This window comes from Melozone crissalis, unplaced genomic scaffold (genome assembly GCF_028551555.1).
Source record: "Melozone crissalis strain CALT ecotype California unplaced genomic scaffold, PUWL_Pcris_2 ptg000033l_1, whole genome shotgun sequence".
Classification (NCBI taxonomy): domain Eukaryota; kingdom Metazoa; phylum Chordata; class Aves; order Passeriformes; family Passerellidae; genus Melozone; species Melozone crissalis.
The window spans coordinates 19,527,017-19,815,374 of record NW_026535811.1 but is presented as its reverse complement, the minus strand read 5'-3'; the positions used below and the strand labels follow the sequence as shown (position 1 = coordinate 19,815,374).

The 288,358-nt window shown below is 42.5% G+C and overlaps 1 protein-coding gene across 4 annotated transcripts; it reads left to right on the top strand.

The window, feature by feature from the left end:
• Positions 1–143,172: 143,172 nt before the first annotated feature.
• On the top strand, positions 143,173–272,091 carry LOC128940531 (fatty acyl-CoA reductase 1-like). Of its 4 annotated transcripts, none has more exons than XM_054282005.1 (12): positions 143,173–143,398; positions 199,146–199,371; positions 233,436–233,611; positions 246,455–246,634; positions 251,240–251,417; positions 252,491–252,535; positions 256,881–256,999; positions 258,039–258,106; positions 261,426–261,597; positions 265,337–265,466; positions 266,322–266,449; positions 267,502–272,091. In XM_054282005.1, exons 2-12 carry the CDS (start codon positions 199,183–199,185, stop codon positions 267,662–267,664), a joined length of 1,548 nt encoding a protein of 515 aa, XP_054137980.1. In that variant the 5' UTR covers positions 143,173–143,398; positions 199,146–199,182; the 3' UTR covers positions 267,665–272,091. The 4 variants fall into 4 exon arrangements, with proteins under 4 accessions (XP_054137980.1, XP_054137981.1, XP_054137982.1 ...); XM_054282006.1 differs by having other exon boundaries at positions 143,198–143,406; XM_054282007.1 differs by lacking the exon at positions 143,173–143,398 and adding an exon at positions 143,727–143,848.
• Positions 272,092–288,358: the final 16,267 nt, after the last annotated feature.

Genomic DNA, 288,358 nt, shown 5'->3' with positions numbered 1-288,358 from the left:
CAGCTGGAATTAGTTTCTGGGGTCATCTGATTGAAGATTAAAAAGGGAAATGGCATTTGCTGTAGGAACAGAGATTAGTAATCTGGAAGGTGGCATTCTGACTCCAAACCAAACCCTGAGATTTGATTTAAGGGGTACCTTACTGCTGGAAAAGGTGTTTTCTGTAACCAGCAGAGCACTGAGGTCTTGATCACTAAGGATTAAACCCTTCACAGAAATGTTTATGAAAGATTCTAATGATAATACCTGGGCTAAATATAATTTTGGTAATTACAGTTAGCTTCTTTACATAAGCATGGAAACTTCATAATGTGTTTTTAGTAATTGCAGACTGTAATTTCAGTAATTCCATTTTGATTCCCTGCGGTTCATTTGGATGTATCACTCTTGGTTTTCTGTACCCCAGCCAAATACCACTTATTTCACTTTCACATAGATCACACTGAAATCAGGGCGATTAATTCCACAAGTAATGTGACTTGAATTTCACCTCCTCTTTGGTGTAAACCCTTAAAAGCAAATTTTCTTTAGTGCTAGGGAAAATAAGTTGTATATACAGGAGTTAATGTATCTTTAGACTCTGAAAACTTGTATGTTATTAGAAAGCCTAAAATAAATGTTATGAGTAAACTGCTGTACTAGAACTAGTTAGCCACAGCAGCTGATTTGTATCAAATTTGTAATGCTGCAGGTAGACACTCTAGGATGAAGAGCTATCAGCTTTAAAAATGAATGTTAATGTTCTGCCAGCTGGTGTTAATCCTGAAATTTGTCTTGCAAAGAACATTTGTGTTTTCTAATCGTGTCTATTTACTTCTATTTACCTTCTTCTGCCTCCCAGAGAGGAATACAATTTAAAATTCCCAAGTATTCACTGGTTACTGACCTTTATGCAATGCCTTCTTTTTATATCTAGAGCAGAAGTATGAGAAATGTAGCCTAATGAAACTACCCTGGGAATTTGAGCATCTGTAGGAAATTGTAATTGCCATGGATAAAGAAGTAAATGTTTGCTTACTCCTATGGAAGTCAAAGAAATCTCTATACACTGTGACTTTTAATTTGTTCTTTTTAATCCATTAATATTCATTACTGGCTATAAATCTGTAACTATAACAGAATTTAAGAGCCTGATTCTGCAAATTCTATTTGGGTGATCCATGGAACTGATCTATCATTTGCCTAAAATTAAATCCATCTTGTGTATTTGCAAGATCAGGCTTTGGGGTTTGTAAGAAAACATCAGAAAGAGATTCTTGTTCTAATACTCATTGACTTCAGTGGAGCCAGAAATTCACCTATACAATACATTAGCTAATTGGAACTATTTTTTCCAAGAAAAGTAGATAATGTAAGTAGTGTTTTGGTGCATTAGTTTTTTATTTCTATTATATAATATGCTGTCATTAATTGCTTCCTTTTTCTTGGAATGTATTCAGTATATGTCAGAAGAGTTGACAATGCATCACAGATAAGCTCAGACTCATGAGAACATAATGCCTTGATTTCTTCTTGTCATGTAGCAGTAGAAGGGGACAATATTCATTGGGTGGCTGGATATGTGCATAAATTAGTGTTTGTCTATTAATATAATGTAGCTGATCTGTGTGACACTTTTTTCTGAATTTATGGAACATAATCTTTCCTAGAAAAGTAATTTTTCTTCTGTCAGGCTGCTGCACTGACCCTCACTATATACATGTTTATTATTAGCTTAAAGAACCCCTACATATGCAGTTTAGAGATAGTGATAAATTCCTTATGGGTCTCTGAAATAGCCTCCAGGCATGCAGTAGAGAATGCCAACCATTGTGTTAGCGTTCAAAAACACATAATCAAGGAGCGATTATATGCGGTGCTTTTTATTAAGAGCTCTGGGAATCGGGGTATATTCAACCCAAATCTGACTCCGACCATACATCCAAAATGATCATGTTTTATACTCTATTGTTACATAACTTTCATATTAATTATTAAACTTATATTGTTCTATTGTATACCTAAATTTCGCCCCTCTCTGAATTTCCAACATACTTTCTCACTATTCTTCTTATGGTTATATAATAATTACATTTAATTACTAAACAATCATCATATCTAACAATTATATAATTTATCATACTGCTTACACAGGTGCAGTTGATCTGGGAAAGCACAAAGCCTAACATTTTAGATTCTATCTTTAACTTTTTCCAGGGTTCCACTATCATTCTCCCCCCTTTGAAAGCATTTTCACTTCACTATAGGTGTAAATGTTTTCACTTGATACAGTTCTTTATTCCTCAGTTCGTGCTTGGTTCTTCAAATCCAGGGTTGATGTAAACGTTGTCGTGGATGCTGTTACGAACTGGAGAACCAGAAGATGGTGGGCATGGATCTCGTGTCAGTGCCTTTATTATCCTCTGGTTCCAGGATGTTTTCTTCTGTATCTCTCCCTTTAAGATGCTGTAAACTAACCAAATTGCTAAGACTACAATTAGTAAGATTATCACACTGTCAATGATAGATTTAATCCATGAACTCACATTCCGCCCTAATCCTTTAAAGATTTTTCCTAACCAGCTTGTAGCCAAATCCTTTTGCTCTTCTTGTACTTCATGATCTATTTGTTTCAACTGATTGATGTCATATTCTACATCTGCAGTTACATTTGGGATATGAATGCAGCAATGATCAACTTGTCCCTTTAAGAATCCACATACTCCATGCTCTTTCAGGAGTAACATATCTAGGGCCAATCGATTTTGTAAAGTCATTTTTGTGGTGGCTTGTAATTGTATATTTAATTCTTTAAATCCTTCCCGGGTGACTCTTGCCAGTCTACCTACCTGACCTGTAAGTTTGTACAGCATCTCTCTGCTCTTATAGTTTGCTATAGGACCAAGCAATGACTCTAGGGCCCATCCAAATTTCACTCCACTAGAGGATTCTTGCCAAGTGTCATTTGGATTTTCATTGTCTAGAACTTCTCGTCTTGCTCTTATCTGCAGAAGTTCATGTTTTCCATTAAATGGGGACTTTTTCCAAATTGGACATAAGGTTGGGAGGCCTAAAGTAATCTCCTTTACTTTCCCGTCTACAGGCAGATGTGTTGTCCAGGTACCATCACTTGCTGCCCATACAAATTGTCCTGGACCTCGGATTGTAATCCTGGTACATCCTATAATTACTTTATAATTCACTCTGCCTTGTTTCTGTTTGATCCCTCTGCAAGCACAACCAATTTGTAGGGCTATTGCCAGGGGTGGCATCTGTTTTATCTCTTCATCATCTGAAGTGCAGTCGGAAGTTTTATTACATGCCCACCAACTTACTTTGTCTGCCCTCGTTCTGCTACTAGTGTCAGTGTTCGTTATTGCCGGATCTGTTTCATTCTCGGGGCCTTCCCACTTAATACACCAAGGGGTGTTTGCCATATATTGGAATCTTTGAAGAATACTCACAGACCACGCACTGTCCCAAGGTTCTATCTGATCTTTCTTATCCTTGGCCTCACATTCCCATACCAGAGTTGTTTCTGTAACTTGCCTCGATTCAGGTACCAGTTTACATGTAATTGTTTTGTTCTGTTGTATTTCAGGTTGTTTTGATGCTATGATTCCCCAGTTTACTGAGTCTCCTGCTGCCTTTGGTATTGGCAGACAGGCAGTTATTCGGCTGGTGTTTTGCATTTTGGCAAAATCTTTGACTAATCCAATCATTACATTCTCAACCCGAACTGCATTAGAAACCTTTATCACCTGTGTTTCTGTTTGTACCTCTCTCTTCATTCTAGAATGAAGAGTGGTTAGTTGATCATTTTGCATTCCACATCCCAAAGATATTAATAACCATAACGTTAGCACAATTACTGATAGCATTCTGAAAGCAATTAAACACGTCTTATCTGCAGTCTTTGTTCATTCCAGAGTTTATACAGTCTGTGATCCAGGATGGACTTTCTTCACTCGGGTATAGTGGATCCAGGGGTCCACGCCGGCTACTTTGACTACTGTAAAGGTGGTCAGTAGTACCTGATGGGGTCCACTCCACTTTTCTTTCAGCGGTTCCTCGTTCCAGTTCTTGATGTACACTTCGTCTCCTGGATGTATGTTATGGACTGGGTTCTCAAGAGTCACTGGTCTATTCCACATGAGGATACTCCGGAGCTGAGCTAAAGTTTTCCCGAGAGACAGAACATAATTATACACTTCCTGCTTTCCTGTGACGTGTACATTAGGGTTAGGCTCAGGAGATTCATATGGTTCCCCATACAATATCTCATAAGGACTGACTGACATCCCACTCCTAGGCTTTATCGGAATCCTCAACAGTGCTATTGGCAAAGCCTGGGGCCACTGCAATTTGGCTTCTTGGCATATTTTACTGATTTGCCTTTTTAGTGTCTGATTCATCCTCTCTACCTGTCCACTTGACTTCTGTCTCCACGGTGTGTGGAGGTCCCAATTTATCCCCAGCAATCTACTTACCTCTCTTACTACTGTAGCTATGAAATGGGGTCCCCTATCTGATGATACCCCTAGGGGTACCCCAAACCTGGGAATAATCTCCTGTAGTAACCACTTAACTGTTTCCTTTGCTTGGTTCATGTGACAGGGAAGGGCTTCTGGCCACCCAGAGAATGTGTCAACCCCCACTAACATGTATTTGTATCCTCGAGTTCTTGGTAGCTCTACAAAATCTACCTGCCAATAGTCTCCTGGCTCTATTCCTATCCGAATTCTTCCTAGCTGTGCCTGTCACCTGGCCACTGGGTTGTTTTTCAAGCAGATATCACATTTTGACATTACTGATTTTGCCATTGTTAACATCCGTACTGAAATGAAACTCTGCTTTTGCAATTTTACCAATGCCTCTGCTCCCCAGTGACATTCGTTATGTTTAATTTGTAGAACTTCTCTCATTATCAAGGGGGGTACCACTATTTGTCCTTGTGCAGTTACATACCATCCCTCTGAATTCTTTTGTGCATTTAGCAAACGTGCCAGTCTCTCATCTTCTACTGAATATTTTGGTTTTGGAGGCAAATTGAATTGGGATACATTAAGCTTCAAAGGTATCAATGCCATTGTTGTTTGTACCTCTCGAGCAACCTGTCGGGCTGCCCAGTCTGCCTTTCGATTTCCCTCACAGATTTTGGAGTTTCCTGATTGGTGTGCTTTGCAGTGTATGATTTCCACTTGTTCAGGTTTTTGTACTGCCTTTATCAATTGCAGGACTGCATCCTGATGTTTAATGTGCGTACCCCGAGAAGATAACAGTCCTCTTTCTTTCCACAGTGCTCCGTGTACATGCACCACTCCAAAAGCAGATTTTGAGTCAGTCCAGATATTTACCTTTTTCCCTTCACTTAATTCTAGTGCCCTGGTTAAAGCAACCAGTTCTGCCTTCTGGGCAGATGTATTTGGTGGTAATGCCTTTGCCTCCACTACTGTATTGACTGTTGTTACCGCATATCCAGTGTATCTGGTTCCGTTTTCCATGAAGCTGCTCCCATCTGTAAACAGCTCCCACTCCGGCTGCTCTAGTGGGACGTCTTTCAGGTCTTCTCTTGCTGAATAGGTGTACTCTATTACTTCTACACAGTCGTGTTCTAATGGGCCTTCTTCAGTTGTGGTACCTAGGAACAAAGCTGGATTCAAAAGGTTAGTTGTTTTTAATGTGACATCATCCTGCTCAGTCAGGACTACCTGGAATTTCATCATCCTGCTGGGAGATAGCCAATGGCCCCCTTTTTGTTCTAAGACAGTGGTTACCATGTGTGGTACATAGACATCTATGTGCCTTCCCATAGTAAGTTTCCTGGCTTCTTGTATCAGGATCACAGTAGCTGCGACTGCCCGCAGACATGGGGGCCACCTGGCACTTATGTTGTCGAGTTGTTTGGAAAAGTAGCCTACCGGCCTTTTCCAGCTTCCCAGACGTTGGGTCAGGACTCCTAGTGCTAGGCGCAGCCTTTCATGTACAAACAGCTGAAAATCTTTAGACAGATCAGGTAACCCTAGTGCTGGAGCAGTTGTCAGTGCTTCCTTTAATTTTAGGAAGGCTTCTTTCTGTTGTTTGCCCCAGGTGAATGGCTGTGTCTTCTGAGCTTCATACAGGGGGTTCGCAATCAGTCCATAGTCCATGATCCACAAGCGACACCATCCTGCCATCCCGAGGAAGACTCGCAGCTCATGTAAATTCTGGGGCTCTGGAATAGCACAAATAGCTTGGATATGATTAGTACCTAGTTTTCGTTGCCCTTGTGAAATTTCACATCCCAGGTAAATCACAATCTGTTGTGTGATTTGTGCCTTTCCTCTGGATACTTTATAGCCTCCCATTCCCAGTGAATTTAAAATCTCAATGGTTACCTTTATACAGGTTGCCCTTTCTTCTGTAGCTATTAGTATATCATCAACATACTGCAACAATAAATATTGGTCTCTTGGTACTTACCCATTTTCAGTCCAAATCTCCAGTTCCTTTGCCAGTTGGTTTCCAAATAGGGTGGGCGAGTTCTTGTAGCCTTGTGGTAATCGTGTCCAGGTGAGCTGGGTCTTTCTTCCGTTCCCTGGGTTTTCCCACTCAAAGGCAAACAGTTTCCTACTTTCTTAGTCAAGGGGGATGCAGAAAAAGGCATCTTTTAAATCAATTACAGTAAACCATTTTTATATCTCCTTTACGGATGTTAGCAATGTATAAGGATTTGTTACCACTGGGTAAATGTCCTTTGTTATTTTATTTATTGCTCTCAAATCCTGCACTAATCTATATTCACCATTTGGCTTCTTCACTGGAAATATTGGTGTATTAAATTCTGATTCACATTCTTCTAAAATTTGGTATTTCAAGAATTTCTCAATAATCTTTACTATTCCTTGCCGTGCTTCTGGTTTTATGGGATATTGTTTGACTTGTACAGCCCTTGCCCCTTCTTTTAACTCCACATGCACTGGTTGTGCCAATTTAGAAATCCCCGGTATATCTGTCTCCCATACAGAGGGAATCACTGCATCTTCTACCTCCCTAGGGATAGAGGGGACAGGTTTTTCTTTGATCATTAATATCTGTCCCATCTTTGATTCAGGTATTTTCATTATAAGCTCTCCATTTTCAAAGGTTATTACCGCATCAAGTTTTGCTAGCAAATCTCTCCCTAAAAGCAGAATTGGACACTCAGGTACATATAAAAATTCGTGTGTTATAATCTTGTTTCCAAAACACAAATTTAGGGGTTGCAGGAAAGGCCGTTTTTCCTCTTTCCCTGTAGCGCCGACTATTGTCGTTTCCTTGTCCCCAATTTGTCCTTCCAAATCATTCAATACAGAAAAACTAGCTCCTGTATCTATTAGAAATCTGACCTCTTTATGCCCTAACTGTATATTTACAACAGGTTCCTTAACTTGTTCTACAGGTTCTACGTCTAGTCAGCTGGTATACTCCCCCAGGACCATCTCCTTGGTAGCCTGCTGGAACTGATTGCCCTGGTCAAACTGGTTATTCAGACTTGGGCAATTTCGCTTCCAATGCCCCTCCTGCTTACAATACGCACACTGATTCAGGCTTAACCCCTGGGTAACTGGTCTCCTACCCCGACCATTCCTGTTACACCCCCTGAAATTTGGGTTCCCTCTCCCCTGTATTACTGCCAAAAGATTCTGCTGCTGCCTTTTACTAGCTTCTTTTTCCCGATTGTTATATACCTTCCAGGCGACCTGGAGTAACTTATCCAAATTCCTTAATTCTTCCCCTTCTAATTTTTGCAATTTTCTACGAATGTCATCCTGTGATTGGCCCAAGAATATGAGAGCGAGCTGAACCTTTGCTTGCTCTGTATCCATTTGGAGGTCTGTATATTTCCTTGCTACCTCCTTAAGCCTCTCCAAAAACGCAGTGGGAGATTCCTTCTTTTCCTGTCGAACCTCATATAGTTTGGACCAATTTATAGTTTTGGGCACAGCATTCTGAACTGCTATTTGGATCCACTCTTGATATTTCCGTAATCTCCTCATATCGCACAATAAATTAGGGTCCCAATTTGGATCCTCAATTGGGAAATTCACATCTAAATTCCCTGTTACCAGCCCATTTCTAGTATCTTCTCTTGCCCTCTCTTTGGCTGCCTTAAGTACCATTTCTTTTTCAGTAGAATCCATCAGAGTATCTAATATCACTTGTATATCATCCCAGTCAGGATTTTGCGTTTTCATAACCATTTTTACTACACATGCCACTTTATCAGGATTTTCTCTATAAGTTCCGGCTGACTGTTTCCAAATAACTAAGTCTGCCGGGGAAAAAGGCACTTTTACAAATACTGGCCCTTCCACTCCGACACTTTGTCACAAGGGGGCAATCACAGTCTGTTTTTGTTTCCTTATGCCATCTCTACGCACAACTGGAGCAAGCTTTGCCCGACCCCGGGTTCTATGGGCTATTGGGGTCACTGATTCATTACCATTGCTATCTTTTTCACTCGCATACCTCTTTCCCCTTTCTGTCACAGTTAGGTTTTGCTCATCTTCCGAGGAAGAGGGATCGGGTGATGATGGGAGAGGAGGATAAAGAGGGAAAGGTGTACTAGATGAAACAGGTTCAGGGGTAGGTGGGTGAGGAGCAGGTAGTGGGATAGGGACAGATGAAACAGGTGGGATAGGGTTAGGTTCTCTTGTTCCTATTGGAGCTATTTGTAAATCAATATCTGTATAGTTTTCTCTACTCAAGCTTTCTCTTAACGCCAAGTGTTCTAAACAACGTTCCTCACAAACCCCACACTTTGCAGATGTTTTAACCATTAATAATCCACATTCATTCTGCCATTCTGGCTTTCTCCGTAAGTAGAAAAACAGATCAGCATATGGGACTTCATCCCATTTTCCTTCTTGTTTACAAAACGACATTAACTGCGAAATAGTGTTATATTGCAGAGTACCATATTTTGGCCATTTTTCACCATTCTCCAAGGCATATTCTGGCCACCATGAATTACAATAATCAATCAACTTAGTTTTACGTAATCCTTGCCCAAAGTTACCTTGTTTCCAATGTGCTAATAAGCACCCCAAAGGAGAATTTTGTGGGATAGGGGTGTTACTGCCCAAAATCCCTTTAAGTTTCTCCATTTCAAAAATACCACAAATGCTGAACCCGCAACGCTTTCGCGATTGTCTTACGGAACGGCGCCTAGGCTTACACCAACAGGAATTCCTTTAGCCCAACCAAGCGTAGCTTTCGCTGCGTCTTATTGGCAGGCACCCAAACCAAAGTAAAAAGCACCTTACCTTTCTCCCGGGGACGTTGGGCTCCCTGAGAATCCCTCGGTGCCGGCTGGAGCGTGATCGAGTTGCGAACTCGCTCTGCAGCACTCACAAGGGTCCCATCTGAGTCGCCAAAATGTTAGCGTTCAAAAACACATAATCAAGGAGCGATTATATGCGGTGCTTTTTATTAAGAGCTCTGGGAATCGGGGTATATTCAACCCAAATCTGACTCCGACCATACATCCAAAATGATCATGTTTTATACTCTATTGTTACATAACTTTCATATTAATTATTAAACTTATATTGTTCTATTGTATACCTAAATTTAGTCCCTCTCTGAATTTCCAACATACTTTCTCACTATTCTTCTTATGGTTATATAATAATTACATTTAATTACTAAACAATCATCACATCTAACAATTATATAATTTATCATACTGCTTATGCAGGTGCAGTTGATCTGGGAAAGCACAAAGCCTAACATTTTAGATTCTATCTTTAACTTTTTCCAGGGTTCCACTATCAATTGCACAGTAATTCTGAAACTGTCTCTAAAAATCTCAGTGGAGATGGTGCTCTTTGCTGGGTGCTATAGGTACCTAGGCTTCTTTATCTGAGTCCCATTGGCATTCTGTCAAATTAAAAATATGAAATTATTCTAGATTTTCTTGCCAGGAAAAGAGTATTTCAAGATTTTGCCTCAGCATTTTAGCCCTGCCCAGGCTCTAAATTGCTGTTATCACTACCATGTTATTTTTGCGTTGAAATTGTTTTTCACTCTGAAGCCATGGATTTGATGAGGAGAAAGAAAAAATGGCACTGGATTGCTATCCTTTTTGTTTTAACAACCATTCACAGTATGTTCTTGTGAAATTAAATAAATCCCTTATTTGCTAATCAATTAGACAAAACCACAAATACATCAGTCAGCTGCAGTGAAGCCTCGTGCTTGGGCCATTACAGAAGAGTTGCCTGAGTTCTGTGCTAAATAGTGCTGAAATTTTTCTCACTGATATTTGGATTGGAACATCTTGTTGTAGGTCTGGAGAGCTTTGTAAAACCTGCACAAGTGCTCCAAGTCTCCTGGAAAAACCTCGTTGCTTCAGTAGCAAAACAGGCCCAAAGATTTTGTTGTTTGGTCAGTGCCTGCTGGGGCTACTGTGGTCCCTGTGGGCAAAGGCTGTGCCGTCAGCTGGCCATGGATTCAAAATTTTGGGGTTTTCTGGTTTGCCTTTTATGGAGAAACAAAGAGGGACTTGCTGCAGGTTGATGGTTGTGTTACATGGAGTACATTTACTCTTTGTAGCAGCTGCTCCCAGCCCTGTGGGTTGTTTGAGTGTCTGACAGAGGAGTTAAATCATCCCTGGGGTCTTGCACATTATCTTCTAGCTCACTGTGCATTTCAGTGCACTACTTAATTTTTATGAGCAAACTACATTGTTTGTCTTGCAGAGGGATAACATAAGCAGAGTGATTTTGATGGTGGCTCCACAAAAACTGTTCCATAACTGCTGTCTTAAAACTTTTGTAAGGTATAAAATAATCTGCTTTTAGAGGAGGGCAGTTCTCAAGGGCTAGAAGATGAAAATTCAAAAATACATCTGGCATCTAAAGCCAAATCTTGTCTTAGAGATGATATTATTTGTAGAAATCAAATCAGGATCTGTTTCGAGGAATCCTGAAATAAGGGCTTCTAGCTTTCAATATTTGTACAATGCATCACACACTTACATGGGAGTTTTGTACCACAGAGTAGTGACTAAATAGAGAGCTAGTCTAAAATAACTAAAAACATAAGGAAAGGAATGTTAAAGTATTTTTCCCCAGAAATGATTGTAATATTGTTATCATACATGTCTATGAGTGACATTATATTATCGATTGTTTATAATACATGTTTATGACTGACATTAAGCACGCAGGTCTTTTTTTTTTTTAAGTCTTTTGAGGAAGTTAAAATGCATTCTGATTAATGTTCATACTTTGGCTTTTATGGAGCAATTAGAAAGCAAAAATTTTTAATCATGTATTTTTATGGAATCCGAGCAATGTCTGTGTTATAAAAAAAAATAATTTAGGAGGACAGCTGAAACAATATATTAACTGGGAAGTAGCCTTAATGAAGCCCTTTGCAATGTTAATTTTTTTCTGTCTGAATTTTGCCATTACATAAGTGAAATGAGGAAATTAACAAACAATTTTGTGTCTAAATCAATCTCTCCTGATGAAAATTCACTTAGTTGCAGTGGAATAACTTGTAATGATATTCTAAATCTTCATTAGTAATTTTGGTATAAAGAACTGCAACACTTGTTCTGAAGCCTACTCTATAATATGCCTATTAGAAGTTTCAGGAAAAAATTATTTTTATTTCTAGATTAAACACAAGTTCCAAGAAATCCTTTGGTCCATTTTAAAAAAAGCATGAAATGCACTGAACATCCACCAGTGTAATAAAGAAAGGAATTGCATTGAAAACTATGCAGCAAAATTACTTGTGTGAATTAATGTATGTAATCACTTAACAGTCTTATACGTACATTGTGTCAGTTGGTTATGTTGTAAACTTGAAACTATTGATATTTATATTTATGCTCTTTTTTATTATAAAGAAGTGCACTGTATAGGTAGTGCCATGAGGCATGTTTGCATCTTGCTTTTCACTTCCTTGCAGCTTAAAAGCAGATGTTTACAATGGAAATGCTTTAAAGTAATTTGCTGTTCTCGAAAACACAAACTTACCTTGTATATTGCGTGTTTACAAAAAAAAAATCATACAAAGGCTTTTCTAGAGAGAAAAAAATCACAGACTTCAGTCCTTAAAACACTGGGGTTTTCCCTTAGCCATACAACACCTCAACTGTTGTGCTGCCAAGCATTTGGCTTGCACTCTGCAGGACTCAAACATTTATTTTCTCTTTCTTTCATAGCATCTGCTGAATAAGTAATATAACAGCCGTGACTATCAGCATGATACTCACGATCCAAGTTAAAAACTTACATTTGCTCAGATACGAGCAAATACTTCAGGATAAATGAACTGTAAGACATTTGTGAACCAGCGTCTCTCTATTCCAAAGAGCTGAAACATAAGGCACAGGATTTTTGTGCTGACTGGGAAAAAAGGTTACAGTTGGAGTCTGTGCTAAAAGAGTGCCCTGGCCATGCCAGGTTCAGAGCAGTGAGAATTCAACCACGCTGCAGTGATGTTTGGTTACTCCTTCCTTGCATGCAAAATGCCTTGAAAGTTTTCAGCACTTCTGTTTATGAATGGTCTGACTTTAAAACTTCTAAAATCCCAAATTACTTTGGTACTTGTTTTCCTTTTGTGTAACTGTTCCTTGTGATGTTCCTGTCTTAGATTCTGGAGCACACAGGGCTGTGTATCAGTAACATTAACAGGACCTCAGTCCGCAGCATGTGTGTGTCCAGAGAAACAAAGCACAACTATAGGAATTCAATGCTTTTTATATTTCAGGGTTTATCAGTTTTGTTTCATTGCTGTCTGTAAGCCATGTCCATTGTACACTATGTGTATATTTTTATTTAAATAAATTTAATGCTTATTTTTTATGTTTCTGACTTTTCTGTTCGTTATTCATTTTTTATTGTCATTGCAGTGGCGTTGGCCAGAGGGAAGATTGTCCATGCTGATGAGAGTGTGTTCCCTCCTGAAGCAGTTGGGGGAAGCCCACTCACAGGTCTCATCACCTCTAGGAGCAAGGATTTAAGAAAAGTTCTGAAATAACATTTAAAAGCCGGCAATGGGCAAAAATTATTAGTTCATATTCTTCTTAGTCTTACCATAACTTTCATCTCAGAACCAGGTGGGTCATGCGTTTTCTAGTTCAAAGCAAACAAAACATTCAAATGCCCATAAGGAGATCCCTTTCACATAACTGTTGATCTTTAATTCAGGTGGGATCAAGGCTTTTCGTAATGAAGACTTTTAAAAAGGTGATGTCTCATGCTTTGTCTGGTATCACATCTTCACCATCTCAGCAAATTATTTCCTTGGAAAATAATTATGGATTGCTTCTGTGCTGTTTTCTTGAGTTTCTGTTGGAATCTGGATTCATTATATCATCTCTCACCACAATGAAAGGTAAGTTCCCCATGGCTGGCTGAAATGTAGCAAACAGATCTTCTGTTTGGGTATATGATAAAATGTGGCTCATCTGTACTGTCAGTACTACGAGTAGAAGGTGGTTGCATAATTTAGTAACTCTGTTTATATGTTAGCATTTTCAGTTTTACTAAAATATATTTAGTGAGATTTTAATTACTTGCAGAGTTCTTGATAACCTTTAGAAAACACTGGGAATTGGTGCTTCTTTGGAAATAAATTAAAAAGCTGTTAGCATTCAGCTAACAGCAGCCTAGGAGTTTTGTCTCTTAGTAATAAAAGTGAAAGTATTTTAAAATTACTTTGTCTCACTTTGCATGTTTATGGATTTTATTTTCCTCGTAAACTGGGAGCCGCTTTCTTCTCACAATGATGTAAGACAGAAAAGGAGAAAGAACCTACCGCTGAAGTGAGATAATAGAATAATATGATAGCAAAAATGTGTTTTCACTGATTCCCTTTCCAGTGTTACTTCAGAGCATGCTTGAGTATGTGACATAATATTTCTGAACCACAGTCTGCAGGGTTCCACACTGGGCTGACCATTGCTGCCTGTAACAGAATGTGTTCACAAATGCTGCTTCTGCTAGGCAAGAGCTTTCCTGTGAGTGACAAATCTTGTACAAATCGCAGCCTTCAACGGGTATGTGACAGATGCTCTTCATGTAATTAAGGACAAGAAGGTTCTAGATGCAAACTGGACTGTGTGCTGTTAGCTATGCCTAACTAAACTGACCCTTTGCATTTCTGTGTAGGCTGTCTGTGCCCAGTCCTAGCCCAGGGCATAAATGAGAAGTACACTTGCTCTGCTGCAGGGAAAATCCTTGACGTTATTAGAGGTGTAGATGTAAACTGCTTCTAAATAAGCTGGGATAAGAAGCTGAATTGAAAGATTTCTTCTATGTGTTTGTTTACATGTATATACATACATGTTATATTTACATTTTAATACTTTTATATGCTGTACGATAGGAAAGGGCAGTGACATATGATCAGTTGAAAAATGGATCTTGTGATATTTCTAGCAATCAAATAGTTTTGCTATTGGAAGTGTGGCACCAAAGATAGGCTCACATGAACAAAGCTTTAGCTTGTGGCATGTTGCATGTGGTGACTCTAATAGTAAGTTGCTTCTGGGGAAAAAACAGAGAGAGAAATGGGAAAGACCAGTACCAGACCACAGGTGCAAAGCTGGGAGAATGACAGCAGAACAACAAGGAAAGAATACTGGTCTCTTTCCCCAGCAAAGCCTACATGTTATATCCATTTTTCATGGAACAATAATTTTGATTGCTGCAGTTTACAGGACTGCTGACTTGAACAACTGCCATACCAGAGCAGAATTCACCCCTTGGGTGATACTGTTCCTCAGTAGTTTCCTTTTAGAGGCAGAAAGGTTTAAGCTCTGGTCCTAAAGTCACTCTTCACAGGCAAAGAACCAGAAATGGGGCACTTCAGGTGAGAAACTCCAAGGAGCAGGTTTTGTGACAGCTTTCAGAATCATTAGCATTCCTGAACTTTGGTTCAGAACTGCAAAAACATTTTGTTTGTACAAGGCCCCACACAGGAAGAACTTACTCATGGTCATGGCAAGGAAGTTGATGGCAGTTTCCTGTAAATTATTATAATAAGTAGCTGATGCTAATGAACTTGTGCACAGAAGGAAATATATGCCATCAGCACACTTTCTTTAGATGGACTTTTTTAGTGGAGCAAAATACTCAAAAGCATCTGAATGGGGTCTGGGTTTGTTAGTATGATCTAATACCTAACTTTTTTGGGCACTTATCAGCATTTAAAAAACATCACATAAATAGGAGCTTAAGTCTGGTTTCCTACTTAAATCTAGGTAGATTCTCAATACTCTCTATTTGAATTTAACTTCTCTCTGTATGAAATATTACAGTCTGGCTTTTCCTATTTTTCAAACAAGGCTGTTGCTGATTGGCCAAACAGGTATTGTGCACAAACATTCTCATAAAGGCAAAATGATTTTGAGGGAAAAATGGTTGTTCCACTTTGTACATTCTGCCAACAGCAAGGGAAGAGGACAGTGCTCAGCTGAGGAGGTAAGGAGTGTAACAATGCATCAAGGTTTAATGCTTTTTTAATGATAGATAAAAATTGTAGTCACATCCAAAGGTTACAAAGCATTTTAGATAAAGAAAAGATAAAGAAAATTTTAGAGGTTGATTGCAAGTCCTAATGTAAATATAAACTACTTGCTTCTAAGTACCTTTAATTAAGTTTAAATAGGTTAATTATTTACACTGTTCAATGGGAATATTTGATACAAATCAAGGTAATTTTCAGCAGGAATTAAAAACAACTCCCAAACTCACAAAATAACATCATCTAGTATAAATGAATACTTTTAATGACTACCTTTACCTCCTCGTGATACACCACCTCCATGCTTTGTTGAAAGAAAGAATTAATTAAAAAAAAAATTTTAATCAAGGTTTTTGCTTTTTTAATATCAGTATGGGAAATAGAAGTGATCATTTCATGGGTGGGAAGTAGTAGGTGTTAGCAGGTTTTTTGTGTGTGAATCCAGTTAGTGTACTTAGGTATAAAATACTGAGTAAGAGTTCAAAAAACAAAAAAGTGGAGCACCCAGTTTATATTCACATATTCAATGGCATGGTTAATGGACATCAGCAGGGGAGATGTGATCCCACACTTTTTAAAAATCAACAGGAAAGCAGTGCACACTATGCAATTCCCTTTTGCATTAAACTTATTAAGTCAAATCAATTTTTACAAGCACATAGGCTAGAGTTCTGGAACTTAATTCCTTTTGATCTTCCGCCTGCTAAATTCTGCTTCCCATTGTGCTACCATGCAGTTTATTTTTAACAGATAATTGTTTTGGACACCATTAAAAGGAAAATATGACAACTTCTAGTGCTACTAAGGCACTGAAATTCCTGTCAAGTTATTAATTGTCTACACTCACACACAAAAACAGACACGCAAACAGCCATTTGCACAAGGGAAAATTGTAGAGTTAAGAAAACATCGTTGCTATGTTCAAGAGCATGAAGCACACAAAACACAGGATCCTGACTTTTGCAAAGCCAGCATTACAGAATACTCCCACTAATTTCTGTGCTTGAGGTGCAGCCCCCATACCTGTTAGGTGTCTGGAGAAGAAGACTGCTATGATGTGACAGGTTTTAAATGGAACATTTTGGGGCTGAGTCAATTGATTTTTCTTTTCATTACAATATGACATTAATTCAAAACTCTTTTCTATGATTAGTGTTCTGAAAGGCACATTTCCGAATTACGGATTCTTTTTTCAGCTGAGCACTGCTTAGTGTTAGGGAGAAGGGTGGATGAACCTTAGCTAAGAAGGGAACTGTGTGGATCAAATGGCCTTCAGGTATTTTCATGGTTTGTGATTGCACCTTCATGGATCATAAATACTGTCATAATCCTGTGACCTACTAAATATGCTGGCCTTTTGTTTTGCTCTAACACCTCCTATCTCCTTTTTAAGTTATGATCTAATTAGCAATTCATGACTTAATGAATAACCTACATAAGTAGATATGAGTTCATGTCCTCAAAGAAGATACTACAAAAGATAACCAGACACATGAGAAGTTCCTTCTATGGATTAAATACTCTGGTGAGTCTCGATCTGAATCATCTCTGTGTCAATAAATCCCTGCCACTATCAGCAATATAGATCTATGACACCACAGGAAGCTTCTAGTACTTAGTTTTCCTCTGCCAGAATTTTGTTTTACAATCTAGCTTCCTGCTTTCATTGCTCATCTGGTAACTGGAGAAGTTGCAGCCCTCTTGCATGGTACTAAAAGCTTTATTCCACTTCAACAGTTTCCTCAATCATTTTCTCCCAGTGTACTGCTCAGTTCATGACTAGGTTTGACAGAAAATGTGTCATAATATCTCCCATTTCTCTAGTGTGTTATTGCAACAGTAAAATGAAGACTAATAGCAATTAAGGCAACTTAAATTCCAGATCAGCACACAAGGCAGATAGGAGAGCTTTATATCTATTCTTATTTGAGGCAGCTGGATGTTCATACTTATTTTCTTACTCTGTGCTTCCCTACAGCAATCCATGTCGCAGGAGCTTGACCTTGGGATGCTGGCTGTATGTCAAACTCCTCTATCTCTTTGCCTGGTGTTTGCTACAGTTTTTATTGGCTGATAATCTTCATCCTCTTCCACTGTCTAGAAAAGGACATAAAACAAAAGGGAAAAAGGTGTAGTGCACAGTAATATGTATTTCTCTTCATAACAATGAGTGTATATATATATATAAAAATATATATATATATAGTGCACCAGCGGGAATAGAGACATAACACTTTTTGTCTCTATACTTTATTCTACAGCAAATTACCATCACTGTAGTGATACATTCTTCAGCAGTGAAAATGGAACTGATCACAGTTTTCTGAGTTGCTAACTGCATTGAGATTTTGCAAATGATGCAAGATGTAACACATTGCCATCACAGTTCTGAGACTGCAATCTGAATTTAATGCTCCCTTATTTCATTTGACCTGCTGGAGGAATTTTGATAAATTCCACATCAAAATGTTTTCCAAAAGAAAATTAAACCTTTGCATTTCTCTCATTGATAAATTAGCTATCATTAAGACTACCACATTTTAAAATGGCATGTTCTTACTAAGATGGGTCTTTATTATAATTCCACATTTTTTAGTATATTTATAGGTAGTTGATAACTTATTCACTTCCTTTTCTCTGTAAAGACTTTTATAACAAGTTATTTATATCTGAACTTACTATAACAAAGAGAACCAGACAAACAATGGTCCAAATAGATGGATATGGGAAAAATTAGTTGTGCAGGTCTATGGCATGTCAGATCCTATTTCTTTATTCAATAGAGTTTCCTAGGACTTGAGACCAGAAGAAATAATGAACTCCTCCATGCTTCATAAAGTATGGCCAAATAATCCCATATACCTGAGAGCAATACAAATCCAAAGGCCATTGGATATTCAGTTCTTCTCAGAGACTGTGACTGTGACTGATACCCACATGTGCATACAGACTCCTCAGGGGGATGCGGAGGAATCACTGCAAGCCTTCTCATGAGCTCTTCTTCACCAGAAGTGGGTATTTTATCCAGTACCGCCTAGTGAACCCAAAGCTATACAGCATGGGAAATGGGTGAAGCCTTTAGGTAAAGGAAGGAGCACTTGTGCAGCTTAGCTCATATCAGGGAAATTTCTCCCCATTGGCAGGAGGGATGATGAGGGGGACTCCATGATATCAGCAGGCTAATTAATTACTTTATTATTCTATTATTCTATACTATATTACACTACATCTAAACTGAAACTGAACAAGAACTCAACGGAGCAAAATCTTGTGACTGTCTCCTGACCAACCATCCAGACTCAGCTTGCAAAGATTGGTAAAGAAAACAAAACACTCACACCAGAATCCTATTACCACATTCCTTCAGGTAAATAATCTTCCAACACATTCCACATGTTCACAAAACAACAGGAGCAGCACATGAGATAAGAACTGTTTTCCCTCTGCCCTTCTCCAGGAAAAAGCCTGAGAGAGATAATTGTCTCTCTCTGTTCAGAGAATGTGAATCCCACAAGTTCATGCTAGGTTCATGTGAGGTAGTCCTTAGTTTTAGGACAGGCAATTCAAAAACAGCAGGTTGAAATATATAATCAAGGATTTTATGTTAAAGTGGAGACTTGGTTTATATGTCACTTCTGTTGTCTATATTTAGTCTAATTGTCATTTACATTCCCAGTAGAAAAATGGCCACAGCCAGACCATCATCAATCCAATTCTTTAAGGAATGTGTGACCTGTCCTCTAAAGATATTAGTCTTTATCTAAGTTAGGAAGGGACTAAATAGGGAGCTCTGAAAAGCAGTTTAAATTAGACACCTATAGCCAAAGTTAGGATTTCTGAATCCTAGTCACAGCAGCTGCCAGCTGTCAGTGTTGTTCAGCTGAGGAAAGGAAAAGAAAGCTGTTGTTAAAAAAATACAGAGAAGCCTAAGATGTGTTAGAAAAGCTTTTTCAAGAATGCTCAAGGTATGGAAAAGCAAGATAAATGCTGTTTTAAGGAAGTGAACATAGGGTTGTCTCGATATGTCTGTACTATATTACCAGTCTGCCAAAATTCAGTACCAAAAATCCTTTTTAATAATCAAGAAGCGCATCTTGAATTTAGCCAGCAGCAACATTTACTCTGCAGTGACATTAAAAGTAAGTAATTTATGACTGTAGCCCTCAATCTATTTGCAGACAAGACTGTAATATTGGAAGCTGGCTATTGGTCAAATTACTTATCTAGTTTTTTACTTGGTGAAAGGAAGTTTTGAAATGAAAGATAAATAAAATACTTTTCAGCTACATGTAGGGACTTGGTGGCTCTCTCTCTCTCTCTGGGCTAATTCAATAGCAAAGCCTGTGCTGAACCATAAGGTCAAGCTTTTTAACTTGGAAAGGTTAGAAATCATTGTTATTGAAAGCAAGGCTGACAGCACAGCAGGTATGGCCATCAGTGGAATACCTGCCAGCCCTGTGGCTGGAGCAGCAGTGGAAGGGGGATGCAAGACTGCTATTTCAAGGGAAAGAACCAACAGCCACATTGCTTTAAGCATCTGGATTGTGAGATTAGGCTGACAAATAAAGCAGCAGCTTGAATACCATATCCTGAATTCCTCTCTGCAGAGACGTGCTTCTCTGAGCTTGGAGGAAATGTAAGGAGTTGCTGCGACTTGCACTGAAATCACAGAATAATCACAGCAGTGCTGACAAAAAATTTGCTGGCAGTTTTCACATCTGCATGGCTATAAAAAGCAATGGCATTCAAATATACAGCAATACATTGGCTGCCCCAAATACCCCTTGGTCTCCTCCTTGCCAAAATGGCTTCCCTTTGTCTTGAAGGAAGAAAGATAAATGGGGCGATTCTCTCTTCAGAAGTTGCTGCCTGCCAGTGGAGTAGTGAATAGTCAGCACTTCCAAAAAAGCTCTTTTAATGGCACCTACTTCTCAGTCATTGCAACAGAATTAGCTACTTAAACAGACGGGTCTAGCAATCATTCCAAACAAAATCAATTCTCCTTGGGAATATTAAACATCTTGGGACTGTAGAAGGGTTGGGTTTCGTAGAGGTAGGGTTGGGGTTTTTGTTTCTCTGTCAGCCCTTCAAGACACATTTCAGGTGTAACTACTAACGAAAGCAGCCCTGAGTGTAAACCCTCTGACAGGGGGAACAACAGATCTCCTTGGGTCTGGGGCCAGAGGAAGCACCACCATGGAGAAAAACCGTCAGTCCAAGCACTTCCCTCAATTCCTCACAGAGACACTTCCCTCAATTCCTCACAGAGACACTTCCCTCAATTCCTCACAGAGACATTCTTCATCATCAGCATCACACATGGGCAGGCAGGAGTGTTGTTAACATCCAGAAAACCAGTGTGTTTTGGTGAATCTTGGTAAGTTAATTTCCAGGGAGGGTTTTCCAGAGTTCTGTGTTACTGTCCACGGTGGGGGCACCCTGCAGGCCAGCACAGGTGTCTGTGAGCCTCCTGCCACAGCTCCTCGGGGCTGTCTCACTGCAGGGACAGCAGAACCCTCTGGAAGGTGTGAGGGGGTCCTTTGGGAAACTCTGAAGAGTATCTTTGAGGAAGGCCGCTCTTCCGAATTGTGTCAGAGGCCTGTGGAGGGGCTGCAGGAGCCCTAGGGACACCCAGTGAGGCCATGACAGGCGTGAGGCCTTCTCCTCGAGGAGCTGGTGTTGTGATGGTGGTTTTCCTCCTGAGGAAGCTGCCATTGATCAGTTGAGGCAAATCCTCCACTAAGCAAAGGCTCCATCTTGACAGGCTGAGCTGAACAGGAGATCCATTTAAAAAAGGAAAAAAATAAAAAGGAAAGAAATCAGCTCTCTCAAGTGAAACTTGTTGCACAGGGTCTTCCCACTACTGCTGTGGTGAGTATTTGGAGAGAAGACACAGGCTCCCCTCAGAGCCATGGCAAGGTCAGGATGGGGTCCCTGAGGGGATTGTGCTGTGCCCATGGCCTCAGAGCACAGATCATTTCAGCAGGGAATTGCTATTTCCAAGAGGGATTGCATCAGACCTGCTTGTGCAGCACAGCCAGGGATGGCAAGTCTGCGAGGAAAAATCAGGACCTTCACAACTTCAGAATCCTTTATTTTGTAACCTAGTAGCATGTAAAAGGGAGTACCTTTAATTCTCTTTCTGTTTTAAAAATCCACTTGCAGAATGAAAAAGAGCATTCGAAAGCAAGCTGCCTGTTTGTTCTCTGCCTTTTCCTTGACTGCTTCCTTTTCAGAGGAGGGCAGTGCTGCTCGTCTGTCTGTCCTCTCTGCTCCAGCAGTGGCTCTGTAAGGGGAATTCTGATGGCTTGTGCTGAATCTTTGCTATTCTGCATCTGAAAGCACACCCCACTCTGATGGCTTGTGCTGAATCTTTGCTATTCTGCCATCTGAAAGCACACCCCACTCTTTCCCCTAAGTGCTGCAGCAGAGCTGAGGTACCAGGTGGGTCTGTGTGCTGCACAGAGGAACTTGAGGGGAAGAAAGATTTTTTCCCATGAGGATTCTCATTTGACCTTATGACATTGCCCCCAGCATATGATTTAGGAGGACAACTCCAACCATTTCACTAAGATCAAACCATTTGGGAAAGAGACAGTAATGGGAGGAGTTAAAAATAAATTTCCTTTTGCTTTTCCAAACCAGCTGTCTGAAATCATACTGAACCCTTTTCTAGTGCCTTAATAGCAAAATCCTTGGTGATATTTTGAGAGGTAACACCTCTATTTAGATTATTTTGTTTTATACATGCCTTTTTATTATTATTTCATTTCAGAAAGATTCAATTTGTGACTATGCAGGGTATTTTGCACCTGTGGTTTTGTTTAAAAATATCTTCATTCCCTTGGAATCAAACAGATTTTATGTTTCCTCTTCCTAAGTTCAGCATTGGAAGATTTCAAACTGCTGTCATTTGGAACTGATTGCTAATAAATCTTTATTGAAAACTATAACAGTGAGATAACAAGTTTACTCTTCTCTTATACTTGTGATAGTACTTAGAATTAGTTTTATACTCTCCAAGAGTTTTCTTTTAAGTGAAGAGTGCAACTTTAAAGAAGCACATTTTCACTGTCGGGTTTGGGGTTTTTTCATTCTGGGGTATGTTATATTTCTCAGCAGGTTTTACAGGAAAAGTAGCAGCTGAAATATCAGTGGAATTACTGCTTAATTACTTCAGCTTTATGAATAAGCCAGCACAGACTTTTTAGCTTTGTTGGAAGAGAAGCCTCATCACCTGTATTTCATAGGTCACTGGAAAAACCAAGATTGGCACAGAGTTTACAAGTGCCCGCTTCTTACTCTTGGGCTGGATTCAGCTCCTGCAGTTCTCGTGGACATTGATGGTCCTTTCACATTATGATGGCAGAAATCCAGCAAGAACTGACTATGTGTGAGTGTGTGAATGCTATTTTGGTGCTGCATTGGGTTCCTTGGACTGAAGGTGACTGAGGGGTCCCTGAGCAGTAAAAATGTTTGTCCTCCCACCTTCAGCCTCCTTGTCCTGCAAGGCAGGTATTCCAATATCCTGCTTGGTGATGCCTTGGGGGCCACCAGTGTGGAAGCACAACCATTTGTATGCCAAAAGTGTTTTGAAGGAAGCATTCTTGACAATAATTTCCTCATACACATCGTGTTTTCTTGCATCTAAATCATTATTTCGTGCCACTGAAGGGGGATGGGGGAGGAATATAAAGTACAATAAAATTGCTGCCTCTGTGAGGCAGGTCGGGACACGGCTGTGCTTGAATTCTTGATGAATGAGGTCATTTATGGGCTTCCCCACACAGAAGGGATCTGCTCAACACTTTCTCCTGACACATGGTTCCCATATGAAGAGATTATATACCACATTAAGGAATGCATAATTTGTGATCTCTTCAAAGAATATTCCAGGAAAGGTGAGGGAGAATCCGATACTGCTGAAGGTGTATTTAAAGCCTCTGCCAACAAGATCATCCTAAGAATTAGAGATTTTCTTAGTCATTTTGCTTTCAGTGCTGCTGACATTTCTAAATAAGAGGCTGACAGTAAACTAATTCAGAATGAGTTCAAGCCTTCAGGCTTTTATCATACTATAGACACAGCAGTTTCCATAGGAAAAAAAAGGCAGTGCAGAGGGTAGGGTGTGGAAGGCTTTGCTTGAGTCAACATTTCTCATGTCAGCAGTGTTTTAGATTTCCTGTTGTAAAGGATCTTTCAACTTCAACAGATACCAGATGCTTTTTTTCTTCATCTTTTTCTTAATCCCAAGTTGCCAGCAGCCGTTGTAGAAATAAAAAATTCTGTCTGGTTCTGCAGATGCGTGCGTGACTTTTAATTAACCCAGTGAATACATATAGATCCAATTTGCTGTATCCATTCATCTGTACTTGAATTAGGGTGAGGGATGTCTTCAGTGCTGTAATGTAGTAAAGTTTATTTTTAATTAACCTGCTTTGCACTTGTAAGTGAAAGCTAATTAGTACAGCTCATTCATTGTTTATATCTAGGACCACTGGGAATAGCTTGATTTCTCTGCCTACTTGGTTCTGAGCCATAAATACACATCCACTACCTTCAACTTTCAGGTTTTTCACTGAACCGACACCAGTATTTGTAGGAGTTCATATTATATACCAACAAAGTTTTCTTAGGGCAGGATCCTGGAAAAGATTTCTGAATCTTTGTCCATGTTACCTCTAGCTCTTGCTAGTATGTGAATCGTGGATCTGAGTTTTGCAGATAGAACCAATTTTTATTCTTCTTAAGCAGCTGTGAATTATCCTTAAATAACTTCTCATTTTGGTGAGAGAGCATACTGAACCATAGAAAACTGGGGGCTTACAGAGCCCATCTCCCTCCTTTCACTCCTGAGTGATATTTAACCTGCTGGCACACCATTGAGATGTCAGACAGAAGGGAAAACAATGCATCCTTCCTCTGCCCCCCAAAAATCCAGTCAGATTTTCCCTGTGACTTCCAGTGTTTAATCTTGGAAAGATTTTCCTGAGATCTGCCTGAATTTTCCTGGAATGCTGTGGACAGTGAATCTCTCGGGAAACAAATGAGCTACAGCAGAATGGCCTGGGGAAGATGTTGGAGGGGAAAATGTATCACTGGAGGTCATATTCCATGTTGCTACACAGATGCCCAAAGCTAAAAAAATATATTGCAAACTCTGCTTTTCTGGAGGATAAGTGGAGAAAGACTGGGCCAGGGTGTATTCTGAGCTTACTGGTTCCCTAAAGGGAGTAAACAATGACAACAAAAATACCCCTGGTGTTCTATAGCTGCTGTAAGCTGGAGTTGGTGAAAAGGTATCTGCTAATGGTGCACACTGCTAAATGTTTTATTTCCAGACAGCTTTTCTGAATAAAAAATTTAAGTTGGATTTTGTTTTAAATGTGATCCTGCTGCATTCTTTATGTGTTTTTTTTTATTACTCCTCAGTACATAAGCCCTATAATCAGCAAATGGCAATGTACGATGCTCTCCGGAGCTAAGCGCCGCTCCCGAGCGTCTTTTGGCAGAAGCCGCACTCCGCAGAGCACTGTGACCGGCACAATCGTCTTTGCGCGAAGAAGCTGCTTCTTCGCCTCCGGGAGCCGGAGAGAGCGGCAGCTTCGCAAAGGTGAAGAAGGAAGCTGTACAACACTGGGATTGTGTGCGCAGCTTGCCAACTGATACAAGAGAGTACCTTGCCACTCTTCTGCCTTTTCTAATCACATGAAAATTCGATTGCAAGCTGTTTTGGACAACTTTCTTTCTCTTCTTGCAAAACACTCGGCAGACCTCCGTGCAAATTCTAGAACATGATGGGAGATGTTTTCTGTGCTGGCACAGTTTCTCCTTGCCAGACAGAGTGGAAAAGCTTTTTGCTAAGATGTAGACGATAAGAGACACTAAAGACGAAGGTACGATGCTCTCCGGAGCTAAGCGCCACTCCCGGGCGTCTTTCGGCAGAAGCCGCACTCCGCAGAGCACTGTGAGCGGCAGAATAGTCTTTGCGCGAAGAAGCTGCTTCTTCGCCTCTGGGAGCTGGAGATAGTGGCAGCTTCAGAAAGGTGAAGAAGGAAGCTGTACAACACTGCGATTCTGTGCGCAGCTTTCCAACTAATATAAAACAGTACCTTACCACTCTCCTGCCTTTTCCAATCACATGAACATTCGATTGGAAGCTCTTTTGCACAACATTCTTTCTCTGCTTGCAAAACACTCAGCAGAACTCCGTGTAGCATGTAAAACACGATGGGAGATGTTTTCTGTGCTGGCACAGTCTCTCCTTGCCAGACATAGTGGAAAAGCTTTTTGCTAAGATGTAGACCAGAAGAGACCCTAAAGACGAAGGTACGATGCTCTGCGGAGCTAAGCGCCACTCCCGGGCGTCTTTCGGCAGAAGCCGCACTCCGCAGAGCACTGTGACCGGCAGAATCGTCTTTGCGCAAAGAAGCCGCTTCTTGGCCTCCGGGAGCCGGAGAGAGCGGCAGCTTCGCAAAGGTGAAGAAGGAAGCTGTACAACACTGCGATTGTGTGCGCAGCTTGCCAGCTGATAGAAAACAGCACCTTACCACTCTCCTGCCTTTTCCAATCGCATGAACATTCGTCTAAGATGTAGACGAGAAGAGAGGCTAAAGACTGGTTGAAAGCAAATGACACCTATTTTCAAAGAAGGCAATTAGGAGGACTCGGAAGAATCGAAACCAGCCAGCCTCCTTTTTATCCCCAGGAAGTTGATGGAGCAGCTATTCTTGGAAAGCCTTGCCAGGCACATGAAAGATGACAAACTAATGTAGTCAGCATGGATTTTCCAGGGGAATTTCATTCTGAACATCTTTTTAAAGTCCTCTGATGAATCAACTTGACCGGTAGATGAAGGGAATTTTTACTGCCTGGGCTTCAGGGAGGTTTTTGACATTTCTCTACATGGCAGCACAAATACATACCGGAAGCAAGAGTGCTAATGGGAGGGAGCCAGTGTCTTTTCAGTGATGCTGAGTGAAAAGACAAGAGGCAGTGGGCACACTCTGAAATACAGGAGACTGTCTTTGAACATCACCAAATGACATTTTTACTGTGAGGGTGACTGAACCACGGCACAGACTGCCCAGAAAGACTGTGGAGCCTGGATCTTTGAAGACATTAAAAATACACCCAGATAGAATCCTGGGCAAGAGGCTCTAGGTATCCTGGTTTAAGCAGGGGGGTTGGGCCTGGTTAGCCCCACCAACCCCTTCCACTCTCATTCATTCTGTGCTAGTGAATTCTCTTCGAGATGCACTTCATGCACTGGCATGACTAAGCTCTGTGCAGACACAGATCCAAATGGACGTGGGATCTAAGTTCCTTAAGCAGTGTTCAAGAAGAATGTAAAATTCTGGGACAAGTATCTCTTCCCTAACTGAATCCCTTTCATGGGAAAAATCTCAGCTATAGAAAGATCTTCTGATGCGCGTGCTTTAGACTGACACTGGCTGATTAAATTTCTTCCTATGTGTATCTAAGACCAGTTAGGATCTTCACCCAAAGTGTTGTCAACATAGTCACAGAATGTCTATTGTTAAGAAGTGACAACTGACATCAGAATGGCAAATATTGGTCCACAAAATGGATGAATGAATGGGAATCATCTACTTGGGTTAAAAACAAAAAGAAAGAGTTGGTCTTTATTTATCAATTTGATTGCAATATTGATAAGGGAAGAAAAAGACCTAAGTCCTTGACTTTCTTAACTCGAGGAAAGATTTTAAAAATTCCTTGTAAAAATGTATTATCACTCTCAGACTATTGAAACCGTTTGAGTTGGGAAAAAAGTTCCAAATTTGTCTAGATAGTGGCAAAGAAGCCAAGAAAATAGGAAAGAAACAAAAAAGAGAGCAAAAGAGTCAGCTTCAGTGGACAAGCTCGTTCTGGAAGTAGTCTGCGGGGAAAAGGAACCCCCAGTTGAATTTCCAATGGATTCCTGCGCTGGTTTCACTAACTGGTCAATGGAAAAACCAATCCTTTTGTACAACTTCTCCCAGCAACAAAAACTCCAACAGGTTGACACCACCATCATGCCTGTTCCAGACATATTTAAAAGAGAAAGGATGATTTTCTTGAAAACCTACTTGCATAAAAGTCGCAAGACGGTGGAGGGATTCCCACATTCTCCTTCCTCCATCTGGCTTGAAAGTATGTTTGATCAAATATGCAACAAAGCACATGATTTATAAGGTAGAGTCAAATGGATGATTTGGGAATTGATCTCTTGTTGATAGTAAACTTCATATCCACTCTGTGTGAGGTTTCTAAAACAAAATGTGGAGCTGAGGCATGAATCTGCCACAACAAGTGTTAAGGAAACCTACACACTCCCCTTCACATGCCCCCCCTTCCACACACACCTAGGCACACACAGAGATCAGCATAGCAGATCATGAACACCTTGGAAAAGACTGAAATGCTAAATGCCTCTCTTTATGGGCAAAGGAGCTGGTGCAATAGTTCAAATGCCTGGTACAAAAATTCTGTTGAACATTTAGCTCCTATTTAAAAGACAGCTTTTCATTTAATTCAATTTACAAATCATTTTCATTTCATTTGTTGCTTTAAAATTACTTAGTTCTCACATGTTGTATGTCTAGGAATATTTTCTTTGAAAAATAGAAAAAATAGGTGAGATCTTTTCAGCACAAAACATTGCTTGATAGAATTTTAAACCATCGTGATATGGAAGAATTGTTCTGTCCCTCTCTAAGATGGAAGAAGTATTTGGATCACACATCATTTACAATGAAATACTTGACATGTTTAAGATGCTTTCAATCCATTTGGATCCTCAATTGCTTATGCGTTGTAAACAGTAATTTTTCAGTGAAGGCAAAGTGTGTGTGGTATACCTACACGATGTTCAGACCCAATTCCTACTGATGGCCAGGCTGAACACCAGTCAGTAATGTCCCAAATGATATTTTGCCGCCTTCTTTGGCACTTCATGAAATCTTACCATGATGAGGTGCTGAAAGACAGAGATTTTCTCTTAGAGAGTGTCTCATGCTGTAACCCATCCCATGGATTTTATGCTGTAATTCTTATCTCTTTTAAAATTTCCTATCTTCTGTACAGTTTTCATGAAGCTTTCTGTTGCAGTAGTGAACATCACAGATAAATGTCATTTTGTACAACTTTGAATTTACTCCAAGAGCTGAGAGAAAACTTGCTCCTATCCTTCAAGCCCAGTTTCTTCTATAGTCCAACTTTGTTTCTCTACCATCAAGATTCTACTTTGTTGCTGCTCCAAGCCCTGTCCAAGCTGACCTTGAGTACTTTCAGGGATGGGACACCCACAACTTCTCTGGGCAACCTGTTCCAGTCTTCCAGCACTCCCACAGTAAAAAAGGCCTTCCTTTCATCTAATATGTGTAGGAAATCATCAATCTAGGCATAGAAACTTGGAGTGCAAATTTGAAATTCTTTTGATTTGAAGCACATTTTAGATGAATACTGACTTACAGATGACTAAAAGATGTTGATGGGCATTTGAGCTGACAAGTTTTGAAAAAGTGCACGGAATTTAAAATTGAAACCAGTAACATGAAAAACTTCTTGCCATTTTCTTTTTCCTCTCCTATCCAAAATTGCATCTGTCAGATATCAGTGCTTCATGCAAACCGCTCAGATGCTCTCAGAGAAAAAGCTTTTCTTTCAGACTAAGTTGCGGTAGACGTAGAGCACTAGTAGTAGTGGAAGTTTTTCTGGGCATCGGGGCAACACCTTCTCCTTGGATTTGTGTGCAGAATGCATTTCATCCAAAGTGGAAAATTGATCCCGGCTCTGTTCTATTCATCATTCTTACTGCATCAGGCCTGAAGATTCTGTGAAAAGTAGCAAGTGGACCTTGAAGATAGCTCATGTGAAAGAGATGAGAGGTGATGGAGAAGTTGAGGGAGAGAATAAAGAGCATATGGCCCAGTAGGGACACCAGAAAGTATTTCTTCATGTGATCCATAGCCTGAACAATTGTTTAGCACCCTTTCAAGGTGGTGTTTGACAAACGGGGCTGAAGCAGATCTTCAAAATATCCAGGAGATCAAAATCCATTGAAGCAAATTCTCCTGGCCAGTCACCTTGCTGCTGCTGCTAATTCACCCTCCATCCCAGCTGATCAGGCCTACCAATGCTGCTGCAAAAAGATTGTGAAAAAGGTAGGCACATTTTCACAGATGCAGGGAAAATCCCCTTGGATGATGATTCCAAGGCATAACTTGATGGAGCTTCAAGTGATGCAACCTTGTCTACTGGCAATATCTGTGTTGGTGAGTTCACCATCTGTCAGCATCACTTTAGAAAATAAATGTTTGATCCACAAAAAAAAGATTTCATATGTCCTGTCTACCTGCTTCATTTCAACCAATGCATAGGCTACATTCCATCAGCAAAGGGTTTATGATCCTATCTTTCTTTAAACTGTGATCATTCTTGATTTTTTTCTAAATCAGACACTGTAAGATTCAGATGCCCATGGTAGGGGTGTAATTAAATTCACGTGTTAAAAAATACCCTTCTTGTTATCTTTTCTTTCAACTACCCACACGGAACCACCAGTCTGAGAGCTGAAGAAAACCCCTTCATTTGCTGTTTGCCAAGTATCATCTATGGGATACCAATTCTACTTGAGAAATCACACCCATTCATTGCCATGTAAACAACCTTTTCTTCATCATTAGGTATTTTGGTGAAGTGAAGGATTAGAACATAAGCAAGGGCATTTGTTCAAGATGCTCCAGAAAGAGCTGTGGTCTGTTCTCTTCTTTGCTGCGTATGTTAGCACTGAGTTGCAAAAAATGAAAGACTACTAGGAAAAGTGTTACTTTTAGTCTAAATTCGTAAGTGATGTTTGAAATAGCCTGGTAAATGAAAAGATGCTCTTTAAATGATGGCATCTTAAGGGAAAAAGTCAGCTTGGAAGAGGTTTTGAGACAGTTGCTTCTGGAAAAAAAAAATAAAATTGGAGGCATCTAAGGTCTTTAGCCACCCAATCTTGAAGATTGATTCAAAATACAGTTCCTTCATCTAGGAAGAACAGAGGACCATAGATGGCAACCCATTTGAAAATGGAGTTCTATTTCTTTCTGGTTGGGATTACCGGACATCATTTCTTGTGAAGTCGAGGGACTGCAGTTAGCTCTCCACTAATTTCCTTCCCTGAAATTCATCTGCATTTGCTCCTTTTTCTGCAGTCCCCATTTGTTAGTATGCATATGCTGGAATTCATCAAGTTAGAGAGTTTGGAGGAAAGGGTTCAAAAGAGTAGGCCTCAGGCAGAAGTTTTGTTAGCATTGCAAATACAGCAAAAAAAGTTTCCTAAGCAGTAGAGCATAGGTGACAAATAACAATAGACCTCTGTAGAACTGGCTTTAGACTGACACTGGCTGAGCAAATTTCTCCCTACGTGTATCTAAGACATGTTAGGATCTTCACCCAGAGGCAAAGAAGCGGCTTCTTCGCGCAAGGACGATTGTGCCGCTCACAGTGCTCTGCGGAATGCGGCTTCTGCCGGAAGACGCCCGGGAGCGGCGCTTAGCTCCGCACAGCATCGTACCTTCCTCTTTAGTGTCTCTTCTCGTCTACATCTCAGCAAAAAGCTTTTCCACTATGTCTGGCAAGGAGAAACTGTGCCAGCACAGAAAACATCTCCCATCGTGTTCTAGAGCTTGCACGGAGGTCTGCCAAGTGTTTTGCAAGAAGAGAAAGAATGTTGTGCAAAACAGCTTCCAATCGAATATTCATGTGATTAGGAAAAGGCAGGAGAGTGGTAAGGTATTGTTTTCTATCAGTTGGCAAGCTGCGCACACAATCCCAGTGTTGTACAGCTTCCTTCTTCACCTTTGCGAAGCTGCCGCTCTCTCCGGCTCCCGGAGACGAAGAAGCGGCTTCTTCGCGCAAAGACAATTGTGCCACTCACAGTGCTCTCCAGAGCGCGGCTTCTGCCGAAAGACGCTCCGGAGCGGCGCTTAGCTCCGGGGGGGCTCAGTACCTTCCAATTGAATTTTTAGGCTCGACAAACCAAATGGTATACTTGCAGAAGTATGGCGGGACATTGAACTTGACTTTCTCCTTTTAAAGAGAAGCTAATGAAAAAGTTTCACCGGAATCAGAGCAGGCAGTAAAACAAGAAAAGTGTCATGAAAATAAGCCAGCCTTATCCTCTTAGTCTTGCTTGTTGTGATTGGCCAAGTATGAAATGTGTCAACTCGGTGTTCCTGGGTATCACATCAGTAACAGGTACTTCAGCTGCTGCACTTCTCTCCTAAAGTTCAGAACAGAATCCAAGGAATTGTGATTCCATGGTCTCAATTCACCCTTTGGTCCTGAAAGGTGCTGAAAAAGGAGTGGAAGGTGCACGGGTCAATTAACTTGAATGGCCTATGTAAATCAGCGGCCACTGATCTCCTGAAGGCTTCAACAGGTCAGTCCCTATGTTTTTCTTGGAATTGTTTTAACCTTTGGTCATGTTTTTCTTGGGATTCTTTTACCCTTTCCCCATTAGTTCAGCCTTTGCTCTCAAGCCTTTGTGACATTTCCAATATCTCGGTAGCCTGGAAAAGTGTTGTCTTTATTGATCACATCATTATTCCCTTCCAAGAGTTGTTTGCCTCAAGTCTCAGTTTTGCTGGTTTTCTGCTAGTTGATTGCCAGAGGGCAGCAGGTGTTTTGTAAGAGCAAGTATACAATCCCCTAGCTTGCTTTTCTTTTGATTTGGCCTGTCTAGAAAATGGAATGACTGAACATCTCTGAGAGGCTTTTCTCTCCCCATTAGGTTTCACTGGAAGGGCAGATGCAAATGGTCTACCTAAAGTCTTGGCACAGAAGAAAGTAGTGGTTTGCTGCTGCATCTAGCTAGAAGCTTCCAAAAGGAAGGCCTTGGGCTGAGGCCCATTACTTTGGCTAAGTAGAAAAGGACTGTGGGAAGGTGAGGCAGCTGAATTAGAGGTAGATCAACAAGTTCTAGAACTGTCGTGTGTTCACAGCATGGTGCATGGTGGTTGGTTGAATTGTGGTTGTTATGGCTTAAAGCTATGGAACTGATAAAGGCCTGAGTGTTTCAAAAGCCTGGTTTTTGCAAGAAAGCAGCTCTCCTTTGCATCTGCCTGGGGACTCTGCATCACCACGGACCCTCACTCCCAGTTTGCCAAGGAGATGATCAGTAGGAATGGTGCAGAGCTGCTGTGTGCATCTGAATGGAATGGCAGAGAGTGAAGCGCTACACATTTCTGGCTTTAGTACAATGCTGCTGCATTGGTGCCAGTTGAGTTGGTTTTCCATCAGTGGCCTTTCTGTCTAGAAGTACACTGCCCAGAGTCTTTCTAGCATTTGATGCCATTTCCTTCCTGTTGTTTTCATACCTTCCTTCAGTTGAAAGGATGATACAACCTTTACATTTTGAAGATCCCTGTTAGGAAACACTATGCCAGAGGAGTCATCGCTCCCTTTTCTTCTGCCTCCTTTGTCATTTTCAGAGATTCATTTCAAATTTCTGCTAATGTCAAGAAGAATACTGAGACTACTTAGCAGGGTTGACGCTCTCAGCTGCTTTCCTCTTTCATACTGCTTCATACTTGATGTGACTTCAAGGCCTCGTTTTGTCATCTGCATTTTGCCGTGATCCAAAGCTAAATATTCCAGGCCAGTGAACACAAAAAGAACTCTTAGTGTTAGTCACCTTTCTAGATATTGTGATTTAGATTGGTCGTTTACTAAGCTGTGTTTTCTGTCTGGAATTCTTGTAAATTCCGAAAGGAACCCAACTGTTGAATACGCATCTTGTTATGATTTGCTAGCTCCATAGAAAATCTTCCTGCTGCTCTAAAATGCTTCTATCTGATACACATTTTTATCACCATTCAAATGAAAAGAGAACGGTTCCTCAAGTCAATGCTTAAGTCACTGCTTTTGTATTGGATTCAGTTCAATGTGCGCTAACGGTGCAAAAAAAGTCCTGCTGGAAGAAAGGATGTGCATAGAAATTGACCAAGACACGTGCTACATGGGTCTTGGAAAGGTTTGAAGTTTCTCTACCTTTCTGGCAGTCTGTCTTCACAGCAAGACTTGAGGAGGGCTTTTGCTAGCATTTCTTTGACCGAAAGCAAGAACAAAGCAAGCAAAATGGAGCAGCAAAAGAAGATAGCAGCAAAAGGCACATGATCCCCTCTGTTATTCATGTATCGATGGAGCATACCATCTATGCATAGTAATAAGTGGGGACTCAAGACAAAGGAGCAAATGCAGATGAATTTCAGGGAAGGAAATTAGTGGAGAGCTAACTGCAGTCCCTCGACTTCACAAGAAATGATGTCCGGTAATCCCAACCAGAAAGAAATAGAACTCCATTTTCAAATGGGTTGCCATCTATGGTCCTCTGTTCTTCCTAGATGAAGGAACTGTATTTTGAATCAATCTTCAAGATGGGATGGCTAAAGACCTTAGATGGCTCCAATTTTTTTACTTTTTTTTTCCCAGAAGCAACTGTCTCAAAACCTCTTCCAAGCTGACTTTTTCCCTTAAGATGCCATCATTTAAAAGAGCACCTTTTCATTTAACAGGGTATTTCAAACATCATTTACGAATTTAGACTAAAAGTAACACTTTTCCTAGTAATCCTTCATTTTTTGCAACTCAGTGCTAACATACGCAGCAAAGAAGAGAACAGACCACAGCTCTTTCTGGAGCATCTTGAACAAATGCCCTTGCTTATGTTCTAATCCTTCACTTCACCAAAATACCTAATGATGAAGAAAAGGTTGTTTACATGGCAATGAATGGGTGTGATTTCTCAAGTAGAATTGGTATCCCATAGATGATACTTGGCAAACAGCAAATGAAGGGGTTTTCTTCAGCTCTCAGACTGGTGGTTCCGTGTGGGTAGTTGAAAGAAAAGATAACAAGAAGGGTATTTTTTAACACGTGAATTTAATTACACCCCTACCATGGGCATCTGAATCTTACAGTGTCTGATTTAGAAAAAAATCAAGAATGATCACAGTTTAAAGAAAGATAGGATCATAAACCCTTTGCTGATGGAATGTAGCCTATGCATTGGTTGAAATGAAGCAGGTAGACAGGACATATGAAATCTTTTTTTTGTGGATCAAACATTTATTTTCTAAAGTGATGCTGGCGGATGGTGAACTCACAAACTCAGACATTGCCAATCGACAAGGTTGCATAACTTGAAGCTCCATCAAGTTATCCTTTGGAATCATCATCCAAGGGGATTTTCCCTGCATCTGTGAAAATGTGCCTACCTTTTTCACAATCTTTTTGCAGCAGCATTGGTAGGCCTGATCAGCTGGGATGGAGGGTGAATTAGCAGCAGCAGCAAGGTGACTGGCCAGGAGAATTTGCTTCAATGGATTTTGATCTCCTGGATATTTTGAAGATCTGCTTCAGCCCCGTTTGTCAAACACCACCTTGAAAGGCTGCTACACAATTGTACAGGCTATGAATCACATGAAGAAATACTTTCTGGTGTCCATACTTACTGGGCCATATGCTCTTTATTCTCTCCCTCAACTTCTCCATCACCTCTCATCTCTTTCACATGAGCTATCTTCAAGGTCCACTTGCTACTTTTCACAGAATCTTCAGGCCTGATGCAGTAAGAATGATGAATAGAACAGAGCCGGGATCAATTTTCCACTTTGGAAAAAATGCATTCTGCACACAAATCCAAGGAGAAGGTGTTGCCCCGATGCCCAGAAAAACTTCCACTACTAGTAGTGTTCTACATCAACCGCAACTTAGTCTGAAAGAAAAGCTTTTTCTCTGAGAGCATCTGAGCGGTTTGCATGAAGCACTGATATCTGACAGATGCAATTTTGAATAGGAGAGGAAAAAGAAAATGGCAAGAAGTTTTTCATGTTACTGGTTTCAATTTTAAATTCCGTGCACTTTTTCAAAACTTGTCAGCTCAAATGCCCATCAACATCTTTTAGTCATCTGTAAGTCAGTATTCATCTAAAATGTGCTTCAAATCAAAAGAATTTCAAATTTGCACTCCAAGTTTCTATGCCTAGATTGATGATTTCCTACACATATTAGATGAAAGGAAGGCCTTTTTTACTGTGGGAGTGCTGGAAGACTGGAACAGGTTGCCCAGAGAAGTTGTGGGTGTCCCATTCCTGAAAGTACTCAAGGTCAGCTTGGACGGGGCTTGGAGCAGTAACAAAGGAGAAGCTTGATGGTAGAGAAACAAAGTTGGACTATAGAAGAAACTGGGCTTGAAGGATAGGAGCAAGTTTTCTCTCAGCTCTTGGGGTAAATTCAAAGTTGTACAAAATGACATTTATCTGTGATGTTCACTACTGCAACAGAAAGCTTCATGAAAACTGTACAGAAGATAGCAAATTTTAAAAGAGATAAGAATTACAGCATAAAATCCATGGGATGGGTTACAGCATGAGACACTCTCTAAGAGAAAATCTCAGCACTTCATCATGGTAAGATTTCATGAAGTGCCAAAGAAGGCGGCAAAATATCATTCAGGACATGATTTCCTGGAGTTCAGCCTGGCCATTAGTAGGAATTGGGTCTGAACATCATGTAGATGTACCACACAGACTTTCCCTTCACTGAAAAATTACTGTTTACAATGAATAAGCAATTGAGGATCAAACTTGATTGAAAGCATCTAAAAAATATCAAGTATTTCATTGTAAATGATGTGTGATCCAAATACTTCTTCCACCTTAGAGTGGGACAAAAAAATTCTTCCATATCATGATGGTTTAAAATTCCATCAACCGATGTTTTCTGCTGAAAAGATATCATCTATTTTTTCTATTTTTCAAAGAAAATATTCCTAGACATACAACACGTGAGAACTAAGTAATTTTAAAGCAACAAATGAAATGAAGATATTCTGTAAATGGAATTAAATGAAAAGCTGTGTTTTAAATAGGAGCTAAATATTAAACAGTATTTTTGTACCAGGCATTTGAATTATTGCACCAGCTCTTTTGCCCATAAAGAGAGGCATTTAGCATTTCAGTCTTTTCCAAGGTGTTCATGATCTGCTATGCTGATCTCTGTGTGTGCCTAGGTGTGTGTGGAAGGGAGGGCATGTGAAGGGGAGTGTGTATGTTTGCTTAACTCTTCTTGTGGCAGATTCATGCCTCAGCTCCACATTTTGTTTTAGAAACCTCACAGAGAGTGGATATGATGTTTAATATCAACAAGAGATCAATTCCCAAATCATCCATTTGACTCTACCTTGTAAATCATGTGCTTTGTTGCATATTTTATTAAATATGCATTCAAGCCAGATGGAGGAAGGAGGATATGGGAATCCCTCCAATGTCTTGCAACTTTTATGCAAGTAGATTTTCAAGAAAATCATCCTTTCTCTTTGAAATATGTCTGGAACAGGCATGATGGTGGTGTCAACCTGTTGGAGTTTTTGCTGCTGGGAGAAGTTGTACAAAAGGATTGGTTTTTCCATTGACCAGTTACTGAATCAAGCGCAGTATTCGAATATATTGGAAATTCAACTGGAGATTCCTATTCCCAGCAGACTACTTCTAGAACGAGCTTGTACGCTGAAGCAGACTCTTTTGCTCTCTTTTTGTTTCTTTCCTATTTTCTTGGCTTCTTTGCCACTATCTAGACAAATTTGGAACTTTTTTCCCAACTCAAATGGTTTCAATAGTCTGATCATGATAATACATTTTTACTAGGACTTTTTAAAATCTTTCTTCCAGTTAAGAAAGTTAAGGACTTAGGTCTTTTTCTTCCCTTATCAATGTTGCAATGAAATTGATAAATAAAGACCAACTCTTTATTTTTATTTGTAACCCAAGTAGATAATTCCCATACATTAATCCATTTTGTGGACCAATATTTGCCATTCTGATATAAGTTGTCACTTCTTAACAATAGACATTCTGTGACTATGTTGACAAGACTTTGGGCTAAGATCCTAACTGGTCTTAGATACACATAGGGAGAAATCTGCTCAGCCAGTGTCAGTCCTAAGCATGCGTATCAGAATCTCTTTCTATAGCTGGGAATTTTCAAATTAAAGGGATTCAGTTAGGGAAGAGACACTTGTCCCAGAGTTTTGCATTCTTCTAGAAGACTGCCTAAGGAACTTAGATCCCACGTCCATTTTGATCTGTGTCTGCACAGAACTTTGTCATGCCAGTGCTTGAAATGCATCTCTAAGAGAATTCACTAGCACAGCATGAACGAGAGTGGAAGGGGTTGGTGGGACTCACCAGGCCCCACTCCTCTGCTTAAACCAGGATACCTAGAGCCTCCTGCCCAGCATTCTATCTGGGTGTACTTTGAATGTCATCAAAGATCCTGGCTGCACAATCTTTCTGGGCACTCTGTGCTGTGGTTCAGTCACCCTCACAGTAAAAAGTCATTTGGTGATGTCCAAAGGCAATCTCCTGTATTTCAGTGTGTGCCAACTGCCTCTTGTCTTTTCACTCAGCATCATGGAAAAGACCTTGGTTCCCTCCCCTTTGCACTATTGCTTCCGGTATGTATGTGTGCTATCATGCAGAGAAATGCAAAAAACCTCCCTTGAAGGGCAGGCAGACCATATTGCCTTCATCTGCCAGTCAAGTTGATTCATCAGGGGAGTTTCAAAAGTTGTTCAGAATGAAATTTCCCTGGTAAATCCATGCTGACTACATTATGTTTTCCTCCTTCATGTGCCTGGCAAGGCTTTCCAGGATTACCTGCTCCATCAACTTCCTGGTGATAAAAAAGAGGCTGGCTGGTTTGTGCTTTTCCAAGTCCTCTGTTGCCTTCTGATGCAAGGCAAGGCGACCTGGTTCTGAGGAAACGGCACGGCGACCCAAACTCTCCAGGGTCGCTCAGGCCAAGAACACACACAGGCACCAACGTGGTGGACGGTTCAAAGGCCTTTATTGTCCCGTCTCGTCGGGTTTTATAATCGGGGAGGTTTTTCTCTACGTCAGGGGGTCTTACCTTACTGCAATTGTTTAATAAGGAGTCGAAAATTACTAGTGTTAGGGGGGTCTACATTCTTGGGTGATCCCTTATCACTAGGCGTTAGGGGGAGAGGAATCCTGCTGCTTTTCGTGACATCGCGAGATTTTCCGAACGCCTGACCCTATTTACTACATCTCCCCTCGCTTTTTCACAAATGAACGAAGTAGTCATATACATACGTACTGAGATGAGGCATGAGGTTGTTGACAAAGAAAGGGGTTTGGTAGAAAATCTTGTGACTGGCAGTGTTCCCTGGTTGAATTCACAGCATTTGTTGCCGGCGTATGAAAAGGATGTTGGCCCGTTCTAGGCGGGTCTGAACGAATGAGACTAGCTTGTTCAGCAGGCATGGTCCGAAGGTGACAGCTAAAATAGCATTGCCAATGGACCTATTAGAGTAGAAATTAGGGTGGTTAGCCATGGTGATCGATTGAACCAGGACTCGAACCAACCCTGTTGGGCTTCCCTGTCTTTCTGTCTCTGAGCCAGTCTGTTTCGGAGTTCTGCCATGGAGTCTCTCACGACTCCCATGTGGTCTGCGTAGAAGCAGCACTCCTCCTTCAAGGCGGCACACAGGCCCCCTTGCTGCATGAACAAGAGGTCTAGTCCTCGCCTGTTCTGCAAGACCACTTCTGAGAGTGAGGAGACTGACTTCTCTAGAAAGGAGATGGATTTCTCGATCCTCTGCAGGTCCTCATCAATTGTTGCCTGCAGCTGTGACAGTCCTTGGTGCTGGGTCGCTAAGGCTGAGACTCCTGTGGCTGTTCCGGCTGCTCCTAGACCCAGCAGCATTGCAATAGTTATACCTGTTACTATTTCTCTTTTGTGGAGCCGGCTGGGTTCCTCAAAAAGGTGATACACTTCTTCATCTGCGTGGTACAGGACGCTAGGAACAATCAGAATTTGGACACAAAAGTCGTTAGAGTCATTGAATTTGGCAAGGAACACACAGGGACTCACTCCAGATCGCTGGCAAACCCACATCCCAGATGCGAATGGGACTACCCACTTATTGTTTTTCCCATTGGGTTTGACAACTTCGGTGCAGACGTTGCCTTTTCGCCTAGCTAGGGTTGCATTGCCAAAGCATCTGCCCTGGCCTGTGACTTGACTCAGGGTGATTCCTTTGTGAGGGGTGTCCCATCTACATTGGTTGGGTGCATCTGCTGTGGAGTAACTGAAGGGAGTGTTTAGAGCGACTCCTTCATAAAAGGGAGGTTCAACATCGTAACAAAGCCAGCAGGATTCGGTTAGGTTAGGGTTAGATTCGTTCAGGGATAGGAAGGTAGCTTCTAACATACGAAGGATTGGGTCTGAGTCTGACCCGGTTAAACGGCCTGTCTGAAAGGCTTCCACATGGCCGGTCAGGATATTGCTGACCCCTGTGGGTAAAGTTTTAGGGCAGGTTACGTTTCTCCCTTTCGGCATGCTTTTAATCACTTTGTTGGGTCCGACCGCTCGGGGTGCCGACGGTTGGAGCCTAATAATTCGCATATTCACCTTCTCTTTTGACCCTTGAAGGACTACTGTCCACGTTCTGCCTACTGCCCAACGAGGGTGATCTGGCTGCAAGAGTTTCCGTGGAGGAAGACGGGTGTTTTGCAACCGGTGGGTGCCCAGGTGAACTGTAAGAATTTGTCGGGCTCTTGTGTATCCCACCCCCAGCTTTGGTGTAGCTAATAAACGTGTAGGCGCAGCTTTCCGCATCTCCTGTTCTTCTAACGTCTTGCGTAGGGCCTCTTCTACTTTCCCCCATGCTTTCAGGTTTTTACCACTGCCTGCGGACTTGGAGTCCTTTGCTGAGGTGGCAGTGCACTTCTCCCGCGCTTCCAAATATAATATATTTACCGGACGTTCGATCGCCCCGAGCTCTAGGAGCCTTGCAATAGCAAGATTAGAATTCCTGAGCTCACCTTTAATTCCCCATTGCTCATGAGCCTGACTTACGACCTTCGCTGTGGATCCCATGGTCCAAGCGGGTCTGAGGGCGTCCCCTCCACTGCACTAGACCAGCTGTGCAGCTGCTGTCCTCTGTCCAGGAGAATCCCCGTTCCCCGGGCGCTGATCGGTTCCCGGGTTTTCGGCACCAGTTGTTGCCTTCTAAAGCAAGGCAAGGCGACCTGGTTCTGAGGAAACGGCACGGCGACCCAAACTCTCCAGGGTCGCTCGGGCCAAGAACACACACAGGCACCAACGTGGTGGACGGTTCAAAGGCCTTTATTGTCCCGTCTCGTCGGGTTTTATAATCGGGGAGGTTTTTCTCTACGTCAGGGGGTCTTACCTTACTGCAATTGTTTAATAAGGAGTCGAAAGTTACTAATGTTAGGGGGGTCTACCTTCTTGGGTGATCCCTTATCACTAGGCGTTAGGGGGAGAGGAATCCTGCTGCTTTCCGTGACATCGTGAGATTTTCCGAACGCCTGACCCTATCTACTACAGTCCTCCTAGCTGCCTTTTTTGGAGATGGGTGTCATTTTCTTTCATCTAGTCTTAGCTCCGGAGAGCTATATACCTTCACCTTAGCGTCTCTTGTCGTCTACATCTTAGCAAAAAGCCTTTCCACTATGTCTGGCAAGGAGAAACTGTGCCAGTCGAGAAAACATCTCCAATCATATTCTTGAAGTTGCATGGAAGTCTGCAGAGTGTTTTGCAAGAAGAGAAAGAAAGTTGTCCAAAACGCCTTTCACTCGAATGTTCATGTGATTAGAAAAGGCAGGAGAGTGGTAAGGTACAGTTTTCTATCGGTTTGCAAGCTGCGCGCCAAAACCCAGTGTTGTGCAGCGTCCTTCTTCAGAACAATTTGGAAATAATTTATTTTTTTGTATTACAATTGAATGGTCAATACGTTTTATTAGTGGATAAGGGTAAAAGAATGTCTTTTCCATCCTTTCAGAGGGGAAGCTTAATTAGATCAAAAACTGCAGAACATAATCATAGAATGCATTGTCTTAAAAGGGAACTCAAGTCTTTGTCCTTTTGCATTGCTTCCTTAGCCTTTCGTTCACTCTTCACGTACCTGTCAATATGTCCTGTTATCGCATGCAAAATTTTTGGATATGGTCACTGAATTGGTATGTATTCCATGAAGTCCACAGGCCCCGTTGAGATGTAGCCACAGGTCAGAATGGTGTTAGCAGATGTTATTCTGAGGCAAAGGAGAGGGAACCAAGTCTTTACAATGATGCTCACAGAAAAGACAAGAGGCAGTTGGCACACACTGAAATACAGGAGATTGCCTTTGAACATCACCAAATGATATTTTTACTGTGAGGGTGACTGAACCACGGCACCGACTGCCCAGAAAGATTGTGGAGCCTGGATCTTTGATGACATTAAAAGTACACCCAGATAGAATCCTGGGCAGGAGGCTCTAGGTATCCTGGTTTAAGCAGAGGAGTGGGGCCTGGTGAGTCCCACCAACCCCTTCCACTCTCATTCATTCTGTGCTAGTGAATTCTCTTCGAGATGCAGTTCAGGCACTGGCATGACAAAGTTCTGTGCAGACACAGATCAAAATGGACGTGGGATCTAAGTTCCTTAGGCAGTCTTCTAGAAGAATGCAAAACTCTGGGACAAGTGTCTCTTCCATAATGAATCCCTTTAATTTGAAAATTCCCAGCTATAGAAAGAGATTCTGATACGCATGCTTAGGACTGACACTGGCTGAGCAGATTTCTCCCTATGTGTATCTAAGACCAGTTAGGATCTTAGCCCAAAGTCTTGTCAACATAGTCACAGAATGTCTATTGTTAAGAAGGGACAACTTACATCAGAATGGCAAATATTGGTCCACAAAATGGATTAATGTATGGGAATTATCTACTTGGGTTAAAAAAAAAAATAAAGAGTTGGTCTTTATTTATCAATTTCATTGCAACATTGATAAGGGAAGAAAAAGACCTAAGTCCTTAACTTTCTTAACTCGAGGAAAGATTTTAAAAAGTCCTAGTAAAAATGTATTATCATGATCAGACTATTGAAACCATTTGAGTTGGGAAAAAAGTTCCAAATTTGTCTAGATAGTGGCAAAGAAGCCAAGAAAATAGGAAAGAAACAAAAAGAGAGCAGAAGAGTCTGCTTCAGCGTACAAGCTCGTTCTAGAAGTAGTCTGCTGGAAAAAGGAATCCCCAGTTGAATTTCCAATGCATTCCTGCGCTTGATTCAGTAACTGGTCAATGGAAAAACCAATCCTTTTGTACAACTTCTCCCAGCAACAAAAACTCCAACAGGTTGACACCACCATCATGCCTGTTCCAGACATATTTCAAAGAGAAAGGATGATTTTCTTGAAAATCTACTTGCATAAAAGTTGCAAGACGGTGGAGGGATTCCCACATTCTCCTCCCTCCATCTGGCTTGAATGTATATTTGATAAAATATGCAACAAAGTACTTGATTTATAAGGTAGAGTCAAATGGATGATTTGGGAATTGATGTCTTGTTGATAGTAAACTTCATAACCACTCTCTGTGAGGTTTCTAAAGCAAAATGTGGAGCTGAGGCATGAATCTGTCACAACAAGTGTTAAGCAAACATACACACTCCCCTTCACATGCCTCCCCTTCCACACACACCTAGGCACACACAGAGATCAGCATAGCAGATCATGAACACCTTGGAAAAGACTGAAATGCTAAATGCCTCTCTTTATGGGCAAAAGAGCTGGTGCAATAATTCAAATGCCTGGTACAAAAATTCTGTTTAATATTTAGCTCCTATTTAAAACACAGCTTTTCATTTAATTCCATTTACAGAATATCTTCATTTCATTTGTTGCTTTAAAATTACTTAGTTCTCACATGTTGTATGTCTAGGAATATTTTCTTTGAAAAATAGAAAAAATAGGTGAGATCTTTTCAGCAGAAAACATCGGTTGATAGAATTTTAAACCATCATGATATGGAAGAATTGTTCTGTCGCTCTCTAAGGTGGAAGAAGTATTTGGATCACACATCATTTACAATGAAATACTTGATATTTTTTAGATGCTTTCAATCAAGTTTGATCCTCAATTGCTTATTCATTGTAAACAGTAATTTTTCAGTGAAGGGAAAGTCTGTGTGGTACATCTACATGATGTTCAAACCCAATTCCTACTAATGGCCAGGCTGAACTCCAGGAAATCATGTCCTGAATGATATTTTGCCACCTTCTTTGGCACTTCATGAAATCTTACCATGATGAAGTGCTGAAACACAGAGATTTTCTCTTAGAGAGTGTCTCATGCTGTAACCCATCCCATGGATTTTATGCTGTAATTCGTATCTCTTTTAAAATTTGCTATCTTCTGTAAAGTTTTCATGAAGCTTTCTGTTACAGTAGTGAACATCACAGATAAATGTCATTTTGTACAACTTTGAATTTACCCCAAGAGCTGAGAGAAAACTTGCTCCTATCCTTCAAGCCCAGTTTCTTCTATAGTCCAACTTTGTTTCTCTACCATCAAGATTCTCCTTTGTTACTGCTTTAAGCCCCGTCCAACCTGACCTTGAATATTTTCAGGGATGGGACACCCACAACTTCTCTAGGCAACCTGTTCCAGTCTTCCAGCACTCCCACAGTAAAAAAGGCCTTCCTTTCATCTAATATGTGTAGGAAATCATCAATCTAGGCATAGAAACTTGGAGTGCAAATTTGAAATTCTTTTGATTTGAAGCACATTTTAGATGAATACTGACTTACAGATGACTAAAAGATGTTGATGGGCATTTGAGCTGACAAGTTTTGAAAAAGTGCACGGAATTTAAAATTGAAACCAGTAACATGAAAAACTTCTTGCCATTTTCTTTTTCCTCTCCTATCCAAAATTGCATCTGTCAGATATCAGTGCTTCATGCAAACCTCTCAGATGCTCTCAGAGAAAAAGCTTTTCTTTCAGACTAAGTTGCGGTTGATGTAGAACACTACTAGTAGTGGAAGTTTTTCTGGGCATCGGGGCAACACCTTCTCCTTGGATTTGTGTGCAGAATGCATTTTTTCCAAAGTGGAAAATTGATCCCGGCTCTGTTCTATTCATCATTCTTACTGCATCAGGCCTGAAGATTCTGTGAAAAGTAGCAAGTGGACCTTGAAGATAGCTCATGTGAAAGAGATGAGAGGTGATGGAGAAGTTGAGGGAGAGAATAAAGAGCATATGGCCCAGTAAGTATGGACACCAGAAAGTATTTCTTCATGTGATTCATAGCCTGTACAATTGTGTAGCAGCCTTTCAAGGTGGTGTTTGACAAATGGGGCTGAAGCAGATCTTCAAAATATCCAGGAGATCAAAATCCATTGAAGCAAATTCTCCTGGCCAGTCACCTTGCTGCTGCTGCTAATTCACCCTCCATCCCAGCTGATCAGGCCTACCAATGCTGCTGCAAAAAGATTGTGAAAAAGGTAGGCACATTTTCACAGATGCAGGGAAAATCCCCTTGGATGATGATTCCAAAGGATAACTTGATGGAGCTTCAAGTTATGCAACCTTGTCTACTGGCAATGTCTAAGTTTGTGAGTTCACCATCTATTGAAGTGAAGGGGAGAACGACCATCCTGGTAATGCATCGAACTCCAACTTTATTGATCAATCCATCACCTTAAATAACAGTGCTAACGAACGCCATGAATATTCTGTTATCCAATTTCATGATAGGCTAACAGAGAAACTTCTAACCACTCCTCTTGTTTTAGAATACCTACAATTGTTTATTAAAAACAGAAACCAAAACAGAAACCAGAAACTAAAACAGAAACCAGTGTTCCCAAAACTACTACATCTGTTCTCAGGATGGCAGGCCTTCCCAGAGACGGTGTTCTGCTTGTTATGGGAAGACAATCTGAGAACTCCATTGTTTATAGAATGATGCCTGAGAGAGTCTAATTGTTTATACAAATCAGAAGGCTGAGAACTGTTAGAAACTGCTTTTACTTTTCCCCTATACTTTTCTCTCAATTGTATGTCTCATGGCCTTTTCTTTAAGTCATTCTCCGACAACCATCCGCCAGCATCACTTTAGAAAATAAATGTTTGATCCACAAAAAAAAGATTTCATATGTCCTGTCTACCTGCTTCATTTCAACCAATGCATAGGCTACATTCCATCAGCAAAGGGTTTATGATCCTATCTTTCTTTAAACTGTGATAATTCTTCATTTTTTTCTAAATCAGGCACTGCCTATTCATAAGATTCAGATGTCCCTGGTAGGGGTGTAATTAAATTCACATGTTAAAAAATATCCTTCTTGTTTTCTTTTCATTAAATTACCCACACGTAACATCAGTCTGAGAGCTGAAGGAAACCCCTTCATTTGCTGTTTGCCAAGTATCATCTATGGGATACCAATTCTACTTGAGAAATCACACCCATTCATTGCCATGTAAACAACCTTTTCTTCATCATTAGGTATTTTGGTGAAGTGAAGGATTAGAACATAAGCAAGGGCATTTGTTCAAGATGCTCCAGAAAGAGCTGTGGTCTGTTCTCTTCTTTGTTGCCTATGTTAGCACTGAGCTGCAAAAAATGAAAGATTACTAGGAAAAGTGTTACTTTCAGTCTAAATTCGTAAATGATGTTTGAAATACCCTGTTAAATGAAAAGATGCTCTTTAAATGATGGCATCTTAAGGGAAAAAGTCAGCTTGGAAGAGGTTTTGAGACAGTTGCTTCTGGGAAAAAAAAAGTAAAAAAATTGGAGCCATCTAAGGTCTTTAGCCATCCCATCTTGAAGATTGATTCAAAACACAGTTCCTTCATCTAGGAAGAAGAGAGGACCATAGATGGCAACCCATTTGAAAATGGAGTTCTACTTCTTTCTTGTTGGGGTTACCGGACATCATTTCTTGTGAAGTCGAGGGACTGCAGTTAGCTCTCCACTAATTTCCTTCCCTGAAATTCATCTGCATTTGCTCCTTTGTCTTGAGTCCCCACTTATTACTATGCATAGATGGTATGCTCCATCGATGCATGAATAACAGAGGGGATCATGTGCCTTTTGCTGCTATCTTCCTTTGCTGCTCCATTTTGCTTGCTTTGTTCTTGCTTTCAGTCAAAGAAACGCTAGCAAAAGCCCTCCTCAAGTCTTGCTGTGAAGACAGACTGCCAGAAAGGTAGAGAAACTTCAAACCTTTCCAAGACCCATGTAGCACGTGTCTTGGTCAATTTCTATGCACATCCTTTCTTCCAGCAGGATTTTTTTTGCACCGCTAGCGCACATTGAACTGAATCCAGTACAAAAGCAGTGACTTAAGCAGTGACTTGAAGAACCGTTCTCTTTTCATTTGAATGGTGATAAAAATGTGTATCAGATAGAAGCATTTTAGAGCAGCAGGAAGATTTTCTATGGAGCTAGCAAATCATAACAAGATTCGTATTCAACAGTTGGGTTCCTTTCGGAATTTACAAGAATTCCAGACAGAAAACACAGCTTAGTAAACGACCAATCTAAATCACAATATCTAGAAAGGTGACATGAAAAAGAGCAAGAGGAAGAAATCCAAAAAGAAAACCAAAGGAAGCCAGAAATAAGGCACAACCTCTCCTCCTTTTCTGCTTACTACAGTACCTTAGAAGTACCTTCAAGTTTCCTAACATTCACAGAAGAAGAAAACCGTGCCAAGAACAATTGTGTTAAACTGTGGAAAACCATTCTATCACAAAAGAAACATAGGTTTTGCTTTCACGACCATTAAATCTGCATGCAATGCGTACGGTAAGGGTATGTTTTGTATATTCAAAAACAATTGAAAACTATTTCTGAATTGAAGGGACTGCTTTTTGTTTGTTTTGAATTACTTGGCTAAATATGGCGCATGTTAAAATACTGTAGACATGTGGTTCGTTTTAGAGATGCCAACTGCAAAGGAGGGAAGCATTTTGTGTGCTTCAGTAGGTAAAGTATTGGAGAGTGCTTTTGTTACTTCTTTAGAAGGGTAGAATATGCATAAAAGACGCTAGCTTTTACGCTAGCTGGGGACTTGCATTTAATGAATTATTTGCTGTAAGTAGGTCAAATGACATTAGCTTTCAAAAAGGAAAAGTAGTCTTTGTCCATATGCCAATTCTAAAGTAGATTAATAAGCCTTAAGCAGAATATGGATATGAAGAGGGATATGACATCAAAGGTTAAGCAACAGTGCTGACAGCAAAAGGCTTACCTGCTTCAGATACAGGAGACAAAATACTATTTTTACAGAAACATTGCGATTCAGATCTTTCCTTTAAAAGTTTCAATGCCTATCATGGCAGTAAAATTCTGAGTGGCAGTTAAATTTACTCAATCATGAATAAAATTTTCACAATCAATAAAATTTTCTCAAATTTTCTCAAAAATTTGCTAATCAATTCTTAGTTTAAGCTAAGCACCTTAAGCAAAGGATAGTGCAAGCATAACTGGTATTTGATGGCAAAAAAGGCAACTTGGCCCGTGTTTCTCACTTCTACTCCATTAAACACTTACTCTATCTCAGATTCCTTTGGAGGGATACCAACACAAGCCCTGAAACTGCATGAATATGATGATTTAAAGAAGGATAGATTAGAAAAATGGAATAATGGTAGTGTTCTTTTCCTTCCAACTGCTTTGTTTGCCCTTTTAAATTTTTGAAGTCCTTTCTGGTGTCACCATGGTTGCACTGCAGCAAGTGTTCGGCTGTAAGCTGTCCATATTGCCAGCTTCTGGACTGCCTTCAGAAAACTTCCCACTGGTTTTGTATAGAAATCACAAGCAGTAGAGATGACAAAGACTGCAGAAACCTTCTCATCTCCTTCTAGAGCGAGACCATGTCTTTGATCCACTCTTAACTAGACAACTTTCATCAGCCATCAGGGAGTCTCATGTTCAAGACCCAAGCAGTGACAGCTGTAAATGACAAAAAGCACACTGAAATTCTCTTGGGGCTCCAGCACAGAGCAATGAAGGAGCTTGAATTCACCTTCTTGGGAAGTTTTAAAATGCACGTTAACTTTAAAACAGGAGCTAAGCCATTGTAACCTTTGTTGAGTATGTCTGCGTAGACAGAGTTTCCATCACTGCAGAAGGAATGTTATTTAATTCACGTTATCATCTCTAGCTGCTAAGCTGCACTTATTGCCAAGTACCTGCAACGTATTTTACCGGGTGGGCTTTTATGTGTAATCCCTGAGTAATATTGCAGAGAGAAGTAATTGGGGGGGGGGTACCCCAACTCGTAACTATTTTGGGGCGGGGGAACCGCAACTCTTAAGTTTCTCAAATAATGGTTACATTTGAAAGTCAAAAAAGATGTCAAACCTTTCTTTCCTAGACGTATTACCAGCACAAACTGTACCAGAATTTATGACCCGTAACTGTACCGTGGACACTCTTTCTCTGGACTATTCCTTAAGAAACAAAGTCCTCACTAGAAATAAAACAAAATTAGCCAAAATATTGGCCTGGATTAGTTCCAAGGCTCTGTACTAAAGGCCAAACACGTGTAATAATAGTAATGAGTGGACTAAAAGTTCAATCAAGAGAGCATTACTCAGTTCAAAGACATCTTGTGTCCTAATGTTCTCACAGAAGACTGTAAAAACCTGTCTATTTTGGTGGGTTTGTTTTATCCATTTAGCTGCACCTTCTACTTCTCTCCACTGCCTGAGAACAATGATGATAAGGTTGGATGACCTGATGTAAACTTCTAGAAGTAAAGAAAGAGAAGCCAGTAAAGAAAGGCAAATTTATTAATTGCAGGTGGAAAGAGGGAGACCAACAAAAGAAAACAAAACAACAATAATAATTAAGTGCTCCCCTGTCTTCTGTGAAAAGTAAAGGCACAAACAAGAAAGAACAAGTGCAAAATTCTCACTAGAGAAACGCACTTGATCTGACTAAAGTATTTTGCGGTACATTTCTTGCTGTTTTCTCATGCCAAACATATTAAGCATTGAAGGTGTCCCTTTCCTCTTTCTGGAATACAGCTAGGAAGGTGGCTCTGTCATTGCTGACAAGCTGCTATTCTCAGAGGTGTTCAGCTGAAAGTCCTAGATCAATTGATTTGCACTGTCATTTTAATATGGCATGACCTTACCACACACAGTTTCAGCACCTGAACTTGCCCAGCCCTGCAATTCTTTGCCCCTTGAATGATTAGATAGGCTCCTTAGCAACCGGCATTTGTAAGTACATGAAACTATGCAGAATTTGCACTATGAGATGATGCCAAATGAGTCACGCCGGTAGATGAACTAGGGCATGCAAGGCAGAGAGAGGGAAATGAGACCACAAGAAGAGAGTACACAAGAAGAGAGTACAATCTCCTTTTTTCTGAAACACTGTAGAGATCAAAGTGAACACAAATCCTCCTAGGGGTAGTTCTTTTTGTGTTCACAGGCCTGGAATATTTGGCTTTGGATCACAGCAAAATGCAGATGACAAAACGAGGCCTTGAAGTCACATCCAGTATGAAGCAGTATGAAAGAGGAAAGCAGCTGAGAGCGTCAACCCTGCTAAGTAGTCTCAGTATTCTTCTTGACATTAGCAGAAATTTGAAATGAGTCTCTGAAAATGACAAAGGAGGCAGAAGAAAAGGGAGCGATGACTCCTCTGGCATAGTGTTTCCTAACAGGGATCTTCAAAATGTAAAGGTTGTATCATCCTTTCAACTGAAGGAAGGTATGAAAACAACAGGAAGGAAATGGCATCAAATGCTAAAGGCCACTGATGGAAAACCAACTCAACTGGCACCAATGCAGCAGCATTGTACTAAACCCCAGAAATGTCCACCGCTTCACTCTCTGCCATTCCATTCAGATGCACACAGCAGCTCTGCACCATTCCTACTGATCATCTCCTTGGCAAACTGGGAGTGAGGGTCCGTGGTGATGCAGAGTCCCCAGGCAGATGCAAAGGAGAGCTGCTTTCTTGCAAAAACCAGGCTTTTGAAACACTCAGGCCTTTATCAGTTCCATAGCTTTAAGCCATAAAAAACATCATTCAACCAACCACCATGCACCATGCTGTGAACACACGACAGTTCTAGAACTTGTTGATCTACCTCTAATTCAGCTGCCTCACCTTCCCACAGTCCTTTTCTACTTAGCCAAAGTAATGGGCCTCAGCCCAAGGCCTTCCTTTTGGAAGCTTCTAGCTAGATGCAGCAGCAAAATAAAATTCCACTAGTTTCTTCCATGCCAAGACTTTAGGTAGACCATTTGCATCTGCCCTTCCAGTGAAACCTAATGGGGAGAGAAAAGCCTCTCAGAGACGTTCAATCATTCCATTTTCTAGACAGGCCAAATCAAAAGAAAAGCAAGCTAGGGGATTGTGTACTTGCTCTTACAAAACACCTGCTGCCCTCTGACAATCAACTAGCAGAAAACCAGCAAAACTGAGACTTGAGGCAAACAACCCTTTGAAGGCAATAATGATGTGATCAATAAAGACAACACTTTTCCAGGTTACCGAGATACTTGAAATGTCAGCAACGGCTTGAGAGCAGAGGCTGAACTAATGGGGAAAGGGTAAAAGAATCCCAAGAAAAACATGACCAAAGATTAAAAGAATTCCAAGAAAAACATAGGGACTGACCTGTTGAAGCCTTCAGGAGATCAGTGGCTGCTGATTTACATAGGCCATTTAAGTTAATTGACCCGTGCACCTTTTTCACCTTTCAGCACCATAGGGTGAATTGTGACCATGGAATCACAATTCTTTGGATTCTGTTCTTAACTTTAGGAGAGAAGTACAGCAGCTGAAGTATCTGTCACTGATGTGATACCCAGGAATACAAAGTTTACACATTTCATTCTTGTCCAACCGCAACTAGCAATACTAAGAGGATGAGATTGGCTTCTTTTCATGACACTTTTCTTGTTTTACAGCCTGCTCTGATTCCGGTGAAACTTTTTCATTAGCGTCTCTCTTAAAGGAGAAAGTTCAATTCAATGTCCCTCCCTACTGGTGCTGGTATATCATTCGGTTTGTCGAGCCTAAAAATGGAATTGGAACTAGTGGGAATTACTGTGTTTTAAGCATCTGATCTGTTCAGACAATCTCAGGCTGATAAAGCCTAGATGCTATTGGCTAAATACTCTGTTTCCCCCAAGAGCAGAGGCATGAAATTTAATCCAACTCTTTGCAACAAACTCCAGTAATACAAAATCCAGTCATACAAATAGGCACAAAGAAGCAGGAAGAATTATTGGACCATTTAGGGAAGCAACCTTCTCACCTTCTTTTGGAATGAGCATAATCTGCTAGCTGAAGTAACAAACTTGAGGGCAGAAATCTCCCTACTACTGTGAAGTTGTTGACAAGGGAACCACCTAAGCTCTGTGACTTTCCTTTTTCTTTTCATTGGTCAAGCCTAGTAGCCTAAAATTTATGGGGTCAATCAAAAACAAATGCTAATCTATTCAGAGGTCTGTGAAAAGTCCAAAACTATGTGGAGCTCTTCTTAGACAATGGAAATGGAAGCAGAGCTACCAATCTATTTCCTTGCAACATATCCCTAAAAGCCATTCCCTTCTATTCATAACTAATGTATAGCCCCCAGTACAATCAGGAAAAGATGAAACTTACTGATGTCAGCAAGGGAAGGATTTGAAAGAACTGTTCCAATTAATCATCGTCTAGACAGTAACACTATTATTAAAATTGGAGCCCTTTTAGTAAGTATCCCGTGTGGGAAATTCAGGACTCCTGGACAAGGGACCAAGAGGATTAAGCAGAAGTCATTGACTATTGACAGGATGCACTTACACATTCTAACTCTCTGCACACGCAAGTCCCGCATTTCTTATTGATGCCTTTGTCTTGTCCACGTATTCTGTGTGCACCCCTCCAAAGATATGTATGGCGCTTTGCTCCCTCCGTTATCGAGTTCTTGTGGTCTTGGAATTTGGTTTCTCAACTTCTCTTTCTTATTTTAGCATAGCTGATGTCTTAGTAACCTTGATGAATTCCAGAGGACCCTGAGAAAATTTGGATAAGAACAGTTCCAAGCTGGATGGCTGGTGCACCCAGTAGTCTAAGTGGTTCAGACACATTATTAAAGTTCCCCCTTCTTCTTCTTCTTCTTGCAAAAACCAGACCCTTTCTACCATATTTTATTCTAAGGGGCTCACCAGTTTAGTGATGCAAGGAATAAAACAAAGCAATATAGTAATGACTACTAGTAAGAACAAAGCTCTTTTTACAAGATCTTTCAACCATCCAGTTCCTTCCCATCTCTCAAACCATTCATGCATACCCCACTCATTCTCAATCAATTTCTTCATGTTCTCTACTCATTGCTTGAGTTTCCTGTGAATGACTGCAGAATAGTAAGAGAGGTTTCATACAACACATTCCTTCAAAACCCTCACACTCGTGCCCATGTGCTAACAACAATAAATCAATAGCAGTTTAATTTTGCAGTGTGCCATGTCTAATAATATCTACGTCAGTGAGCAACTGATCTAAAATAGCTGACCTTACCTTTAGGTGTTTGACCATCCAGCAACCCAACTTACGAGGCACAGTTAAAGCTTGACCAGCAGCAACACCTGCCATAAGGAATGGCATTATAAACCGGCTGGACTGCCCAAACCACTACACAATTGTAGCAATCAGCTCTTACTTTTGTACTTCTTCTTTCAGATCCGTGAAAGGCGAAGAAGGGACTTCTTTACGCAGAGAGCATTCTGCCAGTCCCGGTGGGTTCCTGAGCACAGCTTATGCCGAAAGGCGGCCAGGACCGGGGCTTAGCTTCGGAGCGCTCTGTGTCTTCGTCTTTAGCATATCTTGTCGCCTATATCTCAGCAAAAAGCTTTTCCACTATGTGTCTCAAGGAGAAACTGTGCCAGCACGGAAAACATCTCCGATCGTGTTCTAGAAGTTGCATGGAGGTCTGCAGAGTGTTTTGCAAGAAGAAAAAGAAGGTTGTCCAAAATGCCTTCCACTCGAATGTTAATGTGATTGGAAAAGGCAGGAGAATGGTAAGGTACTGTTTTCTATCAGTTTGCAAGCGTCACACAAAATCCGAGTGTTGTGTAGCTTCCTTCTTCACCTTTCAGAAGCTTCCGCTCTCTCGGGCTCCTGGAGAGGAAGAAGCAGCTTCGTTGCGATAAGAGCACTGTGCCAGTCGCTGTGTGCTCCAGAGCGCGGCTTCTCCAGAAAGATGCCCGGAACCAGTGTTTATCTTCGGAGAGCTCCGTATCTTCGTCTTTAATGTCTTTTGTCGCTTAAATTCAAGCAAAAAGCATTTCCACTATGTCTCAAGAGGAGAAAGTTTGCCAAAACAGAAAACATCTCCCATCGTGTTCTAGAGGTTACATAAAGGTCTGCAGAGTGTTTAGCAAGAAGCAAAAGAATGTTGTCGAACACGTTTTCCATTCAAAAGTTAATGTAAATGGAAATGGGAGGAGAGTGGTAAGGTGCTGTTTTCTATCAGTTTGCAAGCTGCACACACAAATCCAGTGTTTTGTGGCTTCCTTCTTCCCCTTTCGGAAGTTGCCTCTCTCTCTGGCTCCCCGAGATGAAGAAGCGGCTTCTTTGCACAAAGAGCTTTGTGGGGGTCGTGGAGCATTTTGCCCATCGCGAAGAACATTGTGCTGGTCGCAGTGTGCTCTGGAGTGCAGCTTCTGCCGAAAAACGCCCAGGACCAGTGCTTAGCTCCGGAGAGCTCCGTATCTTCATCTTTAGTGGCTCTTGCCGCCTACATCGTAGCAAAAAGGTGTTCCACAATGTCTCTAGAGGAGATCGGGTGCCAGTGCAAAAACATCTCTGATCATGGTCTAGAAGTTGCAGGGAGGTCTGCAGAGTGTTTTGCAAGAAGAGAAAGAAAGTTGTCCAAAACACCTTCCATCAAATGGGAATGTGATCGGAAAAGGCAGAAGAGTAATAACCTGCTGTTTGCTAGGAGTTTGCAAGCTGCTCACACAATCCCTGTGTTGTGCAGCTTCCTTCTTCACCTTTCCGAAGTTGGCGCCCTCTCCTGCCACAGGTAGGGAAGAAGCGGCCTTGTTCCGATAAGAGCATTGTGCCGGTCGCTGTGAGCTCCGGAGCACGGCTTCTCCTGAAAGATGCCCAGAACCGGCGTTTAGCTTCGGAGAGCTCCGTATCTTCTTCTGTAGAGTTTCTTGTCGCCTACATCTTAGCAAAAAGTTTCTCCACTCTTTTTTTAAAGGTGAAAGTGTGCCAGTGCTAAAAACATCTCTGATTGTGTTCTAGAGGTTACACAGAGGTCTGCAGAGTGTTTTGCAAGAAGAAAAAGAAAGCTGTCCAAAAGGCCTTCCATTTGAATGTTAATGTGATTGGAAATGGCAGGAGAGTGACAAGGTACTGTTTTCTATCACTTTGCAAGCTGCGCACACAATCCCAGTGTTGTGTGGCTTCGTTCTTCACCTTTCAGGAGCTGCCACTCTCTCCGGCTCCCGGAGGCCAAGAAGCGGCTTCTTCGCGGGAAGAGCATTGTGCCCGTCACAGGGCATGGTGTCAGTTGCGGCGCTTAGCTCCAGAGCTCCTGTACCCAGCCACACGGAACCTGGGTATGTGAGTTTAATTGGCAGGGGAAAAGAGCCCTGGATTGAGTTCAGGGCTTAGAGTGGGAGGCTGGCTCTTGAGATTCTGCAATATGCAGGATGGATCCCAAACCCAATCTGCCACCAAAGCCACCTTAGATTTGTTTGAAAGTGCCGAGTGGTTCCTGTTGTCTGACATCTGAAATGGAGGTTAGGGAGTTTAGTTCGCCAGGTAAAAGGGCCAACGTTTCAGTTAGGGGGCCAGTGGCAGGGATAGGTCGTCTGTCTCTTCAAATTCTGCAAACGCAGGATTGTTCCCAGACCCAAGCACGGACAAGAGCATCCTTGGGCTGCTTTGACAGTGCCAAGTGGCTCCTGCAATCTGCCATCAAGAACCGGGGAGGGTGAGTTTCCTTTTTAAAAGAAAACAGGCCGAGATTTTCGTTGAGGGGACTGAGGCTGGAGTGGCCGGATGGCTCATGACATTCCGCCCTATGCAGAGGGGTTCCCAGAGCGAAGCTGCCATCAGCAGCAAGTAAGGCTGACTTGATAGTGCGAAGTTCCTCCTGCAATCTGCCATCCAGATCCGGGGCTGGTGAGTATTGTTTGCCAAGAAAAATGGGCTAGAATTTCTCTTTCTGGGCCTGTGGCTGGAGTGGCCAGCTGGCTCCTGATATTCCACAATACACAGGATGGTTCCCAGACGCAAGTTGGCACCACGTACCACGTCGGGCCTTTTTGACAGTGGAAAGTGGCTCCTGCAATCTGCCATCGAGAACCGGGGCTGGTGAATATTGTTTGCCAGGGAAAAGAGCTGAGGTTTGTGTTTGAGGCCTAAAGCTGGAGTGGCCAGCAAACCCCAGAAATTCCACAATATGCAGGTTGGTTCCCAGACCCAAGCTGGCACCAGTACCAAGTCGGGCGGGTTGGACAGTGCCAAGTGGCTCCTCCAATCTGCCATCAAGAACCGGAGCAGGTGAGTATTGTTTGCCAGGAAAAAGGGTCCAGCAATTCTGGTTGGGGGCCTGTGGCTGTTGGTGGCAGGATGGCATATGAAATTCTGCATTATGCAGGATGGTTCCCAGACCCAAGGTGGCACCATTTGCAACTCGGGTTAGTTTGACAGTGCCAAGTGGCTCCTGCAATTGGCCATCAAGAACCGGGGGAGGTGAGTTTAGTTTTAAGGGAAAAGAGCCGAGGTTTTTGTTTGGGGCCTATGGCTGGACTGGCCGGCTGGCTCCTGAAATTTCGCAGTACGCAGGATGGTTCCCAGACCCAAGCTGGCACCAGTGGAAAGTCAGGCCGGTGTGACAGGGCCCTCGTGGCTCCTGGAATCTGCCATCAAGAATTGAGGCTTGTGAGTTTAGTCATCCAGGAGAAATGGGCCAGCATATCTGTTAGCAGCCCTGTGGCTGAGAGTGGCCAGCTGGCTAGTGAAATTCCGCAATACGCGGGATGGTTCCTAGACCCAAGATGGCACCAATTTCAACTCGGGCTGGGTTGACAGCGGGAAGGGGCTCCTGCAATCTGCCTTCAAGAATTGAGGCTGGTGAGTTTAGCTTGCCAGGAAAACTGGGCCAGCCATTCTGTTTGTGAGCCTGTGGCTGGAGTGGCCATCTGGCTCCGGAAATTCCGCAATACTCAGGGTGGTTCCCAGACCCAAGCTGGCACCAGTACCAAGTCGGGCTAGTTTGACTGTGCCAAGTGGCTCCTCCAATCTGCCATCAAGAACCGGGGCTGGTGAGTATTGTTAACCAGGAAAAAGGGTCCAGCAATTCTGGTTGGGGGCCTGTGGCTGTGGGTGGCAAGATGGCATATGAAATTCTGCATTATGCAGGATGGTTCCCAGAGCCAAGGCAGCACCAGTGCCATCTCAGGCTGGATTGACAGTGCCAATTGCCTCCTGCCATCTGCCAACAAGAACCAGGACAGAGGAGTTTTTTTTTAAAAGGGAATAATAGCCGAGGTTTGAGTTCAGGTACAAGTGGCTGGAGTGTTCATGTGGATGCTGAAATGCCGCAATACGCAGGGTGGTTCCCAGACCCAAGCTGGCGCCAGTTCCAGCTCTGGCTAGTTGGACAGTGCCAAGTGGCTCCTGTAATCTTCCATCACGAACCGGAGGAAGGAGATTTTAGTTTCTAGGAAAACGGGGCGAGGATTTATTTCAAGGGCCTTTGGTCAGAGTGGCCTGCTGTCTCCTCATATTCCACAATATGCAGGATGGCTCCCAGACCCAAGCTAGTACCAGTGTCAACTCGAGCTGTTTTGAGCGGCAAGTGGCTCCTGCAATTGGCCATCAAGAACCGGAGGAAGGAGAGTTTAGTTTCTAGGAAAACGGGGCGAGGATTTATTTCAAGGGCCTTTGGTCGGAGTGGCCTGCTGTCTCCTCATATTCCACAATATGCAGGATGGTTCCCAGACCCAAGCTGGCACCAGTGGAAAGTCAGGCCGGTGTGACAGGGCCCTCGTGGCTCCTGGAATCTGCCATCAAGAATTGAGGCTTGTGAGTTTAGTCATCCAGGAGAAATGGGCCAGCATATCTGTTAGTAGCCCTGTGGCTGAGAGTGGCCAGCTGGCTAGTGAAATTCCGCAATATGCGGGATAGTTCCTAGACCCAAGATGGCACCTGTTTCACCTTGGGCTGGGTTGACAGCGGGAAGGGGCTCCTGCAATCTGCCATCAAGAACCTAAGCTGGTGAGTTCAGATTGCCAGGAGAAATGGGCCAGCCATTCTGTTTTTGAGCCTGTGGCTGGGGTGGCCATCTGGCTCTGGAAATTCCGCAATACGCAGGGTGGTTCCCAGACCCAAGCTGGCACCAGTAGCAAGCGAGGCAGCTTTGACAGTGCCAAGTGTCTCCTGCAATCTGCCATCAAAAACAGAGGCAGGTGAGTTTAATTTTCCAGGAAAAATAAGCCAGAAATTCTGTTTTTGGGCCTGTGACCGGAGTGGTCGGCTGTCTCCTGAAATTCCACTATATACACAGGATGGTATACCACTCTCCTGCCTTTTCTAATCACATGAATATTCGATTGGAAGCTGTTTTGGACAACTTTCTTGCTCTTCTTGCAAAACTTCGTGCCGCCCTTGACAAGATCACAGAAGCACTCCAAAGAAGACAAGCTCATCGCTGTGTTCCTGAAAACCCTTTCTTTTTTGCAGTTCTAGGAGAGAAGATGCAACTTTGTGGTCTCATTTTCCAGTGGGACCCTTCAGAGCCAGATCCTTTGTTAATAATAGAATGGATTTTTTCCTCCCTACAGGTTTCCAAAGATCATTTTCACAGTTTTAGAAATGATTGCATACATTGTAATTAAGGCCAGGACCAGATTGTTAACTTTAGCAGGTCAAGAATTTTCAGTTATCCATTTGCCATTGAAAAAAGATTACCTCAACTGGGCAATGCAAAATTCGGATGATGTACAATATGCATTCTTGGGTTTCCCAGGTGTTTATTCTGTACACCACCCAGCTCACAAACTACTGCAGGCAAAACTGAGTTTCAGGGAAAAACCTAAATTAAGTGAAGAACCTTTAAATGCAGTGACCCTCTCCACTGATGGTTCTGGCAAAAGCCACAAATCTGTTGCAACTTGGTTGAATCAAAAATCTAGTGTTTGGGAGTCTGATATTCAAACAGTAGAGGGATCTCCTCAAATTGTTGAGCTTGCTGCAGTGGTTCGGGCTTTTCAGCTTTTCCCTCAACCTTTTAATTTAATCACAGATTCTGCTTATGTTGCTAATGTGGCTAACAGATTAGAAGAGTCAATTTTAAAGGATGTTAGCAATGAAATTTTATATCGTTGGCTTTCATGTCTTTTTACAGCTTTGCAATATAAAAGTAATCCATATTTTGTTTCTCACATCAGGGCTCATTCTTCACTTCCTGGATTTTTAGTGGAAGGAAATGCGAGAGCGGACAAACTTACAATGGTTATTTCAAACTTTGCCAAACATTTTTGAACAAGCAAAATTGAGTCATGCTTTTTTCCACCAAAATGCACAAGCACTTATGTGAATGTTTCAAATTTCTAAAAGTCAAGCTAAAGTTATCATCAGTACTTGCCCTGATTATCAGCTTGTGCAAATTCCTGCTTCTACAGGAGCAGTCAACCCCCGAGGTTTGCAAAGCCTGCAGTTGTGGCAAACAGACATCACTAAATACCCCTCCTTTGGTAAATTCAAAAATATTCATGTTTCTGTGGACACGTTTTCTGGTGCAATTTTTGCTTCCCTTCACACAGGTGAAACCGGCAATCATGCCTGTCATCATTTCCTGCAAGCTTTTGCTTCATTGGGTGTACCCCAAGAAGTAAAAACTGATGATGGTCCCGCATACATATCTCAAAAATTGGCCACATTTCTAAACAAATGGGGTGTTCGGCACATCTTTGGTATTCCCCACTCTCCCACAAGCCAAGCAATTATTGAAAGGACACATCAAACCCTAAAATGCATTTTAGATCAACAGAGAGGGGGAACGGAGATCACACCACAAATGAGTCTGAGCAAGGCTCTCTATGTTTTTAATTTTCTAAACAGTTCAAGTACAAAACCTGATCCACCAATCTTTAGGAACATTTCAAATAACATGCAGGCAAAACTGAAAGAAAATCCTCCTGTTCTAATTAGAAACCCTGAATCTGGACAGATGGAAGGTTCTTTTCGATTAATAACGTGGGGCAAAGGGTATGCTTCTGTCTCTACAGGTGCTGGAATTAAGTCGGTCTCTGCCAAAAACGTCAAACCATATCGCACTTCAGAACCTGTTGACGAGCCCAGAACCGAGGAAGCAAGTATGCAGACGTGAGCCGTACAGAGGTATTCCGGGTCTCGCCTGACATTCCTTGTGCCTGACGTTCTTTGTGCATTGGTGGAACCCACAAACTCTGATTTTGTGCTAATATTATTTATGAGTATGCCAATTATATATTGAATGTTTGTTTAACAGAGCTAAATTTTGGCAAAAGTTTAGGTTATTGTTTTTGTGGAGAAAGGATTTTACCAAAACTTAGCTCATTAAAAACAAGGAGCAAATTCAAGTTGTATGTTTGCATTGGTGGATTTTAATTGGTTTTTTGTCGTGCAGATTTGCCTGTGGAACAACCAAAAACAAATGTTTGGGTGACCTTAGCCAAGGCTGCCGGCTCGGATACTATATTCCGAGTTTGTCTAACTCGGAACCAGAAAAGCCTTTTTCAACCTGTCTGGTTGGCGTGCCAGTGAAAGAGTTGCCTTTGGTCAAAAAACAATCCAATGGCAGGCCAGGTGGAATTGACAATGGAAACAATCCCTCATTGAATTGGAACGTTTGGTCCAAAAAACTTCTCAGGGCAGCATCTGAACCTCAAGAATTAGAAATCCTTGGCTCTTTGACCATGGATTTTTGTTTTACTTTCATGGCTTGTGCCTGGCGAAAAGGTGATCCCCCAAAGTATAATGTTTCCCCTCATTATTTTGCATATAGGAATTTGAGTTTTTGGTGTAATGTTTCAAACAGTTGGGATGTGCTTTCTGAGACTGATCAATATCTACGGCAATTGCCGAAAGGGTATTGGTTCATTTGTGGAGACAGAGCTTGGCAAGGCATTCCAGCACACCTTGAAAGTGGCCCTTGTAGCATTGGGATGCTCACCATAATTGCCCCCACTGCCAAAGCAGTTTTGAAAAAAAAAAAAAGGAGAACAAGAGCTGTTCCTAATTATGGGGAGAACTGTCAGAGTGATTTTATGCCTTGGAATGCTGCCAGAAGGGTTTCAGCAGGTTTGGTTTTACCCCAATTGGCTTCAGCAGTGGCATTGAAACAATTAGATCGAGTTGGATGCTGGCTGCGCAAACAAGCTAATGCCACATCCTCTGCAATCAGTGATATGTTAACTGATGTTGATCATGTTAGACATGCTACTCTTCAAAACAGAGCAGCCATTGATTTTCTTTTACTAGCACAAGGGCATGGTTGTGAGGAATTTGAAGGATTGTGTTGTATGAATTAGTCCGATCATTCTGAATCCATTCACAAAAGCATACAAAAATTGAAGGATCTGACAGCTCAAATTAAAGAAGATAGTGGTTCCTGGCTGAATGATTTGTTTCAAAAATGGAGCTTTGCACCTTAGCTAAGGCAACTTTGCAAGATAGGTCTTTATGTATTGGGTGTTCTGGTATTGATATTGATAGTGATACCCTGTACACTTTATTGTGTACGGCGAATGATGAACAAAATGGTCTGAGAAGTTTTTGTCATACAAGCAGGAGAATTAGGAAGCAGAAGCACAGAGAGTGTTCGAAATCTCACGAATGTAGCAGACGAAGGTATAGACATGGATGAAGGTTTTAAATTAAGACCCTGGAATCGACCAGAGTTTTTTGAACAATGACTTTTAACTATTGTCAAACATGATTCATATCTCTTTCAAGGACTGGGCCTTCACAGCATTAAGTTGCTGTGCTGTAAAATAGCAATGCTTAGGATCAGCGTGAATACGTCTCCAGCAGATAATAAGCAGAAATTTTACAGTAGAGCTATGAAACGCAAGTAGCAAACTACAAGAAAATGAAAGTTTCTGAGTCAACAGAGAGGAGGAAATGCTGGGATTCATAAAGTTAGAGGGTTTTGAGAAAATGGCTAAAAAGGGCAGGCCTCAGGCAGAAGTTTTGTTAACATTGCAAATACAGCGAAAAGTTTTCTAAGCAGTAGAGCAGACACGACAAATACCACAATAGACCTCTGTAGAACTGGCTTATGGATTGCAACAAGGTAATTTAATGTTTCTCTTTAGAAGGTTAGTATGAATGGATCTCTGTTCTTTGTCTCTTATGAACAAGTCTTTGTTTTAAGTACCATTACGTGTGTTTCATATGATTGGATAGAATTCTTGTCAATATGTTTTGCTCTATGTGTGATTAGCTGAAATCTAGGCCGAGATGGTTTTATGCTGTGCTGTAATGTAACACCCCCTTGGCATTTCCTGTGAATCAGCGAGCTGTTACCATCCTGTCTCCATTGTCCTAACAATGTACTGAGACTGATGTGCTGAATAAATGGCTCATGTCACTGGTCCGGATCTGCACCGTCTCGTTCGATTGTAAATAGGTGCCGCAGCAGGCACCAGTGGGAAGTTGGTCTGGTTTGACAGTGCCAAGTGGCTCCTTCAATCGGCCATCAAGAACCGGGGATGGTGAGGCTAGTTTGCCAGGGAAAAGAGACAAGCTTTTTGTTTGGGTCCTATGGCTGAGCCACCTCCTGGCTAATGAAATTCCGCAATACTCAGGATGGTTCCCAGGCCTAAGCTGGCACCATTACCAAGTCGGGCTGGTTTGACACCAGCAAGTGGCTCCTGCAGTCTGCCATCAAGAACCATGGAAGCTGAGTTTAGTTTGCCAGGGAAAAGAGCAGAGGATCTTTTTTGGGGACTGTGACTGAAGTGGCCGGATGGCTCCTGAAATTCCGCAATACGCAGGATGGTTCCCAGACCCAAGCTGGGACCAGTGGGAAGTGGGGCCGGTTTGACAGTGCCACGTCTCTCCTGCAATCTGCCATCAAGAACCTAGGCTGGTGAGTTTAGCTTGCCAGGAAAACTGGGCCAGCCATTCTGTTTGTGAGCCTGTGGCTGGAGTGACCATCTGGCTCCGGAAATTCCGCAATACTCAGGGTGGTTCCCAGACCCAAGCTGGCACCAGTACTAAGTCGGGCTAGTTTGACTGTGCCAAGTGGCTCCTCCAATCTGCCATCAAGAACCGGGGCTGGTGAGTATTGTTAACCAGGAAAAAGGGTCCAGCAATTCTGGTTGGGGGCCTGTGGCTGTGGGTGGCAAGATGGCATATGAAATTCTGCATTATGCAGGATGGTTCCCAGAGCCAAGGCAGCACCAGTGCCATCTCAGGCTGGATTGACAGTGCCAATCGCCTCCTGCCATCTGCCAACAAGAACCAGGACAGAGGAGTTTTCTTTTAAAAGGAAAAGGGCCGAGGTTTGAGTCCAGGGGCAAGTGGCTGGAGTGTTTGTGTGGATGCTGAAATGCCGCAATACGCAGGGTGGTTCCCAGACCCAAGCTGGCGCCAGTTCCAGCTCTGGCTGGTTGGACAGTGCCAAGTGGCTCCTCCAATCTGCCATCAAGAACCGGAGCAGGTGAGTATTGTTTGCCAGGAAAAAGGGTCCAGCAATTCTCTTTGGGGGCCTGTGGCTGTTGGTGGCAGGATGGCATATGAAATTCTGCATTATGCAGGATGGTTCCCAGACCCAAGCTGGCACCAGTACCAAGTCGGGCAGGTTTGACAGCGTCAAGTGGCTCCTGCAATTGGCCATCAAGAACCAGGGCAGGTGAGTTTTGTGTTCAAGGAAAAAGGAGCGAGGTTTTCTCTCGGGGACCTGTGGCTGAGTGTTGCCGGCTCTCTCCTGAAGGTCTGCAATAGGCAGGATGGTTCCCAGACCCAAGCAGGCACCAGTGCCAACTCAGGGCGATTTGACAGTGCCAAGTGGCTCCTGCAATCTGCCATCAAGAACCTGGAAGGGTGAGTTTTGTTTGCAAGGGAAGAGAGCAGAAGTTGGTGTTCGGGACCTATTGCAGGAGTGCCAGGCTGGGTCCTGAAATTCTGCAATACGCAGGATGTTTCCCATAAGCAAGATGGCACCAGTACCAAATTGGGCTGGTTTGACAGTGGCAATTGGCTCCTGCAATCTGCCATCAAGATTCGGGGCTGGGGAGTTTTCTTTTCAAGGTAAAATGGTCGATAGTTGCATTCAGGGCCCTGAGGCTGGAGTTGTCGGCTGGCTCCCGAAATTCCGCAATACGAAGGATGTTTCCCAGAAGCAAGCTGGCACCGGTGCAGAATTAGGCTGATTTGACAGTGGAAAGTGGCTCCTGCAATCTGCGATCAAGATTCGGGGCAGGTGAGTTTTGTTTGCCAGGGAAAAGAGCCGATGTTTGTGTTCAGGGGCAATCGCTGGAGTGCCCGGCTGGCTCGTGAAACTCCACAATATGCAGGATTGTTTGCAGAACCAAGCTGGCGCCACTGTCAACTCAGGCTGGTCTGAGAGTGCAAGTGGCTCCTGCAATCTGCCATCAAGTTTCGGGGCTGATGAGTTTTCTCTTCAAAGGAAAACGGCCAAAATTTGAGTTCAGGGACCCGAGCCTGGAGTTTTTGACTCCTGAATTTCCACAATACGCAGGATGGTTCCCAGACCCAAGCTGGCACCAGGACAAAGTCAGGGGCTTTGACAGTGCCAGGTGGCTCCTGAAATCTGCCATCAGGAACCGATGCTGGTGACTTTAGTTTGCCAGGAAAAAATCCCCAGCATTTCTTTTTGGGGCACCTGTGGCTTACAGTGGCCTGCTGGCTCCTAAAATTTTGCCTGATGGTTCCCAGACCCAAGCTGGGACCAGTGAAGAATCACACAGGTTTACAAGTGCCAAGTTCCTCCTGCTATCTGCCATCAAGACCCGGAGTAGGTAAGTTTACTTTGCCTGGAAATAAGAGCTAGGTTTTGATTCGGGGGCCTGTGGCTGGAGGGGCCGGCTATCCTGAAATTCCTGAAATTCCGCAATACACAGGATGGCTCCCAGACACAACCGGCACCAGTACCAAGTCGGGCTGGTTTGACAGTGGCAAGTGGCTCCTGCAATCGACCTTCAAGAACTGAGGCAGGTGAGTTTTCTTTTCAAAGGAAAATGGCCGTGATTTGAGTTCAGAGGCCTGAGGCTAGAGTTCTCCACTGGCTACTGATATTCTGCAATACTCTGGATTGTTCTCACACCCAACCTGGCACCAATGCCGCCGGGATGCCTTACATAGCCACGTTTCTCCTGCAATCTGCAATCAACAACTGGGGAAGGTGAATTTACTTTGCCAGGAAATATGGGCCAGTATTTTTCTTTGAGTGCCTGTTGCTGAGAGTGGCTGGATGGCACATGAAATTCCACAACAGGAAGGATGGTTCTCAGACCGAAGCCGGCATCAGTGCCATGTCAGACTGGTATGACAGTGCCAAATGGATTCTGAAATCTGCAATCAAGAACCAAGACAGTTGCGTTTTGTTTGCCAGAAAAACAGGCCAAAATTTCTCTTTTGGTGCATGTGTCTGAGAGCGGCCAGATGGCTGCTGAAGTTCCACAATACAAAGGATGGTTCGCAATGCCAAGCTGGCACCAGTGCCAACTCAGGCTGGTTTGACAGCGCCAAGTGGCTCTTGGAATCTGCGATCAAGTTCTGGGGTTGGTGAGTTTGCTTTTCAAAGGAAAATGGCTGAGATTTGAGTTTGGGGGCCTGAGGCTGGAGTTGTCAGCTGGCTCCTGAAATTCTGCAATAGGCAGGATGGTTCCCAGACCCAAGCTGGCACCAGTGCCAAGTCGGGCTGGTTTCACAGTGCCAGGTTGCTCCTGCAATGTCCCTTCAAGAACCAGGGAGGGTGAGTTTACTTTGCCAGGACATATGGGTCAGCATTTCTGGTTGAGGGCCTGTTGCTGAGAGGGGCCGTCTGGCTAGTGAACCTCCGCAATACGCAGAGTGGTTCCCAGACCCAAGCTGGCTCCAGTGACAAGTTGAGCTGCTTTGACAGTGCCAAGTGGCTCCTGCAATCTGCCATCAAGCATCGAGGCTGGTGACTTTAGTTTGGCAGGAAAAATGGGTCAGCATTTCTGTTTGGGCTCCTATGGCTCAGAGTGGCTGGCTGGCTCCTGAAATTCAGCAATACAGAGGATGGTTTCCAGAGCCAAACTGGCACCAGTGCCAAGTTGGGGGCTTTGACAGTGCCAAGTGGCTCCTGCAATCTGCCATCAAAAACCAGGGAAGATGAGTTTAGTTTGCCAGGGAAAAGAGCCGAGGTTTGTGTTCGGGGCCTGAGGCTGGAGTGGCCGGCTGACTCCTGAAATTCCACAATACGCCTGATGGTTCCCAGAACCAAGCTGGTACTAGAGCAGAATCAGGCTGGTTTGACAGTGCCAAGTTGCTCCAGCAATCTGCCAGCAAGAACCGAGGCAGGGGAGTTTCATTTGCCAGGAAATAACAGTGAGGTTTTTATTCAGGGGCCTGTGGCTGCAGTGGCCCGCTGGCTCCGGAAATTCTGCAATACGCAGGATTGTTCCCCGACCCAAGTTGGCACCAGTGCCAACTTGGGCTGGTTTGACAGTTCCCAGTGGCTCCTGCAATCTGCCATCAACAACCAGGGAAGGTGAGTTTAGTTTTCCAGGGAAAACAGCTGAAGTTATTGTTCGGGGCGTGTGGCTGGATTTTCCAGCTGGCTCCTGAAATTCCGCAATAGGCAGGATGGTTCCCAGACCCAAGCTGGCACCGGTACTAAGTTGGGCTGCTTTGACAGTGCCAAGTAGCTCCTGCAATCTGCAATCAGGATTCGGGGAAGTAGAGTTTTCTTTGCCACGGAAAATGGAACAGCACTTTTCTTTGGGGGCCTGTGGCTGAGAGTGGACTTCTGGCTCCTTAAATTCTGCAATACACAGGATGGTTTGCAGATCCCAGGTGGCACCAGTGCCAACCCGAGCACTGGTTTGACAGTGCAAGTGGCTCCTGCAATCTGCCATCAAGGACCAGAGAAGGTGAGTATCTTTTCAAAGGAAAATGTCTGAGATTTGAGTTCAGGGGCTGGAGGCTAGAGTTCCTGGTTGGCTCCTGAGATTCCGTTGCACGCATCATAGTGCCCTGACCCAACGTGGCACCAGTGAAGAAGCAGGTTCGTTTGACAGTGCCAAGTTGCTCCTGCTATCTGCCATCAAGAACCGGAGCAGGTGAATTTAGTTTGCCAGGAAATGAGAGCGAGGTTTTCATTCAGGGGCCTATCGCTGAGAGTGGGCGGCTGGCTCCTGAAATTCCACAATACACAGGATGGTTCCCAGACCCAAGCTGGCATTGGTACTAAGTTGGGCTGTTTTGACAGTGCTAAGTGGCTCCTGCAATCTGCCATCAAGAACCTGAGAAGGTGAGCTTTCTTTGCCAGGGAAAATGGACCAGCAATTCTGTTTTGGGGCCTGTGGCTGAGAGTGGCTTGATGGCACATGAAATTCCACAACAGGCAGGATGGTTCCCAGACCCAAGCTGGCATCAGTGCCAAGTCAGGCTGGTTTGACAGTGTCAAATGGCTCCTGAAATCTGCAATCAAGAACCAAGGCAGTTGTGTTTTGTTTGCCAGGAAAAATTGGCCAGTGTGGAGAGTTTTGTTCAGACATGGCTTATAGAAAAAGGCCATGATCATATACAGCTGGTTAAGCAGTATATGCTTAAGCTGTTAAAAAACAGCTGTAAGTAGTAAGTTCCCAGACTTTTTCCTTACGAGAAAAACAACAACACTGTGTCCTTGGTCAAATGATGAGAAAAACACGGTGAAAAACATGGAGTCCTTGAGGGTAATCAATAACAGTCAACAGCAAGATATGAAAAACAAGTATTAGCCTCAACAAGAAACCACAGGTATTAGCAACAAAGGAGGGGTTGGCATGTAATCTGTAACCAATGATGAGCTCAGTTTTTGCAATATGTATGAGCTTAATTAACACTACTATAAAAGTATGTAAGCTGGATCAATAAATCTGAGACCGATGATCATCAATAGGATGCGCAAGTCTCCCTTCACTTTCATCAAATGGTGACCCCCGATCGTGATACGGCGACACACCACAGAGGAGTGAAGAACCAGGTCGGGTCCTGAAAGCAGCCGGGACGGCAGAAAAGCACGGAGAAAAAAAAAGGAGAAAAAAGAAGCTGAGACGCGCCATGCCCTGGGCGTCGTAGAGGCGAGCCCATCTAATATGTGCTGCGGCGACCTTGAAGAGCTGCAACAGTGCTGACGATTTAGGTATGGAGAGGCAAGCAGCATATGATTTATTTACTGCCTTTTTACAAAAATGGCAAGTTAGGGGAATAGATTTGCAAAAGGATTTACCAGGGCTTTTGGCTTATGGGTACACTAGGGGATTTTTTATTAGCCCCCATACTGTTCACGAGTTAACAGAGTGGCGTAAATTCGGTGATTTATTGTGGGAGGCCACTTTAGAGGATGATAAAACTGCCAAGAAGTTAGGTAAATTATGGAGGGTGGTTCACAATGAGATGTTACAGCATCAGGCCGAGAGAAAAGCAGCCGAACAGGCAACAGCTGCACATGGCCATAATGAAGATTATAATCAGGACGCGGGTACTCCCCTAGCGCCTGCAGATAGGACGGTTTTCTTGCCTGCCTCGCCGTCCTCGGCTTCGCTGGGACGAGGTATAGAGTGCGCTTCTGAGGCTTCCGCATCCCCTGAAGAACAGGAGCTGTGGCCAAGACCACCCGATAAGCTCCCGCAAATCAATGAGCCGATCCCTGGGGCGGCGAACGACCTAGAGGAGGCTATTGCGAGGGAGCGCAGTGGGGCTTGCACTGCACTGGCAAGAGAAGCCATGGAGAAAGGGGATGATGAGGTTATCAGCGCTGCTACCCAGCTGGCTTGTCCTGTTGTATTCAATCCGCAGGAGGGAGGGGGCATGCAGGCTACCATTACAGCCCTTGATTGGAAATTACTGTCTCAGCTGAGGTCTACTGTTAGTCAATTTGGAGTAAAAAGTGAGCCAGCCAAACAAATGTTAGACTATATTTTTGATACCAGTCTTCTCTTGGTAAATGATTGTCGGGGAATAGCTAAATTGATATTTACTCAACATCAGCAGTTGTTATTCAATGCTCATTGGCAAGGGCTTGTAAATGAATGTGTAGCAGTACAGCGACAGCAGGGAGATCCTCTCCATGGTATAACTGTGAACGAGCTTATGGGCTTGGGATCTTTTCTTCGTACCGAAGCACAAGCTTTGTTGGGGCAAGAGAAGTGCCAGGAAGTGATGAAGTTGGTCAGGCTTGCTACAGAGAGGGTAAAAGAGCCGGGACAGGTACCTGTGTATATGGGAATTAAGCAAGGGTGAGAAGAATCATTTGGGTCATTTATTGATAAAGCTGCTGCTGCAATCGAAAAGGCCAGGGTACCAGAATATGAGGAGGGCATTACTCAAGCAGTGTGCTCTTCAAAATTGTAATTCTACTACTAGGAGCGTGCTTAATACTCTGGGTGCCAATTCGACTATAGAGGAGGCATTAGAGAGAATGGCTTTGATGCCAACAGGATTGCAAGCCTTTGTAGTAGATACAATCAAACAATTAGGGCTAGGCTTACAAGAACAGGCAAAGACCTCTCAAAATCAGGTGTTAGCTGCTCTTGCACCGCTTCAAGCGTCAGCTGCACTGGCACCAACAAGTAGAGGGAACCGCATGAAATGTTATCGATGTGGAGGCATGGGTCATATGCGCCGGGAATGCCAAACCACAGGACTTTGGTGCCAAAAATGCCGCTCAGACACCCATAATACGGGCGCCTGCAGGCGGAGGTCAGGAAACCTCCACAGGAGCGTGAACCGCAGCAACCACGCCCTGACACAAGGCGTCGCTGCAGCAGCAGCATCCCCTCCTGCCTCCAACCCACCACAACAGGGAGCCTCAGCTTGGACCTGGCAGCCGCAGTAGATGTTACGTTGATGACCTCGCACCCACAAAAAATCCCGACAGGGATTCATGGAGCTATTGTTATACAGGATAAAGCGGTGGGTGCCTTGCTTTTTGGAAGATCGTCTGCGTCTATGTTGGGATTATTTGTTTTGCCTGGCGTCATTGATGCGGATTATACGGGAGAAATTATGGTGATGGCGTATACCCCTTTTCCCCCACTCCAAATCAATAAGGGACAGAGGATTGCTCAGCTGGTACCACTTGAGCAAATGACTAAGGGATTACAGGCTATAAAAGGACAAGAGAGGGGGGAAAATGGTTTTGGATCTACCGGAGGATTTACCTTGTTGACTTTAAACCTTTCTGAGAGACCCAAGAAAAGGGTGGAAGTGGAATTCCAAGGACAAAAAAGGTCATTTTCAGGCCTGCTGGACACTGGAGCAGATTCCAGCATCATTAGCCCTAGCTGTTGGCCTCAACACTGGCCTATGCAGCCAGCAGCCACCACAGTGACCGGGGTGGAGGCCTTACCCTGGCTAGCCGTTCGCCTCCTCTCCGGGTTCGCATAGATGGAAAACAGCTAACAGCTATTTTTTCAGTAGTCCAATTACCACCTACCATGCAATACCTTATAGGGCGGGACATTATGGCTCAGTTGGGAGTGGTTTTAACTAATGAACACCCTTTGGAGTAAAAGCCATTGCTTGGACTTTCCCGATTCCCATCACCTGGACTGTGAACACCCCGGTATGGGATAAGCAATGGCCCTTAAAAGAGGAAAGTCTTCAACACGCACATCAACTGGTATCAGAACAATTTCAACAGGGACACCTGCGGTTATCTACCAGTCCCTGGAATACTCCAATTTTTGTGATAAAGAAAAAATCTGGGAAGCACAGGTTGCTCCACGATTTGCGTGCTGTTAATGATCAAATGGAGCCTATGGGCGCATTACAACCTGAATTACCTAACCTTGCAATGATTCCAAAGGATCGGCCTCTGCTAATCATTGACCTGAAGGATTGTTTTTTCACTATTGCCCTTCATCCACAGGATATGCGACGGTTCACCTTTACATTACCTGTGATTAACAGGGAAGGGCCTGATCAAAGGTTCGAGTGAACCGTACTCCCGCAAGGTATGCGCAACAGCCCCACCTTGTGTCAGCTTTATGTTAATGCAGCATTGCAACCATTAAGAAAACAATGGCCGAGGACAGTGATATATCACTACATGGATGAAGTCTTATTTGCTCAGCCCGTGCCTTTTACAGAACAACAAATCCAGAAAATAAGGACCACGCTGGCACAGTATTCTTTGGTGATAGCTCCTGAGAAAATTCAAACAACAGTCCCCTGGAAATATCTGGGATGGTCCATGTCGGAGCAAACAGTAAAACCTCAGAAATTGGAGTTAAAAACAAAGATGGTAACTTTAATGATGCTCAAAAACTTTTGGGTGATTTGCAGTGGCTAAAGCCAATAGTGGGAATACCCAACAAACTACTGGATGAGTTGCGCCCCCTACTAAAAGGAACTGACCCAACCTGCCCGGTGCGAATCACTGACAAACAACAGCGGGTCATTCAGCAAATTCTGGACTGTGTCACACATGGGCAGGTTTACCGAAGGGATCCAGAACTACCCATAGACTTGACCATTTGGAATGGTCCAAAATATCTTCTTGGAGCGCTAATGCAATTTAAAAAGAAAACGGGGGAGACACGGATACTAGAATGGATTTCCCCTCCATTACAGCAAACTAAAACTCTTTTTCAAAAAGTTGAAATGTTAGCAGATCTAATAAAGAAAGGCAGAAAAAGGATGTCACAGATGGCTGGGGTGGAACCAGCTATCATCAGGATGCCAATGAAAAAGGACACTTTGGATTGGTACCTGAATAATTCAAAAGAACTACAGGAAGCTCTTTTAGGTGCATGTTGCCCCATTGAAATGGACAAGCTTTGACCAGCTTTGGTTCAGTGGATAGGGGACTGGGACTGGATAACTCGCCCAAAGCGAGAAAACTCCCCTATACCAGATGTTATTACTGCATTCACAGATGCTGGCAGGAAGTCAAGAACTCCTGCAATAACTTGGCAAGAAAAGGGAGTATGGAAACATCAGATTTTGCAAGCAGAGGCAGTGGACAGCTTACAAACCATGGAACTGTTAGCAGCGGAATGGGCAATGGCACAGCTTAAGGAACCATTGAATGTTGTTACAGACTCTTTGTATGTTGCAGGAGTTGTAGCAAGAATTGAGGATGACTCCATAAAGGAGGTAAAAAATCAGAGACTGTATGAACTGTTAATGCAGCTGAAGAAAGCTACAAGATCAAGGGATCATGTTTATGCTGTAATTCATGTTAGGAGCCACAAATGGAATGTTGGTTTAGGAGAAGGGAATGATAGGGCGGATAAATTGGTTACTATAACACAAAACACACCCCTGTCAAATCACCAATTGGCACGAGAAGCTCACTCAATGTTTCACCAAAATGCAAAAGGCTTAATTAGAGAGTTTAAGGTAACACTCACGGAAGCAAAAGCCATCGTGAGGGCCTGTCCAACTTGTAGTCACCATAATGGGGGTAGTGGTTTAGGCCTAGGTGTAAACCCACGAGGCCTGCAAAAAAATGAGTTATGGCAAATGGATGTCACACATGTCCTTCGTTTTGGCAGCCTAAATTACGTACATGTGTCTATTGATACCTATAGCAAATATATTTGGGCAACGGCTCAGACAGGAGAAAGAGCAATACATGTGGAAAGGCATTTGTACAGTTGCTTTGCAGTAATGGGTACACCAAAAAGAATTAAAACGGATAATGGTTCTGCCTATATCAGTCAGAGGATAGGGAGATTTTTAAGAAATTGGGGAATCGAACATGTTACAGGTATCCCAAACTCCCCGACAGGGCAAGCCATCATTGAAAGGGCAAATGGTACCTTGAAAAGGTATTTAGCCAAATACGAGGGAGTAACTGACCCCCAGGCGAGGTTGCTAAAAAGTTTGTTTGTGATCAATCACTTGTGTGTATTTGGGGATGCAGGGCAACCCCCAGCAGAACTGCAGTATAAGCCAAAAGAGGTTACTGAGCAGAAAAAAGAAATATGGGTAAGATACAGGGACCCCAAGACAGGGTTGTGGAAGGATCCTGCTAAGGTCCTGTTCTGGGGAAGGGGATATCTCTGTATTTCCACCCCTGCAGGAGCACTGTGGGTACCTGCCAAGTGGACTAAACCTGTTCTTGATGCAGCGATTGGTGGACAGCCTCACAGAAGGGGACAAGGAACGTCTGGAGAAGAAACTGCCCCTGATCCTACGACCACTACTGCTACAGCTGAAGGGACACTCGAAAGCGGTCGACAGGGCCGTGAAACGCCGCTGCCGGAGGGCCAAGGAACTGATTGACACTGTCGAATCATTATCATCTTTCCACATAAGGGGACCGGCAAGGGAGAACTGCCTTGAGTGTCGCAGCCCGGATTGTGGGATTAGCACCATATTGTGGGGGTTGTGGTAGGACCTTTTGGGTAGAACAGTCATTGCTTTGGCGCTTGTGGTGTAACACCTGTGACCATGAACACACATGGGGCAATGACTGGCAAAGGGAACTAAGGAGACAGGGCTAAATACAGCTTCAACTCTAGATCTTTATGAGTCTCATGAACAGAAAATTTTGGCTTACTATCCGTGGGAGATCCAGTATATTTTAAAAGGGGTTAATGCTCAAAGTAGGTCATACATAGCCTCCGCAAGGTGTAGAAAATTGATGTCCTTAACACAGCATTCTGTTGTAGGACCCATTAAAGGAGATCCTGATAAGGCATTAGATCACTGCATTAAGGAACTACAGGAGTGGAGACCACAAGTGTCAGGAGTGGTAAAGTTAAAGGCTGATAAGAGAAAGAAAGCAAGAAAGAAAAGAAAAATGAGACTTATTTTTGTTATACTGCTTAGTGCAGTGGTGGCTGGAGTAGTAGGGGTAACACACTTTAATCAACCAAGAGATAATATATGGATAACGCTTCCTAATCAAATTAACCAATCATCGCTTTGTCTTAGCCTTGGAGGCGTTACTAACCCATTTCGAACATGCTTGGTGGGACTCCCAGTGTGGTCTCCTCGGGAATTTTGCAGTCTGATTAATAACCAAACTCTATGCATGCATAATATGACAAACATTAGATTACCCACGCAACAAGGGTATACTGCAAGTCAAAGTGACGGCTACCGCCAATGCTTAATAATCTTATCACTTAATACTACTTTGTACTCTCCTCCAGAGGAATTGGATCTTTTCCGAAGTGCAAACGCCAGTATGACTAACACCTCAAATGGCAGATGGTTCAGTTTTGATCCCTTAAATCTTCAGAAGTTGAATCAGCATAGAGGAACATGGGCTACCTTAGATTCATCTCTGAGTCTGGGCACAGTGTCTCAGCAGCTTTACAGTCAATGTAACGGCACTAACATCGTGACACCGATGAAATTACCCACAGGGATATTTTTAATTTGTGGGGACAGAGCCTGGAATGGTATACTAGCCCGGCCACAGGGTGGACCTTGTTATTTGGGAAAATTGTCATTATTTCACCCCAATGTATCTATATTAATGCAACTAAGCCAAAATGCAAGCAGACAGAGACATAGCCTACATGACTTAGACTGCAGTCAGATAGGAGACCCACGGTTCTGGAGTGAGCTGAAGCATGTAGTGGTTTCAACTATCTTGCCAGGAGGTGCTGCAAACAAAGCTATGAACCTAGCAAAACAACTGGGGTGATGGGCCAAGGGTGAATTAAACAAGACGTCACAAATTTTAGATATGTTAACCGCAGAGGTACAAAGTGTTAATCATGCTGTTTTGCAAAATAGAGCCACTATAGATTTTTTACTTTTAGCACAAGGGCAGAGATGTGAAGAGTTTGAAGGGATGTGCTGCATGAATTTGTCCGATCACTCTGTATCTATTCATGCTAAGATAAAAGAATTGCAGTAGGGACTTCACAATCTCAAAGAAGAAGAAGGACTGGGAATTGATGAATGGCTTATAAGTTTGGGACTTGGGCCGTGCCTGAGGAACCTTGTGACGTATGCTATAGGAATACTAGGTGTGCTTTTAATGCTTTTGTTTGTATTTTAAATTGTATGCAAAATATGGTCAGTAGAATGATAGAAAAAACTTGGCAGACTAACCTCCTCGCGCAAAAAGTAAACGGGGAAAGCGTGGAGAGTTTTGTTCAGACATGGCTTATAGAAAAAGGCCATGATCATATACAGCTGGTTAAGCAGTAAAAAACAGCTGTAAGTAGTAAGTTCTCAGACTTTTTTCCTTACGAGAAAAACAACAACACTGTGTCCTTGGTCAAATGATGAGAAAAACACGGTGAAAAACATGGAGTCCTTGAGGGAGGTTAATAACAGTCAACAGCAAGATAGGAAAAACAAGTATTAGCCTCAACAAGAAACCACAGGTATTAGCAACAAAGGAGGGGTTGGCATGTAATCTGTAACCAATGATGAGCTCAGTTTTTGCAATATGTATGAGCTTAATTAACACTACTATAAAAGTATGTAAGCTGGATTAATAAATCTGAGACCGATGATCATCAATAGGATGTGCAAGTCTCCCTTCATTTTCGTCAGGCCAGCATTTCTCTTTTGGTGCCTGTGTCTGAGAGTGGCCAGATGGTTCCTGATGTTCCAAAATACGCAGGATGGTTCCCAGACCGAAGCTGGCAGCACTGCCTACTCAGGCTGGTCTGAGAGTGCCAAGTGGCTCCTGCAATCGACGATCAAGTTTCGAGGCTGGGGAGTTTTCTTTTCGAAGGAAAATGGCCGACATTTGAGTTCAGGGGCCCGAGGCTGGAGTTGTCAGCTGGCTCTTGAAATTCCGCAATACGCAGGGTGGTTCCCAGACCCAAGCTGGCACCAGTGCCAAGTTGGGGGCTTTGACAGTGCCAAGTGGCTCCTGCAATCTGCCATCAAAAACCGGGAAGTTGAGTTTAGTTTGACAGGGAAAAGAGCCGAGGTTTGTGTTCGGAGCCTGTGGCTGGAGTGGCCAGCTGGCTAGTGAAACTCCACATTACACAGGACGGTTCCCAGACCCAAGCTGGCACCAGTGCCAAGTCGGGCTGGTTTGACAGTGCCAAGTGGCTCCTTCAATCTGCCATGAAGAACGAGGCAGGTTAGTTTTCTTTTCAAAGGAAAATGGCCGAAATTTGAGTTCAGGAGCCTGAGGCTGGTGTTCTCGTTTGGCTCCTGAAATTTCCCAATAGGCAGGATGGCTCCCAGAGCCAAGCTGGCACTATTGCAAAGTCAGGCTGGTGTGACAGTGCCAAGTGGATCTTGCAATCTGCCATCAAGAACCAGGGCTGATGAGTTTTCTTTTCAAAGGAAAATGGCCAAAATTTGAGTTCAGGGGCCTGAGGCTGGAGTTGTCGGCTGGCTCCTGAAATTCCGCGATACACAGGATGGTTCCCAGACCCAAGCTGGCACTAGTCCCTACTCAGGCTTGTTTGACAGTGCAAAGTGGCTCCTGCAATCTGCCTTCAAGAACCGAGGCTGGTGAGTTTTCTTTTCAAAGGAAAATGGCCGAGATTTGAGTTCAGGAGCCTGAGACCAGAATTGTCAGCTGGCTCCTGAAATTCTGCAATAGGCAGGATGGTTCCCAGACCCAAGCAGGCACCAGTACCATGTCGGGCTGATTTGACAGTGCCACGTGGCTCTTGCCATCTGCCATCAAGAACCGAGGCTGGTGAGTTTTCTTTGCCAGGAAAAATGGGCCAGCATTTTTGTTTGGGGTCCAGTAGCTTAGAGTGTCTTGCTGGCTCCTGAAATTCCGCAATACGCAGGATGGTTCCCAGATCCAGGCTGCCACCAGTACCAAGTTAGGCTGATTTGACAGTGGCAATTGGGTCCTGCAATCTGCAACCAAGATTCGAGGCTGGGGAGTTTTCTTGTCAAAGGAAAATGGCCAAGATTTGTGGTCAGGGGCCTGAGGCTGGAGTTGTCGGCTGGCTCCTGAAATTCCGCAATATGTATGATGGTTCCCAGACCCAAGCTGGAAGCAGTGAAGTGTCAGGTTTGTTTGACAGTGCCAAGTTGCTCCTTCTATCTGCCATCAAAACATGGAGCAGGTGAGTTTACTGTGCCAGGAAATAAGAGCGAGGTTTTCTTTCGGGGGCCTATGACTTGAGTGGCTGTTTTTTATCACTTTGCAAACTGCGCACACTATCCCAGTGTTGTGCGTCTTCGTTCTTCACCTTTGGAAAGCTGCCACTCTCTCTGGCTCTTTTGATTCAACTCTTAACTAGACAATATCTGTGGAAAAATTTGCAGTGGTAGAAAGCAAGCCCTGCCTGGGAAATCGACTGAAATGGTTCAGAAGTTATTCCCATTCACTGTTGCTAACCTCTGCTGTCTAGCTATCAGATACGTTTGGCACCATGTTGAAATAGTTCTAAACAATGTACTGATTCTCTGCTATTGAGTAAACATAGGTCTTTTCCATAGCTGTCATGAAAAAATATTTGTATTGGTAAAAATGAGAGAAAACAATATCAGCATGGCAGAAAATAAATTACAATAGAATGAAGATGCCCAGAATTCTTATTTTGAAGTTACACAGAGTGAATATTTTGGATAGAAAGCCAGTATATATGATGTCCTTACTGCAGTAGCCATGCTAAATAAGGCATAGTGTCTGGCTGATGTACTGGGGCTGTACACTATCCACCAGTCGCCCAGGGCAGTGAGGATCTCTAAAGGAATATAATACTGGCTATGCTCTAGGAGTTTTACACAGAGAAAGATCCTCATAGCTCTAATTATTTGTCTCCTGGAGTTCTGAAGAATATGTTGTCAAGAAGAAGGCTGCTGTCTTTCCCAACAATCTTCCATGTATTCAAGAGGATCATTTAACTTCTGGTCTGAGAATGAATGAAATTTTAGTAGTAATTAGTTCTTTTTCTCTGTCTGTGCCTCACTAATTGCGTTTGTGAAGGTTACATTTTATTTCTTTTTTCTTTAAGTATTACATTTTAAGATTTTCCAAATTCTGCTTGACTTTATTTTGTAGGCCAGACTGGTTAATCTTCTCTCTGCTTTATTATTGCAGACCATTTGTGAATGGATTTTTTTTTTCATTTTGAATGTTATTAGATTTAAACTGTATGAACAGAAGACTTTATTTATCATTATTTTACCAGATTGCAAGGAAATACAGAATTTTGAAGACAATGACGCAACTCCACTTTTGTTTTCAATGGAAGAGAAGAATTACAATGTCCTACATTCACAGCATTGTTTACAGTAATATTGCAGCTAGTTTCCAGCAACTTAGGTCAGGTTCAGGAAGCAGGCACCCATGATAGTACAGAAGTCTGAAAAGTTTCAATTTGGCAGCTTTTCTTGAAAAATAGCTAATATGTCTCAAAGTTGTGCTGAATCTTGTTGTACAGACACTTCTTTTGACGTCTGAACTCCTTGCTGGACTTCTGTATCTCAGAATCAACTCCAGTAAACCTGTGTTTCCTTATAGCCTGAAGAATTTGGTTCTAATCTATAAAAGCAAGAAAAGGTTGCCATAGTAATACAAGATAAAGAATATGTTAAGAAAGCAGCTAATAGCATGGGGTTTTTTTCTACAAATTGGAGAAGAGATTTAGTTGCTTGATGGGGGTTTTTTTGCTTCTCAATGGAATTTTAGAAGTGGTGGGGTAAGAAAGTGTGGATTTGTACAGGTTTGCCTTAAAAGAAGAATTACAGGAGAAACTGTTGAAAATAATTAATCCAGAACTCTATGCCTTTCATACAGAGTTTCAGAAGTGACAAGCAAGAGGAGAGAGTGCAGACAAGATGATTGAATAGAATGAATTCAAAATAGCTTTCTTTTCTCTCTGAATTATAGCTCTAATGGCGTATTAATAGGAAATACATCACAATCTCTAAGATTTAAAAATGGATGATGAAGTTTATATCCAGTAAAGTGTAAGGCTTCACTTTACTGGATATAAATCATTTTAATCTGATTTGCATTTTGGTGAAAGCCTGGCAGCTTTTGCAATTTGCCAGATATCAAGGGATTTAAACAGTAAGTATGCAAGTAATCTTTTGGACCCTTCATCTCCCTTCTTATGACAATGAATACATTTATTATGCTCCTATTTTTATTCCATTAGGGAATTTGATCATGCAAATGTCTAGTCATTCTTTTCTTGTTTTCAACCACTCAAAAAGCATTAATCAAAACTATTCAGAAGTTCTTGATCTGCAACAGCGGCAAGGACTAGACTAGTAAGAGTCAGTGGGAGTCAGCAGATCCCCTATGACAGCACATGGCGGGCTGGTCTGGCAGGACTGATGCTTGAGGGGATCGAATTCTGTGAAATATAGCATTCAAGGGATGGGAAAAATGGAAACATATTCTGAACTTTCAACCCAACACATGAACAAGTAATAGGGCAGGTAATTTTCTGTGGAAATTTCTTTAGCCCCAATGTTGTGGATGATGATTACTCTTCCCACCTCCTTTGACCAGCTACCAGCTTTCCCCTCCGTTACTCCGCTTATGGATGGAAAACCAGAAGTAGCGATTTTTGACCAAAGCACCTATCAGGACCTTAGAGTGGTTTTTGCTCCAAAATGTTTCAAGGCAGATAGGGAAACAATTCCATTTTCGAGAGTGTGTTGAGAAGACAAGGTTGAAAGTTGAAAACCATGGGTTCTGTTTCTATATATGTTACTGATTGTGCTTATTATCTTAGTCATGTAATATATATATATTTGGTAGGGGGTTTTTTCTTTTTTCTTTTTCTTGTTTTCTTTTTCCTTTTTTTTCCTTTCTTTTTTAATGCACCCTTGAGATAAAAGGCCAAAAGTACAGAAAAGTACTCTACAGTTAAAATACTTTTGAGATGCCTCATGCTGAAAAACTTGTAGCTACTGCTAAGGCCCATTGGTCAATTCCTGCTTCATCTCTGAGAAGCTATAAAATTCCCATCTGTAATTTAGGTCTAATGATCTGTTGTTATGGTGGAGATGCAAATTAAAAACAACCATTTTTGAATCTTTAGGGATGTATTCACCATTTTGTAGCTGCCTTTTTAGTTTCTGAGCCAGTAATGAAAAAAAGGAGAAGTATCTACACTGTTTTCAACCTGTAGACCATCCACTACTGTCCACGTGCTCAGGTTCAAAGCCAAACAATCCTGTCTGGCCTCATTGGGAGGAATTAATTGCATTCAAAATACTAGACTAGTATTTGATTTCCACCAGCAGAGTCCATTGGGCAGCTTCTATCATCTGCATTTCAGTATGTAATCCTCCTCTATGTTTACTGTGCAAAGCTCTTTCAGAATGATGGTGTGCCCACTGTCTCAACAGCTGCGATGTTTGCACGGAGTCTCTCATGGAAAGAAGCTGTAAAAAAGGCAAGCCAGGGCAGTGATTTCTGTTGCTCACTTGCAATACCCTCAAATCAAAGCTATTTAGCTTAATTCAAGGCTGAAAAAGAACACAACTTCAAAGGATTCAAAAAATCATCATTCAGTACTGCAGTTCAGTATTCAGGACAAGAGCACATCCCACAGGCTTAGAGAATTGGGACTGTTAAGCCTGGTGGAGAGAAGGTTGCATGGAGACCTCACAACACTTTCTGGTATCTGAAGGGGAGCAGGAGAGGGACTCTTCATTAGGAACTGCAGAGGCAGGACAATGGGCAATGGCTTCAAAGTGAAAGAGGGCAGGTTGGAATCAGATACTAGGAAGAAATTCTTCCCTGTGAGGGTGGTGAGGCACTGGCACAGCTTGCCCAGAGAAGTTAGGGACACCCCAGCCTGGTGTTTAAGGCCAGGCTGGATAGGGCTCTGAGCAACCTGGACAAGTAAAAGGTGTCCCTGTCCATGTCGGAGTGTTGGAACTAGATGGCCTTTAAGGTCTTTTTCAACCCCAGCCATTCTATGATCCTGTGATTCTGCTGTGGTAGTGTTCAGGACGGAGCGTGTGCTGCATGTTGGCCATTTCCAATACACCACTGGTTCCAGGTGCCATACACTAGCTTGCTCCCTGAAAATTCAGTCAGAATGAAGAACATCTCTATATAGATTATATACATAATAAATGAACAAAAGGGTTTGCACATTTGTCCACTAAGTTGTTGATGAGATTGCTGTGAAGTTTCATTTGGTTTTCTTGCTTGCTCATGAGGCCGACAGTCCTTGTGTCAGCTGCTTCAAAGGCAGCATTTGCCTACTCCCTCCTCTCTCCTCCCTCTTTTTCTTTCCTCCCTCAATTTCTTTCCGTTGACAATTTAATGTTGTTTTCCCTTTCATACCTGAAAACCCCTGCATGCTTCTGGGTTTTCTCCCTTTTCATACAGATCTTCTTCCACCCTTGACAATCCATACTTTTCATACCATAAGGACATGCTTGCAGGCATAAAAGACTTGGATTCCTTATTATATCGATGGGAATTTAATTATTAGCTTCATGCCTTTTCATAGAAACAGTAGGAAATTGATAGCTTGTTCCCTGAAGACAATGAAACATTCTCTTGAATCATGTGGAGTGGAAAAGTTGCTATCTATTTTCTTCCAAGAACTACCCCAAAAGATGCCGGGGGTGATGAAGCCTGGCTAGAAGAGTTTCCCTTCTAACAGAAGGAAACTACCATGCCAATAAGGGCTCTGTGCTAAGGTCTCAGAGGAAGAGAGAAGCAGATGTATTTGTAAAGTGGAATGTCTGTTAGGCACTCCCCTCTTCAAAGCAGTGTGTTCCATGCCAAGCAGACAACAAAGAAACAAAAGATGAGTGTGACTCTGCATCCAAATCCTGTAATGTCCCCAGAAGTGAATTTCTCTCTTCTATAGGACTGACTTGTATGAAGATACTCTGTGAAGTGTAGCAAATATCTACTATTCATTTACATTTTTACCCTTTGTCTTATAAGAACCTTAGCTATAAAAATAATGGTTGCTTTCCTCACTCAGACATCTACAGTCCTGTGGTTTTAATCCAGCTGATAGTTATCCATCATTGACAACTAGTTTGCTATTAGGTCTCCGATGACACAGATGCTTCTCATGCCGGTAACAAACCCATTGCAGTATCAGCTTCTAGACAACACCCTACCCATGCAAAGTCTTCCCTCTTCAACCATTCTTCACTGTTTCATTTGTGGAAAGATTAAGACATAAAGCAAGAAATTGTTGTGCTATTGAAATGTGCCCTGTCAATACCATTTTCTTCTCTCCAAGGAGCTATAAATATGTGGGAAAGGCAAAGTTATTCCAAAAAGGGAAAAACTCCCCCCTGTGAAGATTAATATTCCAACAAGAGGCCACTCTTTGCATAATCACAACCGTTCTGCAGGAGATTTTCCTTTCCTTTCTGTGTCTCTGCCTTACTGTCCAAACATTTAACTGAGGAACACTTTTTCTTCTTAGTTTTGGTTGGGGGTTGCTGTTACATTGCTCTGCATCAGGGGTTCCAGACACCGCTTCGTGCCATTGGAGTTCCTGGCGTGGTAGCCAGGGACCCGCAGGGACCTGTCACCTTCCAGCCTGGGCTGAAGTATCTCATTAGTCAGGAGTTGGGCTGTGTGAGGATCAGACCAAAGGAGCTGTCTGGAGCCGGGAATTTTGAACTCCCTATAAACAATAGGCCTGAACAATAAAACAGGTTTTTTGTCACAAGGACCTTTGGAATGTGTATCATCTCTGACTGCAAGCCACAGCCCTCACCATAACACCGCTTTGCTCTCACTGCGTGTGTGAGCACACGCATCTCATTGATGACACACAAACCTCTGTCTACATGTTCCATAGCTGGGACATTTGATTTTTCCTTAGACAGGCAGTGTTTGCATTATCTAGCCAGAAAAAGTCCACTTATGAAGACACTGAAAAACACTCCAGTTGGAATTTCCTTGGAGAATTGGAAGAGGTTTGGGAATCGCAAAGACAGAAATGTCACAGACTCAAGAGGGTTTGATTTACAGCCTTAGAAGAAGCCTAGATTTGTGTGAAAGCAAGGTACACAGACACTGAACAGAGAAATCATCAACTTATGTTTCTTTAGTTATAAGTAAGAATAGGCCTTAACGAAGTAAGAAACTGTATTAGATAAGGAAGGGTTTTATAGTACAGTCATGTGATTGTACTAGAATACACTGAGAGTTGAGCTATTATAATAGAGACATATGTGTGTTGCAAACATCTTTTATGAAAAATCCTTTCTTAGGATTTTTCCTTCTGAGAAGCTGCAGTTTCAGCAACAAAACATAAAAAATTATCTGCTGCTGTGGAATGCAACAGGTCCATCTGTGATTGGCCCCTCTTGGATGTTTATAATTAATGGCCAATCAAGACGGAGCTATCTTGGATAGAGTCCAAGAGAGCTGCCTTTTGTTTTCATTCTTTTCTTTTCTATTCTTAGCTTAGCTGGCTTCTGAGGAAAACTTTTCCTTTTCTTTTTTTTTTTAGTATAGTTATAATGTAATATATATATGTATCATAAAATAATAAATCAAGCCTTCTGAACATGGAGTCAACATTCTTGTCTCTCCTTTCACCTGAAACCCCTGTGACCACGGTCACAGTTGGTGACCCTGAGTGACTGATGAGGAAAACCATGACTTGGTGAGACACCAGAGGAGCATTGCTGCAGGTGGGTAAACCCCGAGTATGTGGCATTGATGGTCACCTCACAAGTGACCACAGAAGTGGATTCTAGCCAGGAGCTGAAGAACTGAAGATCCTGATTTGGACAGAGTTCACAGCAAGGCTGACCACAGAGAGAACCTTCTGAAAAGCCCTCCAGGAAGATGTCCAGAAAGCATACCAGCACCATGCCACTGGCCAGAAAGTGCTAGACACTGTTAGCTTTTCCTCTCCTGAGAATGCTGCCCTTCGCAGTTTGTGGCTGCAAATGTGCAGGACCCCTCCCACAGAGGCAGAGGTTCCTTTCTCCCCTTCAGAGGAGAAACTTATTGCCCTCTGGCACAAATGGAGTGAAGAGGATGGAATTCTCCTGTTGGAGAGACATTTCTATGAGTCTTTTTGATGGGCAAAGCTCTTTGTGTTTTTTTCTAATATGCTCTATGCCCTTGATATGTTCGTATGGGAATGCATGGAGTCCATTTTCAGAGCTGTTTGGGACCGTGGATTTGGGTATCCCTGAATTTATCCAGTGTTCAGAGCACTCTTTCCAGTCTTGAAACAGAGAGCAGCTGTTTTTCCCTGGATTGCTAACTGCACAGGGCAAGCCCCATTCCCCCCGATTCCCATGGGAGAAGACCCTTTGGAGGGGGACAATCTTCTGCTATCCGGCCCCCCTGAATTGCAGCAGGGGGGGCGAAGTTTCTCCCGCAGCCAAAGCAGATTTTTTCCTGCATTTTGGGAGCATGCTCAGGCGGAGTCGTCTTTTCCCCTCCTCATCTCTCTCGAGGGGATGCAGAGTGGGGGCGCCGCCCCTGGAAGCCCTGCAGGCCCCGCCCGTCTGGCCTCTTGGACCCTGCCCATCTCAGAGTTGGGGGTGGCATCGGTCTCCAAAGTCCCGCCTCCCGGGCTCACGGGGCTGCCTCCCGAGCCTGTGGGGCCACTCCAACTCTTCCTGCGGCCGCCTCTCTGGGCTGTCCCGCCTGCGGCTTCGCTGGCTTCTGCGCCTGCGCAGCTGACCTCCGAAACACCCCTTCCCGCGGCTGCGCCAGTGTTGCTAGGCAACGATGATGTGGCTGCTGCTTCTGGCCCAACGGGGGATCCATTCTCTCCGGCCTCATTGCCCCTGCAAGCCCCCCCAGCGGCTTCGCTGCCTTCTGCCGAACCAGTCCCAGTTCAGAATGCTGCTGAAAACAACGCCCAGCCTGTGGGACCCTCGGAGCGGCCCACGGTCCCCCCGCCCGCGGCAGCAGCTGCCGCGGCGGCTCCTCCATCCAGTGTGACTTCCCCTCAAGTTTTTTGGGCTGTCCTGGGGCTGCCCCTGTGGGGAGAGCTGGGACAGGGGAAGAGGGCGTCAGCCTCTCCTTCTGTGGAGGAGGCTGGGTGTGGGTGCAGCCCAGCTGCCTGCTTTCAAACTCAGCGTTCTTGGTGGGGTGGGGGGTGTTTGGTCGGGGGTTTCTCCTTGGGGGTTCCAGAAATCCCTCCCGCCCCTCTCGCACGCCAGCGGAGGGGCAGGTGGGTCCCGAAAGTTCTGCCTTTGGTCCCCAGCCCAGAGGGGATGAGGGTGGTACCGGGAGGCAGATGGGAGGAACACCTTTTGCATTTGCATTGCAGAGGCAGAGGGCACAGTGGGAAGCAACCATCGCTTGTCTGCTGTGGGGAAAATACATCCCCAGACCTGAGATGGAGATTCTCGGGACAGCTTCTGTCCCCCAACTGCCGGCATGCCTCGGTGATTTTGGGGGGAAAAAGCGTTTGGTGACCCGTTCTGCCATTGCATTGGCAGCAGGGTGCAGGTCTGTGACAATGCAGAGCCTGCCTCGTGGGCTGGGCCTGGGCTGTTTGGCTCGGGTCCCTGGGCCAGCGCCACCCGGCCTCGTGTTTGCTTTGGGGGCTTTAGTTCCCCCTTCAGGTCCTGGGCCATCATTTTGTGGGCCAGGTCTGGGGTTCCTGATCTTTCCACGAGGGTCAGGGCCCCCCAGGACCTCTCAGTTCTCAGGCTGTCTGCTGCTGCTGCTGCTCTTTCCGTAAAAAAACAAAAAAAAATTAAATAAAAAGAGTTGAAAGAGCTGGCAGCAGCCCAAAAGCATTGAAGGGCCAAAAACTAGCTTCAGCCCAAGTTGTTCAATAAAGGGCTGTGGCCAAGACATTCCAAAATTTTCTCAAAATTGTTTGAAATTTTTTGATGACTGTCAATGGACTTTTGATAACTATTGATGGACTTTTCTGTAGCAAGCCTGTTTCAGGATCAAAAAGGACTTTCAGAGATGGCAAAGAGGAACATCTTCAGTCCATGGGCTTTTCCCGAAACTCGGCTGTTTGGACTTGAATTTTCTTTGCATTGTTTTTGCATTTTCTTATATTGTAAAATTGTTTTAGTGATATGATAGAATTTTATGTTCTACAGGTGAAGAAATTCCCTGTTCATTCCACAGGAGCACTTGATTGAGGTTTTGATTGGCAAAAGATAACCTGTCAAGTGTTTGTCCTTTCCTCTGCATGAGCCCAGCAGAGAAAATTACAAACATTTTTCTTTTTAATTTAACTAAATTAAAAAAGGTGACATGTCACAGACATCTTATATGAAAAATCCTTTCTTGGGATTTTTCCTTCTGAGAAGCTGCAGTTTCAGCAACAAAATGTAAACAATTATAATCTGCTGCTGTGGAATGCAACAGGTCTACCTGTGATTGGCCTCTCTTGGATGTTTATAATTAATGGCCAATCAAGACAGAGCTATCTCGGACAGAATCCAAGAGAGCTGCCTTTTGTTTTCATTCTTTTCTTTTCTATTCTTAGCTTAGCTGGCTTCTGAGGAAATATTTTCCTTTTCTTTTTCTTTTTATTATAGTTATAATGTAATATATATATGTATCATAAAATAATAAATCAAGCCTTCTGAACATGGAGTCAACATTCTTGTCTCTCTTTTCACCTGAAACCTCTGTGACCACGATCACATATGTGTGCATGTAATCAGGCCTTATTGGGCAAAAGTATCCACATTGCAGTAGAAAGAAGTAAAGGTGGCAGCTTAGAAAAGCAAGACATATTCTCTGGTGACTGTCCATTGGATTAGAAAGTTCTATGGCTACAAGTGTATTCTCACCTGACTGTGAATGAACTTTCTCAACTTCTGCAATGAGGTACACTGCGCACAACATCCCGGTACTCTGCTACTTCATTCTGTAATCTGCATAGAACTGAAGCTCAGCGAAGGCATTCAGCTTTGCCACTTTTCAGCATCTGTGCTGCATGAAATCACTGTGACATACCTCCGAATCTTTAGTCCTTGTGAGGCTGTAACGTGCGCATCGGTACTTCAAGGTAAGAAGGAGCGGGCAGAGAGCACTGTGATCTGACAGTGGTTTACAGGTTGGATAGGAAAGAGGACTGCCCCTTGAATGTGGTGCAAATACAAATTTCCACCAGTTTCAGCCAAGCTTGTTGTCCTGGCACATTTTTTCTCTGTGAAATGCTTTGCGGTATGATCTGGGCGGAAAGAGATGCAGAATACACAGGGGCTACGTAGTGCTGAGAATGTAAGTGCCTGGCCCGAGTGTCTTTTGGCAGAAGCAGTACACTAGAGCCCTTGGCTGCCTCCACAATGATCTGTGTGAGAAATAGATGCCTATTCCCCTCCAGGAGAGTAAAAGCAGGACCGGTTACAAGAGTTGAAGAGCACTGGACTGGTGGCTGCAGCATACCGGCTGTAAAAGGAGCATGACTCTTACTGGCCTACCAACCAAACTCATGGTGGCAGTGGTAAGGATTAAAGTTCAGTGAGAGCTATTTGTGGTGCTACCTATGGCCCTTCCAACCCTTCTGTGGAAACAACTGTGCTTACCTTTAAGTTCCGAGATCCAGAGAACACAATTGCAGTGGAGAAGGGAAGGACAAGAGTGCACTGGTGAGTTTGATGTGGCTTATGTGGGGCAGGCAGAGGTTGCAGCCCAAGGCTCGCTTTTATTTCTAGAGCCTTTTCCTATGCAAACTGTTGCTGGACGTTTGCAACAAAGATGTGAGAGTGAAAAAGTGAGGGCAGGTCTATGTGGGAAAGAAGATACAAAGCATTGTGCACAGTTTAAAACCTGTTTAGAAAAAAAAAGGAGGTACTTTGAGAACATCTTCTGTCTTGACACTTCCACCTGTGTGACCTCTAGCTGCTTGGACATGACCACAATGAAAGAATGTGAAAATATTTGCGCTGACAACATCAGTTTGCACAGGAAAGAGGGTAGGTTGGCAAATACCTTCTGTCCTGGCACATCTGTCAGTCAGCTGAAAACGCTTGGCTGTAATGATAGTCTCTGCCACTTTGAGAGAATGTGCTGATGCATGTATATGTATCATTGAGAAAGAATGGAAAAAGAAAAGCTTCATCTCAAAAGGCTAGCTAAGATAAGAATAGAATGGAAAAGAATGATAACAAAGGCAGCTGGCTCAGATAGAGAGTGAGCCAGCTCTGCCGTGACTGGTCACTAAATCCAAACATCCACACAAGACCAATCACAGATCCACCTGTTGCATTCCACAGCAGCAGATAACATTGTTTACATTTTGTTCCTGGAGCCTCTCAGCTTCTCAGGAAGAAAAAATCCTAAGAAAAGATTTTCACAAAAAGATGTCTGTGACACTCTGACACCGTTACTGGCCCCGCCTAGGTCAATAAAGCACCTTGACACCCATACATGTGTCCGCTCCTTCCTTCCTTCCTTCATCTAAGTGCTTCACAGTCCTGCTCTCGCCTGTGTCACCACATCGCAGACAGAGCCTCTACTTGGGGGTTCTCGCAAAGAACCTGGGAGTGGTGGGATTCATGGTCTCCACCGGTCACTCCAGGAGCAGCTAGCTGGCACTCATCGGCTCCTGTGGCTCATGGGACAAGACTGCAGTTGGCACTCCACCGTGTGGCAGCTTCAGCTGAACCTGTCAAATTCGGCGCCGAGCACGACGCAGCTTTGAAGACATCGTTGGCGTGACACAGCTTTGAAGGCGTCATGGATCAGAGGGAGCCGCCCAACGGCGCTGGACCTGTCCTGTGGGCATCGGCCCTTGTGGAATTTTCCGTTCCTGGAAGCATCAACACCTCCGCATGAGCATGCTGATTTTTGTCCAGCGGTGCTCCCAGGGGAGCGAGGGCACACACCTTTCTTGCAGCGTGCAGATAAAGGGACGCCTTCCTGGACTGGGGACTGCTCCTGATAGTGGAACCCTGGAAAAAGTTAAAGATAGAATCTAAAATGTTAGGCTTTGTACTTTCCCAGATCAACTGCACCTGCGTAAGCAGTATGATAAATTATATAATTGTTAGATATGATAATTGTTTAGTAATTAAATGTAATTATTATATAACCATAAGAAGAATAGTGAGAAACTATGTTGGAAATTCAGAGAGGGGCTGAATTTATGTATACAATAGAACAATGTAAGTTTAATAATTAACATGAAAGTTATGTAACGATAGAGTATAAAACATGATCATTTTGGATGTATGGTCGGAGTCAGATTTGGGTTGAATATACCCCGATTCCCAGAGCTCTTAATAAAAAGCACCACATATAATCGCTCCGTGATTATGTGGTTTTGAACGCTAACATTTTGGCGACCCGCAGATGGGACCCTTGTGAGTGCTGCCGAGCGAGTTCGCGACTCGATCACGCTCCAGCCGGCACCGAGGGATTCTCAGGGAGCCCATCGGCCGCGACCGCTTCCGCCGCTCACAAACGTCCCCAGGAGAAAGGTAAGGTGCTTTTTACTTTGGTTTGGATGCCTGCCAATAAGACGCAGCGAAAGCTACGCTTGGTTGGGCTAAAGGAATTCCTGTTGGTGTGTCCTGGTTTAGGACAAATTAGGGGAAATCTCCAAAAGGGAGTCCCCCCCAAAAAACAAACCTCCAACCACCTCTCCCCCTAATACCGGGTTCGGGAAGGAATTTCTCGGAGGAGCAAAGTGGAAAACAAAACCTATTTATTGACAAGTAACAAAAGAACACTCCCCAACACAAGAAAAGAAAAGAAAAGAAACCAGGCAGTGTTGTGGAGGGGGCCGAGCTTCTCTCGCAGACTCCGGCGATCCCGGACGTCCCAGGTCAGGTCCAGAGCCGGTCCAGTATCTTCAGGGGAGGGTAAGAAAGAGAGGACGAAAGAAAAGAAAAAAAACAGCGCAGAAAGCAGAAAGCAGCAAAGGGAAAAAAAAAGGCAGCTATCAGCTAGGGCTGAGGCAGAAGCAAGCAAGCAAGCAAGCGGCAAGCAAAGCAAGCAGGCCAGCCAGCCAGCAAGCAAGCGGCAAGCAAAGCCAAACAGCCGAAAGCGAAAGTACCCCAGTCCCCCTCACTCCTCCCTCCCCGCCCCGCCGCGGCAAGACGGCCAGGGCAGGGGGGGGAGAGGGGGGGGGAAGAAGAGAGAGAGAGAGAGAGAGAGAGAAAAAGCACAGCTGCCAGACACAACACACGATACTGGGATAAAGGCTGTCACTCCACGACACCCCACCCCTTATCCCATATCGTGAACATCCAATAAAAAAACTTTCATTTCACTTACTCACACCTTTGACATTTACGCATTCCTCTCATCTTACTTGCTCAGACCTTTGACACTTAGAGTTTCCTTCTGTCTCACATTCAACAAACAATGACATTCATATATGAGTCTCATCCCACAATCAGGTCTCCCTGAGGTACACACCGTGTTGTTCCATCTTTCTGCATTATCCACCATGTATAACCTGGTCCTTGAGCAAAGACAATCCCACGGATGGGTTTGTCTGTACTCGAGGCAGGGTTGATCCATACTGTCTTTCCCAACAAACCTCTGACATGGGCCACTGGGGCTTTATCCCCATCTACTATATTAAGGAGCTCAGACTGAGCAGGACCCGCTCGGTTGGTGGAACCTCGAGTGTTAACTAACCAGGTAGCCTTTGCCGAATGCTGCTCCCAGTTTTTAAAAGACCCCCCACCCAATGCTTTTAAGGTGGTTTTTTACAATCCATTATACCTTTCCACTTTCCCTGCAGCTGGTGCATGATAGGGGATATGGTATACTCACTCGATGCCATGTTCCCTAGCTGAAGTATTAATAAGATTGTTTTTAAAATGAGTTCCATTATCCGACTCAATTCTCTCGGGAGTACCGTGCCTCCAAAGGACCTGCTTTTCAAGGCCTAAGATAGTGTTACGGGCTGTGGCATGAGACACAGGGTAGGTTTCCAACCATCCCGTGGTGGCTTCTACCATGGTTAGTACATAGCGCTTGCCTTGGTGGGTTTGAGGCAGTGTGATGTAATCAATCTGCCAGGCCTCCCCATATTTGTACTTAGACCACCGCCCCCCATACCAGAGGGGCTTTACCCGCTTGGCCTTCTTAATGGCAGCGCACGAATCACAGTCACGAATAACCTGAGAGATACTGTCCATGGTTAGATCCACCCCTCGGTCTCGTGCCCACTTATAGGTGGCATCTCTACCCTGGTGGCCTGAGGCATCATGGGCCCATCGTGCTAAGAATAACTCTCCCTTATGCTCCCAGTCGAGATCTATCTTCAACTCCCCTATCTTTGCAGCCTGATGTACTTGCTGGTTGTTTTGCTGCTCTTCATTAGCTCTACTTCTGGGGACATGGGCATCTACATGGCGAACCTTCACAGGTAACTTCTCTTACCGACTAGCGATATCTTTCCACTCTTCCGCAGCCCAAATTGGTTTTCCTCTGCACTGCCAGTTCGCCTCTTTCCATCTCTTCAGCCATCCCCATAGAGCGTTGGCTATCATCCAAGAATCGGTATACAAATAGAGCCTTGGCCACTTCTCTCTCTCTGCAATACCTAGGGCCAGTTGAATAGCTTTGATTTCAGCAAATTGACTGGATTCACCTTCTCCTTCAGTAGCCTCTGCAACCCGTCAAGTGGGACTCCATACAGCTGCTTTCCACCTCCGTTTCATCCCTACGACGCGACAAGAACCATCGGTGAATAGAGCGTAATGTGTTTCTTCTGCTGGCAACTGATTGTATGGCGGAGCTTCCTCAACCCGGGTCACTGGCTCTTGTTCCTCATCCGCGACACTAAAGCTTTCACCTTCAGGCCAATTTGTAATTATTTCCAGGATCCCAGGGCGATTTAACTTCCCAATTCGAGTGCGCTGCGTAGTGAGGGCAATCCACTTACTCCAAGTAGCACTGGTGGCATGGTGGGTAGAGGGAACCTTTCCTCTGAACATCCATCCCAGCACCGGTAGTCGGGGTGCCAGAAGAAGTTGTGCCTCTGTACCAATCACCTCTGAGGCGGCTTGGACTCCTTCATAGGTGGCCAAGATTTCTTTTTCTGTTGGAGTATAGTTATCTTCAGACCCCCTGTAGCTCCTACTCCAAAATCCCAATGGTCGGCCTCGGGTCTCGCCAGGCAGCTTTTGCCAAAGGCTCCAGGACAGACCATGGCTCCCGGCTGCAGAGTAGAGCACGTTCTTCACATCTGGTCCCATCCTGACTGGACCAAGGCCTACAGCATGAGTGATCTCCTGCTTGATCTGGACGAAAGCTTGCTGCTGCTCAGGGCCCCAATGGAAGTCGTTCTTCTTGCGGGTAACCAGATAAAGGGGTCTCACAATCTGACTATACTCAGGGACGTGCATCCTCCAGAAACCTATAGCACCTAAGAAGGCTTGTGTTTCCTTCTTATCAGTTGGTGGGGACATAGCAGTGATTTTGTTAATAACATCCGCAGGAATCTGACGCCGTCCGTCTTGCCACTTCACCCCCAAGAACTGAATTTCTTGGGCAGGTCCCTTGACTTTGCTCTTCTTAATGGCAAATCTGGCTTTCAGGAGAATATGAATGATCTTCTCTCCTTTCTTGAACACTTCTATTGCCGTGTTCCCCCAAACAATGATATCATCAATATATTGTAAATGTTCTGGAGCCTCACCCTCTTCTAATGCAGCCTGGATCAGTCCATGACAGATGGTAAGACCGTGTTTCCACCCCTGGGGCAGTCGGTTCCAGGTATACTGCACTCCTCTCCATGTAAAAGCAAACTGAGGCCTGCATTCTGCTGCCAGAGGGATGGAGAAAAACGCGTTAGCTATATCGATGGTTGCGTACCACTTTGCTGCCTTGGACTCCAGCTCGTACTGCAGTTCCAGTATGTCCGGTACAGCCGCACTCAGTGGTGGAGTCACTTCATTCAAGGCACGATAGTCCACAGTCAATCTCCATTCTCTGTCAGATTTTCACACGGGCCAGATAGGGCTGTTAAAGGGTGAGTGGGTTTTACTGACCACCCCTTGGCTCTCCAGCTCTCGAATCATCTTGTGGATGGGGATCATGGCATCTCGATTCATCCGGTACTGCATGCGGTGCACTGTTGAGGTGGCAATTGGTACTCGTTGCTCCTCTACCTTCAAGAGTCCTACTGCAGATGGGTTCTCTGATAGTCCAGACAAGGTATTCAATTGTTTAATACCCTCTATCTCCACTGCAGCTATTCCAAAAGCCCACCTGAATCCCTTAGGATCTTTGTAATAGCCATTCCGGAGGAAGTCTATGCCCAAAATACACGGAGCCTCTGGACCAGTCACAATCAGATGTTCCTGCCGCTCCTTCCCAGTCAAGCTCACCTCAGCTTCCAACAAAGTCAACTGTTGTGATCCCCCTGTCACTCCAGCAATGGAAACAGGTTCTGTCCCCACGTGTTCTGATGGCATTAAGGTACACTGTGATCCAGTGTCAACCAATGCTTCATAGTCTTGTGGCTCTGATGTGCCAGGCCATCTGATCAACACCTTCCAAAAAACCCGGTTTTCCCGTGCCTCTTCCTGGCTAGAGGCAGGGCCCCTCTAAGCCAGATTGTCCTTCTTTCCTTGGGCGTATGCCTTAGAAGTTCCTTCAAGGGGATCGGACATGTCATCGTCACACTCAACATCTCAGCTACGAGCAACCGGAGCTGCCCTCTTTTTGGTGATACTTCCTCTTTTCTTCAAATCACGCACCCGTTGTGCCAAAGCAGCGGTGGTTTTCCATCCTATCTCCTCATGTCTTCTCCAGACTCACGCAGAAAGACCCATAACTCAGCCCATAGGGTGTACCTTCTCTCCCCATCAAAGGAGCGCCAGCGTTGGATACCAGGGCCTCTAATTTGCACAACCGAGATTTGAATAAGGTCCTCCTTAATCTCTTCCCGGAGTTTCTTATTATTCTCCTCTATTTTGTCCTCTAGTTTCTGCAGTCGGGTTTCCACTGCTGCAATTCTGGCATGAGTTGGTCCATGCACAGCATCTGCATACGCTCGAAGCTTCTTCGCCATATCGAGCACAGTCTCATATGTATCATCCCACTTCATTATTGCTAGGGCAGAAGCGTATTCAGGTGGCCCAAGTCGCACAAGTTTCCTCCACATTACGGGTGTGCATGGTACCAGGTCCGGATTCCTAGTTGTTATATCATCTGAGAAAATGAGCTCTGCCATCGCCATCTCTCTCAGGCGTTGGATCCCCTGTTCTATGGTCTTCCACCGTGTCTGCTGTATATAGAGATCATCTGCACATAAGTATCTTTGTGCTACACTATCCAGGACCCGTTCCCAGAGGCTGTGAGGGCTAGCCCTGCTCATCATACCTTGATCGATGACAGTATCATGTGACAGGGATCCCAAATGCCTCGCTTCAGTACCATCCAAAATCGTAACCTCCCCTGCAGCATCCCAAAGGCGGACTAACCAACTAATTATAGATTCGTCAGGTTGTCGTCTGTAATCCTTTCTTAGGCCTCTGAGGTCCTTCAGAGAAAAGGAGTCAGTATTAGCTCCAGAATCTCTGCCCCTTGATGTGGCCTCTGATTTTGGTGAGGGTCCTTCTCCTGCATCATCATCATCATCTTCCACCTTTCGATCGGTCTTGTCTTTACACTTTCCACCTCTTGTATTAGCTGCGACAGCCATGGGTTGAGGCCTATTGTCTGATTCAGCTGCTAGCCTGGAGCCTGGGATGTTAGCTGCAGCCTGGGTCACTGGGATAGTAACTAACTTATCTCCCTGTTCCCTTTCTGCTATCTGCTGCTCCACAGTATCTAGCAGAGTACGGTAAACAAACGCCAAGGCCCAGCTCACTGCAGTAAGCCTTTCCTCCTTAGTATTACCATGGCACTTCTCCCTCAAATATTTTGCCACCTCGACTGGGTTCTGAATTTGATCAGATGGAAAGTCCCAGTCTGTAGGATCAGAAAATTCCTTTAAAGTCTGGCCCATATCCTCCCATTTCCCACTCCAGTCAAGATTTTTCCTGCTTTGTTTTACTCCTGAATCAGGAGCCTCTCTAACCCCTCTAGAAATCTCGGCTTTCATTTTATATACACTCCAGACAGTATAGAAAAGGCTTAATAAATTCAATGCCAGAAAGATGGTTTCTTTTAAACTCAGGGGAAATTCAACATTTCCTAATAGAGATGTCAACAATTTGGAGGAGAGGAAGGAAGACAAAAGCTGAGAAGCCCCTTTCCCTTCTTCTCCCCAAACAAACTGAGTACACAGCCATGACAGCAATCCATACATTCCTGAAACAAGGTCTTTCATAAACCTCCGACAAATCAGCACACATACGACCAGCCCAATGACTATTCTGATTAGTGCCCCCCGCTTACAAAGGCTACTTATTAGGGACAACACCAGAGCTATTTCTGGGTAAGGAAATAACCCTAGGGACCACAAAGGTATTAAAGCTTCAACAACCCCAAGGGACCAGAAATACCGGCAAACTTTCACCCCAAATGACATAATGAATTACCAATATGCCCACAAAACAACCAAAACCAAAATATTATTGTTATAGGTTTTTTTTCCACTGTCTTTGGCCTCCATTTCCCGGCCAATGCACCAAAAAGGATTTCCTAGTTTAGGACAAATTAGGGGAAATCTCCAAAAGGGAGTCCCCCCAAAAAAACAAACTTCCAACCACCTCTCCCCCTAATACCGGGTTCGGGAAGGAATTTCTCGGAGGAGCAAAGTGGAAAACAAAACCTATTTATTGACAAGTAACAAAAGAACACTCCCCAACACAAGAAAAGAAAAGAAAAGAAACCAGGCAGTGTTGTGGAGGGGGCCGAGCTTCTCTCGCAGACTCCGGCGATCCCGGACGTCCCAGGTCAGGTCCAGAGCCGGTCCAGTATCTTCAGGGGAGGGTAAGAAAGAGAGGACGAAAGAAAAGAAAAAAAACAGCGCAGAAAGCAGAAAGCAGCAAAGGGAAAAAAAAGGCAGCTATCAGCTAGGGCTAAGGCAGAAGCAAGCAAGCAAGCGGCAAGCAAAGCAAGCAGGCCAGCCAGCAAGCAAGCAAGCGGCAAGCAAAGCCAAACAGCCGAAAGCGAAAGTACACCAGTCCCCCTCACTCCTCCCTCCCCGCCCCGCCGCGGCAAGACGGCCGGGGCGGGGGGGGGGAGGGGGGGGGGAAGAGAGAGAGAGAGAGAAAAAAAGCACAGCTGCCAGACACAACACACGATACTGGGATAAAGGCTGTCACCCCACGACATGGTGTAAGCCTAGGCGCCGTTCCGTAAAACAATCGCGAAAGCGTTGTGGGTTCGGCTTTTGTGGTATTTTTGAAATGGAGAAACTTAAAGGGATTTTGGGCAGTAACACCCCTATCCCACTAAATTCTCCTTTGGGGTGCTTATTAGCACATTAGAAACAAAGTAACTTTGGGGAAGGATTACGTAAAACTAGATTGATTGATTATTGTAATTCATGGTGGCCAGAATATGCCTTGGAGAATGGTGAAAAATGGCCAAAATATGGTACTCTGCAATATAACACTATTTCGCAGTTAATGTCGTTTTGTAAACAAGAAGGAAAATGGGATGAAGTCCCATATGTTGATCTGTTTTTCTACTTACGGGGAAAGCCAGAATGGCAGAATGAATGTGGATTAATTAATGGTTAAAACATCTGCAAAGTGTGGGGTTTGTGAGGAACGTTGTTTAGAACACTTGGCGTTAAGAGAAAGCTTGAGTAGGGAAAATTATACAGATATTGATTTACAAGTAGCTCCAATAGGAACAAGAGAACCTAACCCTATCCCACCTGTTTCATCTGTCCCTATCCCACTACCTGCTCCTCACCCACCTACCCCTGAACCTGTTTCATCTAGTACACCTTTCCCTCTTTATCCTCCTCTCCCATCATCACCCGATCCCTCTTCCTCGGAAGATGAGCAAAACCTAACTGTGATAGAAAGGGGAAAGAGGTATGCGAGTGAAAAAATAGCAATGGTAATGAATCAGTGACCCCAATAGCCCATAGAACCCGGGGTCGGGCAAAGCTTGCTCCAGTTGTGCGTAGAGATGGCATAAGGAAACAAAAACGGACTGTGATTGCCCCCTTGTGACAAAGTGTTGGAGTGGAAGGGCCAGTATTTGTAAAAGTGCCTTTTTCCCCGTCAGACTTAGTTATTTGGAAACAGTCAGCCGGAACTTATAGAGAAAATCCTGATAAAGTGGCACGCGTAGTAAAGATGGTTATGTAAACTCAAAATCCTGACTGGGATGACATACAGGTAATATTAGATACTTTGATGGATTCTACTGAAAAAGAAATGGTACTTAAGGCAACCAAAGAGAGGGCAAGAGAAGATATTAGAAATGGGCTGGTAACAGGGAATTTAGATGTGAATTTCCCAATTGAGGATCCAAATTGGGACCCTAATTTATTGTGCGATATGAGGAGATTACGGAAATATCAAGAGTGGATCCAAATAGCAGTTCAGAATGCTGTGCCCAAAACTATAAATTGGTCCAAACTATATGAGGTTCGACAGGAAAAGAAGGAATCTCCCACTGCGTTTTTGGAGAGGCTTAAGGAGGTAGCAAGGAAATATACAGACCTTCAAATGGATACAGAGCAAGCAAAGGTTCAGCTCGCTCTCATATTCTTGGGCCAATCACAGGATGACATTCGTAGAAAATTGCAAAAATTAGAAGGGGAAGAATTAAGAAATTTGGATAAGTTACTCGAGGTCACTTGGAAGGTATATAACAATTGGGAAAAAGAAGCTAGTAAAAGGCAGCAGCAGAATCTTTTGGCAGTAATACAGGGGAGAGGGAACCCAAATTTCAGAGGGCGTAACAGGAATGGTCGGGGTAGGAGACCAGTTACCCAGGGGTTAAGCCTGAATCAATGTGCATATTGCAAGGGGATCGGACATTGGAAGCGAAATTGCCCAAGTTTGAATAACCAGTTTGACCAGGGCCATCAGTTCCAGCAGGCTACCAAGGAGATGGTCCTGGGGGAGCATACCAGCTGACTAGACGTAGAACCAGTAGAACAAGTTAAGGAACCTGTTGTAAATATACAGTTAGGGCATAAAGAGGTCAGATTTCTAATAGATATGGGAGCTACTTTTTCTGTATTGAATGATTTGGAAGGACAAATTGGGGACAAGGAAACGACAATAGTCGGCGCTACAGGGAAAGAGGAAAAACGGCCTTTCCTGCAACCCCTAGATTTGTGTTTTGGAAACAAGGTTATAACAGATGAATTTTTATATGTACCTGAGTGTCCAATTCCGCTTTTAGGGAGAGATTTGCTAGCAAAACTTGATGCGGTAATAACTTTTGAAAATGGAGAGCTTATAATGAAAATACCTGAAATACATCAAAGATGGGACAGATATTAATGATCAAAGAAAAACCTGTCCCCTCTATCCCTAGGGAGGTAGAAGATGCAGTGATTCCCTCTATATGGGAGACAGATATACCGGGGATTTCTAAATTGGCACAACCAGTGCACGTAGAGTTAAAAGAAGGGGCAAGGGCTGTACAAGTCAAACGATATCCCATAAAACCAGAAGCACGGCAAGGAATAGTAAACATTATTGAGACATTCTTGAAATATCGAATTCTAGAAGAATGTGAATCAGAATTTAATACACCAATATTTCCAGTGAAGAAGCCAAATGGTGAATATAGATTAGTGCAGGATTTGAGAGCAATAAATAAAATAACAAAGGACATTTACCCAGTGGTAACAAATCCTTATACATTGTTAACATCCGTAAAGGAGACATATAAATGATTTACCGTAATTGATTTAAAAGATGCCTTTTTCTGCATCCCCCTTGACTAAGAAAGTAGGAAACTGTTTGCCTTTGAGTGGGAAAACCCAGGGAATGGAAGAAAGACCCAGCTCACCTGGACACGAAAAGAACTCGCTGACCCTATTTGGAAACCAACTGGCAAAGGAACTGGAGATTTGAACTGAAAATGGGCAAGTACCAAGAGACCAATACTTATTGTTGCAGTATGTTGATGATATACTAATAGGTACAGACTGTGATTTACCTGGGATGTGAAATTTCACAAGGGCAACGAAAACTAGGTGCTAACCGTATCCAAGCTATTTGTGCTATTCCAGAGCCCCAGAACTTACATGAGCTGCGAGTCTTCCTCGGGATGGCAGGATGGTGTCGCTTGTGGATCATGGACTATGGACTGATTGCGAACCCCCTGTATGAAGCTCAGAAGATGCAGCCATTCACCTCGGGCAAACCTCAGAAAGAAGCCTTCCTAAAATTAAAGGAAGCACTGACAACTGCTCCAGCACTAGGGTTACCTGATCTGTCTAAAGATTTTCAGCTGTTTGTACATGAAAGGCTGCGCCTAGCACTAGGAGTCCTGACCCAACGTCTGGGAAGCTGGAAAAGGCCGGTAGGCTACTTTTCCAAACAACTCGACAACATAAGTGCCAGGTGGCCCCCATGTCTGCGGGCAGTCGCAGCTACTGTGATCCTGATACAAGAAGCCAGGAAACTTACTATGGGAAGGCACATAGATGTCTATGTACCACACATGGTAACCACTGTCTTAGAACAAAACGGGGGCCATTGGCTATCTCCCAGCAGGATGATGAAATTCCAGGTAGTCCTGACTGAGCAGGATGATGTCACATTAAAAACAACTAACCTTTTGAATCCAGCTTTGTTCCTAGGTACCACAACTGAAGAAGGCCCATTAGAACACGACTGTGTAGAAGTAATAGAGTACACCTATTCAGCAAGAGAAAACCTGAAAGACGTCCCACTAGAGCAGCCGGAGTGGGAGCTGTTTACAGATGGGAGCAGCTTCGTGGAAAACGGAACCAGATACACTGGATATGCGGTAACAACAGTCAATACAGTAGTGGAGGCAAAGGCATTACCACCAAATACATCTGCCCAGAAGGCAGAACTGGTTGCTTTAACCAGGGCACTAGAATTAAGTGAAGGGAAAAAAGTAAATATCTGGACTGACTCAAAATCTGCTTTTGGAGTGGTGCATGTACACGGAGCACTGTGGAAAGAAAGAGGACTGTTATCTTCTCGGGGTACGCACATTAAACATCAGGATGCAGTCCTGCAATTGATAAAGGCAGTACAAAAACCTGAACAAGTGGAAATCATACACTGCAAAGCACACCAATCAGGAAACTCCAAAATCTGTGAGGGAAATCGAAAGGCAGACTGGGCAGCCCGACAGGTTGCTCGAGAGGTACAAACAACAATGGCATTGATACCTTTGAAGCTTAACATATCCCAATTCAATTTTCTCCAAAACCAAAATATTCAGTAGAAGATGAGAGACTGGCACGTTTGCTAAATGCAAAAAGGAATTCAGAGGGATGGTATGTAACTGCACAAGGACAAATAGTGGTACCTCCCTTGATAATGAGAGAAATTCTACAAATTAAACATAACGAATGTCACTGGGGAGCAGAGGCATTGGTAAAATTGCAAAAGCAGAGTTTCATTTCAGTACGGATGTTAACAATGGCAAAATCAGTAATGTCAAAATGTAATATCTGCTTGAAAAACAACCCAGTGGCCAGGCGACAGGCACAGTTAGGAAGAATTCGGATAGGAATAGAGCCAGGAGACTATTGGCAGGTAGATTTTGTAGAACTACCAAGAACTCGAGGATACAAATACCTGTTAGTGGGGGGTTGACACATTCTCTGGGTGGCCTGTTGGAGAATGAAGGGAGAATCGACCATAGTTATGCATCGAAACTCAACTTTATTGATCAATCAATCACCTTATATAACAATACTAACGAACTTCATGAATATTCTGTAATCCAACTCCATGATAGGCTAACAGAGAAAACTGTAACCACACCTTTTGTTTTAGAATACCTACAATTGTTTATCATAAGCAGAAACCAAAACAGAAACCCGAAACTACAACAGAAACTAGTGTTCCCAAAACCTCTGCATCTGTTCCCAGGATAACAGGCCTTCCCAAGGACGCTGTTCTGCTTGCCATGGGAAGACAAGCTGAGAACTCCATTGTTTATAGAATGATGCCTGAGAGAGTCTAATTGTTTACACAAATCAGAAGGCTGAGAGCTGTTAGAAACTGCTTTTACTTTTACCTCTTACTTTTCTCTCAATTGTATGTCTCATGGCCTTTTTCTTTAAGCCATTCTTGAACTAACCTCTCCACATCTCCCCCGTTTTTTTCTTCGAGAGAAAAGAGGTTAGTTTGCCAGGTCTTCTCAATAGTTCTACTGATCATATTTTGGATACAGCTGCAGAAGCAAGGCAAGATAAATAAAAGCAATAGAAGTACACCTAATATCCCTATAGCATATATTACAAGGTTTCTTAACCATGGTCCCAATCCTAAACTCTTAAGCCATTCATCAATTCCCAATCCTTCTTCTTCCTTAAGGCTGTTAAGCCCTAGTCGTAGCTCTTTTAACTTAGCATGAATAGATACAGAATGATCAGATAAGTTCATGCAACACATCCCTTCAAACTCTTCACAACCATGGCCTTGTGCTAGCAGTAAAAAATCTATAGCAGCTCTATTTTGTAAAACAGCGTGATTAACACTTTGTACATCTGCAGTTAGCATATCTAATATCTGTGATGTCTTATTTAATTCATCCTTAGCCCAACACCCTATTTGTTTTGCTAAAGTCATTGCTTTGCTTGCAGCACCCCATGGTAGGAGAGCTGAAACCATCACTTGTTTACATTTACTCCAGAACAACGGATCTCCTATTTGACTACAGTCTAAGTTATGTAAGCTGTGCCTTTCCCTGCTTGTCTTATGACTTAGCTGCATTAGCACAGATATGTTAGGGTGGAATAATGATAACTTGCCTAAATAACAAGATCTAACCTTTTTTTTTTTTTTAAAAAAGTGTTCTGGAAGATATAAACTTAGAAAGCAGCAATAAATTAATGCTCTAAGAACTTTAGAATATATGAAAGTAATTTACAGAATTAGCTGCTTTGAGGAAATTATGCCTAAAATAAATATACTAAACAGAATTATTAAAATAAAGTTAATTTCAGTTACTCATTCATCCTCTGTGAAGCCTAACAAGACTAATTATAGCAGACTTATTTGCAAAACATGTAAAATCACTTAAATCTAATTCAAATTTATCTATAACAAAATTTACCTGACTTTAAATTCTACACACCTCAACCCAATATAATCCAAACAGAATCTAGCTTTACCCAGACTTAATAACACTCAAACTAAACAGAAACCAATTTCAACAGAACTTAACTGGCTTCAAATCCCACACAACTTAAATCTATATATAATTTAAGCTTTAGCAGACCTCGAACTTGACCAAAAATAAACTTAACAATTTTAACTTTAATAATATTTAACTTTTAACGGCACTTAATTCAAACTTAACAGAATCTATCACTTACTTAACAGGAGATAATTAACAAAACTAAACCTTAACAGTATTTAACATTTAATGGCACTTGATAGATAACTTAACTCAAACTACTTAATAACAGATAAAACTTACTATAGAAATAATATATAGCATTTACTATAACTTACTTAGAGGCCTGATTCTAAAATATTAAGCTAAAATAACTTTTCTTCACGTGTTTGCTATAGCATTTTTATACTTAAATACACTTAAACATAATTCATTTAAGGTATACCTGTGAAAAAATTCTTTTGAATTCAGTGCTTGCTTTTACCTCTATCACATTTAAACAAAGCTTAAAGAATACAAAAACACAGTCATTACATCTCACTCATACAATCATTCTAACACATCTTAACATCTTTAACGTTTTCAAAACACAGCCCCAGAGTCTGACGTTTCATCAACCCAGCCATCCAGACTTCTGATGTTCAAAGTCTCTGGTAATACAGGTGTTTCCAAGACAGCATAACTAATGCCGAGTCAAACCAGCCGAAATCTGACTCTTGCATCCATTTACGCTGATTTCTGTTTTACAGTCTGTGCTGGGCTTTTGTTTCACAGCGTGTGCTAGGGAGAACAAAAGATCTTCCCAACTTAGGTGAAGAACATCCTGACAGCAATAGTCCTTGGTGTTGTTTGTTTAGTTTCGCTGGTCTTTCAATTGCAATAGGAATCTTTTCTTTTGCTGACAAAAGTTCACAATTATTACGACTGTTAAGTCTTAAACTGTAGCTTTTGTCGGCTGCAGGGCGGAGGGAGAAACGCTCCCGCTTGAAAAAGTGCTCCGGTCCTGCGGCGCTCGTGTCGGAGCGGGCGAAAACTCCCCCCCCCGCGCTGGGCTCTTTGTTTACTCACTGTTTGCCGGCTGACTGCTGCAGGCACCGCTGCACGCGTGGCTCCCCCCGCGGTGGCGCGGCTCCTTCGCTCCCCCCGCGGCGCTCTGCTCCCGCGGCGCCGGCTTCTTCGGTCGCTCCCCCCGCGGCGCGCTTCGGTCGCTCCCGGCGCGGCTCCCGCGGCGGCGGCTTTGATCCCGAGTCGGCGCGGCTCCTTCCGCGCGGTGGCTCCGCTCTCCCCGCCGCTGCCTCCCGTTGGCCCTAGAGGCGCGCCCGTGCCGAGTTCACACATTACCGTTAATCCGTAAACCATATGGAAAATCCCTTTACCGTAACTATAAGTCCAAAGTCCTGTTGAATCCTTCTGCTAATTCATCTCTGCTTTGCGCTGCGGGTTACTCCCTTCGCGGCCGTTCAGCTTCGCCCGCGGTGGCTCCCTGTGGTGTCGGGTTAGGGGCAGGAAAGAGCACCGATGATGCAGCGATGGCTTCTGAAGGTGCTTGGCATTCCCGGCGCAAGTGGTCCTCTTTATTTGATGCTGTAAGTGCAGCCGATGTTTGAAGGGGTGCAAGAGCGGCCAACACCTGATTCTGAGCGGATTTTGCCTGTTCTTGTAAACCTACTCCTAACTGTTTTATGGCATCTACTACAAGAGCCTGTTGTTCAGTTGGTATAAGTGCCATTCTTTCTAATGCCTCCTCTATAGTCCAATTTGCACCTAAGGTATTAAGTACATTTCTAGTAGCCGAATTGCAATTTTGAATTGAACACTGTTTGAGAAGAGCCCCGCGCATAAATTCTGCGACACCTGCTCTCTCAATCGCGGCAGCAACTCTATCTATGAAAGCACCAAATGATTCGTCTCTACCTTGCTTAATTCCCATATATACAGGTATGCCTCCTGGTTCCTTTACTCTATCTATTGCGAGTCTGACTAACCTCATTGCTTCCCGGCACTTCTCTTGGCCAATTAAAGCTTGTGCCTCAGTTCGAAGAAAAGGTCCCAGACCCATAAGTTCATTTACAGTGACACCATGCAAAGGGTCACCTGGCTGTCTTTGAACAGCTACGCACTCATTTACGAGTCCTTGCCAGTGGGCATTAAATAACAATTGTTGATGTTGGGTAAAAATTAATTTTACTATACCACGGCAATCATTAACAAGGAGAATGCTAGTGTCAAAAATATAGTCTAGCATTTGCCTAGCTGGCTCACTTTTAAAACCAAACTGGCTGACAGTCGCTCGTAACTGAGATAACATTTTCCAGTCCAGAGCACTGATCGTCGCCTGAAGGCCCCCCCCCGCCTGGGGGGTAAAGACAACTGGACAAGCCAGCTCGTTAGCCATGCTCATTAGCTCCCGGTCTCCCTTGTCCATGGCATCTTTGGCCAAGGCTGCCCATGCATCTCTTCTATCCCGAGCAATCGTCACCGCCAAGTCGTTTTCCGACCCAGGGACCGACTGATTGCTTTTTGGGAACGGAGTATGCATTTGTGGCCCCGGCTGCTGTGATATAGCAGACACGGGAGAGGCAGAGGCGCTCTGTGTAGCCTGCGGCAACGCGGGCAATAAAGCACCCTGCTGAGCAGCCTGCTGAGCTTGGCTCGTTAAGGGTAATAAAGCGTTTTGCGAAGCTTGACTTATTGGGGGAGGCTGACTTGTTAAAGGAGGCGGCGAAACAGGTAATACAGCGCTCTGCAAAGCGTGACTCACCGGAGCCTGGCCCGAAACCTGGCTCGCAGCTTGGCTCGGAACTCCGCTCGCAGCCTGGCTCGCAGAAGGAGGCGGCGAGGCTGGTAATAAAACCGTCCTCGATGCAGGGCCAAGAGGAGTGCGGGAGTCCTTATCAAACTCCCTATCTCGATTGTATTCTGCATTACGATCATGAGCGGCAGTAGCCTGGCGGGCAGCCCTTTTTTCAGCTTGAAATTGTAAGAGCTCAGTGTTAATGACCCGCCATAATTTACCCAACCTCCTGGCAGTTTTATCATCATCCAAAGTAGCCTGCCACAATAAATCACCAAATTTACCCCACTCAGATAATTCATGGATAGTATGAGGATTAACAAAGATTCCCCTCTCTACACCGTACGCTAAGAGCCCTGGTAACTCTTTCTGTAAATCAATTCCCTTAATCTGCCTCTTTTGCAGAAAAGTTATAAAAAGATCATATGCGGCTTGTCGGTCCATCTCTAAATAAAATTGAGCGCTCTTTGCAGCACCTCCCGACCTCGGCCACACGTACCAAGCTAGGACCCGTCTTTACGGTCACCTAGGGCCGGCACGAATCGACAGACTCCGTCCGCTCCGTCGGCAGACTCCGTCCGTTTTTTTATCGTGCTTATTGCCGTTCCGCTGCTGCACCTCGGAACCTGGACACCTTCCTCACCTCCCGTGGTATTCCGTTATCCCCAAGAGCGCTCCTCGTAATTCGGCACGTCCGAATTCGACTATCACGTCCGGGGTCGACCATTTGTTGGAGAATGAAGGGAGAATCGACCATAGTTATGCATCGAAACTCAACTTTATTGATCAATCAATCACCTTATATAACAATACTAACGAACTTCATGAATATTCTGTAATCCAACTCCATGATAGGCTAACAGAGAAAACTGTAACCACACCTTTTGTTTTAGAATACCTACAATTGTTTATCATAAGCAGAAACCAAAACAGAAACCCGAAACTACAACAGAAACTAGTGTTCCCAAAACCTCTGCATCTGTTCCCAGGATAACAGGCCTTCCCAAGGACGCTGTTCTGCTTGCCATGGGAAGACAAGCTGAGAACTCCATTGTTTATAGAATGATGCCTGAGAGAGTCTAATTGTTTACACAAATCAGAAGGCTGAGAGCTGTTAGAAACTGCTTTTACTTTTACCTCTTACTTTTCTCTCAATTGTATGTCTCATGGCCTTTTTCTTTAAGCCATTCTTGAACTAACCTCTCCACAGTGGCCAGAAGCCCTTCCCTGTCACATGAACCAAGCAAAGGAAACAGTTAAGTGGTTACTACAGGAGATTATTCCCAGGTTTGGGGTACCCCTAGGGGTATCATCAGATAGGGGACCCCATTTCATAGCTACAGTAGTAAGAGAGGTAAGTAGATTGCTGGGGATAAATTGGGACCTCCACACACCGTGGAGACAGAAGTCAAGTGGACAGGTAGAGAGGATGAATCAGACACTAAAAAGGCAAATCAGTAAAATATGCCAAGAAGCCAAATTGCAGTGGCCCCAGGCTTTGCCAATAGCACTGTTGAGGATTCCGATAAAGCCTAGGAGTGGGATGTCAGTCAGTCCTTATGAGATATTGTATGAGAAACCATATGAATCTCCTGAGCCTAACCCTAATGTACACGTCACAGGAAAGCAGGAAGTGTATAATTATGTTCTGTCTCTCGGGAAAACTTTAGCTTGGCTCCGGAGTATCCTCGTGTGGAATAGACCACCGACTCTCGAGAACTCAGTTCATAACATACATCCAGGAGACGAGGTGTACATCAAGAACTGGAACGAGGAACCGCTGAAAGAAAAGTGGAGTGGACCCCATCAGGTACTATTGACCACCTTTACAGCAGTCAAAGTAGCCGGCATGGACCCCTGGATCCACTATACCCGAGTGAAGAAAGTTCATCCTGGATCACAGACTGTATAAACTCTGGAATGAACAAAGACTGCAGATAAGACATGTTTAATTGCTTTCAGAATGCTATCAGTAATTGTGCTAACATTATGGTTATTAATATCTTTGTGATGTGGAATGCAAAATGATCAACTAACCACTCTTCATTCTAGAATGAAGAGAGAAGTACAAACGGAAACACAGGTGATAAAGGTTTCTAATGAAGTTTGGGCTGAGAATGTAATGACTGGATTAGTCAAAGATTTTGCCAAAATGCAAAACACCAGCCGAATAACTGCCTGTCTGCCAATACCAAAGGCAGCAGGAGACCCAGTAAACTGGGGAATCATAACATCAAAACAACCTGAAATACAACAGAACAAAACAATTACATGTAAACTGGTACCTGAATCGAGGCAAGTTACAGAAACAACTCTGGTATGGGAATGTGAGGCCAAGGATAAGAAAGATCAGATAGAACCTTGGGACAGTGCGTGGTCTGTGAGTATTCTTCAAAGATTCCAATATATGGCAAACACCCCTTGGTGTATTAAGTGGGAAGGCCCCGAGAATGAAACAGATCCAGCAGTAACGAACACTGACACTAGTAGCAGAACGAGGGCAGACAAAGTAAATTGGTGGGCATGTAATAAAATTTATGACTGCACTTCAGATGATGAAGAGATAAAACAGACCCCTGGCAATTGCCCTACAAATTGGTTGTGCTTGCAGAGGGATCAAACAGAAACAAGGCAGAGTGAATTATAAAGTAATTATAGGGTGTACCAGGATTACAATCCGAGGTCCAGGACAATTTGTATGGGCAGCAAGTGATGGTACCTGGACAACACATCTGCCTATAGACGGGAAAGTAAAGGAGATTACTTTAGGCCTCCCAACCTTATGTCCAATTTGGAAAAAGTCCCCATTTAATGGAAAACATGAACTTCTGCAGATAAGAGCAAGACGAGAAGTTCTAGACAATGAAAATCCAAATGACACTTGGCAAGAACCCTCTAGTGGAGTGAAATTTGGATGGGCCCTAGAGTCATTGCTTGGTCCTATAGCAAACTATAAGAGCAGAGAGATGCTGTACAAACTTACAGGTCAGGTAGGTAGACTGGCAAGAGTCACCCGGGAAGGATTTAAAGAATTAAATATGCAATTACAAGCCACCACAAAAATGACTTTACAAAATCGATTGGCCCTAGATATGTTACTCCTGAAAGAGCATGGAGTATGTGGATTTTTAAAGGGACAAGTTGATCATTGCTGTGTTCATATCCCAAATGCAACTGCAGATGTAAAATATGACATCAATCAGTTGAAACAAATAGATCATGAAGCACAAGAAGAGCAAAAGGATTTGGCTACAAGCTGGTTAGGAAAAATCTTTAAAGGATTAGGGCGGAATGTGAGTTCATGGATTAAATCTATCATTGACAGTGTGATAATCTTACTAATTGTAGTCTTAGCAATTTGGTTAGTTTACAGCATCTTAAAGGGAGAGATATAGAAGAAAAACATCCTGGAACCAGAGGATAATAAAGGCACTAACACGAGATCCACGCCCACCATCTTCTGGTTCTCCAGTTCATAACAGCATCCACGACAATGTTTACATCAACACTGGATTTGAAGAACCAAGTACGAACTGATGAATAAAGGACTGTATCAAGTGAAAACATTTACACCTATAGTGAAGTGAAAATGCTTTCAAAGGGGGGAGAATGATAGTGGAACCCTGGAAAAAGTTAAAGATAGAATCTAAAATGTTAGGCTTTGTACTTTCCCAGATCAACTGCACCTGCGTAAGCAGTATGATAAATTATATAATTGTTAGATATGATGATTGTTTAGTAATTAAATGTAATTATTATATAACCATAAGAAGAATAGTGAGAAACTACGTTGGAAATTCAGAGAGGGGCTAAATTTATGTATACAATAGAACAATGTAAGTTTAATAATTAACATGAAAGTTATGTAACGATAGAGTATAAAACATGATCATTTTGGATGTATGGTCGGAGTCAGATTTGGGTTGAATATACCCCGATTCCCAGAGCTCTTAATAAAAAGCACCACATATAATCGCTCCGTGATTATGTGTTTTTGAACGCTAACACTCCTGCTCTTTTCTTTCCTGAAGTCAGGGGTCTGGTGAGTTTTCCCCTGGTGGCATTGGGGCGGACCCGGCTGGGGGGGGCTCCCTTTAGGCAATTGTTGATCCCAGGGAGAGGGGACACGCTGTGCACAGCGTGAGCAGTCACCGCCGCAGCTTTTGGGACCCTTTTCTAAGCTTTAAGTTTTCCGTTTCCAGCAGCTAGTGGGTGGAAGTGTTCTGGGTTGGCAGCATGGGCATTAGGCTGTCGACTCAGCAGAAGGAGGCATACTTCCAAGTTGTTGGATTCCTGCGGGAGGGGGGTGAACAGTTTTCTTAGGGTTTGGTTAAAAGCTTTGTCCAATGGATATTTTCTAAATTCCCACAATTGATCGCTAAAGAGGTCAAAGATGAGCGTTTCTGGAAAGCAGTAGGTTGCGAGCTAACCGAAAGTACCAAGAAAAGTGATCCCACTGTCAGGGAAGGGCATATGCTTCTATACATTTCTTTCAATTATCAAAGCTGTAAAAAAAATGCTGAGAATCGGGAATGGGAAAGTAGAAAATGTTGTGCGGCAAGCTCCCCAGTTCTCCCTCAACCCCCATCCCTGCCTTCTTTCCTTACTCTCGCTTCCCCTACACCGGGTGGAGGGGGGGAAGCAACCCGTCCAGAGCAGACACAGGGCTGCCACCATCTCCCTGGCTTCCCCCAGTCCCCTCGGGACCCTTGCCCCGACAGTGGTGGCCACACTCTCAGGGAACCTGCTCCTAACCCTCTTTCCAATCCCTTTTTCCCAGTTTCTGAGCTCAAAAAAGTTCAAGGTCGCTTTAGTGCCCAAAATCCCCTCCCTCGCAGGATCCCAAGACATGCCACAAGATGGCCACCACCTCGTGGCAGCTGCTCGTGCGCTACAAAATGGCTGCCACCTCCTGGCAGAAGCTTCTCCTTCCCACAATCCCTTCCCTCCCGCCCTGCCTCATAACCCTGCCTCTTCCCCCTCCTCTTCCTCTGCGGCATTTGAATTGTCTCCTCCCAACACCTCCTCCCCCATCACCTGACCCCTCCCCTTCTCCCACAGCATTACCATCTTCTCCTCCCACGGCTTTACCATCTGCCCTGCTCTTGCTCCACACGGCTTCCACCTAGAGTTCTGTCCCTCACCCTCAGGGTGCCGTCCCCTCGATTCCTGTTTCCCATTAGAGCCAATCCACCACCCAAAACAGCAATGGCCGCAGCCTTCTCAGCCCCAGCATGACCCAGCTTTACTCCATGAGCTCCAAGCATGCCGATTTCGCAGCAGCGTTGTTGCTTCCACTGCAGCCAGCATGATCACCTGATTCACCGCTGCCCTTTCCTTGGGAGGGCTCCCCCGAGTGCAGGGGGAGATAAAGGAGGAGGACAAGGGGATGAATTTTCTAGTCACCATGGTAAAAAAAAACTGAACGCACAGCACGTCCAAGCCCCTCGTGATGATATAAATAGGGTAGTCTGGGGGGGGGGTCAGCTAATCATAATAACCTTTGTCAATTAACCACATTGGATAGTCTTGAACAATACAGACTCAGACTAACTCACTTTATCTTTTATTCCAATCAGGACTGGCACAAGATTGGCGCAGAGCCTGGACTTCTCCCACACGTTCAACAGGCGGAGACCTACAGGCACATTCCATCCCTCGATTGCAAGTATCTCATTGTTGGGGACACTAAATACACTCCCTTGGGGTTTGAAGTCATTCCAGCAGTCCTCACACTCCACCCAGAGTGCTTCACCCTCATGTTGCGCTGTGTCCCCTGCCCCTCCCTGCCGGAAGGCCAGATCATCACGCAAGCTGTCCCTATACCACATTTTATGTGCGATGACCTGGACCTTTCTGTCTTTTACACTGAGGTGCTAGAAGAGGAAAAGCCCCTCGTGTGGTGTGGCCTTAAGAGCGGGGGCCAATCTATTCAGCTTCAGGGGATGATGGACACGGGAGCAGACGTGATGGTCATTCCTCCACACAAATGGCCATCACAATGGGAGCTGCAAAACATGAGTAGCTCAGTACTGGGAGTTGGGGGTTTTCAATTGGCATGCAGATCAAAGAGCATAGTGCAAATTAGGGGGCCAAATGGGCAATTAGCGTCTGTACGCCCATTTGTTTTGAATTCTAAGTTTACCCTGTGGGGGAGAGATGCCATGTCACAGTGGGGGGCGAAATTGGACTTGCCCGCTCCTCAGCATTTTTACGTGCAGCTACTGTGGAGCGCCCTACCCTAAAACTGAATTGGCTTACACATAAACCAGTCTGGGTAGAACAGTGTCCGCTGAACAAACAAAAATTAAAGGCGCTCACTCAGATTGTGGAAGAGGAACTGGCCAAAGGCCACAGTCAAAACCAACAGCCTCCGGAACTCTCCTGTTTTTGTTATCAGGAAACGTGGAGGTGACAGGTGGCATCTTCTCCCCGATGATGTCATTGAAGACATGGGTTCCCTCCAACCAGGTTCCCCATCCATGCTCCTACAAAATTGAAAATTGGCAGTTATTGACATCAAAGACTGTTTCTTTCATATTCCCCTTTACCCAGATGATGCACCACGGTTTGCTTTCTCTGTGCCCTCCATCAACAGAGGAGCTCCCATGAAGCGCTACCACTGTTACGTTCTTCCTCGGGGAATGAAAAACAGCCCTACTATCTGCCAGTGGTATGTTGCTAGGGTTCTGTCCCCAGTGCACACAAGGCCGAAAAAATGCATTATATACCATTACATGGATGATATGCCTATTTGTGCCCCTGACAACGACATGCTTGCATGCGCCTTAGAGGACACTATTACAGCCTTGTTAGTGACAGGATTTGAGTTGCAAACAGACAAAGTCCAACGCCTGCTGCCTTGGAAGTATCTGGGCCTTGAGATCACCCACTGTACCATTACACCCCAAAAAATCCTAATTCACACTAACCCTAAAACCCTAAGAGATTTACACCAGCTCTGTGGATCCCTAAACTGGATCAGTCCCTGGTTAGGGGTCACCACAACAGATTTATCACCTCTATTCAACTTGTTAAAAGGGGGGGAGACCCTGGATTCCCCAAGGTCTCTGACACCGGAGGCCAGGGCAGCACTTGAGAAGGTCCAATCCATCATTGCAAGTCGACACGTCCACCGGTGTCATGAGGATCTGCCCTTCAGCTTCGTCATTCTGGGCAGGCTACCGCATCTTTATGGGTTAATTTTTCCATGGGACACGGACCAAAAGGACCCCCTCTTAATTATAGAGTGGGTGTTCCTTGGTCCCCAGCTGTCCAAAAGCATTACCAAGCTACAAGAGCTGATGGCTCAGCTGATCACGAGGGCTAGGGCTCGCCTGTGTGTTTTGGCGGGGTGTGCTTTTGCATGCATTCACCTCCCTATCCAAACATCCATGGGGAGAATATCTTTGGGCACTGTGGAAAATTTATACTGGTCTAATGAGAATTTGCAGTTCACCCTAGACAGCTACACAGGTCAAATTTCAATCAACCATCCAGGCCACAAATTGTTTGATGTTGAATTTAATTTGGTTCCAAAAGAGATTCAAAGTCGCCGCCCACTCAAAGCCCTGACAGTTTTTACAGACGCATCTGGAGGATCCTACAAGTCAGTCATTACTTGGAAGGACCCTCAGACTCAGCAGTGGGAAGCCGATGTTCAGATTGTGGAGGGTTCTCCACAAGTTGCTGAGTTAGATGCAGTTGTCAGGGCCTTTAAGAAGTTTCCACAACCTCTTGATCTGGTAACCGATTCAGCCTATGTAGCAGGTGTAGTATCCCAGGCAGAACATGTAGTGCTCAAGGAAGTTTCCAATCCTGCCATCTATTGCTTGCTCTCACATCTAATACATCTGGTTTCCCACCGAGAGCAACCCTTCTTTGTAATGCATGTAAAATCACACACCGACCTCCCTGGGTTTATTGCCGAGGGAAACCGCAGGGCCGACGCCCTAGCTGCGCCCCTGCAGCTGGCTGGTCTACCTATCATCTTCCAGCAGGCCAAATGAAGCCATCAGCAATTTCATCAGAATGCCCCAGGGCTGGTCCGACAATTTCACCTGCGGCGAGACCAAGCCAATGCGATTGTGGCCATCTGCCCAAATTGCCAGAAGACGGCTTTACCATACTGGGTTCTGGGGTGAACCCTAGAGGACTCTGCAGCTGCGAAGTCTGGCAAACTGATGTCACCCATGTGTCCAGATTTGGGCGGTTCAAATATGTCCATGTATCTGTGGACACCTTCTCGGGGGCAGTCTTTGCCTCAGCCCACACTGGGGAAAAAGCAGTAGATGCACAAAAACATCTGATTCATGCCTTTGCAGTTTTGGGGATCCCATCTACCATCAAAACAGATAATGGCCCAGCTTATACATCCAAGGTATTTGGTGAGTTTTTGCAGGAATGGGGGATACAACATCAGATGGGAATTCCACACTCCCCCACGGGTCAGGCTGTAATAGAACGCACTCACCAAACTCTAAAGCAAGTCCTCGCCCACCAACGGGGAGATGTCCAAGCTCTGTCCCCACATCTCAGACTTTGTAAAGCGCTCTTTACTTTCAATTTTTTGAACTGTTCTTTTGACAGACCGGAGCCGCCAGTCCTGAGACATTTCCATCAGCAGCAACACAGTGGGTTAAAAGAAAAACCACCTGTCCTTATTAGGGACCTGGATTCCGGAGAAATCCAAGGTCCATTCCAGCTTATAACTTGGGGTCGTGGATATGCCTGCGTGTCCACACCCTCAGGTGTCAGATAGGTCCCTAAGAAACTAATCAAACCCTATACACCAACGGAGTCTGTTATCCCACCTTTAGCGGTAACCCCCCATGGCCAGGAAGACCCCAATGATGGCACATTCACACAGAATAGAAAACACCGCAGGAGAGGAAGACACTCCTGATATTACTTTTATTTTGTTTGCCTCTTCCTTAGTGAAGATCCGTTGTTATGTTTTAGTATTCATTATGTGTTCTGTTCTCATTTCATTTCAGGCACCCACAATGCTCCTTGCAACTGCGGATGCTGTCCTGCATGAAGAGCCTAATTTACTCTGCTGTCATTCATTTCTTGCCGTCCTTGTGCTTCGGTGTCTTGAAGCAAGTCATCACTGCCTCCACCACAAAGCCTTCCTCAAGCATGCAAGATCGCCTCTGCTGCCATTGTTACAAAGAGCGATAGCTGGTGGGAGAGCCAAAAGGCAGAGAGCACCGAAGTATAAAGAACTGGACCTTACACTTTTACAGTGCCTCTTCATGAACTGGACTCTGTCCCTTTTTGCAGTTTCCCCCTCTTCCTTTTAAAACAAAAAAGGGGGAGATGTAGTATTATATGTTTTATATGTGCTTTGTTGTAAAGTTGGTTATTTTTTATAAGTTAAAAATTTGGTTTGACCCTAGGTTCCCCCTCCGTTCTCCCTCCTAATGGTTTGTTCCTCCCACCTGTTATCTGTCAATCATTGTAACCGTCCCCTCTCATGTTGAGAATCTTCTGTGTCAATCATCCCTCACCTAACATATGATTTGTCCCCTGAGCCTTTTCCCTCCCCTGGGCCCTTCCTATTGGTTCTGTGTGTCTCTCGCTCCATCCCTGGGCTTTGTTCATTGGTCCCTCGTGTCCCCATCCGTTACATCCTTCCCCTTTATAAGTGCCTCCCTAACAGTTTTTACCTGACACCATTACTGGCCCCACCTGGGTAAAATAAAGAGCCTTGGCATCCACACGTGTGTCCACTCATTCATTCCTTTACCTGAGTTCTTCGCAGTCCTGCTCTCACCTGCGTCACCATGCCACAGACGGAGCCACTACTCAGGGTTCTCGTAGAGGACCTGGGAGTGGCAGGACTCATAGTCTCCACCGATCACTCCGAGAGCGGCTAGCCGGCCTGTCAGCTCCAGTGGCCGCGGAAGCGAGACTGCAGGTATGCACAGAATACACAGAAGCACCATCAAGGGCTCATGAAATGAATTCTCTCTCCTCATCCTCCCAGTTAAATACTCTGAGGCACTTTTCCAAATGTTCCATTAGACTCTGCTGTACCCATCAGGCTTTATTAGGCTGAGTTTTTCTTCTCACAAAACTGAATTTAGTCTCTCTCTCTCAAACCCTAGTAACTACAGTAACAAGTTAGTAACAATTATAGTACCCTTTCTAATGGTTCACATCACACATTTTGTTCAAGTCCCTTGGGTTAATGGAGCTTGAGCAGGTAAAACTATCTTGTCAAATACCAGCAATAGTCCCCTGACAATTTTAAGTGCCAAAACTATCAACCAGTACTTTTCCATTGATGGTGTGGTGTCTACAAGATCAACAGTTTTACTAATTATAAGAGATAGAAATGCTGTAACTTATTCTAAAAGATTGCATAGATCACTTTCTATTTTTGTTTCAAAACTTTCTATTCTATTTCTATTTTGTTTCATCACTTTCTATTTTGTTTCAACTGAACCAGTGAGGAAGGTGAGAGCATACATGTCCATGTTTCTCTGGCTACACAATGGTTATTAAAGATTCTAAGAACAGCCATACTATAATTTCAGAAGATTGCTCAGTGTGCATTGTATTCCAAGGAAGACTTTCCTGACAAGGGTGTCATCCTATTTCGGTGGGAGACAGGACAGTTGGTAACTAGATTCAGCTCCTTGTCCTTTTATTTTGATCTATATCTTGTGTGTTAATTTAAAACAAATGGGTGTCATTGTTATATAGTTGCTTTTTCTTAAAAACCTCATCAAGGACTATGTCACACAAGGACTAGTTCTGTATATTCTCTACATACTTATTTCCAATGTACATAAGCCTCATTTGGATTCCAAAATGCCTTGGAAAGTGAGGAACACCAAAGAGTAATTGCCAGCGCAACATTCCACCACCCTTTGTGCAAAAGGATTCATCTAACATCTGTGTGAGAAACCAGACACTGCATCCAGTTCATAAATCAATATTGTACCTGGAAAGTGTCTGAAAGTGGATAAATGCCAGCAGCCCCATAGGTCAGCATGGGAGTCCTGTTCCAGATGTTCCCCATGTTTACTTGCTTATTCCCCATCAGCAAGTACACATGGGGATCAGTCAGAGAGCACTGGTACTGGGCACAGGATACGAGACCACGCTGGAAGGGGCACTCAGTAGGGGCCACGCACCAGGGCTTAGTCCCTCGCATGGAGTCAGTCCCTTCCTCACCGGTGGTCAGTCCCTCTCTTGCCGGGGATCAGCCACTCCCTCGTTGGATGTCAGCCACTCCCTCATTGGAGGTTGTTCCCTCCATCGCTAGGGGTCCCTCCCTTGCCGGAGCCCACTCCCCGGGGCCACTCTGGCTGCCACTGCTCTGACCCTGCCGCACCAACAGCCCCTCAGCCAGTACCGGCCCCTCTGAACCCTGCCCGCTCAACGGCCCCAGCCAATCCCTGCCCGCCCCGCCCATTCCACGGCTCCCCACTGGTGACCAAGCAGTGTGTGGGGCACAGGCTCTGCCCCTTGTCCTGGTACTCGCCCTCAGGGTTCAGCTGGAACCAGGGCAGCAGCGGCTATGCGGTCCCGCGTGCAGCGGCTGTTACTCCATGGCTGCACAGAGAGCTCCGCCAGGAACGCAGGGGCAGAAGGCGCTTTGGCCACCGGGCATTGGGGATCACTAAACAAGGACTAGTTTGGGACATCGGCTTCTCCCACCATGCTCTTCCCCATTGCCCTTGAGATGCTACAGTATCATTTTGCAAGTTTTGGTGTTTTCTTTCTTCAGCAAATTTTTTCTCTTGATGGGTTGCCATGATGTGCTGTAGGAAAGAAAACATGAGTCCTATTACTCCAGCTGTTTCTCAGTAATTCTAATGCCTCTGCGAGACAATCACAAATAAAAGTTATAAAAATCTATTATACAGCCTTCAGACCCCATGAAATTTGGGGGTGCAGGCAGCAAAACACCTTTACCAATTCCCTATAAACTTACATTCAGCAAAACACAATCAAAACACTCATATCAAAGGAATCCTTTGAAGTTCTTGCTATCTGGAAATTTGTATTAAGATGCATAGATAATATATGGCTTAATACTTACACTGACAGACAAAATGAAAAATAAACAAGTCTCACCACATTATCATAAACCTCTGAAAATAAATTTCTGTAACTTAACTGTCTTTCTGAATTTGAGAAACTACTATTGCTGTAACATTACTTGTAGTTGACCTGTCAATTTTTTGCCCAGATGTCCTTGCTCCATATATGTCATTTACACTATAGAAAACAATCTGTAATCCTATCTAAGTCAAAAATCAGTGGGAATGGAGAATGACTTACTCAGCAACACCTAATTCTCTCTGTGGAACGTGCTCTGTAGCTTTCTTTTGGTCTGATCAAACACTTCTTACGGTAAAGATCATCATCCTATAATCGGAACTGTGGAATGACTCCCCTGCTTGATGTGCCTCATCACTGCACACCTGATCCATTACCTGGACATTGACTGAGCCTGGCCATACCCTCTGCATCCACGACCTACCTGGGCAACCTGTTCCAACGCCTGACCACCCCAACAGCGAAAACCAAATTTATCATATGTAATCTGAATGTCCACTCTCTCATCTGAAGGCACCTCTTCTAGTAGCCCTGTATGCTTCTTTTCAGAAGTGATGTGACAAGAAGGTGGCTCGTTGCTCCCCTCTGCAAACACGGCTAGCTCCCTTCCAGGCACGGTCCCACACAGGATAAGGAAAGGAACACACCCATCCATGGCACCAAGACCACAAAGCAAAGGGCATTCATTTGGGGCCACTTACGGGGGGTCAGTCCCTCGCACAGAGTCAGTCAGTCCATTGCCAGGGGCTGGTCCCTCCCTCGCTGGAGCCCGCTCCCCGGGGCCACTCCGGCCGCCGCTGCTCCAACTCTGCCACACCAATGGCCCATCAGCCAGTACGGGCCCCTCTGATCCATGCTGCGCTCAATGGCCCCAGGCAATCCCTGCCTGCCTCGCCGGTTCCATGGCTCCCCATTGGTGGCCGAGCAGGGTGTGGGATGCAGGTCCGCCCCTTGTCGCGGTACTTGCGCTCAGGCTTCGGCTGGAACTGGTGCAGTCGCCCTTACTGCATGGCTGCTCTGAGAGCTCCACCAGGAATGCAGGGGCAGAAGGAGCTTCGGCTGCCAGGCACGGGGGATCGCTAAATAAACCCAAATGTTCTGGAAGAGTGGGCACCAGTGTGCAAGGAAATAGTTTAATCCTGCACTTCGGTCAAAACATCCCCCTGCAGTGCTTTGGGCTGGTACTTTAGGCAGCCAAAGAGCTCTTTAGGGCGACTGGGCCGACTTGTCTTGTTACCAAAGCAGCCAAAGAGTGTCTGAGTCAGACTGGGCCCCCTGGGGTTGTTACTAAACTCTGCACATTCCTCTGACCATTCTGTGCAATTTCCAGTGGCCCCACAGAAAAAGACCTAGGGGTGCTGGCCAAGAGCTGCCAAACACAAGTCCAGGTGTGCCCAGGTGGCCAAGAAGGACAATGGCATCCTGGCCTGTGTCAGCAATAGTGTGGCACACGGCCAGGGCAGTAACTTCCCCTCTGTTCTGGGCACCGCTGAGGCCCCGTCTTGAATCTTGGGGTCAGGTTTGGGTTCCTCACTACAAAGATTCAGTAAATATATGTCTATTTTTCTTATCTTTCCTGCCTTTCTGGTTTTCTTTTCTTCTCTCTCAAGGACTGTAACATCGAATGAGTTTAAAGGTTTTCTATGTTCAATGGGCTAAGTTTATGCTGTGATAAGTGATGTTAGGTTGTGTTTACTCTTTTGAAAATGCTCCTTAATTTTCTGTAATTTGCCAGTAAACTTTTGTGTGCTTTTTACCTCTTGAGAATATCTGGTTGAGATTTTCTCCTTTGCGTCTACCCAGAGCAAAATAATCTTGGTTCAATCCTGGAATTCAGTGACTGGGGTGTAACACTACCTGCTTCCCTTCTGCTGGCACATCGGGGCAGTTGGTTGCATAGTTGCTGTGGGAACTTCTGTGCATTCGGCTTCAGGGCTTTGCTACACTGCCATTGGGCAATGTGATCGAATCTGCTTGCTTTCCTGGCCTCCCTGGTGCTCGGGAATGCAGAACCAGCGCGTGGTGTGCCACCTGGAGCCTGGGCAGTCTCCGCCGTCACCTGAGTGCCCGGAGGAATTGCTCCCTTTGCTCCCTTTTGAGCCACCGCCGCTGAGTGTGAAGGTCCAAGTATGCATGGGAGCACCAGCTGTCAGCCCCTGTGACCCGGGCCCCGTCCCCTGCCGGCAGCGAGTGACCCTGGCCCCGGCCCCTGCCCCTGCAGCCAGCAGCGCCCCCTGCCAGGGTTGGTCATCATTGTACCAAAGGGCAAACAGCGCCCAGTTGGGGGAAACTCCTGTCTTTGTTTTGTTGCTCGTTCTGTTCTCTTCTGTACATATTTTATGCTAAACAACTTTTACTCCTATTTCTGCATTTTTGCTTGGGACATCCATAATTTTTGAAGTTATAATGATTTGTAGGGAGGGGTCCTTTTCCATTCTAGGAAGATTTCCACCTTCCTTAGCAGACATCTTTCCTTTTAAAACAAGACAGTTTGTTAAAAAAACGAAACCTGAGAAAATTTCATTATTTCATGTTCTACATGATTTCACATATAAAGAAACCAGGCTATCTTATATTTCAGAGACATCTTCACAAAGGTAATGCTTTAAAATTTGAATTCTACTCTTTTCTTCTCAAGCATTCCTGTGTCTTCAAGTACAAAAGCAACATAGTCATTATAGGTAATAGTGGCAGAGTACGTTGTTACTGTCACAGGGACTGCCAGCTCAATTCACCAGCTCCAATCTGTTGTTTATTGCTGCCCAGTGAAGAAGAGTCACATTTTCTTTGTCTGGTTGTCCAACATCATATCCTGCTTCTACCAGTTCTTTGCATCACTCTGGCATTCCTTACATGAGACAAAACAAATTTATTAATCATTTTGTTAAATATCTTTCAGTCTGGAGACAATTGCGTCCTAAAGAAAAAAATACAGTTCAGGAAGCAAAGATGACAATTCAAAACTGAGAATGTGCATGATGAACAGAAAAATGTACCGGGTGGGAAGAAATATAAAATTTGATAGCAAGTTCACCCTGAACAGAGAGCTGATCATATAGGACTTAGCACAGGCAAATGATGATAGAGACTGCCTGGAATATGATAGGGCTGTCTGTTTTGCAAGGAACAAAGATGGAATAGATCCTGAGGGAAAAATGAGAGAGATTACTCAGGAGCTGAAAAGGAGGGAGTCAGAACTGAGAAAGAAAAGGGTGGAACAGGAAAGATTGAAAACTTGGGTGAGCAGTACGAACAGCTTGAGAAACAATATGCTAATGGGGAACTACCTTCCCCAGACCAAAACTTACTCATTCCTGCATTGATTTAATGCAGGTAATTGCCACGGAATTGGGATTGTCAAACTGTAGGATTTGCAGGGAGCTGAAATTGGCAGAGAAGAGGCCTTGGAAGGGCAAAGGTTTGGCTCCGAAATGGCTTTTGAAATGGGACAATCCAAGGGTCTCAAAATTGGCACAGAGACCTGAGGGATGGGTGTTGGATCAATGAGTGATTGGGACGATTTGCATCAGTCGAGAAGGGAAAGAATATACTGAAATGGTGGGATACATGCCATGTATAACCACTGTGACGGTAAATTCGAACAGCAAGAGCAAAGTCTGGCAACCAGAACCTCCTACAGGGTACTGCAGTCAGAAGGACGAAACAAATTGTGATTGGAATGGTCAAATAGGACTTTGCTGGGTCAGGAGTCCCGGAGCTAATCCTTACCAATCCTTGGCAGGACTGAGAGAATATTGGGGAGACCCAGGGAAAACTAATATCAGATGGAAAGCCCCAGATTGAATTTATTGGATTTGTGGAAAGAAAGCATACAGTGAGTTATCTCCAAGATGGAAAGGATCATGCACTTTGAGCATGATCTGGCCAGTTTTCTTCACTCTCCCCCAAACAAAAAGTACCATACTAGGGGTTCCTCTGTATGAGACCCTGAGGAGGGAGCAAAGACGCTTGAAGAAAATGATACCTCTCATAAGTGGCAGGCAAATTTGGAGGGAGGAGGAGTGGCTGGCAGCAAGGATAATTGATTATTATAGGCCAGCCACATGGGCTCAGGCCAGAAGCTATGATTACAGGACTCCAATCTATCTACTGAACTGGTTGATCAGGCTGCAGGCAGTGGTGGAAATTGTGTCGAATCACACCTCAGAGGCCCTGGATTTGTTGAGTTGGCAGCACACTCAGGTACAAGCTTTTGCGTACCAGAATTGAATAACTTTAGACTATTTGCTGGCCGAAGAAGGGGAAGTGTGTGGAAAATTCAATGAATCAGAATGTTGTATTGAAATTGATGATTATGGGGAAACCACAAGAGGATTGGCAGCCAAAATTAAGAAAGTGGCCCATGTCCCAGCTCAGAAATGGAATTTGATCTTGCAGTCATCTTGGTGGGACAGATTATTTGATGGGGCCTGGTGGAACAAAATAATTGTTTTTGTGCTGCGTTCAGTAGCAGGAGTCCTATTCCTCCCGTGTCTAACACCTTGTTTTATTAGACTGATACACTCTGTGGTACACGGTATGCAGACAGCTGTAGTGCCCATGGACCCGGAGTTGGCTTCTGGAAACAACACGTCCAAGATCATGAGCCTGGGAGAAGGAAAGTGTGCAAGAAATGCTGCCGAGGTCTTGGCAAAATTTGAGAAACAGGTCAAAACAAATGGGAATAATTATAATGGTTATCGGGGAATCCCGCAAGGAGAGCATGGCATGAGAATTTAATAAAGCCTTCTTTTTGTAGAAGACCCTTAAAGGCGGAGGGTAGATGTAGGAAGTAAATAGATAATAGTAATTTGGGATGTAGAGGGAGCATGAATTAATGTATTGATATTAAAGGGAAGAGATTGTAATATATGTTAAAAATAATTCATGCTATAAAAAAATGTATTTTATAAAGATTGTGAAATCCAAATGAGTCTCTGACCACAAGCAGCCTGAGAGGCGGATGTCTGTTCAAACTCCGAAATTCCTGAAGGTGGCCAGATAACAATCGGCATTTAGCTTATGAATAGAAGTGCCCAGTGTGATGATCACCGTTATCCCGAGTCATCAGAAGACGCCTAAGAGTGATCATCACCCTGTGGATAACATCGATCAAGATAGCTGAAGTTGCCAGAAAGATACATGTGAATATGTGACTTCAGGATTCAATCAACGCTGACTATCAACCAGGAAACGGCAATTGTCCAGCTCTGCACAGTGAAAGAACCAACTAGGCAGAGTTACAAAAGAAACTGGGACTCCTCTGCCTCGGGCATAATAAACTGTATAAAACATCCCTGCTAGAAGCAGCTCTCGTGAACGAGGGGGGATTCAATGTGATAGAGGTTGGATCCAGGTTCACCCAGCGCTGACCCTGGGCTCGACGCTGTCTCTTTGGCTGTGGTGGTTTTGAGGACCGTATTTTGGTTGTGGAAAAAGATAAATAAATCTTTTCTCATTTTTGATAATTTGGCTTTCGACTGATCATTTTTAACAATGATAAAAACAAATTTTATAAACATCTTACTCCCACCCCTCCCTTCTTCCCTGGCTCAGCTTCACTCCTGATCTTCTCCAGCTCCTTAGCTGCAGCAGTATAGGGAGATGATGAGAGAGGGTTGTGGCCAGTCCCTCACACATTGTCTCTGCCACTCCTCTCTCCTCAGGGGAAGGATTCCTCACACTTTTCCCCTGCTCCAGTGCAGGGTCCCTGACAAGGGAGACAGTACTCCAGGAACTTCTCCAGTGTGAGTACTTCCCAATGGCTGCAGTTCTACACAAACTGTTCGAGATGGAAACCCTTTCACAGGGTCAGACCTTCAGGAACAGGCTGCTCCAGAGTGCATCCCTCACAAGCTCACAGTCTTGAACAAACCTGCCCCAGTGTGGGCTTCCCACAGGTCAAGCATCCTGTGGGCATGCCCCTGCTCCAGTGTGGGTTCCTCCATGAACTGCAGGTGGATCTCTGCACTCCTGTGTGTTGTATTGTGTTCTTACATGGTTTAGTTGCATTAAGTTGTACTTTGGTTTATCCCAGTTTCCCCCCTGTTATAATGGTTCTGCCCCTGCTGCCTCCTTCCTTCTTGTTAATGTCAATCTCCCTATCTCCTCCCCCTGTTCCACAAAAGTGGCTGAATCCTTCCCTTAACCCCTCCCCAGTATCCTGTCCTTCACTTGACAGCCCATCCTCTCCTTCTAGAAATTTCCACCAAGGGCATCAAGTGATAGGTTCAGGCATTGGGGCTCCTCCCTCAGGTGGCTCTTATTGGTCCCCCTACCTGCCTGTTTCCCTGATCTCCACGGTAGGCGGACAAACCCCTCCCTGGTTTACTCCTCCCTTTATAACACCCTGCAGACTGCATTTTGGGAATCCTCAGTTGTCTCAATCTCTTGCTTTAGGGACTTTATTTGAGCTCCAGAATAAACCTGGACTTTGCCCCCAACTGGAGTCCACTCTCCTTCTTCTACTTACATCGTGCTGCTGTCTTGTCCAAAAGGTGAAAGCCTTAGCCACTCTGCTGACCTCCCGAGGAACAGGAGAGTGTCCCTTGCTGATCGCTGTGCCAGAGCAAGCCGGGGTGATTCCGAGCCCACACTTGGAGAGGCACTGCAACAGCTGTGCCCTCCATGGGCTGCAGGGGAGCCTCAGCTGCGGGAGCAGTTCCTGCCCCACTTTCTGCCCTGACCTGAATGTCTGCAGGACTTTTCTTCTCACATGTTCTCAGCCTTCTCTCCAGCTGCAATTGATGTTGCACAGCAACATTTTTCGCCTTCTAAATGCATCATCCTGCCATCACTGATAGGCTCAGCCTTGGCCAGCGATGGGTCCATCCTGAAGCTGTCTGAAATTGCCTGTGCTGGATATGGGAGAAGTTTCATCAGCTCCCACAGAAGCCACTGCTGCAGTCTTGCTGCTACCAAAACCTGGCCATGCAAACCCAGTGCAATCCATCATAAAAGCACCAGTTTTCTTTGGCAAATTGGGTGCCCCGGCTGAGTGCTGTCAGTGAGCTGAGTCTCTGTTCATGCTGTCTTTAAAGAGTGTCTCCCTTGAGCTGGATGCACACTTCTGCACCCCTGATGCACCCCTGATAGCGCTGGAAATAAAAGACAGCTGCAGAAGAACAAGGTCTCTGAGAAAAAGAGACAATCAAAATAAATACAGATGCTGAGACCTATGTTGTTTTTGGTAGCTGACAGTGCTGCTGTTGTGTAGGCTCATCTGACACAATGACAGTTGAGTGACGTAAAGAAACTGTAAAGATCTTTGGCTGAACATATGGATTTTATCAGGTTAATGTGGCTTCTCATTTCATGTCTTAAGTCCTTTTCTCTTTTTTTTTTTTTTTTTTTTTCAAGTACTATTGCTGGGCTATGAATTAATGACAGATGTACTTGGTTTTGCAGATTCTGACTATTATTTAGCATTTTTTATAGCTCCTTGAGGCATCAGGGTCAGGACTGTACTTTCACATAAAAATGAGTTTAAGGAATAGTATCTCACCCACTGGTTACATTGTAAGCAATTCTAAAAAGAAATAATTTTGTGCTTAAATTAGAATTTCTATGATTTTTTTTCAGAAAATGAGAGTATGTTAGTGTTTCATATGTTTCAGCAGGCAGCACCCTAGCTATTTACAATCATCGTGGTTTTAATTTTCCATTTATAAAATTAGTATTTGAATAAATTGACTCTGATTACCAGTGGCAGGGAGACTGAGATGATTTTGCAGAAACAAGGATACTTGAAGCAGAAAAGTCTTAATCTCACATCTTGATCATTTAGCAGCTTTTTGTTTCTCAGATCTTGTTCTTCCCCCCTTCCCACACCCCCCCCCCCCCCCTTCCCCGCCCTTTTGGCTGACAAGGGAGTTCATCCAGTCTTCAGCATGACTCTGTTGTGCTTGCCCTGGCATTTGTGTTTCAGTGCTACTTATCCCTTGCAAGGAGAAGGCTTTTCCTGGGTAACTCATGCTGAAGCTACTCTGGGAGCAACTGGCACTTCTAAACTTTGGGCTGTGTCAGGCCTTGCTTCTTAGCATCCGCCAGGGATCTGCAAATCACCACTGATGTAGTTATGTTGGTTTCACTTCCAGAGCTTTTACAAGTGATTATCACTCATCTTCATCACTTGTTATGTGGTGGGGTAGGCGTGGGTGTGGGACACTGTTACTAAAAACAGAGGTAGATCTGTCACTGAAATTTCATTACTTGTCCAGTTTCTTTGAGTTAATACTGAAGCTTGGTCTTTTTTAACAAATGCTAAAAGCAATGTTTGTCTTTGTTTAATGTACATATTTTACTTTACATAAGCACAAGCCAAATGTTTATTTCTGCTGTATTGGCTCAGATTATTTTTCTAATATTCCCAGAAGTATGAAGATTATTTTTCTGATATTCCCAGAAATATAAAGAATAGTCTTCTAATTATCACACTAAAAAGCTCAAAACTCACTTTTATGCTCCAATATGTTTCTTTCCATACTATTTGGTGGCATAAGATTTTATTTTGTCTTCTGTATAGCTATAAACTAAGCAGGAGAAGGTAGTACAGTACATGATGCTACTAATTTCCATTTAAAAAAAGAAAATATATTTTTATTTTATTGTTGCTCCAAAGGCAATTTTAGGACTCTCCTTGTAAAAGCAAGATCCTGTATGTATCTCCACAAATCTGGAAGTCATGTACTGAAATAAACAGGGCCAGGAGACTTCTTCTCCTTTTTAATGCCTTTATTAAAAGTGATCAGCTCAGGATTGGGTGGCTTGACGGGTCTGCAGCGTCCCGTCGTCTCCCCGGCAACTCAGAGGAGGAGGATATGCGCAGCTTTGTCCACCAGGGGCAGAGCTGGGGATCAGATCCTCGTGGGAGCCTTTAGAGCCTGCTGATCCCTTGCAGTTGTTCCTCCTTTTGCCGGCTGTCTTAGCAGGCCCTCATCTCCGGGGGCTACTCCCAGTCAGGGCGAGAGGCTCCGAAGGTGTTCCGCATTCCTGCAGGCCCAGCACTCGGCTCCTCACGTCCAGACATCACTCCAGTCTCTCAACTCTTATTTGGCTCGTTGTTTTTGGGGTCTTCTCTGTACAGTGGGGGACCCATGCTGCATTGTGGTCTTGGAGTCACTTTGCATAACCCCTCTCACCTTCTCAGGTGTCTTCACTATGAGAAAGGTACAACTTAGCCTCGGGCAAGGCTCTGCTGACACAAAGGAGCAATTAGCCACAAGATCCGTGATTACAATAACAAAACACACAGAACTTGGGCAGGGCCAGTGATCTGGCTGCCTTTTTGTAACTTTTTCTCACAAAAAAATATTAACCGAATTTTCGTTCATAACATGTACTAGACACTTGTGCCAAGTGAGCAGACCTGGCATTCTCCAGCCTTGCAGCTGAAAACATTATCTGACTGCTGCAAGCATTTTATTTCAATCACTGCACTGAGGCTGTGCAGAGGCTGTGCACTGAGGCTGTGAGTTACTGTGGAGTACAAGATGGTTTTTTTGAGACTTACTCCTCAGTGGTATTTCCCCTAGTTTGAAGGTTAGGCAAGTGCTGAATGTCAAGGTTCACTCAGCAGAAATTCTGGTTTTTCTCCTGCCCCCACCTTCTGTGCGGTTCCTCTTCCAGGGCTTCTTTCCAACTTTAGGTTGTTCCTGAACTAGGAGAAGTGCCATGGTGCTCATCCTCCTGGCAGTGCCTCACTGGGTGAGAATTTTTGGGTCAGCAGCATATTCTATTGCTCCTGCCCCAAAACTGCATCAGGATCCTCTTTGTGTATTTTTCCAGCCTCTCTACAGCTCAGAGACTGTGGTCACATGAAAATATTCTCTCAGCTTTTCAGTGGTCTTAGGTCAACACCTTATAGGCCTACAGAGACATCAAGAAGCCGCTTTCCTCCAGGACAAGAGCACTGAGGAACATCTGGAGACACCTCTGGGATCTAGCCAGCATCTGGCTCTGTACTCAACATTGAAGTCAGGATTTGATTCTGATCCATCTTCTGAGCATCTTTTGAGCTGCCGGAAAGTCCTACACCTGGCACATGCCATGTCCTTCCTCAGCCCTGGACTCCAAAGGCACGTCTGGAGAAAGGCTGTAGAGCCCCTGTGACTCTGGGGAACCCCAGAAGCAAAGAAGAGGTCCTACAGTGAGGGATAAAAGCCTAATGAGATCTGACACCAGCACTAGTGCGTTAGTCAGCCACCTGTGATGTAATCTGGTGCAGGAGAAGAGAGAGAACAGCACATCCCTTATAGAACACCTTTACTTGTATGTCAGCTTTTCACAGGTTGTATGGACCCTGTATGCTGTCCAAGAATCTCCTCCTGCCAGTCCCTGAGTAATTCATGCTTCTTAACCATCTTCACCTTTCCTGTTTCTCTGAGGGCTTTTCTACATGCTTTGTGGGGCTTTTCTCTTATTATCATTTTGTGGGCATTTGTCATTCCCTCTTTCTTCTTAGCCTCCTCATACACAAATCCTGTAAAGAAGCTAGTCATGTCTGTTGTCTTCCATGCTTCAGGTATGAAGCTCAAATCAGGAAAGTAAAAAAGTTCAGCAACCTACTGAGATGTCTGAGAGCTTTCTTTCTGGAACACCCTCTGGAGTTTATTGTGGGATATCACCAACCTGGGTGATATAACAGATATAGATGATGACAAGCACCATCTTTGCATAGAATGTCCCTGCTAAGAAAGGAACAGACCAGGTGAACAGAAAATACTGATTTAAATACTTAAAAAAAAAAAAAAAAAAAAAAAAAAGAGACAGCACCCTTTACATCCCCTGCTAAAATAATTTTTTAACTCTTCAAATCTTCGTTGTTGGCCTAAACATTTCAAAACCAGTTACTTGTCGTTTCGTGGTGCTGCTTAGTGATAGCATGCATCAAATCCATTCCAGGTAATCATACAACAGGCAATACACCCAGTTCATGTGACACTGCTCTCTTGCTATTCCTGTTCTTTAGGCTGAGAGTTATTGTTGAAAAAACACCTACAATCTCCTGAATATAATTTTAGATATGAGGAACAACTTCTCTCACCACCCATCAACGATATCAAATTAATTGTGATAGCTCAAGCTTTTAACCTCTGATAATACAGGGGTTTGCCTGATCACTGTCATTTAACGTGACCTGGCTACTAAGCCATGTAGTGTGAACACCTCCTGTTTCTGTCTGGGGCTCTTTTTTGGGTGCTTGGATAGTTTCCAAAGCAGACATACACTGAAACACTGCCTTCCATTCATCCTGTTGCTTCCACAGAACAAGCCACAGCCACCATGCAGGGCTGTTCTGATGTGCTTGGTGTTCTGCAAACACAGACCCACAAGGAGAAAGGTGTCTTTGTTTCCTCAACTGACGTATCTTGCTACATCCAGGCTTATCAGAGCTCACTGCAAAAAGTAGCAGAGCCAGGTTACTGATGATCTGTCTGGGCTAGGACTGCGTTAACCAGAGTCAGGGAGTTGTTACACCCTGTTCATCTCTCATTAGCATTTCCTGGATTCACCTTCAGGGCCTTGGGATGAAGAAAGCAGTTCACCGGTGAATCCCTTGTCTACACAACAAAGCAAAATGGAAAATAAATCTCCCCAAACTCAACTGCACAATGTCACTATAAATTTTCATAGATTTCAAAGGAGCTGTGCTCTGCTCCAGCACTTCCCAAAACCACTTTTGATGAACTATGCAGCAGCAGTATCGTCACCTCAGTGTTCTGCTGAAAGAATTTGACTGTCATTAAAAGATGTTCAAGAAAAGAAAAAAAACACAGGGTAATACTCGTATAGTTTCTTTACACCTTATTCAAGTGAGGGTTGGATGTTACTATTCTGCTTCGATAGCATTTTGTGCTGCTGTAATTGACTGTGACAAGTAGAGGGCAGCAAAGAATCCTTTTGAGAGGAAAAATAAAAGGACAAAATGTGCCAAAGCAATGTAGGCAATAAACTGAAATCAGAGTACAGAGCAAGGCATAGGTAATTGGGTGCATCCTAGAACTGCTATGTAAGTGTGTCAGACCACGCAGTGCAATGCTGCAGGAAGATCTAAGTTTTCACAGAGCTTATTCAGTGGATTAAATCTCACATTTGCACAGCTTTGAAAATGGAAAACAGCATATAAGGCTTTTCCACAGCATCTAACTTTAGATCCTCACGGACAATCTTATTAGGCTGCATCCAGAGCAGTGATTGTCAATTTCTTTTTGTTGCAGTCCTTAACAATCTCTTACTGCAGGTGAAAAACTCTGTAAGCTGAATTCAAATACACTGTGAAAAGGTTTGCTGCTCTGAGGTACACCTTGCAGCGCACTTAGAGGTACCCGTGGAATACAGGATAAGATTATTGCTTTATGGTTGAGGAAAAATGGAAAAGTTGTCCCTGTGTGCCTTTTAGGACTGAAGGGATATGCTGTATCAGACCCTGGATGAACCTCCCTCTTTTCAGGGACTGCAGAAGGGCTCTGTGAAGACAGGTTTGCTCTGGCTGAAACTGCCCGTTGGAGGAGGAAGCTTAGCTGTATTAATTACTGTCCTAATCATTCACTCCAATCACAATGTGCACTTCACAGAAATTTAATACACACACACAACCCCCATATGACCCGCATCCTTCTCCGTTCCTGAGAATGAACAACATGCTTACAAATTATCTCAGTGCAAATTCTTATTCATCTAATCAATACTGGCAGAGGTGAGGGTTATCCTACTCTGTTTTTCTCATTTGTTTGTTCTCTTTCATCTGGCCTTACTCAGATCAGACACAGAACACCACAAACACTTGCATGAGCTGTTCCCTTTACTCGTCATTTTTTTACAACACATTTTAAGCACCTCTGAACTCTCTCTGAAATATGTGTAGTAAAGGTGACCTTGCTGTTCCCTCAGTGTTCTGTAAATGACAAATGTATTTTCTTACAAAGTCAGTGTGTGTTAAGAGGCATCAGGAGTGGCTGAAGGGAAATTTGGAGATCAGATCAGGTGGCTGTAGATGAAGGCCAGGACTCCAACTTGTTTTACTGCTTTTCTATTTAGGCACATCTGACAATCTCATGTGTGAATCCTGGTGACAATGCCACGCACCCCAGCTAAAGAAACTCTCTAATCAAGGAGTGAAAGGGATGAATGATCAGAGTGGTTCAAGAGGATTGGGAAAATCAGATAAAAAGTGTTTATTCAACAGTTATCTACAAATAGCTTTCGTGATTATGCATGGGGTTTTAATTTTTGCACAATTTGTAATTTCATGATGTATTGCATGATTTCAGTGTCTTCTTGCAATACTAAAAAATAACTTTTCTTCACAAGATTAATAGATACAGTAGCTAATTTGTACCAGGTGAAATAGCCTCCCCTCAAACACCTGAACATTTATGCTGTAATAATATAAGTAACACCCAGTCAAATTTACTTAAGAAATCTCAGTTCTCATTAAGAGACTAGTGTCCATAATACTTTAAAAACCTTCAAATGTTTTATTTCATAATAAAGTAGACTACTAGCAGCACTATTACTCTAATGTTGTTATTGTTAGTAGTGAAAAATTACTAAATAATACTTTTTCTTTCTAATGCCGTGTTCTGGTTGACACTTCATATTTTAAAGTGCAATTTAAAAATTATGAATTCCCCAAAGCAATTTTCTTCAATGACACTTTCTGAGCTCTGCTAAACAAAACCAAAGGAAAACTGATTCCACAAACTGATTTTCATTTGTCATTTAAAAAAAGACAACAAACAAATTTCAAAACTTAACCCAAAAAATAGAAATGCAAATTTCAATCAGTTCCACTAATGAATTTCCGCAGCAGGCTCTATTTTATTTTATAGCTAAATTATATAATAAAACCATATTCTATTGAAAGAGACCTTAAAGCTCATCTTGTTTCACCCCCTGCCATGGGCAGGGACACCTTCCACTATCCCAGGCTGCTCCAAACCCCATCCAGCCTGGCTTTGGACACTTGCAAGGATGGGGCAGCCGCAGCTTCTCTGGGCAAAAGAAGCTGACAAGATGGGATCTCTTCTGGCTTTTTTCTAAAAGAAGATAACTAATATACTAATAACTTATTAGTATAACTAATTAGATAATTAGATAACTAATTTCTAATAACTTTAGAATTAGATAACTAATTTCTAATAACTTTATCATTTGGAAAATGTTCCTGCACTGGAATTTATTATGATAAGAGATAAGGTACAAGCCAACCTTTTAGAATTTAATAACAGCTGCAGCGTTGGTTTAAATTGCTCTAAGTATCTGAAAATTTTATCACCTCCTCCCTCTCTACTGAGGAAATTGAAACAGCTGGGAGTGCTAGGAGAATAACAGAGCTGGGTACAGAGAGCAGGCATCATGACTTCCAAGTCTTTGTGTTCCTTGGCCCAGTGGTTAAAGTACAGGTAGTAAAACTAAAGGGACCATGAGGAGGCTTTTATTTAAACACAATAGCTCAAGAAATGAATAGGAACCATATTCCAATTTAGAGAAGGTGGTTTAGAGTTAAATTAATTCAGGAGCGATGCGCATGAAATCTTTTCTCTTTAAAAAGATTTGTGTTCAAGTTATTGAGCTTTTAGAGCTCATGTCGTAGTACTAATAACCCCTATAGGGATCCAGGACTTTAGTGGCAAAATTAAACTGTGTTCAACACAGTGCTATGAAACCATTTGTTAGATGAACAAGGGAAAAAAAATCCCAAAACTAAATCAAGCAGACATTAATCTGGCATTTAAAGCAGATCAGACAAAGCAATGCATTTTATTTTCATATTTTATTCATGCTACTTCCTTCCCCTCTCTTCATCTCTGTTTAGAATATACAAATGATTGAGTCACAAAAATTTTGCTTCCAGGCAATCTAACTCACAGCAACAAGCAAAATAATTAGGGAAAAAGCCATTCAAATATTAATCTAGAGAAGGAAAGTGTCCTTCTTAGAGAATCCAGAATAATGGGGCTCCAAGGGCAAAAGATACCCCAGTCCAAAGTAATAAGTTAGGCTCTGAAAATGTGATGCAGTTTGTGGTAGCTGGAAGTTGCCAAAATGTATGGCCAAACATCATCCCTCAAGTGGTATGTTTAATTTGCTCTGCTTCCCTTGAACTCACAGCAAGATTTCAAAAGCTTCTTTATTTGAGGCCTGTTATCAAGATATTTGGGCATCTTGTGGCCAATGATGGTTTTTCATGCCTCTTTTCAAAAATTTTTTTAATTGATTGACGTATTTTTCCTCGATAAATTTAATAATGAGTTTGAAGCAGTTTTTATAAGCTGTCTCCTTTTTCAAGCTGCCAAATCTACCACTAGGCAGAGATTTCAAAGTCCTAGTTCTAAAAGTCATGTTCAAGATCTAGCTTTTGTTAATATTTCCACTGAAGTAATAAGACAGTTTTTACCTATCTTTCCTTGGGGCCCTGCTGGGATGTGCATGTCCACAAAGATATACTGTCTCCTGGGCAAATTCCTTGGAATTTCAGAAAGACTTATATAAACAAGATCTTTCACACTTTTTGCAAAAAGCTGAAAATCTGCTTGGTCAGATATATGCACAGACTTGCTTCTTACAAGATCGAAGGAGTCTTACTTATTTATAGCAACATCTGTTTTCAAAAAGAATGTGGACCTTGATCCAACGGACCTTTGCATCCTCATATTTCAAACTGTGCCCAGGTGTACAGTTTTAGCTAATACAGTGGTAAAGGCTTGCAGTTTTTATATGTCAGAAAAAGTGCATGTTAGAAAAATGTCTGCAAGTCTTCATGTTTATTTTTACATCATTCCTGAAGTGCTGTGGCTTTAGTGAATACAACTCAGAATACAAATTTGAGTGACTATATTCACACATTGAGAGTATTTTTAGAACTTTCCTCTGCTTTAAATGATCTGTAGCTTAAAAAAAATGTTTCTGGAAAGCTAGAGCAACGTATTTGAAAAATGGTAGGCAGATGAAGAAGAAAAAATTTCTGGAAATAAACAGCTACAAAAATTCCTAGTCTCTCAGGATTCCTGTAAAAGCAGATTGATTCATCCTCCTGCCATATTTATGAGGCTGACAGATTTTAATATATTCATTTTCTATGGGGAGAAGCTGAGGCTTGAATAAAACAAAGTGAAGAGATCATAGTTAATGTTCAACAGTCAAAAATAAACAACTGGGTACTTTGCCTCATCATTCACTATGTAAAAGGTTCTTCTGTGCTCAAGAATGATCAAAGCTTTGGGTAATAGTAAGACAATATATATTAGGAGCAGTTCATTATGTCAGCACAAAAACCCCAAGAGTATATTTTCATCACAGCATGAAGTCAGTGTCACTTTGCAGTACCAAACACTGGCAGCACATCACCTGAGAAAGAAATGCCCCATCCCCTATCAGAGGTGCTGCATTGGAAAGAGCAGAAGGCTTGAGAGGTAAATCTCCCCCAGGGAACTGATTCTGGCAGAATCCTTATTAAACAGAGTTAATGCTGCACCACCTGATGCACAATTACAAGTCAGTGTTGTGTACATGCATTTTTGATATTCTGTACAGCAATGAATAATGCTCATTTATGCAGAAAGTTTTAGATCTTTTTTTCAAATGTCGTGGGACTTTGCAGTGATTAATAGACAGCATATATTTTCAATGCAGTTTAAAGTTGTGGCAAGAGTGTGTTGGGATTTTAGCTGACTAGAGATTGGAAAAGTACAAGGCCGTGGCTAATTCCAAGTCCTGCACCTGCAAGATAGCGTGTCCTTGGGCCTAGTTGTAGTATGATAACAAATAGTGAAAGAGACATGAGAAAAGAGAGATGTAACCCCTAAGGAATGGGGAAGAGCTGATGTTGTGGTTGTGATGTTGTGGTGTAAATTACAGAATATTCATGAGCTTATTACTTGCTGTATAAGTGTCTGATGCTCTCTTCAATAAACGGAACTTGCTGATGTCTCATATTGAGCCCCGAGTTTTCCCTGCACCTGACAAATGGCTCATCCCCGACAAACAGATCATTTCTGCAACAAGAGTGCTCTTTCTTTTTCCTCAAAAACCCCAGGAGCATTATGTTATATTTTTCTTCCTTTCCTCCCTGGATTGCAATATTCCACATATGTCCCCTGAACTTTCACAGTTTTACTGAAGAAATGGGTCCTAGGTTACAATGTAAAGATGTATTCTATTCCTATCCTCAAGAGCTATTGAAACCAGGAGGGGCATAATTTTTTCCTTATCTCCTGTTCATAGGCCCATCAATGCCTTTCCATGACTCGGAGATAACTCCCTCCAGGAGCCATTTCTGTTTAATGGACCCACCACATGTTTCATAGAATGGTATCAACCCATTGTGAGATGCTCCACCTAGGGGGGAGGAGCTAAGCACCCCCACCTAGATATAATCTGGGATTTGGGACAGAACAAGAAGTCTTTTCACTGGATTCCCAGAGGAACAGCTGTCTTTTCTACTGGATCTTCAGAGAAAGAATGCACCCTTTTCTACAGGATCACTGCTCCAACAGAACCACATCTTCCATTCCAGAAGGACTGCAGTCACCAATTCAACTGGACTGCTACCTACCAACACCTTGACCAACAGGGTGTCAGGTTGCATTCTGACTTTGTCAGAGCTTTTTCTTTTGTATTATTGCATGTATTTTGGTTTTCTTTTCCTTTTTTCTAATAAATTGTATTTCTGACTTGGAGTCTCTCACTGGTTTTGCTTTCAAACCAGAACACAATTATAATAGCAAGTATTTAGCAGTGGGATTGTTTTTTGCATGGAAATTCAATCTTGGAAATAGTATGAATGAAGACAAATTTCATACTAAGCATCTTAACAACCTCTCTCTGTTACCCATGTCTTCAATTGTCAGCATGATACTAATTCTCTACTCCTCCATATTAACATTTCAAGCTGCTAGGATAATCTTTTAGTAAAGAATGATGAAGAAATTTTTTTAAAACCTAGAGCTGTTTTTATTTATTGATTTTTGTTTGTTTTATTCATTTCTGTTTTTCTCAGGAGTTCAATTTGTCCATTTTTTTTAAATTTTTTTTTTATTTTTCCCCATTCCCTTAAAGAAAATCTTACTAACATTCATAAAAGAAACAATAACATGCCAGAGAAGCCATATGAAATTCTGCTGAAGAAAATGTCATGCTAGAAATAGAGTGAGTAATGATGACTGGAGGTTTCAAAGCCAGATGACTGGTATGGATGAGGATTGCAAGGAGTTCAGGAAAAGAGAGGCTCCTGCTGCCAAGTAAATCTCCCCCCCCTTAAGGTGGAAACCTGTCATCCTGCCTCCATAAGGATTTTCCTTCCCTTCCCTTCTCTTCTGCCTAACATTGATGAACATTCAAACAATGCTTTTTAAACAATTTTGCCAGTCCAATAAATGTCAGACATTTGCACTTGTCCTGAAGACTCAGAGCCTGCAGCTACAAGAAGGGATTTAGTGACACCTGTAAGGTTGCTCAACACCCATTTTGCTTTTCTTCAGCCTTGCTGCATTCAGATCCAAACTGCTCCAAACAGGGAGGCTGAATCAGGCAATGCATTGTCCATCTGAAGGGAAAGGGGGAAGGAATTGTTTTCTCCAGCTTCTTTCACAGCTGGATGATAAACAAAATCTCCCTTTTACATCAGATCTCATAACTTCAGCAAGGAGAGCACTTAGCTTCCTGCATTACAGGTTTCAAGGGGGGCAGTTTCTAAACCATGTATTGCTAAGCTTAGCTTAGGTGTCGTTTGAAAAACAAGTGGATAGACATGGGACGCTCTGTCCATGTCAGATAATCCAGAAATCCACCAGGCATCCCTGATGCTGCCTAACATCTTCTGTGGATCTCTTCAACCTCTCCCCCCATTAAATCTTTTAATTAAACTAAGCCTTCGCCTTTCCTACTCCATACACAAACAGTGGTTCCTGGAGGTTTTGGTGATTTTTTTTCCCCTCCAAGTATCCTCTTGGACATGATGGAATAATTCAGCTCCAGCACTGTCACTCTTCCCAAAATTTGGACATATATTCATCTTTGCTATGAAATCTGATCTTTTTACTTGAGTTAATTCAGAAGCAGGAAAAGCAATCCTCGAAAAAGCCCAGATTGCTGAAATTGCCTCTGCTGTCTAGAATACATTATATAAGGACTTCTAAACTCAAAAAGAGCAAGAAACAACAACAAATCTTCTTGAAGTTTAATTTCAAATATATTTTTTCTTTATAATTTTTTAACCACATGAGTAGTGAAGTCAGTAGAGAATGGCTTTGTTGGTTTCATTGCTTTCTATACTTGTTATTTGTAATTTCTAAAAGTTGATTTCCTCCTTCTGCCCTTCTTTATAATGTTAGAAAAGCAAATTTACCATTATCTCAAGCTTTCTTTCTTTTTCACATGAACAAATATTTCTCATGTGAGAAAAATGAGCATTCTCAAAATCACACACAAAGTGACCAATCACAAAATCACACAAGCACCTTGGAGTTCCTTTTTGTTTTATTTTTCTTTTGTGACAGTGTCCACAGGGGTTCTTGGATGAGGGGAGAGACGAGAATGTTGACTCCATGTTCAGAAGGCTTGATTTATTATTTTATTATATATATATTACATTATAACTATACTAAAAAGAAATAGAAGGAAAGGTTTCCTCAGAAGACTAGCTAAGAATAGAAAAGAATGAATAACAAAGATCTGTGGCTCGGACAGAGAGTCCAAGCTATCTGGTCTGTGGCTGGCCATTAATTGTAAACATTCAAGATGGCCCAATCAAAAATCCACCTGATGCATTCCACAACAGCAGATAACCATTGTTTACATTTTGTTTCTGAGGCGTTAGCTTCTCAGAAGGAAAAAAATCTCAAGAAAGGATTTTTAGTGAAAAGATGTCTGCGACATTCTTTGAATTTATTTTTCTTTTACATTTTTAAGAGCTAAAACTCAATCCAGACTTACCTACTCAGAAACCTTCTGAGAGCCATGCCTGCAGAGTAAAAATTGTAGAGCCTGACAATCACCACAATTATCAGTGAAGTTGTTTCCACTGGAAGAGTGAAACATCCTGACTGCCCAAAAAGCACTTGCTAAGAGAGTATTTATGCATAGAGGAGGCTGATGCATTTCTCTCTTCTTGCCTTATGAAATGGCTTTATGGAAGTACTTTGCTGTACTGCCCATAAGGTTGGACTGGATGTGCCATCCTATCAGCTTTTGTTGGCATAATATTTCAACACAGGGTAGTCAAAACGAAGGCTTAAGCAACAAAGCTCATCACTGATCTGATCACATCACTGGAAGCTGAAGAGGTGGAAGGATTTAGCAGACAATGGAATTGCTGAAAATACAGACAGACACACACACACATACACTCACATACACACACACATGACCTTCTGAGGTATTTTGGGCTCAGTGCTCTGTTACTTCATGTGTGCACATGGCCTGAGATGGAAATGAATAATATAATCTCATACTTCAATAAATTGTTGTTGTTTATAAATGCAGTATTGGCTACCCCAGATCATGCCATGCTGTAGTAACTAAATACAGCAGCATAGAAGAGAATTCAGCAGCCTGTTTGAAATGGACTATCACTGTAAGCTATCAGTGAGATTTTCTGAAGGCAAAATATTGATCTGTTGATATGATAAAAACATTCCTACCAGACTAAAAGAAAATAGATCCTGGGTCACCTATGAGAAATAAATATCTAGCTATTATTTCTTTGTGCTCAGAAGGTTGTGTGTGTGTTTAAATGTTTTTATAAATATATTCTTTTTTAAACAGTCTTGCTATTACATGGTAGTTGAAAGAACAAAACAAAACCATCCAGTCATCTTTTAACATCTTAGTCCAACTGCCCAGATTACCACAGGTTCTTGAGCTCTCTGATCTTTGTCTCAGTTGCATTTGGTGTCTTCTTTTTGTTGTGGCCCTCATTTTTATTTTTGCCAGTTCCCAATCACAGCCCTTTGAAAGAGGAATAGCTAAAATAGCTGAGGGTTCTTTAGAATTCTGAAAAAATGAAAACTGAAAAACCTTTGATCCTGATTTTTTCTGACAACTCATTTCTGCTCTCCTGCATAATTAGTAATTTAAGGTTCCTTTTTATTAAACTATGGCTACCTTAGTTCAGCTATGTTTACTGTGATCTGAATATCTTCCTTCAGTGGAAATAATGCTTGAAGGAAGCTCATCGGGGCAATTTAGACTGCCTGAAAATTTGATTCCTTAGGCTGAATCATTTGCTATTACAGGGTTCTGTTTTGTTAAGTTCTCCACACAGCCTGAGGATGTTGGGAAGTGCAGCTTTCATAAAATACACATATTTTTTTCACTCATTTAGATTACTTTTTAACAGAAGGATGGTGATCTGCTCAAACACGTTCCTGTCTTTCTTCCTGATGAATTAGATTGAGCAAATGCTGGGAACAGAGGTCTTCAGAGGCAAAGGAATTCTATAAATCTTCTTGAGAAGGCTACCCCCCAGGTCCTGCCTTTCCTAAAAGCCTACCAGCCCTATGCACACAAATATTGGGCTGCTTGCTGTGCAGCTGATGATCCATTGGGAAACTATTGCCCTGTACTATTTAAACAGGATCATCCTAATTCTTGCTGAGTTGACTTCTAACTTTACAGTATTATAGCTTAAGGTTATTTTCCATGTTGTTTTCTCTCTTGATTCTCTTTTTCTCTCATTGTTCCTGCCTCAATTTCACTTCAGTCTTTTCTTACATTGCACAAGTTGTAAAAAAAAACTGAGAAAAAAAATCTTTCAAAGCTTGCTGCAATCACACAGCCTAGAAGGTGGGCAGTGGCCAGGGATAGGTGAACTCCTGTACAGTAAATCATGGCGCAGTCATTTGTTCTAAGTGTTTTGAAGCCTAAAATTTAATAATTAATTGATAATATTTACAAGCCATTTGGTGTTTAAGTCTGCTTCTAACAGTCTGCTAAGACTCTGTCACACTGTGAATCTCTTGCTGAAATGCTGAAACTCCCTACTCATGCAAAGACAGTTTATAGCAAGGATAGTATCAGAAAGAAATGTCAGTAAGGAATTGAAAATACCTAAAGGAAGAGCCTGTGCTATCCAACTGCAAAAAAGACAAAACATCTGCACTTGTAAAAAGTTAATACTACCAAATGAGATGTAAAAATAACAACCTGAATATTTTAGATTATTATTATGATGATACAATATTCTGTAGTAATTTTATCAATCAACTGATTTTGTGCTTTCTTTAGAGGAGTTGCCAAGGTGTGTGCATTTTCTCCACTATTCTTGAGGAATATCTGGAATATCATGATGTCAGTAGGGAATAATGGATAGCATGGTCTCATACTAAAAAGTTGAGTGCCTTCATAAGACGTAGTGTGCATTTCTGACTTCCTGCAAAATACTACTTGGTATCCTCTCATGGTACTATTTCTCCAATTGTATTCCAGGATGGGAAAATCCAATACAAATGAAAAAGTCTTCTAATTGCATACCCCAGAACTGGGTTTTGCCCTGACTTAAGTAAGGTTTTGGAAGCTCAGTTTCATTTCTTAAACGCAGGAAATACTGGGATGTTGTCAGCTCACATGTCTGTTCTGATTTCCAGATTGAACTGTTTGGATCAAAAGAACAAAAAAAATTGCCATAGCAGAAAACTGCTCACAGGTGTAGATTTACAGGTTTAGAGATCAGCCAATTAGGAAACAACCAATCTACCTTTCGATTCCCATTAAAAAGTTGAAAGATTACAGTACAAGCATTGTGAGATCTATTGTTAAAAGAAGCAAGATTAAGGCTTGTGTGACAAGAAGCCTATTTGTGTCTGGCATCAATCACTTTATGCAGAGTGGCTTGGCATTCTGAGATGTGAGGCACTTCAGACATGCACAGACTGTTAAGTGCACAAATTATGTTTAGGCATAATTTGACCTGAAAACATAAGATATTTAACTAATTACTTGCAGCACTATGACATTCCACTTCTGGTTACTCAGTACACAGTGTTATGACATAATTGGTGAAAAGAGGCAATGAATTTCAAATCACAGAATTTTGGAATTGTTTTGGTTGGAAACTTGATGATCTGTAAAAATCAAGTCCAACCCTTAGTCCAGCACTGCGAAGTCCACCACTAATGCATGTCCTCAAGTGCCACATCTACATTTTTTTTAACACTTCAGGGAGGGTGACTCCACCACAGCCCTGGGCAGCCTGTGCCAATGCTCAATACCCATGTCAGTGAGGAAATTTTCCCTATTATCCAATCTAAACCTCCCCTGGTGCAACTTGAGGCTGTTTCCTCTTGCCTGTCTCTTGTTCCCTGGGAGCAGAGCCCGACCCCTTCTGTGCACACTTGCACTACTGGGATCCTTTTTTTAAAAAATCAACATTTGTCTTTTTTTTTTTTTATTTGCACTCAACAACTTGCCACCTTCTCTTTCTCCTCAGGTATTAGGTTCACATGAGGAAGCTGTAAGTGGGTTAAATTACTGTTATTTAAGAAATCAACCTGCCCAAAGACTCTTTGGCAGCTTTCCATGAATAGCTATGATTTTCCTTCATCATAAACACCACGTTTGATACAACTTGATCAGGCTGACAGATGACAAGATCTGTTAATTACATCTTCTTACTTTTAAATATTAATTGCATTAATTCTAGGCTTAATTTTTAAATTTTCTTCTCAGAGTCCCTAATCTTCACCTGTACCTTGGCTGAAGGCTAACACATCATTGGAAAAAAAGTTAAATGGTGAAATGCGAATTCCTTGTATTAAGAAAATAAATGCAACACTACTTAATTCCCTCCCTCTCACAAGGAAAAACAAATATTTATCAGTAGCAAAATGATTTTTTAAAACATGTTTGTAATATGTGGCAATTAATATTCTGTTTGGAGTTTGACTCTTTTATGACTCTTCAGTGTATGTTACTCCATTAATCAGAATTTTAGTATTTGTCTAACAGATGGTTCAAAAATCATCAACATCTTCCATTATGTCTCAGTTTCCTTCACTTGGTCCGTATTATAAAATAATGGAATCATTTAGTCTGGGGCATCTAAGAACTGCAGAAGATATACCCTTTCCAAATCCAGAGGACAACCACATTGGAGAAAAGGTTAAAGGGCAAGCCGACTTGCTAAATCAGAAATATAAGAAGTGGGTATTGGGAGCCATAGAGGTAACAGGTGTCTCTTTAACATTTTGTTGCTGAACAAGCATTATGTAGAAAAGATTTCAATTCAACTGCTCAGATTGTTGAAGCTGGGCAGCCATGAGTAGGAGTGAGTGGTAGGTAAAAATCATCTTAATAGAGACATGATTTTCTGCATAGAATAAACTTAATAGTTATTACATTTGACTTTTTTTTTTAATCAGCCTCAAAGAAAGATAAAATCTCATAGGTCAAGCTGCTACTTTGTAAAGATACAGGTATAAATTTTTGGGGGAAAAGCCAAGGTTAATTACTTTTGCATGTTTTCTGTTATATTTCTTTTCCCCTCTGGATGCTTAATGGATAAATGATTGCTTTGTTCAGAGTGCCTCACCAAGATTGAATTGCTTGCATTAGCAAGAATTCAAAGAGAAACTGACATCTGGGAAGGAGCTTAGGAAAGCTTATCTTTTAATTAAATGAAATAAAAAACAACAACAAAAAATAGATGCTCCAGAGTGAGTTTTGAGGATCTGTAGCATATTTCCCAGTGTATGAAACCACTTGCAGTCCTCTTTAGCGGAAACTGCAGATGTTTTGACTCGGTGCTTTTCTCATGCAGTTCATCCTTGTCCATCTCATTCCAAAAAAGCATGTAACAGTTTTTTCCTACAGACTCCCACAAAACTTCAGACAGATTATTATTGCTTCTCAAGCTGAAGCCTCCACATTCTCCCTAGCCCTTGACACATTTGAGAGCTTCATTGCTACCTTCATTTCCTGGGTTCAAAGGGCAGCCTTTTCAGGTTGGCGCAATTCCCTGTTGTTTCTTCATTTCCTCAATTGCATTATGCTCTCAGCAATTTTTTTCCCCTAGAGATTTCTGGGAAGCTGTCATGAACGGATTCTGACACGCTAGCAGTTTAATGTCCTAATTGGTTCTTAGTTGGGAACTGGTCTTCTAGCCTGCCTGCTTTTTGGAAATTTCCCAAAGAAATTTCACTAAGTTTGCAGATTTGTATATCTCCTATACAATGTCTCTTGGAAGAGCTTCTGAAGGAACTATTGCTTATCAAGCTCTCTATTTGGTGTGCTGAAAGATAATAATTACAATAGTTCTGTCTCATTTGAGCTTCCCAAAAACTTTTCTTCCGGTTAGTTTTCAAAGTGCAAGATCACGGTCCTTGAAAAAGCCATCCCTCACTGACTATTCTTTTAAGTGACGTCTTTGTCTACTTTTTCATCATTTTGGTGTCAGTCATCATCAGTTCAGGTATGGCCTTTTTAATCTTGACAGAGGCCTGGCCAGCCTGTCAAGGCAGATGTTTATGTTAAAGAATATGCCTGTGATGCAGGCAACCAAAACTCTCTTTACTTGGAAACATCCCAGCAACTATCAGTCACTTTCTGCAGACAGCTGGGGCCTCCTCCGGTAGAACCACTTCCTGTGGTTTCTTTTCTTGCAAGTTTCCTCCTGCTACACTTCCAGTGAATGAAATCTGAAACTCCTTTGCTGGAATCACAGAATCACTGAGATTGGAAAAGATCTTTAAGATCACCAAGTCAAACTGTAAAAGAAGCTGTAGGTTGTTTTTCCCTGTAAATGCAAAAAATTAGATTAAAACAGAGCTTCCACTCTCCCGTTGAGTGCTCCAGACCTTTGGGACAGCACCTGGTTATTGGAGAAGGCAGGTTTTCTTCCATCTGTATGAATGATGAAGGCAAAGTTCTCTACCTCCCACCCATTTCTGTGGGATGAATCACCTGCTCAGCTCTGTATGACCCTACTCCAATCCATAGCTCTAATGTAGAGAGAAGGTGACACAGACCTTGTGTCCTGGTTGGATTTTTGTGGTGGTCTGCCTGGGTCTTAGAGCCCTATGTCCTGTGTCACATGAAGGTGACTGGCACATGTACTGTAAGGACACCTGGCAGAATGAGGTGAAATGAAGCTTTGGAGATTCCAAAGCTAGCCTTAGATTGTGCCCAGATGTGCCAACAGGCACTGGTAGGTCTCATGTGGAAGTGGCAGGCACCTGTAGCCTATAAACTCCCCAAGCAAGGAGCTAGAAGTGGGGGAGCTGAAGTTGTGGGTGCAATACTTAATCCCTTTGTGTGGGGTGTTCTGCTGATAGCTCTCATACCGGTTCACTCGTCAGTGAACAGCTTACCCAATCTCTCCTGGGCTGGCCTTTTCCCAGTACTAATAAATGGCAGAAAATAATGAAATAAACACAACCTTGTAAAATTAATTAATGCTCATACATGCTGCAAGTGCAATAAGAGACTATAAAAATGTCTCATCTTGCTGATTCTGATGCTGAGTTGAAAAGATCAGAGGTTGTACCTTCTATTGCCAAAGAGAAAAAATGAATATTGGTGTTAAAAGCAGGTATTCTAGGCTGAATAGGTATGCTGCAAATCTCGTTTTTTCCCTAACGCTTATAGGACAATTTGCGTAATTAACTTAATATGCCTATTTTATAACTCTGTTTCTGTGCATTCTTCCTGACCATTTTAATCGCAGCCGTAAATTCTGCTGTAAGCTGAAGAGGGTAAGGAGGTGTAATAACCTTGGAGGGCGCCCGAGGGACCACTCGCCCTGCCCCTTCACCACGGATTTAGGAGCTTTTGGGGCTCCCCCACCCTCGCCTGGATCCCTGCGGGGCTCCAGCGCAGCCCGACCACGCTTCCCGCATTCCCGGCCGCCGGCTCACGCCGGCGCAGGCGGAGCGGGGAAGGACGAGGGTGGGGAAGGGGCTCTGGGAGGCGCCGAGGAGCAGCCGCCACCGCCGCCACTCGCTCCGGCCCCAGCGAGCCCGGACGCGGCGGAGGAGCCCCGGCAGCACGGTAAGGAGGTGAGCCCTTCGGGAGGAAGGGAAGGGAGAGAGGGAGCTTTTTCTCGTCTGCCTTGCTGGTTCCTGCAGGGTTGGCGCGGCAGTCCGCACCCCCTGCGGCACGGCCGCGGCGGGGAGCGGCCGGGCCGCCGAACACGCCTGTGCCCCACAGCTGAGGGGCGACGCCGGCAGCGGCCGTGGAGGAAGGGGCGGCCTGAGGCGGGTGTTCACGGGCACACGCGGAGCCACGCGCTGCCGGGGGGGGGCCCGCTCTCCTGCCCTGGCGGTGCGTGGCGGCTTCTGGTGCAGGGCCCACGGCACTGAGCCAGCCGGCCCCAGTCCGCACCCTGGGCGGGCGCGCATCCTCCCCCGGTCCGGCTCGGCGCAGCGGGGCAGGCGCTGCTCCTGCCTGCTTCCCTCCCCCGGCCGGATACATACTGTCACACCCGGAGCGCCACGAGAGGTTTGTTAATTTTATTTGGGTGGGTTTTATTTGCTTTTGTTGTTGTTTTTTTTTTTTTTTTGGTGGATTTTTGCCTTTTTTTTTTTTTTGTTTCATTGTTTTTTGGTTGTTTTTTTTTTTTTTTCTTTCTTGCTTGATTGATTTTTCTCTTTTCCTCCGCCTCTTCTTTGCCGGGAGTTGCCTGCGTGCTAGGGAAGGTGGGGGGCAGCGATTTGGAAACAGGAATTGGAAACAGGGACGGAAAAGCGGCAATTAAGGTAACAACCCGCTGGGGCATGGCGGAGGGAAGAAAAGAAAAAAAACCCAGAACACCCAAGAAGGTAGAAGATGGTGTGGGGGCGAGGGAGAGGAGGAGGCGACGCTGGAGAGGGAGGATGCCCGGGAGGCGGCGTGGCCGGGCCGGCTGCAGCGGCTGCCGCGGGGCCGGGAGGCTCCGGCGCGGTCGTGCCGGGCAGGTACCGCGGCTGGGGAGCCGGGAGCGGCGGGGTCGAGCCCCTGGCACTGGGCGGTACCCCGGGGACGACGGCGGGCCCAGCCCGCTGGTGCTTCGGTTCTTCCTTCGTGAGTTGATGCCGGGGTGAGACTCTGTGAATGAGGAGAGGATGTGGCGAACGGCTCCCGCCCTGCCTCGCCGCAGGGTTGGCTGCCGGTGAGGAGAAATCGTCAGTGCCATACGGTTCAAAATAAAGAAAGATTAAATCTAATTTTTGGGGGAGGGTTGCCTTTTTGTTTTCCTGCTCTTAGGCCCATACGTTGTTTCTGGCTTTTCTTTTTCAATAGAAGTGTGGTGTTAGATAGCGATGGAGTTTTACTCATGAGGAAAGAGCCTTACTCAGAGCCTTAGTGATATTTTCTGTCTCTTGATTGGGAAATGACTGGATATCCCTGCTGCCCCCTTCCCGCAGGGCACCACAAACATAAATTTTGGTACAGGATCCTGTGAGGATATCTTCGGTTCTCTGGGAACTAGAGATATGTGACCTTGTCTTGTCTTATACAGTCCTTTACAGTAATGTTACTCAGAACAATTTGTTTTTTCGTGTTTGCCTTGGAGCCTTTTAAGGGCATAGCTAGAGAAACAAATAACTAATGACAGACCATTATCTTGTTGGGGGGGAACTAGTTAAACTAAATGGGAGTTCATCCAGAAATATTGCACTATAAATTCAGTCAAAAGGCTAGTTTTGCATCTTTATTTAGACTGAAAGTTTGCTATCTCTGAAGGTCATTTTTAGGCTAGAAAAATGTGTTCCAAAATCCATATCAGCTCTAATCCTGGTTCACTTGAATTTGTATTAAAACAAGTGTACGGTTGAACTATTAGATGATCCCAGAAACATAACAAAATGCAAGGCCTTTCAGAAACTTTTAATACCAAAGCTCGCATTGTTTTGGCTTGTTAGTTTAGAGTGTAACTTTCTGTGCATGCTGACATTCTGGGAGTTTTCATCCCCACTTGTTAAGAAGCTGATGGCACGGAGATCTGCTACTGGAGTTTATTTTGATTTGCACTGCTGTATCAAAAGCATCATAGTTTCCTGCTTAGCTGTAATGTTCTTGACTAGAAAAATCCAAGTTCTGTTTATTACTGAGTTAGGAACTCGTCTTCTCTTGGAAGGAACTACATAGTTTAAAAATTGATAGTTGCTTTAGTGAAGTTGTAAAATGCCTGTTGCAATGTAGTGCTTTAACCTCTAGATCTATTGTGTTGTTCTGACAACTAGTTTCCGCATAACTATAGTGTTTTAAAACATTTCCTTTGTGTTTTGGGGTGTTTTTCGAAGTTAAAGTCACCATAAATTTCAGTACATGGGTGATGAGAACTGGGGATGAGAAAATTGAGGGGAGTGGGGATGCATTCACTCAAAGGTATCTGAATTAAACATGAAGGAATAGCAGATTTAGGCCAGCCTTTTACTATATTTGGAGTATGTTTGAGGATGGATCTGATATTGTAACGAAGCTGCAAATCTTCAGTTCTTCCAATTCAGGATTCAAGTTTAATTCCTGTCAAGGCTTGTTTAAATTAGTGGTGGGGAAATGTAGTTTTAAAACATCTTGAAGACCATTTGAGAAAAGACTGAGTAAATAGAACCCAAAGCTGAGAAAAATATATCTAGAGATCAGCTATTAGGAAAGTAATAGGAAATGGCCTGTTAACAGAAGCACAAGATTTGTGGCTTTGTTACAGGAAGCAGCTTTGACTGATAAGCTTCTTGTGGCTTCCCCAAAGTCAGTTCAGGTCTGACAAACCTGAATCTTGGGGAAGTGCGTGACTTGGGAAGATGTGGGAGGGCTGGCAGGGAGAGAAACATGGATGATGACAGGGCAGAAGGATTGTGTCAGGGACTGTTGGCAGTTTGACCAAAGGCACAGAAACTGTCATTTGGCTGCAAGGTGCAGTGGAGAACACAAACAGGTGGTCATTGCCTTCAGAAATCTTCAAATCTTCTGGATACTGATGATTTTGAGTCTTGTGGCAGAGTGTAGATCCTTGCTCCAGAGGAGCAGCCTGCATAATTAGACTGTCATTGGAAAAAAGCTTCCCCCCCCCCCCCCCCACTACATTTCACATAGAAAGCTCCTAGTTCTGAAGATATGTTTTTTGGTTTTGCTATGTTTGGAAGAAAATATCGGGAATAACAGCTGCAGGGGATAGTATTAGCATTGTCCTATAATAATTTTTTGTAGTCCTTTAATTATTTTGCATTATCACTAAGAAAAATTATAGCATTGTTTCCCTAAGGGTTGAATCCACAAAGGAGGCTTAAGAAATGAAAGTTTGAACACTATCCAGCGAGATTAAAATTATCTAAATTATTAGCAGTGGGTCATGGAAAGAGTCAGACATCACCAGATGTGTCTGGAAATAAGGATAAACTGAAAGTCGTTGACTTCCCTGGCTCAGGCAGCTATTTCACAAAGGCAGTCCTCGTTTGGGAGCTCTTCACCTGGCCTGTGTGGAGCTGCGCTGGCAACTCCCCAAAACATTGCTCCCTAAATGTGGGCTCCTGCCTGACCAGGGGGTCTGCCTGCCTGCCTCACCTCTGGCTACTCATTCATGACCTCCTGCTTGGGATGGGACTATTACTTCTGGCCAAATGCAGATCTGCTCTTATTGTTGCTCTTGGCCTGGTTTTGAGTTGGATGAGTTCCTGGGTGTGACTCAATGCCTGACTAAAACACTGTGAGAAATCAGTGGAGATTGTGCACTTGGGGGAAGAGCATGCTGCTCCTTGCAGCAGGGGATATTCGCCATCACGAGCTTGCTTGGTGCTGTACTGATGCTTCTGCGTGGCCTCCGGATTTAATTTGACTCCAATCTGGCCAGTCTGGAGAGGGAGGAGAGGTGCGTACCTGTCTCCAGTCACTTGTGTAGACATACCCTTCAAGGGTCTGATGACCAGAGTCAAAGAGGAAACTATGTCCTTCAAGATAAGACTACAGCAGATGCTTTTTCTTTTATTACAGTTCTTTTCCATTCTGTTTTTGAATGGTAAGCCTATGTTTCCCATTTTTAATGCCAACTGAGGCAGATGTTTTGTCTGTGGTATTTTTTGTATTTTTTAAAAATTCTTATTTTCATAGTGCTTTAAGGCTTTCTTTAGCTGTCTTTGAGTGACGTGTAGTGTTAAAATTACAGCAAACTAGATCTTTACATAGTGAAATAATAATAGTAGGTTTGTAATTAATGTTCTGTGGATAATTACTAAAAACTGGAAACCCTTTCTCCCTCAAATCTGTGACTATATTTGTTGTTAAAGCATGAGGCGTATTGAAGGTTTGGCAAAAATACCTGTAATGCAGTTATAATTGTGTTCTGTTCTAAGCTAATATTAGCTGTGTTTTGCAGGAGTTGCTTGAATCTGTTTCTCTTTGTGTGTACCCCTGCTTAGGGATTCTCAAGTGGTTGGAAATCGCATGGGGTTCTGTTCTTCCACTCATGCTCACAGGAAGAGGTATCTTGTGCCTCAAAAATATGCTGTTGTGTTTGACTCCAAAGTTTTCTCCTTCCCAATTGATTTTTCTCCTTCCACAATGTAATTGTGGTGCAACTGTGCCCATAAAATATAATTATAATAGGTTTTCCTCATACTTCAATTAATTTTTAACCCTCTGTACCAATATCCATCTTCCATATCTGCTTTGAGTAGCAGGTGGTTCTCTTGTGGGGTTAACAGAAAAAATATAAAACTTGGTGACTGACTGATGCATTCAAGAATGGCAAGACTGGTCACAAACCTGGATGCTTACAATATAATTTCTAAAGCCATCTTTTGGCCATGCCTTTGTCCAAGCCCAGATCCATGTTTTATTGTGTCCAGAGGTAAGAAGCAATTTTACCGTGGGGTGCTCTCTGTAAACAAATACAAAGTTTTGATTCCAGTTTTGAATGGCTTGTGTTTACCTTTGTAGCAGACTCAGTTTTCAGTGATGTTCTGCAGTGCTGTATAAAATTGGGATTGGCTGGACTGACAGCTTCTTTTTTTGGTTCGTTTGTTTGTTTTCTGTTTTACATTCCTGAAAGAAGCCATAAACGTAATTGTTTGAAGGAAAGAAAGGTTCCCTGATTTATTATAAAGAAGGGGGATTTATTTTGCTGTAGATGGTTCAAAAAGGCCTTTTCTTATTTTGGGGCTGCTGAATATAATTGCACTATTGTGTTACAGCCCTCTCTAGAATATTCCTTCAGAATGGAAATGTTAATTGACTGCAATTTTGTAAACAGTGGGATAGATGAACAACAAGAAAAAGGTTTTTACAAAGCTATGCAGTTGTATTGTTTTAAGAAATGTAAACCAAGAATATGTTGATGTTGAGCCAATAACTCCTCTTTCTGAGGAAAATCTGAAAAATGGATATGCTGTGTAGGAAATGTACCAGGCCTTTCAGGAGTGTAGTTCCTATCCTAGACTTTAGTAAATGCTAAAAGGGAGATTCTTTATTTACTCACAAAATATGTGGGCATTAATAGAGCCGAGCAGTGTTCTAAAATGTTCTTTGGAATGAGTGTAATCTGGAGTTAATGGCTGAGATGGTTACGGGCGGTTTTGATAGTAGCCAGAGGTGGCACCATGTAATGATTCATTGGCAGAATAAGAAATGGTCTGAGTCATGATTTTAGGTGTGATAAGGTGTTTAGCGGTGAGAGCTCAGAGGAGAGTTACAGTTGACTGGAGCTGGTGCTGTGCTCCAGCTGAGGCAGTGTGCCCAAAATGACACCATGACACTCGTGCTGTCTCTTTGTCTTTAGCGGGTTCTTGTTCCCTGAGCATAAATAGCAGTAACTTGGAGAAGGTTGCACCTGTAGCAACATTGCTTTGGCCAAACACATGACGCTCAGTGGAAATATATTTTTCTGTCACTGCTATTATTTACACATGAAATAATGGTTTTTTGCCTACTTTTTCTCTTTTGAGGTGTAATGTGAATAGCTGTGCTTCCATGAGGTTTGCTCCCATTGCCATATCACTCTGTGACATGAAGTCATTCACCATTTCTCTGGCTGTGTGGGGCTGCAGCATCTAAGATGCCTTCTTCATCACTAGGGCCTTCAGAAACAGGTGCTGGTGCTTTAAGCAGGGCTCTAGTCTGTGGGCGGGGGTTCAGCACTGGAGCGTGCTCTCTTAGGTACCATCGTCTGGCGTGGTCAGAAGCAAAATGGTCATGGTCTGTGGTGAGTGACTGCCAAACCCAGGAGCTCTGCCCACTCTGGTCCTGGCTGGGACCAGTAAACACGGGGGTGAATTTGTGTCTCTTGTCAGGTGGGCACCCGGCTGCTTGGCCTAGAGCAGTGGCTTGTGTTTAGCTGAGCTTCTGCGGAGAGGCAAAAGCAGTTTGGAGGTAGGATGAAGAGCAGGAGTGAATTTTGCCTGTCCTTTCCTGCCTTTGTGGCAGCCAGCAAGATCAGCTGCTTGTTTTCTGGAAAAAGAAAAGGAAAGGAACCACTTCTGCCAGTACCCTGTGGAGCTTCTGAGATGGTAGAGCCAGGGTCTGCTGCAAATCCTTTCAAAACCATCTGCTTTTGCCATCTTGTTTCTACTTATTGACTAACATGTGGTGTTATTGGGCATTAGTTTTAAAAATCTTTCTCTGTAAGGACAGAAATGGATAGGTTTCTTCTCCAGTCCCATGCTTGAGCTGTGGGTATATAATGGAGGAGTTTCAGAAGTTCTCTCTTGTGAGGGAGAGTGTGGGGGGGAGAGAGATAAAAGGAGTTGCCTCCCTGACCTAAAGCACTTTCTGATGCAGTGCATGCTCACAGAGCTCTTTTATTTTTGATATCTGTTGGTCTGAAATGCATGGCATGACTGTTTCAACCTAATTTTAAGGACAATTTTGAGGGTGAAATTTTGTTCCAGAAGGAGCCCTTAGCAAAACTATTGCAAATACTCACATCAGCTTATTCATTGTTTCTGGCTTTAAGTCAAGGAGAACATCACAGTCCAGAACTGCTTCTAGATTGCCTTTGGCTGTTGAAGTAAATGTCATTGCTGTAAAGGACTCAACTCCTTTGTTGGACAAAAAATTTTTGAAGAGCCTAAGGCTATTGCTCTCCAGGCCATTTGTAAGACATCCAGACTCGTATGAAATGTATTCACATTTCTAAATTGAATGTGACAGACAGAATTACACCCTTAGTTAACCCTCACCTTGTATAACTGCATCCTTGCTGCTTTGGTTACCACCCTGCAGACTGCAAAGAAACAACCTGCTTGATTTTGTGATAAAAGATCTGTTTATGCAGCCTTGGAGCTCTGGTAGCCTTACAGTGTGTGCAGTAGATTCTTCCTTTATTCCTGTGAGAGCAGCTGGAACTTCTCAGCCTAGCTCTTTACATCCCCTGTGATCCTTTCTCCAGTAATGTACATTATGCTTTGATGTGATTCTGCTTCTACTTCCCTGTGGAGCCCTGTTGCAGGAAGAAGTGAAATCCCAGGTCAAAATATTACAGACATTGAATGACACTTCCTTGGGGCCCTCATTGCTGCTATCTTCATTAGACACTCCAGAGCAGTACATTTCTAGTATGTAACAAAATGTCAGTGATCCCCTCTGCATTTCTTTGTGCCTTTCTTTGAATCTGAAATAAAGTTGATGGCACTTGCAGAGATGAGAAGGCAAGGAGCCCAGGAGGTACCAGGGTGTTTATGCCATGCTCTGTTGTGTGTAGCAAAATAACCATCGAATCTTGCACCTAGAGGCAGTACTCAGATCTGCCAGTTCAGTGGAAAAACTTTGTGGTTCTGCAGATAACCAGTAACATTTGCCATAACAGTGTCTAGCTATGATTTTAATTTTTCTTTATTCTTACATTTATGTTCAGTGGGTATTGCCTTGGCCTGTGCATCCTCAAAGCAGCCAGTGGATTTCTGCTGTACTTGAATTTAAGGTTTCAGGGTACTCTAAACAACACAGTGATTTGATAGGAAGTGTTGGATCCTTGATTCATTTCTCAGTTAATATTTTCTCATTTCCCATTTCCTGTGTCCTTTCCCAGGCATTTTGGTTTGTTCCTTCACCTAGTTCTGCTGCCACTTCACTAAGCTGAGAGAGCTCAGGCTGTGACCACAAAGCCTCGTTTCCTGCCGGAGGTGTATCCCTTCACCTTTGCTTTGGCCTACTCCTGACCCCTCATTCCTATGTAGTGTCAGGCAGACTACTAGCTGTGTATTAATCTCTTTGACTAAGAGTAGAATGGCACTCATCTCCACCGTGTTCTAAAGCTGTCTGTATTCACTCTAAAATCAGTGCCTTACAGCCACCTGTCTCAAATCTGGCAATTGTGCTGTTTGCTATGGGGTCCAAATCAGCTGATTTGTGGAGAAGTATCAGTTCCTGGTACTGGAATGTTTCATAAATGTGGCCTCAGGTGTTTCAGCCCGGCACTTTTTTCTGCTGGATGTTTGTATTGGCCCATACATAGCTGAGATTGTGTTTCTGCCATTGGGAGCACTGAATTTTCCACCAAGGGGAAAGCCTATTGCTTTGGCTGGGTGCGGGTTTTTCAAGAACTGACTTTTCAAGGCATTGCTTGAAGCTGATAAACTTGTCCACAAAGAATTCCCAGCAAGCAGATCAGGGAGAAAGTGGAACTGTGTGCTTCCAAGATGATGTGATGACACCCCACCCATATTTTAAAGATGAGATCTCTGGACTCTGCCAACATAGTAATGCTGTTGAACCAACCGCATATACAAAACTTAACTGTCATCTGACAGCAAGTCAATCACAGCCTACAGAGGCATTAGTTCCTCATACTATTCCACTTGCACAGGGGATGTGTGTATTAATTCACAGGTTCCTCTTGGAAACTTTTGCCTGTCAGTGCTACATTTACAGCAGCATGGGTTTTCATGTAATGAATATTTGTGTTTTAATAGTCACCCCTCTGCTGGCGAATCATCAGCAGGCTGAAGTTGCATTAATACTGAACACATTTGTCACATTTCTGGAAGGTCAGAATTCCCCCAGCCCAGGATGCTGGTGTCAGCAGGAGGACAGGTTGGTTTGCTCTTGACATTCAATATGATTTTAAACTTCCAGTCTTAAAGGTTGTAGGTTGGCACATCTAGCTGTTGGTATTTAACGTTAAAAATTAGATAAGCACATTAAAAAAAAGAAAAAATAATATGCAATGCCAGAGATTCCATTGCTGACCATAGATTGCAGCCTTGAAGATGGGGAAGTTCTTGCCTTCTGAAGTGACATAATCTTTGTTTGTCAAAACCCAGTTTCTCTACTTGTCACTAACATTTAATTTCCTTCGCAGCTTAGGTAAGTCTTGTTCTGAGAGATGAAGTGAGGTGATCTGGAGCCCTTCATAGGAACTTGTTTCTGATCTGAGGTTCACGTGTTCAAAATGTTAAAACAGTCACAGTCTTTCATTAAATGACAGGATGCTTTCAAAGAGAGTAGCTCTTTAGTTTCTGCATACACCTACACTGAGCGTGACTAATGTGATTGTGACTGTGACCCCTTAAATAACAAATGGAATTCTAGAAGTAGGTCTCATAGCGTTCCTAGATACAGAGCAGGAAACTTGTACTTTGTCTCCTGGGTAAGAAGAGTAAGCTAAATTTATTACATCTGATTGTTGGAATTAATTAAGACAGTAGCATTTGGTTTTGTGAAATGTATGCAACTCCTCATATGGATTTTTACTCTAAACATATAATTTTCAGTGTGTTGACTATATTATCACTCTAGAGTAGCATTGGCAGCATTTGGTGCTTTGCTTCATGCAGCTCTGTAAAAATATCACCTAGTACTACTGACTCATTTATAAAATAAAATAGGCACTTCCTTGCTCTTATTTTTTCTTTTTTTTTCTGTCTTTTAGACTTCAAAAATCCTACCTGCTGTGTGCAACCTTATGTTCTTTACATGCAAATTGTAATGCCCAAAATATCCTGTCAAAGATGCTTTTTATCTAAAGTGCTCGTAATTGCTAGCAGCAGCTTCTTTTAAATCATTTGCAGATTCTCACTGGAGTGTCCCATAAGTAGATGGGTTTTTACTCTTTACAGTGCTGTGCAAAAATCTTAGCAAACAAGAAAGTTCCACTTGCACTAATAGAGGTATTGAATCTATTTGATAATTGCTTTGAAAGTTTAGGAAGATGAAGGCTGGGAAAATACAGTAAGGATAATTAATTCCATGATGAAAAGGTCATATTTCATTGCCTTAGCTTTTTAAAATGCCACATTTTTCATACTTTATGGAAATTTACCTTCATTCCTTTAAAGCGCAAATTCTGATCTGAGTGCAGTCTTAGGATAAAATGTATCAATTTTCTCTTTTTGCTGTCCTCCTATTCATAAGTTGTAAGCCTGCAGCTGTAGAACTCTTTTTTTGTTTGTGGGTGGTTTTTTTGTTTGTGATTTTTTTGTTGTTTTTGAGGTTTTTTAGTTTTGGGGTTTTTTGGATTGTTTCTTCATTGATTACATAACTTCTTTAATGCAAATAAATAGCTGGTGTATTGTTAGCAGGGGAACATACCTTCTATTGTTTTAGTATAAACATGAAAGTTCTACTAATATTTCTCCACCAGGACTGTATACTACAAGAACAAGGTGTGCTGGGCCACAGGTAGTGTGGTCTCTATCCTCTTGAGAATGTTTTCTGCCAGAAAACATTGATTTTAGTGATCCTATTAAGTTTGCACTTAGTGTTTACTCGCACACTCATTGGAGATGTGCATTTTCTTTGTGAGAGTATGGCATTAGTACTGGAAAGCAAAGGGAACATAGCAAAGCACACGAGTGATAATAAGTGGTACAAAGTATGTGAAAATTAGGTAAACATGGTAGATTTGAAATCAGATACAGAGGTCTGCTAGCATGACATAGGCTGAATAAAGAGGAGCAAGGCAGTCTTTTGCACTTGTTTCCCACTTCACTGTTAGAAAGAACATGAGATTAACTCTGCTTTACCATGTGTGACTCATCTGCAGAGCAGTGTCCAGTCCTGGGCTCCTCAGCACAGCAGGGACATGGAGCTCCTGGATTGGGGTCAGTGGAGGCTGTAGAGATCATTCAGGGCCTAGAGCATCTCTGGCAGGGAATGGCTGAGGGAGCTGGGGCTGTCCAGCCTGGAGAGGAGCCCCAACTGAGAGGGGCCCTCAGCCCTGGGTGTCCCTGTGTGCAGGGAGGGCTCCGAGCAGGGCCCAGGCTCTGCTCCAGGGCCCAGCAATGGCACCAGAGGAACGGGCAGGGACTGAGGCCAGGAGGTTCCACCTGGGCAGGAGGCAGAACTTCTGTCCTGGGCAGTGACTGAGGACTGAAGAGATTGAACAGAGAGGGTGTGGAGTCTCCTCACTGGGGATATTCCAGACCCCTCTGGACACAATCCTGTGCCCTGTGCTGTGGGATGGCCCTGCTGGAGCAGGGAAGTGAAACCAGCTGCCCCACTGTGGTCCATTCCAGCCTGAGCCATCCTGCTGTTCTGTAGCAGAGTGTATGTGTTGTCTGAACACGTGGAGTAGAGAGTAGTGTTCAAAAACTGCATATGATGGAAACAGCTTCCCTTCTGAGTACTGAGAATTGGCATCTGCACAGATGGCTTTGTCTGAAGACCTCTGGAAATGCTACCATTAGACAGCATTTGGGTCCTTCTGTTTCTCAGCTCAGAAACAAGTAGTGACAAGTCTGCAGCAGATTGCAGGTCCCTGGTAAAGGCAGGGGAAAGGGTAGGTAGCGCTCTTGCACTGAGCATTCAGGAAGTCAGCCTGGCAGGTCTGTCAAGGCAGCAGTGAGATTCTTTAATGTCAGTGAAGGAGAGTCTCACTGGGTCTCACCCCTGTAGTAACCACATCCTAGCAGAATCCATGTGCAATCTAGTAATTTTAGTCCTGTTAAGTAAGTTTAATATCATGTGTCAGAAAGGTGAGTTACTCTTTTTCTTCATTCCTTCAGTTACTTTGAAGGGAAGTAACTGGATTGAAAGTTTTCTTTGTGCTGTGGGTATTTCTTGGCTCTCTGTTCTTCTCCTTTAATCAGTATTTTCAGGCTAGTGCTCTGATTATTTGGGTTCTCTTCTCTTAAATGCTTCTGGCTAGTTGTGAGAAACACTTTCTGGTAGATAGCTGCTCATGGAGCTTGAGGGCAGAGCCCTCTCGAGTTTTATAAGAGTGGGGTGGGGATAAATGCTGTGTCCTCAGAGCCCAAGCAGTGTGGGATTGAGTGCATGGGCCTGTCTTGCAATTTGTCCCACCAGCAAAGAGTCATGATACGTTCTTGTTCCAAACACAGCAAAAGTGAAAGCAAAGCTTGCCTAGAACTTAAATAAGCAGAGCAGCATAGGAAACAGAATATTTTACTACTCAGAACTATTTTTAAAAGCTGACTATGTTCAGATCTATCAGGCTGAATGGGATTTATGCTAGGATGCTGAAAGACATAGGTGATGCAATTGCAATTCTGCAGTTGCAGTTCTCCATGAAAACGTATCAGAGAGGTTCCTGAAAACTAGGGAAAGGCATTATGTATTATACCGATCTTTTTAAGGAGAGAAAGAAGGATAATTTAGGGCTAGTTAGCCTTCTGCAATCCCTAGAAATGTTACATATCATGTCTCCAGGGAATTTATTTTCAAATATGAGAAGAATGAGAAGGTAATCAAGAATAGTTGACCCAAAAGTACCAGAGGCAAGAAGTATTTGATGAACCTGAATGCCTTTTGTGATTAAATGACCAAATATGCAGATGTGGGCATATTGGTGGGTAAATTTTTTGCTGTGAGGATGGTGAGTCACTGGCACAGGTTGCCCAGAGAAGTTGTGAATGCCCAGTCCAGGGATGGAACTTTTAGCAACCTGGTCTAGTGGAAGGTGTCTCTACACATGGCAGGGGAGTGGGAACTGGCTGGTCTTTAGGGCCTTCCAACCCAAACCATCCTGTGACTCTCTGGCTCCAGTTTTTGTTACCATCTCTCACTGAGGAAGTATATGGATTGTTAGATTAATTGAAAATTGTGTGGATATTGGAGTTCAAAGTGTAGTCTTCCATGGCTCAGTGTCTCACTGAAGGCAAATAGTAAGTGGCCTGTGAGGGATTGGGCCAGTTATGTCACCTCTCTGTTAATTACTTGGATGGTGGGATGGAATGCACCCAGAGAAAAGTTACAGATCACATTAAATTGGCATGAGAGAGAGTTTAGTGCATGAAGTGGTAGAAAAACAATTCAGCTGGGTCTTAGGAAGCCTAAGATTTGGCTAACAGAAAGCTCTTGAAGTGCAGATCAACTCCTTGCAGCAATGTAGCCTGGGAGGCAGCTGGCTGAAGAGAACATTTGTGGGAATGCTATGGGATGTAATGATTGCTGCCAAGTCGGAAATGAACTAGTGGTGCATTTTCATTGCAAATAAGGCAGACAGCATGGTGGTCTCCGTGACCAGTAGATCTGGGGAAGTAATTGTCCTTGTCAGCATTGCTGAGTACTCTGGTTCTTCAGTCAGTTCCGAGGTTCCTCAAATGCAAAGCACGATGTTTAGAAATGGAGAGAGGATTACCAAGGTGATTCTGAGCCATGGGAACCATAGGTAATGAGGAGAGATTAGGGTCCTTGGGCTGTTTCACTTTGCCCAGAAGAAGAGGCCATCTTATAGAAGCCTGTAGCTTCTTAAAGATAAGTTCTAATTACTATGGAAATGAACTCTTGTTTGGGGCAGATCGTTAAAACAAGGAACAGCTGTCACAAATTGCAGCTCAGGCTGACCATTAGGAGAAGTTCAGAATTCAGACTGAACATTAGGAAAACGTTTTTCACCACTGAGCAGCACAAGAGTTTTAACATGCCACCCAGAGAGGTGGTGGAGTCTTTCCTTGGGTGTTTTTGAGACTCAGCTGGACCAGGCTGTGGCAGACCTCATCTAGTACTGATGAGAGTCCTTCTCCAAGTGGAGAATCGAACTGCTGATGTGCAAAGAATTGCACTGGGGTTTTTCGTGTTTTTCTGTGATTCTGCCCAGGACATCAGGGATGAGCAATACAGAAGAAGAATTTTGTACAGCTGTGACATTCCTGTGTCCACGAGGGTGAATCTGAAATGGTGGACAGTGGAAGTCCTTCTATAAAGATTTCCTCCTTACTGTCAGCTTGAAATATATCCATGTACTAGGAGTCCTTAGCTCTGTGTGAAATGTATGTTTATATTGCCTAGCCATTTTCAAATTTTGTGCTCTTTTGACACACGTTGGGAATAAACACCCAATGTTCACATGACCATTAGAAGCCAGGTAATTTGTATTTCATCAGAATTATTTAATTTGAATTACTTATTGAACATTATGTGTACTGTAGTTATTGCTTCTCTCTTTGTAGGTGTTCTAGAAACTGTAGAAATGTATAGAAATCTGTTTTTGAAACTTAATTTATCAAAAGTAAGAGAGAAAGAGATATGAGAAAATCAGCTGTCAGAATCATAATAGATCTGTTTTCACAAATGGGTGTTGATGATTGTTTTCAGTTGAGTTGATCCTTGTTTTTAATCTGACTGTGATTGATTGCGAATGCTGCAAGATTTAATTGAAGAGGCCAGCTCATGGAAAGGTGAAAAAGTAGTCAGTTAAAAGCCAGGATAATTGGGAGCATGATTTTATCAGTAATTCAGGGTAGGAGCAGAAGACAGACCGAATGGGGTCAACCTTTGACAAGCTAGAAGGAAACACCCAAAGCCCTGATTCCCCAAACCCACAGGCCAAGTCCTATTGCCAGAAACCCATGGGTGGGAATTCCCTCCCTTGGGGCTGGCCAGGAAAAGGTGTTGCACTGGTATGTTGGTCATCCTTCATGTTTTATCTGACTCTCAGATAAACACTGATTCCAGCTGCATCAGGGGTAGGAGCATGCAAATGTGCCTGTATTCACTTCAGGGCTGATTACAGTTCCAAACCAGTTTTTTTTTCTTTCTCTTGCTGCCTGAGCCAAGAAACCCTGCAGACCTAGGTCAAGCCAGTTTAAGGAGGATTGGATCTCATTTAGGCTGCTTGGAATTATGTAGAGAACAGGGGGAAAGCATCCAGCCAACCCCTAAATATTTTGTTTTCTGAATCAACTTATGAGAAGTTGGCTTAGAAAAGCCTGGATTTAAAAATCTTGACTTTAATTGACATAGACTGAATGAAAGTACTAAACTGAACATAGTCTTAGTTGATGTGTGGTCATCATTTCCTTATTCAGGATATTTCTGTGAAATGCTTGCCCAGACTATGTCTATTTAATGAAAATTGGTATTACTCTTGATTTACTGCACTCTTCTGTGCTGAAGGGCTTTGCTATAAAAACAATGCAATGTAGAAATGATGCTCTGAGTAGATGTGGATTTTCTTCTTATGGTTGATATTGCTATAGCAACATTTCCCTCTATCCCTCCAAGCCATGACTGTAATTACAAAAGTTGCCATTGATCTTATATGTAGTAAATGATATCTGTATTTAGCAATGAACTACTAATGTCAAATGAAATAAATAATTTCTTTCCTATTCATCCCCTACCAAGCCTCAATTTTCATTTCAACAAAATAATTTTATTTTTAAGAATTCAGATTTTCAGTAAGTTGTTTCTAGATGTGAACACAGTTTTTCAGTTTCTAGATTTAATATGTTTATTGTGCTTATTTTTTGTGTTTATTTTAATATGTGTAATTGTTGTAGCTTAATTTAAGCATCAGTGTTCACTGTGGTTATTTTACCGGAAAGGTTCTTGTTAGGAATGTCTCTGCCTCTGCTGGATATATTGGGGAGGTTAATTATGACCTAGTAGAGATTTCAGAGGAGATATAGAAAAAAAGGGAAATTTACATGTGGAATATCTTGAAAATACATTTCAAAGAGAAAATGTTCTGGCAAACATTTATTGTGTAAGTTACATTATTCATGTATTAGGAATATGTGCATATTCATTTTTGTTTTCAGTCCAGAAGCAGGAGCAGCAGTCAGAAGTAAGGGTATGCTCAAAGGGTATCTGAGAAGACAGGATGGGAATGTCAGTACCTGTCTTCTTGGGTGTCCTTCCTGAAAGTGAACTGTGACTGCAGCCAGCAAATCTCATTGTTGAGCTACTTGCATAAACCCACAAGCACACAGGGATTAGAATATACAAACCTGATTCTGGTTAAACCCCATAGATTATGCAAGAGCATTTATGAAATGAACTTAAGAACTACAGAGGGACAGTAGCTAAGGTAAGAGTGCAATCAATCATGTGTAATTGCATTTTGCTCAAGAAGCTGAGGGGTCATTGTTATGAAATCAAAAGCATAAATTAGTTTTAGTTTCTTGGATATGATCTGCTCTTTGTTCTTTGAGCAGCCCTGCTGGGAGTTCTGAGCTGAGTTTGCAGTCTCATAGCTTTGAAATAAATTGTAGTGTTACCTGGGATTCTTGGTTCTGTTTGTCATGTATAGTAAGTGACTTGTTAATTTTAAATTCCACTTTGTGCTTAGACTTTAGACTGGATTTTATTTGAGAGATTCAAGGCTCTTGAGGTGTGATATAAATACAGTTTATTGAAGGGCCTTTGTTTCCATAGAATAGGTGAGAAATGGTTTTGGGCCCCTTGTACCAAAGTCATGGTGTTAACATCATCCCATCATTTCTCTTTATTTTTCAGGAAGTTCTGAGAGCAGGCTCATCTCTACCTCAGGTTGTAACTTAGTTGCCCCTCTCCTGAAATTGCCCCTGCAGAAGAGCCCTGCTAATACCTCTCTTTGGGTGCTTGGTGCCCTAAGCCAAAAGGAATGAAGACATTGTTGTTACACCATAAAAAACATGTAGGGTAGAGGTAAAATCACTTGTGTCACTGGAGAGGAGGAGTGAAGCATATGGCTAAAGCTTTATTGTCACATTGCACAGATGATTTTTTGAACCCAAACATGTTTAAAACAAAGCTGTTGATGTGTGACTGGTGTCATCACCGTGTGGCCACCTGAGAGTTATTAGAAACACACCAGTGCCTCTAAATCTTGTAGTTAAGCTGGTTGCAAACTACTTAACCCAAGAGTCAGCATGAACTTTATACATAGGACAAGCATACAGTCTGTTCTGATTTTGGGATGCTGTTCCTAATGGAAATTTTATATGAACACTGGCATGAGATTACAAAGTATAACATGACATTTGTAGATAGAACTTTTTATGTGTGAATATGGGTCCCAAAGGTTGTGAGCCACTTCTGACACAGGCTTGTTGAGTCTCCTGCTTCATGTGTAAGACTCAGTTAATTGACTTCTCTTCTCTAAATTTCTGTCTTTGTGGATGATTTCTCTCTGGCTCCAGGCTACTGCTGATAGTGAATTGGTAGAGTTGGAGAAGCAGTGTTATGTGGGACTGTGCTGCAAGCCAGGTTTTGCGTCCCAGCCAAACCTACCTGTAACATATTGGGTATGGAATGCTCACTTTCTTCATGACCTGAAAGTTCAACCTGTGCCCTCAAAACCTTGATCTATCACTTTTTTCCACTGTGCTAGTGCAGAGTCTGTCTTTTGTATTCATGCTGGAATAACTTTGATGGTGTAATTTAATATTTTGGTGTTGTTTTTAGATGATGATGATGATTATTATTATTATTATTAATATTGATTTGATTTGCAATGGAATTCCAGCAGAATGAGTGATTTGCACTGAAGACTTTTTATTTACTTTTTTCATGGTTAAAAAAGGTGTTTAACTAAACTAGAATTGCGGAGAACTTGGTAACCAGCAGAAATCTTTTTTTGTGCTTCAGTGTGGGATAACTTAGGGGAACAAAAAAGTGTCAAGGTTTGTTCTGATTTTGTACTAGACAATACATTATTTGTAACCTTAGTATCATGACTACAGCAACTTTCTTTCTAATGCCTTAGCTGGTACTTCAAAAGACAGGGCTCTATATGTAAGTTTTGCTCTATTTGCCACACTTCTTTGTCATGAATTCTGACCTTGTCAAGAATGGTTTGTTTCCATAACTGCTAAGCAACGGCAAAAACCCAAACCACAAGGCATTACCAGAGCAGCAGTCTGCATTTCTTTGGCCTCCTGCCGTGGGATGAAGTCAGTCTGCATGCTGCAAGTGCTACAAACTGCAGAAACACAGTTTGACCGAGTTTGAAGGCAAAGCTTTCTTTGGTTTTCTGTGTTATACTGTCTTAGTAAATCTCCTAATTGTGAAGGCATTCAGCATGATTTTATGAGCCAGAATAATTCAAAGGCTCAGCAAAGGGAGAGTACTGTCCTACATGGTAGTTACTTGGGTAGATCTAATGCCTCAAAACTGCCTTGTGTGTCCTCCAAATGCCAGAGGATATTAGTTCATGTCTGCTGCAGACTGAAATGGAAATGCATTATCATGCTAAATGTAAGTTTATTAAATAACTCAAGTAAGTGGTTTTCATTCAGGTATGAGGCTTGTCAACTGTATTAGTTTAGGTTTTTTTTAAGTTGTCAAAAATGCTTCATTTTCTTTCTAAAAAGTCTTATGAAATGCAGTGTAAATACAACTGTGCAATGAAATGTCACTTTTCTTTTTAAGTTTGCATGCTATAAATTTAGTTTTGTTCAATGAAGCCTATAAACCGAGCAGATGAGTTGGGAGTGGGTAACCTTGGGACCCTTCCTCTGTGCCTGACTCATAGACACTTTATTTTTCAGGGATGATTCTCCTTAGATTCTGTTATCCTCAAATGGCACTAGTTTTACCAATCTTGCCTATTCAGGAAACATAAATCAGGTCCTCAAAAACCATGAGAAAACACTGAATAAGAACATAATTGGACAAATGAGCAAATTTGCATTCCTGAGCCTTAGTCTTCTCACTGCAGTAATTAAGGCTAGAAGAGCAAAATTCACATGTTATCAGGGAGTTCAGGAGCTGGCTGTTCAAAAATATTGCTGCAAGTATTGTTCTGGTATTGTTAAGAATGGTAGTACTGTAATATGGGCATGGTCTGTAAAAGATTTTAGCTACAGCTAAAACCAATATATGATGTGTTGGATGATGTCTGCTGGTTCTTCTAGATTCATCTTTCTCCATACATAAGGTGTCAGTTCAATTTGCTTATGAGCAGAGCAGTGTTTCTTTTACTTAGTTGAAGGAAGAAGCCACTAAAATCACATAGGGGTTTACTTACTGCAGAATTTGTTGTGCTATGGGTACAAAACTTGCCAGAAAATGTAACAGTTTTAATCTTCTCTGTTCTTCTTGATGCAAAATACAGTCACAGCTCACCCAAAAAAATCGTGACAAGGTCTGACTGAACTCTGTAGTTTTCAGTTTGATCTTTCTGGTTTGTTTGGTTGAGGAACATTTAAGCACCCTGTTTTGTTTGGGCACAGTGTGCTTTGTGTCCATGGTTGTCTGTTCAAAGCTTTTACCAGAATACCAAATTTTGGTGATATGCAGTCAAGTGCTTTTTTGCTCCCTAGACTTCGGGTGCTTGTATTTTAGAAGTAAAAAGGGGTGACAAGAGAACCAACTGGTTCATGCATGAGCAAGAATTTTAATTTATCAGTCATCTTACAGCCCCTTGTTTTCCTTGGTTTTAATTTTGAGCTTGTCTTTTGATATTGCTGAAGATGGAGAGGGAAATAAAACAAGTTTCTCCCCACAACTGCATTGTGCAGTTTTATTATCTAATAAGCACCATTTAGCTGCTGGTGATTTAATCTTAGTTAATGTTAGAGCTCCTGGAATTATGTCTCAATGCAGTCATGGTGAACTTTAAATTAGGATCTGGCAGTCCTATACATAAGCATCTCCTAAGCGGTTTGTTTTGTTGATTTTTGTTCTCTTGAGTAGGGAATATTTGTCTCTGTTGCAAGGACTTCCACATTTAGTATGTTGCATTTTGATTTACCAAAAAATTCACTTGCATTTTAATTTCATTAAAAGTGTCATAGAATGTAGTGGTTTTTAGTTGCAAATTTGGATGGGCATGTAGTGCTGTGATCTTTCTTTTGACTATTTGCCAGAGGCCAAGTGAAATTAAATATTTTGAACATCTTAATTTTGCTGTCTGACAAGTTTCCTCTAAGTGAAAGCAGATGGGTGTTCATCAGCAGGAAGGGAAAGGAAATGTGGCATGCATAACAACAACAACAATCCAATGAGTGTCCTTCTCATGCAGACTTGTGCAGGTACTTACAGTCTGCATCTGACAGTGACGTGCAAAGATCTGAAGTTCACTTAAGGTGTGAGTTATCATAGGAGTTAAAGACTGTTATATTGTTATATTTTATTTCTTAATATTTTGCATTTAAGCATCTTGTGCTTTTGAATATTTTGTGTCTTCTGTGATTCATATTTAGCTAAAGTCGTTTTATCTAAACAGGTACAGATAGTCCTAAATCTCTTTGAAGTGGTAACATTTTAGAATATTATCATTTGTGTCAAGTTGAAAAAAGTGCTTCAGATGCTGTCCTGAACAGGAAAACTTTACAAATTCATGACTTTAATGAAGTCAGCCTGTCTTATTCTTTACTACGTTAGCATGCATTATGTCCTTGTAATTCTCTTACGAGCTCATTCATTATAAAACTCTTAATGATTTTTCAGATGAGGCCAATAAAACCCATTTCTAATTTATGAAATGTAGTAGAGCAAGCAGAGTATATTCCAAAAATTAGTGTTATAAAATTTCTCTGTAAATGTTTTCAAGAGGTTTCCTAACAATGGACTAATTTCTGTAATGTTTTTTAAATAACCTGTTTATGCTCATAGAAAGCTTAAAAAGTATGGTCTAGCATGAATTCTAGATGTAAGAAATTTGGATTTACTGTTTCTTATAAAATAAATGAGTTCAGAAAATTGTACTTGAAGTGAAAAGCCATCCTGACAGTTAAGGAGCATTTACAGCAGCTGTGTATAACATCACCTGTTTTACAGATTATTGCAGTCTGCCCAGAAATAATTTAAGGACATGCACTCCTAGGAGAAAGAAGGTATGGCCAAGCTGTGTGAGGGATGCTGCAGTTTTAGTGCAGCAGCTGTGGGAATTCAGTACTACTCAAAACATAGACCACTGACGGCTTTATGCCCATGTGAATTGCTTCATTTCTTCATCTTCTACTTGTGTGAGCTTTTATTAGTGCTGAGCTTACAACTTCATGCACTTGGAAGACTCCTTGGACTTCATGCCCCAAAGCCTTCACCAGCCTTCCTGAGAGAAGCTTGCTCCTGCTCACCCTTTTGCTTCTGAGGGGGATTTTCTAGTGGAGAGTTATTTAACCTGATGATGAGGTTTTTCTGGTTTTGTTTGGTTTTACTCTAAGAAATGGCACGTTGTTATGTAGGTATGGCCTACAGCATACTTGAATTACTTTACCAGACTTGATTTGGTAGTTGAGAGATTTGAAAGACTTCTCAAAAAAACCATTCATTTAGATGACATATAAATGCATTATTTCTTTTCCTCTAATTGTGGTCAACAGTGTGCTTAAATAAAACCACAAAACAAAACTGATGTTTCTCACCAGGAGGGGTGATACACATTGTACCCTAAAGTACAGAAAACAGTGTCATTAATTACAAAATTATGTATCTTGGGAAGTCTCTGGTGAACCATTGAATCTCCTCTCTTGATTTGTCCCTGCATTAAGCGCTGCTCAGTTGTCCTTGCTAATTTACAATTAAATCTAGTTTTGGATGTGGTTGGCTTCTTGATTGTTTATAGGGTTTTTTTCCCCTTGCTAAGCGGTACATTATTTATCCCAGTCATGCTAAACGTTCTTCCATGTGATCTGAGTCAAACAAATACTTGACAGCTAAGAGGAATTTCTGCTTCATGCTTGTGGAGCTGCTAAACTTCAGGTGCTACAGACTACATCCTAGAATGGTGTTAAAAGAAGCCAGTTTACATTGAGCATTTCCCTCCAAGGCAAAAGTTCATGCTGAGAAGATGCCTTCCAGTTGTGCCCTAAAAATCCTGCCAGAGCACAAGTGGCTCTTCTCCTAAGCCACTGCAGATCTTTGCACTATTTCTGGATACTGCTCTGAGATAAGAGGAACTGGGTGGGTCGAAAGCATCAGTTGTGCTCCTGTTGGGTAGTATCTTCTGTGGCTGGGTGCTGGAAGCTAAGCCTCCACCCAGAGTGGTTGGCAGGAAACAGAGCAGCTTGTGATTTAGCCTATGCTAAAGAGTGATTCTTTTGAGGTTTGGCTGGGGATGCAGCTCCTGGAGGGCAGTACTGCTGACATGACGAATACCAAACTGCTATTCTAAGCTGAACAGCTGATAAAAATGGGGGATGAGAGTGAGGCACTCTGCAAAATCCATGTGCTTAACTCTCAGAGCTGTTTTTGAGAAGATAAGGAAACAGAGACTGAAGATGCCACTTCCACTAAGCTGTATGCCTGTATCTTTTAGAATTAAAGCTGCACTGTAAAAGGCCCACAGGACCTGATAGATATGCATTTGAAAACTGAAAGGGCAGCACCTTTTCCATAAATTCTAACTATCTTTGGAGCTGAGCACTCATGGTATAAATTCTTTGATTCACGATAACAGCTAAAACCTAATACCATTATGGAAAACAGTTATCTCTCTAACAGGTTTTCTTTCAGACAACTCAAAAATTTTTTTAAAGCTGCTGTTTAAAATTCATTTCACAAGTCAGGCTCAGAATAGAGATGGAAAAGTTAGGAATTTTTAGTTTGCTTATTCTGAGTGGAACTGCAGAAAGAAAAATGTCTTAGGAAAGTTAGTTTTCAAACTGGCTGGAGAATTTGTTAACTTGGTTTGTCATACTGTATTTCTGACTTTCGGCTCTGAACTGTTTCTGAATTTATGAACATTGGACAATTATTTTGTCATGCATTTAATTTGACCAAAACCTGCTCCCCCTAAGTGCCAGGGAGAATCAAAACAACCACATTGTCACTATTATTCAAAATTGTGCCTTTGAAACTGTTTTGACACTTGGCCAGACATCCAAGCGTGTGTTTTACAGCTTCAGGCAATCAATTTATGTATATGGCAGAAGGGGATCTTATAATCAGATGTAATTGGAAAAATTCCAATAAAAAAACTTCTGCAAATGTTGTGCTCTGTCGCATTTCTGCCTGCCTCCAAAGGATCTGCAGTGCCCAAACACTGCTGCTCTATGGGCAGCACATGGCCCAGGACAATAAGGTGATTGGAGAAGGAAAGGGATAAAACTCTGGGAGCCTCAGCTCATGGGAGCTGACCTCAGCCCTCAAGGCTCTCTGGAGCAGAGAGCTGTGAGGGTCATTCCTGATGATCTTTGGCCTGTGCATTAAAGATATTTGTGGTTTTTTCATGGGAAGGGCATGGTGTCAAAACCTGAAGTTACAGGTTTTGGCATAATTTAAGTGGGTTTTTTTGTTGTTGTTGTCCTTTTTCAAATATTTAAAAAGTATAGTGTGGGTTGTTTTACTCCTGGAGCTGTGGTAGTCTTCTGGAAGGACAGTGCAGCCAAGAGCTGCTGCGTGTTTCTTGCATCTTGCTGTGAATAAGCAGTAGCATCTGAATACCAATACTGATAAAAATAGTAATTCCAAATAATTAAGGAAGTCTTTAGGAATTACTGACTATCCACCAACAGGAGCACAGTAGCACTGCAAACTTGAACAGAGAATATAGGGTCCCCAACACAGGAAGGATATGGACCTGTTGGTGCAAGTCCATAGGAGGGACCACAGTGACTGGAGGGATGGGGCAGCTCTGCTGTGAGGAAAGGCTGGGGGAGTTGGGATTGTTCAACCTGGAGAAGGGAGGGCTTTAAGGTGCCCTCATTGGGGCCTTCCAGTCCCTGAAGAAAGCCTGTAGGAAGGATGGAGAGAGACTCTTGACAAGGGCCTGGAGTGACAGGACAAGGGGGAATGGCTTCATGCTGGCGGAGAGCAGGCTTAGATTGGATAGCAGGAAGAAATTCTTCCCTCTGAGAGTGCTGAGGCCCTGGCACAGGTTGCCCAGAGAAGCTGTGGCTGCCCCATCCCTGGAAGTGTCCAAGGCCAGGCTGGATGGGGCTCTGAGCAACCTGGGCTAGTGGAAGCTGCCCCTGCCCATGGCAGGGGATTGAATGAGATGGGCTTTATGGTCTCTTCCAACCGAAACCATTCTGTGAGTTTATGACCATACATATGTGCCCTCCATATAAGATAAGCACCTCTTTCCTGATTTGTCTAACATCTGTAACAGGATGGAAGGTGAGATTTTTTAACATCCCTGCCAGGGCACTAACCATTTTTTAACTCTAAAGATATTTGGCTCAGTTGAACAGTTGTTGAAATTAATGATCTTTGGAATTAGTGATAAATGTACCTCTTAACCACAGTACAATCATGACTCTCTGTTCAGACTGACTTACTACTTTTGTCTTCTTTGATGCATACTGCTTTCTTTGTCTCTCTTTTTTAAAATCCTGATAAAACTTTAATTGTCCCATTATCCTCCCACATGTTCTGCCCTCTAGTAGATCTCAGGGATGGAAATGTACTTGCTGCACAGTCAAAGGTGAATAAACTAGAAAAGGTGTAAACACCTTTTTTCATTTGGGTTTGTTCTGTATTTATTGTATGTCATGTGTTTCCTGAAACATTTTATTTATTTACTAAGGAATTATCTTGTTTGTACTGATAAGCATAAGGAAAGATGAACAAGAATTTTACCATCTTTTACCATCTTTTGAAGAATTTTCACCACAGAAAGGAAAAGGAAAGAAGAGAAGGAATTTTTTTTCTTTTTTTCTTCTTTTTTTTTTAACCAAGCCTTATGCGGTAATAACTTCCTTTACTTCTAGCAGACATGGTATTTTACCTTTCTGGTGGAGAACAATCGTTCTTGATGTGAATGCAGCATCCCAATATGACAGACTCAAAGAGAAGTACACCCATTCTGACAACAGGAACACCACAGGAACTTCATCTTGGGTCTCAGTGGTACTAATACATCAGGATTGTTGTGACCTCTCTCTCAGAGAGCCTAAAAAGATGACTGTGTTTATATTTTATGGTTGCTATTTCTTTGGCTTTCTGGGAGTTTTTCTTTCGTCTTACACTTACACATATAAAATGATTTCATATTTTTCTTTAAGTTGTGTATCTACCAATATAGAAAAGAGTATTTTCTTTTTTATGTTTATTGATAAATGCTGACATGAAAGCCTCAAGGGGTGAGGCTAGATTTAGATAAAGTATGTAGGAGTGGTAAGATGAGAGCAGTCTTGAATTACAGCATCAAATCTAAGGGAAAAGGCATGGGAAATTCAGATAAGTACCAAGACTTGTAATCTACTCAATTTCCGAATATTTTATGTGTTTCATACTGTCCCAAGCTAGAATGGCATGAAAAACAGCAGAAGGTTCCAGCATGTGTAAAATCTTCAGCCTGGGGCCTGATGTTACTCTCCCTGCCTTCCAGTCTAATACGGTGTGGTGCACAGTATGAACCCCTTCCTTTCCCAAGCAATAAGTTGGTAGAATTGGCATAAGCAGTGTTTCTGAACCTTTTTTGATTGGTGGAAATTAAATTTTTTTTGTGGGCATTCCAATATATTACCTGTGTTACAATATATCTCTCTCTGTCTCTTCAACCTGCAGATTTTGGCAGTGATTTATAGACCCCCACAGGAGTCTCTGTGGCCACAATCAGGGACTTGGATCAGTTGCAGGAAACCAGAAGAGAGATGTCCAGAAAGAATAGTGTTTGTTGCCTGCTAATTTGATAGTGTCAGGCTGAGAACAACTTTATTGTAAACCATGCAAAGAGTGATTTCCAGCAGAGAAGACTGAGCAGCTGCTCCTTTCCTGGGTCTTCTTGCTTCAAAGCCACTGATTTTGCAGGTCAGATGCTACTAACTGGAGTTTTATTGTCATTTGCGTGCGGTATGTACATCTAACAAATCTATGAGCTGGAGATGGTAAGAATTTAACTGTTTTCATCACCTATCCACCTGTGGGAAGGGAAAAGGAGTGTGAGGGCTTTTTAAATTTTGGAGATAAACTAAGTTCCTTTTCCACAGGAGCTGGAAGGATGGAAGCTGAAAAGCAGGCAGACAGGGATAGCTGGAGGCATTTGCTCAATGCTATTTAAAGATATTTCACAGAAATACCATGTAAGAGTAGGAAGCTTAATTAGAAGTTTTTAACAAGTCATAAATCTTCCTTAAAAATAACACTTAATGTGGCTTCCTGGAAGCATTTCAAGGTATCTGATAAATAGAATGAATTCTCCTGTGATTGGCTTTTTATGTAATGCCTCATTTTCCATAAATGAGATCTACAAAAAATTTTTTCTTTGCTTCCACCTCCACTCCAATATCCTAAAATAAGCAGAAGATGGTATGTTATAGATTGCTAGCTTATGCCTCTTTTTAAATTTTTTAATAGCAAATATTGAAACAGATTTTTCATTTCCATGCATGTTTCCCTATCAGCAAAAGATTACAAATGCATGCATGATATTTAGAGGTATGCTTTTTTTTTCCCCCAGGTAGCTTATTATAGAAGTTCATGTGATACTGTGTCACACGGGGTGTGTCAGATAGGTAGACATCATTAATTACAAAACTGCTATACATAAATTATTGTTCCTGCTGTAATGGTTTTAGTGGAACTAATTGGAATATATTTTCTTCCAGATATGCATATATGCATACTTTCACTGTCAATACTTCCTTCCAGGTACTGGTTTAAACAGTTGGGCTTTTTTTGGTCAAGAACGGTTTCATTGCTTTATGTTGTTGCAGACTCAAATAATGAGTTCTGGGCTTATGGCTCCAATTTAGTGATGTGAATTGGAAAACAGGGTTTTCTGTAGCTTTCTCAACCAAGCAGGTAAACTTTCTGAAATAGATTAATAGATTAGAATGAAAACCACTGTTTTGCTGATAAAAAGCAGGTTGTTGTTTTCTGCCAGCCATGATGTGACCTCCTTGTTTTTCAGATTTGTATGGGTTCTTAGCCTGAGACCTCCACCTTTTCACCGTGGGAGGGATAGTTTCACTCCTATAAATGTACCTATAAAGAAACTGCAGTCTTAAATCACACAAAGGAAATTACCTGGTTCACAGTTATCTCCATTTGTTAGGCACTGAAGCCCAAATGCCCACAGAATACCAAACTGCAGAAATACCAAGGGGGACTTCTTAAATCACTGAAAAATATAGTAGCAACAAGGTTGGAGCTGTACATTCTGTTTCTTCCAAGAAAGACCTTTTTTTTCTGACCTGTCCCTGCTGTAGGATGAGATGCAAAAAAATGAGAATTATTAACTTTTACAAGTTAAAGGTCCTCATTTAGAAAAAGGTAGTTCATGTTTAATGAACACTGTGCACTTAGTTGACATTTTTCCTGTTGCTTTCTCTGTCCTTTTTTCTTAAAATAGCAGTAGATATGTATTAGTATAAAAACCTCTGCCTGCCGACTCTTTTTCTTGTTCCTCTCCAATCTGATCAATCTAGTAGTAAGACTGTAATTAAAAATTAAGTTTGTTGGAGGTGTACGGTGGGAAGGACTATGCATCTTGTATCAGATGCCTGTAATGTATTCTTCCACCCTTTTTTCCCTCTTGAGGTCAGGCAACAGCAATAACAAAGTGATAAACACTTCATCTCATCATCCTCTGCCATTCCATAAGAATCACTGGTTGCTACACATGGTTTTAATGCTCTTGCTTTATCAGCTGCTGTCATCACAGCCATTGTATTGGCCTCAAAATGGTAATCTGCAGCTTTGATGTACTGGTTGCTTACATTTTCCATTCCACAGTGCCTTCCTTTTGCCAAGTGAATTCTGCCGTACAGAGGCCTGCTAGAGTAGGTGAGGGTAACAGCTGTTCCTTGAGGCAAGAGCCCCAAGGCAGCTCTTGAATTGAAACTACAATCCTTGTGTGATGCAGGAGTTTGTTATCCTGTTTTTCCATGAAGAGAGAAAGTGATCTAGATATAGCTGTCAGAAAGAAACTGCTCATCCTTGCACACCAGCAAGGCAAGGATGTCTTCACTGGGCAGTGCACTATAAACTACATTAAAAAGATGATAATGCATGGACTCAGCTCACCTTGGGATTGCTTGGAAAAAAAAATTGCCTTTCTGTCTATCCACATCCTGTGGGTGCAGCAGCATGCACCCATGATAAGGCAAAGTTCCTAACATAATTTGGTGTGCCTATGAAACACTGGAAGATGTAACAAAGACTGCAAGATACGTGCAGACCAGACAAGTTACGTGAACTGCAGGTGAGCTCTGGAGTACTCTCTGTGCCTCTCTGGAGCTTTTGAGGGCAGTGTCACAATCATTCCCTTGCTCATGTAATGTGAAGGGTTCAGCCAGGTTTGTGTAAAAGGTGTGATGCCATGGAGAAGCAATGCAGCCAGGGAACCTTCTTCCTGCAGCCTCCTGGGGAAATGCTGCTCTTGTTACCAAATATGGGTTGTGGAATCCTGTAATGCCAAGTGAGGAGAACACTGTTGGGAGAACTCTTGTGTTATTCTGAGGGTCTCACTAGCCAGCCATCTGCTTTGCTCAGCAGATGCTTCCCAGATTCTGGATATGGAATCAAAGAATCATAGAATGGTTTTGGTTGGAAAAGACTCTGAAGATCATCTTGTTCCAGTCTCCTGCCATGGGCAGGGACACCTTCCACTAGGCCAGGTTCTCCAGGCCCCACCAACCTGGCCTTGAATGTTTCCAGGGATGGGGCAGCCTCAGCTTCTCTTTCAGGGTCTCATCACCCTCACAACAAAGAATATTTTCTTACTGTCTAACCTAAACCTATTTTCTGTCATTTTGAAGCCATTCCCCCTTGTCCTGTCATTCCAGGCCCTTGTCAGTAGTCTCTCTCCGTCTTTCCTGCCATCTCCTTCAGATACCAGGAGGCTCCAGTGAGGTCACCTCAAAGCCTTCTCTTCTCCAGGCTGAACAATCCCAATTCTCCTAGCCTTTTCTTGTAGGAGGCTAAGAGAATTTGAAGAAGGTAACAATTAGGAACAGATAGTTCATCTTTCAACAGTCCTGTCAGTGAAAGATACATGAAAAATGAGTTTCTTCTGTGGCGTGTGCAGTCATGTGTTGCAGTGTAAAAGGCAAAATCAGTGTCTGTAGATAGGTACCTGTAACACTTCACCTTGTTCAAGTGGAGGGGAGTCTTGTCCTTCTTTTCTCTGGTTGTTTATGTCCAACAGGAAGTGTCGCTGAGGCTGTGTTAATGATACTTAAGAATAATATTATTGGAATCAAGAGCATTTTAAAAAATGTTATTAAAATGGTTGCATCTTTGGAGTCTCTGTGGTCTTAAACTAACGTTGAAGGCACATATGTGATATAAGCTAAAATAGCACAAGCAGTTGTATAGTTTCTAAATTTTCCATTGTTTAACAAAATGTTTCATTAATACAGGAGATACAGAAAGGGAGAGGCCTGCTCTTGATAGCATTTTGTAAAGATTGCAGATAATAGTGCATTTATTAAGTGTCCTCCACCTTGCTACACCACAACACATGCACTGGCAGGTAAGAAAAGCCTAGAGATAAACAAAGAGGCTGCATTCCTTTGTGGATTGGGAGAGAGAAGCTAGAACCTGAGCAGTTAGTTCACATTTTGTTTTTTCACACCCGTCTGGTGAGGAGGAGGGGAGCACATTGCAACTCAGATATGGATGGCTGGAAACATTTCTATCCCTCGTTCTGGGCCAGCTTCCCCAGTTCTGCTCCTGAATTTTGTCTGCAGTGCAGGTGGGGGCTGGGCAGAACAAAAAGAAGCTCTTTCTAAAAGTTCTCTTTCTCTTTTGCTTTCCTAAGCAAGGACTAGTTGCTTTTCTGCAGTATTTTGAAACATGAAAGAAAACAGACCGTCTCTGGGCAGTTTACACAGGTGAAGGTGCAGTTGAGTTGTTGGATAAAGTTCATTTCCCATTAGAATTTAGTGCTATCTGAAAAATCAGAGAGGAAAAATTACAGGCCTGTGAATTTGAGGAGGAAAACTGTTCTGGTTAAACTGTCCAGGTTGTCAGCCCACCTCTCCCCAAGTGATAAACCAAAGTGACAATACTTAAAGCAAAGCTGTTTCACTTTCTAAATTTTGAAATAAAAAGTTATGGTTCTCTATCCTTTTGAAAGTCTGCTCATCACCTGGAACTACTAAACCTATGACATATATCTCTTCATTTTACAGAGGCAGCAGTGGCAATTCAGTTGCTTGTCTGACCTGGATTTGCAAGTGAAATTGTGACTGAGATTTTCTCTGGTATGCCTCTCAATTTCTGCTCGAGGAGCAGATACCAAGTATTGTGGGAGCATTACGTCTTGGGCTGTCTTTCTTCCACACCAGGACAGTGCTGTGGCTGCTCTAGTAAATACATCACCTAGGTTTTGCATTAAATCAAGACTGTAGACCTGACTCTTCCCAGCAGGTAATAAGGAGCATCAGTCCTAGTCTTTGGTCAGTCCTGGAAAAATTCTCCTCACCTTAGGAGAACATCCTGTATTGCCAGCCCAGCTGCTTTTGCAACAGTCCTAAGCCTCAGGGCTGGAAACACGTTTATCAGCCAGCTGGTAATTGGAGCGTATGTCTCACTTCCTGCACCTCAGTGATGTTTCATTACAGAGTGCATCACAGATGCCTTCCTGCTCCTACACCCTTTTTTCTTGCAAAACTTCACGTCCCTTTCACATTTGCTTGGGATTCCTTCTTCTCTCTTGTCAGGAGAGCACTAGTTCCTGTTAAAGGAATCAAGCTAGGAAGAAGGTCCTAGGTCAGTTTTGGTGAAGTATCAGTTTGCAGTAGGTACAAAGCACTTCAGTCTCTGTAGCCAAAATCAGATTATATCCATCTAGATTAGACACAATAGCTGAGATTCCTGATTCCAGGTGGATCAAGCTGGGGACAGCTCAGGATGAGGGCTGACTAGTAATGACAAGCTTTACTGCCTCTTGCCACCATGCCGTTGATAAGACAGTAGACATTATCTTAGGCTTAACACACTTCTCACACTGCTGCCAACTGGAATGCAGCCTTTAGCATAGGAAAACTCTTCCTAAATGTATATTCCAGAAATGAAACAAGCCTTCTACCTTGCATTTTGTTATGAGAAAACCACCAAAATTCTAATATATTTATCTAAAAATATCATAGACTTTGAGAAAGGCAATTACATGTTTTTCAAAACGCTTTATGTATCAGCATTGAGTAAAACTCAGTTGTTTGGCAGTTTCTAATAATACTGTGGATTTGATCTTTTCTTCTGGTTGCATTTCCCCTAACCAAGCTGCATTTGTTCTCCTTGGGAGAATCTTAAGTTGCTGTCTCATTGCCATAGTACCCATGTGGAAGGACTTCTAGTAGGCAGAATTTACTCCTCTAGTCACACAGTCTTCCTCATCAGAACATTGATTCAAACTAAATTGAGACAAAGCAAAAAGAAGTTTTGTTATTTAAACTTTCTCTGAATTGCTGACAAAATATGTTCTGACAATGGAAAGAGGAGGAACCATCCCCCTCCCCCCGCTTATTGTCTTGACAAATTCCTGGCAGAATCTGGCAAGTTTTGGGATGGTTTTTTTGTGTGTATTATTGGTTTTTTAAAGTTGTCTTTATAAAACTCTGCTCTTTGGTGGTGCTGGTGAATAGGGCAAGCTGGCAATCAATAGGTAGGCACAGGAAATGGCCAAGGCATGAATTCTGATTTGGACCCTTCATACTGTAACAGCTTCATCTAGTCAAAATATGGTTGACTAATTAAAAAATAAGAGTCTTCCTGGTGAGGAAGAGGAATTGTCTCCATGTTGCAAAGACCCATTTCCCTGAATGTAAAATGGTCAAAATAGGAAGGTATTACCCACAGCTCTAAGTCTTCTGCAACCCTAAATGTTACACATACTTGTATTTGTGTTCTCTCTTTCAAATCACATGTGTTTGCTTGCCACCTGGGGTTCTTCTTCATGCAGATCCAAAATGCCAGCATTCAAATCCACTGCTCTGCTTGGCTTGAGGTAAGCAGCAGGATGAGTTTGCTTCAAGCCTGTTGCTTTTGCTGGTGCTGTCTTTACCTTGTGCAAGGAGATTGCTGTTAGATGGAGATGTTAAAAAAAAGTGAGCTAAGGGGTCAGGTAAGGGCACGTCCGTGAGGCACCTTAGTCTGGCAGCACAGCGGCATGGTGTGAGCTGAGAGCTTCAAAGGGACATTCAGAGTGTCAGCTGGCATGTGAGTTAAAGGAGTAGAGTTAATTAATTGAGGAGCAGTGCTGTCTGGAGGGGATTTTAGCTCTCTTGGTGTTGGAAGCAGATTGATCACAGCTAGACCAGGTTATCCTTACAGTCGTCTGCTGCTTCAGGGTGATTTCAGAATGCTTTTCCCTTGGCTGGTGGTTTGGATGCTACAGATGAAAGGATTTGGTAAACACATCTCTATCTGTTCTGCTTTGGTGAGTGTATCATATCTTTAGAGTACTAACAATATTGGGATTGCCTTCGGGCATTTTTGTTTTGTGGTGGAAAGAGGAGATTTTTTGGTGGTTGGTTTGTTGTTTTCTTACACTGGTGTTTTGGTTTATTATTAGTAAAAACAAAGGATCTTGTTTTAGTGTGTGACAGAGGAGCATTGTTTGAAGAGTGCTATTAAGAATGGTAGTTGCAGAATCACGTGTGCTTGTTGCATTTATTGTTTTGAAAACAAATATGCCCCTCCTCTCTAGCTGCAATCTGCTGATTCAGTTGAAGAAGCAAGGTCAGCTTTCATCTCTCTTTTTTCCTTTCTTCCTGTAATCTAGAAATATTTTAGAATATTCATTGTTGACTGCCAGAGACCTCTGTGCTTTCCTTCTTAGCTCTGCAGTTACCCAGGACTTCTGGATGCTTCCTGCTACTTCTGCTCCATACCCCACCACGTTTTGAGCTGAAACAGGTGAAAAAAGGCCTTATAGTTGGGAGAGAAGGAGGAAGGTTACAGATATACCGTCGGAGGAGGCAGGGCTGCCAGCAGCAAGGGGACAGATTTTATTCATTTGTATTTGTGTGAAAGACTTTAAAACTAGCCAGTGACACGATGGTCAACATGATGGTCACTCCCATGCGGTGACTTGGGACGTGCCTTACCCTGCTCTGGGAGGGATCACAAGAGATTCATGGCAGATAGTAGCAGTAATTCAGTCACTTTTGGTGACATCAGATTTCTGAAGAGTGCAGCTGGTGCTCGGCAAAACAAGTGCTTCCTCTGACAGGAACAGTCAAAGATGTGCATGGAGGGAAGGCCCCTGGACGAAGGGGGGAGATGAGGATGTTACCGTTCTCTTGTTCTCTTGATGAAGAGAAGGGGGTAACACCCTCCGTGACACATAAGATGTCTTGGGCAACAAAGACTTCAAGTCATCTCCCAATTAGATGACCATTGTAATTGAAAATAGGCAAATCCATGCCTTTTTTTTTCCAGGCTGTTGTGATAAAATGAGGAGTGTCTCTGATGGTGACAGGATGGTCAGGTTGCTTGGAGTTAGGGCCTGAACTCTCACTTCTCTTGGAAGGAGCAATCCTTCACCAATGTCTGCATCAGAGCCAGGATTTTTTGGATTTTGTGTCTTTTACCATCTGGGACTGGGAAAGAAAGCATTGCTAATATTTGCAGTTATAGTTGAGAATTGTCCATGAGTAGCTGTAAGATAAGAACTACTTTCCCTCATGAACTTCCTTGTCATTTGCATCTTTGGTGGCAGATGAGGGATGGCAACGTAGCTGTTAGGGCAGCAAGATAGACGAGCAAATTTGGAAAGCTGCCCTGCCTGAACAGATATTCCTTGGCAAAAAAAGGTTTGGAAAGCTTCTCTAAATGGAGAGTATATCAGATCACCATTTTAATAGTTCTGACTTTTATGTCAGAGAAATCAATATATTTTGAGAATGGAAAACTTCATAAAGTTACTTTTACTGTTCTAATTTAAATCAATGAGAAATACAAAAAGCACCCAGCTATGAAATAATTAAAAGTGATAGGCAATTCACAGGTTTTATCCTAATTCTATCCCTTTCTAGACACAGCAAGAAGATTATTTTAATGAAGTAATGAGTATTTTACTTTGTAGTGATGTTTGGAGTAGAAAAGTTCAATGAAAAATTGAGACTATATGCCCAGATGATATTGAAATGGTAAATACTGCACCATTATGAAACAAGTAAATTTTTTACCTTTCCAACATTTGAAGTATTTCTTTAAAAGCTGACTTTTTTTTGTATGTCTGAAAGTAGTTGTAAAAGCAATACCTCACTGACTTAAACATGCTGCTTTCACCCAAACCTTTGCAGTGAATTCTGACTCCAGCTCTCATCCCCTGAGTCCCACGAGTGTCTGTGTGTGGGTGTAACCTCTGCTCATGTCAGTGTGTATTGCTGTCTTTGAATGTGCTTCCTAAACACCTGGCCTGTGGAGGAGCTCCTTTGTTTTCTTAGGAATTACAACAGAACTTTGTAATTTCTGTTGTTGCCTTTGGTAGATTCGAAGCTTGAGAGCAGAGGAGCAAGGTCCAATGGGTTTATTTAAGGATTAAATATTTACATTGTATCAGGATTTTCAAAGAGCTCCCTACTTAACTGTTCTCATCTAAAACCATAAATGAGCCGGATGTTAAAGCAAAAATGTTTCCTTAACAGTGCCAAAAGATTAAAACCAGTATATACTTGGTGACAGAGAAGAAGCTTGGTTTCTCAGTGCAAGTGAAGACAGTCTGAGGCTTGTACAGGTTCTGCCAGCGGTTATCCAGCAAATTCTGTTTCTAACTAGATGCCTTTCTGAATTGTGAATTAAAAGAACTGTAAGTCTAGACTTGGATTAGTTGGACTGATTGGATCAGCAGTGTTCCTAGACCTTCCTGTAGCTTAGCTCTTGGAGGAGTTTAGTGCTTCCAGAGCAGCTTCACTGCCAGTGACTGTCAGACTTTTAAAATCTAATTAATCTAGTTTTCAGGTGAATGCTATTAACCACTTGCTTCCTGTCTGTTATGTGTTTCCCCAGCATGTATCCTGTGTTCCTCACCCTTCCATGCTTCCTGCCCCACTCCTGGACTTAATGCATTATCAGTGCTTAATTCTGCATAGCAAGCTTTCCTTCCAACACTCAGCCAGATTCACCCCATTGTCCATCATTGAAGAGAGAGGCAGCATAAGAACAGATTTGATGCTGAGTGAGGGATTTGAAGGAAACATCACTCTGATGTCAGTATGCTTTAATATTAGTTTTAAGATACACCGATTTTTAATTTGCCACTCTTAAATTAGATGCAGTCTGTTCGTGTACAAGCTGTCTGGGAGTACCAAGAGCCTCTTTGGGTAGGAGGAGCTGCAGGTAAGGCTTTTTTTAAGATGGCTTGAAGTGTAATTGTGTCTATGGCATGTTAACCAGAATAGGTGAGGAAATCCTGTTTCAGATGATGATGAAGTGTAGGTTTCACTTTAACAGTGATTTCTGTTGTTACCTGTCTAAATTAACGGGGGTTTTGGGGAAAGAATGGACAAACCAGTTCACACAGTATGCAGCTGCGCTGGCAATTTTGGCTCTTTCAGTTTTGGATTTGGAAGAAGGAAGTTATTTGAGTCTCAGCCTCTACAGGTACAGAATTGTCATAACTAATAGTGGAAAGTCATGAGTCATGCTATCACCCTGTTCTGTTTTCCTGCCTCCAGAGTGATCTAACATGCTTAGAAGCTGGATGTAGAAGCTGGATGTTTAATGATATCCTTTGAGGTTATTAACTTTGCAGGACAGGGTCTTTAACTGGTTATACTGGTACAGTTAGAAAATCAGTATTTCAAGTGCACAGAAAATACCTTTTCTTTTCTGAAGACTCTTCAGAGATGAGTGCCTTTACTTGTCCTCCCTTGACCCACAAGCTGCTTTTAGTCCTCAGCAAGCTCTGGCTGAACTCATAGTCACCCTCTCCTTTACTCTCCTCTTGCCACGTGACCTTCTGCACACTCTGTTCACAGCTCCCTGGAGGACACAGCTGATGTGTTAAACTGCTCCATCTGCTTCTCACTTCAGATTTGTTCCTCCTTCAGTTTTCTCTGGAATCCTTCCTTAGAACCTTAAAATAGTAAAATATCCAGAGTTAGAAGGGACCCACAAAGACCATCCAGTCCAACTCCTGGTTCTGCACAGACACCCCAAGAATCCCACCCTGTGCCTGAGAGTGTTGTCCAAACGCTTCTGGAGCTCTGGCAGCCTTGGGGCTGTCACCATTCCCTGAGGAGCCTGCCCACCACCCTCTATGGGAAGAAACTTCTCCTGATATCCAGCCTAAACCTCCCTGTGACAGCTGCAGCCTGCAGGATGCAGTCTGATTTTGTCAATTGCCATAACAACTTCACTCAGCAGTTACTCAGCATCTTCAGTGACTCCCAACAGCTGTCTTCAGTTTCTTTATTTGAGCAGCTAAGAACAAGGTTTTTCTCATAACTGGGCAACAGCTAAAATTGTTTTGCATACAATTTGTTAGAAGTTTCTTGTTTTACAGTGTTCCTATTACGTCAGAGGGAATGCACTCAAATCCAGGTGCATCCACATTCCAGCCTGAATTACTAGTCACTGAATGAACACTATAGAAGAATGAAATCCACCAGAGCAGATCTTTTCTGCTCCTTTTTTCCCCAATGTGATTTCTGTCTCCTTTGATCAAGTACCTTACTGTTTTGTTAGACTAAGAAATCTAAATTAAATATAGCACTATTTCTCCACCTTACAATGATGCAGTGAGCTGGAAACTGCTATGTATGGCTTAGATTAGAAAACAATAATATGGCAGAGAAGTTACTAAAAATCATAAAGTTTTTTTTGGATTTGACTTCGTGGAAGGTTGTCCAGAAGGAATGCAATGACTAGAAATGTAGTCCAGTTGTTGTCGGGTAGTTGTCTAGTCTACCAGAGGCCATTCTTGAACCAAAAGCCCTATCATGAAGTTAAATGAATTATTACAGTGCATATTGGAATAAATACTACCAGCTGTCCTGCACCTTTAACAGTTCTGAAAGTAGATGGACATACCTTCCTTTATTCATTAACTTTTATGTGAGAAAGTTAGAGGGTGAAAGTCAAAAGCTGCAGGGTGATATGAAATAGCTCACTTAGCAGCAATCTATCATAGCTATTCAGGCAGTTATATTATGGTACCATTTCTCTGCAGTCTTCTACAGCGAATCCAAGAATTCTAAGTTTTAGCCATGCAGGTTTCCCATTTTACAGGCCTTTTAAATGTTACATCTTTTCTGGTTTGACTTAATGAAGAAAAGTAGAAAAGGCCAGGTCAGGTGGATGACCCAGGAAGCAGCATTACATTGAAAGTCCTTTACAGCTGCTTCTGAAAATGCTCTAGGGAAGCAGCAGATCCTCTATATTTCTTTTAAAATGAATTTCAGAGCTAAGGGAAAAAGCACTCAAGGGAGAAGGAAAGAGATCTGCAGAAAAGGAGCAGCACAAGCATTATGGAAAGACAGAGAGTGATGAAGACAAGTAATAAATATTTCACAAAACAAAGACAAAATTTATTTGTCTTTTGGTGGTCAGGAAAATATTTTCCCTTAAAGAACTTCTCAAGACATCCTCTCAAAAAACAACTTCCTGACCAATACCTTTTCCTTTTGTTTTGTTCACACACCAGAACATCCTCAATTAAACATTTTCTTTTATTTAAATGATATCTGAAACACTCTTTCATCTCTAATAATTTCTCTGCTCTAGGTGCTGATTTATTTCTTACTTTTTTAGTCTTTTCACTTTTTGGCCCTTTTTGTGGCTAGTGTCAGTAACAATAAAGTGGTGTTATGTAGTTACTCGGCTCTTGCATCTAAGACCTCAAAGTTAAGGGCCAAATACTTCTTGCTCCTCATGTTTTCAGTGGGCAGAAAGAGGGGTGTCCAGCAAGGAGAGTCAGAGTCTCTTTCCGTTGTTTTTTTGTCCTTTTTTTTTTTTTAATTTGGGCTGTCCACATTTCTGACCTTGAGTGACAGCAGCAGCCAGCAGGAAGAGCACTTGGCTGTGCATGGAACAGAGCCGCTGTTTGTCCCAGCTTCCCACAGAAACCTTCATGGAAATATCACTGGAAAAATCATAATAGTAAGATTATGTTTGGGGTTTTCATTCTGATAAAAGAACATTTCAGAAAGGTGTAAAAATCTGCTCCCAGGGTAAAAGGCATTGAATAAGCCAGCTTACAGGCTGTGGCTTCCAGAAAGCAGAGACAAAGCCTTTTTTTGTGAGTCAGTCTTCCTGCTTGGACACTCCCTGGTTTTAGTCATTCAGTAGCTATTTGGAGGCTTTCCCAATGTGGGAAAGATAAAAATATTTGATTTTGGTTGTCATTAAGCAGACAGCATTCCCTCAATGAAAAGAAATTGTTTCCTGGGGAGCAGGTTGAGGCAGGAGACTTGAGACATCTCAGGAAAGCCTTTCTGGCCAAAATAATTATTGGGCTCCATGGTAATCTATTGTTCAAAACCACAAATTGTTATACTCAGAATCCAGGTGTTTGATTAGTATACACACACAAAAAAAACCCCCAAAAAACTATAGCGAAGTTGCATAACTCTGTGAAACTCAGTGGTTTTTAAAATATTTTTATTTATTTCTGAATAGAGTTCTTTATTTAGCTTGGAAAAATTAGCTACATGGAAAAAATATCTGTATTTATGTCTGTCTATAATGTCTAAGTTGTTTTTGCCTAAGCTACAGGATTGTTTGTATTGAGGTTTTTTTTCTGTCATCTTCATTAGTGCTAATGGCTATTTTTAAGGCCTGTATTTGGAAATTCTTGCCAGAGGCCAGCGCATCATTTACGGCAAGCAAAACTGAATGCCAGCCCAGAAAAGTAACTAAACCTCAGCTCTTCTCTCCCCTTTTATGTGTTTTTCTTCTTCCTTGTTTTTTTTTGAAGAAAAAAGTGCTATAAAATGTGGTTACAATCGGATAATACGGAACACAGAATTACAGAAATACAGAATTGTTCATCTTCCACCTCTGGAAGTTTCTTTCTCCTTGCCCATCCTGAAGATGGTCTTGACATATGCCTTTTATTGTCCTTGGGTCTGCTCTCAGTCTCCATGGCATTCCTAAAATACCAGATTGTTTACTTCCAATGACATCAACAAATTCATTCAGGTCCCTTGGATGCTTCACAACCAGTGCAATCTTCCTGTACAGGGTAACACTTTTCTCTATCAGATGTGTCTCTATGAGACACATACACCTGAGAAGTCTAGAGTGCAGACTTACAAATTTATATTTTCTACACAGATTTAGCAGAAATTAAGATAATTTCCTATACTAAAGTTACAATTTCTATCCAAATACCTGTGAATGGACATCAGGATTTAGGTAATTTAGCAGCAAAAAAAAAGCCTAACTGATGGAACCCTGATTTTCTCACATCCCATGCATCAGTGTTTGGCATTTTTGCATATAATGACTTACTCCCTTCTAAGTGGACAAAACCAGCTGTTACTTCATCATATTTTTTTCAAAGGTTTAATTATACTGGAGTATAGGATGTGATTTGCCACAGTGCATAAACAAAGGGAAGGAGAAGGCAAAATGGAGAAAAAACAAAATAGTCATAATTAGAAAAAAAAGACCTATTTCAAGTACTTTTGCATACTGTATAAAAATATACCATTTAAAATGTCATATTTTAAATATAGAGATTTCCATGTGGAGTTGATCTAAAGCAGCTTGAAAAATGGAGAGTCTCATTTGACCTTCAAGTTGCAGGAAACCAGAAGTGGTTTTAAAAAGCTTGTGAGGGCTTGGTTGGTTGGGTTTGGTTTTTTTTACTTCCCAGGTAAAGACTTCTACCTTAATCTCTTTGCAGTTCTGACTACTTTTCCTTCTGTGATTGTGCAGTGCCAGAAGAGTGCAGTGCCTGGAGCATGTCCTGCCCTAAGATTCTCCTGCCTGTGTAACTGGTGATGTCCCACTCTGACTGAATGGGTTTTATGAGCAGCCTAAGACAATTTTTACTTCCTACACAGGCAGTCCAAAGGAATTAAGGATTCACAGAAGGTAAAAAGATAAAGTCCACCTTTGTGGCATGATGGCGAGGAGCAGGGAGGGCTGAGAAAAAAGCAGTTGCTGCTCTGTGGTGAGTCAGGAGAAGCCCTCAAGCTGCTGAAATACGAAATGGAGATGAACCCAATATAGTTTCATGTGTTTAGGAAGGCATTGTGATGCTTCCCTGTGAGGGAGGACTGTAATTCTGTGCCTCATCTTGCTTTGATAAAGTCAGCAAATCTGTGAGAGTTTTTAAAGAACACCTTGAACAGAAAGATTTGACTGGGAAAGACAAATGAGAAACAGTTTAATAGTAGAAGACATAGCAAACTCTGATTGAGAAGAAATGAGGAGGAGGAATAACCAGAGCAGATTTAAAACTTGGTGTTTCCTTCCCTCGGGGAATTCTCCCTAACTTCAGCATTTATCTTTATGTTGGATAGGGATAAAAAAAAATAATTCTAATTTCTGTGCTGGAATGGAGGGTTATGACAAATCTTGGTTTTCAAAAGGATGGTGGGGGTTTTTTTTAAGGACCAATTTTGACATTTTGTCTTCCCCCGCCACTTTGAATGAGTCCTGGGAATGGCAATTCAGAGATCTCTACATTGATCGCTGTTGAGCTAGGGTCACTGACCAGCATTTTGCCCTCATGCGTGATACTGATACACCTCCTGCTCTGCATCCGGAGAGCACTGGCAGAGTGAAGGAACAGCACATGCCAGGATTTTGCAAGAGGGTGTCTCTGTTGGGAGATACAGACTGTCAAGAAGCACAGCTGATTGTGGTAATGGATTGTAGATTGTGACAAAGGGGGAATGTTGTCATGTGGTGTGTAAGGAAAGGAGGAAGTCGATGTGTGCTCTCAAAGGAAAACTATGACACGTGCTGTTCTGTGTAGAAAAGGGAAAGTAAGATACATTGTTTCTGGAAGCTTATTGAGATGACCAGTAGGTTCTATAATGAGAGAGAAAAGCAGGACATTTATGCAAATCTTTATAAAGTTCATGTTTAATTCATCTTTGCCATGAAGATCTTCAGATCAGTAGGTGTGCTTCACCCATTGGCTTTACAACAGCCATCAGCTGTTATTCTGCAACAAATACTTCTGTGAAAGGGGTATTTATTCATGTGAAATAGGATTTAATTGGGACGCTCTTTATGTAATTTTTCAGGGAGAAAAGGCCTCCATAGGAGCTCACACAATTTTCTCTCTTCATTGAGAGTCTATAAAACACCTGCCCTAGTGGTCACAATAATGACCCAGTTCCCAGACCCCCCCAGTTCCCCCCACTGTTTACTGTAGCTTCAAACACCTTTCAGATAAAACAGGTATACTTGGGTTCTACTGTTTCTCTGACTGCCACCTTTTTTCTGTTCTTATCCTGCTGGAAAGGGGTCAAGAAAGAGAATTGGCAACAATTTTAACAGAGGATCTCTGTATGCTGTGAGTACTCAGCCAGGAAAAATTTTCAGGAAGCCAAATAGGCAGAGTTTCAGGCTGTTTTGTACTGGTAGGAAGGGGGAGGAGGAAATATGTTGTTCCTAAAATAGCAATTTGTGCTGCAGAGATTTCAAGAACTAAAATTTTGAGCAGAATGAAACACCTCTCCTGCTTTGTTTTTTCTTTGTTCTCATGACAACAGAGAAGTTGTTTTATGCTATTAAACTGTAGGAAAAATATTGTTGCTACAATGTACTAACACCTACTACTTTCCTAAGAGATGTAGTTGAGTGAGAGCCCTAATCTGTGTGCAGATTTTAGTTAATGTCTCTGTATTGCACCGCTAATCCTGCCTTGAAGACTACTCTGTCAAGGTCAGTGTATTTTTTGGCTATTAATAAGAAGCTTGTTCTTTCTTCTGGCAAGCCTAGTGGGGTTACATGCTACTTTTTACATCCTTGCCCAACTGAGCTGTGTATTTTGGCAGCAACTTTCCAACCTGGCAATCTGTGTGTACCTCATGACAGTCCTTCCTAATAAGACTCTTATCTGGACCTAAGATCAGCAGGAAGAAATCCAAGATGAGGGATAGCCAACAAATGTCACAAGGCTTGGAGAATGCAGACAATAATTCATTTGGTGACACCAGCATGAGCCTTTTGGCTGCTGTTCAGAGAAGCAGGGATTTATAAAAGTATAAGTTGCTACACCAGGTCACCTAATGTTTATTTTTACAGCATTTCTGGAGTTTGGGCTGAGGATCAACTGATCCTGTGATTGCAGATGCCCAGGGAGCCAAGAGACCTTGCTTAAGATGCAGATCTTTTGTATTTTGTTTGGCACAAATTAATTAAGAGAGGGAGGTGTGGCTTGTTCTGAATATCAAAGTTTAAAATACACAGAACAGAGAGGTTTAAAATAGAATATGTCTGCTTTGCACATCTTCTTGTGATGGAGCTAGTGCTTCAGAACTAGTACTATTTGCTTGATATTTCTGTCTTCAGACTGTGGGCTTTGTCTCCAAGATCATGAGGTCATACAAAAGTTAAAGAGAGCGTAATTTCTTGGAAAAATAAAAAATTACTTAGAAAAATTGAGTAGTGAGTTATTTTTTCTCAAATTATATGGATAAATTGTTCCCTTTAGGTGGGTCCTAAGTACCTTCACTGTAACACAAAGTAATTTTCTGTCCCTGCGAGAATGGAAAGGGCTTAAAAAAGGGAATAATCAGGAGGTGTATTTTGGTACCTCTCTGTTGTCCATGAAGTTATGCTAATATACCAGCTTTGTGTGGTCCCATGAGTTTTCAGGGCATTCACATACTAGTCCCTCCAGAGGCACTACCACCAGATAGGCTGCAGGGATTGACATTGCATTGTTCCATGGGATTTGGCTTCCCGAGGCCTCTGAAGTCAGTACGCATACCTCATTTTCAAGTTAAAAATTATCTCAAAATTTAAACTGAGTCAACTTTACTAGGACCATGTGGGATTCTCTAGGAAGATTTATTTATTTTATTTATTCTTTATTTCATAGACCAGGCTAGGATGAGATTGAAGGGTGGGGGAGCCAGCAGCAAACTTTGTGGATATTTTTCTTTATCAGATAACTAAGATATTGTAAAATATATTAAAAAGTAATTTGAAAACTTTATTCCTAATAAGAACATGGAAATTTTGAATGTAGAGCTTCTTAAGGGTGAGAAGGAAGTTTGTTGTTAAGGCAAACCTGTACACTACCTTGAATCCTGCACTGATTACAATAGGATTATTCAAGTACTTTAAACATAATTCAGACTTTTCTCAAATGTTTAGAACCACATCATTGTTGATTTTCTTCTTTTGATTCCCTGCTTGAATTTCAGTGCACAGGGAATGTATTAGCTGACATTGGTACAGTCTGACCATCCTTTTCTGATGCTGCACTTATGTTTTATTCAGTGCTGGTTTTTTTTGAACTTCTGTAAATGTGCATTGTCATCTCTCATCAGCTTGTCTTCTAAATATTGGAGAAGAAGAGGAGAAAAGAATTGGTCCCTTTATGTGCAAAAGGAGGAAAAGTTTTTACTGTGCCAGTGTGTGCCAGGCAAGAGGCATTTACTGTGCCAGTGTGTGCCAGGCAAGAGACATTTTATTGTCTCTTCTTTGTGGAGAAGTGTGTTTCAAAGGCTTCCAGTGCTGCAAAGCTCTCTGCTGCCTCATAATTCAGAGCTGCTGATGTGAAGAGGAAAACTTCCTTAATGCAGCTTTCACTAACTCCAGGGAATTCTCTTTAGTTTCTTCTTCCTGCTCTTTTCCCTTTATCTGAAGAGTAAATGTTTATGTTTCTTGGAGAACTTAGGGCAGAAAAATCTGCAGGCTGTGTTGCCTGTTTTCCACAGAAACCAAGGAGATTTTAGAGGTATGTTTTCGTTGCAGTTCGTGAGAAAATCTAATTTGGAAGGATATAATTATGGTCTTCTAGTTTGGCTTCTTCCACCTATAGTTATAATTTCCCTCCTGAATCTACAGTTTTGTCTTTTTGCTCGTGAGTGAGAGGAGTAATTGCATGGCCAAAAAAAAAACCAAAAAAACCCCAAATTTGCAGCAAACCAGAACCCACCAAAAATCAAAACAAAAACAACAAAATAGTTCTTAAAATTAACGTATGTGGTCAATAATGGTGAAATTGTATACTGTAACAACAACTTTGATGAAATCAATGTATCTTGCAGTATATATGGTCTTTCTTGCTGTTGTGCTCTTTGGCTTGTGAAATGGATGTTGATTCTGATCCCTGTTGTAATGTCACCTAAACAATCTCAAGGAATTAAACATAACTTTCCAAAACACCAGGAAGATGTTTGTTTGGCTTTGCATAATTAATTCATTACCAGCCCCTTAAATGGCTATGTTTCTGATAAAGGTAGTAATAAAATACATGTTTACATTGTTTCTCTGGGGTATTTATAAAATACCAGTTTACATTGTTTCTCTGGGGTATTGGAGACATCATTAATTAAGGTGTATAAAACAATAATTGCACAAATACAGTACTGCATTTAAAAAAGCATTTTTAGCAGCAGGAGAGAGGGATAAACGTTGCTGTCCTACTGGTGAAAGATTTTATGGAAATGTTCTCAGTAGAATGAGTTCTGCATACTCCTAGCTGAGTTTCAAATAAGGGAAGAGCTGATGGTTAGAAAAAGAAGTGTTAAAACATTTATAATTGCAAGTAACACCATGGTTTCTGTGTTTTGTTGATACCTTCTTTAGAATCTGTCAAAATTTTTTAAAATCTGTCATAAAATATTGTGGCAGTGGCTGTCAGATGCTGAGAAATGAGAGGCTCTGAGTCCATTTCCTAGTGAACTATGTCTTGCTTGACCAAAGCCTGCTTTGATCAGCACCCGTGCTAGCAGACTGTGTTGCCAGCTATCCACAGCAGGCCAGTTGGCAAATTCCATGAAAAAGGTGAATTTTCCAAAGCATGTGAAGAGACTCTTATAGGTGGTTTTTCATTTCATTCATCTATTGGTTTTGGTGTTGAGGAAATTATTTTCTGGAAGAACTCCTTTTACATACATCCATGTTGCAGATTGCCAGGATATCTCCCAGGAGTAGTTTGGCTTTGTGTGTTTAGAGATCTCAGAACTACTTGAAGTTTGAAGCGGGTGTGGGTAATTCTGGGTGTAGCACGGTGAGGAGATCTCTTGGATTGGCACTCCCAGTTCACTGTGAGGTGCCTCCTGGTAGAAGCTGAATGGAAAGTTCTTCCCAAACACCTTGACTCAGATACTAATCACAGAGTCCTACAAACTCTCCTCTTTGCTGGTTTCTTTCCTTTTTCCTTTTCCTTTCCCTCCTCCTCTTCCTCCTCTTCCTCCTCTTCCTCCTCTTCCTTCTCCTCCTCCTCCTCCTCCTTCTTCTTCTTCTCTTTTTCAAAGGTACATTTCGCAATCACAGCATCCAAGACATGTTCACCCTGTCCATGCTCAGTGGGTTTCCTTCAGTTTTCCACTTTGATCAAAGAGTGCTTTTCTCTGGAAATCCTAGCAGCTACCTTGGAGCTTTCCATTAATACCTGGCTTGCTTTGATATGGCCACTGAAGGTTCTGGCTTAGTTGGGATCCTTCTGTATTCCCTGTCAGAGTTTCCAGAGAAGAAGGTCTGCATGCTGTGCTTGAGAGCCCAATGAAAAACAAAACTTGCAAACTCTTAGGATAATGTTTGCTGTTGAAAGGAGCTGAGGTGAAATCAGTAGTCTCGCTGGACATGTCATCTCTTAAGCTTTCATTCCCTGGCCCTGAGCTATCCCACATCCTCAGGAGGAGCAGCAGGGATCATCTGTGCGTGTAACTCTGTGGTTCTCTTGCTAGAAGTACTAGATGAAGGATTAAAGAGGTTGGGAGCGTATCCAGACAGGGACAGTCAGACAAAGCAGTGGGAAAAGTCTACTCAGAGTGGTGAGGTGTAATGGGAGGCAGAAATATGATAAAGTGCCTTGTATCTCACTGGCTCATATCTTAACTTGTACACTTTCTAATTCTTCTACATTATACATATAAAGTCCAGTTTTTTTGCTGCTGCCTTTTTCTTAGTCTCTCTCCAGAAGCCCACAAGCCCCATACTGGTGTCTCCATTGCCCCTTCCCAACACTCCAACTCTGAATCCTTGTAGGAGGAAGCAGCTTCCTAGATTCTCCTCACTGTGATTTTTTGCTTTTCCAAAGGAGGAATGAGGTGTTTGTCAGTCCATCATTTCTGCACAGTGAGAGTCATTACAAAGCAATAACAAGGTTGGACCTGCCTCAGGTCTGCTGCTGGAGCTGCCCTAGTCTCTGCACTTTGCGCTGCCTCGTTATTCTAGTGCCAGGGACTCCAACAGCAAATCTGTCAGTGTATTGTGGTTCTGATTCTAGTAGTGCCAGAATTGTCTTCAACAAAACAGGAGATACAGGGAATTACTGGAGAGCTGGTCACATGTGCTGATTTCCCAGCTTGCTGTAGAATAAGCCAGCTAGCAGTGTGCAATATTACCAGTGTAAAATTCCCTATGGACTTCCTGGAATTAAATAGGCTGTGGTCACACTTCTTCCCCATTCCTGAAGGGTTCAGTCCTGCTCTGGACAGAACAACTTTGCCAGGTGCCATCAAATCCTCAAAGACTGAAAGATAGAGAAATGTGGGGAAAACAAAAAAAATAAATGCTTTTTGTTTGTATTTAGCCTAAGGTTTGAGTCAATGATGAGGGAAAAGGGAAAGCTGTGCTCTTTCCATTGATAATGTACTTTTTCAGGTCAATTAAAAGAAACCAAACATGGAGGTATGTTAAATCTTTGGTTTGAAAGTGTATGTCTATATATATGCTTTGGTATGAAATTAATAGTATAGGTTCTCACATTCATCTGGTCATCCTTTTAAGACTCTTCTTAGTGGTAAATATTTCAAGCATTTTTGTCTTTCAGCTCTAAGACAAGAGTAGGGTTCTAGACTGTACTTCTTAATGAAGCCCCAATAAAAAACTACTCAGACTGCTGAGCTTGGCTTCCTATTGGAAATAAAAATAATTGCTGTTACTTAGTTAAGTTTAAATCTGTGTCTGAACACAGCAGATTTTTTCCATTCTGTTAGTCTGAGATCTGAGGTGTGAAATGTCATTTTAGCTTGCTGTTACAGGACTTCTTAGTGCAGTCACCTGCAGCTGTCTTGCTTTCTTTCAGCTTGTATTATTTAGCCAATTATTGATTATTTTGCATTTGTTTTGAAGCTTAATACAAACAAAAATACACATTTATAGTGATAGATCTGCACTGGAGTACAAAGCAACTTGCCTTTTCTATTTACATCTTCCACTGGACATAGCTGTGGGAAAAAAGTTGTAAAAATTGAAAGGTTATGTCTTAGATAATTGTTTTTAAATGCATGGGCATTAGGAAGGTCATCATTTTGGCCACATTCCTATACATTGTCCTCAGTTTCTTCTTTTGTTGGTTTCGGAAGGGATTTTTTTAGGTTTTCTTATGAAAGCATAGAAATTCCATTTCAGTTTATTTCATTAAGACTTTGGAGCATTGTGCTTGGATATTTACCTGACAGGAGTGCTGGATGGAGTGAGTAGAAGAAGTCTTAGGAAGGCAGTCTCTCCATCATTCCATAGCATGAATTTACTTACTAGATAATGATCAGTGATATTGGTTTACTTGTATCAGTATTGCTGTTGACTCTAAATCTTGAGTGAAGACTGTTCTTTATGTCATGACAGTGCATTTGTGAAGAATGTGGTTGCTGTAATCACATAAGTATTTGCACTGTTGCTGTCAATCACCACTGCATTTCCATTTGTTACAGAAATGTAGGCGTTTTTAGGCACCCAGTCCTTTTTGGAGCCATTATGGGATAGTTTTCCATGAGTGTTGGAATGTGGAAATTGCTGGGGAGGTAGCAATCCTGCAGCTGCTGTCCTTCAGTGCAGCTGTGCTAGTTGGACTTTTACAAAAATGGGGCTTGACAAAAAAACCACCAAAACGCCTCAGCCACTGATCACCCTCAAATTGTATGTGTGTGTTCTTAAATTGCGTCAGCCACAGAATCGTTTAGGTTGAAAAAGACCTTAAAGATCACTGGAGAGAGAGACTGGAGGGTATTGGTGGCTGCAGAGCTCCATATGTCTCTGCAGTGTGGAAGTGGGCAGTGACCCCACCTGTGTGCTGGACTGAGCCCCCAGTGTGGGCAGCAGGGGAAGGGAAGGGGGATTCTGTCCCTCTGCTCTGCTCAGATGAGACTCCCCCTTGCAGAGCTGCCTCCAGCCCTGGGTCTAGCAAAGGATAGGGAGCTGCTGTAGCCAGTACAGAACTGGTACCAAGATGATCAAAGGGATAGAACAGCTCTGCTGTGAGGAAAGGCTGAGAGAATTGTGATGGTTCAGCCTTCTCTCTCAGGAGAAGAGAAGGCTCTGGAGAGACCTTAAAGCTGCTTTTCAGTACATCAAGGGAGCCTATAAGAAGCCTGGAGGGGGACTTTTCGTGTGGGTAGATAGTGACAAGGGGAAATGGCCTTAGGCTGACAGAGAGTAGGTTTAGATGGGATATTAGCAAGAAATTGTTCCTTATGAGGGTGGTTGAGGTCCTGGCACAGGTTGGCCAGAAAAGCTGTGGCTGCCCCATCCCTGGAAGTGTCCAAGGCCAGCTTGGATGGAGCTCTGAACAACCTGTGATAATGGAAGGTGTCCCTGCCCATGGCAGAGGGTTGGAATGATATAGTCTGTAAGTTCCCTTCCAACCCAAGCCATTCTGTGATTCTATGCTTCTAACACTGGCAAGTCCACCACTTAACTTTGTCCCCAAGTGCCACATCTACACATCTTTAAATACCTCCAGGGTTGGTGACTCTACCACTTCTCCAGAAAATCTATTGCAGTGCTTGATAATAATTTCAGAGGAAAAAAAAATCACAAATGTCATAAATGCTGGTGCCATTATTTTTGATGGGGGACAAAGATGAATAGTGGAAAAGGACAGAAAATCTTTGTTAATATGTTAGCTGCTGCATGCTAATAAGAAGTTATCAATGGAGATGTCTAAAATAAAATTAATTTGCCACACAAGCCTGTTATCACACAGACTTAACTCCCGACCTCACTTGTGCAGTACTGGGGTGCAGAGTGATTGGTGTGCAGTGGGTATGGCAGGGGTTTTGATCTAGGGTTTTGGGACAGGACTGCTGGTTGTAGAGATCCTAGGAGAAATAGCAAGAAGAATATGGCTGTGAAGTGTGAATTTGCGGAAATGATAAGGGAAAGGATTGCCTGCAGAAAAGCTCTGGTGTAGGACGTCTGCCTTTAATTATGCTGAGGCAAAGCAAAACCCCCTTCTAGTTCTGATCTATGCTTTGATCCTATAACCTACTCAATGGCTTTGCAACAACTAGCTTTAAAAAAAAAAAGGGAGGGGGGAGTGGGTACATATGCTGGACTATGTGATGCAGAAAGGAGCCTGCAGAAGCTGTGCCTTTGAAGTCTCTGGTAGCTGCTGTTCTTACCAGGTGGATAATTAAATAGGATTGAGGCAGAATACATTGATATTGGGGCTACTGAAAAATATTTGTTCTTTAAAATCCTACTTGACACGTGTAGGTATGTCCTCAACACCATTGCCTTGTCTCAGCTCTAAAATGTTTGCAGGCCTTTTTCCTTAATTTTGGAGAAAAAACATAGTGAGACTGAGTGAGACTAAATAGGGTTCACTAAAAAATCAGGAGGCTCCTCCTGCATTGTGTTCCATCAGTGGCCTTTCTGTTTTCTTCATTTTTTTCTCTATTTCTTCATGGTTGTCAAACACTTTGTACTACTTGGGAGGGTCAGAACAGAACATCTGTGAAGCTGTGTAGGCAATGCTTAAGCTGGAAGTTTCAGCTTTTGCCCACATCTGTCCTGGTGGCTGGTCTTGGACCCAGCAGCCACAATTCCCAGAGGTTTCCCTGTCTGTCTGCCTGTCGTGTAGCATTCAGCATTTTGCAGGATCCAGCTGTGTACGCTGCTTGTTGTCTCCAGCTCTTAATTATGCTGTCACATTTCTGTGTCTCTTTAGATTTAACTGCTATAAATTAAAATGGATTGTGAAACTGGTGTGGTTTTTCAAGGCATGAAGGGTTTCTGGGAGCAATGAGTTTCTCCTTGCATGTTGCTACTTGGGGATGCTGTTATGGATTTGAATTGCTACTGTTGGCAAACAAAAAATGATTTAAAATGTATTAGCTGGAGAAAAGTGATTTAACCTTCAGGCTTCTAACAACAACATTTATAATTGGTGTAAATTGCTTGAAGAAAAATCTCTTTTGCAAAGAGCATCATCATCAGGAGTTCAGTCTGGCTGTAAATGTGCCCATCTTTGAATTGCAGGGTTTTATTTCTTTATGCTACATTAGCTTCTATAGTGCCTGCACAAAGGGTGGATTATGACCTTCCTTTTAATTCTGTAGCTAAATGAGAGGAGTTTTTTCTTTATTGTTGTTGTTAGGTTACGTTAAATAACTGTGGAAATTCAACAAACTGGAAGGAACTTTTAATTTTTCTGTAGAAAGGCCATTTTATCATCCTCTTTGCTTCATTTTTTGTCACCAGTAAAATCTCCCTGACTTCATAGGCTACACAAATCTTTCTATGCCTGAAGACCTTTGGAAATGCATTATGTAACTTCAGTGCCTCCTTGCTGGTACTTTCTGCTTGTTTGTGTCAGCAACGCTGTTGTCTCAAAGGGTGTGCAGTGTTGAACTACAGCCATTTTCTGCTCTGATTCGCTGTTGCTTCTTACTGAAAATGCAGGAAATATTTTAAATCCAAAGGCTCAAATCTAAGTTAATTCACATTAATCCTTGTTGAAACATTGGGCATTGCACTGGAACTTCTCTGGTCGTGAGTTTGGCCCAGAAAATGAAATTAAAGGAGCAGAGTGACCTTCTTCTGCTGTTACTGAGGAGCCAGGAGTTAAGTCAGTATGATGCAAAACAAGTCACTATTTCAGCTATTTCTAGCATGCATGGTGTGTATTTATTTTATGATGATTAAACAAGCAATAGATGCTTTCAGTCAAAAAACACGTATTGGAAATAATTACTTTTATGTATTATAATTACTTGCCTACTTTGGAGAGTCTCTGTAATACATCCTGGGACAAAATGTAGAAGAGAAAATAATTTTATGAAGATATATTGTTCATAATCCCCAGTGTTCAGTCCATTTAAAACTCATAAAATAATTAATAGACTGAGGAAGTAAATTGATGAGACAGAAATAGTCTGTGACCACTTTACATTGCTCTTTCTGACCTCAGCTATACAAATTCTCTGAAGCAACAGGAATTTTTCTTTCTTTGTGTGTTCCAGGTTGATCATAACTCTTGTAGAATCCTGATTAAAGAAAACTGTCTTATGTATGATTGGCTATTTTCACCCAAGATGAAAAATTTATTTTCAGAAAGTGGCCAAAAATTATTTCGTCTTAAAGGACTCTTGCTGACTGTAGCTTTTTTCCAAAACCTATTGCTTGTCATTTAACCTTCATTTAGCCTGAAGGTTAAATCCAAAATCATTGCTCGTAATTTTGGTTGAAGCCGGTTCATTACATTGAATATCATGTCTGAAAGACTCGTCTGAAGAAGCTGATCCTCTTCTTTATGGAAATTACATCCCTGCATAAAATTGTGCAAGAAAAAGCTCATCAAAACTAGCCTAAGTACAAGGAGATGTCAGAGAGACCATTTTTGAACCTGGATGTACATTTGTAGGCATATGGTCCTTTGCTCTTGCACAAAACTAATATTTTTTTTAATTTTATGCAGTTGAGTTGAAAAGAAAAAAATATCTCAACAGATAAGCTTCTGAATTGGCTGCTGTCCTGTTTGAACAGGGCAGTGATCCCCAAACCATTCTGAAATATTACCTCTTCCAGTCCACCTCCATTGCTCATCCTCCCTTTTGCTGTCCCTCCGTGACCCCCTGCAGCCATGGGGCTGCCATGGGCAGTGGCAGAATTCAATGAGGTTCAGGTCCACATTTTCCTTCCCACCCTTCTGGGTCTAGTAGCAGCTGACTCTGCATCACACCATTGCAATCTGGATGCAGATTTGGCATCACCAAAATACATGACAGATGAGAACGTAGAGCAGTTGTTTTATTAAATATCAGCTCAGTTGTGCCTGCTCTTGGTGGGGGAAGTTCTCCTGTGCTATTCAGCTGAGGATATGAGGGTTGTCTTTTGCAGGAGGGAACTATTAGGTTGGTAGGATTAGGATTCTCGCCTTTCCTTTTGCTTGTCCTTTGGCACAAGATCGTGGCTTTGTTTGTAACAAAGCACTGTAGCTCGTCCTTTCTGTTTGATCCAGAGGAGACTGGGAGAGGCAGTAGTACCCTCAGAACAGCTTGTGTACTTCTGTCTGCAGAGGTGCTCAGTGGGATTCCTGGCTTGTGGGTTTTTCCTGCTCTGGAGATGAGTCAGCATCAGAGAGATTTGTGCTGCTGCAGAGATGCTGCGCTCAGTAATTCGGGTGGCATCAGAGATTACTTTCCTGCTCCAATTAGTGCCTAAAGCGTCTGAGTTGCCTTTATATACTCACTTGAACTAGACTTCAGGAAGCTCTTGCATGAGCTTTCCTCCACAGTTCAGTGCCTTTCTCACCTCCAGGTTTGGAAGAGCCAGGAACCTCAGCCTATGAAATAGTCTTTATCCTTCTTTACCTCACTAAGGGTCGTGTCTCTGCAACTTCTGACCATAGTTCAAGTAGTTCTACCAGTAACTTAATGCCTTGTAGTTTAATTGACTGGAAAATCATCAGTACTCAGTATTGGCTGTTTATTCCCTAAGATGAAAGGCCAAGTATAACCTTCTGCACAAAACAATTTGAGTGTAAAAAGCCAAAAAGGCATGCATGTAGTTCTCCCTGGTTTGAAGTAGACCTCCAAAGGGTCAGGTTAGCAGGCATTACTTGGGTCACACCCTTTGACCTCAGAAATCCTCTGGTTCCTTAAAATCTCCATATATTTTTCAGTACTTTCTTTGCAAAGGCCAAGCAACATCAATAAAGGCAGAAAACAATCAATCACACTCTTAAAAATATTAAAAAATGCAAAATAGTTGTACAAAATAAAAAATTCAAGATTAAGTTGAAAGGAAAATATCTTAGCAATCCTGACTATAAACTGGAATCTGCCTTTGAACCTGGAATGTAATAAAAGCCTCTTTAAATTTGCTTGACCAGTGGAGATTCAGGGATCTGTCTGAACATACCAAATTGCAGCATTCTAGCTTCTGTGTCATGATCATAAAATATGAATTTGTTTGTGTGCATTAGAAAAATCCACATATTTTCTTTCCTGATAATTAATATGCATCAGATGGGTACAAGATTTTCATAATTTCTTCTGAAGCTCACTTAAGAAATAGAAAAATAAATGTACTGCAAAGAAACATGAATCTGCTCCCATAACAGGCAAACACCATCTCATTCTTCATGGCTTTTTATTATGGATGAGGCTGAGTAACTGGATCCAACTCTGAAATTTGCCCTACTAACTCTAGGCTGCCTAACTTGGACTGCTTTATTATGGAAAATAGAAAGGATGGGATTTTTCTTCCATTATCTTTTAACCCTAGGAGGATAAGCCAGTAATCAAAGTTTGTTGATTTGAAAGTTTGTTTTTCCAGTGGCTATGTTTGGTACTTCCATTTTCATCATACAAGAATGGCTTGGGAGATTAAATTTTTGGGTTTTTTTGGACTCAGACTCAAAATGGTCTCAGACTAGATGGAGAAGAACTGTCAGTTATGTGCATGTAGTCCTTGTCAGAAATGCTTAGTGAAACATGGCTGCACGGTTAATTACAGGGACATTTCAAAGTAGTGTGATTTATTTACTTTACTATTCTAGCAGGCATTGAACATCTGGTCACAACAAATGAAGCCTTTTTTAGATAACTGAAGCAGGGAATCCAAATGAAACAACATAATAAATTGATGTCTGCACGTGGAAGCCTTTCACAGTTATTTTGTGCAGTAGTCTACAACTCTTAAGGCAAAGCAGTAGTACTTAGTGATGCAGGTTGGAAATGCTCTCTACTTCTGAAGTGTGGGAAGGAGGGTAATTCCTCTGGTAATCTCCAAGTTTGTGGTGTTAAGTACTCTGTAATTGTACCATTGTTTGTGCAGATATGATCCTCTGGATACAAATTCAAAGCAAGTATCCATCCAGTGGCTGCAAGTGGTCCTTATATTTAATCTTTTTGTTTCCTGTTGTTCACTGGGATTGCTATGGCCTCTAGTGACTAAGGACTTCTTCTTCCTTCATTTTTCTACATTGGAGGACATGTGTCATGCCAGGTTTCTGAGATCTTTTGACTTCATCTGGCTAAACTACAACCACCTTCTGGCCATACACACTTTTCACATGCTCCCTGGCTCTGCCAGTTCCTGTCTTCCAGGATGAGTCAGTTTTTCTGAATTGGAATGAGACATGACATTTTGTTATAAATAAGTTAATTATCCAGTAGTTTTAAGCTGTTGATTTTACTTCCCAAGTGGCCAGCTCTTTAATAAGAGCAGGTTTTTAATAGGCGTAGATGAGCCTTCTGTAGTCATCTAAGTTACAATCTTGACCACATCTGAAAGTAGGCTAATAACCAAATTCACTGAGCCAGAATACCCACAGCTATTAGTTTGTAAAATAGTCCCTCAGAGGTTATTCTGCTTGACCCACTTTCTAAACTGGATTCTACACCTGATGTTTTGTCATGCATAAAGAAATTTGGGGATTTTCATTTGTTCGATGCTGAGTGCTGTGGTCCCAGGCAGCACTGGGAAAGAAAAGTAGTATTTTGTTAGGCTTGACTCCCTAGTTTGTGTCTCTGAAGTTTCTGCTGGAGGAGTTTTTCTGGGATACTTGAAGATCATTGTTCTGGTTCTTGAATACGTGATTGGCAGCATTCTACAATTCTTGTTTCTTTTTGTTTCAAATTTAGTAGGCTTTTTCAAAACATTTACTGGTATTTTTCATGAGCCCTTTCCTTGCAGTGTGTGTTTTGTGCTTGCTGTGGTCTGCCCCACTTCAAAGATGGTTGTTTTGCTTCTGTTAGGCTAATAGGGGAAGAAGGGCTTTTCTAAGAGGATTCAGTCCAGCTTTGTTTGCATTTAATCAACTTAAAGAGTTTGAATCTGGGTGACTGGGAACATTCAGGCCTGAAACTATTGCATCTAATTAAAATATTTAACTGGGACACATCATGTGGGAACCTAGTCCATGTCAGTGAATCTCCAAAGGACAGCCTATCATGTCTACATTCCTTAGAGTGAACTGGGATGAATTCTGGCCATAACAGCTTGTGAAGGGTTGTAACCTGCACATGGTATTGCAGTTGTGCAGAGCAGTGTCGCTGCACTGTCTTTTGTGAAGAAGGGCTTTCTTCATGGTGTTATTCCAAGCCAAGGCAGCAGGAAAAGTCTGAGCATGTTGATTAGTGATGGCTGACAAGGAACGCCATAGGCACAGTGGAATTGAAGTGGAAAACACAGCAGGGTTTGTGAGGAAATTTCTTTCTCCTTTGTCTTGTAGGAATAGCTGCATATCTTCATGGCTGCCACTTCTCAGTAGCAGATAAACAGTCTTCAGCACTGCAGTGAGCATCTCCTGCTGGAAGCCCTGGACAGCACGAGCTGTGTTTGACCTCTGTGTGCAGCTGTGGTGTCACATAGTGGATAAGGCTGAGCTTGATTTTTTTAAGTGTCTCAGATTTTTGTAGCTTATTTTCATAATAAAGCCTTTTTTTAAAAAATCATTTTTAAAATTGCTATTGACTGAACCAATTTGAGTTTACCTAGGTGACTAAAAAGGTTATCCCAAAAGCCTTTAAAGAGCTTTATGTCTGCATTTTCTCAGGTACCTGCTGCAGGAAGGGAGAGAACAAGAAAGCACCATGTCTTCGGTCTCAGCTTTTTACAATGGGAAGACTGTACTTATCACAGGAGCTACAGGTTTCATGGGCAAAGTACTGGTGGAAAAACTTTTGCGCTCCAGCCCTGAAGTGAAAGCAGTTTATATTCTTGTCAGGCCGAAGGCTGGACAGTCAATGCAGGAGAGAGTGGCCAACATGTTGAAATGTAAGGTAAGTTCATATGGTTTATTCTGGAATCTAATCTGAAATCTATTTAGCTGTGTGAAATAAAGGGCTTCTGTTTTATTTAGTTCATGAGGAGCAAAATGCTGACATCTGCTGTAACAGCTGTGTATTTTCCCTGTATCTAAAACAAACCACAAAAAGAATTGTACATGAACAAACCTGTATATGCCTGATTTTGATGGGTGCCAAAGCATTTTACACTGTAATGATGTAATCTTTTTACTTCCTGTTTTGCATGACCTCCACCTGTGTGTCTTGATCCTGTTTAGTTTGCCATCCCAGTGAAAAAATCTATAGTGACAAGAAGGGTGTCAAAGCCCTTTGCTGTATTAAATGTAAACATTTGTAAGGAGACACTGACTTGGCCTGACGCTCTCAAGATCCTCTGGATCTTAAGCCAGTGGTGAAGTTGTGAACTTGCTCAGACTCCTCCAGCTATGATAAATGTCAGAGTTCAAGCTCATGCCTAATGCTAGTGAGAATTTGTACATAGCTGATGTGAAATGAGAGGAAGGGACAGATCTGGCCCTAGCAGGCAAAGAATTACTAGGAATTAACCTGAGAATTGTCAACATATCTTCATGGAGTATTGGTCTAAAAGTTTGAGCAAGACGTGACTTGAAGAATCCTTCTCCTTCTGCAGAAGTTAGAGGTAAAATAGGTGACTTTGAGACAAGTAGGTCTGGCAGAAAACATGTTTTTTTCCTTTTAATGTTTTGAGGCATTAAGCTAGGAAAATCTTACATATGTCCAAGAACAGTTAGTTTGGTTTTGTTGTGTTTTTAACAGAGGGTGGATTGTTTTCATATTCAGGAAAATTTGTGAGTAGTATAAAAGGAAACAGTCACATTAGTTGCTTTTTGCTAGTCTATCATAGGATGATTTAGGTTGGAAAAGATCCTCAAGGTCTTTAAGTCCAACCCTTAACCTCACACTGCCAGGTCCACCCCCAGCTTTCATCACAGTGGATAATGTGAAACAATCCCAAGTGTGGTGTGGTTTTCCCTTTTGTGTTTTAAAACACTTGAGGAAATGATAAACCTAGGTATTTATCAAGACTTCTGTAAGTTCTGTTTGCATTTTATGTATAAATGCTGCTGGCTTATCTTTTCAGTTGAGCAGCACAACTTGGAGGTATTATTAGCTCTGGGTGGGGTTCCCTAGTAGCTGTTTTATTGTTGTAGCTGTATTAGATGTACCCATTTTTCTTCCTAGGATGTTTCAGCAGTTTTAAGACTTGCCAACAGCAAACAGGACATGATAACCTCTGCTTGAACCTTTGGCAGCCTGCTCCAGTGTGTTTCAAATGAAGAAAAGGAGAAGGCAGAGCTCTAAGTTAGGCTGCTGCAGCCTTGGGAAGAAAAAAAACTTACACAAGTCATCCAGGTCTTCTTAAGGAAGAAGTTGTCTTTCTGATGCTGATCATTTTAAAATTACTCAAAAATCCTTGCCTAAGGCAGAAACCCTACTCCTCAACGGTGTTTGTCATGTACAAATGTTGACACCCTTGGAGATTTTTTTTTTCTAAAAATGAAACTGTTAATTCCACTAGATGTTAATTTAATGACAGACAAGGAGGGCAGGAAACATTATTCTTAGCATGTTTGCAGACTTCTAGTTGATCACAATCTAGAGACTGCCCTTTCATTTACTGTTCCGGTTTGCATGCTCCAGTTTGGGAAATCCCTGAGGTATAAAACAAATAAAAATGCAGCAAAACTTTGTTCCAAATCTTCAGAAAACATTCGCATTTGAAATTTCTGATCACGATCTCTGATAAGATATATTGGAGTAAGCACAGGAAGCTTCAGAATAAAATCCTTTCTCTTATTTATGTGTGTTATTTACATGTACCTTTATAATTTCTAAACTCTAGTGAATAATTACTCTTTTTCCCCACAAACTACTGATTTAATGCAGAATAGTATTTGTATCTGGGTTTAGGAGAACATACTTTATTTCTTCTTTCATATCCTACCCTGTGTACTGTCCCATGACACATTAACTGTGCAAGTAACTCCTCCTTTTACATTTAGCTTTGACCTAGTGTTGGCCTCTGGATTTTCTTGTTTGCATCTCCAGAAAGTAAGTATTCCAGGAACCAAAGGAACAGAGAAATACAGGTTGCCAACTTCTAAATATTCTAGGCAAAGGGATAAAATGGGTATTTGGGCTGAAGTAAGATCAGAGTGAAGCAGATTGGTTAAAATTAGTTGCATAATGTTTAGGTTCTTCAGGAAAGGTCCTCTGGGGACTCCGGATTTTTGGTAGTATTTAGAAATATTTTGAAAGAACTTGCCTAGAATTTTGATCCCTCTTCAAGTATCTCTTTGAAATTTGTGTGGCTTTTGTCATTATATCTACAGGGCTTTGAATACTGAAGTGTCACATATGTGTCCTGTCTTCTTCACAGTGTGTACGTGTGAATCTGCTGGATGATGACTCCTGTTAAATAGAAGAGAAGCTGTGGGTTACAAAAGGGTCATACAATATGATCAGGCAAAATAACTTAGTTTGTGCTTTTCAACATTTGGTTACTCGGAATTTTTCAACTTCTGAATCCAACATGGAAAGTAAAATACAGAAAATAGTTTTTGCATCAGTCAGAATTTTTTGACTGCATTCTGTAGCTGAGTAGGCATTGAAATTTAATATAAGGCTGCTTTCCTTAATAAATTAGTTTTGCATGCAGGTGCATTAGTGCATTAATATGCAGTATATAATGAACAGATACTCAATTATCTCAGCATCAAATCCAAAACAAGCATGGTGACCTTGTCTGTTTATGAAAGGAGATGTTCTATTTCCCAGCAGCAAGTCCCTAAGGCAATCAAGCTATTACCCTGTCCTTAATGAAATGCTACATCTGCCTTCACAGAGCTCAGCTGTTCCACAAAAAGTCCCAGATTTTAGTATGGGCTGCTGCCTGGATGTGGCCAGAGATGTGAATCATGAGGCAAAACTTGACAGGGCTATATAATTGTTAGTTGATGGGAGAGATGTCTTTATCGGAGGTAGGGAATTGCTTCAAGGAGCATTTTTTGCTGTTTGATCCCTCTGTGCACAGAACAGGCAGGAATGCTTGAGGGGGTTGTCTTAGATTCCCTGGAAAGCAGTTACTGCGCTAATGCTGAGTCACTGATTGTAGCTTTCCTGTTGACCCTGGGAGAGCAGAACATTTTCCATGCCCTGCATGCAGTGAACCAAGTCTGCTTGCTGCTGCCAGGCTCTTTCTCAGATATGTTCAGTATTCCTAATTAGAAAGATCAGACAAAGTGGGGAGTGGAAAAGGCTCTTATTAATGTCTCTGATAATTCAGAGAGAAAACAGGGAGGCTGTGAATGAGGCTGCTGAAAATGGGGTATTTGGTGTGACAGTAAGATGCTGCTGATTTTTCCTGTTGTCCAACCACAGTTAACCCTTCTAGTTAAAGTGCATGCTACAGACAGACCTTCTCTTCCCTACAAAGCTTTTCCTGGAGCTGCACATTGGGATGGGCAATGTTGTCAGACACCTTTGTCTCTTCAGTATTTCCTCATGAAGTGTGCTGTGTTTATCAGTAAATATCCAGCAAGACCTTGTAAATTTCAGCAAATCATTTGAGATTTATCTTTCCCTCCTATGACTTTGCCCCCTCACTCATCACCATAAGCAGTAAAGGCTCTCCATGCCAAACCAGTGCAGTGTCACTCCATCTGGAACAGCATCCCTGAAACCTGCTGTAACTGCTATAGAGCGGCTTGTACTTGGATCAGGGTTAATGAAGTTTTTAGGTTGATGGAACACGGTGGTGTTAAGTCATAGGCTGGACTCAGTGATCTCAGAGATCTTTTCCAACCTAACCGATTCTCTGATTCTGTACGTGCCCTATCCCTTGAAGTGTTCAAGGCCAGAACTAAAATAATATTTTTTTTATCTTTGAGTGTTTGAAGAACAAATGAGTTATAGAATCATAGAGCCATCGAATCAGTTATCTTGGCAAAAAAACTCGTATGGTCAGTCCACCTGTTAACCCAGAACTGCCAAGTCCACCACTAAACCATGTTCTTAAGCATCACATCTTCATATCTTTTAAATACCTCCAGGAATGGTGGCTCAGCCACTCCCAGCCTGTTTCAATGCTTGATAACCATTTGGTGAAAAAATTTTTCCTGATATCCAATTTAACCCTTCTCTGATACAACTCGAGACCATTGCCTTTCATGCTATCACTTGTTACCTGGGAGAAGAGACTGGCCACTACTTTGTTAAAACCTCCTTTCAGGTAGTTGTAGAGAGACATGAGAGAAGCCTTGGGCCTTCTTTTTTCCAGGCTAAACAACCCCAGCTCTCTAAGCCACTCCTCCTAAGACTTGTGCTCTAGACCCTTCCCAAAGGCATCTCTGACTGCAAGAAGCTGTCCCTCTTATATTACATAGCTTCTCCTTGTACTCCTGTGTGTTTCTCTCCCTGAAATATCAGTCTCTGATGACTTAGAGATGCAGTTCTGTGGTGTTATCAGCATGGTTCTGCTGATCTGACCCCTTAAAAGCAGAACTTGCAGTACTGGAAGCTCTAGGAAAGATTATGACCTAATGGTGTTGTACATTGTGTTTTATTTAAAGAAACAATGCTTCTGAAACCTAGGGAAGCCTTGGGGATGCCATTTGTCCCCAGGTCACAAGCTCTGCCAGATGGTACAGAAATCAGACCTGTTTTATTGCTGTCAAGGAGAGGTCACAGTGTAATGCTCCAGCTTTGCAAACTGTCTTCAGTCCTTCTGTTGCGGCAGGTATTCACAGTAGTAAAGTCAATTCTTTTAAAATAGACTGCAGTTTTCAGTTTCTTCCAGTTGTACAAAGGTACGCAGTAAATCACCAAGAAATTAAGAATGTTTAAATGACATACAATTCTAAATGAAAAACAAGAGCACAGTATGATATGAAACTGTAGAAATTAGGTGGATTACTCTGAAATTAGTAATTAATTGAAAACAAAAATGCTTCTCAGTTCATTTCAAGTGTGTTCATCATTCTGTGAAGAAAAATGTTTTGGTGTCAAAACCTGACATATCAGTTTCCTCATCTTCCCCTGGAAATAGAAACCCAGCATGAATCAGGATAGTCCAACATCAACCAGGGGCCACCTGCCTGGCAGCAGCTGCCAGCTCAGCAGTCTTGATTCTCGCAATGTGTGTGTGCCTTGTATGAAGGGTAAAACAAGATCATTTTGTACACCTCAGCTTTCTCTGTGTCTGCTTGCTCAGCTGCACCAGCAAAGGGGTTAATGATTTCTGTCTTCATGTCATTCTATACGCATACCCACCACCTGCAGAGCAATCTGTAAAAGCTGTCCCTCACTTTTTTCTTTACTTCTTGGTTTCATGCAACTTTTTTGTGGCTGGCATCATGATAAATCAATCAGATTTCAGAAGGGTTTTTTTGTTTGTCTGGGTTTTTTCCCCTTAAAATCACTTTGTGATGTCAAGTAGATGGTGATCTAAATAGCAACACCTCTAGAAGAGAATACAGAGCCTCAAATAGAAGCATTCCAGAAAAATCCCTATAGCCAACTGTATGCTAACGCATGTGCTGCTCATGCAATACAGTTTAAAAAAAGCTGAGAACAAAGGAGAATTTTCTCAGTTTCACATAAGATATCTGACAAGAGACATGCACATGTTTAAATATTAATATTCAGTTGTTGTGCTAAATCTGTAAAGATACTGTGGTTAACAGTATGCTGCTGTCTGACAACTCTTATGATCAGAGACCTTATTTAATCCAAGGAATGTTACGGACAAACTTTTATGCAGCCAGCACAAAAGCATTGTTCTCTGCAGCCCAATTAACACATACACATTTATATAGACACAAATGCACACATATGCATAGGGGGACTGTCTTTCAAGCTAGCCATTTTTGTTTTATTTAGTGGTGGGTATCCCAAGGGATTTGTGTGTTAGTGAAGATTCTGCAGTGAAGATTCCATCAGCTGATAAATGACAAAATAAAAGTTCAGCCCTTGAAGCAAATGAGCATACAGTATCTTGAGAATGATGCAATTAAAAAGAAAATCAACAATAAGATTTTCTCCTGCCAGTAACAGCATAGAGGTTGTGGTTAAGCTGCATTTGCTGCCATCTGTAAAATGAAATGCATTTTAGGTGCTCCATAAGCGGTGATATTTTGAGACACTTACAGCCTGTAACTTCACAGTATTTCTTCTTCAATGTACAAGGGTATCATACAGAAGAAAGAGGGACTCTTATAAGGAAGTTAGCAAACTAAGATTGCAGTTGAGTCACAGCTTTAAAGAATCTTAGTAACATTGCTTAAATTTGCCTTTCTGCCGAGTAAGTACTTTCTGGTTTGCAGCCAAGGCCCAGTTCCTGGAATCAGTGGAATTTCTCTTGGTAACTTCATTTAGCCTTGGTTGACTATCTCCTGAAAGGTAGATTTCAAAGTGGTGTGATGGGCCCACATGAGTAGTTACAAGCTGTCCTTTTAATTTTGTGGCATTATGGTGATTTTCTTTTTGTTCTGGATAATTACATGTATGAGTTTGATTTCCCTGCCAGTATTTCAACTTCAGATGATAGCAATTTAAACACAGGGAAAAGTGTTTGGTACTGAGATGAGAATTCAGTTGATCACTCTTCTAAATCTGGGAAACCAGTACCGTCTGATTCTAGCCTTGGAACATAAGCAAGCTAGACAATTTCTGGATTTGCAAGCTACTAACCCCAAGAAGTAATTGTTTTATTGGTAGTGCTGACCATCCACCTTTATTGATACTGCTCTCATCCACCTATTCTCCCATGTGACTGTATGTAAACTCAGCCTTGTGCGTCAAGTGTGAGATGGAAATAGCATCCTAATGTTAGATTTTTTTTCATATGACTAAAGGGAAGCTTTAGATTCTCTAATGCACAAAATTTACTTTTATGCCAGTTGGAGATCTCTCCATCTGGAAAGTTTAATCTTTCCAGATCTCCTTGCCAGGAGAAAACTTCTAGCATCACCACCATTCCTGTCTACATATCCTAAAGGAAAAAGTCAAGGAAGGGGGAGTGTGCTGACAGGCATGGAGGAGTTCAGCTTGGCATTTTCAAAGAGGAAGGGAAAAGAGCAAAGAGCACTGAAGAGAAAAGCTCTTCTATGCAGGCTTGAGAGTTTTACATCAGTAGCAGAAATAAGAGCCATTTCCCAGCAGCTTTTGCTGGCAGCAAGGCCATGGAGCAACATCATTAGAGAGGTCATATTGGGCATCCTTTGTAAGCTGCCAGTTTCTCCTGGATCCTGGTTTTGCTCAGGCATGCAGGAGAGCTGAGCTTTTTAGGCAGCTGCACAGCATGCGTTGTGTTCACAGTTTTGCCAAGTGACCCATTCACCAGCAAGGCCTTCAGCAAACATGTTTTTAAACAATGTTTGTCATTTTGCTGGAGCCTGGGACTTGGCTCTTGATGTGTGAGAGTTGGCACAATTCCTTTTTGGACTGTTGCACTTCAGAACCACTGTGGACACCAGTGGATCTGCTCATGTACCACACCTCATCTGTGGGTGTGGGTTCTCTGCTTGGAATAGGGGCTGAATGAGGACGTCTGACCTCAGACACCCTCTGAGGGCCTGAAAATCATAGCTTAGAACACAGGCTCATCTCTTTCTGCAGTCAGTTGGCAATGGAGCCATTAGTCAGCACCCAAAGAGCAGAACTGGCTATTTGGTCATTCAATACAATGTAAAGTTAACTCAAATGAACTTAAATTTTATCCTTTGTGTCTGATTTTATTCCATTCTATGCTCAGCTGTTTCTTTCATTTTTTTCTTAGAGAAAGCTATTCTGTTTTCCTAAATTGAACTCTGGCCTTCTTTACCAGTATTTTTTTTCTTCTGTAGCAGCAGACCATGACTGAATAATGAAACCTAAGGACCAGTTTTGTCAGAAGACCCTGTGTAGTGGATTGAGTGAGACACCCTGAAAAGAAAGAAATAAATTTTGTTGTCAACAAAACACAGCAGTTTAAAAAGAAATCCTAAACATAGTGGGGCAGAATCTTTAAACTTCTGTTTTTACTTCCCTTTCAAAACCTGATCCCTGGCTAGTACACGGATAAACAAAAGTTGTTGAAATACTGGGGAGAAGTGGGGGAGTACTCTGATCCTTTGGGCTTCTGAGAGAGCTCTTGCTTGTGACACAGGGGTGCATCTTGATACTCAAAATCCAGAGCTTTTGATCTTCTGGGTGTCCCACAATTGATCCTAAAATCTGTCTTCAGGAGGATCACACAGCTTAAAAGTTGTCTGGAGGTCACCCTTGACTGCAGTTTATTCTGACAAATCCAACCTGCTGTTTTTATTACATTTACCAGAGCCATAAGAACTGCCAAATATATTAGAGAGATTGTTCAAAAAAACTGTGAGGTTCTGACTCGTGTCATAATATTGCATACATAAATCAAAATGTCTGAATTGTGCCAAGGAACCTAAGCCTGAAAATTGGGCTTTGGTAAGTTTCTGGGGGCGTGTATTAGGCCTTTTGTTTTCTTTTAAGGGAGCTGGGAGTGAGAGTATTATTAGTGTTGTAAATTAATTTTGCTTCTTGAAACAAAACAGCTCTTCCATTAGTAGTTAAATGATGTGAATGATGGTGTGACTGTGAACAGCACAAACTGACCGCAGCCAGACTCCCAAAATGAGCTGGTCTGACTCTGCAGAGGGAAACCCTATTAATTCTGGGAACAGGTATGATTCACTGCTGCACTCAGGACTGTGGAGGTGGTTGTCCAGAGCCTGCTGTTCTGGCCTCAGCTATATTTGATTTTGAGTTGGTGAAGGGAAAGGGTTGCTAATCAAGCTAAATGTTTTTAAAATCAAGGCATGCTTTATTCACTCTGTTGAAAATTATCACTAGACTGGTTTTTGACCCTATATATGCTCCATTACTATAAGCTTCCACTTAGTTTCTTTGAAGAAGGTCAGTGTGTCTTCAGTGGTGCATCATTCTTGTGTTTATCCTAAATTCAAGGAGATTGTGTTGAAGTGGGTGCCACTGAAGAGTTAACAGAAACTTGCCTTATGTCATTACAATCTGAATTGGATGAGTTTTGCCAAGTGTTGTGGCTTATTATTTATATGATTTAGATGAGAAAGAAAAATTAGAGTGATCTCCTCATACATGAAGCTTTGGGATAATCAGTGTCTGATTGCATCAAGATTTAAAAGCAGGGACTGAGCGTGGGATGTCTGGATGGGACTTCTGGGCACTGCTGCAGTAGAAATAGCAAATATGAATAACAAAAACAAGCACTGACTTGTGGCTTGTTTAAAAACCAAACAAACCTTTGATACTAACTAACTGTGTGTGTACTTTTGATCTCCATTATTTTGTGTCTTCTTGTCATCTTTCTTGTCTATTCTGCAAGTTGTCTCCTTGTGTTGCCATCTCGTCCTAAAAGTGGGATTTCATAGCTTAGTTTAGGATCAAGGGTTTCTTGTTTTGATTTTGTATCTTCCAAACACTAAAATGTGTTTTCAAGCCTTCAATCTACTGCTGAGCTCAGCAAAACAGGAGCCTGGATCTGGCTCTAAGCTGGGCATTACTGGGATTATAGTCATGTATAATACTATGAGTACTTCATCTGTATAATAAAATGTTTACAATGAACAGTCAGTACCTTCCTAGTTGGGACGGGGAAACAATGTCTCCCATATGTTTTTTTGACAAAGAAAATATGGATAAGGACAAGCAAAGTGGATGGTTTTCTTGAATTACCTTGACTGCTTTGGTAGAGCTCTAACCCCAGGGCCCTAAAAAGAGGGTAAAGAAATCCCCATACCCCAAAATACTCTTCCAAAGTAACAATTTACTTTTTCCACTACTTCAGTTTTTATTTTTATAATTGCAGAACTAGAACTAAATTTTTGTTAAATTACAGTAAAAATTTCTAGTCAGTGGCCAGTTTTTTCTGTGACATTGAAAATTTCCCCTTTGGATGAAGCAAGAATAAGTTATTTGGATTTTCTTTTTTTTAGTGAATGCATCTTGAAAAATTAGGGTGTCCAGACAGCTCTGTACTTGTCTGAAGTTTATGTTAATATTTTTTTGATTAAAGATGTATCAAAATCTGCTAAGACACACACACACTGTAAGTATGGGTAATTATACCTCCACTCAAAAGTTTCATGATACTTTCTGTAACAGCTCTCACTCTGACCTCTTTAAATCTTTTTTAGTAGTACCTCACTCATTATTCAAGATGTTTAGGTATAAAGCAGGCTGTGAGAATGCAACAATAGGGACGCAGGAGGGTAAGAAAAGGGCTTATCATTCTTCAAGTGATAAGCTCACATTTCAGAAGACCAGGTGAATACAACTGTGCAGCTTCTAGCATTGTATGTGTGCCCACACCCAAGGAATTAAGCACCTGAAGTATACACCCACAGGTAATTTCAGCACTGGGAAGGGCGTTTCCATACAAAGTGTGACAAAATTCTCCATGGTGGAGGAGGGAAAAACAATTTAATGGCTAAATTTCTTCTTGGGGAGGTTGCTTGCAGAAAGGCAATAACCTGTTCAGAAAGCTGATGTGCTCCTTACTGTGCTATATCCATGCCTAGAGGCATGCTGTCTCCCTGATGCTTGACTCCCAGTTGGATGTGGGCAGCTCCCAAGCTGCTGCCCTTGCTTTGATCTCCAGGAAGCTGACTTGACGAGAACTCTGTGTGTGGGTATGTTTTGCAGCCAGTTTCTTTGCCAGGGGGCTAAAGAGAGCATGAAGATTCCATTTATTTCAGAAGCCTTCAGTATTTCTACATTCTAGAGAACACTAATGGCTGAAAAAAAAGGGCAAATGCTTCACCTTTTGTCAGAAGGGGCAAGAGGGTCAAGTCAGGCAGCTGCAGATCAGGCAGTTTCACTCCTGTCCCTGAAAAAGGAAATTATGGTGTGCATTTTCTTCACAACTTTCTGGGTACGTGAAGGAAAAAGGAGGTAACTTGAAGGTCAGCATGGATTTGGAAAAGAGGTGGCCTAATTGCAGCCTTCCAGTATCTGAAGGGAGCCTGCAAGAAAGATAGAGAGACTCTGTTGATAAGGGCCTGGAGTGTCAGGACAAGGGGGAATGGTTTCAAACTGAAACAGAATAGATTTAGATTGGATATTGGAAAGAAATTCTTCCCTTTTAGTGTAGTGAGGCCCCGGCACAGGAAGTTCAGAGAAGCTATGGTTGCCCCTGGATCCCTGATCTTTAAAGTCACTTCCAACCTAAACCCTTCCATGATTTTATGACTTACCCTTGGTACACTTAGCTTACACTAGTCGGGTCCTGGGATGAAATGACTGAATCTGTGGATGAAGGGAAAGCCATGGGCATCATTTACCTGGGCAATGGCAAAGCTTTCAGCATTGTCTCCATCAGATTGCCAGCATGCAGATAAGGATGTTACAGTCAAGGTGGGGAAAAGAAACCTGGCTGGACATTCAGACTGCAAGGGTTTAATGGTTCATGCTTTGCCTGGAGGTCACTTATAAGCAGAATTCCCTAAGAATTTGTCTGGGAATTTAATTTACCCTGTTTAGTACCTTAAAAAAGGGAAAAAATCTCCAGGTTGTAGTGCATTTTTTATGCCACAGGCTCTGCTGGTAACTGGCAGTGCTGTCAGAAGTCATACCTAACTTAGGAAGCTAGAGAAGGGAAACAGGATCTGGGTCTCTGAACTCCTGAGTGCTGATAGCTTTCCTAGTCTTTTTATACATCCCTTAGCTTTTACTGTTCATTACAAGGAAGTTGTGCTGGATAGAATCAGTTGCAGAAGAAATGCACTGGTATGTACTTTGTCAAAATAAAATGTAATGTTAATTTTCCTGGGAGGATCCAGATTTTAGAGAATGTGATAGATTGCTTATTTGGAATAAGAACAGGGGATGACTGAACAACTATTGTAAGACCAAACATTTTTGTGCTAGAGCCCAAAATGTGGCTAAACTGAAGCCTTGCTTATGTCTGTCATAAAAATTAACCTCATGCTGAGGTGGACATGGAAAATCAAACACCAGCAATCAAGGCATCACTCCTTGCTGCTGTTTATAGTGGTGGTATACATTTAACTTCATCCAATTGTGTGATACCCATCCATCTGCACAAAATGGACTCTGTGAAAAGCTCTGGAATAGGTGCTTTTGAGATCTAGGACTGTGTTTTTCATGTACCATTCCAGCACTGATTTGTGGTCTGTGCTGCATCAAACAAGAGTTGATACAGTTTCCTCTGTGCTCATCTGTTTATTGCAAAGAAGATTACTTTGATTTTCTACTTAGTCATTATCCATAAATTTTTTCCATTCACCAGTGTCTGCTTTGGTCACACATCATTCCTTGGTCCCTCTCAGATGTGTCTTCTGATGTTGCAGTGTTGCAACATCAGAACCCTGTTGAGGGTCCCCAGGATGAGGAGAGAGATGAGAATTGACTCCAAATTCTCTTATGATATTATATTAAAAGAAAATTATATACTAAATCTATACTAAAGAAAGAGAGAGAAGACATCAGAAGGCTAAAACAAGAATGAAAAATAAAAACCTGTGACTGACCAGAGTCCCAACACAGCTGGACTGGGATTGGTCATTAATTAAAAAAAATTCACATGCTGGGTAAACAGTTCTCCAAATCACATTCCAGGCAATCAGATAATTATTGTTTACATTTTTTTTTCTGAGGTTTCTCAGCTTCTCAGGAGAAAAATCCTGCCGAAGGGATTTTTCAAAAAATATCATAGTGGCACTCTGAGGACAGGTTTTACTGCTTTCCTTTGGTTTGGATGAAATCCCCAGATCACCAAACAGCAAATTCTGTGTTTCCTATCCATGTTAACTCCACGGACACATCAGGATTGCTACCTCTGGGCAGTTTACTCCAAATAAATGTTAGCCTCTGATTAGAACTGGTCAAAAGCAGTTTATGGTGGGTAGGAAAGGCATGGGGAGCAAAGCAGTTATTTGTATCTTTTCTTAGTAAGCTTGGAGCTGAAAAGAGTGGTGTTCCCAGCCTGCTTGGAGGCAAGAACCATTCTCCAGTTAACTTCATCTTTTCCCAGGGCTGGTGGGTACTTTCTGGGACTGACATTCCTCTGCCTCACCTGTGTGCTTCTCCCTTGCTTCTCCCTGGGGGCCTGTGCTCTCTCACAGGATTGAAAAGCAATAAAAAATGTCAGAGGAGGGCACATGGAACCAACTAAAAGAGAAGATTTTTCCACAAGCCTGTTACCCAAGTTTTCTACTATTCATCCCAATGAATCGTGTCCTTCTTACACAAAATTTCTTATTGTCCAGTTACAGAGAGATAATATTCCCAAGCCTAAACATGTGTTTTTGTTTTGGTTTTTTTTTTTTTTTTTTAAAGCATAGATTAGGGTTTGAGTTAGTGCCAAAATTTTGATGTTAATTTGACCCTCAAATGGCAGCTCTCAGGAGAGAAGCACTTGGTTATGGAAGGCATATTGCCTCCTAAAGGGCTTTAAAATAGCTAGGTTCTTCTTCCACTTGTGTGGCCTTGGGTAAGTCACTTCAAATCTATGTGTCTCTTTCTTCCTGTGAAAAACTATGTGACTCTTCTTTATAAAGAACTTACTGATGAAGAAGACTATGTAATAGGTATTAGTGGAATATTTGATTAAAAAACCTGTTTGAAATCCAAAATGCATGTCTGGAGACCTTTAGTTACCCTTCTCTCTCTTATGCCTAATATCTAATCTGGAGGTTGAGGGACATTTAATCAGTGTCATTCCCTGGTAACTGATACAATTTTGAGACCATCCTTTTTCAGTTTGCTTTTTGTGTGCACCCATGGAAGCAGTGAGTTCCTTGGAGTGCAGGTGCTCTCTAGGAAAGCAGTCAGCTTTCTGTGCTTGTCTGCAGATTGTTCAGGTACTAATAGATGTTCAAATCCTTGGCATCAGCAGAATCAGTAGAACATGAAACCAGAGTGGTGATAGAAACCTGTGCTAAAAATAAATAAACCCAAAGTAAGATAAGCTCGATGTCCAGGAAAGGCAACGTTCAGTGAAAGTAATTCAGCACTGAAGGAGGAGAGTATTTTACTAAATAATAGCTAGATTTTAAAATTAATTATGTATGGTGTTTAGTCAATGAAATGAGGCTTTAAGCTGTACTCAACATTTGTATGGCTAAAAATACATATTTATATATATATATATATATATATATATATATATATATATATATATATATATATATAAAGTAATGTTGTAAATTAAACACTGAAACCACTCCCTTCCTTCTATAAATGACGATGAGACTTGACAGGATGCATGTAATTTGCTGAATTACATCTTTCTTCAAAACATTTTGTGTAGCTCTTGTCAGATGGTGGCTCAAATCAAATACATCTTTGCTTTGCTCCTGTGTGATAGTTCTTGTGCCCCTGGATAATTTCTCTGCCTACACCTGCTTTTGTGCTCCCATCCTCTGACAGGAGCTGCATTTAATTAACTCATCAGTCCTTTTCCCTTCTTTTCAGTAGTTTTTATTGTGCCAGCAAGGATAGATGGATTCCAGTTCCAAAGGCACAGCAAAGCCCATGAACTGGGAAGGTGCCAGGACTTCTGAGCTGCAGCAGTGAAAAGACAAAGTGGGAAGGAATGACACTTCTGTTCTGAAAAGATGAGTGTTTTGTTAAAAGAGATGAGATTTTCTCTGAGGCCGGCAGCACACCTCCAGGGAGTCAGTTCAGCAGGTCACTTTAGGGACTGAAGGAATATGTTGTGTAAGGTGAGGAAGTGCTATCTTTAACCTGAAACCAGCAATTCTCTTTCTCAGTCCTTCTCAGGAGAGAGTCTTTCATGTGGAAGGCAAGGCATGCATTTACTCGTACTCTCCTCCACTGCAGTTTGGCAATTCAAGTGACAGAAGCGAAAGAGTGCACTTGGTCCTGGTCTTGGAATGCCTGGCACAGGCTACAGTCCAGCTTCTGCCTGTCTGTGTCCTGCACTTGGGATGGGGCTCCTACTTCATTGCTGTTATTTGGCGGATGTAATGGATTTGATGTGAGGTGATACCTTCATAATAGATGTGTTAGCTGGTTCAGTTTAATCTGATTAAACTCTCCCAGTCACCTACTTAGGTAAGGTAGATGGGATGAGTCGGAGTCAGAAAGATTAGGAGACATCTGTATGATTGGGAAAAGGCTGGAGGCAGAGGAAAGTATTTGAGGAGCATCACCCCTAACTCCCACATAAACATACCCCATGAAATCGGGGTCCAGGCTGTGGGAGGGGAAGAAGGGCTACGACAACATGATCCAGTTTTTCCCCATTCCCACTTCTTGGACAGGTCTTAACCTTTTGGTATTCTAGCAAGAGAGTGGGAGGAAGTGGGTTTCACAGGTTCACTTGTCCTCCAGAGTCAGTCCTTGAGCAATGGATATTGCTTTATAATAATAGTGAACGAAGTTACAGGTTTGTGTGTTGTCATGTCACTCTCAGGACTCATGTCACCCAGCTTGTTACAGTTGTTTCTTTCCTAATAGAAGAAACTGGTTGTAGGCGTAATTCTGCCATGGTGTGTGGGAGGAAGATCTTGGGGAACAGATGGTTCTTGGTGAACAGACTCTAGTGACTAAGACCGACTCTCAAAAAAGAATTAATCTATCAAGCTGATTTGCTGATGAACAGGAATAGGAAAAATGACCATAATACAAGCGCAAAAATGAACAATGAAGGAGGGCTGCCTGTTGTATGTTTGACAGTGGTATTTCTCCCTGATAAAGAAATTGCTTTTTAAAAGCTCCCTTATGGAAGGGATTCTCTAAGCTGTTTCTTTTTCAAATCTTAATGTATTTGCAATTGAGCACAAGAGGCCAGAAAACCAGACACTCAAAACTCAGAATGAAAAAAAAGAATTCTGCACTAGGAGAAACTTTGCATCCATACATTTGTGTCTGCCTGCTTGAAGGTGGAAACCATTAAGGATGGAAGACCCACCAATATGTACAGTTGGACAAATTCTTCACTAAAGCTCATTTCAGTCCACTAATGTTGATAAAAACACACTTATCCCTTAAAGGTCATGGTTTAAAAAATATGACTTTCATGACCAATCCAAACAATGTCTGAGTGTGTAGATTAAAGTCTCTCCCCGTGAAACAGGTTTTCCTCTTCAAAAGAAGTACCCAGGACTGTGGGCTACTGCTTAGTCCTGAGTAATCTCTTAAGAACTCCTTGTCAGCCATTTGATATGCTGATGTTTCATTTTCAGGGTGTTTAACAATCCCACCAGCTAGGAATTAGCATCTCAATTTTACCAGCGTGACACTTAAAGTACTTCAATGGAGTGGCCCTTTCTTATATGGCAATATTTTTTCAGGACTTCTTTGGTTGCTACATTACTTGAAATGCAATTTTAGGTCTGTTAGGCCTGCAGACTCAGCACAGCTCAGAGGAAATTATTTAGAAGTCCATATTGATGTCAGACTTTTCAGTTTAGGGCTGACTGCAGTGTAGGAGAGAGTTCCCAACCTCTTATGTTAACCAGTAGTCCAAGATACTCTGCTGCTGCTACTAAAAATATAGGAGACAAGACAGAATGTCACTTGGGTTTAATAGAAGGAGTGCTAAGCAGTCTGAGACTTAAATTCTCCTTCCCTTTGGCATTACAGTAAAAATGTCAATTTTTAAAATAAATTACTGTACATGCTCTAAACCATTCTCAGTATCAATAACTGATATCAAACTACAGGGCTAATGGCTATCGTTAAGTACAAAACAGCCAGCAATAATGTTTCAGAAGCTGTCCTGGTAAAATCATGCCTAAGCTGGCAAGGTCTTTTGAGCAGCATGCAAGGAAATAACAGATTTCCATGGCTGCAATGCTGAACATAGATTGGCATTCTTCTGGAATTGGGCTTTAATCTTGGAGATGATCTCCTGAGCTGCCGTTTTTATGTGGTGGCACATCACTGATCTTCATACCCTGTGGGGTACAGATGGCTCCAGCACTGTCAGTTTGTATATTAGTTGCTATTTTTCTTGGTTCAGAGAGTGATGATCAGATATTATTATATAAATTGAGCCTTTTCAAGAGATGCTTTTAGGCATGTGGGAGGGAAGGAAACAGAGTGTTTTGGAGAGTTATCTCTTCCAGTGTAAAAGGGAAGAAGATATTCTTGGTTTAGTACATTTTTACTCTCTCTGAATTAGACAAAATTGAAATGCTCTGAGTGATGACTTGGGCAAATGATGTGGAAATAATAGCTGTGCTATTATCCCCGAAGAGGAGATGCCAAAACTGAATGCCTTTCATTTGAAAGGGGTGAGTTGCCATAAAATGTTCTACATAAGGAAAATGGCATGGAATAGGATTTTCCTTGTCCTTTTGTCATAGTTCTGCTGACCTAGTGACTCAAAACCAATTTGCTGTGAAAATGAGTCTTAAATCAGCCTATCTGTGCAGTTAGAACACTCAGTTTGTGAGATACTTGGCCGTTAACTCAGATAGTGCTGGAGAATACAAAACACACATTCACCACTGGGGTGCCTGCCACTTCAGAGGCCATTTTCTGCAGCTGCAGCACAGCAGTATTTCTCCTTTCTTGCTTGGGCACCCCATACAGCTGCTCAGGAGATACCGATTTGTGGGTGGTACAAAGGGTCTCAGAGAGCTGGAGATTCAGTGGTATGGCAACACCAAAAATGGGTTCTGCAAAAGAAAAGCATAGAGGAGGGTGGAGGGCCAGTGGAGTACGAGAGTCACCCCATCACAATTATGACTTCAGCAGTGAAGGTGTGTTTGTGCTGTCATGGTTCCCTCAGGGATGACACCACAAAACAATTCCAGAATCTCTTCAATCAAAACACACCAGTGTGCTTGTAATTTTCCTGTACAAGTGTGAGAAGCAGAAATGTCATGAGCTGAGCACAAAAATTTTGAGAACACCAAGATTAGTATTTTTTCATTCTATTACAAGTGCTTTGGAATTGCAGGTGTGATTTGGTGGGAGGATGAAGACTGAGACTGGCTGGGTGTGAGGCTGAGCATCCATCTGGAGGTGGGTTGAAGGCTGTTGCTGTTGATTGAAGGATAGAGCTGGTCTTTCAGGCTGGTGAGCCAAAGCAGGTAGCCATAGGTTAACTTATGAGCCTGGCTCTGCCCTTCAGGGTCCAGGGTTAAGACATAACCTGAATTAAGAGATTATGATGATGTTAAATTAACCAGTACACTGCGAAGAGACCAAGCTAGAAGCACACACAACTATAAAGATACTAATTATCATTACAATTATTATGAATCACATCCAACTTCTGCTGAGTTATAACTCTATCTCCCTAACCACTTCAAGTCTACCGCGTCTTCCTCCACTGTCTCACACCAGCTCTTTTCAGATGAAGATATGATGGCAACTCCAGGAGGTTATCCAGTAGGGGTCTTTTAGACATCACTGTGGACTTGGATTCCTCACCATTTGTAGGTGTCCACATTCCAGAAAAAAAAAAAAAAAAAAAGCTCTGCCCTCTTTTATTTTATACCTGATTTTATATCTTCCACATTTTCTATTTTTGGATGTTTGGGTTTTGGACCACGCTTGCACATCACCTTCTCTATCCAAACTCCTTTTAGACAGTGTATCCCCAGTTACTTTTTCTCCTAGTTGATCCCATTACTGCTGTATTCATACTCAAGTTTGGTGGGTTTTTTCAGTGCTGTTCCTCAGGCAGTCTTGATTTGTATAGTTTTACTTACATGGTTGCCTGGGTACAGGTGACTTTGAAGACTTTGCACCACAAAGCTAGCCCTGCCAGCATCCAGTTCATGCTGGCATCATATTGTTGACCATATTAACTCACTAAGACACTTTTATTTTATTCTTGACTCTTCTACTCAGTTCTAATTAAACACAAGCTGTTTCTGCTCTTGTGCATAGTCTGCATAACTTAGCACCAGAGTAGCCCATTCGTCACACTCTGGTTTTGTGCTCCTGCAGCTTGTTGTCCTTGAGCTGTTTTACTGGCTTTCCTCATTCTCAGAAGTATTTTTTGGTACTCCATCAGGACCTTCTGCATACACCTTATCACACTGTGGTAGCTGTACTGTATGCCCTAGAGGTCCTAACTTTACAACCACATAGTTTGGAGCAGATCATTAAGTATTGGGTTGGTTTTTTTCCCCCTGGAATTTGGAAAACCAATAGGCTGCCCCTACCCCGTAGCAAGACAGGTAGAGAAATGACCTGACTTGCCTCAATTAAATACATAGTTAGGATATATAGGATAGCCTCATGCAAGTAGTATTTGCAAACATTGCGTATTTCCTACTTGTGTGGGCTGAGAGGTGCGTTTCAATACCTCAGGATGGTTGGCTGAGGTATGTTCTGTTTGTTTCTCCTCTACTCCTTCTGCCACATTTTTTTCAATAGTAGATTAAAACTTTAAAAGTATTTATAATCTTATGGGACCACAGCCAAGGATACAGGCTTGTTATTGGTAATCCCTGCTCAGACAGATGGGGAGGCTTTTGTGTACAAAAAGCTTTTTGTTGTTCATAGAATCATAGAATTCCCCAAGTTGGAAAGGGCCCACAAGGATCATCAATCCAACTTCTGGCCCTCCACGGTTTAACATGATTGGAAACATTGCTCTTTCTGGTGACATATGGTCAAGTGATTTCTTACACCTGAAGCATAATTAGCCCAAGTATTCACTTTTCTGCCCTGTATGGACTGGGTAACATAAAATTAGTTGGTGCAACCTAGAGCTGGAATCTAAAGGCAGAGAGCATGAATTCCAGTTCAGTTTACATGGATTATCCTCTTTGGTCTCCCTTGGAAGCAGTATGAGTTGAAAATGTACTTAGAGAGAAAAGTAACTTTTCTCTTGATAAGTGTATTGAAAAATGCATGTAAGCATGAAAGATGTCTTGAGCCACAAATCCTGTGCTCAGAAAGCTTTAATATTCTGGCTTTAGCTGGAAGAATTAGTAGTGCCAGAGATGACAAGTTAGGCTTGTTGATTACCCTTCCGTAGTCTCTGAGGTGCCAAAGCAAGTAGTCTCTGAGGTGCCAAAGCAAGCTAAAACCTGAGCCTGGCTGAAGGGCACTTGATACGGCTTTCTTGATCCTGTTTAAAACATATGTGTGTTCTTTTCCATACTAAAATAATTGGATTTCTCGATTTAAAAAAAAACAAAAACCAAAAAACCAAACCAAAAATAAAAAACCAACACAAAAAACCCAACAAAACACAGATAAAAGTCCTACCTGACTGCAGACAAAACTCATCTTTCCCAGCCTTAAAGAGGAGCAGTCTTGCCAGGTGTGTGAAACATCATCTGACTTACCTTTTACCATCAGGCCTGTCAGAACATTCTAGGGGGGTGCAATTGCAATAGCAGGAGAGGGAGAAATACTTCGGAGGGTGTAGCTGAGCCGTCTGTGGCAACACTCTGATCTTTGTACAGGGAAGTGAGTGACATCTGCTTCTGGTAGACGTGTTACTATCACAGACTGAGGGGAAATGGCCCTCCTGACAACAGGTGTCTTTGTTGTGAAACAAGACAACACCTCCTGCTTGATGAAACCCAAGCAACTGGAAAAGGGAGTCTGTGTGTCAAAAGGCTGCTACAGACTTCCTGGGACAACTCTGCCTTTTCCTTACATCCAGATAATTCGACAAAATTCAGTGTAATTGGTTTTTTTAATAGCTTTGTTTTGTTTTTACCTATGGCCAGGAATTGGTGAATTTTAAGAATGTTCATTATGGGCAGAACTAATTGATCCAAGCATTGATTAAAAAAAAATCCATATTTTGAGTAACATGCAAACAGGTTGGATTCAGAGAAAAGATTTGAGCTGTGATTGTAGAGGGGCTTCTGCAACCATATTTAAAAGGTTTCTATGGATTCTTCTGAGAACTGGCCATAATTAGAGGCATTGGTTACAGTTTGTCTCCAGTAGCAGGGGTACTTGCAGAGCCAGATTGTGCTGTAAGTAGCAGACTCTATTTGGACAGATGGTTCTATCTTCTTAAAGAAGTTTTAATTTCCCTAAGCTGAAGGCTCCTTGGATGGAAATCAAGGATTACTTGTAACCGCCTTACTACCTTGCTTGCTTGGAATAGTGACACTACAGAAAATCGGTTTACAACAATTAAGACATCATTTCTTAGATGTTTTCTTAGAATATCAACTGTTTTCTTCTTCACTGGGTTGGTTTCTTGTTCACAAGGTCACTCACTTTTAGTAGTGTCCCTGCTCTTCCTATCAGTTACCTAAATTGCATTAACTTCTGATAATCTCTCAGGGATTTTCCCATTTGTTTTCTCACTCTGTGTGCTGCCTGTAGCCTTACTGTCGGAATATGGTCCTACTTAAGGGATAGGAAGGAAAAAAGACAGGTGTTTCACGGGCTGGTATACCCCAACTTAGTGCTTTACTTTAAAGCACCCCTCAAAAAATTATGTTGTCATGATGAAGATAACAAAAATATATGTGGGATGACATATCTGACAAAATATTTGTGTCAGATGTGAGCACAAAAGAAAACTGCTGAAATGAGAAATTGTCCTAGGTAAATCACAAAATCATTGAATGGTTTAGGTTGAAAGGGACCATAAAAATCATCCAGTTCCTCTCCCTTTCATGGACCTTCCACTATACCAGCTTGCTCCAAGCTCTGTCCAACCTGTGCCAAAACCTCACCACTCTCACGGGGAGGAATTTCCAAGAAAATCCCATCTGAACCTGTTGATGAGAACAAGAGGTTGCTGAGAACAAGGTCCAATGCAGCACCTCTCCTCATTGGCTCCTCTATCACCTAGAGAAGGAAGTTCTCATCAACGCATTCCAGGAACCTCCTGCAAAACTTCCATCTTTAATTGATTGTACTGTTTGACACATCCATAATACTGTTTGACACATCCATAAATTCAATATCCTTAGCGTGAATTTCAGTCACTGGGACCATCTGACAGGAAGTGGCTCGCACTCATGCCAGAAAGCTTTCTTACCTTCCAAGACATCATAGGATATCTGTAGGTAAGATATCTGTTGGGAAAAAATGTGGTTCCAGGGTAACTCCTCACTTGTGACCAGTGACTTTTCTTTTTTCTGGTAATCTTGTAGCACAGTTCATTTAGAAGCTATTATTCTGCTGTACTCGTTTCCCAGATGTTCAGCTCTCTGCACTTGAGTGCCCTCTCACTGCAATGTTTGAAGAATTTCTCTTTTATTTGAGTAGCTTTAAATATTTGATGCATCTTTCTTGATTTGTTCAGCTTCTGCTGTGTGTGGCATTAAAGGATTTTTAACTCCCTTTAGCCTTTTAATTAATGACGTGTGCCCACATTACCCCTGATTCTCTTAATGGTGATGTTCTGTGCTTTCTGGCACGACAGGGTGAGGAAGTGCAGGACACCCACCCTAGGCTGCCATTTCTTTGGAGGAGCTCTTCGGAGGGGCCCAAGTTGAGAAGTTTGCATCTCAAGACTTGCCTAGGAGCTGAATGACCCACATGTTTTGTCCTTGAAGCAAAATTTGGAATTGCATCCCAGCGCTGTGTTTTATGCAGTGCTGCCTCCTCTGTGCCTGTGTGACAGCCATTATGCTCTCAAATTAGAAAGTAGATATTGGTAACTTTTTAAAATATCTTCCCAAGTCTTTCTTGGTAATTTCTAAAAGCATCTCCAAAAAGTAGGAGTCTGTGTTTGACACAACCCTTAGTCCTGTCTGGGTATCCTCAGGAATTCAACAAACACTCCTGAAGTTCCCGGGTGTCCAAGCAAATCTAGCAGTGAAACATTGAAGATCTGTGATTAAAGGCAATGGGTATGGAAAAGCAGATAAAGATCCTGCATCTGGATAACTTTATACTTACTGATATTTCCAAGTCCATACAGTGATTCTCACAGCCAATGAAAGGTAATCAATTCTGCAAAGCAGGAACTGAGCAAGGGCACAGGGATCTGACTCCAGATGGGACTGCTGACATGTATAATTGTCTGTGAGTACTCGTGGTCTGTCCGACCCCGACTGCCATAAGTGTCCCGAGTAGCGAAGTACCGCTAAGCACAACCTGTGCAGATGTCTCAGGCAGGCTCCCAGCTTCAGGCAAACTTAGCAAGCAGCTCAGCTCTTTAAGTGAGATCACTCTTTGGTGAGTTCAGCTCTTTAGTGATTTCAGTTCTTGCTAAGTGCCTTGGCGGATGCAGGGATGAGAGAGGAGAAGAGCTGTGTGAGGTTCCAGAGATGTGTCTTTATTGGCAGCCTCTGCAAAGGGTGACAGTGACAGCTCTTCTGCTGAACTGGGCAGAGGCAGGGGTTTATATAGGATATGTGGGTTTTGGGAAACAGTCCGATAGTAAGGGTCGAGGTAAATATGACCTGTGGTCTTACAGAGAGATAATGAGGGTCCAGAGCGGAAAAGGGGTCTCTTGGTCCGGTCATCATGACTAGGCATTTCTTATCTTAAGCAACTGACTGCCTAAGATAAGAGGAGGCCTTGCAGGCCCTGCGGCTGCTACAGACATGCTTTGGCAATTGACTCTTGTTTACCCATGGCCTCATTGGGGCATAGTTATGGAGAAGGGTGATGTCCTGGTTTAAGGCAAATTTGGTAGAGAATTTCCAAAGGAGGGCCCCTCCAGAAAGCAAACCCACATGGTTTCTCCCCCCAGCCGGTTTGGGAAGAATTCCTCGGAGAGAAGTGGAAAGAACCTGTTTATTAACAGGCACAGCACCCCCTGGCACACAAAATGAACAATACCGGATGACACCACTCTGAGAAAAGATGACAAATTCAGAAAGTCTCTCTCAGGAGTGGTTGCTCTGTTCTCAGTCCCTCTGGCGCTGGGGCAGCTGCTGCAGGCCACACGGTGCAAATTCTCGGTGTTTCCAGGTCCTAGTCTGGAGCAGGTTCAAGATGGTCAAAAAAAAAAGAAAGGAGAAACAGTCCAGGAAGAATTTGGACTGTTTAGCTAAACTAGCTAATGAGCAGAAGCAAAAGCAAGCAGAAGCAGAGCAGAAGCGAGAGCAAGAGAGCAAAGCGAAAAGCAAAAGTCGCAGTCTCTGTGTCCCAGCCAGGCTGATAAGAAAACCAAAGCAACACTTTCACTCTTCAGAGCCAGTCTTAAAGGTACAGAACATAATATCCAGCATTGACAGAATACATGAATGGGGATACAAGCATCATAACGTCACCCTAGGACAGGTGAGAAGGAAACTAGTCCTAGGAAATGAGTGGGAAGACACATTTTCAGTGGTTCCTATAGGAAAATCTCCAAGTGTTGCTATTCTCCTTCCCTGCACTTACATTCTTCCCTGTCAAATACCAGTGCTGATCTCAAAGTACCACCCAGGGGCACCAGGAATATCTGTGATAAACAACAGAAAACCCCCTTGTTCTATCCATGATTTGTCCACCCACATATAAGATGGTGCTAGAGACCACGGAAAGCTTTTCCATGTCTCTCAAATCCTTCATGCTTCTCTCCACAGTGTCTGACTTGGAAAGTGTTCCAGATTCACTGCTGTGTAATTCAAGTATTCTTGCTAGAAAACAGCAGGCTTGGTCAGCAGTCAATTTTTAAGAAAGCTGGCTATTTGAAACCACATCTCAAATAGCTGGATATACTTATTAGTCTTATCTGACCTTTACTGAAACTCTGTCCCTCTCTTTGTTTCTGTAGTCTTCATCTTTTAAGTAATGAGCTGTTTTGTTTACTAGGTGTTGGTGGTGGGATCTGTATTTCCACTACATTAGCTCTACTCAGGGGAAAGTAATAGCTCTGGATTGAAGCATAAGCCGTTCGTTTTTCTGTAATGAGGAACGCTCTGCTGCCTGCTTTCCCACTGATGAGATGAGTTATGCTTTATTTGCCATGAGAAGAACTGTACTTTAAAGCAATTTTCTGAAGAGGAAATGAGACAGAGTGCAAAAAGGGGGGAAGAAAAGGCTCTGTCCCAGTTCAAGCTCCCTGATCTACATTTTCACACATTGCTTGACTGAATAATCCTGGTGTTTATTGCTGCAAATTACCAGGCTAAAGATTAATTGGTTGCTAATTACTTTGAAGCTGCCCAGTTACATTTTAAATGGCAATTCTAAAATAGTTGGGTACCTCCTTCCATAAATGTATTAGAGGATTTTATCAATGGCAAACACAAGTCCGATAAACCCTTTTAGCAGGACTAAACTACAGACATCAGGTGGTTTTTTAAGAGTTGTTTGCATGACTTTGGTGCCTTCAGTAGTTTAAATTTGTGACGATCACTTGTATATTTATGAGGCTGATTGAAATCACCGAGGTATGGATGTACACCCTGGGGGGTGTTATTTTGTGTGTTTATATATAGGCTGCTCCCCTGTATTTGTACACCAATGCTCTTTTCAGAAGAGGAATTTCAAACACCCTGGGTTTAAAATTGCTCTACACAGCCAGTGAACATCTTTTTCTTTGAAGAAATTCTTGCCCTGATATTTAATTCCATGGCCTGTGTCTCTATTAGGATAAATTATATATTTCCTTCACAAGGAGCAATTCTTGCCTATATTCTTTTGAATCATGCTAAGCAATCCCTTTCATTTCTTTATATGAGAGGTGGAAACTTTTGGTGCTTTTTTTTTTTTTGCTTTCTTTTTTTTAATTGAGCTCTCTCAACTTTTATGTTCTCATTGGTTCACCATTTATGAGTTCCATTTTGTGGAAATTCTCTGGATTTTCTCCACTTTAAAGGTTGTCATACAGTAATGCCTTGAAATGTTCATGTTGTAATGTAAATTATCAATCTTCCTAGAGAAGCCTGAGTTCCTGGCACCTATTAAACACATCCGAGGAAAAAAGGTTGCCACACTTAAAATCGTGGCCACACTTAAAAACTTGACACTTTCTGGGTCACTCACCAATCACCAGTCACCACTGTCCACCAGTGCAGTGGGGTAGAGGGAGATGCAGGAGTACTGTCCAAAAAGGAAAGGACTACCCAGGCCTTTGAGAAGGCTTTGACAAGACTAAATTCATGCAAGTTCTTTTTTTAAAGTGGACCATGGCTTAGGCACTCTACTTTTCATTACTTTGTATTTACTTCACTGAAAATGCCTCCTGAGAAAGATGCAAAGCCTTTGGCATTTTACACAGTGGTTCCTTTATTTTTCAGCTGTGCTGTTCCACAGATGTGCAATTCACCCTTTTTTGAGGTTTTTGTATCTTTGTGGCATGGAAGAAATTCTGATTGAAGGATTTGTAGGCAGAAACCTCTCTGAATTATTACATCCTTTAAGGTAAGAGCAGAGAACACCAAGAGCTGCAAAAATCCTTTAGAAAGGGAAGTCTGAACTTAGGAGGGCAGGAATAGGGAAAGTGTCCATCAGACAGACTCAACTAGAATGTTGGGAGAAATTCCAGATGTCCTGTTTTCACATTTTTGACAATGTATAGTGAAATCACAGAGATTTGATTAGTATTATAAATGGGAATTGCCTGATTATAAAATGAGAAATAAGAAATTTTCCCCTCTGTTGAGGGGCAGCACAGCCCATGCTGAACTTACATCTATTTTGAGGTTAAAAATAGCAGCATTAAGATGCTCAAAAAGACACTGAAATCAGGGTAACGTTATTACTGATTTCCCTGAATTTCATTAATGTTGGATAACTTGACAGTCAAAGGCCTTTCCTTTCTCTCTCTCACTGATTTTGTAGCAATTCCTGTATCCCTTCAGAAGTGCTGCTGACCTGCCTAGTTTTACATTCTAAAAAGTTTTGGCTTCTAAAAAAAAAAGACAGAACAATCCTTAGGCCTCACACAGTTACTGAGGGATTTATTATTTATGCTCTTGGTGAGTTCATCAGGATTTAGAGATGCAGTTACTATTTACCTTCAGACTAAGCATCATCTTTATATTAAGTACTCCTTGAATGTAGGAAGCAGTATAAAATAAGCTGCATTTATTTTGCCTTTAAATCTTGCCTCATTTCCCTGTAAAGCACTGAAAAGTCTGAACCCTTCAACTTCCATAAAAGAAGCAGCAGACTTCAATTAAAAAACTGCTCCCATTATCTGATTTAATGGTGACAATATACCGAATGTTCCTGTGGAGCAGAAGGTTTCCAAAGCAGTGTGCTGACTTGTGTGCTTGCATTTGGAAATTGCCTTCATCTTTCAGAGGAATGCAGTGAATCATTGGAGGGATGAAAAGCTGCAGCAGCTGAGTGGCAGCAGGCACAGAGGCTGAAGGGGATATTAACTGCAGTGGGAATATCAGGAGGAGATGTAGGAAGAATTTAGCTGTCCAAGGCTGGTACTGCAGAAATACTACTCTTACTTTATATGTAAGATATATGCCATGACGGAAATGGACAAAGGGCTGATTTATTCTTTCTCTGCCTCTTCATTATTTGCATTATATGCCAAACAAGTAGAAAATAACTCTCGTTTTGTGGTATTTTGCACTCTCTGCAACAGAACAAATGCAAATGATTATTTCTGAGAGTCCCACATGACTCTCAGAAGCTTTGGTACCACGTCTCTCTTTAGCTTTGGTCTCATGTGTGTTCTCTGAGAAACTTTTCCATTTGTGTCCCATTAGGGTTTGCTGTCATCTCTCAGGAGATGATGCGTGTTTGGAAAGCCAGTGTAGCGTCTTGTTAGAAAAAAAGCTTTTTGCAGACATTAGGGCTGTCAGTGCCTGGGAATTCAGTTCCTACAGTCCAGCCAGCTCTCACCAACACCTTTGACCATTAATAACTCTCTCTAGAGATCTATTTTCTGGCCTAGCCACACTGATAAAAGATGTGTGCACTCAGGTGCAATGAGAACAGTGAAATGGCTTTGTCTTGTCCTAACTTGGGCTAAAGTTTATGAAGAATACGCAGCTGTGGGGCAATTTAAAATGAGTGTAGAGTGTGGTACATAAGAGAGAAGGCTAATGATTCTTTTATCACCTCTTTATCCCTAAAAACCTCAAGGTTTATCTAGATTTCCTTGTCAGATAAGCGGAAAGATGATAATCCCTTAGTCAAACAGAAAAAGTACTGCTGTTAGGATAAGTTTAGTCTTTCTTGGGTCTCTTAGAATGTTTAATTTGTGTCACACAATTTCTGCTTGTACATAAGCACTGGGCACATCAAAGGCAGAAGAAACTCTAAGAAAACAAGAGGCCATGGTAGTAAAGATAGTTCCAAGCTCGGCATTACTGGTGTATGGGCTACAGAAGAGGGGAAACACCCCAAAAACACGGAACTACTGAAAAGTCAGCTGGTCCATCCTCCTTCTCCAGTGTTCAGTTGTTCCCTGCCTTTACTGGCACTGCTTATCTAGACAGGTTTTGAAGGTGTCCAAAGGTGGTGTGATTCGTCCTTTGTATCCCTCAGTAAACTCTCTCAGTATTAGGAGTTCCTGATAGTAGACTTGTTACCTTGGAGGTGTGATTATCCTTTGGAATCTAGATAATACCTCTTCAGATCCCACAGCCATTCTATTCTATTTTCTGTTCATTCTTTCTACCTTTCATGATGTCACTTTGCTCCACACTCCCTCCAAAAAAAAAAAAAACCAAACCGAAAAGAAAAGAAAAAGGGAAGGATTGTTGTATTGCACGAAATAGTTATTTAGTTATTTGCACTGGGTGTTCGGTAATTTGCACTGTTTACATTATTTGTATCCTATCATCACATGGTCTTCCCCTTTCCTCCCCTAAGTGTCAGCCTTGGTGGTCTCCTCCTGGTTTGCCCCTCCCATCACCCCTCCTCACTTGTATCCCATTGGCTATAGCTCCCTTCCTCCGACCCCCTTCCCCCCACCTCGGGAGAAGGCCACCCCCTCTTTTCCACGCGGGAAGTCACCTGGACCACCTGATGTCTTCTATTAATAGAACAGGACTTTGTTCCCGAGAGGAGAAGAGCGTCTTCTGTCTTTTGCCATTTGTCCTATGTAAGATCATGAGTTTTGTCCTATGTAAGATCACAATGGCTAGGGTCCATAGCTAGCCGTATTAGATCTGAACAGCCCACTAGGCATGAATTCTTACAAAGCGAAAAGTAAAAGCAGTGAAAGCAAAAGCCGCAGTCTCTGTGTCCCAGCCAGGCTGATAAGAAAACCAAAGCAACACTTTCACTCTTCAGAGCCAGTCTTAAAGGTGCAGAACATAATATCCAGCATTGACAGAATACATGAATGGGGATACAAGCATCATAACGTCACCCTAGGACAGTCCACCCCTTCTCCCCATATCATCAACATACTAGCACACATCATGCATTTATTTGCACAAAATTTCCATCTGTTACCCCAAAATTTACAAGCAATACCCATCATGCCCTCATCACATCCCCACACTGGACCACTGAATCCAGGCCCTATACTACAGAGCTGCAGGATTCCCCCTTTCACATTACGCACTCAAAGCTCCAACTATCACTTGCTCAGACCTCCAACGCTTGCACATTTCCTTCTCCATCTTCCACTTGCCCAGACCTTCAACACTTACACATTTCCTTCTATCTCATGTCTGTATGGTTTAATATACAGACAATGGCAGTAACATCCAATGAATAGTGATATTGCATATCATTCTCACCCCACAATCAGATCTCCCTGAGGTACACATCATGTTGTTCCATCTCTTTGCATTACCCACCATGAGCAACCTGGTCCCTGAGCAAAGACGACCCCACAAATGGATTTGTCTGTACTCAAGGCAGAATTGATCCACACAGTCTTCCTTAACAAACCTCTGACATGTACCACTGGGACTTTATCTACTACATTCAGGGACTCAGACTGGGCCTGCTTGGTTGGTGGAACCTTGGGTGTTAACTAACCAGGTGGCCATTGCTAAATGCTGCTCCCAATTTTTAGTAGTCCATTATACCTCTCTACTTTTCCTGCAGCTGGTGCATGGTAGGGGATATGGTAGACCCACTCAATGCCATGTTCCCTAGCCCAGGTGTTGATAAGGCTGTTCTTGAAATGAGTCCCATTGTCTGACTCAATCCTCTCAGGGATACCATGCCTCCAATGGACCTGCTTTTCAAGGCCCAGGATGGTATTAGGGGCAGTAGCATGAGACACAGGGTAGGTTTCCACCATCCAGTGGTGGTTTCCACCATGGTCAGCACGTAGCGCTTGCCCTGGCGTGTCTGGAACAGTGTGATGTAGTCAATCTGCCAGGCCTCCCCATACTTGTACTTGGACCACCGCCCACCGTACCACAGGGGCTTCACTCGCTTGGCCTGCTTGATGGCAGCACACGTCTCACAGTCATGGATAACCTGAGAAATACTGTCCATGGTTAAATCCACCCCTCGGTCTCGTGCCCACTTATAGGTGGCATCTCTGCCCTGATGGCCTGAGGCATCATGGGCCCATCGAGCTAGGAATAACTCTCCCTTGTGTTCCCAATCTAGGTCTATCTTGGACACCCCTATCTTTGCAGCCTGATCTACCTGCTCATTGTTTTGGTGCTCCTCATTGGCTCTACTCTTGGGGGCATGGGCATCTACATGGCGGACTTTCACAGATAGCCTCCCTACCCTGGTAGCAATGTCTTTCCACTCTTCAGCAGCCCAAATTGGTGTTCCTCTACGCTGCCAGTTAGCCTTTTTCCACCTCTCCAGCCATCCCCACAGAGCATTGGCTACCATCCATGAATCAGTGTAGAGACAGAGCTTTGGCCATTTCTCTGTTTCTACAATGTCTAGGGCCAGTTGAACGGCCTTGACTTCTGCAAGTTGACTTCATCCACCTTCTCCTTCGGTAGCTTGTGCAACCTGGCGTGTGGGGCTCCATGCAGTTGCTTTCCACTTCTGGTTAATCCCTACAATGCAACAGGAACTGTCAGTGAAAAGAGCGTAGCGTGTTTCCTCTGGTGGCAGTTGGTTATATGGAGGAGCCTCTTCAGCCCGTGTCACTGGTTCTTGTTCTTCATCTGTGACACCAAAATTCTCACCTTTGGGCCAATTTGTAATTACGTCCAAAATCCCAGGGCAATTCAGTTTACCTATATGGGCGCGGTGTGTGATAAGAGCAATCCACTTGCTCCATGTGGCACTGGTGGCATGGTGGGTAGAAGGAACCTTGCCTTTGAACATCCACCCCAGCACCGGTAGTTGGAGTGCCAGGAGGAGTTGGCTTCTCTACCAATCGCCTCTGAGGCGGCTTGGACTCCTTCATAGGTAGCCAAGATTTCCTTCTCTGTTGGAGTGTAGTTGGCTTCAGACCCTCTGTAGCTTCAACTCCGAAATCCCAGTGGTCGACCCTGAGTGTCCCCAGGCACCTTCTGCCAAAGACTCCAGGACAAGCCATAGTTCCCGGCTGCAGAGTAGAGCATGTTCTTCACATCTGGTTCCGTCCTGACCGGGCCCAGAGCTACTGCATGAGCGATCTCCTGCTTAATCTGGACAAAGACTTGTTGCTGCTCAGGGCCCCACTGGAAATTGTTCTTCTTGCAGGTGACCAGGTAAAGAGAGCTCACGATCTGACTGTACCGAGGAATGTGCATCCTCCAAAAGCCTATGGCACCTAGGAAAGCTTGTGTTTCTTATTGGTGGGTGGAGACATTGCTGTAACCTTGTTGATGACGTCTGTAGGAATCTGACACTGTCCATCTTGCCACTTCACTCCCAGGAACTGAATCTCCCTTTAATTTGCTCTTTTTAATGGCAAAACCAGCTCCCAGGAGGATTTGGATGATTTCCTTCCCTTTCTCAAACACTTCCGCAGCTGTGCTCCCCCACACAATGATGTCATCAATATATTGCAGATGTTCTGGAGCCTCACACCTTTCTAGTGCAGTCTGGATCAGTCCATGGCAGATGGTAGGACTGTGCTTCCACCTCTGGGACAGTCGGTTCCAGGTATACTGCACTCCCCTCCATGTGAAAGCAAACTGAGGCCTGCATTCTGCTGCCAGAGGAATGGAGAAAAATGCATTGGCAATGTCTATAGTGGCATACCACTTCGCTGCCTTGGACTCCAGCTCGTACTGGAGGTCTAATATGTCTGGCACGGCAGCACTCAGTGGTGGAGTCACTTCATTCAATGCACGGTAGTCCGCAGTCAATCTCCATTCTCCTTCAGATATTCGCACAGGCCAAATGGGGCTGTTGAAGGGTGAGTGGGTCTTGCTGACCACCCCTTGGCTCTCCAGTTCTCGGATCATCTTATGGATGGGGATCACACATCTCGAGTGGTTCTATACTGTTGTCGATGCACTAGGGAAGTGCAATTGGCACTCGTTGCTCTTCTCCCGTCAGGCATCCTACTGTAGATGGATTCTCAGACAACCCAGGCAAGGTGTTCAATTGCTGGATGCCCTCTATGACTACAGCTGCTATCCCAAATGCCCACTTGAGTCCTTTTGGGTCTTTGAAATACCCACTTTGAAGGTAGTCTATGCCCAAAATACATGGGGCCTCTGGGCCAGTCACGATAGGATCTTTCTTTCACTCATTCCCAGTCAGGCTCACCTCAGCTTCCACCAAAGTGAAATCCTGTGATCCCCCTGTCACACCAGCAATAGAAACAGACTGTCCCCACATGTCTCGACGGAATTAATGTACATTGAGCACCAGTATCAACCAAAGCTTTGTATTCTTGTTGTTCAGATGTGCCAGGCCAACGAATCCACACAGACCGGAAAACACAATTTTCCCTGGCCTCTACCTGGCTAGAGGTAGGGCCCCTCTGAGGCTGGTTATCCTTCTTTCCCTGGGCATATGTTTTGGATGTTCCTTCAAGGGGATCAGACATGTCATCGTCATCATACCTGGAAGTTCAGCTATGGGTCACTGGGGCTGCTTTCCTTCTGGTGGCTTCCTTCAATTCACACACCCATCATGCCAGAAGAGCAGTAGGTTTTCCATCCCACCTCCTCATGTTTTCTCCGCAATCATGCAGATAGAACCACAGCTCAGCTCGTGGGGTGTACCTTCTCTCACCATCTGGGAAATGTCTTCCTTGGATACCAGAACCTCTGATCTGTACTGCAGAGATTTTGAGAAGGTTTTCTTTAATCTCCTCTCTGAGCTTCTTATCATTCTCCTCTATCTTATCCTCTAAGTTCTACAGACGTATTTCTACCGCTGCGATTCTGGCATGTGTTGGGCCATGTACAGCATCTGCATGTGCTCGGAGCTTCCTTGCCATATCCAGCACAGTCTCATCCCTCTTCATTATGGCTAAGGCAGAAGCATATTCATGTGGCCCAAGTCGCACAAGTTTTCGCCACATCACACACATGCATGGTCCATAGCTAGCCGTATTAGATCTGAACAGCCCACTAGGCATGAATTCTTACAAAGGATCTTGTTGTACTTAACGGTTTCCATTAATTCAGTTGAAATGGCTCAAATATAATATTGCAGAAATGTATCTTGGAGAGACCTATGGATCATACTTGTTGGAAGAAAAGGGCTGGAAGATGTCTTTAGAGGCCAACCAGCTCCACACATGTTCAGTTTATGCAAAACTGCTGGTGGCACTCAGCAGCTTCAGCAGTGGGGATTATTGGGATGCCCCATCCTTGCATCCCAAAAGCAGGTCCCCAGTGGACTTCTCTGAGATGAACAAAGAGTGACAGTAGACAACGAGCAGCAAAGGAAGAGGAGGAGGAGGAGGAGGAGCAACCCTGCCCAGTTCCCCTCCTCTCTGCAAGTCATTTGTAGAACCATCTTGCCTGGGTAAAGCTGCACTGGCTTTCCCACTCCATACTCTGCCCTCTTGCTCTTTAACTCCTGTTTTGGTCCTACAGCCAGCCCTCAAGGTCAAGTAGCCAGTGGTTGCAAGAGATGTGGATACTGAGGAGTTTTGGTGGCTCTCTGAGGAAATGAGTGGTGGCAGAGAAGATTCATTAATCTCTTCAGAGCAATGCTTTACGACCTATATTTTTGTTCTGTTTCCCTTAGGAGGGAACAAGTGAATGGATTATTTAACCATCTCACCTGTGTCATTCCCCAGACAGGAATTCTCTTTTGTGCCAGTTGCATTGATTGATGTGATCAGACTGGCTGTTAATCAAAGCAATCTCAGCAGCCTAATTTTGTACCTGATCTCTCTCTGTTTGTGCTTCAAGGTCTTTGACAGGGTCCGAGAAGATTGCCCTAATTTCCATGAGAAGATTAAGCCTATTAATGCTGAACTCACTCAGCCCAAGCTGGCCATCAGTGCTGAAGACGAAGAGGAGCTTCTGACCCGGGTCAATGTTGTCTTCCACTGTGCAGCCACAGTTCGCTTTGACGAACCCCTCAAGTATGTCCTGCTTTTCTATGTTTGCTGAGCGGGATCAGAGTGCACCATGGCACTGCCCAGAGCATCCCTTGCATGGCTGCAGTGCTGATTCCCCTGTCCATGTTCGTGCTCCCCATGGTTCTGTGCTGAACATGGAAGGAGTGTGCTCTGAAAATGCCGTGTGTGTGTGTGCGTGCGCACACACATCAAACTTGGTGCAGTCCCACGGGAACAAATGGAAGAACTGCAGGATTGGGTTGTAAGACTGTAAGGAAGTTAAGTATGACCTAAAACTGGGGTGAGGAAAAGTGTGGTTGAGGTTGTTAGGGAGATGTTTTGGCAGAGCTGCAGACAGAGAAACTGTGTTGTGTCCGTCTCTAAAGCTGGTGCTGTTAATGGCCTTTCTTTGTCACTGAGTAGCTGGAGAGGAAAATGAGGTGTGGTTTGAGAAAACAGCCCATCACAACCTTTAAAATACCCAACTCCCACTGTAATTAACTGTTTACAATGAGTGCTTGGTTTCTGAAGGCGTTCCCTTGGGAGTGCCTGTCCAGGGAGGCTTTTCCATTAAAAAAAACCAGCAGAAATAAGCCACTGAAACAAGATTAGATGTGTAAATGCTTCTGTGCAGATTATCCATTTCAGCAAACCGAGGTAGATGATCTGCATTGCCAGATCCTAATAGTCTTCTGAAAAAACACTAAAGCTGTCATAGTAGAAAACAATTTGTAATATCAGTCTTTATTTGCTCATAGGCTAAAGAGATATCCACTATGTCCACCATAATTACTTGCTTTTTAGAACGACTAATTAGAGAAACACCAGAAAGAAAGCAGCTCTTGATGTGATCTTGAGCCAGTATGTAAGTAGCCACAAATGTTGTTAAATCAATGCACAAATGAACACACTTTAAAAATAAGTTTCAGTGGCATGAAACATCAAAGGGAAACCACATTTTTAATATGGAGGATAGCTAGAAAGAAGCTATAAGTTTAAAAGGTCATCAGCTTACAGGCAATGGAAAAACTAAAGACTGTATGTGATCTGTCAAAATCTCTCCAATCTCTCAAGGAAAATTATGATTAGAAGGCAAAATATGAGAAGTTATCCAACTCAAATTATTTCTGACTGAATAATAAAATATATCAGATGGGTAAAAGTTTTAGCAAGTTAAATGTGAAAGCACAATATTGCTGCTTAGTTATGAATTTTAAGCAAAAACTTGGTGATGACACAAATAAAAGTATTTTTCAACATGATAGAAGCTCGAAGATTACGACAGAATATGTAAAGCCAATAGATAAGGAGGGGGGCAAAAGCATTGCTGTGAAGATACTGGAGAAACAGCAGTGGAGACACCAAATGAATTATTGGCATCAACATGCGGTACATTTAGAAAATTCTCCATATGGAACTCTTGAGGGCAGAAATCAGAAATTGTGTTGTATTGAAATATTAATAGATGCTGATTTCATAGAAGTAGAAGTAAATAATGATAAAGCAAAGAACAAACTGCCAGTGTTAGAGATATTCCCTATGAAGGCTGTAATATATAGTAGGGATAATTCATGCTATTAATGTATGATGTAAAATATTGTAAAATCCAAAAACTATGTCTCTGACCATCCCGGCCGGGAGCTGCTATCTATTCAGATTACGAGTTCTGGGACACAAGTTAAGATAACGAGTGACGCCTTAACATAAGAATAGAAGCTTCCAGGGCGATGATCACCGGTATCCTGAGTCGTTGGGAGCCACCCAAGAGCGATTATCACCCTGCCGATTGCATCTATCAAGATAGTCAGCGGCGCCAACCTGATGCATCTGAATCCATGGCTTCCCCGGAGCCCATTGATGCTGACTACACACCTGGAACCGGCTTTTGTCCAGCTCTGCACATGGAAAGAAACAGCAATGCATGTGAAGAGACACAAAGGAAATTCGGTCATCTTTGCCTCAGGCACAATAAACTGCATAAAACCTCGCCGCACGAAGCAGAATTTGTGAATGTGGGAGACTCTGACACTCGAGGGGTCAGGTCCAGGTCCACCCAGTGCTCATCCTGGACTCAACGCTGTCTCTTTGGCTGTGGTGGTCTCGGAGACCGAAATTCGGTCGTGCAGACAAATTAATAAATCTTTGCTAAGTTTTTGATAATTTTGGCTCACAACTTGATCATTTATAACTATCTGGTGACAACCCGAAGTGATTTGAATTTGGGGTTCAGGACCCCTTCGCACCCAGAAGGTGCCCCACTCATTTCAGTGGTCTGAACAGGATTGGAGTCTGTGAGACCAATCAAAAATTACCGAACCGAAACCAGAGCCACAGCCAAAGAGCGATAAAAATGTGCCCAGCTCTCAGAAACTCAGCAAGATACAGGAGATCTCTGAGCCTGAGGTGCTTTTTCCACTTGGAAATTGATGTGCACAAAGAATCCACGCAGGAAAGGAACCGTGAGTATCGCATGGTTGAGTGGGGTGTGACCGAGCATGTGTGTGAGACGTGACTCTGTCACGAAGTTAGTGTGGACCCCACGATCACATTTCCACCATCCTGCAAGGGACGTGGTCGGTGAAGGGGGAAGCAGACGCTTTTTCTTAACACGTGGGACCTGGGACTTGTAGGGAGTTCAAGGGGGGAAGTAGGTTATGGTCAGGTCAAAAAGAAGATAAAGAAGGTCTTGGAAAATTCCAGGAGCCCGTCTGCCTTCTGATCCAGAGAAAACAGGTAAGAAAACCAAAGATCAGTCGAAAAGTCAGCAGAATGGTTCTCCGTTTGACTGAGTAAGACTGGCGGTGTTTCATAAGCTCAGGAAATCGACATCGGACAAGCATTCGGGACTCGCAACAAGTGTCCCAGCCAGAGGAGACAAGGTGAGAAAATTCGCAGGTGGGATTTTTGGAAAAGTGGCGTTGGGAAAGAGCAGGTTCCAGAGAAAACCTCAGGACAAATTTCCCCAGGGTCCCAAGAAAGTTCTGCCAGAAATCCCAAGGGATAGTCCGTTGGGGTGGATGCTAGAGCACTGGAACGACAGCCCCAGGAGAGTGGGCAGGTCCAAGGAGAAAATGATACATTTTTGTATGGAAAAATGGGGAGGGAAGGAGATGAGAAAATACGTGGTTTGGCCGATGTTCAACATGTTTGAGGCATGGACTTGCGAGTCTTTGTACAATCGCATATTTGATCACCACCCGCAGGATTTTGAGGAAATTGAGTATACTGAAATGTGGGGGTACACTTGTATGAGTTTATACCTGGTACGAGCCCTCTGACGCGCGGTGAACAGGGGAAAGGAGTGGGAACCCTTGGACAATCTTCCACCTCCCTACCTTGTTCCTCCGTCCCAGCCCAGACCAGCTCAGGCACTGCCAGTGCCCACATTGCCTCTCAGGGCGGTGATCCCACTGGGTCAGGTGCCGGCGCTGCCACTCCCACTGGAGCCGGCTGCGGTGCCTCCTCTTCCACGTGAACAAGCGGTGGCACCTCCGCTCCCATGTGAGCAGCCACTGCCGCCGACCCTTCCCAAAACTGAAGAAAAACAGGTAACCATCCCCAAAGTCAGCTCTCCCTTGGCCCATCGAACGAGAAGGAGAATGAGGAGGGCAACCATGGGAGACAGTGAGGATGAGGAAGAGAAGCCCGGCTTCGGTTTATGGGAGGTGCCAACGGCTCCTGGAGTTATCGGCTTCGTACACGCGCCGATCGACACCAGTGATGTGAGAGCGTTCAAGAGGGAGATGGGAATGTTGATGGATGATCCTTTGGGGGTGGTGGAAAGGCTAGATGAATTTCTAGGGACCATCACCTACACCTATGGGGATCTCCAAGTGATCATGAGATCACTGTTCAACAATGAGGAAAGGGACAGGATCAGACTTGCCGCGATCAAAGATTGGGAAAGGAGAAACCCCAATGGGGAAAGCAGGGACGAGAGATGGCCAAACCAGAAACTGTCCTGGAATGCCCAGATGGAGGAGGGGAGGTGGAAAATGATAAATTTAAGAAATAAGATAATTCAGGGTATCAGGGAAGTGGTACCCAAGGGACATAACATGAGTAAGGTACTCAGGGAATGCCAGGGAAAAGGTGAAACGCCCACTGAGTGGTTGGAGAGGCTCCGAAAGGGCCTGAGAATGTATTTGGGGATGGATCCCGATTCTCTGATCAGGGCAGTTTTGCTGAAAACTCAGTTTGTGGCAAAATCCTGGGAGGACATTCGGAAAAAGCTAGAAAAGATAGATGGTTGACAGGAAAAGGGCTTGCAGGAGCTGCTTCGGGAAGCCCAGAAAGTCTACATGAGGCGAGACAAAGAGAAAGAGAAGATCCAAGCTAAGGTATTGGTAGCTGTAGTAAGGGAAGCACAAAAACAGGAACAGGTCAGAGACATGGCAAAGAAGGCGCCGGCGGAGAAGCAGAACCGTTCCCGAGGAAAAGGATCAAACGATCAGAAGAGAGATTTCGAGTGCTATTACTGCAAGCAAAAGGGACACATCCGAAGAAATTGTCCCAACAAAGCCAAGGACCAGGCAATGTTTCAAGAAGATTAGGGGTGTCAGGGGCTTTTCAGTTTGGGGTCCAGAACACTGAGGGAGCCCTTGGTAAAATTAAAAGTAGGACCCCCACAGGCAGGAGATGTGGTTTATGGTAGACTTGGGGGCAGAATGGACAGCGGTGCAGCAACTGCCGCAAGGGTGCTCTCTGAGCGACGATTCAGTGATGGTAATTGGGGCAAAAGGGGAACCATGTGAGGTTCCAGTCATAAAAGATGTAGAAATAGAAATGGAAAACAAAAGACGTACAGGAAATATATTATTGATACGGGACGCAGATTTTAATTTACTGGGGCAGGACATGATGGTAGCTCTAGAAACCGGCTTGGCAGTGGAGAATTCCTGGCTCAGGGTGAGAATGTATAAACTCACCGTCCAGGACGAGGAGAAAATAGACCCGAAGGTGTGGTATGTCCAAGTAACATATGCTGGGAGGTTGGACATAGAGCCGATTCGTGTCAAAATTGAGAGACCATAAGACCCTATTCGGGTCAAACAATATCCCATCTCCATGGAGGGGAGGAGAAGATTGAAACTGGTGATTGACGGATTGATAAAGAAAGAAATGTTGGAGCCGTGCATGTCCCGGCACAACCCCCCAATATTGACTGTGAAAAAGATGGACAGTAGCTTTAGGCTGGTGCAAGATTTAAGGGCTGTGAATCAGAGAACTAAGACTTTGTTCCCCATGATCTCGAATCCTTACACTTTGTTGAATAACATTTCTCCTGAGGACATGTGGTACAGCATGATTAACTTGAAGGATGATTTTCGGACCTGTCCTTTAGCGGAAGGCCAGAGATTATTTTGCGTTTCAGTGGGAAGATCCAGAGACAAACAGGAAGCAGCAGCTCAGGTGGACATCGTTGCCTCAGGGCTTCGTGGATTCCCTGAATTTATTTGGGGAAGCACTTGAGCAGGTTTTGAGTCATTTTGTACCAACGGAGGGGACAAAATTGCTACAATATGTGGATGATTTGTTGGTTGCAGGTTCAAGGGAGGAGGTTGTAAGGGTGAGCACCATCTTGTTTTTGAACTTTTTAGGGGAAAAGGGGTTGAAGGTATCAAAGTCAAAGTTGCAATTCACAGAGCCCGAGGTCAAGTACTTGGGTTAACCAAGGGAAAAAAGAAATTGGATCCCAAAAGGGTGGCAGGGATTATTGCCTTACCACCCTTGCAAACAAAAAGGGAGGTCAGACAGCTTTTGGGCTTGTTGGGATATTGCCGGCAGTGGATTGAAGGGTACAGCGAAAAGGTGAAATTTCTATATGAGAAGCTCACCACAGACCAAATCAAATGGACAAAAAAAGATGAAGAAGAATTCAGGGTAGTCAAGGAAGCACTCACAGCAGTGCCAGTGCTAACCCTTCCTGATGTGAAGAAACCCTTTCAGTTGTTCGTGGACATGAGCAATCACACGGCACACGGGGTGCTGACACAGGACTGGGCAGGGGTCAGGAAACCGGTAGGTTACTTGTTGAGGCTTTTGGACCTGATCAGCAGAGGCTGGCCCACCTGTCTGCAGGTGATTGTCGCTGTAGCATTGCTGGTGGACAAAGCTAAGAAGGTAACTTTCGGTGCACCATTGGTAGTATTTGCACCGCACAATGTGCGGGGCATATTACAACAAAAGGCAGATAAATGGCTCACTGATGCTAGATTACTGACGTATGGGACCATTTTGATTCACTCGCAGGATTTGGAATTGCGGACAATGACCGCGCAGAACCCTGCGCAGTTTTTGTTTGGGGAAGCTTCAGGGGAGCTGGTTCATGATTGTGTAGAGGTGGTTGAATTATAAACAAAGATCAGAGAGGATTTAGAAGAGGGAGAGCTAGACAAAAGAGAAAAATGGTTTGTAGATGGGTCAAGCAGGGTGATTGATGGAAAAAGGAAATCAGGATACGCAGTCGTGGATGGATGAACCGGAAAAGTGATTGAAGCAGGTCCCCTGAGCACAAGTTGGTCGGGACAGGCTTGTGAACTGTACGCAGTTCTGAGAGCCTTGAAGGGACTGAAAGGGAAAAAGGGAGCAATTTTTACAGATTCCAGGTATGCCTTTGGAGTGGTTCACACGTTTGGGAAAATATGGGAAGAAAGTGGGTTGATCAACACAGGGGGAAGGGACTGATGCATGGGGAATTGATCCGGCAAATCTTAGAAGCTATAAGGGGGCCAGAGGAAATTGCGGTGGTCCACATGAAGGGACACCAGGCAGGGATTCAGTTCTGAACCAGAGGAATCAATTTGGCAGACCAGAAAGCCAAGACTGCGGCACTGATGATGGTAAGTACCCCAGAGATGGAAGGGATCGAGGTCCCAGATGACCCTCCTCAGCCCTCCCAAAAAGAGATCGAATGCTATGAGAAGATTGAGGGGAAATTGGAAGAAGGTAAGTAAGAAGTAAGGTAAGTAAGGTAAGTAAGAAGGTGGAAATTACCTGATGGGAGAGAACTAGTTTCTAAGGGTTTTACCAGGAGGATTTTGCGGAAACTGCACCAGCGAACACATTGGGGGGCATAGGCCCTGGCAAAACAATTCTTGAAATTTTTCGGGTGCAAAGGAATTTACAAATTGGCCAAACAGGAGGTACAAGGATGCCTGATTTGTCAGAAAATTAACAAAACAAGGACAAGACAAGCCATCCTGGGGAGTCGCTGTGTTGCATACTGGCAATTGGAAAGAATATAAGCTGATTTCACAGAGTTGCCAAAAGTGGGGAGATTCAAGTTTGTGCTTGTGATCGTGGACAAACTGACTTACTGGGTGGAGGCTTTTCCCAGCCCACGGGCAACGGCTCAGACAGTGTCCAGAAAATTACTGGAGGAAATTTTACCCTGATATGAGGTGGTGAATTACATTGATTCGGACCAAGGGACACATTTTACATTAAAGATTATTAAGCAGATGGCTGATGCGCTAGGCATTTGGTGGGAATACCACACCCCGTGGCATCCCCAGAGCTCAGGACAGGTGGAAAGGATGAATCAGTCTTTGAAAGCACAGTTACCCAAATTAATTTTAGAAACTCGGATGTCTTGGTTGAAATGCCTACCTTTAGCACTGCTTAATACTAGGACAATGCCTCATTCCGAGACAGGGCTCTCACTGTTTGAAATGCTATATGGGATGCCATATAGACATGGGATGCTGGTAGGACACCCCAGGCTTGAGGACTGCCAGATTCAACCATATCTGCTTGCAATCAACAAAAATTTGCAGGAACTTAGGAAACAAGGGATAGTATCTCAGAGTGCTCCTCTGGGATTCGTTATCCACAAAATTCAACCAGGCGACAGAGTGCTTGTTTAAGTGTAGAAAGATGTACCCCTCTCTCCTCACTGGGAAGGTCCCTTTCCTGACAACAGACACAGCCATTTGGATGGCGGAGAAAGGCTGGACACACGCACCTAGGGTGAAGAAAATTGAACATCAGGAGGAAGCCCGAGTGGAGGGTCACTTCTTCCCCATGCGACTTGAAACTCAAACTCCAAGTCCTTGTAAATGACCGACGGCAAGCGGATAAGTTGTATACTGTCTGACTGTGTATGCTATCCGTTTGTACATTTCAAGTGTGAATATTGTCAAGGGGTGTTTGTTGTACACTGTCGAAGGGGACAGACGCCAAAGGGGTTGTGCAGTCAGTGTCTGGAGGAGGAGCTTGAGCTGACTGACCAAATCCTAACCCTAGCCACAAGTCTTGGAATCATTGAATTAGAGTCACAGGAGTGGTTTCAGGTTTTTCAAAACAGGGTGCATGGAAAATTTAGATCTAAGGTAGAGGTTCTGAATGTGGAGTGCCAGAAATCAAATCAAGGTACCGTGTGGCTCCGATGCCGTCAGAATTTCCTGGTAGGGCACCTTCAAAAGGAGGCATGCAGCTAGGTCAGAGAAGGTGTTCTCTGAAGAATACTCCTGCTGCCATGAAGATGGTCTTCCTTGCCACTGGTGGCACCCCAGGGGGCAGAGGCAAAGGCAGAGGAGTACGCCTGGTGAGAATCCTGATTGGCCTGAGCCTAGCCATGTGCAGAACGCAGAGTGTGCACATTGAGGTCCCAATGAGAGGCGGAAACGACAGCTCCGCAGATGAGTGTGGAAGTTGCACTCAGGTGGTCCCAGTTGAGCAAGGGGACGGGAAACCCTCAGCATACCAAGTCCCAGAGAAATGCATCAAGGAGCCTGGCAGGTGGTGTTGGGAAAATGGCACGAGGCTCAAATTATGTAAATTGGACAAAGGGATTTATTTGGTGTATCGATCCTGAGGTAGGGTCAAGGAACCGGCAGTCAGACAAGCACAAGCATCAGATGCGGAGATGGAGTGCAGAAATAATGTCAATCCCCATTTGCAACCAATGCAATCGAACCATGTGGGTTGGGGGAAAAACGGAATAGATTTTTGTCGCGTATCACCAGGTGAATCCATTGTGTTATGACAATGCAAGGCTGGTGATATGCACAATGAATGGGAAAATTTATTGGATGGGACGAAATGTTAAATTTGATAGCAAATTTACCTTGAGCAGGGAACCAGTCATATTGGATTTCACACAAGCAAATGATGATAGGGTGTGCCTGCAATATGACAGGGTTGTCTGTTTCACAAAAAGTAAAGATGGTGAGGATCCTGAGGGAAGAATGAGGGAGATCACTCAGGAATTGAAGAGAAGGGAGTCAGAACTGAGGAGAAAGCCAATTGAACAAGAGAGATTGAAAACTCTGGGAGAACAGTACAAATTACTTGAGAAACAATACACTGATGGGGAATTACCTTCCCCAGACAGGAACCTATTTATTGATTTGATGCAAGAAATTGCAACGGAACTGGGATTGTCAAATTGCTGGATTTGTGGGGCGCTGAAGTCAGCAGAGAAATGGCCATGGAAAGGGGAAGGTTTGGCTCCAGAACAGCTTCTGAAATGGGACAATCCAAGAGTCTCAAAATTGGCACAGAGGCCTGAGGGATGGATTTTGGACCAGAGAGTGATTGGAACCGTTTGCATCAGTCGGGAAGGAAAGGAATATACTGAGTGTGGGATACACTCTGTGTGTGACTACCCTGATGGTAAATTCAGACAATAAGGGCAGGGTCTGGCAACCAGAACCCCCGACAGGGTACTGGAGCCGGAAGAATGAGACCAATTGTGAATGGAACAGAAAAATAGGACTTTGCTGGGTCAAAAATCCTGGAGCCAACCCTTACCAATCCTTGGAGGGCCTGAGAGAATACTGGGGAGACCTAGGGAGAACAAACATTAGATGGAAAGCCCCGGATGGAATTTATTGGATTTGTGGGGAAAAGGCATACAGTGAGTTACCCCTGAGGTGGAAGGGATCATGCACTCTGGGCATGATCCGGCCAGTCTTCTTTACTCTCCTGCGAATGAAAAGTAACCTACTAGGGGCTCCTCTGTATGAGACCCTGAGGAGGGAGAGGAGAAGCTTGAAAAAGATGATACCTGTAATGAGTGGCAAACAAACCTGGGGGGAGGAAGAGTGGCTGGCCACAAGAATAATTGATTATTATGGACTGGCCACATGGGCTCAAGATGGAAGCTACAGGTATAGAACTCTGATTTATCTACTGAACTGGCTGATTTGGCTGCAGGCAGTGGTGGCAATTGTATCAAACCACACCTCAGAGGCCCTGGATTTACTTTGTCGGCAGCATACCCAGGTACGGGCATTTGCGTACCAAAATCAAATAGCTTTAGACTATTTGCTGGCCGAAGAAGGGGGGTTTGTGGAAAGTTCAATGAATCAGAATGTTGTATTGAGATTGACGATTATGGGGAGACATAAGAGGATTGGAAGCCGAGATCAAGAAAGTGGCCCATGTCACTTGGTCACTTTATAACCCTTGGGTTATAAAGTTCAAAAATGGAATTTGATTTTGCAATCTTCGTGGTAGGACAGATTGTTTGATGGGGCCTGGTGGAACAAAATAATGGTCTTCGTGCTGTGTTCAGTAGCCGGAATCCTATTCCTGCCATGTCTAATTCCTTGTTTTATTAGACTGATCCACTCCATGGTACAGGGGATGCAGATAGCAATAGTGTCTTCCGGAAGCAATACACTTAAGATCATGAGCCTGGGAGAGAAGAAATATGCCAGCAATGCTGCCGAAGTATTGGCGAAATTTGAGAAATGAGTGAAAGCGAGTATAAACAATATTAAGTGTCAGGATATTCCACAAGTGGAGCACAGGATAATTGAATTAAGGTTGCTCTCTCTGTGTAAGACCCTTAATAGTGGCGGGTAGAAGTAGAAATAAATAGAATTTAGCAATTTGGGTTATAAAGGGGGCATGAATTAAATTAGTGATATAAAAGGGGAGGGATTGTAAAAATGGTAGGGATAATTCATGCTATTAATGTATGATGTAAAATATTGTAAAATCCAAAAACTATGTCTCTGACCATCCCGGCCGGGAGCTGCTATCTATTCAGATTACGAGTTCTGGGACACAAGTTAAGATAACGAGTGATGCCTTAACATAAGAATAGAAGCTTCCAGGGCGATGATCACCGGTATCCTGAGTCGTTGGGAGCCACCCAAGAGCGATTATCACCCTGCCGATTGCATCTATCAAGATAGTCAGCGGCGCCAACCTGATGCATCTGAATCCATGGCTTCCCCGGAGCCCATTGATGCTGACTACACACCTGGAACCGGCTTTTGTCCAGCTCTGCACATGGAAAGAAACAGCAATGCATGTGAAGAGACACAAAGGAAATTCGGTCATCTTTGCCTCAGGCACAATAAACTGCATAAAACCTCGCCGCACGAAGCAGAATTTGTGAATGTGGGAGACTCTGACACTCGAGGGGTCAGGTCCAGGTCCACCCAGTGCTCATCCTGGACTCAACGCTGTCTCTTTGGCTGTGGTGGTCTCGGAGACCGAAATTCGGTCGTGCAGACAAATTAATAAATCTTTGCTAAATTTTTGATAATTTTGGCTCACAACTTGATCATTTATAACAATAGCTAAAGAACTCTGAGCAATTCAGCAAAAATCCATGCCAGGCCCATATTATGAGCACAGTTCTGTTCATCACTTCTCAGAAGGGGTGCAGTCAAACAGAAATGTGCATGGAAAAGTAAATTTTATCTGAAGGGTAGCTCACATAAAAGTATTCATCCTGATAGAAGGGCAGGAGGAAATAGAAATCTACAGAAAATGCTGCACTTTATTAGCAGTGTGTGAAAAATATCTCTAGCTTTAGATACAGTGATCCAAATATTGATTGTACTCTTCAGCTGATGTTTGCATTCCTTTGGGCTATTTATATTTTTTCTTCAACGTAAGTAAGTTTTTTTATTGTACACTGTGCTTGATGGCATAATTCCAAACATTGTACATGTCTTTGAAAGCTTCTACTCCTGGGCTGAGCAGATTGCGTATGCCTGTCTTCTCCCTCCTGTGCAGGAAAGTGTCGCTATTCCAATACAAAGCAAGCAACAGAGTGTGCTGGTTGAAAGGTGTCACAGATTGTCTCTAGGACAATTTCTAGCAATGCTGAGTGCTTAAAGGCCAGCATTGCTAACCAGGACATTCTTATGCTTATCACTTCTCATCTCCATTCCTTGGGAACTTAAGCTGTTATCTTTAATGGTGTCTTCTTTGATAATGAGTAGCTTTAAACTGAATGAGAGTAGGTTTAGATTAGATATTAAGAGGAAATTCCATACTATAAGGCTCCTGAGGCTCTGGCAAAGGTTTCCCAGAGCAGCTGAGGCTGCCCCATCCCTGTAAGTGTTCCAGGCCAGGTTGGAGGGGGCTCTGAGCAATCTGGGATGGTGGAAAGTATCCCTGCCCATAGCAAGGGAGTGGGACTGGGTGATATTTAAGGTTCCTTCCAAGCCAGGCCATTCTGTGATGCTATGAATCTGTTTTTCTGGGCCCAATGACCCTTTCCTGCTTTCTGAAACCATGTGTTCTTCTGGTTTAGCAGCAGTCCCTCCAGAGAACAGTGAATGTGTACTGTAGGAGCCACAGTGCCTCAGGGCTTAGAAATACATGTTCCAGGGAAGGGTGATCAACATGTCACATTTAGAGATGTTAGTGAAGTCTTAATTGTGACCCTTCAAATTGAGTAAAAGTATTTGAGAGACATTCAGTGTCCAGAACAGCAAATCCAACAGCATTGCTTTCAAAGCTGGTTTCACACTTGCATTTCAGTGACACTTTCTGCTCCACTGTGCCCCCTGCTCTCCCTGACTTTCCTTTCTGTGGTGAGGTTTGGATAAAGCTCAGCCTTTATATGTTCTTCCCAGTGAAATGCCTTTTGCTTATTTCCCCTGCATTCCTTAGACATGCCCTGCAGCTGAACGTGATGGGCACGCAGCGGCTCCTCGAGCTGGCCCGGCAGATGCGGAACCTCGAGGCCCTCATCCACATCTCCACTGCCTATGCAAACTGCGTCCGGAAATGCATCGAGGAGATCATCTACCCACCCCCAGCCGAACCCCAGAAGCTCTTTGATTTAGTAGAGTAAGTAGGAACCACATTCTCCCTTCCAGTGCTGGCTTCCCTTCATCCTGCGGCAGACTTGGGAGCTGTTCCCAGGATCGGGTGGGATTTCTGTCAGAGGTGCTGTTACTGCTGTTTCTTTGTGGTTTTTTTAAGAGTCTGATTTAATGAGAGCCCAGTATTAATTTCTGCAGGAGTGTATTTTCTCCCAGGAATGGAGTTGCTGCTTTCTGTAACGCTCAGCTCTGCTGCTGCCTTTGTAAGAATTCATTTTTTTCCATGCACCTTTTTTTTTATCTTTTCAGCTTCCCACCATTGTTTCCACTTCTTTCAGAAATCCAGTATTTAACTGGAGTTAAATCAGGTATTTAACTGGAGTTATATGAGGATGAGTAAGAAACAGGCTTTTTTACATAGTTCAATGTGAATCATTTAAGTTTGAAAAGACCTCTAAGATCACCAAGTCCAAACTTTGACTGATCACTACCTTGTCAAATAAACCAGAGCACAGAGTGCCACATATTGTTGGGTTTTGAACACTTACAGAATTGGTGACTCCACCACTTGGGCAGCCCCTTCAAATGCCTGGCCACCTTTTCAGTTAAGAAAATCTTCCTGGTTTCCACCTGAACCTCTCCTGGCACAGCACAAGGCAACGTCCTCTCAACCCAGACAGGAATACAGGGCTTTGATGAAACACCAAAAAAAGCTTGGTTATCTGAATTTACCAAAATAAAGAATAATTAGAAAGAATAACAAAATCAGTTGATAAAGGTCCTAGAAGACATTCTCCTTAAAAGAATTTTCCCACAACTGTTAATGTGTTTTCATTAATTTTCTAGTGGGTGATGTAACAACTGATCTGTGATCTGTTAACACAAAGAGCTGGTATAAAATAAAGATTTTATTGATTTTCTTGATTTAGGGTAATGGAAGATGAAATTAATTAATGCCCACTAAGAGAACCACATATTTCTTTTTTTAAATAAAATAAATTTGTCTTAAGAAATAATTTAACTGTCTAAGCACTACTTCAAAAAAGTTAGTACAAACTACTTTTTCTATTTGAATTTCTGCAGTAGCCCATATTCTTGGATATGTTTACTTCTAGCTAGTAGTCATCAATCATTTAGCTTTTATTCAGTAAGAGGAATATGATAAAAACTTGAGAAATGTTTTAGTGCATTAGAGCAGTGGGCTCCCTGGTCCAGTGTCTAGCCCTCAAGAATGTCACTGAGAGATGTCATTTAGGGTAACTACACCAGCCTGGATACTCCTTTCTGTTCCCCTCACAGAAACCTGAAGAGTCTCAGCCTTTTTACTGTCTCCTCATGTGCTGATGGATCTGTCTTGGTGCTGATGCTAGTTGCCCTTCCTCTCTACCTGTTCTTTAACTTTACTCCCTCCCTGAGGTATGGGGGTCAGACAGAACTTCATGCAGTACTCCAGTTGCAGTCACTCAAAGTTTTATTTAACCAGCTTCAAAATTACACCACTGGTCATTCTCAGTACCTGATGATAGCCAGCGTTTCATTGATTTTTTTTTTGCCTGCTGCTACTCACTGACATGGAGGTTTCAGAGCTGTGATTCAAGAGCTTTTGCTGAGCTACAGTTACCAGTTCTAAGCTCAACAACCTCTAACACCAGTTCTGGTAAACTGCTTTTCCCTAAAGTGGGGCTCCTCTTTTTGCCCACTGACTCAGTTTTATGTCCTTTGGTGTTCATCACTGTCAAGACTCCATTTCACTGTTCCAAAAAGCTTACCATCACTTGCAGCTCTGAAAACAATTAGTGTTGAGGGCTCAGTTTTAAAAAAAAGGTCTGATTGCTAGTCAGAAGAGTAGAGAAGGGCTTGGCTACCCCAGAGGTTGTTACTTCAGCTGCTTTATATAAAACACTAAGAATTTATGTATCATAGCTTGAAAATGCAGAAGAGAGGATGATGTTTGAGATGCACCTTTAATATTTGCCATGTAAGTGAAAGAAATAGTGTGTGGATATCAGGGAGAAGAGAGTGACAGGTATCAGAATTTTACCTTTGATGGGGAGGGAGGGGAAGCAAACTAGGAAATATAAACCACCCTCAAAAATGGGGAGAAATACAGATTATGTTTTGCATCAGCCAGCTGTGGATGATTCCCTTCACAACCAACTCTTGTCTTAAGGTGCTGCTCTTGCAAGTGCTTTAAGAGGGATAATCAAAGAACTAGATGCAATAAGAGATCCATTTAACAGTGCTTTTGGCCATGCACTTGATATATGCTTATGATTTCTTATTCACTTGAAATCTTAAGGATGCTCTTATCCTCCTGTAACCATCTTGCTGTTTCAGTTTTTTTGATATTTAATCTGCAAGTAAACCCTGAGGCTTAAGCTGTGTAAAGCAAAAGTCACACTTCTAAGTGCTTCCAGGCCAATAGGGGAAACATATAATCTGCTGCATCGAGCATGGTTTGCCTTAATCTAAAGCTGAAGGAAATCAGCTTTGAAGGGTGTGCTGAGGTAAGGAACACAGCACACAGCAAAGTTGTGGCTGAAGATGTGGGTTGGTTATTGGAGAAAATACAGATCCATTGTTGCTTACAAGAGTCTTATTAATGCAAAGCCATTAACACAGAAAGTTTTGCTTTCCTGTGGCAGAGTAATTTGGTGCATATAATGGAGAAGTTATTAATTGTTTAATTTGCTTTGTTCGCTTGGAAGGGCCAGATGCAACAGCAGTGAGCAGAAGCAGTAGCTTTTGTGAGTTAGCATTCCAGAATCTTCCAAGTAGGTCACAGAGCAGTTCTTGCTGAAGTGTTATCTCTGCCTCCCTGATGGGAATATTGGTCAATCAAATCACCTGGCAGGCCGGTGCCCCTGGAAGAGCTCCTCAAGTAATACAGAGACCTCTCTGGAAGGATGAGGACAAGGGGACAAGGGGAAATACCTCTGCTTGTACTTCTACACCTGTCTTTGCTTTGTGAGAAGGCAAACCTGCAACCGTCTATTATGAAAATCAAAAAAAAAAGAGAGAAGGGGAAAAAGACTTGCACACAGCTTAACCTGAGTTCCTAAATTAACTTAGTCTTCCTCCAGGCTCTACAGAAATAGGCATCTCTTCTTGGTAGACTGGTAATTAGCTACTCCACAGATTTAAACAATAGCAGTTTACTGAGACCCTGAGGTTCAGTGGTTGCCTAAGTGGCTTTACAAATTAAGTCAATATTATGTGCTGCTTGTAACTTCTGTGTAGTTAATATCTTATGCTTAAATGCTTTCTTCTACCTTGCTTCTGCTGCACGGGACCACGCTTGTAAAGGAAGGTGTTTGTGCCTTCATAGGGCTTTTTTATTTAAAGAAAAAATTCTGATATACTACAAATTTTCAGATTTTTAATGCACTCCAAAACTGAGAAATTTGCTGCATCCAGCCCTCCCCTGTGAATCAGTGCTTTCTCATACAACTTCCCATCTGTGCTCAATGAGAGTCATCTGAAAAGTGCTGTGCCACCTGAGCCACCATATCTTTGAAAGGTTGACAGGATCAAGCAGTTTTTCAGGTGTGACAGTTGGCATCATATTTCTCTCCCCTTGACCTCTGCCTTTTTCTGAAATTCAAGATAAGGAGGGGTGAAGTGAGGATCTGCAGGAAGCATATCCTTGCAGTGCCCCTGGGAAGAGTCCACGCCTTCTGGCTGAACTATAAGTCCATTGATTTAATTGCATATTGGATTATAGGAGCTAATCTTTGATTCTGTGGTGTAACATCAGGCTACTGGGAGCCTGTCAGGGACTGGCAGCAAGGGCTCTGGAAGCACAGCCAGTTCTTGTCTTTTGCACCCAGATGCTGGCAGGACCTGTGAGGTGCTGGTGCTGTGCCAGGGAAGAGCCTTTGGATGCTAGGCCCTTCATGCAGCTCTATCGTGGTAAGGGCTGCTTTTTAAAAGCTATCTGCATAACTGCTTCTGATGGATTAGGTGCTTGAATACCTTCAAAAAATAAAAAACAACTTGTCAGAGTACTTTTGGGTTTTTTTGGTGGTTTGGTTTTGGTTGGTTTTTTTTAAGCACCAGCTGTTTCCTGTGTGAGCAAACCCATGGTAAGCCTGCTAGGAGGAACATATAACCCTGCAAATGATGGAAATACACAGTTGGAATAATATCCCTGTAGGACATTTTTCGAGCTTTTGAGACCTTTGTGTTGTTACGTGACTTGCTAATTCAAGGTTACCTGGAATATCCTGAAACATATTTGGGAGTATACAGGGACTGTGTTGGCTGAGGATGAGAACTGCCTAGTGATATTCCTGGCTGGGAGAGCTCCATCAGGCTGTAGACCATGGCAGTATTTATGTTACAGATTGCAGTGAAGCATTACCTATGCAAAAGATTGCTCTGAAGTGAGTTTGTAGAGGTACCTGAATTGTAGCTGGGCATTGTAGCATGAAGCTCACCAGGGTTTATTTTGCACCTTGAAGACAAAAGTGACTTTCTCCCACAGAGCAGTTTTAAATCCAAACCTTAAATATCTTTGACTGGCTTATTCACTGTTTCAGGTGAGGATTCCTGTCTCACTGGTCTGTTTTGCCTGAATCTTTTTCTCTCCCTACGTGGTGGATGATAATGTTCTCCTTGTTTCCTGTAGGTGGTTGGATGAATCCATCATTCAAGACATCACACCCAAACTGCTTGGGGAGTGGCCCAACACTTACACCTACACCAAAGCCTTGTCAGAGTACCTGATTCAACAAGAGAAAGGAAACTTGAACATTGCTATCATCAGGCCGTCCATCGTGGGAGCCAGCTGGCATGAGCCTTTCCCAGTAAGCATGAATACACAATTCCCTACTGAGAGCCTTTGGATGCAGCTGGAACTGTGGTACTGTCAAGAATCTGTCGCTCCTTGTATCAGTGTCTTGTGAAACAGATGTCCACAGTTCATAGGGAGATGTGCGGAAGAGGTAGAGATCCTGTGCTGGAGTAGAACAGCAAGCCTTCTTCAGCACCTTAGAACACCTGTGAAAAGACCACATTTAAGCAATAATAACAAAAGCTAGGATAGTTATAGTGCAGAATGCTGGGCTTGCAATTGATTGTCCATTCAGGCACACCAGGGGAATTTCTGTGCTCGAAACATGGGATCTGAGGGTCAGTCGTACTCCTTGTGCATTGTGGTTGAGGTACAAATGTCAGGGACTCAGTAATTAAATGCAGCTGTACTTTGGAATGAGATAATTCATTAAGCTAAATATACCAATAGAAATAACATGCCCTAACATTGCAGCCAAATTGGAAAGCACAAAGTAACCTTTGGCTTTCATGTAGCCTGACGTATGCCAGAGATGGCTGCGATGCAACCAAGGCTCTGGGCCAAGCTCGCCATCTTGCAAAGATAAAGAGCTCTGTTTGGTGTTACAACCTGTTCCAGGTTAAACAGCTCATCACTGCTCTGAACTCCAGCTCCCACAAGTGGCAGCTTCCCTGACCTGAAGTAGGATGGGATTCAAAAGGAGTGTTGTGTTTTCGTTTTGGTTTTATTCTTCTCTGCTTTAGAAATTAGCTGGAGAGAGCAAATCACCCTTGGTGACAGCTGCATGTTTTCTGTCAAGGGTAAATATTAGTCCAGCTGTTTTCAGCAAGTTTATTCCTGAGGTCAGGGAAGAGGAAAGAAATGATTTCTAAGAACAAACCTAGATTCTGTTGATGATAAGTGAATTGCATACAATGCATCCCTGGCTACTGGTTGGCATCCTGGCAGCTGTCCCAGATGGGCTGGCATCCATCTAAACTGGTGTCTCCTTTCTTTTTTGTCTACACCACACCACTGTCATCATTTAGAAGTCTGTGTAAGCAATACATCATTGAAAGGAGCACTAATCATTCTTCTTTTCCACAGGGTTGGATTGACAACTTCAACGGGACCAGTGGAATATTTATTGCGGTATGTCTAGTTACTATTTAAGCTCCCCTTAAAGCAGAGTTTGAGTTACTAAAATAGTAATTCGGATAATTCTGATGTTACTCTACAGCCCCACCTAGAAACTGTATGCAGTAAAGGGCCATGGGAATTTTCTGAGTCTGGGAGAAAGATGTCACCCACTTGCCGCACATCTGTCAGCTGGTAGGACCCAGAGGATGGCCTTTTTTGTGGAGCTCCAAAAAGCTCCATTGAGAGAGTATTCATGATGCTGGTTTGCTAAAATGCGAATTGCAGTTCCTAAAAGCTCTAAAAAAACTAAACATTTGGACACATTCGGACAAATTTTCAAAGAAAAGGCAAAAGATGTATCCTTGAAATGAGGGTAATTCATGGGTGTCACAGCTTGAATCTTTTAACACAAATTTATTTTCCAGGCCAGGTTACCACTCTGTCAATACAAGCAGCAGTATTTATCATTCCATTTGTCTCTGTTTGTATTGTTTCCAAATCTACTGCTATAACTTGTCATACTTCCACAATACCAAAGATTCTGGCTCCCACTTGCCACTGCTTTGTACAGGATTTCTCCCTCTACAGACTACACCTAAATAAAATGTATGATTGATTCAGACTCTGCCAGTCACATGGATAATTCACTATACTTTTTCCTAACTTGATAAAATATTCCTGTAAGATGAAAATTATCATTACAATTAGTACATGAAAGGAGTAAAGTTGCATACCTTTTTTCTTGCTTTATAATTTTTTTTCTGAACTAAAATCACTGCCTTAGGCCTCTTTGTCAATCCATAATGCTGTATAGCTCTGGGCAGATATTTATGTTCATGTATGTCCAACTTCATTGCTTTGTCAAAACTATGTTTTAATCAGCCTGGTGCAGTGTATGAAAGCATTAGTGGTCTGCAATCATCAGAGATCAGAATAAAATCCAAATATGATCTTGTTAAAAAAAATTCATTTATATCTGAAGTAGAGTTTTTGTTTTTTTGGTTTTTTAATCATAACTTCCAATGATGTCTGTCACACCATTTATCCAGAACTGGTTTGCAAGAAACCTTGAGCCAGGTTTTGTATGCAGATATAGCCTGTATCTTTAGATCCAAGTTAGCTCCATGGAGAGTAAAGATTATGAGATTCTAGGGTCACTATGGGAAATGGCTTCTTTTTTTATATAAAAAGATTAGACTTGCACTGAGATTTGAAAAAGAGGTGATATTTTTTGGTCCAGGTTTGAAGCTCTGAGATTTTTCAGTATAGTGGAAGAGACCATGAAATTTTTGTCATCTACACTGAGCTCTTGGGGGATGAAATATGGTCTGTAACTACATTGAGAGCTGGCCAACAAAAAGAACAAAAAACAATGACAAGGATGCAGGGTGTAGAGACAAAGTTGTTTGGAATGTTTTCCAGAAGGTAAAAATGTTTATTATTAGGGACCTAAAAGACTTTTTTCTTCTGAAGGGGGGGAATTAATAATTTTCCAGCTTTGGAAAAGAGGAGAGTGTGAATACATCCAATAAGTACATGAGTTAATGTTCTTGAATGTGGAGAGTTGTTTGAAAATGAACCCTTAAACATCTGAGTGATGCATCAGTTTGATTACCTGAAAATTGTGTCAGTACAACCAGCTCTCCTGGCCAAATGTATTTTAAACTGTGATTATTAGATGAGTAGCTTGAATTAAGTGTTGAAAAAATCAAAAGGGAAGTGGTTTTGGTGGTTTGGTTTTGTGCATTTGAAGTGTCCCTCCATACCAAAATACTCACTTTCAAATTCTAACCAAGCTCATCCTACAGGGAGAACGTTCCTTAGATTCAGATTTGGTTCAGATGATCTTTGATGTCATTTGGGCAGAATCTGGACTCCAAACCTTGCAAAGACTTTTTTCCTCAGTTGCAGTGTTTGAGTCTGATCATTTAATTCCCTAAATAGACTCATTTCTTTTAAATATTCATGAAATATGGGAGTCCAAGTTGTTCTTGACAATTTAATTATGTTTATTTCCCCTACAGTTGCTCCAGCTGCTGTGGGGAGCTGTGTTTGTTGATTGAGGAACAAAATTAAATTAATTACATTTCCGCTGGAGTGTAATTAACTCTTTTTGTCTTGCTGTTCCCTATTACATGCAGTGACCTTCCTCCTTGCAAAGTAGTGAAGCTGTAGGGCACAACTGGTTTAATTTGTGATCTGGACAGTGACTGTCCAAAGCACCTCAGCTGAGAGGATGTCCAGAAATATCAGACTCTGGCCAGGAAATTATTTTGGAGGCTTCACTTTGCTGTAGCTTTTATTTCAGTGAAGAGAAAAATGTCAGTATCTATAAATAGAAACCATGCCATACCTGATGGAAGTACCACTGAACCATTTTTGATGTAAAAAGTAACCTAAAAAACTTAAACCTCAAGGCTTTATTACATGCAAAACATAGGAAATCTTGAAGCCATTCATGTGTGTATGACCATCACATGCTGCTCTGACCACATTTTGCAGCAGATCCATCAAACATCCTCATTTGGAAGACCTCAGAAAGGTTTTTAGTGTGAAAATGTGATAGTTAATCACACAGTAGTCTCTAGTGAGCATGTTCATAGAAGTGGAAAATTCAGAGCTGTGCTTGGTTGCCTCCTTTGTTTCCTTCTGCCTTTTTTTTCCCCTTAAAAAAACCCAGTAGTAAGAACACAAAGAAAATAATAGTGATGTTGCAAATTGAAGCTTTAGTGTCTAAGCCTAACCATATTTCAGCTTAGGGCAGGAGAATTCAATGCATGACACAGGTTTGAGGAGGATGGAGTGAGCCATGTAGGGAATCTTGCACTGTTTGTGTCAGAGTCTGTGATCCCTCTGACTGATGCACCAAGGATGAGATTGCTCAGAAGTCCTAGTTCCTGAAAATTAAATCAGTCAAAAGTGTTATTCCCTTACTTGCAAGCTGTGAAATGCAACAAACACATCTGATTGCAGACAGGGAAAGGTGGAGAACAGCCTCCAAAACACCCTAAAAGATAAACACCTTCCAAAGAGGGGATACAGTGTCCCTTAAAATTCACCAATGACCACTAGACAGTGGTATGTGCTTTACAAGTTAATAGCAATCTTAAATGCTTATTTAATAATATTTTTTTCTCCTCAGACTTAAGGCAAGGGGTTTTCCACAACTAGACACTTCCTGTTTAGTTGTTGTAGAAAAATTTAATCTATTTTATAATGAAATTCAAGTTTCAGATTGTGTCAAAATAATTTAAGAAAAGCTGTAACATTTCCTTTGCCCTACCTTTTAAATATTGATGGATCTGTAGCAAATGTTCATTGGCTCCTTCATTCAGTCCTTCTCTCTGTTTTTGCACAGATCTAAATTACAAGAGCTTTTATCCTTCCTTACTTCACAATCACTTTTATCCTCTCAGCTTTTTCCCTTGTTCCTCAGCTTCACTGCATTGTTTCCCACACAAGAAAGAACTTGATTGCAACCATGACTCTGCCATGTTTGGTTTCTTCTCTTATGTGCTCTGTTGAGCCCTCATCTGTGACACACCAAGTAAAGTTCCTTCACCCCATTTCACCCCACCTTTCTGTATTTTGCCTTGTCCTCTCTGATCCAGTCTGCCATGCTGTTGCCATATCTCTCCTTGGGAACTTCCAAAGCCTCATTGGTCATCATGGAAGCCCCCTGATAAGCATTCAGGTTAAATGTACATATTTTGGGGAGCCTGATCCCCTGAAAAATGCACTTCCTACTGAAGGAAGGTGAAAATTTTCTGTTCTTGCCTCTTTCCTCTCTTTGGTTGTCAGTGTTTTTTTATTTGCACTGTGTTTTGGTGAGTGATGTGCTCTTCAATGCAGGGGCCATCCTTTGTATCTTTGTGCTTAACAGACAGCTTTGGAAAAGAGGAGAGTGTGAATACATCCAAAGGAAAGGTAGTCAAAATCCTTTTCAAAAATCCTACAGGTGTCATTTCCAAAGTGACTGTAGGTATATTCAGACCTCTGTCTTCCTGCGTCATTTAAGAAAATGTAACTTTCAGGCATGCACTTTACAAATTAACAGCAGCAAATTCAGATACATTTCTCTCCTTGGGTATTTTCTTTCATATTAAGTTAAATTAAGAGTCCCAGCTTTTCTTGTACACAGCACAGTCATCATCATGTTTCCAGGCATCCTCTGGAAATGCAGGACAGCAGGATCCATGGGAGATCCATTGTGTGGTCACAGAAACCAAATAATCTGCAACAGAAAAACCTTGCTACAGTGCTGGCCTGTGCCCAGTGCATGCTGCTGGAGTCCTGCCAGTTAAATCTCAGCCCAGCCTGAAGTGGGTGACTGTTTCCCTGTCTCCCTGTCCCACAGGCAGGCAAAGGGATCCTGCGGACCGTCATCGCCAACAACGAAGCGGTGGCAGACATGATTCCCGTCGACGTCGCCATCAACCTGACTCTGGCAGCCGGGTGGTACACGGCCGTGCACAGGTGGGAGGACATCCCTCTTCGTAGCATTCCTCTTTGGCCACGCACCTGGAACATTTGCTCCTTGCACCAGCACTTTACAGGGAACTTGGAACTGATTAAAAATCAGTGCAAGAGGCTGGTTGATTGATTTTCTGGTTGGTGTTTCCTCCCTGTGCATGGGAATGGACTGAGAGCATAGGAGACGCAATAAAGGTAGGGTTTAAAGTTAGGAAATCTCTACAGCTACGGGTAAGGCCTGTTTCTTGCATCTCAGAAGTCACTATTCTGAGGGCCAAGAGTTTTGCAGCGGTGGTTTTTGGGTCTCCTTTTCATTGAGCTGCTTCTCAAGTGTCTTCTGGAGTTTTCTTGGTAAAAAAAGCTCTGTATGTTTTCCTTGGGAAGCACTGCACAATGGAAATATGTTATAGGCTTCTACATTATATGATCTAAAAAAATCTCCCTTCTTTGTATTGTTGAGAAGAGTATGTAGAAGTGATATTAAGGATTTAAGGTCTTTTCCTGTAAACCTTTGTCCTGGCCTTTAATCATTAGGTAGGACTACAGAGAATAAATGACATTAATTATTCTGGAGGTTTATGCAACTCTGAGAAATCAAACCCAGGCAAATAAAAGGCAGAAGTGTTTTCCTTTGAAAGACAGAGTAAGCCCTCTGAGCTGAGAGTAGAGCTACATCCAGTAAGCTAAATAAGGATCCTAAAAGGACCTTGAAGAGCAGCTCACCAGCTTTCCCCTCAAAGCATTATTAAGATATCCACCAAATTAAAACTCTGCAGTTTTCAAGTATACAGTAAGAAAAATTGTTTCATCACTTGACACCCTTGGCAAAGCATGCTTAGATCAAGAAAACTTTGATTAATTCTTGATTTATGTTGAAGGAAGAAATAAAACAAGTGTGATTCATATTTAGTTCCACACCAGAAAATGCAAGCTTTGTTTGGTATTAAACTGAATTGAATTGAAATGGATTGTTTTTGTAATCCCATCTCTAAAAAATAGAGTTTCTTCACATCTCAAAATAATACTTCTTTCTGTTTTCCAGACCAAAAAACCTGTTGGTGTACAACTGTACAACAGGGGGAATCAACCCTTTCTTCTGGGGAGAAATGGGTAAGGTCTTATTTAAATGGAGAGCATCAGTAGTGTTCCTTACGCTTTGAAGAATTGGTTTCCACAGTTTAGGTGGCATTTGGAGTCTGCCATTCAAACTGTATTTTGGGTCCTGTGATGTAAAGGGTACTTCCAGACCAAACTATTCTATGATTCTATGGTATTATGGAAGTGAAGTGGTCTTTCCTGTCCATAAGAAAATTCTGAACAGAATTAAAAGGTGTGCACTTCAGGAGGAAAACATTGAGATGACTGGTGGGCTTCAAGAACAGTTTGTATTTTGATCATGAGTTTTGTGGGAAAAAAAAATCAAATTATTTTCATGGCTGACTTTTCTTCAAGTGGATGTACTTCCAAGGCAGGGGTGAAAGAAAGGGAGATACATCCTGAGACCCTTGAAGAGAAAAACTCATGCTGAAGCCAAGCAGCAGAATTTGTTTCAGCTGTGTACTGTGAAATACTGTGTACAGGTAGTACATTCATGGACAGATGTACTGGGCCTGGTTTACTTTCTGTTACCCCTGCATTTATTTTTGTGCTTTAAATACAGGAGGCTGGCTATTCCATCTCTCATCCTTTGTTTTGCTTTTCCCCTTCCTTTATTTACATGGCAAAGTAAGTCAGCAGAGAATGAGACCATAATTGCATTTACAGAATAAATGTCTTAACCATTATTTGATCATGTGGCCTAGCAGGGAAGAGGTTTCAGCAATTGGCTGAGTCCTGAGGGCATCATATCCAGCTCCTCGTTGCCTTTTTTTTTTTCCCTCTTTCAATGAGAGATGAAATGTTGTGCTTAGTCAAGATCTTTTGTGGCTTTTTCACAGGAATTAATGCAAAGCTCTTCACAGGCTGCTACTTCAGCAAAAGCCACCATAGCACCACTTTCTGAGGTTTGCCTTTGTTAACCCTTTTTCAGTGTAAATTTGCTGATGAAAACAGCAAAGTATTTAGTGCATTGTCATTGATTTTATTCTATTCCTCTGCTTGTAACTGTGGAATTAGTCATGAAGTCATCTGGGTGCAGCAGTGGCACCTTCCATGAGCAGCTGAGCTGTGTGGTGGAACTGAAGGCAAAATTTTCTCCTTGGGTGACACTATGAAGCTCTTTCTACCCCATGTTGTAGCCACAGTTTTCCTGTGAGAGAGCAGCATGCTGCAGAGAATTAGGATGGAGTATTAAAGTGCAAAATTTTGCCTTTAAAGATGTTGCATGGCTGAAGGAATGAGTTTGGGAAAGATTTACTCCATCACAATGTTATGACTGCAGGCATCCAGTCTGAATCCTTATTCAGACTCCTACCAATTTCTTTTTGGGAAATACACATAATTCTGTGCAAGGAGTCAGGCTGTGTGACTGGTCGTCAGGATGGAGGGTTCTGAGTGTCTGGCAGCTGCTGAGAAACCAGGGAAGGGAGTGGGAGTCACCTGGCCTGGGACTGAGCATTTTAGTGCAAAGCAAACATGGGTTTTGCAGAGGTATGGGTCTCGGCTATCTGGTTAGCCAGGTGACACCAGGACCTGCTGTAGGAGTGACAGGTGTACACAAGGGAGTAGGGATTTTCCAAGGGGAGAAAGATCAAACAGAGAAATTGAGGCTGGATTTGGCTTAGGATACCAAGGGTTCGGAACAGAAGTGGCAGAGATGGTGATGCTTTGAGTACACTTTGAGTGATGAGCTGCAAGGGAGTGAGGGGTCGAGGGAGGGAGGAAACACCCATTGAAAGGCAGTTCATTCTAAAGTTCCTCAGACACAGATAAAAACTCCTAGTGTTAAAAGGAGCCTTAACTGATTTATTTCTTTTCCAAATAATGCTATGCCTTGAAGTTTTTATTTTTCCTTACTTTCTCAGTACTTTGCCTACTTATACAAAGATGTGGTCAAACAACTAAATTTTTATCTGATGAAGCATATTCTACTTTGCTGCAATGTGAATCTGGTTAGTCTGACTTTGTGAAGTACATTTTGCAGTTTCTCCTCAAAACTAAACCGTAAAACAGGCTGGAGATGATGTTCAGTGTGGCAAAAATTAAATTGAGTTTATTCTTGTTAGTCTACCTGGGTAAGACCTGTGTCCAATTCTCCCCCTGCAGAACCTGCCTTTGAGTTGTAGGATTCGCTGCTGCATTTTTTTGTTGAGGTTGGAGGGGAAGGACCACCCACCCACTAAGTCTTTGCAGTAGCTCCTAGAGGTGACAAATTTCTAGTTTGGTGTTCTTAGTAGAAGTACAGCAAAAGTCACTACTTGAAGTGCAGTAATGAGCTGAACACAGACACTGGAGAGTCCTGTCTGAATGTTACGATCGGAATCTGCTTATCTGAGGATGATCTCGATGTTTCTTGAGGCTTGCAAATTCTCATCTGATTTTCTATTTGTAACATAAGCTTAGAGACTAAACGATAATATGAGCACAGATTGATGTCGTTAACTCTCAAATAAATTTTTTAGAAAGTGAAGAAAGCCTACATATTCTTCTTTCTGGAGCTTGCTGGTGCTCAGGAGTAGGAGCACCATCTGTTTATCAGTCCCTAGGGTGATAGTCTTACACTCAGTTACTGCAGTTCTGTTAAGCCTCTGCAATATGCAAATGTCCCAGATATGCACATCTAGATACCAGTTTGTGGCACTGTGCCATTGCCAGAGCTCAGAAGCAGACCCAACATATTTTGTGCCTTAACATGCAGAGGGAAGGGAAGATTCCCACCTTATCATTTGTTTTTGGGTTAAGAATGCAAGACAGTTTGCTGCCTTAGAGCATCCAGAGGTGTTTTGAAAACAGGCAGACATTTGATGGTGTGGGTCAGATGTGGTTTGAAAGGACATAATGAAGTATTTTTAAAGCTGTCACCCTGGATAAGCGACAGACTAACTCAAACATCAGCCCACTGGAAAATCTGACTGAAAACTAGAAATGTCATTTTTATTTTTGGGTAGCAGATCAAAGTTTACTTTCAGTGATCTAATGAAATTTTAGCACTTACCAATTTCTTTTACATCTGCTGCAGGTGAAAGCAGAAATGCAGCTTCTTGAAGCTCTTAAAGCTGCCTGCTTTTCCTCCTTTATGCTTAGGTGCTTTGACAAGGAGGTTTTTGTCTACCAGTGTTAAGTGTGGAGCAGGATTGGGTTTCAAATAGGCAATAGATGGAATTGTCAATTTTCATGGCAGAAGGGACAACCTGGTCCAAGCTCTGGTGACACAATTCAGAGAGATGTGGGCTGGAGGTGTGAAGCACAGCACCTTGGGCTGTGCTACACTGTGCTTCCAGCCCATCTGGAAGTGAGTGATTGCCAGTGAAAAATGCGTGTTCCCTTGCAGGGCAGTATGTCATGTCCACATTCAAAAGGAACCCCCTGGAGCAGGCCTTCCGAACACCCAATGCTCACATGACCTCCAGCTACTTGATTAACCAGTACTGGATCACTGTCAGCCACAAGGCACCTGCCATCCTGTACGACCTGTACATGAGACTCACAGGGAGAAAGCCCAGGTAAGGAATGGTGCCATCAGCCTCCTGCATACCCGCCACTCCAGTGGAGAGCAGAGCTTGAACCTGTCATGAGAACTGGAGTCCTTGAGCTTCTTTCTTCCTGTCCCCTTCTCTTGAGGAAAATGAGGAAATGCGTGGCTGTAGTTAAACACAGCCTAGAGTTTGCACCCTTCCCACTACCTGGAGAACAGCACATCTTTTGAACTTGGCTTTACAGACTTCAGAGGTTCCCAAGGCAGACAAGGGCTGGTAGTCTTGTCTTCTCTATATCCAGATCTCTACCACTTCAGCTTTCCAATGGAATCACCCCAATCTGGCATATGGACTTGAGCCTGACAAGGTTTAGAACATACCAGCTAATACATTTTTTTCCCCATAAATCAGATCCCTAAGTAGCTGTTTCCAGCACTGGTCTGAAATCTAGGAAGCAATTGTTTCTGAGTATGATAAAATTCTAATTGTATTTAGGAGAGCAGTTCACCATTATGGGTGGTATTTGAGCCCTGGCAGTGGTAGGGCTTGGAGGAACAGCAATATCTATGTCCCATGTGGAAGGAATCCTCTTGTAAGTAACGTTACGCCAGACATTGTCCTCCTTTACTACCCTGACACCACAGAGGAGGATTTGTTGGGCAGTGTGAGAACAGGATGACAGCACTGTGTTGATGTCAGCTGCTCTGATTTATCCCTGACATTCTGCTTTGGAGGCAGATTGGTCCATAAAAAGACTTCCAGTTATCCCAAAGGAAAGAATTACCCTAGAAATAGAGGTAAATTGAAAATTAGGCTAGAATCTCCAATCTTTGTTGAAAGGGGCAGCAGTAAGATCTTGGCACTGCCATTGCAAGTGACATTTCTTTTCATGAAACTGATTGGCATAATTAACCAGTGGACACTGCCTGCAAAAAATGCTGTAGTTAAATGTCAAACAAAACTCAGCATCATCTTCTGGACTTTAAGATTTGCAGCCTCAGCAAAGATGGCTCCCCAATGAAGTTGGGAGTTTTCTAAGTCTTCTTTTTTTTAATATAGTTCTCCTTTTCTTTTTATACACTACTTCAGCTCATCCAGGTATTGCTGCAATGTGGTAGAAAGCACAGTAGCAGCTCATAGTTTCTTCTCTTCCTAGATACCTGAATATCAGACCTTTACGGTCCAAGGACAGTAAACCACATGAAATAAAAAAAGAAGCCTTTTTAGGTGTAAGCTCATTTCACATAAATTTCCAGATAGCAAGCAAAACTGCCCTAAGTGCTTTCCTGTGAGTGCTGCACATCCATCTTTGACTTAGTAGTCCCTTGGGACAATCCTTTCTCACCTGAGGATCTCCTCGTGCAAGGCTCTGTATGGGAGCAAATACAGAAATAATTGCTGTAAACAGTTTATTAGAAGACAAAAAGCATGTCTGAACTGTGGCCACAGTGAGAGCTAATACTCAATTTATTCCTCTCAGTTCCTTCATAGTGGAGAATGAGATTTCCTGTAAGAAAACTTTGTCCTATTTCTACTCAGTTGATGTTTTGCAGAAGACCTCTCCTTCATACAAATTATTAGTCAATGTTTTGAATGTGGTCACATCAACTGAGCTCAGACAGTTGGCATGAAATGCAGTTTTTGCACACACCTCTTCAGATCATAGAATCACAGACTGGTTTGGGTTGGAAGGAAGCTTTGAGATCATCCAGTTCCACCCCTGCCATGTGCAGGGACACCTTCCACTATCCCAGATTGCCCAGAGCCCTATCCAGCCTGGTCTTGGGCACTTCCAGGGATAGGGCGGCCACAGCTTCTCAGGGCAACCTTTGCCAGGGCCTCACCACCCTCACAGGGAAGCTTTTTTCCCTCATATTAAAGAGTTGGTTCTCTTACCCTTTCTTTTTTTCTGTCATTCTCCATTAGTCCTAAGCACTTTAAAGATTTCGGGGAGTCAGCTTGAGGGGAGCTTTAGATCTTTCCAATCTAAAGCTTTTCTTCCTCCCAAGTTCCTAAAATGTATTAAAATATTCACAAAGCTTGGCCCCATGGTGTTTGCCGTACACAAGAGGATTATTCTGAAATAATTTTAAAGCAGCTCAGTTAAACTGTATTCAGTCAAGGTGCACATAATTATTCAGAATGAAGGTTTCTTTAATGTGATGGTCTGCTTTGCTTCTAAAATGAAAGCCACTTCTCAAAAGACTGCCTGTCTAAGGTTTTATAGTGCTCTTTCCAGTTGCTTTGGGAGAGCTGCACAGTTCTGCTTTAAACTGACTCATTGTGTCTTGCTGTGCTGTACTGAGTGCTTATCACAGCGGCATTCATATGCGCGTAGGGAGAGGCCAGCCTAGCACCATTCCCCCACAGACCGCCACCTTTTATTTGTCACAGCAGCTGTGTTACCCCCTGGGCAGCTCAATATTTTGCATGAAAACAGCTCTTTTTTCCACAAAAATCAGCCTTTTAATGCTTTCTCTTGCCCTTACCCAGTCTGAGAGGACATGGTGTCCTTTCAGAATTGACCAAGCCCTGTACATCATACTTTAAAAACAACTGCCAGTGGCCTTTTTTACTCATGAACACCGGGACAACTGAAATAATCCTGCAGGGTAGGACAGCATTACTGTCATCCACTTTTGTATAAAAAATTAGTAAGATAAGGCCAAGACACAACAGAGGACTTAAACCTACATTTCCCAAGTCCTTAAGCAGTTATGCCTCTGAAGCAAGACAGCAGAGACGTGGAACTGTTGGAGGGGGTCCAGAGGACAGCCATAAAGATGGTCAGAGGGCTGGAGCACCTCTCCAATGAGGACAGGTTGGGAGAGCCAGGACTGTTGAGGCTGGAGAAGAAAAGGCACGTGGGAGACCTGGTAACAGTTTTTCAGTACTTTAAGCAGACCGATGGGAAAGAAGAGGAAGGACTCTTATCATGCAGCATAATCATAGGATAGGGAGGAATGGTTTCAAACTGAAAAAAAAAGTACATTTAGGTTATATAGGAGGAAATTCTTCCCTGTGAGGCTGGTGAGGCCGTGGCACAGGTTACCCAGAGAAGCTGTGGCTACCCCATCACTGGAAGTATTCCAGGCCAGGTTGGATGGGGCTTGGAGCAACCTAGGGTAGTGGAAGGTGCCCCTGCCCATGGCAGGGGCTGGAAACTGAGATGATCTTCAAGGTCCCTTCCAACCCAAACTACTCTGTGAATCTTTGGTTCTGTCTGAAAACTGAAGTTGAGCAAATGACTTCTGATCTCAGTGTCCATACTGCAGATGTGGTCACCCAATACTGGGGCTAATGCCAAAAATCAGAGCCTTGCTTCAGTACACAACTCAGGCTTGGGAGTAGAAGAAAATTCCTGTGCCAGAAAGAAAAGTACCCACCTTGAGAACAGCAACACTGCACACCAACCTTGTGGTGCAGGCTTCATACCAGCTCAGATGGGCTCTTCCCTCCATAGCGGTGAAACATGAGGTAGACACAGCTTCCAAACCTTGCTTAGGTCAGACCAGTGAGGTGGACATCAGTGGCAATGATGTTGGCTCCCATGTTGGAGCCAACAATAAAAGCTGGCTGGCTCTAGGCTCGAGCTCAGCTGGAGCAGTTGGGATTTTCTGGGCAAGTTCTCAGCTTAGCAAATAGCAGGGCAGTGCTCAGGAGGAATTGGAATGTTTATTCACCTGGATTGGTGGAAACACAAACCAGCAGCTTCTACATAAGGTCAGACTTCCTGCTCATCTCTGATGCTCCCCCTTTGTTTCAGAATGATGAAGATTATCAATCGGCTGCACAAGTCTATGACACTCCTGCAATATTTCTCCACCCAGTCCTGGAACTGGTCTTCAGATAATATGAATATGTTAATGAGTCACCTTAACACAGAAGACAGAAAGGTAAATATTTCTTGAATATGGGTTGCTAATCTCATATTCTTTCATCTGCAGCAATTATTTTTGGTGTATTGTGGAGCATTTAAATAATATCTGGATGATTGGAATTGTTTTTAATCTGAAATTATTTATTTCAGGAGCTTTCCATTTATTACAGGAGAATGTTTTCAGGTCACTGACAACCCAGCCTATTCTATGAAAACTTCTTCCTCTCTACAAAGTCTTTCTTTGCTCTAAGAGACAGCTGCCTGAGAATTTGCTAACAATTTGTCCAATATGAGCACCCAAAATTAACTGGGGTAGTTGGCTGCAACAAGATTTTGTTTATGCCGAACACCAGAGTGATCTGTTTCTTGGACTTCTGTTGATCTAGCTGCCTAAAGAGAATGCAGCACAGCTGAGAGTGACACCGATGCAGAGGCACCCATTGACTTAATGTCCAGTTAATTTATTTACACATAATTTTAGTGACATGTTAAAACTGCATGGAGGTTTTCATTTGAATCTGTTTGCCTGTGTGGAATGCCATTTTTCTTCCATGATTCTCTGTGCGCGTGTGTGTGTGTATGTATGTATGTGTGTGTGTGTGTGTGTGTGTGTGTGTATACAAGTTGCTACCTGACTTTATTTTTTGCCAACTAGCACTCCATTTCTGCTTGCTTTGCCCAGATTCCCAGCTGGGTGGGACATTAATCAGCAGCTGTGAAACACAGTCTGTCAGTGCTTGGAGCTCAGTGGCTTTGAGTATTTCAGAGAGAGGGCCTTGTCAGGAATAGAGATCAATGAAGAATTGATGCTTCAAGTGAACTTGCTTTGAACTCTGGTGTTCAGCTTTCATTGTTTGTCTTTAAATCCCAGTTATACAACTTTGATGTTCGCCAGCTTCACTGGTCAGAGTACATTGAGAGCTACTGCATAGGTGCTAAGAAGTACTTGCTAAATGAGGACATGGCTGGAATTCCAGCAGCAAAGCAACATCTACGCAAGTAAGTCACATGCAGGGACAAAGAGAAGAGCTCCTGGCTAACTTTGGGGAAAATAAGTCTAACTACTTTGCAAAAAAACCCCTAATAATAATAATAATAATAATATCATCATCATCATCATTATCATTATCATTATCATTATCATTGATTAAAATTGAGATAACTTATTTCTTATCACAGCGGTTTGTCAGTATTTACAAACATAGAATAAGGGGATAGTTGGCCATAGCAGGGAATCCTAAACAAGTTCATTAATCATGGATCATTTTTAGGAAATTTATAGGGACCTCAGGAATGGACTGCTGACTGCCTTAGACTGTGAACTGTGATGCAGTAATAAAGTTTACCTTAAAAGGGCTCTTAGAAAAATGAACCAAGTTTTGAGGTCTTTAGGTGTCTTTTTTTCCCTTGGTCAAGCACTGGGAAAATGAGAATTAGAGAACTGCAGAAACTTTTGCTTGACAGAAAGAGGACAGGATCATTACAATCTGAAAAATTCAGTAATACCACTGAAATTGATGCTGTAAATTAACCCACTCCCCCCCAAAAATAAAATATCCCAGTGCTGCAGTATTGCAACAGTGAAGACCATTTATGATCATTGTATAATTTCACAACTCTAAAGATGGGTTTCACCCAAATAAGAGAACCCTGCTTGTCAACTCCTGTGAGTTTCTCTAGGCTGCCCCAGTTACTGCAAAGTGAGAGATAACAAATATATGAAACTGAAGTAGAAAGTATTGGACACAGACTGTCCTAAAGAAAAACCTCTCCATATGACTTCGCTCTGGTTTGAAATGAGAGAAGAACAAGAGTGAATTCCAGTACAGCTATTCCACCTACACGATGAACTATTCACTGTGCTCCAGCTTTAGCACAGTCCTTGGCAAGACCAAGGACTCTAGCACAGCATCTCCACTAAAACAGGAATAGCAAAAAGCCCAAGGGCCACTTGTAAATAGGATTTATTCCTGAATTACCTGTAGGAAATGCAGGGGGCTGGTGAGCTTCTTGTAGTTTGTGTGTTTCTTGATAAGATGCCTCTTTCCCAGGCTGAGGAACATCCGATACGCATTCAACACCACCCTCCTCGTGATCATCTGGCGCATCTTCATCGCAAGGTCGCAGATGGCTCGAAATATCTGGTACTTTGTGGTGAGCCTCTGCTACAAGTTCCTGTCCTACTTCAGGGCATCCAGCACCCTCAGGCACTGAAGCCATCCATCAGCAGCCAGCCTCTTCCAGAAGGACCTCCATCTCTTCTAATCAGCAACTGTGGGCATTGAGGTCTGAAAATAGCAGAAAAATCCACTCCCTCCAACAGCAGCTGGCACTTATTGTACACTGTTACATGCTTACCTTTTTAATTTTAACTAATGCTTTAATATATGGTCTTTCTTCCATAGGACCAGGCCAATTTTTAAAGCCATAATTGAAGCTTTAGGAACAGGTCAAGCTGGGACCCTCCCATCTAAAGTCAGATATACAAGAGTAAGGATTAATCAAAGTCATTGTCCTCCCATGTACTACTCGTTAGGCTATCTTAATCCCATCTTCTTCCTCAAAAGAGGCAGATTTAAAGCACGACCTTGGAAGACAAGGATGCCACCAGAGAAGACCCAGCTGAGGAAATGAACCTGTAAGAGGTCTTCCTAAAGCAGCTATTTGTTCATTCTCATTCAGTGAAATGGTACCTTACTTAAAAAACAAGATTACACCTTCTCACTTTTTCAAAACTTAGGAGGGGGAAACATCAGTCACATGAGGCCAGTGAACACACAGAACAGTTTTCAGATCTTGTATTGCTGCTGAGGACTGATGCTTTCAAGCCATACCTGAAGACATGTAAAATTCATGCACCTGTGTTAACTCGGCTCATTCACAAGCTGCTTTCTTACAAAGAGGTCTTCTTTTCCTCCCTGTGGTTAAGATTTCAGTCTATTAAAAAATTTGTGGTCTTGCATTTATCACATTTGTTTAGGACATTTTGGAGGTCTTGAAAAATGCTGTATTAACCCTGAGAATGAAGAGGAGACTTCATAAAAATCAGAAGAAGAATACAGAAACCTGTCATTATTTTTGAAGTATGGGTCTTTTTTTCCCCTGCAGGAAATCTCTCCCCCTGTAGCTCAAAACCAGTCTGATACTGCGCTTTCATTACAGCTAAATCACTTTGCAGTTGATCTTTTCCAGTGGCAAAGAAAGTGTAAAGACACACATGAAGGAAACATCATTGAGCCTGTTCTGCTGCCGTTCCTGTCAGGAGGCATTAAAAAGTCTGAAATTTGTTTTTCTTGAGAATAGTTAAATGTTGGATTTAATGATCTTAAAGGTCTTTTCTGACCTAAGCAGCTCTGTGATTCTTTGACTTCTCTGTAAGAACAGTCATGCAACTGTGAAGGTAATGCACTTTGTCCTGCAGTTTAGAATTTTCAGAATTTGATTTTCAGAGTTTTAGAATTAAATTGCAGTTTAGAAAGGAAGCCAAGGACCTTCCCAATGCTCATGGCTGTTGGAGATCCTTGTTTCTTACAGTGAATTGTAAATTCCTGTGGGGGCAGAGAGAGTAGCAGGTGCAACAACAGCAACAAATTTACTGCATTGTCAGATTTCAGAGTCAAATCTTACACCGAAATATTATTTATTCAGATAACACTGAATAAGCACTTTTAAGATGATCAGTCTTCACTGCAGCACCCAGTTTCTCTAATCCTGTGTCATGCCAGCTGTCTGAAAAAGTAATGCTATACAAAAAACACAACAAAGTAACACAGTTGTTCTTTTGTGAGCTGAGGAGAGCAGAGAATTTACAAATCTGGAATTCCTCAGAAATTATACTTGGTTTTGGTACTGAAGGTAGGAGCAAATTATGACAGTGCATTTATATCTGAGCACTTCAAGCTGGTTCAGAAATCTTTCTAGAGGTTCAAGGAATTAATCTTGCCTCTTATGCCCCAGAGGTCTGATTCCAGGCAATTGCCAGAGGGTGCCTGCAGCAGGACCTGAGCAGAAATGTGGTGTCCGGAATGGCAGGGCTCTGAAGTTGCCTGCCACATTTTGCATTTGTCACACACTGCTTTTGATCTGTGCTTAAATAGGTCAAGCACCCAGTTTACAAAGATGCAAATTTCTGAAGCTCTTGCCTTGGAAATGTGCTTCCTGTAGTGAAACTGGTTGTTGGGCGTGTGTTTTCCAGCTTCAGGGCATGCTGTGCAAGGTGTCACCACCTGGGAAACCTGGAGCTGTGTGTTGGGGGGCTGAGGACCAACGTTCCCTGTCCAGTGCTGCCACAGCAATGTTTTGGGGAAGACTGTGGCGCTGTACTTTGCTACCTTAGTGGGGCTGAGACAGGTTGCTGCAGAGATTCCTCCAGGAAGAGCGCATTCCCTCAGTTACATCATCTGGTCATCAGGCAGCTTGCAGTCCTCATAGGAAAGGCTAAAACACAAAGCAAACCATAACTGTCAATCACTTTGAAACAAACTTCCACTCAAACATCAGGAGATAATTTCAACACTTATCCTGAAAGTCTTTTTAAGTGACCTGCCTTATGGACAAAGAGAAGCAACACTGAAGGGGATCATAAGTCTTGGGTTGTGCACATGATAGACAAAAGCTTGGGTCTCAGAAAAGTCAAAGGTGTAGAGCTGCTACAACATCAGTCAGCTCTCCTGAGAGTAAAGTGCCCCACCTTTCCTTCCCCTTCCCTACTCATGCCAGGAATTCCTCCCAATATGCCTGTAGGCATTCACAGTTGTGTGCACTGGCTGTATTGTCTCCACAAGTCTGAGGTTTATTTTTTGCTCCCCTGAGAATATCCAGACCTGGTTTTCTGAACACACAAAAAGGTGCTGCATTCAGAACAGTGGTGGTGTGACATTTTAAGGCTCTTCAGCATTTTGCTGAAGGAAACAGCTGCAGAAAAGCTACTCAGCCCCAGAAAAACAGCAGGAGTTGTTTGGGTTGGAAAAACAGAGCTGTTGCAGAGGGTGTCTGCTCTTCTGGAGACCTTTCATAGCCCACACGGCATTACCAGCAGCTGGCTCCAGAGCTCTGGCCTTTCCTGGAGCAGATCAAGCTGTTTGTTTTAACACACATGTAACATGAAGGGGAACTTGAATCCTTAATCCATTTTTTTGTGGCCTGAGATGTTTCCAGCTGATTGTCTGACGCACAGACATATTTCAGAAAGCCTCAGTGTAGGGGCTGATGTGTGGCAGTGGCCCTTGAGTGCCAGTTGTAACTGTCATCATGGGGAGCTGGGCCTAAGAACTTGTTCTCACCTTCAAACAGTGGCTGATGTTCAAAGGTTTACTTTGTGCTCCTCAGTGGATTTGTTTGTGCTCTGAAGAAACCCAAGCCTTGGGGAAGATATCTGAAAGAAAAAACTGAATATCATTTTACCATCAGCAACAGGCAGAAGCTTGCAATTAACAAGTATCTCTTTTTTTAATTAAATGATGATAACAAAACAAACAAACAAACCACAACAAATCCCGACAAATAATCTGTGTTTTAACTGCCTTTTGAACAACAACCAAAGCTGTTTATTGTCAGCATGTCTGTTACTAAAAAAATTAAATTTTTTACCCCTCCACCCTCCTCTGTTCTATGTTAAGAAACAATTTTTCCACAGTAGGGAGGGAGAGCTAACAGACCCACTGATAAATTACAGGTTGTTGGCCCATTACCCAGCTCCTGCAGAAATGTGTTCTTTTACATTTTCTAAGGAAACATGAGTACATCTGCCTGTGTGTACAGCTGCATCTTCCAGCACCAGACAACACGGTAAAAGCTGTGGAGCTCATCCTGAAATGCGAGGCTGTGCTTGTTTGGAGTGCCCTGTTCCACTTCAGTTTACCACAAAACGATTAACCGTCGTTTCCAGTGTAAAAGGAACCTAACCTGTAGCTGCTAATCAAGTCATTATCATGAATAAGCAACTGTGAAAAGAGGGAGGGGGCATCCTTTTGTTTGTAAATAAGCTACAGCTTCATGGTTGAAAGCATGCTGTTGTTCTTCCAGCATTGACTACCGCTGAAAGCAAGGATGAACATTCAGTACAACTTTAGTACAATTGGACCCCTTATTCTAGCAGAGAGCAAATAACATTCCTCAGAAGGTAAGTGGTGAACACCCCATTACATGATGCTAAATATTGGTATGAACACCCCATTACATGATGCTAAATATTGGTATGAAGGTGGTACAGATTTACTTAAAGAGAATTAAAATCCAGAAAATAAAGCGTATTTGGGGAATAATTAAAGATGTACCATCCCACTTTTCTCTATTGCTTAAAAGCTAGCTATGAATTGTTTTTTCAGAGGAGTATGAAGCCACTTAGAAAAGGTTTCTTGTCCTTACATGATCTTGGCTGACCCCAGTTTATAGTAAAATATTTACTCTTCCTCCGTCCAGAGTTTCTACAGTTCTATCTGCTATTTCTATCCTCTTGTTAGCTATGAGACAATTTCCTGTTATAAATCTTAATTACAGAGTTTCTAATGTTAAGGTGTAACCTTTTGAGCTCTCAAATCAGATAAAATGGTCAAACCACAAATTGTGTGAACCTCAGCCGTAAAATTGTTAATATGATGTTTATGTTATTTGAAACATTTAATAAAACAAAATATTTTAAAGCTATGGTCATTTTGCATTGCTTGGTTTGCTAGAGGAGGTGGTTACTTGCTGGCCATTGCAGTTGAGCAGAGGCTGCCTCTCCAGCACATCTGCAGCACAGCTGTCGGTGGAACGGCAGCCCCACCTACAGGAGGGAAACACATTTTAAAGGCTGCAGTAGTGAGACTTCAACCCCGATAGAGAAGACTGAAAGGTCCTACTGTGATGAGTGTCCTATGGAAACTCAGAGGGGCAGCAAAGAAAAATTGGGAGTAACCAGCCAATTTCCCCGAACAACATCCCATTTGTACCTGAGTATATTACCGCAAATTTTTAGTTTAAGTATAGAGACCTCACCTCATAATATTAGTTTTCTGTCAAGCAAGAGTAGATAATATCTAGTAATTATCTCTCACTTCCTTGCAATATAGCATACTTCAATGAGTGGAAAAGACACAGCATTATCATGACCCTTTGCTTAATGAAAATTATTTCCAATCCTGAAATTCAGGGCATATATCAAAGATACCACTTTCATTTTGTTAGCAAATCTTTCCTTAAAATATAATTTTCCATTTTTAATATGTAAATGTGATCTTTATGGAGAAAAAAAAAATTCCAGTAAGATGCATCAATGAACGAAAGCCATCAGCAAGAAAGTTCAAATTTTTTACAAGGAACAGATTTTAACATCAACCTGCATTCTTCAGTATTAAGGGGTTTTTTTCTGACATTCTAAATTACCCAGTATTATCAAGGCAAATAATAAATAAATGACGAAAATTGCATTAATTTTCATATTTTAAGGGAAGCAGAAATAGGGGGGGAAGAAAATGATGTAAAGTAGGATAAATCCTTAGCTGATAATACCACAGGTCACACAGAATAAGCACCAGGTCTCAAGGGAAGGCATCCCAGCCAATTTTCCCCATCTCCCTCAGTTAACGACAACTGGTGTTCATTAAGAACTGAGCCCACAGGTCCCGGTTCCTAACTCCCAGGATTATTTGGCTGTGAAATGTGCTGTGGATAAATTGGATTTCTGGACTCACACCCTACCTACGGGAATGGATACCACAGCAGTGGAAGCTGAATTAACCCAGAACCCATCCAGAGCCAGGAGAGGGCCACACACTCATCTACTTCCCTTGCCACAGTTGCCTTGATGATACAAATTCCTGCAGCTCCCTGCACTGCAGTCTCAGGGGTGACTTGCTCCTTCCAGGGAAGCAGCAAGTAACACCCAGCCCCAAATGAAAAAGCCACAACAGGAGCACACAGCAAAATAAATGCATCTTCTGTAAAAGAAGATTAGGCAAGAGGGGATCAAGACAATAGCTCTGGAGCTGCCAATGTGATCCATCTTTTCCCAGTCTTCCCTGAACAAGGTATGGAGAGAGCTTTGCAGAGGGCCTTCAAACAGGAATTCCCACCTCAGCTTGTGCCCTGACTTTGTATTTCTGATTCAGTTCTCACTGCAAGCTCTTTCTCTCTGTTATGTTTGCCCAATTATCCCATCATAAAAAAACCCAAACAATATTTGATATAGCAGCAATTTTAATTGAATAGTTTAGAAAATATATATTGACAATGTTATTTGATTAAAAATAAGGGATAATTTGGTTCCAATAATAGTGCATAAGCAAAAGATAACCGCGGGGTACGGAGTGCAGGGCTCTTGGACCCTTGTCACCTCACGTACAAGCTTGCCAAGTGAAGATTCTCCCCTTCTATGCCATATGTCAATGTCATCTCCTCCCATTTTCGATTCATCACACTTCTAACTCCGCCCTCATCACCACCACTCAGTTTGGTGGTCACACAAGTCTTTGGGGGTCGTCACTGATGAAGGCTCTCCTCTTCCTCTTTGTCCTTTAATTCACCTTTGGGTTACACATGCGCACCAAGCCAGTATAATGTAAGCCAAAACTAACATATTACTACATTTTAGTATCAAAGCACTAAATCTCTTATAGCTGACATTTTCCTGGGACACAACCAGACTTTTCCTTCTTTCTGTTAATTTTTAGTAACTGTTATCTCTTGCTTTTTCCTCCTGTCCTTGAACATCTGCTGGGAGGGGGGGGTGGACCCCCTCCTCTCCTTTTCTTCTTTGGCATTACAACTTTTAACTGTTTTATTATTTCCAAATATTAATTACTATATTGATTATTGTTTCCATTTTATCAGCACGAATCATACTTATTTACCACATCTCCAACTGGAATTCACAACCACTCTACAGAATACAAACCTTTGAGAACCACTGGCTTAATGAAACATAATTCATTGGATTAAACCTATAAAAACTGGCCAGAGAAATCAGGGCTGGTGAAAATGCCAGCAAAAATGTTTGTAGAAAGAGGTTGTAAGTGTATTTGGATCAGTAAATGGGCAAGATCTGAGAAACACAAAGACTGATATTTTGCTGCTGATAACACAGGTCCTCTGCCACTGACATTTGTCACCAAGTATTTGCTGTGCAAGACACTGAAGAGCCCCCAAAATTCAGACCACTGGTAGTGCCTCTGGCAGTTAGGTTTTTTGACCAGAAACTAATAGAAGGTTTATAGCATGGCACAATCTTGCAGAGAGAGGCAGGTGAATTTAAATGTATCTTTCTCTTTGCCTCAGGCTTTTAGAAATGGAGGCATTGTGGAACTTGAGGAACTAATGAAAAATTTAAAGCTACAGACAGTAAAAAACACAACTGTAACTGCAGAGTAATAAATAAAACTGGCTGCTTGAAAGTGTGAACAGCATTAACGTAATGACTGTGTTTATGCAACACTGAGTTTAAAGGAAAATTGTGTCCTTTCTTCACAATGCATGATTATTGATCATTTTAGCACATTTTGTTACTCCCCCCCAGCTGAGGGTGATGTGACAGTTGGTCTGGGGAAAAAGAAATGTCAGCTGCCCATGGAAAGTTTGCTACCACTTAACACCCTAACCCTAACTCTAACCCTAGCCCTAACGGTCTGCCGGGAAGGACATGGCAAAAAAAAACTAAGATTGAGTCAGCAAGTGCAAATTCAGCAATAAGCAGACTAATGAGGTAAATTAGCTTGAAAAGGCAAGTGAGGCAAAAGTTTGGTACTCTGCAGTCAAAGCTGGGAGAGAGGATGTGAGTTTAGGCATCCGATAGATGACAGTCCCAGTGGTGGGATAAAAGCAACAGTTACATTATTTCATTCATTCTTTAATCTTTGGCATTAGGGTGAGATTAATATTTCCAGAAAAAAAATTAAATTGTTTTTCTTCATTTTCATAATGACTGGCAAAATAGAATGTGAAAGCAAGCAAAGGAATTAGCTAGAATTTATTATGCAGTAAATTCCAACTAGCGTCTATTAGTATTTCTTCTAATTAAGATTCTGTTTGGCCTTAGAAAGCAAAAAATCAATCAATACAAAATGGTAAATATATTTTGGTATGTAAACCAAGAATTTATCTGCTGAGAAGGTTTTGTTTACAGTTTGCTCTAGTACAGCATTTGGCATTTTATTTGGAAGTGCTGTGTCCTGTGATGAATATGGATTTGAAATATTTATAAGTTTTGCTTATTTCCTTGGGAGGTCTTTCCAACATCAGTGATCCTCTGATAAGTGTGAAATACAAGGATTTTACCTTATCAGAAGTTAGACAAAATACTGAGAGAAAAGATCCCAGGCACCATCCACTACCCCAGGACACAAAAAGCAAGTAAAAATCCTGTTCCTCACTTCTGCTGAAGAGATGGTGAGAAATGGATACCCACCACAAAAAAAAGGACTGTATTTCTACAAGTTGGGTGTCTGCAGACTCAGAGAACCAGCAGTAAGATCCTAATGCAGGAAAATCCCCTGGAGAACAGCTTGTGGGAAGATGGACACAAATGTCCTTTAAGGAACTGCTAAAGAAATGTCTTGTCTCCAAGAAAGGAAAAAAAAAAAGGTTAAGAGAGTAAATTTGACAAGCCACAAATTTCTCTACTGGTTGGAAATCATGAACGGGAATGGCACAGGAGGTGACAAGTAGGTCAGATTACATAAAATAATGTATTAAAATAAATAAATAAAGCACAGCCAAACAACTAAGTAACTGGGACACAGAACAGTCCAGAAACATTCTATAAGGTTATTGACTGGAAGACAACAGAAAAAAAAAACCCAAACAAAAAAATCTGTGTCTTTGCTAGAAAGATTAGTATAATTTATGTAATAAACGTAAGATCACCATTAAAAGGGTAAGAACTCAGAGCAGACAGAGAAGAAGTTACAGAGTGCTTAACATAGATTTTTTACTGTCACCTATAGGCTAGAGCAAGCTGAGGTAGGCTGGTAGATATCCTGGAGAGCTCAGGTAAGATGGACAAAATTGCACAAGACAAAGGAAATACAAGAGGACAAGAATGTGGGAATTATTTTTAGTGAGCCTGACTTCAGTAAAAGAACAATACTCAGCAGTCACACAGCAGTTAAAAAGGAAAAGAATAATAGTGTGGAATTCCAAAGACAAATTATGTCACATCAAATTTTCTCTTACAATAGAGTGAGAGGTATTGTTCAAAGCAGAAGAGTTGGAGATGGCATACAGTTTGTGCTTTAAGAGGTTTTATTCTCACATGATCATTGTCACAAATAAGTTGAGGCAAGAACACTGCAAAATTAATGGAAAACCTAACAGAAAATCACAATACTTACTTGCAATTCAGTGTTAACCTGGGAAATTATATTATGTGTAACCCCAGATGGGAGGATTCAATAGATTCATTAAGGAGCTGAATGCTGGGATAGAGAGTAGGCTCTTTAAAACCTTGATGTCAGGGTGGGAAGGCTGTGAACAGTGCAGGGGACAGGGCTAGTTAGAACTCAGAATATTAAATTGAAACCCAAGGCTCCTACTTAAGTAAGTGAAAATTATGTCTTTCAAATTTCAAATACTTGCATGGACATCTAACATGGACTTGTCTAATTTGAGACAGTCTTGAAAGAAATTTATATAAATGATTCATATTAGTTTCCCAAACTCAAGAATTTTAAATTATAAAATTATAAAATGCCATAGCTATGTGTTCTAATCTACTCATGTATTATAACAAGCTCTTTATTACTTGCACACTATTTTTGCATGAAGACCCACTGCTTTCTTTAGTGAACTTGAGGGACAAATGAGAAAACTCTTCACCATCTTTTTTGCACCTTCCTTTATTACCGGGTGGTCTTACAAGCTGTCATGCCACACAGTTCAAGCTCTGCTGAGCCAAGAAAATAATTCATTTCTTAATTCATTTTTCTATGACACCCATCACTTCGATGTCTGTAGGCAGATTCATTTAGATAGTGGGAATATTATTCTTTCACCAGCTTCCAATATGTTGGATTTGGTGAATCCAGGCTTCCATTTTTCCTTGCAGGGAAGAACAGACCTTGCTGGAGTGTGATGTATTAGGATGCTGCATAAACGTCTTTGACAACCAACAGCATCTAATGCAACAAGCTCATTCACATCTATATCATGGATTCTGAAGGCCAGGGAAAATAATCCTGTTTATTGTAAAATACTGGCTGGTACTGTGGATGGGATACCTCTACCCTCCAAAGCACACAACTGCAGAAAGGGAAAAGTGCAACCTGCTTAATGAGCAGCACCTGAAACTGCCCTAAAACAAGGTCACATCATCGAATCACAGAATATCCCGAGTTGGGAGGGACCCACAAGGATCATGGAATCCGGCTCTTCCCAAACCAAAATTAATCCTGACAAATAAGGGGAAATGGTCTGAAAACCAGAAGTTAAACAAAAGAATCACCTTTGTTTAGAGCAGCACCAAAGAGTGGCTACTACTGAAAGCACATGGGACTTAAACCTGTGCCTTTAGCTGCAGGATATCAAGGTCAAAGAGCTGCTCCATAGCCCTGGTGTGTGTGAGCAGAGAGGTCTTAAAGGAGCAGCCATGATCCCACAGGGCAGAAAAGGGCTGGCACAGCAAAGGAGGGTTTCTGAAACTGGGAAATACAGACTGTGAGTCCCTCCACAATCCTTTAAACAACTTCATTAACAACTGCCGTGAGCCAAAAGGACACAGCTGGAAAGCCAGCACTGGCCCAGAGGTCTTGTCTTAGGAGTTTCTTATCTCTAACAGTCCCTAGGATCTGTTAATAAACCAGATATTTAATGTTCCCTGAACAAATTTAGAGCACATCCCCTACGAGAAAACACTGAGAGAATTGGGATTGTTCAGCCTGGAGGAGTGAACCTATGGAGTGACCTAACTGTGATTTCCAGGACCTAAAGGGAGGCTGCAGGAAAGACGTAGAGAGATTCTGGACAAGGACCTGGAGTGACAGGACAAGAGGGAATGGCTTCACACTGACCGAGAGCAGGTTTAGATTGGATATTGGTAAGAAATTCTTCCCTGTAAGGGTAGTGAGGTCCTGGCACAGGTTGCAACCACACAAAAGGAAGGGGAAGATTGAAGGGAGAACAGAAAAACAAAACCAAACTGGAACAATGAAATTACATGTCGAAAGAGCTGTAAATCTCAACAGAACTTCTCCCCACCTGTCTTGGTTTGAAAAGACAGGTGTCAGCTAAGGAAGGCAGGAGCCTGTCTTGAAATGAAAAATGTAAACTCCTTTCCTCGAATATTTTTGAAATTAAGGGGCTTTTCAGTCAAAGATATGGGAGTAGGAATTACAGTTCTTTATTAGGAAAATAAAAAATGCAGTAATACAAAACAACACTGACAGAGTCAGAATATGACCTGACACCCTGTTGGTCAGGGTGCTGGTAGCAGTCTGATTAAATGGTGGCTGCAGTCCTCCTAGAGTGACAGGAGTGGTTCTGTTGAAGAAATGATCCTGTAGAAGAGTGTAGTTTTCCTCTGAAGGCCCAGTGGTGGTGTAGATGGGTCTGGTCTTCCTCTGGGAATCCAGGGCAAAAGAAAGCTGCTCCTCTGGGAATCCAGTGGGAAAATGCTGCCTGTGGTGTTTCAACTCTCAGATTCTATCCAGGTAGGAATGCTTGGCTCCTCCCACTGGGTGGAGTATCTCACAATGGGATGATGTGATTTTACCAGTAATGCAGTGAGACTGGATGGCCCATTAACAGATGATAACTGCCCCACCTGGACAGCAACACAACACACACCCCTGGTCACATCTTCTATTGCAACTTAAGACACCCCCATATTTAATAACCTCTCCTCATTTGCATGAGCCAATCACTACACCTTATTCCTAACACTACACAATCAGATTGTACAGAGAGGATGTGGAGTCTTCCACACTGGGGATGTTCCAGAAGCATCCGGATGCAATCCTGTGTGTTCTGGGATGACACCACTTCAGCAGAGGGATAGGACGATGACTATTCTGTGACTTACCTTGCCAAGCTGCACCCCCTGCCAGCTCAGCCTTCTGGTGCCCAGCGGGGCCACGGAGCCAGCAAGCAAACGTGGCCGGAGCGCCGGGTTGGAACTGCGCGGGGCAGCGGAGGAAGAGCTCCCGCCGCATTTCCAGGGTCTTGCGATGCCGAAGGGCGAACCCGAGGAGCGCCCGGTGCTCCCGCGGGCCGAGGGGAGCGGCACTGACCCCCGGCCGGGTCTCAGCCCCGGGCAGGAGCGCTGGGCTGTGCCGGGAAGAGTCAGCGGCACCGGGAAGCAGCGGGGCCGGGGCGAGGCGAGGGCCCAGCAGAGCAGACCCGGGGCTCGGGAGAGGGCGGAGCGGCGCCGCGGGAGGGGAGAAGCGCCCGCGGGCCGGGATTTAGAGCGTGGCAGGAAACACGATGTGAGGTGAATGAGAAGGCCGTGTCGCCTGAGGGTTGGTTGGTGCTTTCCAGGGAGACTGAGCTTGGAGAAAGGTGCTCCTTATCACGCTGGTTTCTGGATGAAGCTCACGGCTCACCCAGCTTCAGGTGTTTGTGCAGGGCTGCCCTCGCTGTCCCGGGGGGCTCGGTGGCTCGGGCACGTTTGCGGCTCCTAGGCCGGGCAGTGCCAAAGTGTGCTGTACCAGCGTCTGTCCCTCCCCTTCTGCTCCCATCTGCTGGGAAAGGTTATACTCTCCTTGTCCTCTCCTCTTCTAGATGGAGCCAGCAATGGAGTCCATATTTTCCATTTTCCAGAGCCCCGGGAGGAGTGATAGTGCAGAATATCCAGGTGAGGTGTAAACTCTTGCTAGTTAAATCTTGCAGGGAAGCCTGGTGCCAGTATTCCATCCCCGGGATGCCATGCCAGGCCGAGGCAAGGCTGCAGTGGCATTCTGGGTTTCTTTCTGCTGCAGTTTTCTAGCATCTCCTCTAAAATAGGACAATACAGTTCATTAGGAGTGATGGGCAGCCAGCACACTCCCCTTTTCCAGGGTTTCTTACAGGCGAGGCAGATCTAAGGGAGTTGTGGAGCTGAATACAAAGTGTGTAAGTGTCTAGCTCTGGGTGTGTGTGAGAATTGGAGGGTTCTGCAGTTCCCTGTCACTGTCAGGGACCTGCAAGGCTTTGGGGAACAGTCAGCCTCGTGGTTGTAGCATCAGGAATGAGTGCTCCTTCCAGAGAGAACCTTCTTCATCCCTCTGGGAATAAGCTCTTCTTGGGTGTAATTCCTTGATATAAGAGAAAGAATTCCCTCTCTCAGCAAGTTTGCTTATTTTATTAGTGCTATTAACATGTTGGTGGCCCTGTCCATGTAAACAGCATTTTGCCTCTTCAAGGACACATTATATAAGAACTTTATTCCTTTGTATCATAGAAATTGCCCTTCAGAGTTTTATCTTGAATGTAGAAAGCCTCATTTGGTTTTGTTAGTGGACTAAACAAACGTTTTTGTGTCAAATGTGTGAGTGCTGTTTTAATGCTATATTCAGAGATGCCAATTGCTAAAGCTTCTGCTTGAATTAATAGTAAACACCTGAAATTGCTTGCAAAAATCAACTTTGACTAAATGTCTATTAGGTGATCCTCATAATTCTGTTAGGGCTGAACAGCTGTACATCTAAGATCTACCCATCTGGATAAGATACATAGAGCTTACTGTGGGGTGTATGATGGTGCATATACTCTTGTGAAATAAACAGGTTGCACTCTTTAGGAAAGAAAGGGACATGTTTGAATGTTTGTGGTGTGTTTCTTCAAAATACAATTTATTTGGCTTGTCATTGCAAGGAAAGTAAATGTGCTAGATCTTGCTATGAAAAGAGATTGTAATAGTTATTGGGAATAACTCCCAGTAGTAATTGGGAATTAGCTGATTTTTTTTAATCAATAAAGAGCCCTTTGATTTCTAATGCATAAATATACAGTATCTTTATAGTACTTAAAGCTATTGCTGTGATAGAGAAGAAAACCTGGTGTGCCAGCCTACAAAAGATATAATTTAACTGTTTTCTGGTAAATATGAACTAGCACAAGTGAGAACCTAAATCTCCCTGTTGCTAGTGAAGGTTGCATGGGCTCTTTTGTGCTGTAAGATCCCCACCCAAATGCCCAGCTTTGAAACAGTGTGTTAATGATAATTTAGCAGGCTGGAAAGCTTTTGAGCTAAGTCTGTGGGAACAAATAGCTAAAAGTAGATATTTCTGACGTGTGAGATGCTTCAGCATGTTCCTTTCCTTCCTTCATCTTGGCAGTCTTTGTTTTGCCATTCCCTGAAGGAAAGAAGTACAAGGAAATGGGGAGAGGAAGGAAGAGAAGAGGAACATTTCTTACCTTTCTCTTCTTCCCTTTGCTGCTTTTCTCCATCTCCTTGTCTCAGTCTTTAGAATTTCTGTTCCTCTTTGGGAAAAGGGAATCTGGTGTAAGCTGAAGGTAGGCCTGAGAAACTGAGTTATTTTACAAGGAGCAGCATATCTGCCTCAAGGAAAGAGGAGTGTTAAGATGGGTCTCCTACTCCATCAGGGGACTGCATTTTGGGAGACAATGTGGAGGAGAGAAGCTTCCCTGAAGACCTTAAGCAAGAGGAGCTCCCTCAGGTACGTGAAGCCCAGAGCCCAGAGAGGGGGGCAGCCTGTGATGTTTCTCCTCATGAGCAAAGAGACTCTAGGAAGCTCACCCTTGATGCTGATGGCAAGACACTGCACTGTGAAGAGAAACCCTTCAAGTGTCCAGAATGTGGGAAGGGCTTCAAGGGGCACTGCAGGCTCCTGACCCACTTGCAAATCCACACAAGAGAGAAGGTGTTTGTGTGTGCAGAATGTGGGAAGAGCTTTGGCAGGAAGGCCAACCTGGTGGTTCACCAGAGAGTCCACACAGGGGAGAGGCCTTACAAGTGCAAGGAATGTGAGAAAACCTTCAGCCGTGCCTCGAGTCTCCTTGCTCACCACAAAACCCATCTGAAAAAGAAAATCTTTTCCTGCACTATGTGTAGAAAGAACTTCAGTGGGAACACAGCTCTGCTGCAGCATCAAAGAGTCCACACAGAGGAGAAGCCCTGTAGGCATTCAGAGCATGGAAATAGCTTCACTGTGAGCTCAAACTTCATCAGATACCAACATCTGAGAGAGAGACCCAGTGAACACACAGCAGGTAAATGAATTGTCTTTATTTCAAGTTACACAACATTTCAGAGGATGCATAAAATATTTTGCTCTGTTTCTTCCTAAACAGTTCTCCCTCTTTGCTCTGAATATGAGTGTTGGGGGTTTGTTGATTTGGTTTTGCTACTTTTTTTCCCCCCATCTCTAATATTTATCTCTGCCATCTAAGGAAGTTACTTGAAAAAGCTGAAGTTGAAATTTAGGTGTTACCACAAAGATTGCCTGGCACCTTAGACTCCCCAAAGCTCTCAGATCTCACTAATAATAAAGATCTCACTAACTCCAGCTTCATAATGTTGCCTGATGTCTAACCATAGATCTTCAGAAGATCTAAGCTCAGCCACCAAAATGCTAAGCTTAGGGAGATGTAAGGAATTTTGACTTGCAAAAGGCTGTAAGCAGTGCCTTGGTCATCTCTAGCAGCCAAATTTTGTTATATGTGGATATTGAAACCTAGTTTCTTGTTGTCTGCAGTGGGAAGCCTCTGGAATATTCTTAGCATATCACAGGCTGTCAGACAGTGGATTGTTTCAAGTAGGGAATTTTCTGGATTTTGCAATATTTTGTGTTCTAGTAGTGACCTGAAACTCAGGGATAAAAAAACTGGAGTTGTGGGGTGTTTTTTCCCGTTGTTGTACCTTTATTTGTGAAGTCCCTTTATCCTTGGTCAAAAATATTTTAAGTTTTCATCTTGTGTCTTGCCTAGACACCCACAGAATTGTCATGGGTGTTTGCATGAGAAGCAGGTGTGTTGTGTGTGAGGTGTTTCTTCGGTTTTTGTGGTTGGTTTGTTTGGAGTTGTTTTATTTGGTTTTGTTTGTTTGTTTCTTAAAAAAAAAAAATCAACCCTGAGCCTTTCACCTTAACAATGGGAATAATGATGAAGTTATGTCATGGTTTGATGCTGGTGCAGTGCCAGTGCCCCCATGAAAATATATTCTCCCTGTTGTCTACTGTGAGATGTGACCAGGAATAGAGCAAAGCAGGCTCCAACTTAGGAATAAAGAAGAAAAAACTTTGTTAACCTACAACTATACATAGAAAGAAACACACACAGAACTCAGAATGAAAACCTTCCAAAAACATTCCTTCTCCCCCCACAAAATTTCCAATACATTCACCCCTCAGATCATCAACTCTCAGTCCATCACAAGCCTTTGGATAGTCAATTCTCAGTTCATCAAGGAGAGAGGAGTTCCTCTTGTGCCATAAGCTTCCCCTGGAAACACAGTTGAGACCTCTTGTGTTTCCATGTCACACCTGGCACTGCCCAGAGATCATTTGCCATCGTGACATCTTCCTTCCATGCCCAGTGCTCTCACCACTGCGCATGGACCAGAGCTGCTTCTAGGGTTCCCCTTTTAAGAATGCTTTGCCCAGTTCCACTTTCCACAGTCTCTCACTTTTGGGACACCAGTCCCCCCCAGTTCACCCTCTGGGGCCGAGGGGTCTCAAGAACAGAGATCTTCTCCTCCTTCCCTAAAGATGGAGGGCACCAGCACCCTCCTCACCCGTCATCTCTGTTCACGCACTCCTTCACATCACATCACTGCACTCTCTTGGCTCCAAGCCATTGCCTCCCCCTAAATGCAGTCTCTGTGTCACAGGAAAAATGGTTCTGTCTATGGCTATACAAGAAAAGTCCAGCCAAAGGCCACTCCATCATCCCTCCCACCTAAGATTCTTCTCAACTTCTCTCGTGGCCCATTTCCTCTTATCTCATCTCAATCTCTCTTCTCATTCAACTCCAGGAGGATCCTCATTTGTAAGGTTTCCATCATCCAAGAAAACGGTTAAAAATCTCTGGCTCTGCCTGTCCAGAACTCCCACGCTGCCCTGCTGGGCACCTTCTTCCTTGGCCGGCTGTGCTATCAACTTTCAAGGTGGCACAGGCACCCCTCTCTCCCTCCCTACCTCACCCGGCCCATGGCTTCCCCTCCCCACCCAGCCCGCAGCTGGGCAGGGGCGCTCTGACCTCTTTCACCAAGGGAACCCAAGAGAGCCAAGAGAGCTTCCCCCTGAGACTTTTCTGCTTTTAACCCCCTGTGTTCTCAGAGGCGTATCCATGTCCTCAGTGGCCACACCAGGTGCCAATATTCCAATCTGAGCACCTATTGGTTTGACCACAACATCTCAAAAAAACTCACTTCCTTTTCGAACCAGGACAAGTTATAATCAGATTTGTGCTAGAATGGCAAAACTGAATTCTTAACATAGGGTTTGAGGCCTCTCAGTCCATAGATACAGAGGAGTGGCCTAAGAAACCTAAGCATGGAACCTTACACTCCTAAACCTTGGTTTTTCTTCAGATGAGTTTATAATATATTCTTGAAGAAAAGTTTCATTTTTGCCCTTTCAGTTGGACACTGAGTAGTATCAGATTAGTCTAACACTGTATCTGCTTCTAAAGAAAGCATGCAAATACAAACATTTTTTTTTAGTAAATCTCAATTTCCCCTTTCCTTAGCAGATCCCTTGCTTCAGCTTTGCTTCTTCCTTCCCCTGTGCCCCCACCTCAAAAAAAAAAAACACAAAAAAAACAAACAACCCTGTATCTACCTAATCTTTGGTTTTGGACCACCTGTGACTTGAATGAAATTTGAATTTTAAAATGTGGATGAGAGGAAGGGTTGTTGCTGAGCTGCCATGTTTGGAATGCAGACCTTGCAACTTTTGACTTGCAGTGTCTTCCTTTTAGATGCAAATCAACCTGAATTTACATCTCTGCATCAGAAGGAAGAGCATAGATGTGGTGCAGAGGAAAGGGAGATGGATCACTGGAATCTTGTTTCTCAAGAGTGTAAGTAGAAAAACACTTCTGAACTGCCTGTGTTTTTACATAGCAGGCATTAACATTCCTTTCTCTTTGTACAGTGAAGAAAATGAGGGAAAACATGGATATGCTTCTCCTGAATCAGCAAAGTCAGCTGCAGGTGCTTCAGGAAATTCAGAAGCAACTGAATATACTGCTCCCAGGCAATGCTCTCCTGAATTCCAACGTTTATAGCTTAGGACTCCTGCTAGGACAGCAGGCAGCTGCTGCAGCATCCATTTCTTGCCCTCTTCGTAATCCCAGCAGTCTCCTCTCCTGTGAAGGTGCCAGTGCCTTGTCCTTTTCATCTGTCTCTGGAGCTCTGCCTTCACCTCAGCTCCCAGCTCAAAACCCTGTGGCTTCTGCAGCTTGCTCAGCAATGTGCTGTGAACATGTCCAGTGTAAACATCTGTGACTCTTCTCAACCGTTCTGTCACTCAGGGCAGGTGACCTCTGGGCTATGGTGTTGCAGTTGTTGTACCTGTGAAGGTGCTGATTGTACACTCAGATGCATCAACAAGCAGCAGTTGATCAAATCCCTGCCCTGGAGCCTGCAGGGATTTTGGCCAGGAATGACCTTTGTTGTGGCAGCTCAAGAGATTCTTATCACTGGGATGCACTGAAGTGCAACATTCATATACAAGATAATTCATCAAACTTGAGTGTATTTTTTACCTGGTATGTCTTTCAGCATGTACTTCGGCAATTGTACCTCTCCTAATGAGTTGAAACTATCGAATGATAAAGTCCTCAGGGATGATATAACTATCTCCTGTTAAGTATGATTTATATAGAGGGAAGCAAGATGCTTATGTAAAGATGTTCAGTTTAACAGCACCCCTGTTCCCGACATCTGTTTGCAAAAGCTTCCTACCTTTAGGAAGTCTTTATATTAAGTGTCCTTGACTTAGCCGATTTTCAGGCCAGCACTACTGCTCAAAATAGAAAAAAGTACTTTCTGCTTTTTGTGTAAAACAAACAAACCCCCCCACCATCACCCAAAAAAGCTCTTAACTGTAAACACAAACCAAAAAGCCCTGAACAATATACCACCTTTCAGGTCTACCTTTCTTACCAAGAGTTCATGAGGAGAAGCCAAATTGGTTTATTGGTTTAACTTGTTCGTTAGTTCAAAAGTAAACTCAGTTGAGCCAGGGTTTACTTTGTCATATCGTATTTGGATTTTTACGTGGTTTTGGCTGTTATGTATTAATTATCTTAGGAGTGGGGTAAATAATGAAGACTGAGAGGCTTAGGTGCATCATCCTGTGAAAACAACAGAGGAAACAATTTTTTTTCTTTTCTTTTTTTTTTCCCCTGTAGGACTCTGACATTGGGTCTGTCAGGGTTGGAAAGTGCAGAGTTTTAAGACATGTTCATCTGGTCTATCTTGTTCCATCAGTGACAGACTTGGGGCAGTCTCAGAACCTTTAAGCTTCAAAAGTGTAAAAAAAAAGCTCCTTTACTCTTGAACTGGGATAAAAAACTTTGAGCTTATACCTTTGCCAGAAAGTCTTATCTCTTGAACTGATTCTGTGTTTGTGCATGATTGGTTTTGTGGTTTGTAGTTTTATTTTTTATATTACCTTGTTAAAAGGATGCACTCCTAGTAATTAATAAAATAAGGTTTAGATTTTAGGGATGGGAAACACTAGTTCTCTTAACAAGTTGTCTTCTTGTTGGCAGAATGTCACATTCTGTCCCAAAGCTAAAACTGTGCGGCCAGGTCTGTCACTTCTGCTGTGTGACTACAGACTGTGAAAATCACACAGTTGTTTCTACTGTGTGGGATTCTGGATTAGTCTTAATTCATCAGGATATTAATTTAAACCAAATGAAGAGGTCTTAAAGGACATCCCTTCGATGTGATCTTGTGTTGGTATCTTTGAGCTGTAATTTCCATCAGTTGAGCATTTCAGAATCCTGGAAACTCAGGAGTACTGTTCATAACTTTTTTTGATGTTTAGTGTCATTCTGCATAAAGAAGAATTCCCTCATGAAATCTATGGTTGAAGTTTGTATTTCAGTTGGGTTTATGGTGTTCATTATTTAAATGTTCCACTCCTATTAGAAATGAATCTTTGGTGAATTTTTGTCCTTCCTAAAATACTACATAGATGTGGCCCCTGGGAATCTAAGGGCAGCCAGAGCTGTTGGTCCTGGCAGCTTTTGTCTGGGTTTTCCCTTTCTCTGCTCATCACAAATCTGGAGATGTCCTGGCTCCATTTTCTTCTCTTTGAATAATAATAATGATAACAATGGATTGGTACAAGTATAAGAAATAATGATCTGAAAATACAGGAGATTGAAGGTAGTTTTTTGAGAAGTAGCTGGAATTCCAGATCTGTAAAACTGGCACTAATTTGCCCAATTTTGCTTTTAACCTGTCAGTCTTCAGAAGCATTTTCTTCTCATCAGAGAAAAATAAAATAATTCATGAAGTTGTTACTAAGCTGGTAGCAGGAGAGAATTTTGAAAAAGTTTGCCAATTAAAGTGCATCTGAAGAAATTATGCACTCAGGCAGGTAATTGAGGTGTTTCTGTTGTGAGTGGAAGTTTCTGAAGCTGTTAGCTGTGTGGAGGTCAACAGCTAGAATAATTTTTAAAAGAACTAACATATAAGCCCATATTACACCTTAATCACACAATTTATTATGGCAAGATAACTCTGGAAAAAGAGACAGCCAGTGTGAAATATTAATCCTGGATGACATTTAGGAGGTCATAACGTGGATCCATAAATTTAAAGGTTGATGTGGCTGGTGGCCCAGCAGTCCTTAAAGGTTTTTGGCCTTGTTAATCTGGATTGGATCCTGATTTCTTAATCCTGTAAGATAAGGATAATGTAAACTTCAGCTAAGTTACATTGTGGTTTTTGTGATGTGGTTGCATATAAGACATTAATTAATTAGATTCTAAAAGTTACAAAGGTCTTCAGTGCAGAATTTTTAGGGCTGAAAATGATCA

Bases quoted from the DNA above. Each gene is read 5' to 3' on its own strand.
- LOC128940531 (XM_054282005.1), top strand. From the start codon at position 199,183: ATGTCTTCGGTCTCAGCTTTTTACAATGGGAAGACTGTACTTATCACA. The intron at 199,372-233,435 runs GTAAGTTCATAT...TTGTGCTTCAAG, and splicing joins CCAACATGTTGAAATGTAAG to GTCTTTGACAGGGTCCGAGA. The intron at 251,418-252,490 runs GTAAGCATGAAT...TCTTTTCCACAG, and splicing joins GCTGGCATGAGCCTTTCCCA to GGTTGGATTGACAACTTCAA.